Here is a 288,358-nt window from a genome sequence, read left to right as displayed (position 1 = left end):
AGTACAAATTCACATTAAAATATATGACTCTTTATACAGTTCTGACATTAATTCAGACTTCCCGCTCCCTTCTCAATTGGCTGAAAAGAGAGACAGGCTAGTATGCCTGGATTGGCTGAAGTTTCCCTTGGCATCACAGCCTGCAGGAGGAGATTCCCATGGCGGGGAAAAAGACAGCTGGTGGTTGGACAATTTAAAGGGCCAGTCCATTGCAGGGAGGCAACAGTACATGAGGAAACGGTGACATGGATATGCTGATGACTCCTTGATGAACTCAAGTGTCCAGGGACAAGCATCCTGAGCTCATTTCAGTGACAAAGAGGGATATCTATTTGCATACATACACAATGGTTTTAATATACCATATAACTCAAGTATAAGCTGACCCGAATATAAGCCGAGGCACCTAATTTTACCACAAAAAAAAAAACTGGGAAAACATTGACTCAAGTATAAGCCGAGAGTGGTAAATTTCAGAAATAAAAATAGATACCAATAAAATTACATTAATTGAAGCATCAGTAGCTTAAATGTTTTTGAATATTTACATAAAGCTGTAATTTAAGATAAGACTGCCCAACTCTGATTAAATCGTTATTCTCATCTTCTTCAATGTAAATGGGCTTATGTAGCCTTTTAATAATAATGATAGAGTAAAATAATAAATGTAATTATAATAATACAGTAAAATAATAAATGTAATAATAAATGGAGTAAAATAATACATGTAATAACTAATAGTATCAGAGTGAAATAATAAATGTATTGCTACTAATAAAAATAGTTAAATAAATGTAATGGTAACAATAAAAATAGCGTAAAATAATAAATGTATCCATAATAATAAATAGAATAAAATAATAAATGTAATAATACCAATAATAATAGAGAAAAATAATAAATGTACCATATATGCTTGAGTATAAGCTGACCCGAATATAAGCCCACCAGGACCCTCACCCGAGTATTAGCCGAGGGGGGCTTTTTCAGTCTTAAAAAAGGGCTGAAAAACTCGGGTTATACTCGAGTATATACTGTATATCTGGCTTGGAAAATAGTTGGAGGGACCCTGGCCATGATCTCCTTTCCCAAAGGATTATGCAAACTGAGGGCACTGAAAGGTAGATGCCTTCTAGATGCATTTTGGTTCATTTTATTTGATACAGTTAATACAGTTTATACTTTTAGAAATTGACACAGTATATAAAAGATACAAGTTATATACAAATTATCAACTTGATACAGCTTATTAAAGAGTTAGATATGATATCGTTTTTAGTGTACAGCTGCTGCTAGGTCCATCCTTGAATCTCTAGCAGCTTTGACATTTTGGAATTCTGGAGCTGCGGAAAATGTTTAAAAATAATTAAAAAATCTAATGTCTTGCTTGGAGTCTCTTGATGTTCTATAAATCTTTTCGGGGGGGGGGGGGGGGCGTGGCTCGACAACAACTGCAAGAAGTTAACCATAGAGTCATAACGAAGGGCATAGAGATTCATAAAGAGAACATTTTAATCAAATCCATGAATGATTAAATCCACAGAAGTCAAAACTGCAAATGTGGAGGAACAACCGTAATCTCTAATAATGAATGAGTTGCTCAGCATGTAGATCTGTCATTAGAAGTTAGTTTTAGATGACTGCTTCAGTTTTTACAAGTTGGATCGTTTCTCTTTCTCCAGCTTCCCAGTCTCATCTCCTGTCTCTTGCAATAACTCGTATGAAGAGATCATTTCCAAAGTTTATACACCATTTGTGCCTTTTCATATTCTTTGTTAGCATAATAAAAAGTGTTGAGCCACAGTAGTGTGGTACTTTTCTTCCCAGGTTTTGGGGGCAATGGAGCAAATAAAATAAGATACATGTGTACAAGAGCCAAGGTGTTCTGAGTATTAGATTTGGGCCCATGGAGACCAGGCCTCTAATCCTTATCCAAGCATGGAAATCCATTGGGAGACCTTGGGCAAGTCACACTTAGCTCCAGAGAAAGGCAATGCCAAATCTTTTTTGAGTAAAATTTGCTAAGAAAATCCTATGGCAAGATTGTCGTCAAGAATCAGAGTTGACTTTGAGGCACATTATCCTAATATTAAGTTGGATTGTAATTTTGTTTTATGTTCTACATACATCTCTTTGGATTTTGTATAAAAAATAAGAGCTACACAAGAGACAGACCATAAAAATAAATAGATAATTGATAGGGTCTATAAAGCCTCAGGGCATTTGCTCAACTACATGAAGGAGTGCTTCCATAAATAACATGGAGAGGCAGAGAGTTGGATAGAGGAAGGTTCTTGCACTAATGACCTAAGAAATAAATAGAAACAATGGCTGCGGTTCTGTATTGCATTTATGGATTCATAAACTAGAGTTACAGATCCCTAACTGCTCTGTATTCAGTAAGGCTTTTTGGAGCCATAATATTTCAGGGAATATCTAATATTCTGCCCTGAAACATCTGACAATTGCTGAAATGCAGTAACTATTTCTTATTTGCTCCAACAGCTGGCTTGCAACAGTAATCAATGAATATAGCATTTACTTTATTTATCTAATTGAGACAGGTACACGTTGAATATTTATGGCAGTTTAACATTCTGAGAGTCATATCTTGAATTGCTGAAGTGAAGCCATGCTTCCACTAGAAGAATCCGACACCTGAAATATGAAGATTTGAAAAGCACCATGATCTGAAAAGTTATTTCAGTTTTACTCCAGAAGATCCAGTTCAGAGCTTAGAAAGTTACTTTTTTGGAATAAGGTCCCAGGATGTCCCAGTCAGCATGGCCAGTGGGAATTGCAACCCAAAGAAGTAACTTTGCTAAACTCTATCTCAAAGGCTATCGCTACCTGAAAATCGGCAACAATCACATGGACCTGACTCAGAGGTAAGGTAGCTATAAGGATTATAATATTGAAGGGGGCTTTGTGTGTTCAAACTCCTCCTTAAGCTTGGAAAAGTTACGTTTTGGATGAAAATTTGTGTTGTTTTTTTTGGGAAATGGAAATCTCCATAACCCTTTTGGAGATTCTATGATCTTTGGAAAGGCATGACCTTGTTAGAAGTCACAACATTTTGAAAAATGATGCCAAAAAAGCATGACCTGTTAAGAGTCATATCCTTTTGGGAAAATGGCATCCATGCAAGGCAATTAATTAGGTTTCTCAGCTGTTAAACTGCTGTACCCTGATAGGTCTTTGTTCTGTTAGGGAGAAAAATATGCTAATGTACAAAACACACATATATAGCAGAGTTTCAGAAGTTTCCAAAAAAATCTACTCTCCTCTAAAACTTCTTGGTTTAAACCATGCTCTCAAGAGACAAAAATAAGTTGACTTCTTCAAAAGTAACATTGTTGGTTTACTCACAAACTTCATGTATTCAGCATACAGGTATTTTGCTTATCAATCCAGTTGTAAGTAGATTTGAAGTAGTTTTTCTGTGTAGGTAACACAGGACATAATTCTTAGAATCAACAGTCCATAGTCTAATGGTTTCTGCACAGCATACTGTTCCTGCATTGAAGTCTGAAGCATACAGTTGTTACATTGAAGCCTCTAAGCCAGTTGTTCTCAACCTTTATGTCACCAGGTAAAACCTTCATGTCCCCTTTATGTCCCCAGGTTTCTAATTGCAAAGGTATGCATTATCACTCACACTATAGAGTAGAAGGGACATCTTTGCTGTAGGTTCAGTGGTTCTCAACCTGTGGGTCCCCAGGTGTTTTTGGCCTACAACTCCCAGAAATCCCAGCCAGTTTACCAGCTGCTAGGATTTCTGGGAGTTGAAGGCCAAAACATCTGGGGACCCACAGGTTGAAAACCACTGTTCTATGCAAACAGTTCTTACTGAAGTCTAAACTGAACTGTTTCTAAAATGGAGTCTGAGCCCTGAACAAGCCCAGACCTGATCACATGGTCTGCAGCCCCTCCCACATCAAAGAATTAAGGTAAAATTGCATACCAATACACATATACAATACAGTAAGCAATTCTATACATGACAAATAACTAGTGGAGGGTTGAAGAAGGCCGCTATTTCCAACAGTTAGTGAGTTGCAACCTTACGCAACCAAATATGCAACCCAATGTTTCCAATGCAATCTGATGTGGATGTGCTTCTACATGGATGATGCATATCTATGACAGGCAAATTGAAGGCACACATACACACATATAAAAAAGCTCTTCCTGTTCTGGTTGTTTCCTCTTCTTCATGAGTATTGCTAATTTTGAATAGAAAGTTGACAGATACATGGATTTTTTTTTTGTTTACTTTGTCAGAGCCTATGTCCATTCTTCTGTATTTCTGAGCAGAAGGTAATGCTCAGGAATACATGGATTTCATCAAGCAAAGTATGCCTTTATGATGGAGGAACCACTTTTTCTAGGTTGTGTTGTCCTGTAGTCCATGTGTGTTTGTGTGTGTGTGTGTGTGTGAGAGAGAGAAAGCGAGAGAGAAAGAGCGAGAGACTGGAGGACGCCTTGGTTGCCTCTGTCCTTCAGCGGCTTCATTATTGCTGTCTGCTGGCATTCCCTCCTGGACCTTTCTCTGCCTTAGCACATTTGTCATTGTCTTTCGTCATGTGATGTTTTGTCATAGACGCATGGCCTTGTGTCACAAGTGCCCAGACAAGGCCTGGAGCTGGCGGCACTCGATGGCAGGGAGGCCGGGGAAATGCGGGCCGGAGGGGGGCTTAATGGAGAGAAACCAAAAGTTCACACGACGCATAATTAGCTTATGGACCTTTTTAACCACCTCTTTAAAAAGGATCCATCATGTTTGTGGGCAAAAAGGCTTTCAGGATATATTAACCATGTCATAATAAATTGAGGCTCCATTCTGAGAAGCATTGTATGTGGTCCCCTCGAGAGACATGGAGAAAATAGGAAAGCAATTATTATGCCCAGAGCAAGGAAAGGTTAGTGCTTTAGACTTCAATTCCAAGGAGGCATCTACACTGTAGAATTAGTTTGATACCACCTTAACTGTCATGGCTCAATGCTTTGTAATAATGGGAGCAGTAGTTTTAAAAGGTCTTTAGCTTTCCTTGCCAAAGAGTGTGGGTGCCTCCGTATTCTGGGAGTTGTAATCCAAAAGTGGAGTTAAAATTGCTGGAAGAAACATTAATACAGTAGAGTCTCACTTATCCAAACCTCTCTTATCCAAGTCTGGATTATCCAAGCCATTTTTGTATTCAATGTTTTCAATATATTGTGATATTTTGGTGCTAAATTAGTAAATACAGTAATTACAACATAACATTACTGCGTATTGAACTACTTTTTCTGTCAAATTTGTTGTATAACATGATGTTTTGGTGCTTAATTTGTAAAATCATAACCTAATTTGATGTTTAATAGGCTTTTAATTAATCCCTCCTTATTATGCAAGATATTCGCTTATTCAACGTTCTGCCGGCCCGTTTATGTTGGATAAGTGAGACTCTACTGTAGTAATATATAATGCTAATATTGTGCTATGCTAATAATATAATATATTGTATGTAAATACAGCTGCTCTGAGTCCCCTTTGGGGTGAGAAGGGCGGGATATAAATGTAGTAAGATATTCGCTTATCCAAGGTTCTGCTGGCCCGTTTAGCTTGGATAAGTGAGACTCTGCTGTAACCTTAGATATGCAGATGATACCGCTTTGATGTCTGAAAGCAAGGAGGAGCTGAGGAGCCTTATCACCAAGGTGAAAGAAGAAAGTGCAAAAGCTGGGTTGCAGTTAAACATCAAGAAAACCAAGATTATGACAATGAGACTGATTGATATCTGGCAAATAGAGGGAGAAAATGTGGAGGCACTGACAGACTTTATATTTCTAGGTGCAAAGATGACTGCAGATGCAGGCTGCAGCCAGGAAATCAGAAGACGTCTACTTCTTGGGAGGAGTAAAATAAAATAGTGAAGAGTAGAGGCATCATACTTGCAATGAAGGTCCACATAGTTAAAACAATGGTATTCCTTGTAGTAACCTATGGATGCAAGAGCTGGACCCTAAGGAAGGCTGAGTGAAAGAAGAGAGATACTTTTGAACTGTGGTGTTGGAGGACAATTCTGAGAGTGCCTTGGACCGCAAGAAGATCTAGCCAGTCACCGGTGGCACAATGGGTTAAAGCCTTGTGACTTGAAGGTTGGGTTGCTGACCTGAAGGCTGCCAGGTTCGAATCCAATCCGGGGAGAGCGCGGATGAGCTTCCTCTATCAGCTCCAGCTCCATGCGGGGACATGAGAGAAGCCTCTCACAAGGATGGTAAAAACATCTGGGCATCCCCTGGGCAACGTCCTTGCAGATGGCCAATTCTCTCACACCAGAAGCGAATGCAGTTTCTCAAGTCGCTCCTGACATGAAAAAAAAAAAAAAACTCAAGAAAATAATGTCTGACTGCTCACTGGAGGGAAGGATATTAGAGACAAAGATGAAGTACTTTGGCCAGATCATGAAAAGACAGGAAAGCTTGGAGAAGAGAATGATGCTGGGGAAAAAGGAAGGAAAAAGGAAGAGAGGCCGACCAAGGGTGAGATGGATGGATGGTACGGTATCCTTGAAGTGACTGGCTTGACCCTGAAGGAGCTGGGAATGGCGACGACGGACAACAGTGAGCTCTGGCCTGGGCTGGTCCATGAGGTCACGAAGAGTCAGAAGCAACTGAACGAATAAACAACAGCAATCCAACAGTGTTCCCTCAAAGTCTGTGCTATTCTTAGTCAAAGTCCAATGTTTCACCCATTGCAACAGAGAGGATAAAAAAATGAGCGGTTCATATGCCTGGAAAACATATGACAACATTACAGTATGTCCTTATGAAACTGTTTCTTTTCTTTGTCTCAGGATGAAAACATTGCATATGTCAAGTAGCCTTGCTCTTATTTAGAAAGACATTTCAATGTGTTTACCTTACAGTCTCGCTCTGACTCATTGTTCCAACAGCCTTATAAGGCAAGGCAAGGCAGTGCTGGATTTGCCCAGGACAATACCGGGAAATCCTAATAGCTAAGAGAGGATTTGGACCCCATGCTTCCATCCCAGAAGAAGTGGGATGGAAGCAAGGGGTTCAAACTCTCTCTTAGCTATTTGGGTCCCATGCTTACATCCCACTTCTTCTCCCCACTCCCCCTGAGAAGTTAATACCATGGAAAGAACAGATGAAGAAGCATAGACTCCTTTGAATGCGATTTTCCTGCTTCTTGGCAGGGGGTTGGACTGAATGGCCCATGAGGTCTCTTCCAACTCTATGATTCTATGATCCTATAAGGGAACCACAAAGTAGCAGTAATGCAAAACTAAAACTCCTCTGAGATGGTTCCATCCAAATTCTGTTTAAAATAATCCAAAGAAGGAGAACCCATTATAGTACAAGGTAGTCAATTCCACCATCGAACAAGAAATTCTTCTTAATGTTGAGATGGTTCCCTGTCCTGTTTTGTCTTTCAAGAACAGCCTTAAAACAACGTGGTAAGTAAATGAAAACTGCTTTACTTCAGCAAAACATAAAGAACAGCAAGGAAGTCTTAGGGCAAACGCAGTTCTTAAGTCTCTGATAAATTCCCAAATCAAGTAGCAGTCTTACTTCAGACAAAGAAACAGCAATAAATCCTTAGGAGCAGTTTCCCAGATGCAGACTTGAAGCAGGCACAAGGGGAGCGACGGCTTAGGCATTAGAGTCAGTTTGTTTCCAGCAAAAACTGACTGCACTTGCTTTTGATTTATAGTCCTGAATTCCCCCACAGCTGCTAGGGCAGTTCCCAATTACTCGGCTGGATTTCTGGCAGCTATTCTAGCTGAATGATGTCTCTGCTCTGTTTTCTTTCACCTTTCCTGAAATGTGGGTACTTGCAAAATCTCCTCCTCAGATTCCGAGTGCCCCTCTGACTCATGAACACTTTCCTGCTCCCCTTCCTCTTCTGAAGAAGAGGAATCCCTAACATTCCCCTCCCCATAATTTGAATCCATTGGTTTGTGTCCTTGGTTGGATTTAAGACGGTAGAATTAATGCAATTTGACACCACTTTAGCAGCCATGAAGCCCTGGGATTTGTAGTCTGATGAGGTACTAGCACACTTTGGCAGACAAGGCTAAAGTCCTTGTAAAACTACAATTCCATGGCAGTTAAAACTGTGTCAAATTGTATTAACTCTGCATTGTAGATATACCTTTAGTTTCTCTCCCAGCAGGAAAAAGCCCATTACTTTCAGATATTTGAAATTTGAACCCTCTCAAATAGGTTGCCAATTCTGGATCCTGGCCCTTGAGTGCTCTAACTGGAGGTGAGCTGTGATCAGCAGTGCTGTGGAATTTGAAGAGGCATGAATGGAGAGTGAAAGGGAGAAATGTGCCAAGAGGAAGGCGCATCAAGCCAACCCTGACCGGGACTGCCTTCCATCTGGAAGATATAAACAATCCTTTAACCTTTTGTCGCACCTCAGAATAGTTCACCTTGCTGTAGACACCAGGCCACACACAGTAGATAGTCTTTTATAATTGTATTGAGCAAAAGCAGAATATATATAATATCAAAGCAGGCAGAAATATAGTTCCAAAAGTAGCTGCAAAAATATAGTCAATAAATCCAATTATCCTTAGATAAGAAGCAATAGTACATTCCCTAAGATACAATAGTCCACAGGTTACAAGGATTCACGAACAGGAGAATTTCCAAAGCAGGAGGAGCATGAAGACATAGACCATCCACCTTGATGAAGCGAGAATTTGCTTTGACAGAGATTTGCTTCTCAACACACTGTTTTTAAAAGCAACCCCAAAATGCATTTCTTTTCCCTTCAGTGGCCTCCCATTTCCCAGCTAATCTAAGGCTACGCTGTGGCATTCCTTTCCATTGAAAATGATCAGCCCAAGAGAGCAACGGGGCTTCAGACTTGGCATCAAGGCCAAACAGCTCATTATCATTATCTTGCACCTGAACGGGAGCCTGAGACAGATCAAGCTCATTATTTCCCATGGGAATGTTTCCTTGGTTCACATCTGAGACAGGCTGCATCAGAAATTCATCCACAGGCTGCACTTCTGAACCAGCCTGTGTCTGAATTCCATCATCTTGAAATTCATCTTGCATCCCATCATCTGACACCTTCATCTGTAAACCAAAATCCCCTTCCTCATCTTCACTCTGGCATTGCTGCTGAGTCACAACTTTAAACAATCCTTTAACCTTTCCCCAACCGCAGAGCCACAAGTGCTTGAAGGTTGCATTTCCCATTATCCCAAATCTGCATGGTGGATAGACAAAAGTGATGGGAGATATTGTTCAATAACATCTAGGGACCCAATTCAGGTAAAAACTAAAAAGTATCAACCACTATGTAATATCTATCTATCTATCTATCTGTCTATCTATCTATCTATCTATCTATCTATCTATCTATCTATCTATCTATCTATCTTCCTATTGTTGTCCCTCTTTATTCAATCCATGGATTCTCCATCCATGGACTCAATAGCCTTTTGAAGGCAACCAGAAGGCTGATGTGGCCCTTGATGAAAATGAATTTGACACCCCGTAATCCTTAAAAAGGAAGGCCATTTGAAGAAGGTCTTCCTTTTTAACATCCTGAAGATGACACGACTTGATTTTTCTACCTCTGGTGAGATTCCTCATAATTCCACTTCTTGCACAGCTGAATTATTCACCTCTTTGCGTAATCCTTTTTGCTTTCCTTCCGCTGTGCTCATACAGCAAGGCTCCCTGGCAAACCTGTCCTTTCCGCACGCTCAGGACTGGCTCTGCCCTGGGCATGAAAAGGCTCAATAACCTCCTATTGATTGCCTGCTAAGCTATTGGGAATTTATGACCCACAGAGAACAGCGGGCACACAGTATTGTGAAAGAGATACTGAACAGCCTGACAATTGATGCCTTGCAAGGGCTGGTTTTTTGAGGGCTAGAAGGTCTTGTCTGAGATGACCAGTCATTTTGGGAAGTGGGTACAATTGCCTTCTTGCCCCTCCGAACCCTCTCAAGGCTTGCTCAGCACAGAAATCAAGGGAGAACAAATGCTGAACAACCTCTCCTCATATTACTGTATATAGTTCATATCTTTCTGACTAGGAATGTTAAGACACAATGTCCTAGATCTGGCATTGCAAACCCATCTTGATGAGAGACGGAGAATACTGGGATAACCACTCTTCTTATTGCATCACTGTTTATGGAAAGTGCTTTCAGATTACTACAGCAGCTTGGACATTACTCCTCCCATCATTCTCCTTCTTCATCCATCCTCCTGATTAAAAGAAATCCTTGAAAAATTGTGCAAAACTGACATTTCACCCAGTCTTGTGAGAATGAATTATCATCTCTGGGTGAATTCACAGTTGTGCAGTTAGTCACTTCAGCATTTTCAGAGTACAAAAACACTGACAATCCAAACAATGAAAATATTAATTTAAAAATTTAAAGTTTCATTTTGCAATTCTGAATTTTTTCCTATTTTGTGTATTTTGCAAGGGAGAGTTGCAGTTAAGAGTGCCAAATCTTGTCTTGGACTGCAGAGGTATGCACAAACTGAAACTTTTGCAAAACGGACATTGGAAGTTTTGCAAAATGTCAGGAAATACTTAATCAACAACAGACATCCCTGCACATTGTGCAGCTACTTAAAGAAAGCTTAATCAGTTTTGATTATCGCCCAGATGTTATCCTATATTGGACTTTTAATGCCTGGATGATTGTTTAACATTTTAACTATGCCGATTTTAACTATGACCTGTTTAAATAGTTTTTAAACTGTGTTGTCAGATGTCTAAATTGTTATTTTATGTTATTATATTGGGCTTATTCCCTGTGTGAGCCACCCCAAGTCCCCTGCTGGGGAGATGGAGGCGGCATACAAAATAAGTTTATTATTATTATTTTATTATGACACAGCAAACAAGATAGATATGCTGGATTTCGTATCACAAAATCACAATTCGAACACTTCCCAAGTGTCTAGGACTGTGTGATGTATTTTCGGATGATGCGTGCAGATCCCAGTAGGGTGGCCTTTTGCAGCTGGCAGATTGTGATTTTGTTTATTGTTTCCAAATGCCGGCTGAGATGTTTTGGCATGGCACCCAATGTGCCAATCACCACTGGGACCACCTGCACTGGTTTATTATTATTATTATTATTATTATTATTATTATTATTATTATTCATGGAGAGGAAGGCAATGGCAAATGGAAAACCTTGCAAGAAAGACCCATAACAGACTCACCCTAAATCAGATTTGACTTGAAGGTACACAGGAAGATCAAAATATGCCCAAACATTTATTTTTCTTCTTTTTATCTCTTCTCTGGTTATAGGCTTTAAAGCATTTGAATATTGCTATAGTTGTCAACCTTGCAAAAGTAAGGTTGTTCGTAAACTGCAGCTGGATTAAGTAATCCCCAAGTTGATAGTATCTTGAGAAACAATCTAAATACATGAAGATAACACACTCTCTTTTGAGTTAGAGATATGCTTGTACTTTCCCTGTTCTGTTCCCTGTACAGGCGCTAGAAGAAAAGTGCCAAAACCTATTGTACTTCCAGGCAAAGCTAGCATTTCTTGTATAAAATGTATTTAATGTTCACTGCTGAGGACAAGTGCAAATGCAGCAGTATTGGAAACAATCAGGGTGGCCCTAATTCAGCACAGGGCTAATTGGTGCTTAAGCCCATTATTCCCATATCCCACACTGTGTCGCGTTGTTAAAAGCCTGAAGAGAGAGTGGCAGAGCAAGGGGATAAAAACGGCAATTAAGCCTCACGAAAGGAATGCCGTTCTTCCAGTCCTGGGTCAATAAGTCATTCTGTTCATGGGATTCAGGGTTGGTTTACACTGATGAAAAAAAATCTGTTTGGCACAGCATTTTCCTGGGTCTGCATTGACCCTGTAGCGATCCCATTAATGCCATACACATCACATACGCTGTAGTGAGATTGTCACAACAGGCCACACATTTTTCCCTGCTAAATCAGCTCATTGTTATGGGGCGATCCGCATTTCCAGTTCTTTGCCTCATTTTCAGCCACAAAGCCATGGCTGCGCCTCTTCCACCTCCTGCCCCACCATGAACGGGAATAAGCATATTTCCTGTTCAGCAGAGGCATGCTAATATTGATATACTGATTATGCAAGTATCCGTACACATGCGCCTTCTTTGAAAATAAAATAAAAACGTACCCAGGAAAGATCCACTTTCTTGCTCACTTCCTAACAATTAGTTCCACCCAACACTAACTCTCCTCTTACAACCCCACAGCAAAGCAATGCCTAAACATCCAGATTTTTTGTAAAGCCTCGGAGTAAAAGATAAGGTTCTTGACCGTCCAAGGAACCGCATTTCAAGCAAATCTTAAAGAATACTGTGTGTAAGGATTTCAGGGCCTAGGACAGTGATGGCCAACCTATGACACGTGCGTCAGCACTGACACGCCTAGCCATTTTTGCTGACACGCTGCCGCATGCAGATTGATTGGATGACTATGTATTTTGTGGCCAAATGTGGTGTGATTTTGTCCAGTGATTTTGTTTTTTACTCCATGGGAATTATGCACATTACATCTATATATATAAAAGGGTAATGAAATTTCAGCCTAGGACAAAACAACAAAACTACACATCCCAGAAACACTAAACTTGACGGCACAACCCCTCATCCATGCCTCTACGTTCATTCAACAAAAAGAAAAGAAAAATAAAGTCCTAATTAGAGGGAGAGGAATAATTGTTTTTATCCAATTGCTGCCAGTTAGAAGGCTAAGCTCCGCCCACTTGGTCTCCTAGCAACCCACTCAGCCCAGGGGACAGGCAGAGTTAGGCCTCACTTAGGCCTCTTCCACACTGCCTATAAAATACAAATTATCTGATTTTAACTGGATTATATGGCAGTGTAGACTCAAGGCCCTTCCACACAGCTATATAACCCATTTATAATCTTATATTATCTGCTTTGAACTGGATTATCTTGACTCCACACTGCCATATAATCCACTTCTCAGTGTGCATTTTATACAGCTGTGTGGAAGGGGCCTCATATAATCCAGTTCTAAGCAGATAATATAAGATACTTTATTCCTCATACCACCATACTTTGCCACAGCAACGCGTGGCCGGGCACAGCTAGTATATAATATCATTCTATTATTATTCTATTATTATTGTAGTATATTATCATTTTATTACTATTATATTACTATTATATTATTCATTATTCATGACTACATTGAAACTAGAATAGAGAGAAATCAGCGTGGAAACTGCAAGAGGTACCATAGATTGTTGTACATGGAAATAATGGTAGTAAATAGTTTTTGATTTATTAAATACAGTTATATATTACAATTATATATTTTTGTTATTTAGACTATACACATTGCGAAATAATGGTTTTTCTCTCTCGAAGTGACACACCACCCAAGTCATGCTAGGTTTTTTGGTGAATTTTGACACACCAAGCGCAAAAGGTTGCCCATCATCGGCCTAGGAGGTGAGTATAATATTTGAGAAAATGGTGACAAACTCTTAGTCAAACAATCCAGGGTTAACCCTGAATATAGTCAGAAGATGAGACCTACAAGACACAGAAGGACTATAAAAGAGTATTGCAAGAAAACTGTCCCAAAAAAGCAGCTGCACCTGTTACATAATCTATATCTTTTCAAAGGATGCCACATAGTCAAATAATCAATCTAATGTATAGAGCAAGCCTTTCAAAACCCAAGTTTTCTGCGTGTTCCAAAGTACTGGTTTCTGTCCATTGTATCTAAGCTGTGTTTACAAGTAATTTATTTTCTGAATAGCCATCACAAAATAACAGAATCTGAGAGTTAGAAGGGACCATAAAGGCTCTACAGAAATACAGAGATAAAGCATTCTGTTCGATTTCAGTTTAAAGCCATTCAAAGTAGTAGGGTCAACCATTATTCAAGGCAGACTATTCCACTCTTAAGCACCTTTTACAGACAAGTTCTTCCTAATGTTTAGTCAGAATTTCTTTTCTTGTAATTTGAATCCACTGATTCGTGTTCTAGTTTCTGGAGCAGAAGAAAACAAGCTTGCTCCATCTTCTGCATGGAATCTCTTCAGACTTTTAAAGATGGCTATGATGTTGCCTTTCTCAGCCTTCCCTTCTCCAAGCTAAAATACCCATCTCCCTACCTTGCTCTACCTAAGGCCTGGTTTCCAGAACTTTGATCACCCAATCCTCTCATTTCTCTGTGGCTTTGTTAGAGGCTGACTAGTTATTGTAAGCCAGGGATGGGCAAAGTGGATACCTGGGATGACTTTTCCTGGCAAACAACAAGAACAACAATAATAGTTGTACTGCTGTCTTCCACTAAAGAAGGAAACAAATAATTAAAAAACCTGTGTTGTCGAAGGCTTTCATGGCCGGGATGACAGGGTTGTTGTTTGTTTTCCAGGCTGTATGGCCATGTTCCAGAAGTATTCTCTCCTGACGTTTCGCCCACATCTATGGTAGACATCCTCAGAGGTTGTGAGGTATATGGGGAAACTAAGAAAGGAAGGTTTACTGTATATACTCGAGTATAAGCCTAGTTTTTCAGGCCTTTTTTAAGACTGAAAAAGCCCCCCTTGGCTTATACTCGGGTGAGGGTCCTGGTTGGCTTATATTTGGGTCAGCTTATACTCGAGAATATATGGTACATTTATTATTTTTCTCTATTATTATAGGTATTGTTACATTTATTATTTTTCTCTATTATTGTTGCTACTACTACATTTATTTTACTCTATTTTTATTATTATTAATGATACATTCATTATTTCACTCTGATCTTCTTCTTCTTCTTCTTCTTATTATTATTATTACAGTAGATTCTCACTTATCCAACATTCGCTTATCCAACATTCTGGATTATCCAACACATTTTTGTAGTCGATGTTTTCAATACATCGTGATATTTTGGTGCTAAATTTGTAAATACAGTAATTACTATGCAGCATTACTGCATATTGAACTACTTTTTCTGTCAAATTTGTTGTGTAAGATGATGTTTTGGTGTTTAATTTGTAAAATCACAACCTAATTTGATGTTTAACAGGCTTCTCCTTAATCTCTTCTTATTATCCAACATATTCGCTTATCCAACGTTCTGCCGGCCCGTTTATGTTGGATAAGTGAGACTCTACTGTATTATATTTCTTATTTTACTCTATTATTGTTGCTACTATTACATTTATTTTACTCGATTTTTATTATTATTAATAATACATTCATTATTTCACTCCAATCTTCTTCTTCTTCTTCTTCTTCTTCTTCTTCTTCTTCTTCTTCTTCTTCTTCTTCTTCTATTTATTATTTTACTCTATTTATTACTATATGTATTATTTTCCTGTATTATTTATTATTATTATTATTATTATTATTATTATTATTATTATTACATGTATTATTTTACTCTATTATTATTAAAAGGATACATAAGCACATTTACATTGAAGAAGTTGAGAATAATGATTTAATCAGAGTTGGACAGTCTTATCTTAAATTAGAGATTTATGTAAATATTCAAAAACATTTAACCTACTCATGCCTCAGTTAATGTAATTTTATTGGTATCTGTTTTTATTTCTGAAATTTACCACTCTTGGCTTATACTGGAATCAATGTTATCCCAGTTTTTTTGTGGTAAAATTAGTTACCTCGGCTTATATTCGGGTCGGCTTATACTCAAGTATAGAGGGTATATATCTGTGGAAGTTCCTGGGTGGGGGGAAATAACTCTTGTCTGTTGGAAGCCAGTGTGAATGTTGTAATTAATCACCTTGATTAGCATTAAATGGAAAGGAAAGCATGAAAATGAACATTAACTGATTAACTGATTTAACTCCAAAATCATAACAGTAAAGAAGGAACAACACTCTGAAAACAGAAGAATTCCAGGCACGAATCAGTCAGGGTCAGCTAACGACTCTGAACAAAGGATTCCCCCAGGCCAGGATGTGAGGCTGGGAAGGCCATTTAATGCTAATCAAGGTGATTAATTACAACATTCACACTGGCTTCCAACAGACAAGAGTTCTTTCCCCCTACCCAGGAATTTCCACAGTTATATAAACCTTCCTTGCTTAGTTTCTCCATATCTCACAACCTGCCATAGATGTGGGTGAAACATCAGGAGAGAATACTTCTGGAACATGGCCACACAGCCCGAATAAATGCAACAACCCAATTAAAAAAAAACTCCTACATCAATAGGAGTATAGCTCAAGGGAAGGATGTCATGCCACTCTATGTGTTTCGACCAAACCTCACCTGGAATACTGTGTTTAGTTTTGGACACCAAAACTAAACCAAACAATATTCGCCAAGATAGTCAAAGGCCTAATTATGGGAAGATCAGCAAACAACTAAAGAGGGCAGTCATAATACTTAGTCCTTTCTCCAGGCTGAAGAAAACTCCTCCAGCTTTACTCCATGACATGTGTCACCTGCAGTGCCTTTGCGAACATGCTTGTCCTCCTTCAAACATGATCTGGGTGAGAAAAGGAGCCATATGCCTTTGGGCTTGGATCAGGGCTTCTCACTAGTGTCAGTTTCATTGAGCCAAACTTTGTTTACAAAGAAAGAACAAACAGAAGGCTTGGGGGAGGCACGACAGCTGCTGGTCTATTTACTGCCACAAATAGGTAAACAGACTCTTTGGGGGAGTCTTTGGCTCCTTCCAAACAATTCCCACAATGTTGCTTGGGTGAAAAAGTGCCATGCACATTAGAGTAGGAATTCAGATTAAATATCACATGCAAGGGGACTTTGAGGAAGGGAGGTGGTCTTGCTTTGTGTTTTTGTTGCATGCAGGAAATATATAGAAGGAAGCCTTGCTACTTTTGCTGTGTATTCACAACACCTTCTTGGAGTGTCAGGCACTATGAGCCCATCTTGCTAGGTGGAAAAGTTGGGATCAGTTAGACATGCTTGTGTGTGAATTCAGAAGAGGGATAAATCTATCAATTTCTAAACCACACATGATAGGAGCCAGGAATGTCCACACTCACATGTGAGGCTGGTTGCCTTCTGTCAAATGGAAAAAGGTGGAAAAAGGAGTGGTGTGTATTTGTGCCTGGGCCAGGAGCTCCTTACTGTTGTCACTTGCACTGAGCCAAACTTCGGGTCTGACGAAAGAGCAAAACAGAAGGCTGGGGGAGGCATGGCAGCTGGCGGTCTATTTACTGCCACAAATAGGTAAACAGAGACTTTGGAGTGAGTCTTTGGATCAATTCACACAATTCTTGCAAGTTACCTGGGAGAAGAAGCACCAATAGGAATTCAGATTAAATATCACACACAGAAGGACTTTGGGAAAGGCGGCTCTTACGCTGTGTGTTTGTGCATCCCAAAACATGTACAGTGAAGACTTGACATGCATGTTGTGTACCCATAACACTTCCTCGGAGTTCTAGGCATCTGGTGCAGAAGAAGGCTCTTGTGAGGTTGTAGAGCAGGGGTCCCCAAACTTTTTAAAGAGGGGACCAGTTCACAATCCTTCGGACCGTTGGAGGGCCGGACTATAGTTGGCCACTGAGCAATAAATAATAATAATAATAATAATAATAATAATAATAATAACAACAATAATAATAAAAATGAGGGTTGGAAGAGACCCTTTGGGCCATTGAGTCGAATTCCCTTCTGTCTTTGTGCACCGAAAGCACAAGCAAAGCACCCCTGATGGATGACCACCCAACCTCAATGTTAATAGTAATAATAATAATAATAATAATAATAATAATAATAATAATAATAATAATAAGATTGAACTTCAAAGACTCTGGCAGAAACCAGTGCAGGTGGTCCTGGTGGTGATTGGCACACTGGGTGCCATGCCAAAAGATCTCAGCTGGCATTTGGAAACAACAGACATTCACAAAATTACGATCTGCCAACTGCAAAAGGCCACCCTACTGGGATGTGCGCGATTCATCCGAAAATACATCACACAGTCGTAGACACTTGGGAAGTTTTCGACTTGTGATTTTGTGATATGAAATCTAGCATATCTATCTTGTTTGCTGTGTCATAATAAAATAATAATAAAGAGGGTTGGAAGACACCCCTTGGGACATTTAGTCCAACCCCCATCTGCCTCTGTGCACCAAAAGCACAAGCAAAGCATCCCTGGCATATGGCCATCCAGCCTCAATGTTAATAATAATAATAATAATAATAATAATAATAATAATAATAATAATAATAATAATAATACAGTGATAATAATAATGGTTGTAAGAGAAGAAGTGACCCCTTGGGTCATTTAGCCCAACCCCCTTCTGCCCTTGTGCCGTGGGGGCCGGATAAATGGCTTCGATGGGCCGCATCCGGCCCCCGGGCCTTAGTTTGGGGACTCCTGTTGTAGAGTTGGGACGTGGAGCAAGATCAGTGAGACAAGTAGCAGTGGCATTGGTGGGACATGTCTGAGTAGTAGTGGTGAATTTAACCCTTTCACAACAAAAGGATGGTAGGAGCTGGTTGCTTTCCTTCATAGGTGAGACTTCTCACTGGTGTTGGTTTCATTGATCCAAATCTTGTACACAGAGCAAGAGAAAACCTGAAGACTTTGATTGCGACATAGCAGCTGCCAGTCTATTTTTTAAAAGGTCTTTATTAGTGCTTTTCTACAGTTGTGATACACAAACATAGTGGCAATGAGACAGGCAAGGCTACATATTATATAACAACCAAACAAAACTGGTGCCGACCCAAGTGACATAAAAGAGGAGAGGGGAAGGGAGAGGGAAAATAATAATATTATTATAAAAATAAAAAATAATAAAAAGCATAGATATCATATGAATGGATGCACAAGCACATTAATATATATAAGGATATATATATCAATATATATAAAAGGGTAATGAAATTTCGGCCTAGGACAAAACAACAAAACTACACATCCCAGAAACACTAAACTTGGCAGCACAACCCCTCATCCATGCCTTTACGTTCATACAACAAAAAGAAAAGAAAAATAAAGTCCTGATTAGAGGGAGAGGAATAATTGTTTTTATCCAATTGCTGCCAGTTAGAAGGCTAAGCTCCGTCAGGGGAAAACCTTTACCCTTTACCTTAACTACCACCAATACCTCAATACTTTATTTCCCATACCACCATACTTCGCCACAGCAATGCGTGGCCGGGCACAGCTAGTGTATGTATATACACACACACACACTAGCTGTGCCCGGCCACGCGTTGCTGTGGCGTTGTCTGGTGGTGTTGGTGAGAAATTTGAGTTAGTGGTGGTATTGAATGTCTGTTGTATGGTTGTCTTTATGTTTAGTACGTACAGTAGAGTCAGGCCTCTCTGAGTATACAGCTATCTTCTTTTTATGTGAAAAAGATAAGCAAACACTCTAAAGGTTCCAAACATAAAAAGAGATGTGACATGTCAGGGCCACAGAAATAGTCAGGCCTCTCTGAGTATACAGCTACGGTAGAGTCTCACTTATCCAACATAAACGGGCTGGCAGAATGTTGGATAAGCGAATATATTGGATAATAAGGAGGCATTAAGGAAAAGCCTATTAAACATCAAATTAGGTTATGATTTTACAAATTAAGCACCAAAACATCATGTTATACAACAAATTGGACCGAAAAAGTAGTTCAATAAACAGTAATGCTATGTAGTAATTACTGTATTTACGAATTTAGCACCAAAATATCATGATGTATTGAAAACACTGACTACAAAAATGTGTTGGGTAATCCAGAACGTTGGATAAGCGAGTGTTGGATAAGTGAGACTCTACTGTATCTTCTTTCTATGTGAAAAAGATAAGCAAACACTCTAAAGGTTCCAAACATAAAAAGAGATGTGACATGTCAGGGCCACAGAAATAGTCAGCCTCTGAAAACCTTAGGATTGTATGTTGTTGTTGTTGTTGTTGTTGTTGTTATTATTATTATTATTATTATTATTATTATTATTATTATTATTATTATTATTAAGAGGCTGGGTGGCCATCTATTGGGAGTGCTTGGATTGTGTCCTGCATGGCAGATCGTGGGAGGTGTTCGCTGGCCCTGATTGTTTAGTGTCTGGCATTCCCGTGTTTTAAGAGTGTTGTTTTTTATTTGGTGTTGTGATTTTAAGCCTGTTAAAATATTAGGAGAGAGATTGTGTTGATTGTCATGGTTTATAGCATATATTTAAAATATAGAGTATTAAAATGGGTTGGATATTGTAGAAGGTTGGAGTGGAGATAAATGATTCAGATGATGGGCGGGCGCTAGGACGCAGGGGACAGCTTTTTCCCATTGCCTGCCTTCCCTCTTGCCGCCCGGCCATTATACTTTCTGTTTCCCTCCCGGCATGGCTACTGATGGCGCGTTGTGGGTTCTGTCCATGTGGAGGTGCGTGAAGTGATTTTGTGTTGTTTCAACCTTAAGGCATGGATGATGGGTTGTGTTGTCCAATGTCGAGGTTGGGGGACCCGTAGTTTAGTTGCTTTGCTCGGTGCCGCGATTCCATCACTCTTTTATATATATAGATATATATATATATGTGTGTGTGTGTGTGTGTGTGTGTGTGTGTATATAAATGTGGGTATATATATCACATTGTAAACAGTAACAAAAACCCAACCCCAACCCCTTATGTGAACATAAAAGCTGACTTCAAAGCTTTGCTGTTGCTGTTGTGTACTCACAGTACTTTCTTGGAGTGCCCAACACTATAAGTCCATCTTTCTCATGCAAAAGAAGGCACTTAGGGGATGGCAGAACTGGGATCTGTAAGACATGCCAGTCTGTGTATTGGGGGTGGTTGTAAAATACGTGTGGTAGGAGCTAGTCACTCTCCACGCCACACATTTGGCTGGTTGCCCTCCTTCAAACATGCTTTAGGCGAGAAAAGAGTGATGGCCCAGAGGCTTCAATGTCAGTGCCATTGAGCCAAATCTTGTGTACTTAGAGAGAGACTTCAGGGGAGGCATGATAGTTGCCAGTCAGTTTACTGGCACAAATAGGTAAACAGACACTTTGGAAGAGAGTCTTGCTCTGCGTGTTTTGTGCGGGTAAGAAATATGTGTGTAGTAAAGCCTGGCCAAACTGCTTGGGCATGTATAACATCTTCTTGGAGCCCATCTTGCTGGAGAAGAAGAAGAAGGCACTTGGAAGAGGGAAGAAAAGCTTGACTTGGCCATGGTGGTCCACACCCTAGTTACATCCAGAATGGACTGCTGTAATGCACTCTACGTGGGGCTACCTTTGAAGACAACTCAGAAACTGCAGCTAGTGCAAAAATTGGCAGCCAGATTATTAACTGGGGCAAGCTTTGGAGAGCATACCACACCCCTTTTAAAGCTTGATGAACCACCGATTGTACTACTCCGCATTTTGATTGTTATCCAACTTATTTGCAGGTTCTACTATGTTTTAGGAATTTTTATAATCTTATACTTTTTATTAGTGGGATTTCATAGGCACTGATGATTATACTTGTGTCATTTATACTTGTGTATTGTTGTTTATATATGGCACTTGGAGTGCTTCTGTGAGCCGCCCTGAGTCCCTTTGGCGAGATGGTGGCGGGGTACAAATAAAGATTTATTTACTATGGAAGGAAGGAAGGGGGTGTTGTAGTCCAGCCTTGTGCCTATACCTGATCTCACTGGGGATTCTGGGCCTGCAGACCAGCAAAAGAATGAAGAGATTTTAAGCCCAGAGAATGAGAGCTGTCTGTCAGAGGGAGGTCACATTCTCGAAGGGCGGTTCCCTAGAGAAGCAAGGTCGGAGACAGAACTGAGCTCAGAAGATGAAAATGAAAGTCCAGGTGGACAGACTAATGAGCAGCAGTTAGATAGGAGATTTATGTTCCATCAACATAGAGCTTCTCAAGAGAGAGTATGAAGGTCAAGCTGCTTATTAGCCCAAAAGTCCTTATCAGCTTCTCAGGGGAAATGGCATAATTTTCCGTCTGTCTCAGCGAAACCAGTAGACAACGTTGGTGTTAGAGAATAGAACTTCTGCCAAGTCAAGTCTTCTAAGGGATTTATAGTTCCAGGTTTCCTTGTGTTCATATCTCATGTTTCAAGTTTCCAAGGACTGTTCCTGTATCACATGTTTTGGATCTATCCTGCTTTTGCATTCCTGGTTTTTGATGCTAATTGTGTACTTTGAATTCAGAGGATTGTTCCTTTGGTTTTTTATACTATTTTGCTGAATTGCTTTATATATATATATATATATATATATATATATATATATATTACTTAGGTGATCCCTCGTAGTTTGAGGACGATTGTCTTCCATCTCTGGTGTCTTGGGGGTGGGTTCTTAGGTGGCTAAGAGACCTATTCTTGATCATAGAATCATAGAATCATAGAATAGTAGAGTTGGAAGAGACCTCATGGGCCATCCAGTCCAACCCCATTCTGCCAAGAAGCAGGAAATCGCATTCAAAGCACCCCCGACAGATGGCCATCCAGCCTCTGCTTTAAAGCTTGCAAAGAAGGAGCCTCCACCACAGTCTGGTGGAGAGAGTTCCACTGCTGAACAGCCCTCACAGTGAGGAAGTTCTTCCTGATGTTCAGGTGGAATCTCCTTTCCTGTAGTTTGAAGCCGTTGTTCCAATGTGTCCTAGTCTGCAGGGCAGCAGAAAACAAGCTTGCTCCCTCCTCCCTATGACTTCCCCTCACATATTTGTACATGGCTATCATGTCTCCTCTCAGCCTTCTCTTCTGCAGGCTAAACATGCCCAGTTCTTTACACCTCTCCTCATAGGGCTTGTTCTCCAGACCTCTGATCATTTTAGTTGCCCTCCTCTGGACGCATTCCAACTTGTCAACATCTCCCTTCAATTGCGGTGCCCAGAATTGGACGCAATATTCCATGTGTGGTCTGACCAAGGCAGAATAGAGGGGGAGCATGACTTCCCTGGATCTAGACGCTATACCCCTATTGATGCAGGCCAAAATCCCGTTGGCTTTCTTAGCAGCCGCATCACATTGCTGGCTCATGTTTAACTTGTTGTCCACAAGGACTCCAATATCTTTTTCACATGTACTGCTGTCTAGCCAGGCATCTCCCATTCTGTATCTTTGCATTCCATTTATTCTGCTGAAATGAAGTATCTTGCATTTATCCCTTTTGAACTTCATTTTGTTATTTTCAGCCCATCTCTCTAGTCTGTTAAGATCGTTTTGAATTCTGCTCCTGTCTTCTGGAGTGTTAGCTATCCCTCCCAGTTTGGTGTCATCTGCAAACTTGATGAGCGTGCTTTCTAACCCTTCGCCTAAGTCGTTAATAAAGATGTTGAACAGAACCGGGGCCAGGACGGAAGCCTGCCTATGGCACTCCACTCGTGACTTCTTTCCAAGATGAAGAAGATGCATTGGTGAGCACCCTTTGGGTTCGTTCGCTTAGCCAATTACAGATCCACCTAACCGTAGTTTTGTCTAGCCCACAATAAACTGCTTTATTGCAATAAACTGCTTTGCTATTTTACCTTGGCCTGGAGTGTGTGTTAAGTGCAGAGGTGAATCCCAGCCTTGGAGTGCAACAGGGGGGATGAATGTCGCCCTTTCCAAAGCAGGTGTAGAAGGAGCCCCCTGCATGCAAGAGCTCCCTAGGCCAGACAAAGCCCCCCATCTCTAAGCTTTGGCTCAAGCAGAGCTGTCTCAGGTGCTGAAAGCAACCAGCTTCCTCCTGGCCTTTGGAGCTGTCTCAGGTGCTGAAAGCAACCGGCTTCCTCTTGGCCTTGGGAGCTGTCCTAGGTGCTGAGGCCGGGCGCGCTGTCTCGGGTGCTGAAGGGCCTCCCTGTCTCCTTCCCTTTCCCTCTCTCTCTCTCTCTCCTCCTTTTCCTCCTCCTCCTCCTCCCTCCCTCCCTCCCTCCCTCCCTCCTCCTCCTCCTCCAGCAGCAGTGACGTCGCGGGCCGTGCAGCGGGTCCAGCCCCAGAGTCCCTGAGACGCCAGGAAAGCCAAGGCAAGGCAAGCCAAGGCGCGCTGCTCGTGGGCCAGAGGAGGAGACGCCGAGCGGAGGGAGAGGAGCCCGGAGAGGACGCTGGGCGTGAGTGCGGGGCGTCTGTGTGTGTCTGGCGGGGGTCTGCGTCCCTCCCTGTCCCCCCTCCCTCCCCTCCTTCCGCCGCTTTGTCTGGGAGAGAGAGTGGCGCCCCGGCCAGCCCCGGTCCGGCTCCCAGCCCATGCGGTACGGGGCGATGCCGAGGGTCCGGCCCTCCTAGGTGGGCCCCGGAGACTATGGGCTGCATTGGCTCCAAAACCGCTCTCGGTAAGCCTGGGGAGGGGGCGAAGGGGCGGGAGGCCGAGGTCAGGCAGAAGTCGGGAGCGCGGCACGGCTTGCCCTGTTTGTCTTTTTCGGAAGCTGCGGAGGGGCGTGTGTGCGCCTGTGTGGTTGCCTTTGCGGAGCCCAGCGTGTCTCTTCGGGGGAAAGGGGGAGGGTGGAAATCACAGCCGAGGTCTGGAAGAGGAGGAGGAGGAGGATTTCTTCTCAGCCGGGCTCTGCCTTTGTGCCAGGCTCCATCCCCGCCTCGCCATGGCCACCCACCCAGCCCTCCATCCTCCTCCTCTTCTCGTCCCTTCCCTTCGCCCAAACCCGGCGCGACGATTAGCATGCCAGGGCAGCCTCGCTGTTGCCAAGGCACCGCTCTCCTTAGCAGACCTTCAGCCCCACAATCCCCCGAGACGGAGGCGCAGAGGGCAGGACCCACGCCCAGCCGGCGCCCCAAAGGAGGAGCAAGGAGGGCGGAGAGGGGCCGAGAGGGCGGTCGGTCGACTCTTAGTCCCTCTGGCTTCGGAGAATCATCGAGTTGAAAAAGACCCCCCAAGAACATCCAGTCCAACCCCCTTCTGCCAGGCAGAGTGTCCATCCAAGCCCTGCAACTCTCATTGCTCTAGGGAAAAAGCAACACTTTGCAACTCACCCTCAGGTCACACAGGTACAACCCATCCAATTACCTGGATAATATGCCATAGAATCAAGCAGTTAGAAGAGAGCCCAAGGGCTCCAAACATTGGCCAACGTTGGCCCTCCAGGTGTTTTGGACTTCAGCTCCCACAATTCCTAACAGCCTACCAACTGCTAGGAATTAAAATCATAGTATCCTAAAATTGGAAGAGACCTCGTGGGCCATCCAGTCCAACGCCAAGATGTAGGAAAATCGCATTCAAAGCACCCCAGACAGATGGCCATCCAGCCTCTGCTTAAAAGCCTCCAAAGAAGCAGCCTCCACCATAATCCGGGGCAGAGAGTTCCACTGTTGAACAGCTCTCACAGTTGGAAAGTTCTTCCTAATGTTTACTTTATTATTTATTTATTTGCCCCATTTAATACCCTGCCTTTCTCACCACAAACAAGGCGGCTTACACATGGCACAATTCGATGCCCCAAAACACATATAATGTTCAGGTGGAATCTCCTTTCCTGCAGTTTGAACCCATTGCTCTGAGTCCTAGTCTCCAGGGCAGCAGAAAACAAGCTTGCTCCCTCCTCTCTATTTATGACTTCCCCTCACATCTTTATACATGGCTCTCATCATATCTCCTCCCAGCCTTCTCTTCTGCAGGCTAAACATGCCCAGCTCTTTAAGCTGATCCTCATAGGGCTTGTTCTTCAGATCCTTGATCATTTTAGTCATCTTCCACTGGTCACATTCCAGCTTGTCAACATCTCCCTTCAATTGCAGTGCCCAGAATTGGACACAATGTGATTCCAGGTGTGGTCTGACCAAGGCAGAAAAGAGGGGGAGCAGGACTTCCCTGGATCTACACACTAGACTCCTATTTAGGCAGGACAAAATCCTATTGGCTTTTTTAGCCATGACATTGATGGCTCATGTTCGCCTTCCTGTCCACGAGGACTCCAAGATCTTTTTCACACGGACTGCTATCGAACCAGGGATCCCCCGTGGCATCCCCTTCAACTTGTGGGAGTTGAAATCCAAAACAGCTGGAGAGCTGAAGTTGGGCCAATCAGTCCAATCCACTGCCATGCAGGAACCAACAATCTGAGACACCCAGTTTAGGTTTAAAATCCTCCAGAGAAGGAGACTCCACCAGACTTCCAGGCAGCATATTCCAAAAGGTCTTGATGGCAGGATCTGTTTTCCTGTAGTTTGAATCCATTGCTTCCTATCCTTTAGTAGATGCTAAAGCTAAACACAGAATTAGAGAATCCTAGAGTTGGAAGAGACCCCAAGATCCATCCAGTCCAATCTCATCCTGCCATGCAGAAAATACAGGGTGTCCATAAAGTCTGGACACCCTGTACAAAGTACACCCAAGAGGTGACCATCCAGCCTCTGCTTTAAAACCCGCAAAAGAGGAGACTCCACTAGATTCTGGCTTCTTCCACACAGCTGTATAAAATCCACCTTGCACGGGATTATATGGTAGTGTAGACACAGATAACCCAGTTCAAAGCAGATGTTGTGGATCATCTGCCTTCCCTGTTGAACAGCTTTCGCCATCCTGATGTTTAGGTGAGATCTTTTGTTTTACAATTTGAATTCACTATTCCATGTCTGAGTCTCCAAAGTAGCAGAAAACAAGCTCCCCCCCCCCCCCCCCCCACAATGTGACGTCCTTTCAACATGGCTCTCATGTCCCTTCTCAGTCTTCTCTTCTCCAAGTAAAACATACCCAGCTCCCAAAGCCACTCCTCATAAGGCTTGGATTTCAGAGCTTGGGTCATTTTGGGTCCCTTTCTCTGGACATATTCAGCTTGTCAATACCCTTCCTGAACTGTGATATCCAGAACTGGATTCAGGATTCCAGGTGAGGTTTGACCAAAGCAGAATAGAGCAGGACTATTCCTTCCAAGCCACTTGTTTGTCAGTCTCTTCCTCAAGATGGTCAGTTTGCTTCAGTGGGAAGCAAGACCAAAGTGCAAGGGTTTTTTTGGGTGGAAAAGGCATCATGCTTCCAGAGGTGATTGGATCCACTGTGCAAGAGTTTTTCCCTCCACAATCCCAGAAAGCAGGAGGCCTAAAGAACTTCAAGATAGGACCTATGACACACAATCTTGTGTACCATATTGGATGTCTTGGGTGTGGGATGGGAGAGACATGTCGGTCTGTTGCTTTACAATAAGGAAAAATGTCTCTTGGCACTTTAAAGACCATGAGGTTTATTGTGCATAAGCTTCCATGTGGGCTGCAATTCCCAAAAGTCTATGACAAATAGACTTGTTAGTCTTTTGCGTGGCTGCAAAAACACTAGTTGTTATTTTCCTAGGATTTTGCTCCCTCCCCATCTATATGGCAGCAGCTTCTCTCCAGACTCCACTTGGGCCACTTCAAACCCAAGAGTCTGGATCGCCATAGACTTGGCATGAACTTCTGTTGAAATCATTGGGATGCAGGCCAGATGCAAATAATTTGGGGGTGCTTGTGTTCAAGGAGAAGTTGGCCAAAGTTTCCTGTGGAGGAAAGGATGATGGTGGCAGTGAAAACCAGTCACTTAGCATAAACTTTTGGCTACGTTTATTGATTTTAGTGCCTCATCTCCTGTTTTCTGACCCAACCATGATTCTCAAAGCAGCTGACAGGTAGAAATCAAAATCCCATAAGTGTCAATGCTGATATAACTCTTGGAACATTGGTAGAATCAAATGGTAAAACTGAGAAAAGGGTTTCCATGTGGAGACAAAAACCACAGTATAAATAAACATACTACTACTACTACTACTACTACTAATAATAATAATAATTACCATAGGACAGGATTAAAACTGGAGAACTATAAAGCCTGAGCTCATAAAAAGGTCTTGACTCTGATATCCAAAGCAATGCTGGACTGAAGATGAATTCCAGAGCTGAGACGCATATGCGTACTTGACTGGGAGAGAGATCGAGAAGGGCTTCTGAGAGTAATCACAATAACAGAACAAATTCACATCTGTCTGTGTATTTGAAAAACCTTAATTAGGTTTGTAATTAGAAATGGTCAGATCAGCTCCTTGGATCGTCTCCTTCGTCTTTCGGAAATGATTCCCCCTTCCTTCTCTCGCTCTCCCCCTCACTTCTCCTTTAATAACATGTTTATCTTGGACTCAAATGGCTACATTCCCACCTCTGCAATATGCCCAGAGATATGATCCTCGCTCGGAGGCACACTGCCTTCTGAATAACAAGCGCCGGATGCCGTCCATGGGAGGAGAGGAGGGTTTGTTGCCTGCGTGGTTTGCATGCCCAGCATGTGCCCAAGAGCAGACGGCATATTTATTTACTGTGGGCCCTCGATATCCACTTGGGTTTGGTATCAGCACCCCATGTGGATACCAAAATCTGTGGATGCTTGTCCCATTATATGTAATAATAATAATAATAATAAAACTTTATTTATACCCCGCCACCATCTCCCCAATGGGGACTCGGGGCGGCTAACATGGGGCCATGCCCAGAGCAATACAACATAATAAAATATAAGAACAACATATCATAACACCATTTAAAATACAATAAATAATAATAAACAGAACATCAAGAAATCAAAAAAGAAAAAAAAAACAATAAATCAAGGGCAGGCCGCTTGAACACAAAGATAAAACCCGGAGTGAGAGGGACAGAGAAGTACTCCACTATGGGCAGGGACATTTGGAGGGGTAATCTAGAGGATAGAAGTTCGGAGGGGAGTAATACGGAGATATATGACAGACATTACTCACCGAAAGCACAATGGAAGAGCCATGTTTTTAATTCTCTCCTAAAAGCTACAGAGTGGGAGCTTGCCTTATTTCAGTGGGAAGTGAGTTCCACAATCGGGGGGCCACAGCAGAGAAGGCCCTCTCCCTTGTACTTACAAGGCGAGCCTGGGATATAGGCAATGGTGATAACAGGGCCTCTCCGGATGATCGCAAGGAACGGGCAGGTTTATGGAAGGAGATACGATCACGGAGGTAGGTGGGTCCCAAACCGTTCAGGGCTGTAATGTTATAGTACAATGGTGCCACTTATACAAAATGGCAAAATCAAGGTTTGTTTTTGGAATGTTTTTTTCCCTGGAATGTTTTCAAGCTGTTGGTTGAATCTGTGGGCTGCAGAATTTGTGCATTTGACTGTATTTGTTTCGTTTCTATGCCATCGTTCTCTCAGACTGGCTCATAAAAAATGTCAATTTTTCCCAAAAAAATATAAATTTTAAAACAATTTAAAATGCTTGCATTCTGCCTTGTGTTCTGGGTTAGCAGCATTTGCTTGTGCGGCTTGCTTCCCAGCTCCTCTTAATGCAGCGCTGCTCTGGTTGCTTTTGCTCAGGCGCTTGCATCTCTCTGCAGTATGTATCTGTCCATCCACCTGTTTGCAGCTTCTCCTTGCATTGTTGAGTGGAAAACCCTTCTCTCCCAGCTTTGGTAATTCTTTACCCTGTTGTATTTTTCTGCCACTGGCCCCTTTCATGTTGCTTGTTCTGAATATCACATGCCGCCCGCTGCAAGTTCCTTAGAGCTGGATGTTCTCCGCCAACACATTGGCCAATTCTTCCTCTCTTATGTTATGAGAACCCAATGGGGAGTCATCTACTAAAGCTAAGTGGTGGGAGGCCCAGGGCAGACAAAAAGAAGGCCTTCTTCACAGTGTGCAGCATTAAACAGTGCCATTCACTTCCACAAGATGAAGTGATGCCAGTGCCACTCCACGGTCTTTTATGGCTTTCAAAGGGGATTAGACAAATCCATGGAGACTAAGGTTACCAATGGTGACTAAAATCAGTACATATACACATAATCTCCACTGTCAGAGTGTCTAGTTTTGTTTGGCATATAAGTTGATTTGTTGGCAATGAATAACAGCAATAACAACTAGTATCAGAGGCAGGGATTGTGTGGCTTTGCAGTTGTTGAGCAAAATGATGGATAGACTGATAGTTGTCCACATATCCAGTTTGTGACCTTTTCATAACTACAGTAGAGTCTCACTTATCCAACATAAACGGGCCGGCAGAATGTTGGATAAGTAAATAATGTTGGATAATAAGGAGAGATTAAGGAAAAGCCTGTTAAACATTAAATTAGGTTATGATTTTACAAACTAAGCACCAAAACATCATGTTATACAACAAATTTGACAGAAAAAGTAGTTCAATATGCAGTAATGCTATGTAGTAATTACTTTATTTACGAATTTAGCACCAAAATATCACGATGTATTGAAAACATTGTCAGCAAAAATGCGTTGGATAATCCAGAACGTTGGATAAGTGAGACTCCACTGTAATTACTGTACAGTAGAATCTCACTTATCCAATGTTCTGGATTATCCAACGCATTTTTGTAGTCAATGTTTTCAATATGTCGTGATATTTTGGTGCTAAATTCGTAAATAAAGTAATTACTACATCACATTACTGCTTATTGAATTACTTTTTCTGTCAAATTTGTTGCATAACATGATGTTTTGGTGCTTAATTTGTAAAATCATAACCTAATTTGATGTTTAATAGGCTTTTCCTTAATCCTTCCTTATTATCCAACATATTTGCTTATCCAACATTCTGCCGGCTCGTTTATGTTGGATAAGTGAGACTCTACTGTATTTACAAATTTAGCCCCAAAATATCGCAATGTATTGAAAACAGTGACTACAAAAACATTGACTACTAAAAGGCCAACTGCATTGGATAATACAGAACATTGGATAAGTGGAGGTTGGATAAGACTCTATTGTATTTCCGTCACCAAATCTGTATGTTTGTGTATGTTCCTTCAAGACTTCTGTGAGTTTACAGCAACCCTATTTTTAAAGCAAAGTATCCTCAGATATGGTTTTACCCAGATGAAGAAATGGGTAAAACCATATCTGAGGATACTTTGTTTAAAAAATAGGGTTGCTGTAAACTCACAGAATTAAGTATTAATTGTATTACTTGGCAGTCTCCCATCCATCTCTTAACCAGGGCTTACCCTGCTTAGCTTCTAAGATTCACTGGGATCTCGTACTCTCTCTTTAATGTACAGAAAAAATAGATATGATAGAAATAGGGTTGTTGTATGTTTTCCGGGCTGTATGGTCATGTTCTCGAAGTATTCTCTCCTGACACTTTGCCCACATATATGGCAGGCATTCTCAGAGGTTGTGAGGTATGGAGAAACTCAGCAAGGAATGTTTATATATATCTGTGGAAAGTCCAGGGTGAGAGAATAACTCTTTGTCAGTTGGAGGCCAGTGTGAATGTTGTAGTTAATCACCTTAATTAGCATTGAATAGCTTCATCTCCTGGCTTCTTCCTGCCTGGGGGCATCCTTTGTTCAGAGTTGTTAGCTGCCCCTGGTTCACATGTCTGGAACTCCAACTGACAAAGAGTTCTTCTCTTGTGATCCCAGCCATGAAAGCCTTCGACAACACAATGATAGAAATGTTGCCAAAGTATCTGGGCATTTCCAGGTTCCTAACCCTAGAACTGCATCAGAAATTTACGCTGGGGAAGTAAAGGCTAGGGGCTGCTCTGTGGCCCTCCCTTTAGGGAGAGAGCACATACTGCATGTGTCCAATCATTAAAATATATGTTGACTTCCCAGTCTTCAAACATGTTGCAGTAGATGTGTTGCAGGTAGCATAGGTTTACTTTCTTCTAAAGTAATAGGTAAGCAGATGGAGCCACAGTGGTGCCAACTGGACTGCTGACCTAAAGGCTGAGTTACTGACCTTAAGGTTTGCGAGATGGAGTGAGCTCCTGTCTGTCAGCTCTAGCTTGGAGAGACATAAGAGAAACCTCCCTTCAGGATGGTAACACATCCAGGCATCCCCTGGGCAATATCTCTGTAGACAGCCAATTCTCTCACACCAGAAGTGACTTACAGTATGTTCTCAAGTCACTTCTGACATGATAAAAATTATGTAAACAAGCGGGAGGCTAATCCTGATACTGTCCACTGAATGCAGGCACAGAGGTTTAAACCTCTTCCTAGTCATATCCCTCTTAATGCACTTTATTTACGAATTTGTTACTCATAATGTGCAACTTGCTTATCCACTATTGCAACCTCATTGTTTTTAATTTGATGTTTTAATTCTGTGTTGTCTTTTTTCACCTATTGTGTATATTTTATTATAGGTTTTTGTTTTCGTCCTTTGATGTTTTATATTTTATCATTGCTTGTATTTTGATTTTGCTGTAAGCCGCCCCGAGTCCCCTTTTGGGGGAGATGGAGGCGGGATATAAATAAACTTCTTCTTCTTCTTCTTCTTCTTCTTCTTCTTCTTCTTATTATTATTATTATTATTATCATCACATCCTTCATGCAAGAGATCGGACCTCCGGTATCAGGCTGTACTGCAGATCCTCCATATCCACTAATTCCTGGACCCACATGGAGACAAAAATATGTAGATAATTAACTCCCATCATATACAGTGGGATAGTAAAATGGTATCCCTTATATAAAATGGTATATGACTCAAATGTGTGCTGGGGAGAACCCAAGGTTTTGAGAAATAATTGTAGGCTAAAGCAGGGAGCCCCAGATGGCGCAGCATGTTGAAGCGCTCAGCTGCCGAACTTGCAGACTAAAAAGTTGCAGTTCGAATCCGGGGAGTGGAGTGAGCACCTGCTGTTAGCCTCAGCTTCTGCCAACCCTAGCAGTTTGAAATCATGCAAATGTGAGTAGATCAATAGGTACTGCTCCGGCGGGAAGATAATGGCGCTCCATGCAGCCATGCTGGCCACATGACCTTGGAGGTGTCTATGGACAATGCTGGCTCTTCAGCTTAGAAATGGAGATGAGCACCAACCCCCAGAGTCAGGCATGACTGGACTTCATGTCAGAGGAAAACCTTAACCTTTACCTGATGTTTTATTGTTGAGTAATTAGTTTTATTGTCTTGCTATTGTTATTATATTGTTGTGTTTGGGCATGGCCCCATATAAGCTGCCCCGAGTCCCTTTGGGGAGATGGGGTGGGGTATAAGAATAAAGTAGTTATTATTATTATTATTATTATTATTATTATTATTATTATTATTATTATTATTACAGTAGAGTCTCACTTACCCAAGCTTCACTTATCCAAGCCTCTGGATTATCCAAGCCATTTTTGTAGTCAATGTTTTCAATATATCGTGATATTTTGGTGCTAAATTCGTAAATACAGTAATTACAACATAACATTACTGCGTATTCAATGACTTTTTCTGTCAGATTTGTTGTATAACATGATGTTTTGGTGCTTAATTTGTAAAATCATAACCTAATTTGATGTTCAATAGGCTTTTCCTTAATCCCTCCTTATTATCCAAGATATTCGCTTATCCAAGCTTCTGCCGGCCCGTTTAGCTTGGATAAGTGAGACTCTACTGTATTATATTTACCTTTACCTAAAGCAGGGTAGCCTATGCACCAGCCTAATGCTCAAAACGTGACATAATCCAACGTTGCTTACTGGGTTTAATTCTTTTTTTACCCTGGATGCAGAACCCGTGGATATGGAAGGCCTTATCCGTAGCCTTCAAAGTTTCCATGAATCTTCACAGGCTAAATGCCAGGAGTGGAAACATCACACTACCTGACATCAACTGCTCAAAATATTATAGTTTTCAGCAGAGACACCTTTAACACATTTAGCAGTGAACGGCATGTGCTGAGCCGCCAGATAATAGAGAGACCGCGTAGGTGTGAGCCAGCCTTTTGGTTTTCTTTCTCTTTTTTAAGACTTCAGCTTTAGTCTAGAAGACATTCGACTGTGTAAACCAGGCATGGGCAAACTTGGGCCCTCCAGGTGTTTTGGACTTCAACTCCCACCATTCCTAACAGCCTACCACCTGGAGGGCCCAAGTTTGCCCATGCCTGGTATAGATGCACTCTTGGGCAGGTTCCTATCGGTGGGAGATTCTGGGATGGATCATCCCAAAGTTATTTTTTCCCCCAAAGCCCTTTTGCCTGAGTCTGGAAACAGATGGAGGGGATGTGGAAGCCACTCTGAGTGTACCAGGAAAGTGGGTGGCCTTGAGGAAGAACCTGCTGCACATATTGACATTTTCGCAAACGCGTGGACTTGTTTATTTCTTTTGAAAAAAATGATTGGCTTGGGTTTCTATTCGAGAGAAAAGGAACGAAAATTATTAGATTCCCCACTTCCCCTGCTATGATTAAGCCCAGGAAGTTTTATTTCTCCCCTGCTGGGTAATGTTCCTAGAACTAGCTAATACTCTGCAGTTATGTGTTTGTCGCTGTTTCTTTTAAATGGCATGTGTGAGTTTAAGTTTTGCTCCGTTCAACTTTTGCAAAGCCTTCATGCAAAATCCACCAGGAGCCCCGAGTGGCGCAGTGGGTTAAACCTTTGTACCGGCAGGACTGCTGACTCGAAGGTTGGGTTGCTGACCTGAAAGTTGCCGGTTTGAATCCAAACCGGGAGAGCGCAGATGAGCTCCCTCTCTCAGCTTCAGCTCCGTGAGAGAAGCCTACTACAAGGATGGTAAAACATCAAACATTCGGGCAACATTCCCTGGGCAACGTCCTTGCGGACGGCCAATTCTCTCACACCAGAAGCGATTTGCAGTTTCTTTTTCTTAAAATACTTTTTATTAAGATTTCTTTTATATTACAGTAATATTATAATAGTAATAAAGAAGATAAAAGAAAAGCAAAAAGGAAAAGAAAAAAGGGAAAAAGAAAGATTAATATATAGATATGAAAAAAGGGACATAAATAGAACAGATTTAAGACTGCAAGTTAGAGTATTTATTTTGCTAAAGCGATTTGCAGTTTCTAAAGTCACTCCTGACATGACAAAATATGGAAACTCCTCTGTGCTACATTCATAATACAGTAGAGTCTCACTTATCCAACATAAATGGGCCAGCAGAACCTTGGATAAGCGAATATGTTGGATAATAAGGAGGGATTAAGGAAAAGCCTATTACACATCAAATTAGGTTATGATTTTACAAATTAAGCACCAAAACATCATGTTATACAACAAATTTGACAGAAAAAGTAGTTCGATACGCAGTAATGTTATGTTGTAATTACTGTATTTACGAATTTAGCACCAAAATATCATTATATATTGAAAACATTGACAACAAAAATGCGTTGGATAATCCAGAACGTTGGATAAGCAAGTGTTGGATAAGTGAGACTCTACTGTATTCTATATTATTTTCTGCAGGTGTTCCAAAAGTCTCCAAATATAGAAATGCTAACAAATTCATATTATGTGTTGTCAAAGACTTTCATGGCCGGAATCACTGGGCTGCTTTGAGTTTTCCTGGCTGTATGGCCATTTCCCAGAAGCATTCTCTCCTGACGTTTCATCCACATCTATGGCAGGCATCCTTAGAGGTTGTGAGGTCTGTTGGAAACAAGGCAAGTTAGGTTTATATATCTGTGGAATGTCCATACATATACGTATATACATATGATATTGATAATAATATTATAATATAATACAATATTATACTAATAATAATACAATATAATAATATTAATTATATATTAAATGTAATATTACTAATAATATTACCATATAATGCTATAGTACAATATAGTAATTTAATGCTTATATTGTGCTATGCTAATACAGTAGAGTCTCACTTATCCAACACTCGCTTATCCAACATTCTGGATTATCCAATGCATTTTTGTAGTCGATGTTTTCAGTATAGCATGATATTTTGGTGCTAAATTCGTAAATACAGTAATTACTACATAGCATTATTTCGTATTGAACTACTTTTTCTGTCAAATTTATTGTATAACATGATGTTTAGGTGCTTAATTTGTAAAATCATAACCTAATTTGATGTTTAATAGGCTTTTCCTTAATCCCTCCTTATTATCCAACATATTTGCTTATCCAACGTTCTGCCGGCCCGTTTATGTTGGATAAGTGAGACTCTATTGTAATATATTTTATGTTCATTTGATTTGTAAGCCACTCTGAGTCCCCTTCGGGGTGAGAAGAGCGGGATATAAATGTAGTAAATAAATAAATAAACAATCAGGGCTAGCTAACACTTCCCAACAAAGGTCTCCTCCAGGCAGGAAGCAGCAAGGCTTTTAAGCTGCAAGGCTATTCAATGCTAATCAAGCTGGCCAAGTGTAGCAGTCACACTTACCTCAAGCAGAGAAGAGTTATTTATCTACTAGGGATTTTCTAATACTAGGGATTGGAAACCTGCACATAGAAAGCACATGGTATGGTGGACTCAAAATCAACTCATTATACCTTGCTGCCATCGGTACTGAGCCCTTTTTGGGTCCAGAAGACAGTCTGCTACTGAAATTCGCTGTAACGATCTTGTTAGTCATTGACAAGCACTGTCATTTAGAAACATTATCATTTTGGTCAATGAGTCCCAAGGGCGGCGAGTTCCTAAGTCTTATACAACCGGCCCTTCACTTTTGCAGATTTGCTTATTCACTAATTTTATTAATAACTTCTCTTTATGAATCTCTTCCAGCATGACTCTGGTCAGAAGCTGACCATAGGGTTGTTCTGGATGACCTAGAGATTCCTAGAGAAGTGTTCTCTCAGGTTAAATAATAATTACAAATTCATGTTTTCCCCCCACTTTTTCAGGGGTCCTGTGCCCTTAACCCCAGAAAATGTGAAGGGCTCACTGTAGTCCTGAGAATAACTTTCCCAGGCTCTGGTACTTCTTTACAGTGAGTTGCATAGAAAAAAACACTGGAAACTATTTATTTATTTACTAATCCTTTTTATACCCAGCCTTTATCTACCTCGAAGGGGACTAAAGGCAGCATACATATGACAATTATGTGTTATATTTAATCATGGCATTATAATTATGGCATGGATAGCACAGCGTGTTAAAGCGCTGAGCTGCTGAACTTGTGGACCGAAAGGTTCTAGGTTCGAATCCGGGGAGTGGAGTGAGTGCCCGCTGTTAGCCCTAGCTTCTGCCAACCTAGCAGTTTGAAAACATGCAAATGTGAGTAGATCAATAGGTACCGCTCTGGCAGGAATATAACAGTGTTCTATGTAGTCATGCCTATGGCCACATGACCCTGGAGGTGTCTACGGACAACACCGGTTCTTCAGCTTAGAAATGGAGATGAGCACCAACCCCCAGAGTCGGACATGACTGGACTTAATGTCAGGGGAAAACCTTTATCTTTACCTTTACCTTTACTAATTATGGAATATGTAATTATTTGTTCATTGGATGCAAGAATATTCTATATCAGGGGTCCCCAAACTAAGGCCTGTGGGCCGGATGCGGCCCTCCAAGGTCATTTACCTGGCCCCATCCTAAACTTTAGACTTAGGGTCTCTTTGCTTACTTATGGTCTTATGAGATCATCTAGATGGTCTTTGAAGGTCTCTTTGCTTAGCTACAGCCTATGAGACCATCTAGATGGCTTTTGGCGGTTACATTTCCTTACCTATGGTTCTAGGAGACCATTATGGTCTTTGAGGGTCCCTTTCCTTACCTATGGTTTTATGGGATTGTCTAGAAGACCTTTGGGGGCCCCTTTCCTTATCTATGGTCTTATGAAACCATCTAGATGGTCTTTGAGGATCCCTTTCCTTATCGATGGTCTTCTGATGGCCTTATGAGCTCATCTAGGTGGCCTTTGAGGGTCCCTTTCCTTATCTATGGTCTTATGAGACCATCTAGATGGTCTTTGGAGGTCTCTTTGCTTACCTATGGTCTTATGAGATCGTCTAGGTCAGGGGTCCCCAAACTAAGGCCCATGGGCCCTCCAAGGTCATTGACCTGGTTTTTGTCCTAAACTGTAGACTTAGGGTTGACCTAAGTCTGAAATGACTTGAAGGCACACAACAACAATCCTAATTTTGGACTATTTCACCATAATCCAGCCCCTCAACAGTCTGAGGGACTGTGAATCTCCACTTAAAAAGTTTGAGGACCGCTGTTCTATATCATGGTGACTCTAAAGCCAGCTGGCTTCTGTCTCTCACAAATGCCTGGTTGTGATCTTATCATGGAATCAGATGTCTCCTCATTTGCTCTCCAGAGCTGACTTGTGGTGATGGATAGGTGGAGATTCCCCCCATCCAAACTATAACCCAATGCCAATCTGAGTGTGGTTTCTGTGGTTTGCTAGCTCTCCTGTGTCATTAGTTGAAAGCTTCCCTTCCTCAGGTCCTGCCGATGTTAATAGTTCCCTGATTATTGCAGGCAAAGTGTTTGGTGATGGAAAGGGCAGGCTCTTATTTGCCCATGCAGTGGCCTTGTGAGGCAGTCTCCATTTATGTTTCAGAGAGATGGAGAGAAGTTTGCCTGTTTTCCTTGCATGAAAATTAAAAATGATAGGAAACGAGAAGCTGAGCCTCCTTCTCTCCTTGTAGGTCCAGAAATGAGTCCAATCGCAAGATGTTATTTATCACTAATCTACTTGCCAAGCCATGATCAAAGGAATAGGAGTTGCCAACAGGAAAATTCATTAGAAAGGTGCTTTACTCCTTCTGAGTAAATCTTGGAAAGCCAATTTCAACAAGCTCAATGGAAACACTGAGTTGAACCTTATGGTTAGATATCTTGCAGGAGAAAAAAAAGGTGTTCAAGAGAGAAGAAAGATCCTCTAAAATAAATGGAATAAATGGGAAGGAGATGGAGGAAAGGATATATAACCAATGAGGAATACACTACAGAAGTACTGTATATACTCGAGTATAAGTCGACCCGAGGCACCTAATTTTGCCACAAAAAAAACTGGGAAAACATTGACTCCAGTATAAGCCGAGGGTGGTAAATTTCAGAAATAAAAATAGATACCAATAACATTACTTTAATTGAGGCATCGGTAGTTTAAATGTTTTCGAATATGTACACAAAGCTCAAATTTAAGATAAGACTGTCCAACTCTGATCAAATCATTATTCTCATCTTCTTCAATGTAAATGTGCTTATGTATCCTTTTAATAATAATAGAGTAAAATAATACATGTAATAATAATAATAATAATAATAATAATAATAATAAATACAGGAAAATAATACAAGTCATAATAAATAGAGTAAAATAATAAATGCAATAATAATAATGATAGGATCATAGTGAAATGATAAATGCATTATTAATAATAAAAATAGAGTAAAATAAATGTAATAGTAGCAACAATGATAGAGAAAAATAATAAATGTAATAATACCAATGATAATAGAGAAAAATAATAAATGTACCATATATTCTCGAGTATAAGCTGACCCAAATATAAGCCAACCAGGATCCTCACCCGAGTATAAACCGAGGGGGGCTTTTTCAGTCTTAAAAACAGGGCTGAAAAACTAGGCTTATACTCGAGTATATACAGTAGTTCCCAAACCTTGCTCCTTTGATGTCTTGGGCTATAACTCCTGGAAGCCCAAGCCATCTTGGCTAACAATGAAGAATTCTGCGAACCAAGGTCCAAAACATCTGGAGGACCATACCACTGAGAAACACTAAAGAACAGTTGTCCAAACATGATGTGAAGAAGGTGAATGGAGGAGTATGGAAGATGCTAAAGCCAAAGCTAAGTTAGAAATCAGATGAATTCAGGTTTCAAGGACAAGATGAATGACATTGCTGAAGGAACATTATTTTGAACATATTATTAGAGGCTGTAGTTATTGAAGATTCCTGGAAAACAAGTGAGGTGTTAGATTGGACAGACTAGAGAGATGGGCCGAAACTAACAAAATGAAGTTCAACAGGGACAAATGCAAGATACTTCACTTCGGCAGAAAAAATGGAAATCAAAGATACAGAATGGGGGACGCCTGGCTTGACAGCAGTGTGTGCGAAAAAGACCTTGGAGTCCTTGTGGACAACAAGTTAAACATGAGCCAACAATGTGATGCGGCTGCTAAAAAAGCCAATGGGATTCTGGCCTGCATCAATAGGGGAATAGCGTCTAGATCCAGGGAAGTCATGCTCCCCCTCTATTCTGCCTTGGTCAGACCACACCTGGAATACTGTGTCCAATTTTGGGCACCACAGTTGAAGGGAGATGTTGACAAGCTGGAAAGCGTCCAGAGGAGGGCGACTAAAATGATTAAGGGTCTGGAGAACAAGCCCTATGAGGAGCGGCTTAAAGAACTGGGCATGTTTAGCCTGCAGAAGAGAAGGCTGAGAGGAGACATGATAGCCATGTACAAATAGTGAAGGGAAGTCATAGGGAGGAGGGAGCAAGCTTGTTTTCTGCTGCCCTGCAGACTAGGACACGGAACAATGGCTTCAAACTACAGGAAAGGAGATTCCACCTGAACATCAGGAAGAACTTCCTCACTGTGAGAGCTGTTCGACAGTGGAACTCTCTCCCCGGGGCCGTGGTGGAGGCTCCTTCTTTGGAGGCTTTTAAGCAGAGGCTGGATGGCCATCTGTCAGGGGTGCTTTGAATGCGATTTCCTGCTTCTTAGCAGGGGGTTGGACTGGATGGCCCATGAGGTCTCTTCCAACTCTACTATTCTATGATTCTATGGAGGAGGACAAGTGTTGTTCCCATCTTCAGGAAAGGGGAGAAAGGTGGGTTGAGCAAGGCACCGAGTTGTCATCTTGATGTCAGTTATGGAATAGATTATGAAACAATCCGTTTGCTCATATCTAGAAAAATGAGACATTGAACACCACCACCTCACCCGCTGCATGACTCATGTCACATTTGGAGAGCTGTGCCCAGTTCTGGAGCACCATTTTAGGAAGGACATTGACAAATTAAGAGCAGATTCCAAGATGAGCAGCTGAGATAGTCAGATGTCTGGTGAGCAGGTGCTCTGTGGTTTTGTTGAAGGAGCTGGGCGCATTTAGCTTGGGGAAGAGGAGACCAAGGGGAGACCAGGATCTGAAGGACAACCTGGCAGAAGAATCATAGAAACATACAACAGGAGAATCAGAGAGTGGGAAGGGATCCCAAGTTTGTTAATCCAACCCACTGCCATGCAGGAACACACAACTAAAGCACCGCAGAAAGATTCCCATCCAACCTCTATTTCAAGACTTCCAAAGTTGGAGAGTTCACCATGATGTGAGGGGTCTGATCCACTGTCAAAGAGCTTTTACCATCAGGAAGTTCTTCCTCGTGCCTTCTCTTGTTAATTGAATCCATCGGTTTGTGTTCTAGTCTTTGGGGCAACAGGAAACAAGCTTTCTCCCTCCTCAAAATGACATCCTTTCAAATGGTGAAACATGGCTATCATGTCCCCTCTTAACTTGCTCTTCTCCAAGCTAAACATACCTGTCTTCCTATAATGTGTCCAGACCTTAAACCCTCTTGGTTACCCTCCTTTGATGTATTCTAGCTTCTCTAAGTCTTTCTTTGAACAGCGGTACAGATGTGATGTGAATGTTCTCTATTGCTTCAAAGGTTTGACTTTTGTAAATTTGATTATTTGTGGATTTGATTAAAATGTTCTCTCTAGAAATCTCTAGATCCTCCAGTGCAGCACTATGGCTAACTTCCATTTGGATGTTAACCATGGAATCACACGGAAGGATCTAGAGATGGGTTCCCCCAGGAAAGAAAAATAGCTGGGTTTTTTATCCACAGCTTTTTTCACTTGGTGGCAGTTCTTTGCACCTTACCAAAGCAAAGGCAAACGGCTGACTGAACGGCAAGCCCTGAAATCATCACTTTTTAGGGCTGCAAGTCTGGAGTCCCTCAGTCAGAAAGGCCAATAGCCATGGTATTTCAGGGATCCCGGAAATGGAAATCAGCAGATTGCTTATTTATTATCCAGTTTAGTTAGAAAAGATGTAGAACAAATACCATTATCTCTGAATAAAAGGTAAAGGTTTCCCCTGACGTTGTCCAGTCATGTCTGACTCTGGGGATTGGTGGTCATCTCCATTTCTAAGCCCAAGAGCCAGCGTTATCCGTAGACACCTCCAAAGTCATGTGGCCGGCATGACTGCATGGAGCGCTGTTACCTTCCTGCCGGAGCGGTACCTATTGATCTACTCACATTGGCATGTTTTTGAACTGCTTGGTTGGCAGAAGCTGGAGCTAACAGCAGGCGCTCACTCTGTTCCCGGGATTGGAACCTGTGACCTTTCGGTCTGCAAGTTCAGCAGCTCAGCACTTTAACACACTTTGCCTGAATTGGTCTTGGATTATGTGTATGACTTCTTGCCCACATTGCCACACAATGTGGCCAAGCAGCATCTGAGCATGGCCAAGGTGGCAAGGTGAGTTGTGAGGAAGAATGCACAAACTAGGAGAGGCTGCGGCACGTTGCTTCTGCCACCTCTTCACTTCTCTCCCTTTGCTGAGCACATTGAGTGCAAATTACCTTTCCACTTCCAGCCCATTTTGCAGCAACTGATGTTCAGCCCATTTTGCAGCAACTGATGTTCAGCCCATTTTGCAGCAACTGATGTTCAGCCCATTTTGCAGCAACTGATGAGGACAAAAGGGAGAAATGGGGACAAAGAGAAGGAAACAGCAGTCGAAAAGGTGGGAGAACAGAGGATTAATTGGTACTGTTCCAGCCAAACTAAGGGAGCAGAGAAATGTGTTGTACATGTGTTTGCAATTTATGTGTTGATTTATGGCAATTCCATGAATTCCACAGGGCCTTTTTAGGCAAAGAATGCTCACAGGTGGTTTGCCATTGTTTTCCTCTGAAATATAATCCACAGCACCTGATGCTCCTCCAAGCTTTGACCCCTTTTAACTTCCAAGATCAGACAAGACCTGTGGCCTTCAGGATATCAGGGCTCCGATTATCCACCATGAATGTCAGGCAGCACAAAACCCAGAGGCAGGTGTGTGCGTGTGCACTTGTACGAGAGGCAGCGCAAGGAAATTCTACATAATCAAAGCCCATGTTTACATCCCTGGCACCGCGAGCGGCGTGACAGGAAGAACAGGGCGGAGAGCCAGGGAACAACAAAAGAGCCGATCAGAGTTTTGTGCATAGTAGGGAGAGATCAAGAATTGAAGGCGAGGGAGGGAGGCGGGACAGCGGAGGGTAGGAGTTGCGCTATTGCGCCATGCACAGCCGAGCATCCCCCTTCCCCCCAATGAAGGGTTTACTTTCCCCCTCTTTGTGAGGCCTTGGGCTCCTGTTGCTTTGGCAAAGCCTGCAAAACAAACCCTCCTCCGGGTGGGTGGGTGCCCTCTCCAAAGCCTCTTTGCCAAGGCCTCCCTGGCAGCTCCCTCCCTATCATTTCCCCACACATCATGCCAGGCAACCTCCTAATCACGGGGGAGTGGGCACAGCCCGTTCTGCCACTCCAGAGCTCTTTCGCATTTTGTACTTTGTCGTCATGCTGCATCCCTGCCACAAGGTTAGGAATCTGGTTTACCCTTGCAATCAGCCCCAATGGGATCCTTTGTGCGGCTATAGTGTGTGTTCCATGTTGTTCTCCTTTGTTGCTTGAGTCCTGTTGTGTAGGAAATGACCTGTTTGCTTAAGATGTGGGGACGTTTGGGGCGTCTCTCTATGTTCTGCCTTTTTCTCATTTCTCATAAAAGGGAAATTCTTGATGAGATGGGGGAATTAAACACATATAAGAAATCCTCTACAGGTGTGTGTGTTGTGGTAATCTCTGAGCGGTTAGACTCAATTTAACCCTCTCTGGGGAAGATTCCACTAAAAATCTTGGGGCCGGGCTGTGGCGCAGGCTGTTGAGCAGCCGCAATAAATCACTCTGAGGTCATGAGTTCGAAGCCAGCCCGTGGTGGGGTGAGCACCCGTCAATTAAAAATAAAAAATAGCCCCTGCTCGTTGCTGACCTGGCAACCCGAAAGATAATTGCATCTATCAAGTAGGGAATAAGGTACCACTTATAAAAAAAAAAGTGGGGAGGCAAGTTTAACTAATTTACGACCTGGAATGAGGAAGTGCCATCAGAGTCGACGATGAAGCAGCTGCTCCCCCCTGTGGCCAGAATCGAACATCCCCTCAGGAGAAGGTTAAATTGCCTCTGCATTTGTCTTTCTCGGTCTCTGTTTGATGTGTTTATGGGCATTGAATGTTTGCCCTGTATGTGTATAATGTGATCCGCCCTGAGTCCCCTTCGGGGTGAGAAGGGCGGAATATAAATACTGTAAATAAATAAATAATAAATAAAAATCAGCAGAGTAGCAAAAGCAAAGCTTTCAAATGCAGCAGTTACTTACATGGGGCGAGCAAGAGAAGCCTTTGACCATTTAGGATGGCAATGGACTGCAGAGTCTCAGTAAAAGTTCAAAAAGTATTTATTCAGGTAAAAAGAACTCCATTGTAGATAGAAAGGCTTGGGAGCTGTCTAGTCTACTCTAGACTGGTTTCTAAGGAAAAATAAGAAAGGAAAAATAAGAAACATCTAAATAGTTACATCTTGCCAGGATAGACAGCAAGATGCTGCTTGTTAGCTAGAAGAACAAAGGGAGAAGAGAGAACCAAAATGGTTCCAACCTCATGGTCCAGTTTATTGGGGCCGTAAAAGACATTCTGACCAATGAGAAGTTAGTGTCCCTAAAGAGTCACATTTCTACTAACTTTAAAGTAAGGGATGTGACGTAAACAGGATATAGTGAAACACAGCAAAGCCTGTCTAGGCATGCTTTGGAAACAGGGAAAGGATTCCCTCAATCTAACTCTATCATCTATCTAACTACATTTAGACTTGAGTAGTCCAGGATGACTCCCAACAGTGTGCATACAGAACCATGCCATATTCACATATCCTCCAGGTCAGTCCTCATCTGGAATATTGTTTTCAATTCTGGGCACCACAACTCAAGAGGGATATGGACCAGCTGGGGCATGTCCAGAGAAGGTCTGGAAGCCAAACCTTTATTTATTTTATTTTATTTATCATAAGCAAAACCGAGGGTACAGTTGTGATGTATTTAGAAACACAAACAAAGTTAAAAACTTGACATTATACTAAATGTCCTTTGACCAGAATCTGGCCACTTGGAGTGCCTCTGGTGTTGCTGCAAGAAGGTCCTCCATTGTGCATGTGGCATGGCTCAGACCACATTGCAGTAAGTGGTCTGTGGTTTGCTCTTCACTACATTCACATGTTGAGGACTCTACTTTGTAGCCCCATTGTTGAAGATTGGCTTCACACCTTGTGGTGCCAGAGCACAGTCTGTTCAGTGCCTTCCAAGTCGCCCAGTCTTCTGTGTGCCCAGGAGGGAGTCTCTCATCCAATTTCAGCCATGGATTGAGGTTCTGGGTTTAAGCCTGCTACTTTTGGACTCTTGTTTGCTGAGGTGTTCCTGTGATCCAAACCCTATGAGGCCTAAGGGAGCATATTGTTTAAAAGATCATCAAGGAAGTGGTCTGCGAACACTTAGAAACAAATGTGGTCATTGCTAATAGTCAACACGGATTTACCAAAAACAAGTCATGCCAGACTAATCTGATCTCTTTTTTCGATAGAGTTACGAGTTGGGTCGATACAGGGAATGCTGTGGATGTAGCGTACCTGGATTTCAGTAAGGCCTTCGACAAAGTCCCCCACGACCTTCTGGCAAACAAACTAGTAAAATGTGGGCTAGACAAAACTACGGTTAGGTGGATCTGTAATTGGCTAAGCCATGGGTCCCCAAACTAAGGCCCAGGGGCCGGATGCCGCCCATCGAAGCCATTTATCCGGCCCCCATGGCACAAGGGCAGAAGGGGGTTAGACTAAATGACCCAATGGGTCTCTTCTTCTCTTACAACCATTATTATTATTATTATTATTATTATTATTATTATTATTATTATTATTATTATATTTTATGACACAGCAAACAAGATAGATATGCTGGATTTCGTATCACAAAATCACATTATTATTATTATTATTATTATTATTATTATTATTATTATTATTAACATTGAGGCTGGGTGGCCATCTGTCAGGGGTGCTTTGCTTGTGCTTTTTGGTGCACAAAGGCAAAAGGGGGTTGGATTTAATGGCCCAAGGGGGGTCTTCCAACCCTCTTCATTATTATTATTATTATTAATAAAAATTGAGACTGGGTGGCCATCTGTCAGGGGTGCTTTGCTTGTGCTTTCGGTGCACAAAGGCAGAAGGGGATTGGACTCAATGGCCCAAAGGGTCTCTTCCAACCCTTTTTTTTTGTTGCTGCTGCTGCTGCTGTTGTTGTTGTTGTTATTTTATTGTATGACACAGCAAACAAGATAGATATGCTGGAATATTATTATTATTATTATTATTATTATTATTATTATTATTGTTGTTGTTGTTGTTGTTGTTGCTCGGTGGCCAACTATAGTCCGGCCCTCCAACGTTCCGAAGGATCGTGAACTGGCCCCCTGTTTAAAAGGTTTGGGGACTCTTGGGCTAAGCGAATGAACCCAAAGGGTGCTCACCAATGCGTCATCTTCATCATGGAAAGAAGTGACAAGTGGAGTGCCGCAGGGCTCCGTCCTGGGCCCGGTTCTGTTCAACATCTTTATTAACGACTTAGACGAAGGGTTAGAAGGCACGATCATCAAGTTTGCAGACGACACCAAACTGGGAGGGATAGCTAACACTCCAGAAGACAGGAGCAGAATTCAAAACGATCTTGACAGACTAGAGAGATGGGCCAAAACTAACAAAATGAAGTTCAACAGGGACAAATGCAAGATACTTCACTTCGGCAGAAAAAATGGAAATCAAAGATACAGAATGGGGGACGCCTGGCTTGACAGCAGTGTGTGCGAAAAAGACCTTGGAGTCCTCGTGGACAACAAGTTAAACATGAGCCAACAATGTGATGCAGCAGCTAAAAAAGCCAATGGGATTCTGGCCTGCATCAATAGGGGAATAGCGTCTAGATCCAGGGAAGTCATGCTCCCCCTCTATTCTGCCTTGGTCAGACCACACCTGGAATACTGTGTCCAATTACTGGGCACCACAGTTGAAGGGAGATGTTGACAAGCTGGAAAGCGTCCAGAGGAGGGCGACTAAAATGATTAAGGGTCTGGAGAACAAGCCCTATGAGGAGCGGCTTAAAGAGCTGGGCATGTTTAGCCTGCAAAAGAGAAGGCTGAGAGGAGACATGATAGCCATATACAAATACGTGAAGGGAAGTCATAGGGAGGAGGGAGCAAGCTTGTTTTCTGCTGCCCTGCAGACTAGGACGCAATGGAACAATGGCTTCAAACTACAGGAAAGGAGATTCCACCTGAACATCAGGAAGAACTTCCTCACTGTGAGGGCTGTTCGACAGTGGAACTCTCTCCCCGGGGCCGTGGTGGAAGCTCCTTCTTTGGAGGCTTTTAAGCAGAGGCTGGATGGCCATCTGTCGGGGGTTCTTTGAATGCGATTTCCTGCTTCTTGGCAGGGGGTTGGACTGGATGGCCCATGAGGTCTCTTTCAACTCTACTCTTCAATGATTCTATGAAATATTTGAAAGATGTCACACTAAAGAGAGAACAAGCTTGCTTTCTCATGCTCTAGAGACTAGGACACAATGAAGCCATGGTTTCAAATGTCAGAAAAAGAGATTCCGCCTAAATACAGTAAAGTCTCACTTATCCAACACTCACTTATCCAACATTCTGGATTATCCAATGCATTTTTGTGGTCATTGTTTTCAAAACATTGTGATATTTTGGTGCTAAATTCGTAAATACAGTAATTACAACATAACATTACTGTGTATTCAACTAATTTTTCTGTCAAATTTGTTGTATAACACGATGTTTTGGTGCTTAATTTGTAAAATCATAACCTAATTTGATGTTTAATAGGCTTTTCCTTAATCTCTCCTTATTATCCAACATATTCACTTATCCAACATTCTGCCGGCCTGTTTATGTTGGATAAGTGAGACTCTATTGTATTAGGAATGACCTCCTGATGGTAAGAGCTGTTCAGCAGTGGAATATGCTGCTGCCTTGGTGTGTGGTGGAGTCTCCTCTGGAGGGTTTTAAGCAGAGGCTGGATGGCCATCTGTTGGAAGGGCTTTGATTATGCTTTCCTGGATTGCATGGGTTAGACTAGATGAGTCTTGTGGTCTATGATTCTATGATTTCACAGATGAAAGATGGGAAACATGGGGCGAAACGTTAGACTATGGTCAGAAAAAGATGGGTTAGTTAGGAAGAACATCCAAAACTCATTTGCTTTTGCCTGAGTTTACTGTGTCCCTTCCTGTCCTTTCTTTCTTCATGCTAAGTGAATCGAGTACAAACTACTTTTGCACCTTTAAATCCATTTGCAGCAACTAAATTAAGCTGAGGACAACAGAGGAGTTGGGAGGCGGAGAGGGAAAGTATTCATCAGGACTGTCCCTGCCAAATAGGGACAGTTGGAAGGTAGGCACTCTGATAATTCCTGGCCTCCTTTGTGCATCTTGCCAGCACATTGTTCTCCACTCCCCCTGTGTGCGTAACCTTTCCTTCTCACAGAGGGTATAGAAAAACACACATTCCTGCTTCCATTGATTACTTCTTCCTCTTTTTAGCATCCCCTACGGAACAGAGGGGCCAGATATGCTGACTCCCTCTCCCTGTTGCCAAAGCTTTCTGCTCAGTTTGTCATTTTCCAGTTCTGCCAGAGCGTTTGCATAAGGATGCTCAGTTCAGTTGCCACTGGCCCCATGGAGGACGTGACTTTTACTCCTCTTAAGAATTTGGCTGAAGCTTCGTTTTGTGTCCTGCCAGTTGGGTTTGTGCCATCCATCGGAGGTTTGGAAGAAATGCAGTTATTGGACTGCGGCTCCCAAAATTCTTCCCCTTGCTAAAGGTTTCCGTGAGTTGTAGCACCAAAAGTAACATTTCCAAGTTCTGCTCAGTTCTGGTGCCTAAGGACCTTATTCATAGCTGTGGCATGAAAGGCTGAATCAGTAGAAGTATTGGTTAGACCTCACCAGAAATACTGTGCCCAGTTTTGGGCATCTCAATTCAAGAAGGATGTTGCCAAAGTTAGAATGTTTCCAAAGAAGAGCAACCAAAATGATCAAGGTTTAAAACCCAAGCCCCATAAGGGAGCTGGGAATAAGGTTGTTGTATGTTTTCTGGCCTGTATGGCCATGTTCTAGAAGTATTCTCTCCTGGCGTTTCGCCCACGTCTATGGCAGGCATCCTCACAACCTCTGAGGATGCCTGCCATAGATGTGGGCGAAACATCAGGAGAGAATACTTCTAGAACATGGCCATACAGCCCGAAAAACATACAACAACCCTGTGATCCCGGCCATGAAAGCCTTCGACAACACATGGAGCTGGGAATGTTTAGCTTGGAGAAAAGAAGTCCGAGAAGGGACATGATAGCCATTTTCAAATATTTGAAAGGATGTCACATTGAGGAGGGACCAGGCTTGTTTTCAGCTGCTCCAAGGACTCAAAACTGTGTTGGAGTCTCCTTCTAAGAAGGTTGTCAACAGAGTCTGGATGACCATCTGTCAGCAGTGCTTTGCTGGTTCCAGGATGGGGTAGGATTTGATGGCCCTTGTGGGTCTCTTCCAGTTCTTTGAGTCTATGAAGGCATTGTGTCATCCTTCCCTTTTCTGACCTATGTCGAGCTTAAGGTGAATCTATCCAAGATTTTTCTTGGCAAGATGTGTTCAGAATTGGTTTGCCACCTCCTCCTTCTAATGTTGAGAGTATGTGTCTTGCCCAAGTTCACCCAGTGGGTTTCCATTACTGAGTAGAGTCTCCAGAGTTGTAGTTCTACGCTCAAATTGCTACTCCATGCTTTTGGTGCAGAAACAGTTTATAAGATGAAGTTCTCCTTTGGAGCAAGAAATGATTCAAGGCTCTTTTACCTTCTCTCACACCAAAGAGCTGAATTATTCCTGGAGGAACTGGTGGCTTCCTAGCGCATCCCCTGCAGCTCTGGTTGTCTTGCAATGGAAGGATATCTTAGGGCAGTCAAATGACGTGGGTTCTTCACCTCCTTGTCAATGACAACAGGACAAATGGGGGAAGGAGTCACATCATAGTTTCCCCACCAACTTGAGATATCTTCCCAGAGCTTCCTGCCACAGCCAGACATCTCCCATCCTGCTGCCCTTAACATATGATTTGGGTCTCGGAGAAAACAGAACAGGACTTGAAGAGCATTCAAGATTTCATTAATGGAGCCATCTGTTTGCATGACTGTACCCAGAGGCTGAAATGCAAACCTTCCACGGAAGAGCCTTCAGACTTTCCATGCATTTGAAGAAGTCTTGGTTGATTCACCGACTGGGGCTTAAAGAGCTGGCCAAGCAATGCAATTTGGATAAATTTACAGAGGATAAAAAATTAAAAGAAGAAGAAACATAATTTTGATGTATCTAGATTGAAGAAAAAGATCGTGATCTTTCCAGTTTTGTCCTGGAGATCCATACATATTTTCTTAATCCCAGATTTCTTTCTGCCAGATCCCAGACCCCTTGTACACTGCCATATATAATCCACATTATCTGCTTTGAACAAAAATTACAATGAAATACATATAGTTTTAAAAAATACAAAATTAAGATCAAACTGGGATGAAATAACACCAGAATTAAAACCATGTAAAAAATTTAAAGCAAAGACCAAAAATTATAGCACCGTAGACAGCTATGTTCTTGTGAAAAAGCAATTTCCAAAGGCGTGCTGAAAAAGAAAGTGCCAGAAGGTATTTTAAAAAATAATAATAGGCATGCATATTAAACATAAGTAAAACTGATCTTTTTTAAAAAGTGCTCTTGCATTAATCAGGGTGGCTTTTAATAATGTATTCATGCTCACATTTGCTTAGAAGTATTTTTTTTTGCAAGCTAAATGTGTAAAAGTTTGCAGCCCGTGGCATATTTAATTGATTTAATATAGCAGATCTAAATTTAAGTCTTATAATCAGACTCCTTGAAACCTATAAGTCTCTAATTGTTGTCCGGGCAAAAGGAAAACAGGACTTTTTAAATCTTAGCAGCACAGCTTGGAAAAGTTGCTGTTATGGACTATAGCTACCAGAATCCACTAGCTTCCGATTGGATCTTGGAAATGTTTGAATGACAATTTCCAGAATCTCCCAACCAGAGAGAACAAGATACAAATAATAATAATAATAATAATAATAATAATAATAATAATAATAATAATAACCTGCCTCTCTTCAAGACTCGAGGTGGGCGTACAACACAGTTAAAATACAAAGATAGAACAAGACCATTAGAACAAATATATTAAAAAATAAATGTCAGATTAAAACACATTAATAGAGCTTTCTGTTTCTTTGATTCGAAGAGACCATCGATTGTAAGGTGTACACTAATTTCAGTACCAACAATATATATATATATATATATATATATATATATATATATATATACACACACACACATACACACACACACACACACACACACACACATACAGTAGAGTCTCACTTATCCAACACTCGCTTAACCAACGTTCTGGATTATCCAACGCATTTTTGTAGTCAATGTTTTCAATACATCATGATATTTGGTGCTAAATCCGTAAATACAGTAATTACTACATAGTATTACTGCGTATTGAACTACTTTTTCTGTCAAATTTGTTGTATAACATGATGTTTTGGTGCTTAATTTGTAAAATCATAACTTAATTTGATGTTTAATAGGCTTTTCCTTAATCCCTCCTTATTATCCAACATATTCGCTTATCCAACATTCTGCTGGCCCATTTATGTTGGATAAGTGAGGCTCTACTGTACACACACACACACACACATACCTGTGATTGGAAGACATACCATTTTTAGAGAAACTTACGTGGTTGAAATAAATGCATTTTAGAATAGAAGAAATATAATATTAATTCTACCTCAGTTTGTTTTGGAGATAAAAGCAAAGCTCAGGCATGATCAAGTGTGCAGATGACACCAAATTGGGAGGGATAGCAAATACTCCAGAAGACAGGAGCAGAATGCAAAACAATCTTAACAGATTAGAGAGATGATTTCCCAAAATTAACACAATGAAGTTCAGCAGGGACAAATGCAGGACACTCCACTTAGGCAGAAAAAATGAAATGCAAAAATACAGAATAGGAGATGATGCCTGGCTAGACAGCAGGACGTGTGAAAAAAATATTGGAGTCCTTGTGGACAGAAAGATGAACGTGAGCTGAAAATGTCATGCAGCGGCCAAAAAGGCCAATGGGATTTTGGCCTACATAAAGAGAAGTGTAGTGTCTAGATCCAGGAAAGTCATGCTCCCCCTCTATTCTATTCTGCCTTGGTCAGACCACACTTGGAATCACACTGTGTCCAACTGTGGGCATTGCAATTGAAGGGAGATGTTGACAATCTGGAATGTGTCAAGCGGAGGGTGACTAAAATGATCAAGGGTCTGGAAAACAAACCATATAAGGAGCGGCTTAAAGAGTTGGGCATGTTTACCCTGCAGAAGAGAAGGCTGAGAGGAGACAAGATGGGGGCCAGGGATCAAGAGGTGAAAGGAAGTGACAGGGAGGAGGGAGCAAGCTTGTTTTCTGCTGCCCTGGAGACTAGGACGCGGAACAATGGCTTCCAACTATAGGAGAGGAAATTCCACCTGAACATCAGGAAGAACTTCCTCACTGTGAGCTGTTCAGCATTGGAACTCTCTGCCACAGAGTGTGGTGGAGGCTCCTTCTTTGGAGGCTTTTAAGCAGATGCTGGATGGCCATCTATCGGTGGTGGTTTGAATGTGATTTTCCTGCTTCTTAGCAGGGTGTTAGACTGGATGGCCCACGAGGTCTCTTCCAACTCTATGATTCTATGTTTTTTCCCCTTTTTTATCACAGTTCTTGTGACTGTAGTAAAAAAGAAATCATGCTGGCTGTGACACCCTGAGCATGTGTCATCCTTATAAATGGGTTTTTGACTACAACTCCCCAAATCCCCACCCATCAGGTTGGTTTTTTTTTTTTTCGTGTCAGGAGCAACCGGAGTTGCTTCTGGAGTGAGAGAATTGGCCGTCTGCAAGGACGTTGCCCAGGGGACACCCGGATGTTTTGATGTTTTACCATCCTTGTGGGAGGCTTCTCTTATGTCCCCGCATGGAGCTGGAGCTGATAGAGGGAGCTCTCCCCAGGTGGGATTCGAACCTGGCAGCCTTCAGGTTAGCAACCCAACCTTCAAGTCACGAGGCTTTTATCCCCTAGGCCATCGGAGGCTCCTTATCAGGTTGGTGATTCTGGAAGTTGTTATCCAACTTTCCCCAAACTCTGGAAAGTAGCACTTCCCATTTAGTTTGTGATCCACATGTCACATGGCTACCCTTTCTTTTGATCTCTCTTTTGTTCTGTCAATCCATTTAGCAACAAACGACCTCGGCACTTGTGCCAATCCTGTGGGCAGCAATTATTATTGCCATCTCTCCCTCCTTTGGATTGAGGCTAGGACTCCAACTTGTCCTTTGAACATCCCCCCGTTGCTATTTTTCCTCTTCCCAAAAAGTGGGAAGATCCATGTTAATATTGCAGACGACTTTGGCCCTTGTGCCAGTCTTGTGGGCAGCGGCTTTGAAACGGCAATTATTATTACAACCTCTCCCTCCTTTGGACTGAGGCAAGGACTCCAACTGCTAGACCTTTGAACTTCTGAGCTTTGCCTTTAAAAAAAGAGAGAGAAAAAGAAATGACTTCAAGTGGAACGGAGAGGATATTATTATTATTACAGAAGATATTGGCACCTCCTGGGCACGACGGCATGGCAGCAATCTAGAAAATTAATGGCTCACCCGTTAGGAACGCCGCGTCCCTTGCATGGCTGGGAGGCTCAGGCTGCCAGAAACAGTCTCTTCTTGGAAGGAGATCCTTGCTAGAGTTACATCCTTCCTTCCTTCTTCCCTTCCTTCCCCTCTCTCAGTTTCTTCCTTCCCATGGCCCCAGGGCTGGCACAGAATGTGTTTAGATTTTTAATAGAAATGGTGAGCTAGAAAGGAACAATTCGTACCTCCTTTGCAAATAGAGTCTTAGGTATTTCCAATGCTGATAGAGCCTTGGACACATGGATTTTGCCAAATGTAGTTGTTTAGTGACTCTATCTTGCTCACCAAGAGGGCTGCCTCATGTTTGAGCATTGTTTGTGTATCATATTGCAGGATGGTTTTTTTTTTTTTGGCTTCCGTTCATTCATACATTATTCCGGCAGTGCGGTCGCTTCCAGCAACCCAAACCGCACGGGGACTTCTCTGCTTAGTTGGCGGCTTTTGTGAAACAGCAGCTCTATAAGGTGGGAGGAACTGAACTACGATGATTTCGAGCAGCTCAAAGGGGAGCAGGCTCCTTCTGTTCTCCTTCCAGAGAAAGTCTAAGACCTGAGCTGCACTGTTTGGGAAATTCACGGGATGCATTTGGTGGCTGAAGTGTGCCAATCTGGTGGGTGCCAATCTCAAGTCGCGAGGCTTTTATCCCCTAGGCCACAGGAGGCTCCATGTCTTTGAAATGCCATACGCTACCATATAATGCAGTTTTAAGCTGCATTATATGGTCAGTGTAGATTCATATAATGGAGTTAAATGCAGTTTAACTGCATTGTATGAGCCCACCTACACTCACCATATAATGCAGCTTCATATTCCATTACAGGCGTTTGATTTACAAATGATTTAAGTGTGAAAAACCTACCCCTCGGAAGGGAAATTCATTCCTGAAAGAGTTATTAGCATGGGAAAAAGTGTCTCCACTTTTTTTTCGTGTCAGGAGCACGTGAGAAACTCTTCTGAGGTACTCACATCTAGAGTTTCATCTGTCAAAAGAGAGAACCACTGTGATGCATTGCATTTTCTACATTTTTTAACTATCTTGTCACTACCAATGTTTATAAATTCATTTTGTATTTGAAGACTAGTGTACTGGTCAGTCATATCTGCAGTTTCAAAATGACTTTTCAGGTCAGTGTCTCCTGATCTGTCACAAGATCTCAACAACACATTGCACAAGTTTTATCTAGCCTAAAATGATACACTTTAATATATTGGGTTTATGGTTCCCGTCCCCTTGATCAGGTTGTGTAAGTGTTATTTATTGCTATATAATTGTATTGTTTTACCTTTCCTAATAATGTGTTATTATGTTGCTATGTAATGTATGTGTTGTTTTTATGATTGGAAACCGCCCTGAGTCCCATCCGGGAGATAGGGCGGTATATAAATAAATAAATAAATAAATAAATAATAATAATAATAATTATTATTATTATTAAGATTGATGGGGAGGAGTATATCACCTTTAACAGACCGGCAGGAATAAATGCCGGTGTAGGCAAAGGCAGTCACCCTTCTCTTGGCCTCATAGCACTGCATATAAAACCTGCTGGAGAGCTTCCTCACCGTGGATGAAACCAGCCGGTGTTGCTCTCTGCTTGGCGACAACAGGTGGATCCAATACACCTACCGAATGAAAAGCATCCCAGGCAATGATAATTAACAAACATCCACCTCAGCATTTCTCTTACGGAAGCTGTTCATTAGCACAGCTGCCATGGAGGCTGACCGCTCCAGAAATCTATCCAAGGCAGGAAAAGTGAATGAAAGCCACGGAAAGTTGGTTGGCTTGGGGAAACATGCGGCACATGTTCAAGGCAGGTCTTCTCACTACTTGTTTTCTCTCACTCTTTCATTGCTAGCCTTCCCCATCTCTACCCCCCTTTGTCTTTCTTGGGGTGCATCTGTATTATAGAATTAATGCAGTTTGACACCACTTCAGTGCTATGGAATCATGTGATTTGTCATTTTATAAGGTCTTTAGCCTCCTCTGTCAAAGCATGCCGGTGTCTCACCAAACCACAACTCCCAGGATTCCATAATATTGAACATGACAAAGTGATGTCAAACTGCGTTAATTCTACAGTGTAGCTGGTGGCACAGTGTGTTAAAGCGCTAAGCTGCTGAACTTGCAGATCAAAAGGTCCCAGGTTCAAATCTCGGGAGTGGAATGAGCACCTGCGGTTAGTCCCAGCTCCTGCTAATCTAGCAGTTCGAAAACACGTAAATGTGAGTAGATCAATAGGTAAGGAAGGTAACGGCACTCCATGCAGTCATGCCGGCCACATGACCTTGGAGGTGTCTACAGACAATGCTGGCTCTTTGGCTTAGAAATGGAGATGAGCACCAACCCCCAGAGTCGGTCACGACTGGACTTAACATCAGGGGAAACCTTCACTTTTACTAGCTGCACCTTTAACTCATCACAAAGAATCTCAGATTTCCCTGTTTAAATTATAGTTTAAGTGTCTCTTATCTGGAAATCTGAAATCCTTCAAAATTCAGAGGCCGGATCTACACTGCATAGAATCCAGATTATCAAAGCAGATAATCCACCTTATCTGCTTTGACCTGGAATATATGAGTTCTATACTGCCAAAGTTCAAAAGCAGATAATCTGGATTTTGTATGGCTGTTTAGATGGGGCCAGAATAGTGATGCTTTTCATTTCTTTTTTTTCTTTTTCTTTTAATCAATGGAGCATTAGTAAAATTCTTCTGAGAATGCAACTACTGTAGAATTAATACAGTTCAACACCACTTTAAATGCCATGGCCCAATGTTATGGAATACAGGAATTTGATAAGATATTAACCCTTCTCTGTGCAGCAAATAACTACAAATCCCAGGACTCCGTAGGAAGGCTCTATGGCAGTCAAACTGCTCTAATTTTGCAGTATGGATAGAGGTGGGGAGCTAAGGAGGGGAAGGAAGATAAAAGTGGCTGGCATCTTGAAAGATGCTGCTCTGCATCACAGCATTTTTTTGTCCATTCCCTTTTGTATGAATCATAAGGTTGAATCTAATCAACAGCCAGCCATTCTGGCTTCTGCTGGGGGCCAAGAATGATGCCTTGGAGTCCTTCCCAGGGAAGATATGATAGCCAGAAACATCCCTATTGATTACCCTCAGCATCAACTCCCTCCGTGATGGAAATGGAAAAATAGACCGTAGCAAATGATTGTGACTTATCATCTCCGTATATTGAATAAATCCTAGTGAAGAACACTGCATAGCCACTGCTCAGTACTCTGTGGCTGTACTTTCCATAGATTAGCCTTTCCCAGACGTTTGGGACTGCAACTCCTATCATCCCCAGCCAGACTCCTGGGAAGGGATGATGGAGATTGCAGCCCAAGATTTCTGGAAGGCATGAGCTGATGAAGCCTGCTCAGGATTAGTCATGACCTGTGTGCTAAACTTCTTCTCTGCGTTTTAGCCCTGCTATTTATCCTTTTTCTTCCTGTGAGAGCCTCTGAACAATAAAGGGATCAATAAGCCTGCGGTCTTACAGTTATCCTCGGAGAAAATCCCTCCGAATTCAATGGGGCTTTGCTTTATGCATCAGTTTGCATTGTCTGTGTCTGGGCAAACAGGAAAAGGCCAGGCCCTTCTGCCCACACATATTCCAAAGTTTCGGCGAAAAGGCTGCAATGTTTGCAGCTGAGAACAGGAAGAGCCACAGTGTATAATAATAATAGTTTTAGTTCTTACTTGCTTTTCCCTAAAGCTCAAGACCATACAGCATACTGACCATACTCATATATTATTGCACAATGCACCGGCATTGAATGTTTGCCATATTATTTTGGAAGCTGCCCCAATTCCCCTTGGGGAAAGAGAGGGTGGGTTAAAAATAAAGTTTATTATTATTATTATTATTATTATTATTATTATTATTATTATTATTTACACGACGACATAGTATGACACAGCAAACAAGAAAGATATGCTGGATTTTGTATCACAAAATCACAAGTCGAACACTTCTCAAGCATTTAGGACTGTGTGATGTTGTTGTTGTTATTGTTATTATTATTATTATTATTATTATTATTATTATTATTATTATTATTACATATTTTAGTAGAAGAAAATTGATCAAAAAATCCTAAATTAGCTTATCCATAGGTGGAAGAAATTGTGGGATTTTTAAAAACAACAACTTGGAAAAGTTACTTTTGGACAACAAAACCCTGAATAATTCACAGAATCCCACAAATCCTTTGATGTTAGTGGATTCTAGGAGCCATGGTAGCTCAATGGGTTAAATCAGTGGTTCTCAACCTATGGGTCCCTGGATGTTTTGGCCTTCAACTCCCAGAAATCCTAATAGCTGGTAAACTGGCTGGGATTTCTGGGAGTTGTAGGCTAGAAATCCCAGGGGGCCCACAGATTTAGAACCACTGGGTTAAACCGTTGTGCTGGCTGGACTGCTGACCTAAAGGTTGGGTTGCTGATGTGAAGGTTGCCAGGTCGAATGAGCTCCCGTCTGTCAGCTCTAGCTTGCGGTAACATGAAGGAAGCCTCCCAGCAGGATGGCAACACATCCGGGCATGTCCTGGGCAACATCTCTGTAGACAGCCAATTCTCTCACACCAGAAGCGACTTGCATTATGTTCTCAAGTCACTTCTGACACAATAAAAAAGTGGATTCTAGGAGATACAATTTTCTCCAAAGTGAATTTTTCAAGTTTGGAATAAAAATGAAACGGTTAAACTGAAGAGTATGTAACAATTTTGGGAACCTCACAAGATGGGCAGGAAGGCAAAGTCTTCCTATGTCCATGAGTAGTGTTTTGTAGCAAATAGCTTTTACATGTGAGCATTGCTCAGAGTCTTGATGGCTACTAGGCAGCTTTTAGCTTTCAATACTCCATGGGATGGTTGGCCAAGCCCCTAAACAAGTGAACATTTCAAACTTTTTTTTGTTGAATAAATTCTTATTAAAGAAAAAAAATTATATACATAAAAGTGGGGGAAAAATATAGGTATAGGAAAGTAGGAAGAACAACAAAAAGAAGAGAGAAGAAGGTGAGAAGAAGAGAGAGAAGAGAAAAGAGGGTATGATTAGGGAAGGAGTATTTGGTGGCTTCCGTTCTTTCTCCTCCTGTAAAATTATAATTTAACACTGTCAATATAAAAACTAAAGAAAGTTCTTTCCCACTCATATCTTCAGTATTTCTTAAGATAATTTTCTAAAGGTGACCAGTCCGTCTTCTTCAATCCACTACCATAGGAATGTTAATTTATCCATAACAACATTTCAATCTTCTTGTGGCAGAGGGCTACAGATGAATTAGAATCCTAGAATCCAAGAGCCATCCAATCCAACTCCATTCTGCCATGCAGGAGGACACAATCAAAGCACTCCCGACAGATGGCCATCCAGCCTTATGATCTGCATGACAGTGCCTTTGAAGAGCCTACTCTCAAGGGAGAACCATAGGGTGCCAGGCATTTTGCTCCTTCCGTCTTGTTTCCCCCGGAGGCTGACCTCACTCTCTTCTCTCCCCCGCAGTGGCCGTGGACACTACTTTGCACGTGGAGTGGACCGAGGCGAAGCCCCTCCCTGCCCTCTCACCCCTTGGCTGCACCCGGACCTCGCTGGTGCGCAGGCTGGTTCGCCAAAGCTCTCTGGACAGCCAGGACTTTCTCGAGGTGCCCGCTTTCAATTGCTCTGCTTTTAGGCCTTTGCAAAGAAAGCATGGCTCATTCTGCTTAATGGATGCCACTCACTGATACACATATTGCTGGGGTTTATATGCAATCCTGCATGGCACAAAGGGTAGAAGGGGAAAGAGGCATGCAAACACATTAATCTGCCTTTGGGTGCATCTATATCAGGCATGGGCAATGTGCCGTCGCGCCTGGGGCTATAACTCTTAGTGAAAGAGGCATAGACATGACATCTTTCCCCAGGGGATTGCTTCTTGCCCTCCTTTAGGGAAGCTGGAACTCCCAAGGATCAAAACACTGTAGATAACTCAAAACTGGTTTTATTGTTTCAAAGGGTTATCCCTTTAAGGCAATAAGCTGGAAGTTTCAAAGGGGTAAAGGAAAATATACATTACAGTCTCTGGTTGTCTTGAGTCCAAGGAGCTCTGCAGCTGAGAAGCTTTTCCAGGTCCCGCTTTCTCAATGGCTGTGAATGCCAGAGCACAGCCTCAGTCCAAATGGCCTATGTTTGAAGACACAGAGTCTTCCTCTGGTGCCAAAGAACTGATCTGAAGGCACTTGAGACTCCTCAACGTTATCCAAGTTGGCCTGAACATGAAGCATAAGTCTCAAGGGTAAGAACCTCAGAATTGGTGCTGAGAGGTAACTTAATCAAGGGCTTTTAGAACCAAGTCCCTCTCTCACGTCCATCTGATAGAAAGCTTGATGGTGGAATGAAAAAGGAAACACTGACCCACTCCAGGAAAGAGTGGAGTCAAACAATTAGCTGAGGGAGCAATATAACTGGTGCAAACAACACTGATTGACAGCTATAAATAACCAATCAATCCAACATTTACAGGGTAAAGGCAAAATCAGGCATGATACAACAATTCAAATCTTACAACTTACAGTTCGACATATAGATGGTGCAACTCGCGCCATCACAGGCAAACTTGCCCCCCCCCCCCGGGTGTTTTGGACTTCAACTCCCACAATTCCTAACAGCCGGTAGTCCAAAACACCCAGAGGGCCCAAGTTTGCCCATGCGTGATCTACATGAAATTCATGGTGTCGGTGTCGCTGTTAATTGACAGGTGACTTGAATGCACATCTGCACACACATTGTTGCCAGGAAAACACATTTTTTCCAAGGTTACTGTGAGAATCGCAGCACAGCAACCATCAAATGGTGTCTTTGCTTTAGACCCTGCAAAATCGAGCGTGACTCATATGGTTGACATTAAGGTCTGTTCACTCCCACACTGTCTGAGATCCAGAGTTTGATAAAATCACCTTTTGGACAACAGCTTCCCAAATCCCCCCAGCCGGCAGAGGTATAATACATACATTGTCTTGTAAAATGTTGCTTCTTTGTGGCTGAAATTAATACAATCTTAAAATGGATATGCTGATTAGCGGTTTATGTGAGTTGCAAGCCCAGCAAAGTTACTTTTCTCAGCAATCAGCCTTTGGACAGACAGCTGAATAACAGACATTTTCCTCATGCCTTACTATATACATTTTGGCATCCAAAAATTGAGGAAGGAGATTGAGGCAATGGTCTTCCTTTTCAATTTGAACACAAATATCACCTGCAGGTGGGCCTGATTTCATTTGTATGTGTGTTTGTGTGCCTCCAAGTCACTTGCTGATATTATGGCAGCCCCATTAATTTCATTAGCATATCATCTAACATTTCACAGTTCAGAATCTGGATACACGTGGCCAGGTGACATCAGTGTATAATCAAGATGAGAAAGTTATAAATGAGGAAGAACAAGCAAGCTGCAGCAGTTTGCTTTTCTCTGAGCCAACTGGGAAGAGCAAGATTCCCACTCTCCTGACTTGTTGAAATCTCTAGTATAAATTGCTTTTGCACTTTGAACACTTGGCAGCAGGAAAGTGGAAGGAAGGATGAGAAACTGGCTCATTTTAATAGTAGCTGAAAGGTGGGATAACAGGGGATGCCAAATCAATATAGTTGGAGGACATGAGTTTGTGTTGAGGTCTCAGCATTATGGGGTGGGAGAAAATGATACCCTTTGATGTAATGGGACAGCTCAGTTATATATATATATATATATATATATATATATATATATATATATATATATAACCCCAGATTTTACAAAGGGACAGGGCCTATTTTGAACTCACAAACTGAAGTGGGAAGGGCCATAGCCTCAATAGCAGAGCATTTCCTTGACACACAAATGGTTCTCGGTTGTCATCAATTTGAGGGAGTGCTAGGACAGATTGGTGTCCATTACTGTAATCAATGCCAGTGGCATTTGGTGATTCCATTGACAATGGGACAATACACCTATTCTAAGTTTTAGGCTAGATCTACACTGCCATTTAATTCAGTTTGAACTGAATTATACAGTCAGTATAGATCCATATAATGCAGTTTGATCTGCATTGAGCTGCGTCATGTGAGTGTACACTGACCATATAATTCAGTACGGATTATACAAATAATCCATGCTGAATTATATGAATCAGTGGTGTAGAACCATGTAATACAGTTAGAACTGCATTATATGAGTCTACACTGCCATGGTTGGTGTAGACTCAACTGCACTGAATTGCATTATGTGAGTACGAACCACAATGTATGGCAGTGTAGTGCCAGCCTGAGACTTTGCATTAAAGGCGCTGTCCAAGGTGCTGAAATCTGTACCACAAGCACCTTGGAAAGCACAGTTGCAATGCCAAATGAAATCCATAGAAAATTATTCTTTTATGACATGAGAAACTACCAGCCAATACTGATCACTACTGAAGGATGAGCTGATGATTCCTGTGTTTGTCTATTGCAGGTGATCACAACCCTAGCCCCACTTTTGGGGAAGTTACTTCTTTGGCTTTTAGCGTGGCCAACCTGTGATTAAAGATTAGGTTCCTAGCCAGATCTTTCTGTTGCCAGGCAATTATGTTGGTTTGTCTGCATCTCCCTTGAGGATTTTTGTCTTCCATTGGGGATTTTGGGTTAAGCTGACAGCATCTGAACTGTATCCTAAAATCCATGTCTTGGTGCCAGAGGATGGAGTGGGCTTGAGCGTGGGAAGCAGAGCTGCACACAGCCCACCTGACTGTAGCAGCCAATCTTTGGAAACCCAACTGTTTTGGATTATAATGATTCTGTCATTATGTCATGGTTCTATAGCACCCACAAGTTCTGCATAAAATCAGGAAAGGAAGGGAACACATTATCCTGAAATGGGATTTGCTCCCTAAAAATGCTCATACTGTAAATCCAACAGGTGCAGCTTACACCTGTACAATGATAGGCAAAACCTGACTCTTGTGATTTCCTTGGTATATTTGCATCTTTGTAATTGCAGCTGATAAAAGTTGCAATGATTTGCAAGGCATCTCTTGAAAATAATAATAATCCATTTCATGCAGTGCAGTCAGCTGTTGAAAAGTAAAACCCTTAAAGAATCCTCTTAACCCCATCTGACATTAAATTCCTTTTTAAGAATACACTCCAAGGGCAGCCCCCTTTCAAATCCTGAGATTGATTCCATTACCTAATCCTGGGTATTCACCAATCACAGTATCTTGACTAAATGCTGAAATGGTGAGTCCATAACTTGGCATGGGCAGAATTATCATATTCAAAAGATTCAGCTGGAAGGTAAACCAGAAAGCTGAAAGCATTGCCAACTGATCAGAGAAAACTCCTGGCCGGTCCGCTCCCATGTCTGGTTTGCAGAAATAAGCCATTGAAACTTTTCATGATAGAGAGATAAGAATGACGAGCTGTGAGCCACAAATCTCTGCAGATCCTGGAAATATTTGAAGCTGTCTTTTTTATAAGGTCTGATGATTTGTCCACACAAATTTGTCTGCTACCCTCAAGTGTCTTGGGAGGATGGCCTTTTACATATATATATATATTTTGCAAACCTGGGATAAGAATCATTGGCTCTTCAGCAGCCAGCATGTAGTCAACACTAAGGGAAGTTGGGAATTGCAATCCAAACAACACCTGGAAGGCCACACAACTCTCACCCCTGCCCTAACTGGAGATTTGTTGCTGTTCTGTTCCTTCATGATATATGATTGTGACTCTAAGGTGACTCTAAGGTGAACCTATCCTGGGGTTTTCTGGGGCTTAGAGCATGTGACTTACCCAAATCACACAGTGGGTTTCCATAGATCCAGCCAGAAAAATCATCACCCAGATACTTGTATATACTCGAGTATAAGCTGACCCAAATATAAGCCACAAAAAACTGGGAAAACTGATTGACTCGAGTATAAGACAAGGGTAGGAAATGCAGCAGCTACTAGTAAATTTCAAAAATAAAAATAATAACAGATACCAATAAAATTACATTAATTGTAGGTTAAATGTTTTTGAATATTTACATAAAACTGTAATTTAAGATAATAATAAGACTTTAATAATATAAGACTGTCATGGCCGGGATCACAGGGTTGTTGTATGTTTTCTGAGCTGTATAGCTGTGTTCCAGAAGTATTCTCTCCTGACGTTTCGCCCACATCTATGGCAGGCATCCTTAGAGGTTGTGAGGAAGATGCCTGCCATAGATGTGGGCGAAATGTCAGGAGAAAATACTTCTGGAACATGGCCATACAGCCCGGAAAACACACAACAACCCTGTCCAACTCTGATTACCTATATAAGCCAACCTGAATATAAGCCAGCCAGGACCCTCACTCAAGTATAAGCTGAGGGGGCTTTTTCAGCTCTATAAACGGGCTGAAAAACTCGGCTTATACTTGAGTATATACGGTACGTTACTGCTTACAAACATTCACTTGATTTCTATAGACATTTATATATACAGTAGAGTCTCACTTATCCAACACTCACTTATCCAACGTTCTGGATTATCCAACGCATTTTTGTAGTCAATGTTTTCAATACATCGTGATATTTTGGTGCTAAATTCGTAAATACAGTAATTACTACATAGCATTACTGTTTATTGAACTACTTTTTTCTGTCAAATTTGTTGTGTAACATGATGTTTTGGTGCTTATTTTGTAAAATCATAACCTAATTTGATGTTTAGTAGGCTTTTTCTTAATTTCTCCTTATTATCCAACATATTCGCTTATCCAACGTTCTGCTGGCCCGTTTACATTGGATAAGTGAGACTCTATTGTGCCTTCCATTTGCTTCTTGACTTATGGCAACCCCTTGAATCCCATGGGATTTTCTTAGGCAAGGAATATTCAGAGGTGATTTAGCCAGTTCCTGAAATGTATTATTATTTTTATTTATTACATCATTTCTACCCCGCCCTTCTCACCCATCAGGGGACTCAGGGCAGCTTACAATAAAAGCATATGCATCAAAAAACAGTTTACATCACATTTAAAACCATTAAATTAAAATTACATTAAAATTGAGAACTTGCATTTTAAAAATGTGTAGCTTATGTAGCATTTGTTGGTGGCCTCCCATCCAAATACCAACCAGGGCTGACCCTGCTTGACTTCAAAGATCAGGCAGGCTACTATTAGGGATATGCCATTTCTGAAACTGTAGATAGTAAAACCTAGCTGTTATGACTTGTAGTTATTCCTAGCCATATGTACTCCCTGTGAATTTGAGTAAAACCTGTCCAAGTTGGTGGCCCTCGCTTTATCACGTAATAGCGGATTCCAAAGTCTCTCTGAAAGTCTATTCCTTTTCATCTGTCCTGAATCTCATCTGATTCATCTTCAGTGGATGGCCCCGGGTTGTAGCGTCATGAAAGGAAAGATCTCTTCTTTTTTCCTGAGACTGAGCATGACGGCATGCACCTCTGTCGTGCCTCCAACGCCTTTCATCATATTTCTTTCCCTCTATGTTGCAAAGCCCAGTGGATTGTAACTTTGGAGAAAGGCTCTAGTCTCCTCACTCATTTGGCTCACCTTTTTCGACCCTTTCCCAGTTCTATAGTATCTTTCCTGATATGTTTCACCTTGGAATACATTGCTTCTATAAGTATAAAGCTGGTATGGGAAAAGTGTTAGCGAGTGTGTATAGCGGAACCAGGAGCGTCCAGTTAACACCATGTGCAAAAGACTCAGACCAGGCAGAGGAATTGAAAGAACAAAGGAACTTTACTTGTTGAGTTGAAGTTAAATAAACAGTTCTGCAATCGTACAATGTCCATGTAGTTGCATAAGATCAATAACATCAGTATTCTATTTACAGCATAGCATATTCAAACTGCTACTTGACCGTAGCTAGAGAGCTTCTCCATTTCAGTGCTCTCCCTGCAAGCTCAGATTCCCAACTGACAAACCCAGCCATCTGCCAGCAAACCGATACATTGTTTGAGGCGTGGCTTGCTTCTACAAAAGCTCAGCTCCCTTTTTGCAGAGATCTTTTGCAAGCAACTTTGCAAGGTTTTCTTTCAAGGGATTTCTTTTACACACACACACATACACATTAGCATTTTGGTGCAATAAAAAGTTTGGCCCTCCAGGTGTTTTGGACTGCAACTCCCACCATTCCTAACAGCCTCAGGCCCCTTCCTTTCCCCCCTCAGCCGCTTAAGCGGCTGAGGGGGGAAAGGAAAGGGCCTGAGGCTGTTAGGAATGGTGGGAGCTGCAGTCCAAAACACCTGAAAGGCCCAAGTTTGCACATACCTGGGATAGAGGGCACGAGCTTCAGTGTTGGACCAGGACTGAGGAACACCACGGTTCGAATGCTTGCTCAGCTATGGAAACCCAATGGGTGTTTTTAGCCAAGTCGCCCTTCCTCAGCTTCAGAAGCAGGCAAAGGCAAGTTTGCAGTTGCCACAATGGCCATATTAGTTGAGGAATACTGGGAGCTGCAGTCCAAACATTCTTCCAAGCTCTACCCACCCTTATTTCTCATTTGCGAATTGAAGAGCCGAAGTCAGTCGTTTCTCATAAGGTTCACCAGGCGCTGCTTCTTAAGAAGGATAAAGTCTCTTGTCTTGGGGCACAGCCTCTTTTGTTAGCCAATTACCTTCAAAGGGTCCTGGCTCAGGCAGAAAACTCAGTCTTGTGAGAGATGCAAACAGCAAAGTTTATTATCATAGCTATGATAAGGCAAACAGCCGTAGGCACCCACTCTAGTGCGTAGCAAACAAAGATTATATACCTTTGGCTTATCTAAAATTGACCAATGGCTGAGAGTCTTCCTCACCTTCCACACCTACTTGGCATAAATGATACCTGTGACCTCACTTGTTTACTCTGAGCTTTCTTCTCTCTTTGGAACAGCCCTTTAGAAAGGCACCAGCTCACAGGAAGGGAGGAGCATATGCAGAGGCAAAGCTACATAGGCAAAAGTTTACTATTTTTATTTTATTTTATTTTATTTACAGTATTTATATTCCGCCCTTCCCACACCGAAGGGGACTCAGGGAGGATTACATTACACATATAAGGCAAACATTCAATGCTTTAACATAGAACAAAGACAGAGACAAACACAGGCTCCGAGCTGACCTCAAACTCATGACCTCTTGGTCAGAGTGATTTGTTGCAGCTGGCTGCAGCTGGCTGCTCACCAGCCTGCGCCACAGCCTGGGCCTTTTTCTGGTTTATGGTCCCTTCACTTTCTTACCTGTCTGAACCCCCTACTGCCCTTTAGAGAATGAATCCTAATTTCCAGCTGGCTCCTTTGGGCACTATGGCAACTCAAACAACACAAGGAGCCTGCGTGCCATAAAATGGCAGATGCACCCAGCCTTTTATTGCTCTTGTTTTCCTGGCAATCCCACTTGCAGTGCAGATGGATGTGGGCTTTCCAGAAAGAGCCGGAATAAAAATGTGAGCATTGCAGTCCTACACATTCACACTAAGCCCAACATCAAATGTGTCCCACCAAAGACAGCAGGTTGGGCGCTAAGGCTGCGACCTGCTTGCTCCCTTAGGTTAGAAGACCCTCATTCATACTACTCCTTTTGCTTATTCCTTCAAGCATCCTTCAAGCAAGATTTGTAAAAATCAATGATAAAGCCCTCTTTTCTCTTAATAGTTGGCAATCCTACCAGGCCATTCTGTAAGTTTGCCAGCACACCAGGGGAAACAACGAAACAACTCCATTTCCATGAAAGGAAAAATCGCTTCTTCCAGTTGGGCCGGTTGCCAAAATCTTTTACATAAAACTCAAAATGTTTCTGTGTTGCCAGCTTTTCCACTTTAAAAAGTGAAATAACATCAGAGGAACTGCCAAAGGCATCCATGGCCAGAATCGCTGGGTTGTTGTGAATTTTCCGGGATGTATGGCCATGTCCCAGAATGTTTCTGGAACATGGCCATACAGCCTGGAAAACTCACAAGAACCCATAAGAGGAACTCTCTACTTCTGGAGGTTTTTCCCTGAAAACTCACAATACATACCAGTGGTTCACTATATTGTGTTTCAATGGCTTTGGGAGTTCACCTATCGTAGATCTCCCAGCTGTCCCACTTTTTGAGCTGCTTTCAAAACGTCCCGGCTTCTCTCTCCTCTCTCTCCCTTTCTCCATTTGTCCTCAGCTTATTTCAGCTGCTGCAGACTGAGTTCAAAGTTGTTTGCACCAAACTCAGCAGGTGGGAGAAGATAGGATTGAATAATATCCTTCTCAGGAGGCTCAAGGATAAGCAAATTTCCCAGCTTGTGTTTCCTTTCCTTTGGCCATCTTGACCACAGTCTGATAATGCTCAGCCACACGTTTCCTGGTTTTCATTGGTGAAATACTGGAGGGTATGCTTTTGCTTGAATTATGGGTGCCTGCAGCTCAGCAATTTATTGTTTTAGTGTTTTCTCTAGTGCCACATTTATATCTGATTAAATCTAATTCTTTTTTGGACTGTTTTATTGCGCCTTACTAATGTGAATTGTGGTTTGTGTTCCTTTGGAATTCATAAGGCACATTAGAAAGGAGAGATGTCTAAATCACTCTGTCCTCAACAGCCCTGCTCAGATCTTGGAAACTCAGGGACATGGCTTATTCCTTGGTTGAATCTATCCATTTGTAACAGGGTCTTCCTGTTTTCTTACTGTATACTACCTTGCAAAACATTATGTTTTAGTGAGTCAAGTCTTCTCATGAGATGGGCAAAGTATGACAGTCTAAGGGAGCATCTACATTGTTTGGCCTGACTTTAATTGCTATGGCTCAATTCTATAGAATCATAGAAGCTGTACTTTCACATGGTGTTTATCTTTCCAAGGAATGCTGATGCTTCACTAAACTGCAACTTTTATGATTCCATAGAATTGAGCCAGGGCATTGAAAATGATGCCAAACTGCATTAATTGTGCAGTACAGATGAATACTAAGTTTAATCATCTTGCTTCTAGGAGGAGTTCAGGAGAGTTAAGGAATTTTCTAGGTTTTCCAAGCTGATTCTATGATAACATCTGTCAGAGGCCATTCATTTTAATAGTGATCACTATTGTTTATATTTCCTATTTCCACGCTCAGTTCAGGAATATATAATCTGTGTGTAAGGGAGCTACCATGTTTCCCCAAAAATAAGACAGTGTCTTATTTTAATTTTTGCTCCCAAAGATGCGCTAGGTATTATTTTCAGGGGATGTCTTATTTTCCCATGAAGAAGAATTCACATTTATTGTTGAACAAAAAATTAACATTTATTATATACTGTACAGTAATTCTCATCACAAACCAGCGTAACCAGACGAACTGTGAATCCTATCAAAAATTTATTGTTACTACCATTATTTCCATGTACAACACTCAATGGTATGTACATTTACCAATCCTGCATGCTCTGGTGTTCTGTTCGGCAGGCATGCTTCCAAACAAAACCTTTGCTAGGTCTTACTTTCAGGGGAGGCCTTATATTTAGCAATCCAGAAAAACCTTCACTAGGTCTTATTTTCTGGGGATGTCTTATTTTCGGAGAAACAGGGTACGCTGTAATCCAAGTTCTGAAAAAAAAATCAAAACAATTCTGGTCCCAAGGATTTTGGATAAATGATGCTCCACCTGTAAAAGCTTCTTTCCCACCTCATTGAAAGCCCAGAGGACAGGATCAGAATTCAAAATGACCTAAATAGATTAGAGAGTAGGGCCAAAACTAACAAAATGGGTCTCCTTAGGGAGAAATATATAATACTACACTTAGGTAATAAAAATGAAATGCACCCCTATTGGATATATTACACCTGGCTTGAAAACAGTCCATGTGAAAGGGATCTAGGAGTCTTGATAGATCATAAACTGCACATGAGTCAACAGTGTGATGCAGCAGCTAAAAAAGGCAACGTGATTCTAGGCTGCATCAATTGGAGTCTAATGTCTAGATCGAGGGATGTCACAGTCCTACTATATTCTGCTTTGGTCAGACCTCACCTGGAAAAATCTGTGTTCAGTTCTGGGCATTAAAATTCAAGAAGGATATGGACAAGCTGGAATGTGTCCAGAAAAGGGTGACCAAAATGGTCAAAGGTTTGGAAGCCAAGCTCTGCAAGGAATGGCTTAAGGAACTGGATGTGTTTAGCTTGGAGAGAGAAAAAGGCTGAGAAGGAACATGAGAGCCATGTTTAAATTTTTGAAAGGATGTCACATTGAGGACAGGGCAAGCTTGTTTTCTGCTGCTGTGGAGACTAGGACACAATGAAGCCATGGATTCTAACTGCAGGAAAAGAGCTTGGACTGTTAATTTTTTAAAATTTATTTTATTGAAAAACATGTAACATAAGTGAAGGACGTACATACATACCACTGTGCAAGAAAGTAAATAACAGTAACATAAAAATACATATACAAATATGTGTGAGTGTGTGTTTGTGTGTGTGTCTAAAGAAAAAAAAGGAAAAAGAAAGAAAAAAAAGAAAGAGGGAAAATAATACTAATAAAAATTAAGGCCTGAATTATTCCTACAAACATAACATCTATGCACAAACAATACAATCGCATTAAAATTGACTTCCTTCTATTCTGTGGTGCTTTGAAAACTATTATTTTTATGCACAATGTACCTTTGTTTCCCTTATTTGCTTACTTTCTCTTTATTTATATAGTCTGGGGCGGTCCTTTATTCATTCATTCTTCTCTGAACCATTTTCATATTATTATCTTGCATTTTTCATTTTTTAGATAATTTTTAATTGATTCCCAATTTGTTTGTTTTCTTGATTTTCCTTGAGTGTTTGATAATAAATGTTAATTTGTCCATGTTCATTATTCCAAAATTTTTATTATACCATAATTTGATGTCCGGCCTATTTTCCCCCTCCATTTTTTGGCATAAGTCAGTCTCGCAGCTGTTACTAAGTAATTGAACAGGATTTCTTTATTTTTTGGCTTTTTCTATGTCATACATCCCAAGGAGAAGAAATTTGGGGTCTAGATTAACTTTAATGTGTAGCATGTTCTGTATTCCTTGTTGTATTTCCTTCTGAAATTCTTTGGCCTTCTCACATGTCCACCAGCAGTGGTAGTAAGTGCCCTCCTGTTCTCCACACTTCCAACATTTGTTTGAGGTTTACTTATAACATTTTGATAATTTTTGGAGAGTCAGGTGCCATCTGTATAAGGTTTTTACCCAATTGGGTAAGAGCTTGGACAGTTAAGAGCTTTTGATACCCTGTTTCCCCTAAAATAAGACATCCCCAGAAAATAAGACCTAGTAGAGGTTTTGCTGAATTGCTAAATATAAGGCCTCCCCTGAAAGTAAGACCTAGCAAAGTTTTTGTTTGGAATTATGCCCGCCAAACAGAACACCAGAGCATGCAGGATCGGTAAATGTACGTACCATAGAGTGTTGTACATGGAAATATTGGTAGTAACAAGAAATTCTTGAAAGGATTCACAGTTAGTCTGGTTATGCTGGTTTATGATAACTATTGTACAGTAAATAATAATAATAATAATAATAATAATAATAATAATGCTTTATTTATTTATTTATTTATTTATTTCCATCATTTATATGCCGCCCTTCTCACCCGAAGGGACTCAGGGCGGCTCACAATACAGTAGAAAAATAAAACATAGCAATATAAAACAATCAATTTAAAACAATCCCATAAATACATTTAAAACAGTATAATAAAATACTTAATCCATTCGTCCACATAAACCTTGCACGTAAACCCTAGTCCGGACCGAGTTAAAGCCATCATAATTCATTCATTAAACGCTTGTTCGCAAAGCCAGGTTTTTACCTTTTTTCTGAAACTCAGAAGGGATGGAGCCTGCCGGATGTCACTGGGGAGGGAGTTCCACAGCCGAGGAGCCACCACCGAGAAGGCCCTGTCCCTCGTTCCCACCAGCCGCACTTGTGAGGCAGGTGGGACCGAGAGCAGGGCCTCCCCAGACGATCTTAAAGTTCTCATGGGCTCATAGGAGGAGATACGTTCGGATAGGTAAGTTGGACCGGAACCGTTTAGGGCTTTGTAGGCCAAAACCAGCACTTTGAATTGGGCTCGGTAGCATATTGGCAGCCAGTGGAGCTGACGCAACAGAGGAGTGGTGTGCTCCCTGTACGCCGCTCCAGTTATAAGCCTGGCTGCCGCTCGTTGTACTAATTGAAGCTTCCGGGCCGTCTTCAAAGGCAGCCCCACGTAGAGCGCGTTGCAGTAGTCCAAACGAGCTGTAACTAGAGCGTGGACCACCGTGGCCAAGTCAGACCTCCCAAGGAACGGGCGCAGCTGGCGCACAAGTCTGAGTTGTGCAAAGGCTCCCCTGGCCACCGCCGAGACCTGGGGTTCCAGGCTCAGCGATGAGTCCAGGAGAACCCCCAGACTGCGAACCTGTGTCTTCAGGGGGAGTGCGACCCCGTCCAACACAGGCTGTAACCCTATTCCCTGTTCAGCCTTACGACTGACCAGGAGGACCTCTGTCTTGTCTGGATTCAATTTCAATTTGTTAGCCCTCATCCAGTCCGACACAGCGGCCAGACACCGGTTCAGGACCTGGACAGCCTCCTTAGTGACAGGTGGGAAGGAGTGACAGAGCTGGACATCATCTGCGTACAGATGGCACCTCACCCCGAAACTCCGGATGATCTCTCCCAACGGCTTCATGTATATGTTGAACAACATGGGGGACAGTACTGACCCCTGCGGGACCCCACAAGTCAATGGTTGTGGGGCCGAGCAGGTGTCCCCCAAGGACACCATCTGGGACCGACCCTCCAGGAAGGACCGGAGCCACTGCAGAACAGTACCTCCAAGCCCCATCCCGGCAAGGCGCCCCAGAAGGATACCGTGATCGACGGTATCGAAGGCCGCTGAGAGGTCCAGCAGAACCAGCAGGGACACACTCCCCCTGTCCAGTTCCCGGCGTAGATCATCGACTAAGGCGACCAAGGCTGTCTCGGTACCATGCCCCGGCCTGAAGCCAGACTGCGCCAGATCCAGAAAATCAGTGTCAACCAAGAATGCCTGGAGTTGTGCGGCCACCACACGTTCCATGACCTTGCCCAAAAAGGGGAGATTGGAAATAGGCCGAAAGTTCTCTAATTGAGTGGGGTCCAGTGATGGCTTCTTCAACAGTGGTTTGATCACAGCCAATTTGAGGCTCGCTGGAAAAATGCCTTCCTGAAGGGAGGCATTCACCACCACCTTCACCCACTCGGCCAACCCCCCTCTGGCTTCCTTTATCAGCCAGGATGGGCAGGGGTCTAGGATGCATGTGGTAGCCCTCACCTCTCCAAGCACCTTGTCCACATCCTTAGGCTGAACCAATTGAAAAGAATCCATCAAAATAGGACAAGCAGGTGCTCGTGTTACATCCTCGGAGACTGCCGTTAATATGGTGTCAAAGCCGGAGCGGATCAGAGCGACTTTGTCCGCAAAGAACCGAGCAAATGCTTCGCAGCGGGCTGCCGAGTTGTCAGGGATCCCGTCTTGAGCGACGGGATTTAACAAGCCTCTGACAACCCGGAACAGCTCCGCCGGACGGTTCTTTGCAGACGCAATATTAGCTGCCAAGAAAGCATTCTTTGCAGCATCTATTGCCGCGGCATATGCCCTGAGGTAGAGACACAGCCGTGTTCGGTCTGATTCGTTCCACTCTGAACGCCACACGCGCTCTAGTTCCCTCTTTTTTTGCTTCATCGCTGCCAACTCCTCAGTAAACCAAGGAGCTGGTTTAGCTCGGTTACTCGAGAGGGGACGTTCCGGAGCAATCGTGTCTACTGCCCTAGTCATCTCCCTATTCCAGAGAGAGACCAGGGCATCAACAGGATCACCAACCGAGGCGGCAGGAAACTCCCCAAGAGCCGTCAGGAATCCATCTGGATCCATAAGCCTCCGGGGGCGGACCATTTTAATAGGTCCCCCACCCCTGCAGAGGTTAGGTGGTGCATTCAGCCTAAACCTGATCAGGTGATGGTCGGTCCATGACAAAGGAGCAATGGTAAGCTCCTCCACACCGCCACCTTCCTCCCATCCCTGGCAGAAAACCAAGTCAAGTGTGTGCCCCGCTCTGTGGGTGGGACCAGATACCAATTGGGACAGCCCCATGGTTGCCATGGAGGCCATGAAGTCCTGAGCCGCACCAGTCAGGATGGTCTCAGCATGGACATTGAAGTCCCCCAGCACTAAAAGCCGCTGGGACTCCAATGCCAGGCCCGAGACCACCCCCGCTAGCTCAGGTAGGGAGACTGTAGTGCAGCGGGGTGGGCGGTACACTAACAGAATCCCCAATCTGTCCCGGTCACTCACCCTCAGGTGGACACATTCAAACAAGGTTGACTGCGGGATGGGGCACCTGATCAGGGGGATAGACTCCTTATAGACCAGTGCAACACCGCCTCCCCGTCCTCCGGATCTTGGTTGGTGCTGCACGGCATACCCGGGAGGACAAAGTTGGGTGAGATTGACCCCACCCGCCTCATCCAACCAGGTCTCCGTTATGCACACCAGGTCTGCCCGTTCATCCAAGATGAGGTCTTGGATGATTGCTGTTTTTCCATTTACAGACCTGGCGTTCAACAGCACCACCTTTAATCCGGAGGAACCGCCAACCTGGGTATCCAAGTTTACCATATCAGGAGGCCGTTTTAAATCTACAAGAAATCTCTTCCTCTCCCTAGGCCGAATCAGTTTTGGCCTCCCTTTCCCGTATCTCCCCCTCCCCTGGATTACCTCTATGGGGGCCCCTCGGCTAGTGGACATCCTCCCCCCCCCCTCCATGGCCCCTCTCCCCTTCTTCCGTCATTGGGCTGGCACTAGCTTTCAAATATGAGCCAGATCCCTGCTTAAATTGTATCTCACTCCACTCTCCTTTGGATGTAGCTCTTTCATCTCCCCATTCCCCCCACTTGGGAGTTACTAGCGTAAAGTGCAATATAAAGTTCTTTAATTTCCCAAAAGTGCAAAGTGCTAAAGGTGGAGGGGAATCTAGTTCATAGAATGTTCTAATAGAATCAATGGGGTGAGGGAGGTAGATCAACAAGCTAAGGGATAACAATAAAATCACCATTAAAGTGCCAGAAGCTTTAGCTCTTACTACAGCGTTATACAGTTCTTCCAATAATAAGGTGACTTTGTGCTTCAACATCCCCGGTAAGACTACAGCTGTTCTGAAGGTGAATAAGGCACACTCTCCCCTAGCTTCTTAGGCAACCCACCCCAACCCTCAACTTGTAGCTCTGAGTTAACACGGCTGAACACAATTCATAGCAGCATGGAAAATTCATAACAATCAATTATGAGGGCTAGATAAAGTGCTCAGTCCAGATGATCATCAATAAAGTGCTAACAGTGCATTTCTAGATGGAATGCGGTGCTGGAGCAGTCCAGTGATGGTTGGGTGGGAAGACAATGCACAGGCCCTGCTGGCCTAAGTGGGTCAGCAGACTGAGTGGATTGGCAAGCTGACTCACTGAATAGCAGGGACCAGAAGATGGAATGTGCCTTTAGTCTTGTGTGGAAACTCCGCCCGGTTGAGGAGGAGGCTCCAGGCCGTAATTGTACACTTGGCTGCCTCAGGAACTAGTAGCAAAGTATGGGACAATATGGGGACGATGGTATAGTCCTTATAAGCAGTCTGGCAGCTGGATGTAATGCAGCAAGCAGCACAGAAGCTTCTTTCCTAATAAGAGGGCTCCATAAGTCAATACCTCCTGCTTCCTCCAGAGGTCCCTCCCGATGATGTTTAGCCCAAGTCTCCACAAGTTGTTGAGGGTGATTAACCCAGGGCCTCAGTCCAAAAAGGGCCAGGGAGGGGAGAGAAAGCGCCACAAGCTGAACAATGGTGGCTACAAGAGTCGTTCCTGATCTCCTTCTTCTTCCTCTCCTCCTCCTCTCGGAGACACACTTGCAGCCCCCTTAATACAGCAGCAGCGGGGGGGGGGGAAGGAGCCACACGGAGGTCACAGGCGGAGAGGGGACAGACATCAAAGAATAAGAATAGGTCCCTGAATGGCCTATCTCCCAATATGACAAGATAACAACGCTGAAAAAAAGATCTCCCGGCCCGGGGTCGTCCAGTTCAGGGGCCGCTTGGAGGTCGTTTGGGCCAAACGGAGCCGCCTTGGCCCACCAGAAGCCCTCCGGAGGATCTCCTCCAACGCTAGGGATGGGAGAAGCCGAAAACAAAAGGGCAAATGCCCAGTCTTAAAGTCCCCCTCCCCCCTGCCGATTCAGCGGGGCCGAGAGGCTGCAGCAGCTCCAACCAAGAGGCCACGAAGACTCACGGAGAGGGAGAGAAACAGCGGAATGGTGAAATGGCGACCGCTCGACTACCTCCCGGTCTTCCTTCTCTTCCCACAGCCTCTCGCTGCTCAGCCCGACACCGTAGGCTCTTGCCAACGCCAGCACCCCAACCCTCAGGTATTAAACAGGGTTTGGGGAGATAGGAAGCGAAATAGGCGAGCCTTTTTGTGGCAATTTAGATCTTCTAGCCACAGAGCCCATCAAGGCTGTTGCTGCCACGCCGCCATCTTAGAATTTATACCCCGCCACCATCTCCCCGTGGGGACTCCGGGCGGCTCACAATGTTACAAAAGTTACAGCGCAAATACAATAACAATATACACAGTTTAAAACACAAGAAGATGATAAAACAGAAGTTAAAACAAAGGTTTATACAACAGTAATAATATCAAACAACCACCAATGCAATTCAATGCAATAAATGTTCATTTTTTTGTTCAACAATAAATGTGAATTCTTCTTCATGGAAAAATAAGACATCCCCTGAAAATAAGACCTAGAGCATCTCTGGGAGCAAAAATTAATATAAGACACTGTCTTATTTTCGGGGAAACACGGTAGTAGAATATGCTGTATGGGGGTCTGGTGGAGTCTGGAGGTTTTTAAGTGAAGGCTGGATGGCTCTCTGTTGGGAGTGCTTTGACTGTGTGTTCCTGAATGGCAGAAGGGGGTTGGACTGGATGGCCTTTGGGTCCCTTCTAACTCTAGGATTCTATGAGTTTATGCTCCACCTGTGCCAGCTTCCCTCCCACTTGATGGGAAGCTCAATCTCCATCCTTGGCCCCTTTCTTGGCCCTCCTTCCTTCTGCCACCCATCTGCTTGCTAACCCTTCCACGATCTCCTCTTCCTCCGTGGTTCCCTCCGTTATCATCATCGTCCCTCCCGTCCTGTGCTGACGTCAGTACAAAGCCAGGCCTGTATCCTGGGAGAAATCAGTCCATGGTGACTGGTTGCCATGGATATACACCTTGTTGCAAGCTCCAAGTCCACCAGAACTGCTTCCTAAGTAAAGCAAACCCAGGCTGGGAGCTGCTGCCAGAGTGGATGGGGGAATCAGAAAGGGCAGGTAAGAATCTGGGCAAGAGTATCCCCCGTCCCTTTTATTTTAAAAAGGCAAGCTTTGTGCTTTTGTTGGGACCTCTTTTTGCAGCACAGGGACACGAGCGAGCTATTTGGAAATGCAAGGCATGCAGCAGTAGACGCAAGCTTCAAATGCAGCCGACAGACAATTCCCTTGCTGGATCTGTTGTATTATATGTGCATTGGAGGAATGGGGTGGAAGAGAACAGAAACTGTAATAGAAACTGTTGACTAGATCTGGACAGATCTTTTTCAATCTGCCGATTCCACGTTGCATGGAAGGCTTTATTGCATGGAAGTCATTGCCATGGAGAAGGCTCCCAAGAGACTTTGGAGAACAACATGAATCCATAGGAGGGCAAAATGAAAGCAACAAAGAATTACTGTATGTCCCCCTTTGAAATTTTTCCTTCGGTTCCCAAGTTTTTAGCATTGCAGAGAGTGAGATGTTAAAAATCGTTCACACCAAAAACTCTTTTTGTTGTCGAAGGCTTTCATGGCCAGGATCACAAGGTTGTTGTATTTTTTCCAGGCTGTATGGCCATGAATTCCAAAAGTATTCTCTCCTGACGTTTCGCCCACATCTATGGCAGGCATCCTCAGAGGTTGTGAGGTATGGAGAAACTAAACAAGGAAGGTTTATATACAGTAGAGTCTCACATATCCAAGCCTCGCTTATCCAAGCTTCTGGATTATCCAAGCCATTTTTGTAGTCAGTTTTCAATACATCATGATATGTTGGTGCTAAATTCGTAAATGCAGTAATTACAACACAACATTACTGCGTATTGAACTACTTTTTCTGTCAAATTTGTTGTATAACATGAGGTTTTGGTGCTTAATTTGTAAAATCATAACCTAATTTAATGTTTAATAGGCTTTTCCTTAATCCCTCCTTATTATCCAAGATATTCGCTTATGCAAGCTTCCGCCAGCCCGTTTAGCTTGGATAAGTGAGACTCTACTGTATATCTGTGGAAAGTCCAGGGTGAGAGAAGAACTCTTTGTCAGTTGGAGGCCAGTGTGAATGTTGTAGTTAATCACCTCGATTAGCATTGAATAGCTTCATCTCCTGGCTTCCTTTTTGTTCTCATTCCCTTGATTGCTTTGCCTGCCTATAATTTTTGGACATCCAATCTCTAAATTTAAATAGTCCAGTGAAGCTTTCCGTTATTGCAATGCCAGCAATTTGAAGACTCGAGGAAAAATGCATTCCTTCTTATTTGAGTGGCAGCACTTTCACTTTGCTTCTCCGTGTAGCAACCTTTCCACATATGAAGTTTCATAAGGAACTGAGCTTGCACTTGGATTTTGCTTAGTGGGTGCAAGAAAGTCAACTCTGCCCTTCAACGGAGAGGATCGGTTGTGGATGGGCACTTGTAGCTGCCGCTGCCAAACACTCTTCTGCCTGAGATGTTTGCCTTACTCAGCCTTGCAGCAGTCAAGTAGCCTTTATTGTAAACTTGGAGAGATGTTGAGCATGTGTATTGGGCGTTGGGAAGAAATGTTGTGTGCCTTGAAATCCTTTGTGAATTATGGTAACCATAAGGGATTTCTTGGCAAGATTTGCTCGGAGAGGGCTTATGGATCACAACTATGAAATGAGCCTGTGGGTTCTAACCATTTTCCTCTTAACATCCCACATTTTTCTTTATGTTTCGTGTTTCTTTGTGCATCTATGTGTTTTCCCAAATGGTTAAACAACAACAGCCTGGCACGCTGAAAGGGTTTAGCTCATACCGCTGCTATCTGTAAAAGTTTAAAGAAACCAAAGCAGTCGTTATCCGTCTCTGTTGTCGTGTCTAATTTGCTTGGAGCTTTCACTACTCATAGAAGAGTGTTGTAAGAAGATAAATGGGATGAAAAGCCATAAGGTACTTTGTATGTTGAAAGCCCTAAGGAAATAATTAGTATGTAGCAGGAAAAAAATCAAACCGAAATAAAAAGCATTATTATGACAGGTGATGTAAACACAGGTTTACTATATGAATTGCACATTGCTATCTATGCCAATGTGATGTAGAAAGGGTTTTTTTCCCCATGTTAGGAGAGACTTGATAAACTGCAAGTTGCTTCTGATGTGAGAGAATTGCCCAGGGGTCGCCTGGTTGCTTAATGTTTTACCATCCTGAGAGAGGCTTCTTTCATGTGCCCGCATGGGGAGCTAGAGCTGACAGATGGGAGCTCACCCCGCTCCCCGGATTCTAATCACCGACCTTTCAGTCAGCAGTCCTGCCAGCACAAGGGTTTAACCCATTGTGCTACTGGGGGCCTCAAAGATATATTTTTAAATATATTTTAATGGTATTGAGGGTCCAATGCATTTAGAATTCTGTTGGTCATGTTCTGTGATTGTTGTACACAGTCTCAAGTTGCAGTATGGATTCAGTGTGGATTTTGTACACAATGCAAATCATCTCTACCTGTTATTCATTGGCCACAAATACTGCATAACATTACCTTCTAGTCTCGGGGTTGCATGATGCAACATGGTGTGGTGGATTTAATGCTAGACTAGGATTCCAGTAGACACAGGGTTTGAGTCTCTACTCTGCCATAGTAACCCACTGGGAGACCTTGGGGAGGTCGCATTCTCTCAGCTTCAGAGGAAGTCGGGCTGTGGTACAGCTGGCTAGTAAACAGCTGCAATAAATCACTACTGACTGAGAGGTCATGAGTTCGAAGCCTGGGTCGGGTTAAGCCCCCGACCATTAAATAGCCCGGCTTGCTGTTGACCTATGCAGCCCCGAAAGACAGTTGCAGCTGTCAAGTAGGGAAATTTAGGTACGCTTTATGCGGGAGGCTAATTTAACTAAGTTACAACATCATAAAAAGTGCCAGCAAAACACGAGGAAAGGAATGAGGAAGTACAGCCACCAGTGGACAGTGAAGCAACAGCTCCCCCTGTGGCCGGAATCGTGAAGCTGGAAAAAAATGTTAAATGCCTCTGTGTCTGTCTATATATGTTGTTTGTCTGTTGGCATTGAATGTTTGCCATATATGTGTTCATTGTAATCCGCCCTGAGTCCCCTTCGGAGTGAGAAGGGCAGAATATAAATACGGTAAATAAATAAATAATAAGTCAGTGGCAAACCTTCTCTGAGTAAATGTTGCCAAGAAAATCCTAAGATAGGGTTGCCATATATCAGAGATGACACGAAGGCATTGATCTATGAAAGTGGAGTATAACTGCACTTGTAATTTATATTACAGTACTGATATCGGATCTTGGCTTTGGCTACACAAGGAACTCTAACTGAGAGGGAGGAAAAGTACTCTGTAATATAGTTATCCTCACCTTTTGAACTCATACCCTTTGGGAGTTCGAAGGTGAAAACGGAGGCAATTGTGGCTAGGCAGAATGATAAAATGGCAAAACTGTGTGTGACGACCAACACACAAACTAGGAGAGTCTGCAGTTTGTTTTTGTTTGAGGCTACTGGGGAGGGCAAGGCTCCCCTCTGTGTCCATAGAGTTAAATATACATGGCTTGAAAACACCCTCCCACCCAAATAAACTCAAAAAGAAAACCTTGATCTTGCCATTTTATTTAATGGATATCATTTTACTATGCCATCATATATAGCGGATCCTGATCATCCCCAAATTTTGGTATCCAATGGGGTCCTGGAGGAGCCATGGTGGCGAAGTGTATTAAAGCACTGAGCTGCTGAATTTGCAGACTGAAAGGTCCCAGGTTCAAATCCCGGGGGCAGAGTGAGCGCCCACTGTTAGCTCCAGCTCCTACCAACCTAGCAGTTCAAAAACATGCCAATGTGAGTAGATCAATAGGTACCGCTCTGGTGGGAAGGTAACAGGAGGTGTCTATGGACAATGCCGGCTCTTCGGCTTAGAAATGGAGATGAGCACCAACCCCCAGAGTCAGACATGACTGGACTTAACATCAGGGGAAACCTCTACCTTTACCTAATGGGATCCTGGAACAAAACCCCACCAGGTACCAAGGGTCCGCTCTCAATGCAGTTGGCTGCCTCTGAACCCCAGGGATTGGCACCTGGGTAGTGGACACTCTTTTCCATCTTATTACCACTAATATAGGCCAAAGGACTCTCCCCCCTTCTGTGTTCTGTTTTGAAATGGCAGAGTATTTTCACAGAGATGAATCCATCTGCTATTCAGAGCTCACTACCAGCCCATGAATATTTTGCCACAATTTAACCTTCAATTTCCTTGTTTCATCTTCCTTTCTTGCTGGCTCCCTCCCTCTGACGCCTTCTGTGTTGTCAAAGTATAGATTGTAATCTCCTTGAGGTCAGGGACCAGCCGTTCTATGCTTATGAAACTCTGTCAACGGACGTGGCCGTTGACATTATTAAACCCAAGCGGTGCCTGGAACAAAATATTGGAGCATGGGGCTCTTGCGCTTGGTGTGCAAGGCTGTACATCTGCCAGCCATTCCCTTCTCCAAGAAATTCTATTTAATTCCATTTCTCTCCCCTCTTGACTTCTAGACACTTCTCTCCTTTGCTCATTCCCAACAGTCAGCCTGTATTACTTAACTACTGAGAACATTCAGGCTGCCCCACTGAATTGTTTCCCCCCCCTATTCCATGACTATTCCAGTGCTCTGATCCACACACATCTACATCAACATCGTATGCATCTACAGTGTCGTATTAATACAGCTTGACACCACTTAAACTGTTGTGACTCAATGCCATAAAATCCTGGAAGTTGTAGTTCAGGGGAACATACTTGGAGACTTCAGGAGACTCCAAACACCTCTGTCTTCATTGCGGCCTCCTCCCTCCCCAAAAATAGTTGTTTTCATTGTTCTATAAAAGTTTGTTGTTGTTTTCCAAACATAATAATACCTGGCTTTGCTCCATGGATGATGTTGTTTTGACTATGTAAGCCATCACATTTCCTACTGAATTTGGGCAGAAAAGTAATGATTGCACTAATGATTCTGTTAGTGTTGGCCCATGAGGACAAGGTACAAAAAGCAAAAATTTCATGTATAATACAATCCCCATTTTCATGAAGGATGTATTCTCAGACTTTGCATGGATACGGTAAACCACAAATAATTGTCAACCCTAATGAAACGAAGGACTTCTGGCCCAAGGATAACATAGGGTCACTCTGGAAGACCTAGAAAATGCCTATAGGACATATTTAGTGAGAGGTGGATAAATGAAACCATAAATCTTACATAGATGAGTCTCTCCCTAGCTCTTTTCTTACATATGTGTGTGTAAGGACTAATCTGTTTTGGGTTATCTAGGAAAGGATTAATTGGCATTAGCAATGGAAAAAATTGAGACTCGTTGACTATGTAACTTCAAGCTGTTTTTCTTCTTCTAGCCTTTGTTTTGGGTTGTTGTCTTCTTCTTTGTCTTTTTCAATAAATTGTCTGCCGGCTCTTGCTTCAACTCTGAAACCCAGATAATTGCGAGAAAGACTTGAATAAGGTCCTCTTGGGACAGAGGAGGGCAAGAAAGGCCAGTTCATGGTTTCTGAGAAGGAAAGAAAAAAAGGTTTCCAAAATGAAAAGAAGAGAAAAACACAACAACGGGGAAATAATATAAAATGAAGTCTGTTTACAAGCAATTTTTAATGCAAGGAAGGATAGGGAATGGTTATGGGTGCATCAGTGATTTCTCGTAGATAGCAGCAACTATTAGAGTTGCAGAACTTAGAAAGGGAATACAGCATGAGCCCCATATTTCTGGATGATATGTTATTGGACTTTGGGTTTGGACTTTGGACTTTGCATGGATACACAAAATCACAGATAATAGCCAACCCTATTGAAATGAAGGACTTCTGGCTCAAGAGTAGCATAGATTTGTATGAGGGAAGTAGAAAATGTAAGGTGTAAGCAACAAGATGAAGCAACAAATGAGTGAAGCCTTGCAAATAAAAGCAAGCCATGGTTTTAATAGCTGAAAATGAAATAAAGCCCTTTCCATTTACCTTGAGTTCCACTCCCCAAAATTGATAATGTGCACCCTTGTTTCCTGAATGATGACCCAAGGAAATTGGACATTCTGAGCTAGGTTTTGAGCTGTGGCAATCCTGTTCTCTGAGGATTTGTTATCTAAACTATAAAATCAATACAGTTTGATATCACCTCAGTGCTATTGAATCTTGGAAGTTGTAGACTGACTGTTGTGACTCAGCCTTTGTGTGACTCTGATGAGGATTCTGGGATGCAGTTTCAGGATGATGGGATTCAGGTTCAGGATGAGTTTCAAGATGATTCTGATGGAAATTATGGGATTCAGGTGCAAAGTGTTCCTGTTGTGGGAGATGAAGAGCAGGGAGGCTTTCCCATGGAAAGAAATGATGTTGTTGATGATGATGGTTTTCAGGTGCAAGAAGCAGAAAGGGAGAGTGGTTCCCAGCCTCAGTTTGATAACACTAACGAGCCCTATGGCCTTGAAAGCGAAAGCGATAGGGCCGCTTCTCTAGATCGGGCTAGCCATCTGGAATTTCGGGGGTTGCACAGAAGTCTCAGAATAGCAAATAAGAGGGAAGTCGAAGGGCAAAGAAATGCTTTCATGTCATGCTGTTAAAACAGTCTGCTGAGAGGGAAATCTTCGTCAAAGCAATTTCCTCGCTTGAATCAAGAACCAAGTCTGCTCTCCTGTATTATCTTGTAGCCTGGATGTATCCTCATTTCTGGGACTTTGGCTTCAGTTTAAGGACCTCGTTTTATGCCTAATGTTTCCATGGATTTGTTCTTACAGCCTTGTTTTTGTAGCTATCTTTTGGAACTGAACTTTTGCCTTTTATGAACTATCTTTTCACTATTTCCTAATAAACTACAAAAGACTACTTTTGGTATACAGTCTGGTGTCTTTAGCAAGGTGAAGCTAACCTGAGGTGCGACACTGACAAGATCTCCTTGCCAAAGAGTGCTGCTGCCTCATCAAACTATAAATTTCAGGATTCCATAGCATTGGCTCATGGCAGGTAAAGTTGTATGAAATCACATTAATTCTACAGTGTAGGTGCACCCTATGACTCTTCAGAACATAGTTTGAGTGCCTGTTAGGCCGTTGGGCAAGTCACACTCTTTCAGCCTCAGAGCAAGCCCCTCTCTGAAGATATCATGCCAAGATAAGTTGTGGTAAGTTTTGCCTTGGTGTTGAGTGATTTCAGCTCTGCTAAAACTGTGGATTTGGTGACCTGGTGTGTCTAGCTTTCCAGAAGGCCAAATCAGATAGAGATGGGTAGAAGGCAAAAGTAGAGATTTATTCTCAATGGCCAAAGAGGATGTAAGTGGAGAAAGCACAGCAGATTTACTGACATAACACAACCGAAAAGACAGAGCACGTTTATTTCATTTGGCAGCTGTTCAAGAAACCCACGGGAGTTCCTGAGTGGCTCAGAAACTATCCGACTAGGATCTGCACCCGGAGTGGCTCAGGACTCCATCAGATGTCATCTCTGACGAGAAATTCAATAAACTTTCATTGGAGCATTTGAAGTGCCATTCCATTTAATGGTCCATCTCCAGGAAGGGAATGATCCGAAAGGAATGTGATGTGGCATTAGGGAATGAGTCCTTGATGAGCTTAATGGGTGGACCCCTTGGAAACAGTTGGGTTAGTTTGAAGTACAGTAGAGTCTCACTTATCCAACACTCGCTTATCCAACGTTCTGGATTATCCAACGCATTTTTGTAGTCAATGTTTTCAATACATCATGATATTTTGGTGCTAAATTTGTAAATACAATAATTACTACATAGCATTACTGTGTATTGAACTACTTTGTCTGTCAAATGTGTTGTATAACATGATGTTTTGGTGCTTAATTTGTAAAATCATAACCTAATTTGATGTTTAATAGGCTTTTTCTTAATCTCACCTTATTATCCAACATATTCACTTATCCAACGTTCTACCGGCCCGTTTACGTTGGATAAGCGAAACTCTACTGTACATAATAGGTAATTGAGGAGGATGACTATTTCAATAGATGAAACTGGCTTGAGGCATGGGAACTGAGCTGTTCCTACCACTACCTCAGATAATATGAAGGAAATCTTGAAACGAACCTAGAAACTGATGCAAATACATCACATCTCCCAGTTCATTGTGAGGGGATTGTGGAGATTAGAAGTCTGGTTGTGGTCAGAAATCATTCCAAAGACAATTCATACAAAGGGTTACTGTAAAGCAAAGGTCATATGCGCTTGCTATGTCTTAGGAGAGCTGCAGTTTCTGTATGATATATTTTTATACATTTCATAATTCATAATTTGCGGGTCCGATTTCTCAAAAACATATGGATCGCCATCAGTCACGAAACGACTTGAAGACACACAATAACAACACATTTACCTCCCAGGCAGAACATTGGGGGGTTCTTGAGGATAAGAGCCTTTGCTTTTCAGTAACTGCAGTGATGGAAATTAGGGATTTACTTGGAACAACACTTTTGCACGGAACACTGTTTGCTCATACCTCAAGGGGCTTTCATGTGGCTAGTTCCTGCCGCTACCAATCAAAAGCATTAGAGTGCTCTTCTAGCTTTCCCAGAAATTGGAATTAACTAGTTACAAATAACAATTTTCTCGCTATTGATTTTTTTAAAAATAACACAAGGTGAAACTACAATATGACCTCTGTAGCTACAGGGAATACATTCCTGGACATTGCAAGGATACATAAAACTAGACAATACTGAACCCTATTGAAATGAAGGACCTCTGGTGCAAGAATCCCATAGTCACATTCTAGAAAATGCCCAAATAGGACATATTTTGTTGAATGTGGATAAGTGAAACCAGTCCCAAAATATAGGGCTTTTATTGTATTGTAAGTGTATCATAATGAAGGATAACTTCATTTGTATGTTATCAAAACCCTGAGACCCAAAAGAGACCCCAAACCTGTGGCCACAGAAAGGTCTTGATAGCCAACTCCAAAGTGACCTGTCACCCAGAAACCAAATCCCCTATCAGTGCCTCCACACACCTAACAATGGAGCCACACCAAGGGTTACAGAAGTTGTGCAACACTTCACCTCTCTCCTTCTCCTGGGAACCCATTCAGGCTGGCTAACACCCATTGCCACCCATTTTTTCACCAGCACAGACCATTGTTCTTACACAGGCTGGGGAAACTATCATCATTAGCATCCATAACCTCAAACCCACCCATATTATTTTCCTTCCCACACCCATGAGAGGCAGAACAAGCAACCACAATGACAATTTATTAAATTTCCCTGGAGCCATTCAACAGTGACCATATATGACGCTTCTGCAAGGCGACAAGGTCCTTTGTTTCAGACTGCTGCCAGAGTAATACTTTGCATTGAGTTATGTCAATCTTTGTGGTGCAGACTCTCCTGACATCTGCTTTGCCGTCTGTTCTTTGCCTTCATCCCATCTCTGTCTTATTCAATCTTTTGGGAAACTTGATATGCCAGGCTTCCGAACCTGTGGTCCTTGCAAAGCTGAAATCATTCAACATATAGGGGTATATATCTTCATGTTTTTCATGCTTGCTTACAAGGATATCTAATTTACAAAGTATTATCCCCACTGCAGGAGGACATGGATATTTTTTGCATGGCATTTTCCTAGTATTTTGAGTTTGAAAGCATACCATCTAAAATTGTATCGATTAAAACTAACCAAGTGTGGCTAAGCAACATTAAAGTGAAACCAAGATGGAAGAAGAAAGCAAAAAGCTTAGAGAGGCTGCCTAAGACTACAGGGAAGAGAAAGATTCTGCTCCTCATGGAAGTTGTAGTTTTACAAGGTTTTTAGCTTGTGCTGGTGCCTCATCCAACTACAAATCCCAGGATTCTATGTCATTGAGTCATGACACTTCAAGAGATGTCAGACTGTATTAATTTTATGGTGTAGATGCACTCTGTGTAACAATTCACCAAAAGCTTCACAGACTGAAAAAACCTTCACTGCTTCTGTAGTCTTCTCCCAGGGATTTGTCAAGCCTCAGAGAACTCTCCTATTCTCCAGAGAAATTAATTAGTAATGAAAATTGTCTTCCGTCCCTACTGCTGTTGCAGTGTTAATGTTAACATTTTAGTCATTCTTACAGTTATGAGAGCGCGGCTTCATTAAGTTCCGAATGAGGAATATCAACGGGTTCATTTACGGGATCTCACTGTGCGTCATGCTTTATTGCATATTTCAAGGAGGTGGATAGCAGGAGACAGGGTTTTTTCCTCCAGACTTTTCACAAGCAAACAAAAGTTAGTATAGATTGAGTATCCCTTATCCAAAATGCTTGGGACCACAGTAATGCAGATTGAGTATCCGTTATTCAAACTATTTGGGACCAGAAGTGTTTTAGTATTTTCAGATTTTTAACACCTGTACATATGTTCTAATCTAAATGAAATAACTTGGAGATAGGATCCACGTCTAAGCAGAAAACATATGTTTCATATATATTTTATACACATAATATGAAGGTAATTGTATACAATACTTTAGATTTGGTGCATCGAACACATTTTCTGTACTTTGAACCATTAGAAAGCAAAGGTGTCACCATCTTGGCCCTGTGTGTAGATGATTTCGGAGGATTTCAGAATTCTGCATTAGAATTCTGTGTCTTGGCTCCTTTTGAGAAATGGGGATAGCACCGTTTCTTTTGGAGAAAATGTAATAGTCTTAACCACTAGTTGTAAATAATCTCACTAGATCGGGCATGGGCAAACTTTGGCCCTCCAGGTGTTTTGGACTCCAACTCCCACCATTCCTAACAGCCTACCGGCTGTTAGGAATGGTGGGAGTTGGAGTCCAAAACACCTGGAGGGCCAAAGTTTGCCCATGCCCGATCTAGATTCTTAATGAACTGGCACCAATGGGGATTGGTAGATGCTGGATAAATTTAGCTTCTTGATTGCTTGAGAATTACTATTAAAAATAAGCCTCATACTATACCCCATACTGTGCAGTATGGTAAATTCTGTACAGACTTGATATTAATATTGAAATACAAGAATTAAGAGCAAAATAAGAAAAAGACAAACATAAGTTCTAGAGATCTAGAGATCAAGACCCCTTTTATAGTGCCATATAAAATTCCATCTTATCTGCTTTGAACCAGATTTTAGGGCAGTGTAGGCTCATATAATCCAGTTCAAAGCAGATAATGTGGATTATCTACTTTGATAACCTGGATTATAAGGCAGTGTAGAAGGGATCTAAGATACAATGGACTCAAATGGCAAAAAAGCGATTCCGCCTAAACATTAGGAAGAACTTCCTGACATTGAACTGTTCTGCAGTGGAAGAGGCCATCTTGGAAACTGGTCGTGTTGTGACTCAGCCTTTGCCGTTGTGTGACTCTGATGTGCCTTTGTGTGACTCTGATGAGGATTCTGGGTTATATGTGCATAATGATGGCATTCAGGATGAATTTGAAGACAACTCTGATGTTGTTGTGGGAAATGAAGAGCAGGGAGTTGTTCCCGTGGGAATAAATCATGATGTTGTTCCTAATGAGAAATTTCAGGTGCAGGAAGCAGAAAGGGAGGATAGTGCTTTGCCTCCGCTTAATAACAGTAACGAGTTCAGTGGCCTTGACTCTGAGGATCTCGATCGGGCTTCAAGACTGGAATTCAGAGGGTTGTGGAGAAGTCTTCACATAGCTAATAAATGAGAGGTCAAAGAAATGCCTTTATGTCATGCTTTTAAAACAGTCTGCTTGTAGAGAGCTCTCTGTCAATGCAACTCCATCGCTTGATCTAGAAGCAAGTCTGCTTTCCTGTGCCAAGTTTGCTTTCCTGTAATATCTCGTGGATGTTTTCTCTTTGCTGGGACTTTTGGCTTCTATGAAAAGGACCTTGTTTTATGCTCTATGTTTCTATGGACTTATTGCTTACAGCCTTGGTTTTGTACCTTTTTTTTTAGAACTGAACTTTTACCCTTTTATGAACTATCTTTTGCCTATTTTCTAAATAAATTACAAAATACTACTTCCTGTGTGTGATTTGGTGTCTTTAGCAAGTTGAAGCTAACCTGAGGTGCAACAGGTGGATCTATCCTTCTCTGGAATTTTTTACTCAAAGGCTGAATGGCCATCTGTCAGGAGTGCTTTGATTGTGTATTTCTGCATGGCAGCACTGGATGGCCCTTGTGGTCTCTTCCAACTTTATTATTCTATGATCAATATAACAGAGGTTTATCATAAAAACGGCTTTGTGAATTTGTTTTAACATCTTATTTAAAGTATTATTTCTTAGATGTTGTTGTGGGTTGCTTGAGTCCAGGTTAACTGAGGGCCCGTTGTATTTCTTTTCAAAGGAACTTTCCAAGTTCTGGTCTTTTTATTGCAGAGGAGAGAGAAAAATGATAAAGGAATAATGGGACAGAAAACTTCAGTGGGCATTTTGCTGCAGCCTCAGCCTGAAGCCTGGAGCTTGCTGCAGTTCGGGTTTCAGCATTAGCATCCCGCTCAGGCCCCGGTCCTGGGAGGCTGGAACTAGACGGCACGTCTCCCACGGACCCAGTCCGGCCCTAACAACGGGCCTCTGATGTCACCGCTGCCCTGGGAGAAGGGAGACGACGACAACGACAGCAGCGGTGCCTGGGTTTAGAAAGCTCTGCAAATCTCTGGGGAATTGTTTGCAAAGAAGCAAACGTTTTCCAACGTAAGCTCTTTGAGATCCCTCGAGGGCATGCGCAGTGTGCAATTAACTTGTGGAGTTCACTGCCGTGCCACAAGTTGTAGGGTTGTGCATACCACCTGCAATGGTTTGTTTTTTTAAAGGGATTTGCGAACTCATGGAAAATAGGGGCATTGAGAGGGACATTTCATAGAATCACAGTTGGAAGAGACTCCAAGGGTCATCCAGTCTAACCTCCTGCCATGCAGGAACACACAAGCAAAGCACTCCCAACAGATCGTCATCTAAAGGTAAAGGTAAATATTTCCCCTGATGTTAAGTCCAGTTGTGTCTGACTCTGGGGGTTGGTGCTCATCTCCGTTTCTAAACTGAAGAGCCGGCATTGTCTGTAGACACCTCCAAGGTCATGTGGCCACTGGCATGATTGCATGGAGTGCCGTTACCTTCCTGCCAGAGCAGTACCTATTGATCTACTCATATTTGCATGTTTTCGAACTGCTAGATTGGCAGAAGCTGGAGCTAACAGTGGGTGCTCATTCCACTCCCTGGATTTGAACCTGCGACCTTTCGGTCTGCAAGTTCAGCAGCTCAGCGCTTTAACATACTGCGCTATTGGAGGCTCTGATTGTCATCTAGCCTCTGCTTAAAATTCTCCAGAGAAGGAGACTCTGCCTCATTATGAGGAAGCATATTCAAACAGCTCTTACCATCAGAATGAATCTTTTTTCCAAGAATTCTGTGCAGTTAGGGCAAAGCTAGGGAGAAAATGACAATGTCCCATATTATTTAATGGCAGCGATGTGAACATATATGTGTTCATGCTTGCATTGCCGCCATCTAATAATACAGAGCGTGAGGATCCATGGTAAGTGGAAATTGCAGCTCTAGAGCCCAAAAATTGACAGTCAACTGTATCTGAAGATGGTCAAATATATCTTTTCTCCAAAGCACACCTGGTCCCAAGAGTTTCAGAGAAGGGCTACTGAAGCTATACATATCCCAAATTGACAGTTTAGGGTACCTCTTTGAACCTTCTGACTTGGCTCTTCTTTGCTTTTGAAGGTAAATGTTGAAGACACTGTCGAAATGTTACCCAAGTCTCGGCGAGCCCTCACCATCCAAGAGATTGCAGCCCTGGCGCGGTCCTCCCTGCACGGTAAGAGCCAGGAATGTGGCCCGATGTGGTTGTTTCCATTTTACAAAAGGGGGAAAATACAACCAGAATGTGTTTAAACCTAAGTGAAGCAGTTGGCAAAGGTAATGTGGGAACTGTTTTGAATCTCCACAGTTTCAGAGTGCCACCATGGTAGGGTGCTTGGACCAGCAGTCTACAGTTGCAGCCACACTGTAGAATCAATGCAGTCTGAAACCACTTTAACTGCCATAGCTTAATGCTATGGTACCATGGAAGTTGTAGTGCAGTGAGTCTCAGGCACTATTTGGGAGATAGCACCAACAGCTTTCAAGAAGTGTTGGAAGAGCAGGTTAAACACTTATGAAACTATAGCTCCCATGATTCAAGAGTACTGAGTCATAGCAGTTTATTATTTTTTTTAATTATGCATGGGTCCATTTTATTGCAGAATTTGTCATCTAGCAATCGCCAAAAAGTTGCATCTTTTTCTACAATTGGAATAAATTTTGCATCTGTGCTCAAATTTCTCATTCCTTCAACATTAGATGGTGCAGCTGCCATTGTACTGCAGGTACAATTTACTTTTGTACCATCATCCTCAATATAACATAGATTCCCAGCAATAAGTCCTTTGCTGGTTGACAGCTTTTAGTTGCATAAATGTTTGTCTGCACCATTTTGTAGATAATGGAAAATATTTTAAGAAATAGAGCAAAGTTTGTTGCTGATCTGGGACAGTTGCGTCTTATTTTCCTTGTGCAATTGGTGGCCAACTGCAAACCTACAGAATCTTGAAACTGAATATTTTCCTAATTGCATCTATTTCCTAGGATTAGAACAGGTGCTTCATTTCTGGACAGACACATGATAGCATCTTCATTAAAGTTTTCTATCGTTCTAAGAACCTGAAGGCTAGATATTTCATAGTTATCCCTGGGAACAACAGGTTTCCCATTGCTTCCTTGAGTCAGTGTCTTTTCAATAAAATGAACAAGCTCCAGTCTGTCTTGTAAGAAAGCCATTGTTAAGCTGATATGAAGAGTTAAACTGTTTGCAAACTATATAAAGTCATACCAGTTTAGATGCACCTTGGGAGACCCTGCCCAGACTCACTGGAAACACTTAGGATTTACAAGAAATCAATGGCAAATCTCTGATTTTTTCTTACCAAGAAAATCCTATGACAGAGTCATAAGTCAGAGTAGACTTGAAGGCACAGATTAAAAACAACAGTTCAAATGTAGTCTACCAAGAAACTCTGTGGAGTGAAATGAATCAGGGGTGCGCAAGTGCCAATTGAATGTGCTGTGCATGGATGCTGATGCCTCTCCCAGTGATTTATGTGAAGCCTGCTCAGAAGAAATACCTGAAGGAACGTGCCACACCTGGATGCTTGCACATCTCCTTTTGATTTCAATGAGCCCTGACTAGGAAAATTTCCCAGTGGAGTATGTCATCGGAAGTGGAGCTTTTACTGAGACATGCACAATGGTTTCCAATATCTCTTTTGCTGATTACTGTACTTCACACAAGCCCAGCCATGTTGGGCTGTATCAAAGCAGGGAGGCAGGTGCTTCCTTCTGCATTCATTACAGCAAGGTTTGTGCAAGGGGACACGTTAATGGGTTGTGACCTCAGTTGACTTATTATAAAGGAGGAAAAGTAGATGCAAACTGTCATAGTCATTGATCCCCTGGTGAGTGTGCAAAGCTCTGTGTGTGGACAACACTACAAGTAGGGGCCCCATAGTCTCCAAATGTCCTTATCTGACAGGGAGAGTCCTGATTAATCATCCTGTTTTCAGCTGCTTTTAAAATGTCTCTGTTCTCCTCTCTTCCTTCCACTTTCCCTCGTTGTCCTGAACTTATCCTGGTTACCACAAACTGAATCAAAATGCCGAAGTAGTTTCAGTTAATTCAAGACATGAAGGAAAAGGGAGGGTGAGATCTCCCCCTTCCCAGTAAGCAAAATGCTGCAATTGCTTCTGGCTTGTATCCTCATCCTCATTAATAACTTTTGCCACCTTGACCACACTCCTTTGGGAAATAATGAAGGAAATGGGGGTCTCCATAGGGTCCCTACCTCCATCCTTGACTCCTTTCTGTCTGCCAGGGACCTTATTTATTTATTTATTTATTTACATCACTGTTACCCCGCCTTTCTCTTCAAGGAGACTCAAAGTGGCTTACAGTAAATGGCAAAAATTCAATGCCTAAAAATGTAAAAACAACAATTCATATAAAACCATCTACAAAACAACAGTTCATATAAAACAGATACCATTACAAAATAAAATCACATTATATAAAATTTTAAGACTGTCCAAGATTAAAATCCATTCATCCAGAATCCTCAAGTCTTCGTACAGGTCATGTAAAGTCCATGTTCTCATTCATTAAAAGCTTGCGTGCACAACGATGTCTTTAAGGCTTTCCTGAAGCCTAGGAGAGTTGGTATCTGCCGTATGTTGCTGGGGAGGGTGTTCCACCTTCTCAATACTGTCCTCATTGTTCTTCTGCATTTTTGAGAATTCTGTTGTATGTTCTATTTTATTTCCTACTAGAAGATAAGTGGACATGTGAAGCATAGTGTTTCACTGAATGCAAGTCAAAAATGGGTAGGAATTGTACAGATTTTCAGATATTGTTGGCCTATAACTCCCCACACTCACTGCTATTGGCTATACTGACCTGGATCGCTCCTCTGGATCGTCCTGGATCTCTCTTCTAAGGTTCTGCAAGAAGCACACCTTTCCTGTCCCAAAAAACGGTCGCCATAACTTTCCTTGCAAGCATTTGCAAAACAGAAGAGCGATCCAGGACAAGTGTGGGGGAAAGTTGAGTGCATGCACATGCACAGATGCGAGAAGGGACGCCCGCCTGGTTGAGGATGCAAACCAAGCGGTAAAGTTTGTTGGGGAAGGACTTTCCAAACTCTTTTATCACTATGATAACTGCCTAGATTTCAATGGGGACTATGTTGAGAAGTGGTATTTGGGTCTGGCTTTCAACTGCATATGGTAAATGTTTTCTCCTATAGTTTGTTCATTTTTAATTCCAAAACGTAATGCACTTTCTGGATAGCCCTTGTATTAAACAACTGAGATAATTGCTGTGCTTTGCCTAGCATTTGGGTGAGGTGTAGATTGGGAGTCCCATCATCTCCAAAAAAAACATTTGGAGCCCTGCTGAACTCCTTTCCTTTCCTTTGCAGGCATTTCGCAGGTGGTGAAGGACCATGTGACCAAGCCCACGGCCATGGCCCAAGGCAGGGTGGCCCACCTGATTGAGTGGAAAGGATGGTGCAAGCCCATGGATTCCCCTGTGGCCCTGGAAAGCACCTTCAACTCCTATTCCGACCTCACCGAAGGAGAGCAGGAGGCCAGGTTTGCCGCAGGTGGGACCTGTGAGGCGGGCGGGAGGGGATGATGAGGATGGTGATCATATGTCTTTATATCCTGCTTTCCTTTCTTACAATAAGACTCACAGCAGCTATAAAATGCTCTCTGATGTGGAACATCTGTGCACAAATTCAGAAATGGGGACCCACCTGATCTGGAAGAGTGAGGGATCTGAATCAAAAGCATATACAACTTGTTTATATTTTTGCAAGCAAGTTCGTCTCATAACTGGGATGTTGGTAACATACCAGGTTCTAGGAATCACATGCTCTACTGCAATATGGCAAAACAGTAGAGGCAATGAGTATGCCTGGAAAGACAGAATCCATGAATAAAGAGGTACTTCACCTTCTTCTACCCAGCACTTTCTGCCTGTACTTGGAAATCCTAGATGTGTCTTGCAAGAGGGGATGGAGGAAATGGTAGCTAGGGAAGGATTAAGCTGTTTCCCCCAAATTCTCTTCCCCAAATTACACTTCCCCATCTGCTGTTTAGATATTTGGCAAGAGACCCAAATTCCCAAGTGGGTCTCTAAAGGACATTTAATTTCATTTTAGGGACAACATCTTGGTGAATGGTTCTAAGTGCCATTTATAGAGTAGGATATGTGGACTCTGGGTGAAGGAGAAATTAATTCTGGTCTGGCTTGTAAGATTTTATTTGTTTATTTACTCACTTTATCTTTATCCCACCTTTCTCCTGATATAGGGAGCCTCCCACATCTCTTGAGTGGTGAATACTTTGGGTTATAGTCGGTGTTGAACTTTTTTGAGGTGACAGTTGATGTTGTTGGTATTTGTCTTTGGCTTTAACCTCAATTTGGAACTGAATTGAAAAAAAAACACCCCACAAATGTTTATAAAATATTCAAAAGTTTCAAACCAGTTGTAAACACAATCAATTATAAAAGCTCATGAGAAAATCCTACTCATTCTTTAGGCAGGATGAGTCTCGTACAATCAGTCCTCAAAGGTGAACGGACTTTCAGGTATCCTAGACCAGGGTCATCTAGGGCTTTTTACTACCGTATATACTAGAGTATAAGCCAACCCGAATATAAGCCGAGGCGCCTAATTTTACCACAAAAAAACTGGGAAAAATTGACTCCAGTATAAGCCAAGGGTGGTAAATTTCAGAAATAAAAATAGATACCAATAAAATTACATTAATTGAGTCATCAGTTGGTTAAATGTTTTTGAATATTTACATAAAGCTCAAATTTAAGATAAGATCAAATCATTATTCTCATCTTCTTCAATGTAAATGTGCTTATGTATCCTTTTAATAATAATAGAGTAAAATAATATATGTTATAATAAAAATAATAAATACAGGAAAATAATACAAGTAATAATAAATGCAATAATAATAATATCAGAGTGAAATAATAAATGTATTATTATTATTAATAATAATAAAAAAGAATAAAATAAATGTAATAGTAGCAACAAAAATAGAGAAAAATAATAAATGTAATAATACCAATAATAATAGAGAAAAATAATAAATGTACCATATATTCTCGAGTATAAGCTCACCCAAATATAAGCCAGCCAGGACCCTCACCCGGGTATAAGCCGGCTGAAAAACTAGGCTTATACTCAAGTATATACAGTAATTCAAAACTAACCACAGTCCAACATTTGGACAATTCCTTTATCATGTTCAGGCAAAAACAACAGATTCCCCACTACCCCTAGTTGCCACTTTGTAAATAAGAGATGGGCAGCCACTTTGGAGCTGATCTGGTAATTATTATTATTATTTTTATACCCCGCCTCCATCTCCCCGGAGGGACTCGGGGTGGTTTACATGGGGCCAAAGCCCGGGCAAATACAATAACAAACATAAAACAACATCAAATAACAGAAACCACGCACAAATAAAAATTAAAAATTAACATAAAAGTAAAATAACAAATATGAGTAAAACACAAGTTAAAATACAGCAATAGAATCTTAAAAATGAACTGGGCAAAAGTGTTCTAAGTGAGTTTTGTAAACAAGAGGTAGTTAAAAGTGCTATAAGATCTGGTACTGGGTTTTGTCTCAGTGTTTTATAAAAACTTCCTGTCCAATGGCCCTTCAAATATCTTAATCAGTGGGAGAAGGATTTGTTGAGGCTGGACTCTTAGCCACACTTCTCTGAGAAGAAGGCCTTGGATATAAATGGGACCTGGTTACATATAGACATCCCTAAAACCTGGTCTCAGACTGTCCAAGTCACATGGAATCATTAGTGGGCATCAGATATTCTCTGTGGCTCAAAGACATCTGAAGCCAAGCTGATGGAAATCGGCCCAGATAGGAGACTAGTGGTCGGCTTTGTGCCCCAAAGGTATTCTGAATGAATTGATCCCGACACAACCTGGCAGGCTGAGGAGTGGATTGAATGAATGCAGGCGGAATCCGAATGGACACACAACTGGCCTCCTGCACACTGCCGTGGCTCAAACTGCAGGCTAAAGATTGACAGCTGCGTGCAGACTCTCATGTCTGTGTTCAGACAATTGAAGTGATCCCTAGCTCGTCTCCTGCAGTCTTCATATCTATTCGGCTTGACACCTCACTGAGGCCAGTATCATCACATTCATTCTTTCCCTGACCATCCCACATCATTTTCTGTTATTTCTTGTGTGTTCCCTGCTTCCTTCACGTTTTCTGCAATTAAAAGTCAGGTAGCACCCAACTCCTAAAGCAGAGCCTTCTCTCTGTTTTCAGGTGCTGGCAACATGGGTTCCCATGGGCATTCACCAGAAGTGGCTGTGTGTCATGGGATGCCTTCCATAGGACTCTGTTTTGCCAGTGCCTGAAAATGGAGAGAAGGCTGCATCTGATAAGGTCCTAGATTGAGGGAAGTCATAGTCCCCCTCTTTTCCTCTTTGGCATCTTTTACTTGGAATAATACTGTGTCTACTTCTGGACACCACCGCAATTCAAAAAAGATATTGAATGTGTGTAGAGAAGGGCAACTCAAATGGTCAAACATCTGGAAGCCGAGCCTTATGAGCAATGGCTGATGGAGCTGGAGATGTTTAGCCTTGAGAAGAAAGGTTGAAAGGGGATATGATTGCCATGTTGAAATATTTGAAAGGATGTCATATTTAGGAAGGGTCAATTTTGTTTTCTGCTGCTCCAGAGACTATGTCACAATAAAGATAAAGGTAAAGGTTTTCCCTGACATTAAGTCCAGTCATGTCTGACTCTGGGGGTTGGTGCTCATCTCCATTTCTAAGCCGAAGAGCCGGCGTTGTCCGTAGACACCTCCAAGGTCATGTGGCTGGCATAACTGCATGGAGTGCCGTTACCTTCCCGCCAGAGTGGTACCTATTGATCTACTCACATTGGCACGTTTTCGAACTGCTAGGTTGGCAGGAGCTGGAGCTAACAGTGGGTGCTCACTCCGCTCCCGGGATTTGAACCTGGGACCTTTCGGTCTGCAAGTTCAGCAGCTCAGCGCTTTAACACACTTCGCCACCAGGGCTCCCAATGGTCACAATGGAGCAATGGAAACAAACTACAGAAAAAGAGTTTCCACCTGAATATTAGGTAGAATGTTTTGTTGGTAATAAATATTCAACATTGGAATATGCTGCCCTGTAGTGTGGTAGAATCTCCTTCTTAGGAGGTTTTTAAACAGAAGCTGGATGTCTATCTGTTGGGAGAGCTTTGATTGTGTACTCCTTCATGTCAGAATGGGTTTGAACTATGTGGCCTTTGGGGTTCTTTCTAATTACATGATTATCTGACTTGTTTTTCATCATTTGGTCAGCTGATGGGGCAAAACTCCACCTGGATGGGCATCAGCCCCTGTGCATTGCAGGATGCCCTGATTCAAGGTCCCTGCCATTCCTTTTCCTGAGACTCCGTTCCAGGCTTCCTCCCACCGGGTTTTCCACCTCACTCTGCAATTAACCAGGAGCCTTTTCACACCCCACAATTATAGCAGATTTTAAAAGACTAGAAGAACCACACAGGTTTTGTTTATCTCAAAATATTTTCTGTCAGCTCTTGACACTTTTTATACCAGCTCTCTAGGTTGGTTAATTTTAACCCAGGATAAAATTGGAAAGAACAAAAATCTAGGGCTTTTCAATCAGTCTGCACCTGATTCCACTTTTAATGCCATTGGCTTCATTCTATAGAATCATAGGATTTGCAGTTTAGGGAGTATTTAGAATCCGCAGCCAGAGAACTCTAGTTCGTGTATCCACACAAAGTTGGGAACATATTCCCCGCAGATACAGGAGGTCATATTGCACTGCTATTCTGGATACGTATAAATTAATATCATAACCACTACAAAAATGTATGGTTAATATAATTTTGTAAACACTGGTAGATTAAAGGTGGAGAATCTGTGGCTTATAGCTCCCACCTAGAGCTTGGAAATGTTGTGTTTGGACTACAGCTGATAGAATCTCCTATACCTTGTGTCTGTCATCTCCAACTACCAGTTATGCCAGTTAGGACTGATAGAAGACCTCTTGTATATGGGATCATAATGAGAAGTCCACTAGGCCAGGAAAGAGGATCTCCAGAAGCCAAGCCCAGAGCAAGCTTATGAGCTCCAATATGGTCATACCATTTTCTTTCCCATTAAATCTTGATTTTTGTGTTGTGGCGGCTGAACTATGCAACTCTATTGACCAAAACCACATCTGTAGCACAATCAGAATATCAGCTGAATTTAGGAAGTAAAATCAGGAGTTTAGGCTCCAGACCTGACTCTTGATTTAACTCCAAAATTGCATGCTTCATCCTTAGTTTGAATTTCTACTCAGAGCTTGAAAGAGTTTTTTGGCATTGCTGTGCCAACTAGAGATATTTTGGAATTGAAATCCCTACATCCTAAAATTCGAGGTCTCTGTGTGCCTACTTGGAGGAGCATTTGGATCAAGCAAAAGCTGCTACAACTTACGGATTCGTCCAGAATTTGTGGATGACCATATCTTCCTATATGATTATTTTTGAGTTTTTGACTGGCTTTTGGCTCTTCATTGATTGTTATAGAACGGTCTTTTAATTTACATGGGTATTTGTGTGCTGTGTTTTAATTCCTCAATAACATTTTCAATGATTTCCACAATGTGTAAAGGATAGTTTTTTCATGAGGATCAATCTTCTTTAAAGGAGCCCTGGTGGCAAAGTGTATTAAAGCACTGAGCTGCTGAACTTGCAGACCGAAAGGTCCCAGGTTCAAATCCCGGGAGTGGAGTGAGCACCCGCTGTTAGCTCCAGCTTCTGCCAGCCTAGCAGTTCGAAAACATGCCAATGTGAGTAGATCAATAGGTACTGCTCCGGCGGGAAGGTAATGGTGCTCCATGCAGTCATGCCAGCCACATGACCTTGGAAGTGTCTACGGACAACGCTGGCTCTTTGGCTTAGAAATGGAGATGAGCACCAACCCCCAGTCAGACATGATTGGACTTAACGTCAGGGGAAACCTTTACCTATCTTCTTTAGCTATACACTTTGTTAATCTAGCTACTATGCTGTGAGCCACCTTGATCCTTGTCTTGGGAGGAATATGGAATATAAAACAGAAAGATGGATAGATGAATGTGTGGATGCTGGACTCATGAGAAGGTGGTGGACTCTCTATCTTTGGAGTTCTTTAAGGAGTAATTGACCAGTGCTTGAGAATCACTATAATCAATTGATCCATCAACAAAATTATAAAGACAAAGAGAAATAAAGAGACCAAAAGGGCCATCCAGGCCAACCTCGTCCTTTGCAGGAACACATAGTTAAAGCATCCCTGACAGATGGCCATCCATTTAGATAAATGGATAGATAGCTAGACAGACGGGGCCTCTGGTGGCACAGTGTGTTAAAGCGCTAAGCTGCTGAACTTGCAGACCAAAAGGTCCCAGGTTCAAATCCCGGGAGCGGAATGAGCACCCGCTATTAGCCCCAGCTACTGCCAACCTAGCAGTTCGAAAACATGTAAATGTGAGTAGATCAATAGGTACCGCTCCGGTGGGAAGGTAACAGCGCTCCATGCAGTCATGCCGGCCACATGACCTTGGAGATGTCTATGGACAACGCCGGCTCTTCGGCTTAGAAATGGAGATGAGCACCAATCCCCAGAGTTGGTCACGACTGGACTTAACGTCAGGGGGAAACCTTTACCTTTTAGCTAGACAGACAAGCCTTGGCAGACTGCAGTCTAGGGAGCCTTGCCTTATTCCTTGTAACCCTTGCTGGATGGTCCATCTATCCATCCATCCGGCCCACTTCTGTCCCTCCCTGGCCAGCAGGAGAGGCAGGCTCTTGTAGTTGGAGAGGTTCGGCTGGCAACGCAAGGCTGGCAGCTGAGTCATCCAGAGATTGGGGAGCCAGGGAAGCCAAGCCAGAAAGCAGGCATCGTTATCTCTCTTCTTAGCAGCTAGAAGCAGGGAATCAGAGAGTCCTCCCCTCTGTATTTGCAAAGCCCCAGCAGGGCTGAGCGATTGTCCTCCTGCCCAACAAGTCTCCTGCTTTTAGGAACAAAAAGGGCTGTCACGGGGCATGATTGTCACCCCAATGCCAGGCTTACCGTGAGGCTGAGCTCTTTGCTGCCTGACAGCTGGCAAGAGAGACAGGCATTCAGGGCAGGATAAACAGGGACAGATGAGGCCATTGCCAAAGCCATTCAGATCCTCTGCCCTGCCTTTGACAAAGCCTGTCAAGAGAGACTGACCATGGAACATCCCTGGGGAATTTAGGCTCTCTTTTCCCTCTTTGATATAGTTTCCACCTTTAGGAAGTCCCACCAAACAATGGATTTGTATTTCCCCCCAGGCCTTTCCACTGGATGTTAAGAAAATGCCCATGCTTGTCAATGAATCTCGGTGTTGTTCTTTGCGCTCCAATGCATTTTGATCCCAGGGAGAGACTCTAGCATTGGTGTTTTGCATCTGACATCTTCTCTGAGTCAGGAGGAAGCTGACTCAGATGTTGGAGATGTTGATGTTCTGCAACTCCCATCATCCCCAGCCAGCAATGATGAGGAATGATGGCAGTTGTAGTCCAACAGCATCTGAAATAAGCCAAGATGCCCTTTCCTGTTCTAAACAGTGCTGAAAGAAGGCTGGAAATTCAGCTAAAGACCAGATATAGCATTTTCAAAGACTAGCCCAGTTTAGCAAACCTCAGTGAAAAGGCAATGGATAAAAAAATAGCTTTTGGGCATATTCTGCCAATGTAGCATTTTTCCTGAATATTGTTGTGCCAAGGTCATTCATGCTTGGCCAGGTCATGTTGTCGATGCATGCAGCACGCAATGCCAGCAGAGATTTTCACATTGCTTTGAAGAGGCTACTATAAAGAAAAGCCTGGTTAAAAAAATTGTAGAGTCAAAGTTACTAGGAGTTTGAAGCAGACTTTGAAAAAGTTACTTTTTTGTTGTGTTTATGTGGGAACTGGAAGAAATTTCTGCATGCGTTAGAATTATTCCTTGGAATAAGCACTTCCATCCAAACATGCCTGCATTTAAGGCTGGGTTTGAATCATATAGCTGTCTAAATATTTTTTGCAGCCTTAGAAGCCATGCCAAGGGATGACAAAGTTGCTGTTTAGAAACATGTAGAAGGCTGCACAATTCCAATTCTGAATGAAGAATAATCAAGACATGCAATGACAGTCATTGCTCTTTGTATCTATCCTTCTTTAACATAAAATTCATCCTTGGACAGTTACTGGTCCTGACGAGATTTCTCTGTATCTGTTATAGGCAGCACACCTTCCTCTTCCTTACTTCTCCTCCTCCCCACTAAACCAGAAACTTTGGGACTGTTTTTAATGTGGAGGGGGCTCAGCATTGACAGGCAGGCAGTTCTTCATTTTGCATTTAAAGGAGTGAGGGCAAATGACTTTTCCCATCCAAAATCATGGAAACATCTTTCAATAGGAAGCCTCTTGCAAGCACAGTGTGGACTTAGAAGCGCCATTCACGTGTCCTCTGGACTCCAGAATAAATGGAAGGATGTGTCCAGTTCTGGGTATCGCAGTTCAAGGAAGGGATTGGAAAGTGTCCAGGGAATGGCAACTCAAATGGTCAAAGGTCTGAAAACCAAGTCCTATTAGGAGCAGCGTAGGAAACTGGGTATGTTTAGCCTGGAAAAGGAAAGGTGAAAAGTGGGCATGATAGCCATGGTTGAGTATTTGAAAGGACGTGATAGTGAGGAGGGAAAAAGCTAAATTTTCTGCTGCTTCCTTTTTTCAGAGTCATTAGCTGCCCTTGGCTCCCATGCCTGGAACTCCTCTACCCTCAGAGTGTTGCTTCAATGGCTTCTCTGTGTAGTTTGACATGATAGTTGTTGGAGTGGTCAAACATTTCTGTGGTCTCAAATAATATTCTGTGTCCAGGTTGGTTCATCAAGTGCTCTGCTATGGCTGATTTCTCTGGTTGAGTTAGTCTGCAGTGCCTTTCATGTTCTTTGACTTGTGTTTGGGCAATGCTGCGTTTGGTGGTCCCTATGTAGACTTGTCCACAGCTTCATGGTATCCGATAGACTCCTGCAGAGGAGAGAGGATCCCTCTTGTCCTTCGCTGACTGTAACATTTGTTGGATTTTCTTTGTGGGTCTGTAGATAGTTTGTAGGTTGTGCTTCTTCGTCAGTTTGCCTATGTGGTCAGTGGTTCCCTTGACGTATGGTAAGAACACCTTTCCTCTGGGTGGATCTTTGTCTTGACTCTCATGGCTTGCTCTTGGCCTTGCAGCTCTTCTGATGTCTGTGGTGGAGTATCCATTGGCCTGTAGAGCCCAGTTTAGGTGGTTTAGTTCACCTTGGAGGAGGTGAGGTTCGCAGATTCTTTGTGCACGATCTGTCAGGGCTTTGATTGTGCTCCTTTTTTGATTTGGGTGGTGGTTGGAGTTTTTATGAAGGTATCTATCTCTGTGTGTAGGTTTTCTGTAAACTGTGTGGCCCAATTGTTGATTGGGTTTGCAGATGACCAGAACATCTAGAAATGGCAGTTTTCCTTCCTTTTCCTTTTCCATGGTGAATTGGATGTTTGGGTGGATGCTGTTGAGGTGGTCCAGGAACTTGCTGAGTTCCTCTTCCCCGTGGCTCCAAATGGTGAAGGTGTCATCAACATATCTGAACTAATAGGAGGCTTTGTGCTGCCGGATCTTAAGGTCTACTACGAAGCTTGCAACTTAATCTGGATTAGAGATTGGATACAACTAAAAAATAAGAAAATTTTAAACTTGGAAGGCTTCGACCTGTGCTTGGGGTGGCACGCATATTTATGGAAAGAGAGGATGCCAAAGGAGAAAAACTTCGGGAATAATTTCTTTAGATCAGCCCTTATAAAAACTTGGGATAAATACAGAAAAAGGATGTACAAAAAAAACCCCAGATGGTTTTCCCCATTAGAAGCCTCGCAAAGAAGACTTTTAGGTTGGGAAGAATGGCCATGTTATGAGAAGATAATAAAGAAATCGGGCAAAAATTACGAGCTAAAATCTCTCCAAGAGATAAAAACAATACATAAAAATATGACATGGTTGCAGTATTACCAATTAAGGGAACAATTCAAGACAGACAAAGACCTAGGATTCATGGAGAAGGACAACTTATGGGACAAGATACTTTTCTCAGAAAGAAAGACCATCACGAAAATATACAAAGTTTTATTGGAATGGAATACTGAAACAGAACTTATTAAAAATAGCACGTCCAAATGGGCAAGATGTGTGGGAAGACCAATCCTTCTAGAAGAATGGGAATCATGCTGGAACAGGAAATTAAAATACACATACTCGTATAACTTGAAGGAGAACTGGATGAAAATGCTGTATAGGTGGCATTTTACGCCCAAGAAACTAGGGAAAATAAATAAAACAGCAAATATAAAGTGTTGGAAATGTGGAGAGGAGGAAGGATCCTTCTACCACATGTGGTGGAATTGCAAACGGGCTAAAGAATATTGGAAGAAAATACATGAAAGTGCCCAACTGATTGTAGGTGTTAAGTTTCAGAAACTTCCAGAAATTTATTTATTGAATATCTTCAAACTACCCCCTGGATCAAATGAAGAGAAGATATTAACATTAAGCCACCTCTCCACGGCAAAAGGTACTGAAGACAGAGAGGACTGATATAAAGTATTGAGAAAAGAATGTGGAACTGCATTAAGGACTTGTACAGAAGGAAAAGGAAAATGATATACAACCAATGGGAATGTCCTGGAAGTACCTCCCCCGTAACCTTATCCCAACCCTGAACCTTCCCTATATCCTACCCCCACCCCACCCACCCCTCCTCTTCCACCCTCAACCCTAACCCCCCCCCCTACCCCTAAAATGTTTTTTTATGTGTATTAAATTTAAATAAAGATTATTTATATAAAAAAACCATATCTGAACTAAAGTGTTGGCTTTTTTGGCGCTGTTTCTAGGGCTTGTTTTTCAAAGTGTTCCATATAGAAATTTGCTACTACTGGGCTGAGAGGGCTCCCCATGGCCACTCCATCTTTCTGTTCATTGTGTTTTCCTGTATGGCAGAATGGGGCTGGAGTGGGTGGCCTTTTGGGATCTTTTCCATATCTATGAAGTATGTTTTAAAGGGATTGCAGGCACCATTTACTACTCCCAGAATGGTTCAGAGTCAATTGCTATCTCAGTATTTCTGAGCATTTCTGAATAGTCCTTCTGATTGATAATTCTAGAGGAAGTTCGACTTGGCGCTCCAGTCTGGCCAGATCATATTGGAAGTAGAAAGAGGGTTGGCTTCCTAAGTTCAGTCTTGAGGGAGCCCAACATATCCTTTCCCAGCCCATGCCCCCATTGATGCCCATTGATGCTGATGCATTCATCTTTGCCTCAGTTTCAGCCATTCCACCGGTTCTTTGGTGGCAATTCAGCCAAAGCTCCGTCCTGGGCTTTCCTGGGCTCTTTGCAAGGACTGGAAGCTGGATCTGGGAGTGACCGCTTCCCCTTGCCCTTCTCCTCCGGAGGTGACGCACGCAGGCAGCTGCAGACCCAGATTAGCCACACGCCACCCCCATTTAACCACAGGCTTGGCCGCTTGCTGACAAGTAAAATTAACAAATACACAGCTTAGTCCAATCATAGGCTCCAGACTTTCGGCTCTTGCAAATGGTGTATGACAAGGGAGATAAGAACTGCCAGAGCATCTTTTTTGCTGCAGTGGGCACTCTGCACATGCTCAGAAGACATCCATTGATAGAGGGGAGCATAAAGTCCCCTAGGGGAGATGGGGCGGGATATAAGAATAAATTATTATTATTATTATTATTATTATTATTATTATTATTATTATTATTATTATTTTATGACACAGCAAACAAGATAGATATGCTGGATTTCGTATCACAAAATCACAGGTCGAACACTTCCCAAGTGTCTAGGACTGTGTGATGTATTTTCGGATGATGCGTGCAGATCCCAATCTGCAGTTGGCAGATTGTAATTTTGCCAATGTCTATTGTTTCCAAATGCCGGCTGAGATCTTTTGGCATGGCACCTAGTGTGCCCATCACCACCGGGACCACCTGCACTGATTTCCGCCAGAGTCTTTGAAATTCAATCTTGAGGTCCTGATAGCGGCTGAGTTTTTCCTGTTGTTTTTCGTCAATGCAACTGTCACCTGGGATGGTGACATCAATGATCCAAACCTTTTTCTTTTCCACAACTGTGATGTCTGGTGTGTTGTGTTCCAGAACTTTGTCAGTCTGGATTCAGAAGTCCCACAGTATCTTTGCGTGCTCATTTTTCAAAACTTTTGCAGGTTTGTGATCCCACGAGTTCTTTGCTGCTGGGAAGTGGTACTTGAGGCATAAGTTCCAATGAATCATTTGGGCCACATGGTTGTGCCTCTGTTTGTAGTCTGTCTGTGTGATTTTCTTACAGCAGCTGAAGATATGATCAATGGTTTCATCAGCTTCCTTGCACAGTCTGCATTTTGGGTCATCAGCTGATTTTTCGATCTTGGCTTTAAATTGCCTTTGTTCTGATGGCTTTCTCCTGGGCTGCAAGGGTCAGGCCTTCTGTCTCCTTCTTCAGGGTCCCATTCGTGAGCCATAGCCAGGTCTTCTCCTTATCAGCTTTTCCTTCAATTTTGTCAAGGAACTTTCCATGCAGTGTTTTGTTGTGCCAGCTGTCAGCTCTAGTTTGTAGTGCGGTTTTCTATTATTATTATTATTATTGTTATTATTGTAATTAATGGCCTGTATCCGTGTTATGTTGTCATATTAGGCACTTATAGAATCATAGAATTGGAAGAAACCCCAAGTGCTATCCAGTCTAACCTCATTGCATTAAGTGAGAAAACACAATTAAAGCACTCCCAACAGATGGCCATCCACCTAGAGAAGGAGACTCCACCATACCGCTAGGCAGCATATTCAAACAGTATCTGAAAAATATGCACCACAGTAAAGGTTCAAAACATAGAACACAATATGTATATTAGAGCATCATATACAATATGTTAACAATAATACAAATAATAATACAACTGATGATCCAATTCTGTCAGCTGTAGTGGCACACAGTCGTAACTTACAGAGTATAAAGATTTTTAGACTGCAACCATCCAGATTTCATTGCTACACAGAGCAGTTTTCAGTGTAAAACATATATCAGACATGTATCAACAAGATTCCAACTAAAGTTTGTTAGCGACACAGTATGTGTACATTCAGTCTCTTCAAAATGGCATATGATATGCTGTAAAACTAAATATATCAGTGTACAAGTCAATTGGCTCAAACCTGGCTTAGAGTCAAAACAAATCAAAGTCTCTGTAGTCTTGGAGTAGTTCTATAGGACTCCTCAGGATGTAAATGCAGTCAATTGGCTGTAGCTTCAGTTTGTAACAAATGTTGCAGTCATTTACAGTTCCCAGGCTGTTCTCAGTTGTATTATTCTCAGTTCTCAGTTGTATTATTATTTGTATTATTGTTAACATTATGTATATGATGCTCTAATATACATATTGTGTTCTATGTTTTGAACCTTTACTGTGGTGCATATTTTTCAAACATTTTTAGAATAGACAGCTGTGTTTAGTTATTATAGCATATTCAAACAGCTCTTAACATCAGGAAGTTCTTCCTAATGTTAAGTGGAATCTCTTTCCCAAGAATTCAGTGATTCAGATTGGATCCCACCTAAATTGGTGGTTCCCATACTATGGTCCTCTGAGTGTTTGGGATTTCAACCTCCAGAAGCCCCAGTCCGCTTGTCCTACAGTCAGGAATTCTAGGAGAACTAGTTTAGGAGCCATTAGTCTGAACTTTAGGAAGAATGTCTTGATGGTAGAGAAAATCCAGCAGTGGAATAGGCTGGGTTACCTTGGAGGATGGTGGGCATCTCTTGGAGGATGATGGATGGGCATCTCTTTCTGCATGACAGGGGGTTGGGCTAGATAATCCTTGTAGTCCCCCTCAACGGTGTGATTCTGTGATTACCACTGCCAGATCTCTTCTGGGAAGACCAAATGCTGAGGATTCAAGCAGACCTAGCACAGATGCCTTCATGTGCTACTTGCTGAGAAGAGAAGATTGGGTTAGATGAAGTTCAGGTCTGATGCAGCTCTCGTGTTTCTTTGAAGTCAGACTTCAGAGGGGAAGAGAAAGAGAAAGGGAGGCCCTCCTTGAAATTAGATCTCAGTCTTCTTAGAAGTATGAAAAACCTGCCAGATCTATGCTGAGATTGAAATTATTCCTTTATTGGACTGCAATGCCCAAAAGCCCCCCACCTGATCATGGTGTCTGGGGGGATTCTGAATATTGTAGTTGAACGAGAAAGTTTTCCTGCAGCAATCCCTTCCCCAGATTTCTCTTTGTATCTCTGTCAATGGGTGTCTTGCCAATAGCTCAGCCTCTCCATCTGAAACAGAGACCTTGCCCTAAATAAATCCCTTGTTTGCCACAAAAGCGTGTCAATTTGGCAGTGTCGTGCTAATTGTCCTAATTTGCACAGTTTATGCTGCCAGTAGAATATAGGCCAGCCGGACTTCTCTGGCTGCCCGTCTCTTGTCTCGTCTCAGCTCAACATTGGGCTGTAGGCAGTTTTAAATTTGCATGTGTTTAAGATCAATGAATGCGTGAAATGCAACAATGGCACTCGAGGGCGGGCGGGTGAGCAAGCGTCGGGATGGGTTTCCTCTGGGAGCGTCTGCCACCTGCCTTGATGAATATCCTGGCCTGATCATTTTCCCTCCCTGGGGTTTATTTTCGGAGCAAGGTTACCACTTGGAAGCGTCATCTGTACGAGGGCATCGTGGGACGACAGGCACCCAGGGAGGAGCTTGCCTTGATTTTCTACCAAGACATTACTTGTGCAGCAGGAAACCTTGAAATGTGGTTGCTAATAGTGTACAGAGGATCTTATGACAGCAAGATGGTAAATCCAAAGGACCCTAGAGTATGAAGAGACCCCCAAGGGCCATCCAGTCTAACTCCCAACCCTTTTTTATTGTGTCAGAAGTGACTTGAAAACATACTGCAAGTCGCTTCTAATGTGAGAGAATTGGCCGTCTACAGAGACATTACCCAGGGGACGGGACGGCCTCTGGCGCAGCTGGTTAGCAGCAAGCTGCAATAAATCACTACTGATCGAGAGGTCATGAGTTCAAAGCTAGCCCGGGTCAGATTGAGTGCCAGACCATTACTTAGCCTAGCTTGTTGCTGACCTAAGCAACCCAACTAAGAAGTTGCATCTGTCGAGTAGAAAATTTAAGTACCACTTCATGCGGGGGGGGGGGGGGGGGGGCTAATTTAACTAATTTAGTAAAGGTAAAGGTTTCCCTTGTCGTTAAGTCCAGTCATGTCTGACTCTGGGGGTTGGTGCTCATCTCCATTTCTAAGCTGAAGAGCCAGCGTTGTCCGTAGACACCTCCAAGGTCTTGTGACCAGCATGGAATGCCGTTACCTTCCTGCCGGAGCGGCACCTATTGATCTACTCACATTGACATGTTTTCGAACTGCTAGGTTGGCAGAAGCTGGAGCTAACAACGGGCGCTCACTGTGCTCCTGGGATTTGAACCTGGGACCTTTTGGTCTGCAAGTTCAGCAGCTCAGTGCTTTAACACACTTCACCACCGGGGCTCCATAATAACTAATTTACATCACCATAAAAAGTCTAGCAGCGTGTGGAAGAATGAGGAAGAATGAGGAAGTAATCCATCAAGGACTCGGTGTCACAGTGGATGATGAAGCAGCAGCTCCCCCTGTGGCCGGAACTGAGCATACCCTCATGAAACCAGAAGCTGGAAAATGTCAAATTGCTTCTGTGTCTCTGTATGTTGTATGTCTAAAGACATTGAATGTTTGCCATGTATATTATGTACATTGTGATCTGTCCTGAGTCCCCTTCGGGGTGAGAAGGGCGGAATATAAACACTGCAAATAAATAAATAAATAAATAAATAAATGTGTTAGTTGGAAGGCTTCTCTCATGTACCTTCAAGCTAGAGCTGACAGACGGGAGCTCACCCTGTCTTGCAGATTCGAACTAGTAACTTTCAGATCAGATACCCAACCTTCAGGTCAGAAGTTCAGCTGGCAAAAGGGTTTAACCCATTGCTCCACCACAGCTCAGTCTAGAAAGGCTAGAATGGCCCTTTCCTTGCTGTTGAATTGATAGCAGGAGAATATGTTAAAAATACTTTAAAAAACTGAATGCCTTTAAAGAAAGGGCTTTTGATGTACTGTTTTAATTGTGTTAAAAAAACACTCTTAAATATCTTTAGTTGTGTGTTTCAACGTGTTAGCAAAAAGGCCTTTAATGGTATGTGTGGTACAATTTTTAATTGACTGCTTGTTTATAATTTCTAATAACATACTTTGAATGCTCTTTCATGTTCTTATAGTTGTTGTGTGCCTCCACGTTGCTTCTGACATAGGGTGACTCCATCACAGGGTTTTCTTTGCAAGTTTAATTCAGAAAAGGTTTGTACTTGCCTTCCTCTGAGGCTGAGAGAGTGTGACTCACCCAGTGGACTACATGTCCAAGTGAGACTTCAAACCCAGATCTCCAGAGTCATAATCTGATGATCAAGCTACTATACCAATGTTACCGGTTTTTCAAAATTGAAAGGTTTACATGTGAGTTGTACCCAGGTTCATAAATCACACTCATCTCCTTATAACTCAGTGAGAGAAAGAGGGAGAGAAAGGGGCATTCCTCCCATCCCATGATCCTATGACAATTAGCATTTCATTGTTTCCTGATGATGCCCTTCAGGGTTCCTACCATATGGACCCCTCATATCCATTACCAAAGCTGATTGGCACAAACTAGGGATCGCAACCAGATACAGTGAAGACATCTGCCCTTGCGCTTTGCTACTCTGCTGTTGAATACATCTCACCACATTAGAACAGTCAATGTCTTTATGAGACATGCTGCATTATCACAGGATGTCTACACCCAACTACTGCTGGAGAAAATATACTGTTTAGCCAGTATTATACCACTTGATATCAGTTGGGAAATAGCAGCCTGTAATGAAAGGACCAAGGCAGTGACATCTCCTGCCCATCCTCTGTTTGGATATCAGCCAGCATGCCAATGCCTTAAATCAAGAAATAGCTTCCTAAGACCTATGAGATACTTGCAGGAACACCTCAGCAAGCAAGAGTCCAAAAGTGGCAGGCTAAAATCCGGAACTTCAATCAGTGGCTGATATCGGATGAGAAACTTCCTCCTGGGCACGCAGAAGACTGGGCGACTTGGAAGGCGCTGAACAGACTTCACTCTTGCACCATGAGATGCAGAGCCAACCTTAAAAATGGGGTCTCAAAGTGGAGTCCACAACATGCGAGTGTGGAGAAGAGCAAACAATACACCACTGACTACAATGCAGCCTGAGCCTTGCCACATGCACAATGGAGGACCGTCTTACAGCAACACCAGAGACACTCCAAGTGACTAGATTCTGGTCAAAGAACATTTAGTATAATGTCAAATTTTTAACTTTGTTTCTGTTTTTTAAAAAAAATACATTATAACTGTACCCTCAATTCACTTCTGACACGAAAAAATAAATAAATCCATTACCAAGACAGATCCCCTTTTCTCTTCCCAATGACAGGGCTACAGAAGGACAGATACACTACAAACACATATCCCACAAAGGACTCCTTTTGTAGTCATAACAGTCAGCAATACAGTAGAGTCTCACTTATCCATAACTTACTTATCCAAGTCTCTGGATTAGTCAATGTTTTCAATATATCGTGATATTTTGGTGGTAAATTCGTAAATACAGTAATTACAACATAACATTACTGCACATTGAAATACTTTTTCTGCCAAATTTGTTGTATAACACGATGTTTTGGCACTTAATTTGTAAAATCACAACCTAATTTTTACGTTTAATAGGCTTTTCCTTAATCTCTCCTTATTATCCAAGATATTCGCTTATCCAAGCTTCTGCCGGCCCGTTTAGCTTGGATAAGTGAGACTCTACTGTAGTTTTATTTCAGTTTAGCATTGTCTTGTATTGTCAAAGGCTTTCACGGTTGGAATCACTGGAGACTTGTTAACATTGACTTGTATGCTTTAGCTATTTGAGTATTAAATACTTAAAAATATCTATGTATTTTTCGTGTTGATTTGCAAGCTACAAGTTTAGGAAAAACATGGCATGAATAGAATGGCGATGACAACAACAGTGACAAAGATGACAAGAACAACAGCATAATGACTTTGGCAGCGGATGATTTATTTCACTGAGGGTGCAGATATATTGTGGAAAGAATGCAGTTTAGCACCTCTTTAACTGCATTGATTTAATAAGGAGCCCCCAGTGGGTTAAAGCACTGAGCTGCTGAACTTGTAGACTGAAAGGTTGTAGGTTCGAATCTGAGGAGCGGAGTGAGCGCCCACTGTTAGCCTCAGCTTCTGCCAACCTAGCGTTCGAAAACATGCAAAATGTGAGTAGATCAATAGGTACCGCTCCGGCGGGATGGTAATAGCACTCCATGCAGTTGTGCCAGCCACGTGACCTTGGAGGTGTCTACAGACAACGCTGGCTCTTCAGCTTAGAAATGGAGATGAGCCCCAACCCCCAGAGTTGGACACGACTGGACTTAATGTCAGGGAAAAACAACTAACTTTACATGATCTTTAGCCTTCCCTGCCAAAAAGTGCTGGTATCTCACCAAACCACAACTCCCAAGATTCCACAGCATTAAGACGCAGCAGTTAAAGTGGTATCAAACTGCATCCATTCTACAGGGTAGATGCACCTATACTGTACTTTTAAAAAACAACTTATGGGTAGTCTGAAATTCACCAGGTGAAGCTCCTCTTCTCCCTTGCTTCACGATAGTGGTCTTGACACTCTGTTTCTTCTAACGTTTCTTCTTGATACCATTCTTTCGTCAATGTTGTTTCCATTGTTTTTACGCTGTTTGCTGTCTCTCTCTCTCTCCTTTATAGGTGTTGCAGAACAATTTGCCATTGCGGAAGCCAAGCTGCGGGCCTGGTCTTCCGTGGATGGAGATGACTCCAACGACGAATCCTACGATGAAGATTATGCTACACCTTCGGATACAACCCAACCAGCCGGTAAGTGAGAGCAAACAACATCTGCACTGTGGCATTAAAGCATGTTGACACCACATTGAACTGTCAAGATTCAATATTATGGAGTCATGGGAGTTACAAGAGCTTTAGCCTTCCCTAACCAAACTACAACTCCCAGGATTCCATAGCAATGAGATAGGGCAGTTAAAGAGGTGACAAACTGCATTGATTCTACAGCTACACAATTCTACCTTTGCATGGAGTTCCTACAAGAAAGCTCGGTCTCGTTTTCCCAAGCCATTGACTCCGTAAAACAAGATCTCTAACTGCTGCATGCACTCTAATACAGTAGATTTCAAGTTAATTGAAGTCAGGCAGCCAGAATTCCTAAGCAATTGGCATAAAATTGAAGAAAGGTAAAGGTAAAGGTTTCCCCATGACATTAAGTCTAGTCATGTCCAACTCTAGGGGTTGGTGCTCATATCAATTTCTAAGTTGAAAAGCCGGTGTTGCCCATAGACATCTCCTAGGAGCCTCCGGTGGCCTAGGGGATAAAAGCCTCGTGACTTGAAGGTTGGGTTGCTGACCTGAAAGCTGCCAGGTTCGAATCTCATCCAGGGAGAATGCGGATGAGCTCCCTCTTTCAGCTCCAGCTCCATGCGGGGATATGAGAGAAGTCTCCCACAAGGATGGTAAAACAAAACATCCGGGCGTCCCCTGGGCAACGTCCTTGCAGATGGCCAATTCTCTCACTCCAGAAGCAACTCCAGTTGCTCCTGACACGGAAAAAGAAAAGGTCATGTGTCTGGCGTGACTGCATGGAGCACCTCTATGAACAGCTAGGTTGGCAGAAGCTGGGGCTAACAGTGGGAGCTCACCTCACTCCCCGGATTCGAACCACTGACCTTTTGGTCAGCAAGTTCATCAGCTCAGCGGTTAAACCCGCTGTGCTATCGAGGGCTCCAAAAATGGAAGAAACAAGATTTTAAATAAAAATTAAAATATAATAATTTTAGTGGAAATGTAATTTAAAGGTCCTGTTGATGCAGTGCAGAGCTGCATTGGCTTTTATGGCTACTGCATCATAGTGTTCTTTCATGTTTAGTCTAGTAAATCTCCGAGATCTTTTTCAAACACACCCAGGTTGACCTGCTCTTTGCAGGCTGGTTCAGAGAGGCCACTTTGGCTTCCATATTGTCAAAAAGGTGGCTACCATTTTGCAGGGTGTGCCCTCTCTTTTCTCTGCCACTGTTCCTTGCCCTTGGCTTGAGCAATGAGGCTTTCACGCTGTGCACCGTGAGCCTGGCAGCTGGCGCACATGTGTTGGCAAAGTGCGTAAATCTGCATCCTCCTCTACAAACAAAAGCTCTCTCTTTATTTCCCCCTACAATTAACTTTGCATATCAAAGAAAGTCAACGGTAATCTGCTGGCACGGCATCTAAAGGAAGTTCTAATTATTCTTCTGTGTAATTAGAGTGAGTGGGCAAGGAGAGAGGAAGAGGAGGAGGAGACACAGAGGGGAGAAGGCTACCTTCCCTCAGGTTGCGCACGTCACTGGGGTGGGAGGGGGCCGTAGCCATGGCAAAGAGTCATGCGCCCACCGCTGAACAGGATTAACATAAACCCTGCTAATTTGAAGGGAGGCAGATTACTCTGAATCAGAAGAACACAAAATACATTTTGTTTTGGGGTGTATAGCCAAAATGTGCATGGAGGTAGCCAGGTTTTGAAATGCTAAGCTGAAATAAACACGCATTATGCAGTCAGCCCAGCAGCTACTGGTGCACATGTGTGGGCAAAAGTGTGTAAATCTGCATCCTTCTCTATGCACATTTTGACATTTTGGATAATTGATTTCTGTACGGTATTTGATATTCTTGCAAAAAAGCTAGCAACATGTAGGTTAGAGCCTTCTAGAAGGTCTAGAGCCTTCTAGAACTCTTAGATCATCGGGGGAGGCCCTGCTCTCGGTCCCACCAGGCTCGCAGGTAAGGCTGGTGGGAACGAGGGACAGGGCCTTCTCGGTGGTGACTCCTTGGCTGTGGAACACCCTCCCCAGCAACATAAGGCAGATACCAACTCTCCTAGGCTTCAGGAAAGCCTTAAAGACATGGTTGTGCATGCAAGCTTTTAATGAATGAGAACATGGACTTTACATGACCTGTACGAAGACTTGAGGATTCTGGATGAATGGATTTTAATCTTGGACATTCTTAAAATTTTATATAATGTGACTTTATTTTGTAATGGTATTTGTTTTACATGAACAGTTGTTTTGTGGATTGTTTTATATGAATTGTTGTTTTTACATTGTTTTTAGGCATTGAATTTTTGTCTATTTACTGTAAGCCATTTTGAGTCTCCTTGGAGAGAAAGGTGGAGTAAAAGTGATGTAAATAAATAAATAAATAGATTAGACAATCAGAGCCGGCCCTAGGTATTTTTCAAGTGTAGGTGAACAGAATTTTGGCACCCCCCCCCCCCCAAAACCAATCACTGAAAAATATAAGCGTTGGATAAGTGAAAATGTTGGATAATAAGGAGGGATTAAGGAAAAGCCTATTAAACATCAAATTACATTAAGATTTTACAAATTAAGCACCAAAACATCATGTTTTATAAGAAATCAACAGAAAAAGCAGTCTCGACTGCGCCCACGTATGTTTTGCGCCCCAAGTGACCACTTAATTCGCCTCATTGTTGGACCGGCTTTGTAGATAATGCTACTGTTAGGTGGATTAGGTGCTTACTAATGGGTCCTCTTCACCTGGAGAAAAGTGATGTGTGGTTTGGACTGTATGGCCCTTGAGGTCTCTTTCAACTCTATTATTCTTTGATTCTATTTTCCTTTCAGGCCACTCACTGCCTCTTGGAACAGGACTAGTGTCACCCATTGGATTTTCACGGCTGAGCAGGGATTCAAACCTTGATCTCCAGAGTCATAGTCCAACGTTCAAACTGCTAAGATACATTTTAATATCTGGAAGATAAAACAAGTTTGTGGAAGTGGGTTGGATTAGATCAGTGGTTCTCAACCTGTAGGTCCCCAGGTGTTTTGGGCTACAACTCGCAGAAATCACAGCCCGTTTACCAGCTGTTAGGATTTCTGGGAGTTGAAGGCCAAAACATCTGGGGACCCCAGGTTGAGAACCACTGATGTAACCCTACTTCCGACAGGTCTTTTCTAGACTAAAAGTCATGGCTTAATTAAATTTACCAATGGATAAGATAGTCCTTGTGGTCTCTACAAACTCAGGTCACAGCCACACTGACCACTTAGGCCAATGTAGAGCCGGATCAGTTCCATGGCAAACAAATGCCACAGGGAGCTGATCCAGGAGACATGCAAACCCAATGTTAGTCAAAGTCAGAGGTAAGTCCAAATTCTGACACAGAACCCACTGACTTTGGGGCTGCAGGAATGTATCTGGATCAGAATCAGACACAGCAGTCCACACTGGCATCTCATGTGTCCAAACTCAGGCAGCCTAGGGACATAGGATAACAATCCCTGTCCACTCCCACCCCAGCCTCTTTTTCTTTAATTTGAATCCACTGCTCCCTGTCTCAGTCTCCAGAGCAGCAGAAAACAACCTTGCCCCCTTCTCAGTGTGACATCTTTCCTTGCTGTCTTGCAGATGCTGTGCCCCAGATTGCACCCAGCACCCTGCTGAAGGGCTTCCTGCACAGCCGCTTGTGCCAGCTGAATGCTCGGCAAGGCTCCTGCGACCCGGAGAGCGACTCCTCCCAGACCACCATCTCCCCAGAGACTTTGTGCTCCAGCCTCTGCAGCCTGGAGGACAGCCTCCTGCTCAAGGAGCTGAGCTCGCCTTCCGAACTGGCCATCAAACTGCTGGGCTCCCTGTCTGGCAGGGAGGAGGCGCTTCTCTCCAAGTTGCCGGCCACCCAGACCGCCGGCGAATGTGCCTTCCGGAGCCTGGCCCAGCTTGAGTGCCAGGACTCTCTGTACTCCATGTCGTTCACCGAGTCCTGCCTCTCGCCCACGGAGGAGGAGGAGGAAGAGGAGGGAGTCCTGTGCAAGGACTGCGAGGCCCACGAGGACAGCTGCCACGTCCGCAGGAAGGCCTCCGACGTGGCCTCCTCTGGGGTGGTGTCTCTCGATGACAACGAAGAGGAAGAGCGGAGGGGGAAGGAAGAGGAGGAGGAGGAGAGCAGAGAGCAGTGAATCCCTATCCGCTCCGTGGCATGCTTCACCTGCCATCTTGTCCCGTGCCGTGGCATCCATTCTCAACCCTGCTCCGTGGCCCATCCCTTCTCTGAAGAGGAGGGTTCCTCCCACCTGGAGGAGGAGGTGGCATGACCCAAGGCTGGGCAGGGGAAGGTGGGCTGGGTGGAGGCCAATCCAGGAGCCCATCCTTTCCCCGTTGGTCCCTATGTCCTATGCCTTCCTCGCCTCCAATGTGCCATCTGATTCAGCCATTTAAAGCCTGGCGAGCCTGTCGTTTGGCTTCGTGGATTTTGCCTGCTGCATCTTCTCTCTCTTGTACTCTTTCTCTTGTGGCCTGTTTTGTTTTCTTTGCATGAGATTGTCTTGGGGTAGGGGGAATTTAAATAAACGAAACACCGGAAACAAAATCCAAGCGAGCAAAATAACGAAAAACAGGGCTGTGCAGATCGGACGTGTGCCACTGTCCGGTCCGAAGCATGCAACACGCCTTGGTCTGAGTGCGCCCAAGAGAAAAGGCACCCTGTGGATGCTGTCCTGTTGGCATGGCTGAAGCTCTTAAAGCAGAACTGTTGCAAGTCTTAAGACAGTTTATCGCGGTATGTTATACAGATGCCCCTTTCCCCTTCTAAACCCCTGCAGCTCAAGGCGAAGGGCTGAAAACAGAATGTGGAATGCAATGGATGCTTGATTTGTTATGCCTTTTTTTTACAAAAAAAAATCTACACTGGCCCAAATGGACCAACTTCTTGGCTTTTACTGTCTTGAATTTTATACTGTGGACCTACAGGATGCAAGGGGAAAGGCAGGAGCTGGGGCACATGGATGCGCTTGTGCACCCTCCTTGGCCGTTTCCATTGGAAGGGAGCACGGAGCATGGCATGGGCTAGTGGGAGTGGCCAGTCCTCCCACCCTGCCCCAGATCTTTTCTATATTTTTGTATGTGTGTCTCCGTGTTGCCGTCTTCACGGGGTGTCGCTGTCCCTACCATGGAGGATGGGGTTTTCTAAGGGGGGGGCATATTTCCTTCTGCTCCATTCGCCCACCTGGACCAAGCAGGGTGGACAATACTGTGACCCTCATTTCATCCCTTTGCCCCTGCTGTTTCCCAATGCACAGGACCCGGTGGCCTCTGTTTCCCTCCCTCTGGGCTTGGAAATGTTACTTTTTGGGCACTTTCCCAAGCTCTGCTCCTTCTTAGCCCAGGCAGCTCTCAAATCAGAAGGGATGCTTACAATCAACCAGAGAAAATGTGGACTGGATTTGTAGTTTGGAGAGGAATATTTAGAATTCTCTGCCCGAGAGCTCCAGAATCCCCACACTAAATTACAAATCCTATGATTCAATAGGATGACGTATAGGTGATATCCAAGTGCTACAAATATGTAGTTTGGAAGAAACCTTAAACCCCAGAAGATTAATAGTGGAAATCCAGGAATTTCCAGAATAATGGAGAATTGATGCCCATCAGCAGGGGAAATATCAGTCTTATACCATTGTGGTACCTCCCAATGGATCCCAAAGATCTGTAGTTTGGCGAGGACTTGGAGAATTTCTCCATTCAAGACATCTAGCCTCTTCTTCTCAGTAGGAGGGAAAAGAGCATTAGTTTTCAATGAGTATTCATATGTCCAGAAAAAGAAAGGGACCCACAGATATACATGTGCAGAGACTTGTGGGCTTGCATCCCTCCACAGACTGTACAACTCCAACATTTCTGCACATGCACACACAAATTTGGCTTTCCACAAGTCAACTTAATCAGACATACTTTATAATGTAGTGGCCATGTAAATACACATCTCCACACACACACCTCTTAGGTTGAGCAATCATAGACTCTTTCCCATCAAACGCTGGAAATTGTTTTCCTTTTGTGGAGTAGCCAGCAGTTTAGCAAAATGAAATATGTAATTGTGGTGCAGTATGTGTTTCAATGGCATTTTGGTATTGATCTGCCAATGTCAAAGAGCATTCAGCATTGTTACCGGCAATTTGTGGAAACTGGCTGTTTATGAAAGGGGAAGATAAACTGGATACATCATTTTTGAAACACCCTGTACATCCAAGGTAGCTGGCACTCAATATGCTATAATATACACATTTCCCCCTCTTCTTTAGCTAAACAAATGCTTTGCCTTCTACATTGCATTTGGCCATTTTTGGTTTGTTGAGAAAACATGGCTACCAAAAAATATCACTGCAAAGTGGCAACCCACACAATGAGTTCCAGTACAGTGCAGGGAGGTCCATACAGCTAGACTGCAACTCCCATAAACTCCAGTTAACATAGCCAACTGTGACCCATTATGGGAGTTGTAGTCTGAGAATCAGTTGGTGGGCGGCAGCTATAGAAACACATGCTGCATGCCATGTATTTTAAACACAAAATATATTATTTGAACCCATAACTTATCCATACACAGAACTGAGCAAGGATACAATCATGAACGCTCATCAAGACAATCAGGGACGCTGCTGCTTTTGTTGACTGACTCCTGTTCTTTTAATCTGGTGCCAGGGAGGACTGGGTGTAACCTTGGGGAAATGTTGTCCCACAATTTCTAAGGTGGAACCAGTCCAATAGTTCTTAGGGTTTGGGGAAGGGGAGTGGGCAGAGGAAGATAGGGGTACCATTGGAAACATGGGCTGGTAGTTAGGACAGAGTTACATCACTCCTTCTATGGTAGATCCTATATTCTAGTTTTTGTATTGGGTTAAAGGAAAGAGGGCTGCAATGTTCAAGACGTCATGGTTGTGCAGCACACATCACCTTTGCTTGGGGCTGATGGGTGTTGGAATCCAACAGTGGCTGACAACTTCTGATGGGCAAGGCAGAAAATCTACTCTAGTGTTTAGTCTGAATGTTTAAGGAACTCTCCAAGTTCAACCAACTTAAATAGTTCCTTTAAAATTCAGAGTAAAATCTAGAGTGTTGAATTTTTTTGGGAGAGCCCTGAGATGTGGAGGCACACAGGAGTGGATCTTCGGAAAGAGAAACTGGGAGAGAGAGATTTGCTCAAGGGGAGAGGAAATATTGGATACAATAGAGGTCTCTTTCAGATATTTTGACACAGTCGAGGCAAGTTCCTTTTTTGGACCACCACTCCCACCATGCAAAAACCACAGTGGGCAGTTGTGTATAGGAGATCTGGTCCAAAAATGCAGGGGGTGCTTTTCAAACAAAAGTTTGAAGGATGAGAGTAGAAGGAGGGGGTTGTTGCAGTGGAGAAGACAGGGCTGCAATAGGGATCGGGGGAAGAAGAGATGAAAACCAGGTTTAATTGAAAGACATCCCAGTCAAGGAGTCTTGAGATGTTACCACAATTCTCTCCTTCCTCCCAGTCATTTGCCACCTTTTGTGCAGCGTCAGTCCATTCTGTAGAATGGGTACACGTCCTCCTAACACCTCCAACTACTCCCTGTGCAAACCTCTGTTTTTACTCCCCAGTATATCCCTCTTGATGCCTGTGCAGAGCTGTGTCCCAAAGCCTATGCATCCCTCCCCATTTTGACCCCATCTCTCTACTCCTTTGGCTCTCCTTCCCCGCCCCCCTCCCCAAATGCACAATATTGTTTTTGTGTGTCCCTATTTCTGCCCTGTCCCCTTCCTGGTGTACACCCCTGGCTGGTATGAGTGTCCGTTTTGTTCCGTTTGTATCTGTAAATCATTAAAAGGCTGGTTCTACTGACTGGTCTGTGTCTCTTTCTGTCTTTCCTTCCTCTGATCTTGCTCATTCCTACTGTTTCCTTCTTCCGCGTTGCTCTCAAGTAGCATCCCAGCTTAGATTAAGCCGGGATGCAAATTGTATAGCCCTCCAAATGTCATTGAACTACAGCACCCAGTATTTTTTTCTTTACCCGAGAATGGAAATAATAATTAACAAAATTCTGGACTGATGAGAATCTGGACAGTATATTCACACATTTGTGTGTGTGCGCAAAACAGCATTTTCTCCATAGGATACAGATTTATTGTGCAGAAAATAATGTTTCTGTGCTATTACTTTTGTGCCAAATATGTGGTTTTTTGCACCAAAACCCCATGTATACATTTTGTGCACAGTAAGTCCTCAATTACATAATTTTCTGTATCTTAAATAGCGCTTTGTGTGCAGAATTTCTTTTTTGGTGTGAATTTCATGCAAAGTAAAACCTGGACTCTGAATGGTCCTCAAAGCTGCCTTGACTCCCTATATCAGGAGAAAGGCAGGATAAAAATAGAGTAAATTAAAGGAAGAAATTTGCCAACATTGTCTGCTGTTTCCTTTGAGAATGAAATTAGTAAAGAATTATATCCCGATTTTTTAAACCATTGGCTGCTGGCATCCAAGAACATTTGGAGGACTGCACAGTACTTTCTATTTGATAAGGCTACTGGTTTTTAGGCTACCTACTTGTTTCAAAACGTAATCTGTATTCTGTAGTCTACTCCTGTCTGGTGGACCTTATAGTGCAAACTGAAGTAGTTGGGTGACCTAGAATACCAAGTTAAGCAAGGGGAGAATGTGCACCATTATTGAAGAACATAATTTTTATGTGACATGGAATACATCAGGTCAAGATGTCATTCAGAGAAGGCTGTCTAGCACAATGGAGCAGGTAACTCTTGAGTGACCTAGAACACATAGAGCCAAGCTGTCATTCAAGGAAGAATGTCTAGCACAATGGAGAATACAACTGTTGTGTAATCTAGAACATATTATGTCAAGCTATCTTTCAGGGTCTACCACAACTGAGTTTCTTTTTGAAGAGCCCCTAATAATCTTTTAGAAACTGAGTTTTGGGAAAGTTACTTTTCTGGCTCACAACTTCTAAAAACCCCAAGCTGAACACATTTTCTGGGGAATAATGGGAAATTATATTTTTAAAAAATAACTTTTTCTTACATTATTCATTGAGTCACTTAGAATGTTTACATTTTAAAAAGGGCAGGATTATGTCTCAGTGGTTGAATATTTACAAAACAATTGCATCTAACATTTTCAAAGTGGCACAAAATATTCAGAAAACATGCACTTAAAAAACAACAAAACACAGAGTCAATATACAGATTGGTCTGATTCCTATTAGTTCCAACTAGAGCAGAGCTTTTAGTTGAATGGGGAGTCGACACAGAGATAAATTCCTCCTGATTCAATGGGTCTACTTGGAACTAATGAAAAGATTTAGGTCATTGTCTACATCATCCATATTTGATAGGAGATAAAACAGGTAAGTCTTCAACATGCAACTAAAAATAATAGCTGCAGCATATCTGTGATCAGAGCAAATTATACTCTGTGCAGTGAGTGCCACCACACTAAACGTCCTGTTGTGAATGAAAAATGAATATTTGAAGTATATGGCATGACCTACAAGACTTCTCAACACAATCTCAAGTACTGAGTGGATCTCTAAGGGAGAGGATAACCCACAGGTAACCTGGTCCTTAGGGCTTTGTAAGCTAATAAGAGAGGACAAGGATTCCAGCTGAGCAAGAATTATGGTACAATGGAACAACATGCCTGGGGCCAACAGTATCATGAAATGACTTACCCATTTGAATAGGCACCACAAACATAATAACAAGGGCAAGATGGTAATTTTGACCCCCAAACTTTGCAGACTAATCCTGATACAACTGTAGTAGGTTTCCCATACATTTCAATGTTGCAAGAATTTCAAAATTTCAATTGGTATAGCAGATTTCAAGATCTCCAGATCAAGCAGGAAAGGCATATGGAGGTCACTGATGCTGCACACATCAGCCAAGATCCTATGTCATCTTTGCATGGGGTAAAATTATACTTACATAGTAAACGGGTGTTTATGTTACACAACTCACCTGCTGAATGCCAATACTGTGGAGCCAACTGCATATTAGCAAATCTTGTTTCCACAATCCCAGTAAATCAAGTAGGATACTGACAACACTGTCTTATAGTTACACACCATCCAAGTATACACTCGTCTTCTTTCCAAGTGATAATCAAGGTGTTAAATCATTTCTGACTTATGGTGACCCAAAGGCAAACCCATTATGGAGTTTTCTTCTCCAGATTTATTCAGAGTGGCTTTGCCTTTGCCTTTCTCTGAGACTGGGAGAGTGTGAGTTACTCAAGGGTCATCTAATGGGTTTCTGTAATTTAGAGGTAAAAAAAAGGTAAAGGTTTTCCCCTGATGTTAAGTCCAGTCATGTCTGACTCTGGGGGTTGGTGCTCATCTCCATTTCTAAGCCGAAGAGCCGGCGTTGTCCGTAGACACCTCCAAGGTCATGTGGCCAGCATGACTGCATGGAGCGCCGTTACCTTCCCACCGAAGCGATACCTATTGATCTACTCACATTGGCATATTTTTGTACTGCTAGGTTGGCAAAAGCTGGAGCTAACAGCGGGTGCTCACTCTGCTCCCGGGATTTGAACCTAGGACCTTTTGGTCTGCAAGTTCACCAGCACTTTCCAGAGTCCCAGTCTAAAACTCAAACAACTACACCATGTTGGCTTTCTCTTGTAACTATGTGCAATACAGTACAACCCCTAGTACTCATGGTTTTATTTATTCCTACCTGATGAAATATGTCCTCTTAGGTATTTTCTAAGTCCTCTAATGTGACTCTACGATATTCTTGGGGGAGAAGCCCCTCATTTTGATAGGATTCACTATGATCCATGGTTTCACATTTCCACGTGAGGCCTAGGAAACTATATCTCATACTATTAAAATTTTCAGAACCTGACTTACACAACTACAAAATGGTAAAAAAATAATAATGCAAACACATGTGCAAGGGGATCATATGCAGATATTTTTATGTCCTTTTTTAGATGACTTAGCCAAGTGAGTACCCAAATGACTACATAGTTAGGATTTTTCTTGCGGCTGTTGCTTTTCATAGAATGAACCAAATTGCAGAGTTAGAAGGCATTAAAAGGGCCATCTGGTCCAACCCTCTGACATACAAGAACATGCCACAAAAGCACATCTGAGAAAGGCCATCCAATCTCTGCTTGAAAGGTCTCCAAAGATGTCGAGTCTGCCAGCCTTCAAAGCCGTCTCTTCCATTAATTCCAACAGCTCTTAGTATCAAGACATCCTTACGTTTTCAAATGACAGTGGAATTTAGCACATACAAGGAGATGCCCTCATGGACATGGCATCTCCAGTGAAGAGGATGGAGATGACTGCATTCTTCACCCACGCAGAGGAATTTCACAGGAGCCTGACTTATACGTTTGCGTGCTTGAGACGTGTGCACTGAAAACTCCAGTTTCCTTCTTCACTTCAAGTGAGTATCCTTATGGAATAGAGTTTCTGCACATGCCAAACCAATAACTTCAATTAATATTCATTTATTAATACTAATGCCTCCTGGAATCCTAGCACACTCATACTGAAATCTCCCAGAACACAAAGCAACATCCATCTTTCAGGAAACATGCCAACTTAAGTGCATAAGTTTCCTTTGGTGGCTGTACAGCCGTAGCGATGCCAGATCATCCCATCTCTAAATAGCTTATGCTTTAAACCTAAAGCACTCCTAACAAATCATTCTTAAAGCTTTAAAAATGGTGAATTATGTCAATGCATCTTTTAAATAGGTTGCAGATTAATGTCAAAATATACCATCCTTGCCATCATCTTGTTGGCATCTTACACAAATAGAAGTCCCTTTACGTATACAGTTGTCTTTTTTTTTTTTAGCTGTGCCATTTTGTCCATATTCTGTTCGTGGATATGTAAGAGGAATTCCACCATCACAGCAAATAATAAGTCTTCCATAGGAGCAGATTCCAAGGGTTTGGAGCAAGCACCAAAAAGGCTCTTTCCCATATTCTTAGGACATGGACCTGTGATGAGATGGAGACAAAACCCTCCTCTGAAACAATAAAAAGTTGGGTAGGGTCATAATTGTATGGAATCATACTTTTCTTATGGCTGGATACTATGTAACATGCACTTAAGTTGGCATGTTTCCTGAAAGATGGATGTTGTTTTGTGTTCTGGGAGATTTCAGTATGAGTGTGCTAGAATTCCAGAAGGCATTAATATTAATAAATGAATATTAATTGAAGTTATTGGTTTGGTGCATCTACTAACTATACTATACTATACTATACGATACTATACTATACTATACTATACTATACTATACTATACTATACTATACTAATAAATGAAATGAAATAAATACAAATAAATGAAATAAACAGCAAACCAAATTAAAAAATAGACACAGATATTAAAAATTCAACACTCTAAACATAACAAAAATATAAAATCATAATTGTACTAAAACATGGATTTGGCACCCAAGTAGAGGGGGTAAAAATGAATTGGGCAAAGTGCAATGAGTGAGTATTATATTGTATTATATTATATTATAATACAGTAGAGTCTCACTTATCCAAGCCTCGCTTATCCAAGCTTCTGGATTATCCAAGCCATTTTTGTAGTCAATGTTTTCAATATATCGTGATATTTTGGTGCTAAATTCGTAAATACAGTAATTACAACATAACATTACTGTGTATTGAACTACTTTTTCTGTCAAATTTGTGGTATAACATGATGTTTTGGTGCTTTATTTGTAAAATCATAACCTAATTTGATGTTTAATAGGCTTTTCCTCAATCCCTCCTTATTATCCTTATCCAGATATTCGCTTATCCAAGCTTCTGCTGGCCCATTTAGCTTGGATAAGTGAGACTCTACTGTATATAGTATTATAATAATATAATATATTGTATATACAGTACATATAGTATTGATAATATTATATTGTAATACAATATAATACTAATAATACAATATAATAATATTAATTATATATTATAGATTACATATAATATTACTAATAATATTACAATATATTGATATATTGTATATTTTACAATATAGTAATTTAATTCCAGTATTGTGCTATGCTAATAATATAATATTGTATGTAAATTTTAATTTGTAAGCTGCTCTGGGTCCCCTTCGGGGTGAGAAAGGTGGGATATAAATGTAGTAAATAAATAAATAAATAAATAAAATTAATTGAAGTTATTTCTCAGTGCATCTACTATACTGTAGAATGTATGCACCTTATCTATCATAGTTGAATAGTACTATGGAATTACGGGCACTGTCATTCTACAAAGCCTTTTGCCTTCTCTGCTAAGTGAGTGCTGTTGCTTCACCAAACTACAACTCCCTAAATTTCATAGCATTGAGCCATGGCAGTTAAAGCAGTGTTGAACTACATTAATTCTACAGTGTAGAGCAGCCTAGATCTTTTAACACTCATGTAACCTTCAGGAGTATTTGTTTTGTCTTGATCCTGTAAATTGCTGAAGGAACGAAAGTTTCAAGTTATTGTAATGCTAGAAATTTGGGGACTGGAGGATAATTTCACAGGGAGGACAAAATTCCAATCTGGATCACAATGCCCTTCTTTTGCCTGCTCATAGCAATCCCTGGTGTCGTTTGTAAAAGACTATAGGTTATTATTATTTTGTATAAAATATATTGGGCCCCTGGTGGCACAGTGCATTAAAGCTCTGAGCTGCTAAATTTGCAGACCAAAAGGTGCTAGGTTCAAATCCCGGGAGCAGAATGAGTGCCCGCTGTTAGCCCCAGCTCCTGCCAACCTAGCAGTTCGAAAACATGCAAAATGTGAGTAGATCAATAGGTACCGCTCCGACGGGAAGGTAACGGCGCTCCATGCAGCCATGGCAGCCACATGACCTTGCAGGTGTCTATGGACAACGCCGGCTCTTCAGCTTAGAAATGGAGATAAGCACCAACCCCCAGAGTCGGTCACGACTGGACTTAATGTCAGCGGAAACCTTTACCTTCTATATACATAAAAGGGTAATGAAATTTCGGCCTAGGACAAAACAACAAAACTACACATCCCAGAAACACTAAACTTGGCAGCACAACCCCTCATTCATGCCTCTACGTTCATACAACAAAAAGAAAAGAAAAATAAAGTCCCTAAAGAGGGAGAGGAATAATTGTTTTTATCCAATTGCTGCCAGTTAGAAGCCTATGCTCCGCCCACTTGGTCTCCTAGCAACCCACTCTGCCCAGGGGACAGGCAGAGTTAGGCTTCACTTAGGCCTCTTCCACACTGCCTATAAAATACAGATTATCAGATTTTAACTGTATTATATGGCAGTGCAGGCTCAAGGCCCTTCCACACAGCTATATGACCCATTTATAATCTTATATTATCTGCTTTGAACTGGATTATCTTGACTCCACACTGCCATCTAATCCACTTCAGTGTGCATTTTAAACAGCTGTGTAGAAAGGGCCTCATATAATCCAGTTCTAAGCAGATCATATAAGATACTTTATTTCCCATACCACCATACTTCGCCACAGCAACGCGTGGCCGGGCACAGCTAGTTACCTTATAAAATAGATTACATGTTTGTAAATTATAGTTTCCTTCACTTTTGTGTTAGCCTGGCACCAGACTCTTTGGTTCCCAGCCATTGCCCGGTGTAGTTTTTGTGTGTGGTTAAAGTCACCCATTTGGTCACAGAGGTGACTTAGGAACAGAATCAGGGGTGGAAATTCCCACTTCTCATCACATCTCACTCCCAAGCGTTGAGTAGGCAGCCTCTTTATCTCACATTCCAGTGTCTGGGACAACAGAAAGGGCAGATCGACTAAGCCAATTATGGACATCTTGGCTTTCTTGGCCAAGGACCAGGCTCTTCCAGCCCCCAGCCCCCTCCCTACTAACCTATCCCTTCCCATAGATACTGGGACACATACTTCAGTCTCCACAGAGATCGGCTGCCTTCCTCGGCAAGGCCATGGCGTCTTCCATCAGCAACTCCTCTACCTTCCGCTCGGAGCATTTCAGCACCTACAGCTCTGGGAAGCCCTGCTTCGAACCCCTGCTTGACCCACCCCATGGGATCTTCGGTGCCGGGAGGGCCAGGGAGTCCTATGGATACTCAGGTGAGTGGGGCATGTTTTAGCAGGCTGGTGGCACCCAGGGATGGTTCATATCTTAACCTGCGGTGCTCAACTTTTGTGTTTCTCTCTTGATCAGCTCCCAGAATCACTGATCGTTGGTCCAGTTGTCTGAGAAATGAGGTTCAAAACATTTGGAAGACTTAAAGTTGAGAACAAGGGGTCTTTTCCTTGCCTCCCTCCCCATTGCTATCAAGATATTCCTTAATATGGGTGTCATGCCATTGGGTCTTGGATGGGAGACCAACAGAAATCTCTCAGTAGGGCTATGAAACCCAGGAGAGTCCTTGAAACTAAAATCGAAATTGGCAAGTTTTGAATTTCATATGGCTTTCTAAAATCCTCTGTATTAAAAAATATAAGCCATGATCTAAATTTCTTTTATGTTGTCTGAGATCTTGTTTGTGTGTTTGTGTCTTCAAGTTGGCTCTTGATTTGTGGATGGATTCTGTAGGGTTTTCATAGCTGAGGGATATACTCAGAAGTGGTTTTGCCTTGATTTGCTCCCAATTTGTTGTGTGTGTTTTTTTGGTCTGCCATAATTATTTGCTAATAAATATGTTAATCTGTCCATATTCAGAATTTCAAGAATTTTGTCGTAGCAATTCATTATCTCCGGGATTTCTTTGTCCTTCCAAAGCTTAGCATTTACTTAGATTTACTTGAACAATGTTAATGTTAAGATACTGATTTAACTGACCTGATACTCATGCCAAATAGAGGGAGAACATGAGTCCGGACTATTAATATAAGATGATCAATTAGTGAAGTTACAAATTATAAAGACATCAGACATTTGATGGAAGTCATATTTTTTTTTATTTTTATGTTCACACAACAGGTTTGAAGTTTGGATTATATATATATATATATACAGTAGAGTCTCACTTATCCAACATAAACGGGCCAGCAGAATGTTGGATAAGCGAATATGTTGGATAATAAGGAGGGAATAAGGAAAAGCCTATTAAACATCAAATTAGGTTATGATTTTACAAATGAAGCACCAAAACATCATGTTAGACAACAAATTTGGCAGAAAAAGTAGTTCAATATGCAGTAATGCTATGTAGTAATTACTGTATTTATGAATTTAGCACCAAAATATCACGTTATATTGAAAACATTGACTACAAAAATGCGTTGGATAATCCAGAATGTTGGATAAGCGAGTGTTGGATAAGTGAGACTCTACTGTGTATATATATGTGTGTGTGTATTTGCGAGTGAGCATATTGTTATATGTAACACAATATTATTTTATTTTACGCAAATCCCTTCTCCTTCACCCCCTTTTTTCTCTTTCCTCTCTTTCCCCTTTTCTCCTTTCTTCTCTTTCTCCCCTTCTAGTCTTCTTTTGATCTTCTATTCCTATCACTGGGGGACTCACGGAGGTTGTTCTGTGTTGTAGGTTTTTTGTAAAGTCCTATCGGCTGTCCAGATCGTCTTTGTGTATCACAGTCTTCTTGGAAAGCACTAATAAAAATATTTTTTTTTAAAAAAAGAAGAAGTGGTTTTGCCAATCCCTCAATCCAGGGAGTGGGTGAGCTCCTGCTGTTAGCCCCAACTTCTGCCAACCTAGCAGCTTGAAAACATGCAAATGTGAGTTGAACAATAGGTACCGCTCCGGTGGGAAGGTAATGGTGCTCCATGCAGTCATGCCAGCCACATGACCTTGGAGGTGTCTAAGGACAACGCCGACTCTTTGGCTTAGAAATGAAGATGAGCACCAACCCCCAGAGACGGACACGACTTAATGTCAGGGGAAAATCTTTACCTTTACTATTTCTGAAATTAACCAACAGCACTTGGGATTCATTGGTGGCCTCCCATCCAAGTGCTAATTTGAGTTTTTGGGGTATTTATCTTTATATAAATCTGGTACTGCTTGCTTGCACTATATCCTTATTTTCTCCACTCCATGTGGCCTGTTTTAATGGACAGAATGGCAAGTTGGGGTCAGCCCAAGATGTTGTTGTCTTTGGCAAATTGAAAATAGGGGTTTTTCTAGGTAGGCAACAGTACTTAGTTTTCCTAGAAATGAAGGGCATTTAAGTTTATCCATGGCAGTATCCAATGTTTTAAAATCACAATACATTTTCTTTAAAAAAAAAAAACCCTCTTATTGTAAATGTTAAAACACAATTATGACCTCCATTATATTCAGCCAGCACTGTCCAAGGTCATTCTGGCTGAGAATAATGGCAGTCACTACCTAACGCCCTTGAAAGGATGGCAGTAGGACAAGGAACCCATTACAGAGTTTCAGCTGAACTGTAGGGTAAGCTTAGAATCCTACCCTTCAATTAAATTCAATGCCTTGGATGTGTAATTTAAAGTGCAGAGCAAAGTCATAGAATCATAGAGTTAGAAGAGATCTCAAGGTCCATTCAGTCCAGCACCGTTCTGCCTTGCAGAAAAATACAATCAAAGCACTCCTGAAAGATGACACTCTCAGCCAGGATGCTCCATGAGGCAGTTTTCCAAAATGTTTAGATTGGATCTATTTTCTTGAAATTTGAATTCATTACACTGTGTCCTAGTCTCCGGAGCAACAGGAAACAAACTGGCTCCATCCAGGGGCCGGGCTGTGGCGCAGGCTGGTAAACAGCTGCTGCAATAAATCACTCTGACCATGAGGTCATGAGTTCGAGGCCAGCCCGTGGCGGGGTGAGCACCCGTCAATAAAAAATAAAATATAGCCCCTGCTCGTTGCTGACCTAGCAATCCGAAAGATAGTTGCATCTATCAAGTAGGAATTAAGGTACCACTTATAAAAAGTGGGGAGGCAAGTTTAACTAATTTATAAGGTTGGAATGAGGAAGTGCCATCACAGTGGATGATGAAGCAGCTGCTCCCTCTGTGGCCAGAATCGAACATCCCCTCAGGAGAAGGTTAAATTGCCTCTGCGTCTGTCTGTCTGTTGTCTCTGTCTTGGTTCAATGTGTTTATGGGCATTGAATGTTTGCCCTATATGGGGCCGGGCTGTGGCGCTATAAATCAGCTGCTATAAATCACTACTGACCGAGAGGTCATGAGTTCGAAGCCCGGGTAGGGTTAAGCCTCCGACCATAAAAAAAAAAAAATAGCCCCGGCTTGCTGTTGACCTAGCAGCCCCGAAAGACAGTTGCATCTGTGAAGTAGGGAAAATTTAGGGACGCTTTATGCGGGAGGCTAATTTAACTAATCTACAACACCATAAAACTGCTCACGAAGAAAAGAAGAGGAAGAACAACCACCAATGGACGGTGAAGCAACAGCTCCCCCTATGGCTGGAATCGTGAAGCTGGAAAGATGTTAAAAAAATGCCTCTGTGTCTGTCTAAAACTGAATGTTGTTTGTCTGTTGGCATTGAATGTTTGCCATATATGTGTTCATTGTAATCCGCCCTGAGTCCCCTTTGGGGTGAGAAGGGCGGAATATAAATACTGTAAATAAATAAATAATGTGATCCGCCCTGAGTCCCCTTCAGGGTGAGAAGGGCAGAATATAAATATTGTAAATAAATAAATAAATCTTTAGTATGACAGCCATTCAGATATTTAAACATGTTTATCATGTCTTCCCCCCCTTAACCTTCTCCAAGCTAAATCTACCCAGGCTTCTGAGCATATATATGGATCCTCATAGGGATCCATGAATTGCAGACCATTGACCATTTTGGACAACCTTCCAAATTGCCAATATCCTTCTTGAATTGCGGTGCCCAGTAGTGGACGCAATATCATTCCAGCTGAGGTATGGCCAAAACTAGAATAAACTCTCAATTCCTTTGACACAAAGCCACCAACTGAGTAATGAACACCGCTTTGAGTCTTGGAACTATGCATATAATTGCTTTTTAAATGTGATTGTTTCCTCCCTATCCAGGTCCTCCCTCCTCGACACATCCCTCTTCTCTGGGCAGCAGCAATGTCATTACCAGTGGGGACAAATACCAGGTCATGGCTGATGTCAGCCAGTTTGAGCCTCATGACATTGTGGTGACCAGCTTCAACTACTGTATTGTCATCCAAGCAGAGAAGGTGAGGCTCTGGGGAATTGAATGACCGTATTCAGAAGTAATGGGGAAATAAATTCCAAGCGGATTAATATGGGTATGTTCTCTAAGTCTGGCTATAAAGTCCTCCAGGGCAATTTTATATTCAAGTCCTGGGGGACCTGGGGATTCCCAGAAAAAAGTTATCTCTAGCAATGTTAGTTTAGGCAATCCCTCATAGTTCGAGGATGATGGTCTTCCAGTTGTGGGTTCTTGGGGGTGGGTTCTTAGGTGGCTGAAGAGACTTATTCTTGATCTGCATGTTCTCCCGCAGTGAGGACATCGGTTTCCAGGTGGAAGGTGATCCCAGTCAGGGTTGGCTTGACGGGCCTTCCTTTTGGCACATTTCTCCTTTAAGCCCTCTGTTCGTGCCGCTTCGAACTCCGCAGCACTGCTGGTCACAGCTGACCTCCAATTAGAGCGCTCAAGGGCCAGGGCTTCTCAGTTCTCAGTGTCTATGCCACAGTTTTTAAGGTTGGCTTTAAACCCATCTTTAAGTCTCTTTTCCTGCCCACCAACATTACGTTTCCCATTCTTGAGTTTGGAGTAGAGCAACTGCTTTGGGAGACGGTGATCGGGCATTCGGACAACGTGGCCAGTCCAGAGGAGTTGATGGCGTAGGAGCATCACTTCAGTGCTGGTGGTCTTTGCTTCCTCAAGCACGCTGACATTTGTCTGCCTGTCTTCCCAAGAAATTTGCAGGATTTTTCTGAGGCAACGCTGATGGAAACGCTCCAGGAGTTGGGTGTGATGTCTGTAGACCGTCCACATTTTGCAGGCATAGACCAGGGTTGGGAGGACAATGGTTTTGTAAACAAGCACCTTGGTATCTCTATGGATGTCCCGGTCATCAAACACTCTCTGCTTCATTCAGAAGAATGCTGCACTCGCAGAGCTCAAGCGGTGTTGTATTTCAGTGTCCATGTTGACTTTTGTGGAGAGGTGGCTGCCAAGGTAGCGGAAATGGTCAACATTTTCTAATGTTACACCATTAAGCTGTATTCCTGGCATTGCAGAGGGATTAGCTGGTGCCTGTTGGAAGAGCACTTTGGTTTTCTCGATGTTCAATGAGAGGCCGAGCTTCTCGTATGCTTCTGCGAAGGTGTTTAGAGTGGCTTGTAGGTCTTCTTCTGAGTGCACGCAGACTACGTTGTCATCGGCATATTGGAGTTCTATAATAGATGTTGTGGTGACCTTGGTTTTGGCAATGACACTCCTTCTGTCTGTCCACTTGCCCCTTCAGGTTGCAGAAGATGGCACTGTTTCCAACACCTTCACCCACAAGTGCCAACTCCCACCCGATATGGATCCGCTGTCCATCAGTTGCTGCCTGAACGATTCAGGCAAGTTGGTCATCTCTGCCAAGAGGTTGATGTCAATGCCCTCACCGCTCTATCGCACTGAGGTCAAGCTTTAAGATGCCCCTCTTTACCGTGGGCCTTGATTCCATATCACTGTTTACATTGTGTAACTTTACACATGCATTACTACAAAGCATGGATGCTGGGGAAACTATTCAGTGAATTGAGATGTATATCAGGACACTGGCAACGGTACCGATGCGCATTGGCCTCTATCAATGGGCATTGGATTCCCTAATTGGTGTCCTGATGTGCATTGGACTCTATCAATGAGCACTGGCACTCCTGAACCAGTTTGTCAATACAAATCAGCCACAATGTTCACTTTGCTATCTTCCCTACACAGCAGCTCCTTGCCGAATGCAGAAATTCTGGGACTACACAGTTCTGTTTCTTGCAGATGTAAGTCTACTGATATGGACTTACGCTCCATACTGATATCCAGCCAAAATTGCATCTCTTGACTCAGCCTTTCCGTGCCAACCTGATAGGAGTGTCATTCACCTATGCTCTGATTGTGGCCAAAGGGCTTTCTGCTCATGATCAATAAAATAGGTATGGGGTGGAGTTAAAATTGCAGCTATAGTGTTATAATCATGGCTATAGAGTCACTGTCATATCTAAGAAGGTATTGTGAATACAAAATAGTCACCTAGATTTATCCATCCATAACTATTTCACACTCGGGATCACTACTTTGTCATGATCGTGACACTATTGCTGCAATCATAGCTCTCCCACAATTTACTTTACTGGGATCAGCTGCATAGGAAAAGTGAAGTTCATTCTGTCGACAGTCGGAATATGGGAAAAAGACATTTCTATCATGTTGGTGGATCAAGCCAAGCAAGGCTACTTAGTTAACTATACTTAATTATACAGTAGAGTCTCACTTATCCAACACTCGCTTATCCAACGTTCTGGATTATCCAACGCATTTTTGTAATCAATGTTTTCAATACATCATGATATTTTGGTGCTAAATTCATAAATACAGTAATTACTGCATAGCATTACTGTGTATTGAACTACTTTTTCTGTCAAATTTGTTGTATAACATGATGTTTTGGTGCTTAATTTGTAAAATCATAACCTAATTTGATGTTCAATAGGCTTTTCCTTAATCTCTCCTTATTATCCAACATATTCGCTTATCCAACGTTCTGCCGGCCCGTTTACGTTGGATAAGTGAGACTCTACTGTATATACAATACAACCCGCATACCAGTGGGAAAAGTACCTGTGTTTCACCTACCTGCATCTGATAATATATATATTTTCTAGGGATTTTCTAAGATTCAGGGAGGTGTAACTCATAAAAAAGTCACTTCTTCCCCACTGTGTCTAAAACTTCCACAACAATTTTCTTGTTTGAAATTAAATGATATCTTGTGTCACAATGCAAGGAATTATCATGAAACTTTTCACTGTCTTGCACTTTTCTATCACTTATTTACAAGTTTTCATCACTATTTTATTATGTTTGGTTTTTTATGGTGGAAATTTTTGTTGAAATAATAATGTTGTTGCTATAATAATGTGAACTTATTTTTAACAGTTTTATCACAAGGTTTTGTTGCAATTTTTGTTTTTTAAAGCAGGAAACAAGGTAATATTTATTTCTTATGTGACAATGTAATATTGGAAACTACTTTGGGATTTTTGAAGAAATGTATTTAATAAATACTATATTTCAACACAGAGTATTTTCAGTACTGATCACATTGCGTCTCCAAGAACTACGAAAAATGGCTTAAGGGAGCTGGGTGTGTTAATACTGGAGAAGGTTAAAAAGTGATATGATATCCCTATTTAAATAGTTGAAGGGGGCTATATACATAGAAGATGGAACAAAGACAACCAATGGATTCAGATGAGTCTCCCATCTAAGTGCTAACCAGCACTGCTTCTGCTTAGTTCCCTGGATCAGATGGAATGTGTTGCCTAGGGTATTTGCATCAGGTGCTATAACTTGCAAATTGAGTATTCCTTGCCCCAGAAAACCAATGTGTTTTTATATGTTGACAGGTGACTTAAAGACTCATAGACACACATTGTATGACCAAGTTTCTGACCTTCCACTCTACTCTTTTTAAAGGTTGTGCCCGACTTTTGCAGAAGAGGGACTCTTGGCTCCACCAGCCATCTGTCTCCTTCTTCCCTGTGCAGATGCCAGCTGTGCATTACATCTCTGTACTTGGCTTGCGTGATTTCTGTTTTCCTCTCCCAGTCTATTACATCTCCAGGATGCCTGGCTCAGCACTTTCAGTTTCATCTCCTGGAAGGACAGCTCACACTTTATTTACAACAGCAAAAACTGATCAAAGGGTATGAAGTGGAGAGGAAAGCTGAAGTGTGGAAGACTACCCATCTAGAAGAGGAGAACAGCCCAAGTTGGTCTTTCAGGGTGCATCTATAATGTAGACTTCAAGATTTAACTGCCATGGTTCAATGCTAAGGAATCCTGGGAGCTGTAGTTTTACAAGATCTTTAGAACTTTAGCCTTCTCTGCCAAAGAGTGCTGGTGCGTCACTAAACTATAAATCCCACAACCCTATAGCATTGAGCCATCTCAGATAAAATAGTATCAGACACATTAATTCTGTGGCGTAGATGCACCTTCAGAATGTATCTATACTACTACGACAGTCTAGAAGTTTTGTACCACTGTAATAAGAAGATAAAATTGCTAGAAAGCTCTACTGCTTTAGTTCATCGGAGGGGATGAAAGCATTCTATTAGAGATGCATTTCACATCAAACAACAAACCTCAGGGTTGTATAAGGAGGAGCAATGTCACTTAAAGTAATATTATTCATCTGTAATTGTAGTGTAGATGCTTTCTTTGATATTCTTCCTAAATGCCATTTGCTAAAATCCCCGTGGTGATGAACGAAGGGCGGTTTAAAGGAGCACACTGGCTATCTACTGAATCTGACTCCCAAATGTCATTGATGAGACAGGAGAACGGTTCTCATCTCATCTCAGACAATTTCTGATAGTCATCTTTCAGGGTAGTGGAACTGATGCTGAAAAAAAATGTCCAAGGATTAGGCAGACCTTGGGGAACTTTGGTTTGGACTACGAATCCCAGAACCCTCCTAAACACATCACCTTGTAAGTGTGCACCTGGTCTGACAGTTCATGAGCAATATGATATTTTTTTAAAGGGAAGCTGAATGAGCGAATAAAAGAAAAAAAAAACTTTCATTCAGAGGTTGTTCACTTTGAAGAATCAAGCATTCAATATTCCAAAACAAGAGGCTGGTTTAACTATTCATAGTTTGACTGTGGAACTCACTGCTACAGAATGCAGTGATGGCTGCCAACCTGGATGGCTTTGAAAGCAGATCAGATAAATTCATGGATGGCTGTCACTCAGAATGGCTGTTTTCCCTTATATATAAGAATTGGTATCCTGCGGCAGCCATATCCTATAGGCAAATGATGGATGGACCAGATCTAGAAAGACATTTGCTTTGATCCCAACATGGTATTTCATTTCTTCTGTTATTTAAAACAGGAACTTGGTCACATGATTGAGCAATATTTCCAATTGTAACCATTCATTTTATATACTAGGAGCTCAGCTTTAGAATGTACAGAGTACCTATAAATATGGGCAGAGTTTCCTTGTTACCACTAAGATGGAATATAAGTGAAAAAACTGGATGTGAGTGGTATTCAAATTGATTTCAACTCAATGGGATTTTCTTGGCAAGATTTGTTTAGAAGATGTTTGTCATTGCCTTCCTCTGAGGCTGAGAGAGTGTGACCTGCTCAAGGTGACTCAGTGGGTTCCCATAACCGAGCTGGGATCTGAATTTTGGTTTCCAGAAGTCCTACTCCAACACTCAAACCATGACTGCCTTGAGTTGTGTATACTCCAAAAACAACTCACTCTTCTTCTTCAAGGAAGAGTGAATACTTTGCTACCTGCATAATTGTAAGTGCTTTGACATTGAGTTATGACTGTTTATTTTGCATAATTTAGACTGCTTTTGAAAGGTGCAAAGTGGAACATTGAAGTTCCATACTCAATCCACTGAAAATTTTGCAGAGACAAGAGTCCGCATACAATCCTTACTTTTTGCCTGGATTTGAACAAACTAGAAGGAAACTGCATCCATGTCTCCCTGAAAAATGCAATCCCATGACCAAGCCCTGGCAACCTTAATGGCAAAGGACATTGTGAATGATAGTCCAACATCTTGAAGGCCAAAAGTTGCCCACCCTTAAACTACAGCCTATGTTCTGGCCACCAACATGCAGTTCTTGATTGTGTCCAGGAAAAGATGCCACCTGTCTGGCCTCTGTTTGTTACAATGGGATGTGGCATATAAAAAAGCCAATGTGAACCTAGGCTGCATCAATAGGAGTATTTGTTTCCGATATTTCTACCCCGCCCTTCTCTCTGAGGGGACTCAGAGTATAATATCTAGATTGTGGGGAGTTATACTATCAGACCTCATTTGGAATTCTGTCTAGTTCTTGGCACCACAATTCAAGAAAGATATTGACGAGCTGGAACATGTCAAGAAGGGTGACCAACGTGGTCAAAGGTCTGGAAGCCAAGCTCTGTGAGGAATAACTTAAAGAGCTGGGTATGATTAGCCTAAAGAAGAACCATGTTTAAATATTTGAAAGGCTATCAGACCGAAGAGGGTGCAAGCTTGTTTTCTGCTGGTGTAGAAACTACGTAGGATTCAAATTGCAGGAAAAAAATTCCACCTAAATGTTAGGTAAAAAACTTCCTGATGGCAATTGCTGGTTGATTGGGAATATGCTGCGTGAGAGTCTGGTGGAGTGGAGTCTTCTTCTCTGGGTGTTTTTGAACAGAAGCTGTGTTAGGAATGCTTTGATTGTGTTCCTGCATGGCAAGGAGGTTGGACTGGATGGCCCTGTGGTCTCTTCCAACTCTATGTGGTCTCTTCCAACTTCTATGAATCTATTATTTTTTCATCACTGTGTACCTCATTAAGCAGCAAAGTCACCTCAAAGTCCTTCTCTGGGCTGAACCGAGGTCGGATCAGGAGGTACGGCAGGAGCCAGCTGGTGTCAGCCGGGAGAGCAGATGCAGGGCCAGAGGTTGGAAGGTTGCAGGCCTCCGAGCACCAAGGTCTGCATGCTGTTAACTCCGGGCAATGTATTAAGCACAAGGACAGTCCATGGTGTCTGTCACTGCGCATGGCACTCGAGCTCCAGGCAGACGTTCACCTTCTGAATCTGCTGTGACAAGAGGGAGGAGGCCTCTCCCCACCAGGATGGTGTTTTGTGAGAGGGAAATCCTCATATATAATCCACAGCATGCTAATTTTATGTATATTTGGAATTTGGTAGTCAGTTGAACCCAATGACTTCTCTCCATCCTGGAGAGCTGTGACCAGTGGGGTGCCTCGGGGTTCTCTCCTGGGCCCAATGCTATTCAACGTCTTTATCAATGACTTAAACAGTGGAATAGAAGACATGCTTATCAAATCTGCAGATACAATTTGGAGATAATACTCCAGAGGACAGGATCAGAATCCAAAATGACCTTAACAAGTTGAAGAGCTGAGCCAATTTCAACAAGGATAACTTTAAGGTGCCACACTTAGGTAGGAAAAATTGAAATGCACAGAAAAAATGAAATGCACTCATTTCAAGCCAAGTGGCTTGAAATCAGTACATATGAAAGGGATTTAAAAGTCTTCGTAGACAACAAGCTGAATATGAGCCAACAGTGTGATACAGCAGCTAAAAGAGCAAATGCAATTCTAGGCTGCATCAATAGCAGTATAGTGTCGAGATCGAGTCATAGTCTCACTTTATTCTTCCTTGATCATACCTCACCTGGAATAACACTGTGTCCAGTTCTGGACACTCCAGTTCAAGAAAGATATTGACAAGCTGGAAGGTGTTTAGAGAAGGGCAGCCAAAATGGTCAAATGTGTGGAAACCTATGAGAAATAGCTGAGGAAGCTGGGTATGTTTAGCTTAGAGAAAAGAAGATTAAGAGGGGACATGATAGCCATGGTTAAATATTTGAAAGGATGTCCTATTTAGGAATGGGATCACTTGTTTTCTGCAGCAATGATGTTCTGTGACTATGTTGGTTTCCCACCAATGTGATATAAGATCTTTTGGAAGACACCAGACAATCCCAGTACGAGTTCCTAATCCATGCCCTTCCTTGTTATCTTCCCCACAAGAGAATTGGTCCAAGGTCCCAGAAGGACTGTGTGATTTAGGAAGACGCCAGACACTTGTTGGGTTGTTTCTTTGACAATTCTATTTGCAATCTCTTTCATTTATTAAATTAATATAAAATGCTCTGTATTTACAATTCGAGTGCCATCCCCACTTTCCTCTCCCCATTCCTCAACGTAGAGGAGTGGGGAAGGGACAGTCGTTCAGAGTCTTTATTTGTAGTTGAGGATGGCCAAGTGAAGAAAAGGCTCAGTAGTTAAGAGATCCAGTGTTCAACTTACTTTAGTCACTCATAAAAATGGGCAGGGTGATGACTTGCCCGTTATTTAGCAGGAAAGCCCCTTCCCAATAAACGACTGACTGCATGCAAATACATCATGGTAAGGCAATGGGTTTGGGAAAGGACTAAGGCAGCCATATGGCAGAGCAGAACTTGGGGCACGTTCCATTTCTGGATTATACTGCCCTGAATCCCTGTGCAGGTTAGTGGGATTCTGGGAGCTGTGGTCCAAAAATAAGAGAAACTTCCCCAAGCTTTGCTTGGTGTGCCATTCAGGAATATTGAACCCAAGCGCCCCAATGGCAGGGGATGATGTGACCTATAGTCCAGAACACCCACAGCACAGCATATTGGCAAAAGTGGTGCCCAAACGACAGGACCAGCCTAAGCCCAAAGGTAGTCTGCTCCAAGTAAGAAGCAGTGCACTCCACACACCCTTGTGTTAGGAAGAGATTTCTACCAAGAAAGGCACCTCACAATCTTCACATGCTAGCTCCCCCTCTTTTTGAAGGTTTTGCCCCACCGTAGAGCTTGCTGGAAAATGGGCTTACAAAGCAGTAAGAAGAAGTTGTGTTGAATGAGCAAGCCCTGAGATCAAGGGGCAAGATAAAAAAAAAGACTGCCAGGATGTGCGATGGAAGAAAGCACAGTCCCACAATATGGGGACAGGTGTGTTGTCGTCAGCATCCAGTGGGCAAGAGAGAGATGGATCCAGTATTTCCAGGAAGCGGAGACTCCACTTGAGGCTTGAACCCCAGTGAGGCAGACAGAGCTCTCCGCAGGGAATCTTGAGGCATTCCACAGCAGGAATGTCTTCTGCTCCCTCCACACTTTCCAACCAAGAACAGGAAAGGGAGCAGCCTCCGGGTTTTGGACTGGGGTGCCATCCCATTGCCTACTTCCCAAGACTTGGCCCTAAGTCTCTTTTCTGATCCAGAGGCCTCTGGAAAGCATGTGTTTGAGGTCCCAGGACCCTGAGCTGGAATGCTAAGCAAGGCACTGACATCCCCACCCTCCATGTGGGTCTGGGCTGGAAGGAAGCAGCTCATGGGAGGGGATGGGCCATCAACGCAGACCTATCACGTCCACCAATGCTCTGCACGTCCTCTTCTGCCACCGTCATTGGCATTTGTCGTCGCTTTCAGAAGGGCTGGACTCGCGGGGGATGGAGTGCCGGTGCCGCCGGTCCCACAGCTGGTGGATTTCGGTGGCCTCCGTCTCACTGCTGCTGGTGGTGCTGTCACGGAAGCTGGCCAGCGGAGGACGGACCTTGACGCCCTTGGCTGTGACCGAGCCCTCAATGGCTTTTCGCAGCTGGAGGGATGGGAAAGAGCAAAAGGGAGGGGATGAGGGAGGCCATCAGGATTACGGTCTCATTCAAACTGCATAACCATAGTAAGTAAGTAAGTACAGTAGAGTCTCACTTATCCAAGCCTCGCTTATCCAAGGTTCTGGATTATCCAAGGCATTTCTGTAGTCATTGTTTTCAATATATCATGATATTTTGGTGCTAAATTCATAAATACAGTAATTACAACATAACATTACTGCGTATTGAACTACTTTTTCTGTCAAATTTGTTGTCTAACATGATGTTTTGGTGCTTAATTTGTAAAATCATAACCTTTTTTTTTCGTGTCAGGAGCAACCGAAGTTGCTTCTGGAGTGAGAGAATTTGCCGTCTGCAAGGACATTACCCACGGGACGCCCGGATGTTTTGATGTTTTTACCATCCTTGTGGGAGGCTTCTCTCATGTCCCCGCATGGAGCTGGAGCTGATAGAGGGAGCTCATCCGCGCTCTCCCCGGGTGGGATTCAAACCTGGCAGCCTTCAGGTCAGCAACCCAACCTTCAAGTTACAAGGCTTTTATCCCCTAGGCCACCGGAGGCTCCAATATCATAACCTCATTTGATGTTTAATCCCTCCTTATTATCCAACATATTCACTTATCCAAGCTTCTGCCGGCCCATTTAGCTTGGATAAGTGAGACTCTACTGTAACTTTATTTTTCTATTCTGCCACCATCTCCCGGATGGGACTCGGGGCGGCTAACACGGGACAAAGTCTCGAAAACAATAACCAAAGAACAACAATTAAAACATTACAAAGCGTAAAAACACAATAAAATGACATTATGCAGAACAATACATCAATCCATAAAAGCTCATTTAAAACATGAAATAAGTAACAATATAATAAAATAAGATGGACCACCAATTTGGTGGAGAGGGATAGCATGGAGGGGCCATTTAAACTAAAGTGCAATGGTATGGTTATAAAGTGCTTCAGGGCAAGAGCACAAAGTGCAAACATATCTCGACTGTTGGGAAGGGGGGCAAACGTCCAAATTAATTGTAGGAGAAGAAAACAGTGCGAAGGAAAATATATTAATTTAAATTTCGATCATGGGGACTAAGTTATTCAAATGCGCAACGAAAAAAACAAGTTTTTAACTCCTTTTTAAAGGATGCAACCTATGCAATACTCTAACAGTGCTTTTCTACGGTTCATTATGTTTCACTGTTTATATGCTTGTTTTACATGCTTGTTTTATGTGTTCTTGTTTTTAAGGTATTGATACTGTATTTTATGATGTACTGGGATTCGTCCCCATGTGAGCCGCCCCGAGTCCTTCCGGGGAGATGGGGCGGGATACAAAAATAAAGTTATTATTTTATTATGACACAGCAAACAAGATAGACATGCTGGATTTCATATCACAAAATCACAAGTCGAACACTTCCCAAGTGTCTAGGACTGTGTGATGTATTTTCAGATGATGCCAGTTGGGTGGCCTTTTGCAGTTGGCAGATCGTAATTTTGTCAATGTCTATTGTTTCCAAATGCTGGCTGAGATCTTTTGGCACAGCACCAAATGTGCCGATCACCACCGGGACCACCTGCACTGGTTTCTGCCAGAGTCTTTGAAGTTCAGTATTGAAGTCCTGATAGCAGCTGAGTTATTATTATTATTGTTGTTGTTGTTATTTTGGAATGTATATTTTTGTGGAGGCTCGTGGTGTACAGCAATCTTGCCTGTTTCCAAGTAGTATATAACAAAGACCACAAAAGCAATAGCTACAACTAATAAAAAAATTTTAAAAAATTCAGGGGCAACTGGTGACATTAACTACCACAAATAATTATCAAAGTAATGTAGTGGGGGCAGAGGTAAGTATTTAATTGCTATCTGAAACACTCAGTACTGGTAGTCTACCTGATGGAAATAAAAGGATAACATGGTGAGCGCCAGATGATAAGGCCCTGTCTCTGCACTACAATCAAATGAACATCATGATATGAGACACCCTCCTCCAATGCAAAGCTAGGGAAGTCTATACAGGAGAAGCTGATCCATCAGGAAGTCTGGTACTACACTTTATAAGGCCTCCTAAACACAAACTGGCCATGCTAGCTGGGCAATTCTGGAAATTGCAATTCAAAGTATCCACCTCCCCCTGCAAACTTTTGTTCCTTCTCAAAGAATGTAAATAAACTGATGGAAGGAAATATGTCCAACCTAACCTCAAACATTTACAATAAATACATGCCAACTCAGTTCACGGGCAGGAGAGCAACCCCTTTGCTCAAGGATACTCACTTCCTTCAGGGACACCATGCCAATAAGGCGCCCGATGCTGGTGACGTAGGCATGGTCCACTCCCAGGAGGGAGAAGATGGTGTGCGTCTGCAGGAGACAAATGTGGAGTTAAGTCAAGCTTCTTTGGACTTGGATGATCCTCAACCAGCAACTTTTACACAGTTTGGTGAAATTCCTCTTTGTAATGACAACTCTTTGCCATGCAGATTGGATGATTCTTGGAGTTGGATGTTCAGAAAAGGAGCTGAAGGAAAGGATCCATTTCTCCAAGGCTTACCTATTCTACTCCCACAACCCAATACTGGCCTCCTTCAATAGAGACAGGGACAATGTATTCATGGGCTCATGATCTGCCACTTCAACCAACCACAGAGTCAAAGCAAAGGTAATGGCAGCAAAACACGTGGAAAGGAATGAGGAAGTACAGCCATTAGTGGACGGTGAAGCAACAGCTCCCCCTGTGGCCGGAATCATGAAGCTGGAAAAATGTTAAATGCCTCTCTGTGTCTGTCTATACTGTATGTTGTTTGTCTGTTGGCACTGAATGTTTGCCATATATGTGTTCATTGTAATCCGCCCTGAGTCCCCTTCAGGGTGAGAAGGGCGGAATATAAATACTGTAAATAAATAAATAAATAAATGGCAAGACCAGGTTTCCATACAGGCATCCTTTGGGCTCCTCCATCTCCAGGGACTATACTGGCCACCTGCTTCTGCCTTCAAGGTGGCAGCTGCGGCATTTCTGCTTGTTTGTTCACAAGGTAGAAGCAGGCAGCTAGCTTACTACTCAGAGACTGAAAATTGAAGACCTGGTAGGTAGGGCTTGCCACTTTCCCCCTTGCTGCCCTATGTTGCTTTATTAATGGTAACCCCAACATCTGCTATGATATCTGCATCTGATGTCTGCTATCCATACAGGATCCTGGAACCAAATCCCAATGGATACCAAAGGCGCACTGTATAGAACTCTTAATTCCACTTTAACTGCCTTGGCTGTATATTGTGGAATCCTAGGACTTGTAGTACTGTGAGGTGATATTACTCTCTGGCTGAGAATTCTAAGTAAACTGCAAATTTCAGGATTCCATCCAATGCAACCAAGGTAATTAAAATAGAATCATAGACTATACTATTTGGGTGTCTCGGCCTCTTGGACCTTCCAGTATCAGAAAGCCTCTCACCCGTGCTCTGAAATGAGTCTGCATCTAACAAACCAATCACCACAATTCCAGCCTGTCTTGATTATGAGAATTGAAGGCTTTGCTTATGATGTGCTCACTTTGCATTGCTGTACTTATTATGGGAGACATAAGATTTAGACAGCCCATTTTGAAATCTCAGTTTAGACAAGCTTCCCTGAGGATTTCTCCAGACATTTTTCAACTCCCCATGCTCTTCCTAGCTCTTTCCATACCCATGAGAGTGAGGCATTTGAGATTTTAAAAGCAATAACAAGAAGAAAATGAAAGTTGAGATATTCAGGCCAGTGGAATTTCAGATTAGGGAGAACTTCCTGAAGATAAGAGTTGTTTGACAGTGGAATTGGGAGGTGGCGGATCCCTCTTTGTTGCAGGTTTTTAATCAAGTGTTGGATAGTCACCTCTCACCCAGATCCAAGTTTTCTGCCCTAGCAGGAGGGTGGAATAGATGTCCTTTGGGGATCCTTATAATAGTACTGAATGACATATCCTGCACTTGTATGTATATGTGCAGAATCAGAGGACCAACTGAGCCTTGATTATTTCTACGCTCTTTCTACCTTGTGCAAAGAAGTGCGCTCCACCAGCTGGAATGGTGCAGGGTCAATTTTGCAGCTGTTGAAGTTGACAAACTGATCAAGCTGTTGTTCCTCCCACTCCAGGATCTGAAAGTCAAGGCACCAGATTAACGTGTTGGCCAGGAGAAACTGCCACAGCCCGCCTGCCTCCATGCGCTGTATTGGGACTACTAAAAGTTGTGGCTCATGACCTGGTGCTCATCTGCGAGCCACTGGCTGTGATCCGTGGTGAGTTTTCAGAAAAGAAAGAAATTGATATCCACAGGTTCTGCATTAACAGATTCAGCTAACCATGGCCCAAAATGATTCATTAAAAAATTCCAAAAAGCAAGGATTGATGTTGCTGCACACCAAACACTACATTGATCTGTAGACACACAGCTTGCTGTAGCCTCCTGCCATTTCTCAGATCCTCAGGCTCTCTCTGGGACTTGTTTTTGTTACTTGCCATTTTATATATGTCATTTTTCCTAGACCATTGTAATTGAGCAAATTGGATACATCTCAAAAGTAAGATGGCAGTGGGGCAAGGGAGACCACAAGTATAAACAAATCTGTTCACCAGATCACCCTTAACCCTTGGATAAGGGATGCTTAACCTATATCAGGCAACTCTTAGCAACCGATCTGGCAGGACACATGCTTTCTACCCCTGTTTTAGGAGGACACAGTTTGCAGTACAGGATAAACCCATCTACGAGGTTCTAGGAGTGACAGATGAGACTCACCTCCGTGGGGGTCATCTCACCAACCACTTCATATTCATCCTGCAAAAGAGAAATAGAATGGAGACACATTGACTTGCAAGAGATGCTTGCGAGAGGCCAATCAGCCAGAGCAGAAAGATGAGGAAGGAACAATGGACACAACTGGAGTGAAGGGAGGAGGCTGAATCCATGTTGGCTGGGCTGTGCTGGGAATTCCCAAATATATTTCCCCCTGGCTCTGGATGTTGCTGAACTACAAAAGCCAATGATGCCTGTCATGGCTGGCAAAGATGGATGGGAGCTGCAGTACAGCAATATTTGAAGTACCATCCTTTGCTCACCATTGATGAAAACAGTGTGGGATACTGGAAATCTGGGAGAAGAAGATGGAGAAAAGGGTCACAGTCCAACTTTGAGAGGCACGAGGAATCAAAGCCTCTGGTTCACATTTGGGTTGATGTTAGGATCTATGTATAGGTTGTTTTATGGTGCTGTAAACTCAAACTAGGTGGTTTTTATTAGGTTGGTGAGTACATTGCCTGAATATGTCTTCATGGGGTTAAAATTGGTAATTGTTGCACCAAAGCTATGTAGTAGTTTTTTCTAACATCAAGTTTTCTTTGACTTATGGTTCTATCAACAAGAGACTTCTAAATCATTTCACCTTCGACAGCCATATTCGAGTCTTGAGACTCAGATTTTACAGACTCAGGGCAGCCATGGTTTCCTTGACTGAGTCTATCCATCTGCAATGCAATTTTCCTGTTTTCCTTTGTATTTCTAACTCTCCTAGCTTTATTGCATTTTCTAGTGGGTTATCTCTTTTCATGATAAGGACAAAGTATAACAATTTAAGTTTATTCATTTCTGGCTTCAAGAGGGCATTCAGGTTTGATTTTCTTTAGTACCCATTCATTGAAATTTTTAGCGGTCCATGATATCCATAGAATTAGAAAAGATTAAATTCCCCACCAAACTATAAATCCCAGAATACACTAACATGGAGCCATGGCAGTTAAAGCCACATCAGATGGCTATAACTGTGCAACATAGATTCGCCTTTGCTCCCTGAAGCAAGAGGGAACAAGTGTGTTCCCATCTGAATAGCAGCCCTTAAGATATTAATAGATTGCTGTTATTTCTCTCTCTAATTTTATCTTTTCCAGATTTTAATAAAATGTTCCTCTTGGGGTTCATTTTCAGACCCTTCGTGCTCTAGTTTTGCCAATGTCCTTCTGCAAATGTGTTGTTCAGAACTGGACCGAGTGCATCGGAAGCAGAGTCTCGATAAGCGCAGGATGGAGGGGAATTATTATTTCTCGTGATCTGGACTGCCAGGCTTCTGTTAATGCAGCCCTTAAGACTGCATTAACGTTTTAGCGGCAGCGTCGCCTGGCTTAGCGCGTCACAATATAGATTTAATTGCAAAGATGTGTGGCTGCTGAAGCAACTTCCATTTTTAACACATATCCTGGCAGCAATGCAGATTCCTGCTCACCCACTCCTAAATAATGGATCAGATTAGTCCCTTTTCAAATGCTTCACGGGGAAAATGTGGCAACAGATGCTGCAGACGGATAAAAATTCTGGACGGGTGGCCAAAAACCCCCAGAGAACAAAAATAAAATATCTTAAAAAAAAAAAACACCTGCCAGCTGCCTCTAAATGCTTGTCCAAATCACAGCTTTTCTAGATACCGACACAAAATCATCCCAATCATTTCAATGCAGCAGGTTTTCATTACAGGGGTGAGGACAAGAGCAAATTAGCTGGGGAGACAAGTCATTTTCAAGAAGGAATGAAGGCAATAAACGTATCTGATTGGCTGTTTCAGGAGAGATCACTATATAAATTGGTTAGTTTGTGAAAAGTGGGGTGGGCTGGTTGGATGCCACTAAGAGAAGAGATTAATCAGAATAAGAGGCCGAGCTGTGCTGAAGGCTCTTGTGGTTGATTCATCATCGCACGGCAAAAGGGTATCGAGTGCGAGATAATTGCATCAGTCCTTGGGAAAAAAGATGCAGCAATCTCTAAGCATCCTTCATATGGAAGGAGCAAAGCTCGGGAATTTTACATTTTGAATTACCGTATGCTCTCCAGAATCCCTCAGCAGGGCATTGGACAAGCCAGCCGAGCAGCTGCCAAAGGAAAATGCAACTTCTCCAAGTTTTTCCTAAGGAGGAGCACTAAATAAAATTGTAATTAACATTCATCTAGCCTAGCCCTTTACTTCCAACTAGAGATCCTTTGAAAGTTGAAGCAATCAATAGCCACCCCAACACCAGAAATTCAAGGATAGAATCCATTTGAACATGGTGAATCTACTTCACTATTACAGCTACCAGCTGGTAATACTTCAGTGAAGAGCTCTTATGGAGATTCTATTTTCTTTATTGTCAAATTTTTATTTTGGGAAAAAATATGCCATTCTAAAAACTCATCCAAGGATGCAACTAATGCAGCTTGACACCATTTGAACTGCCACAGCTCAATGTTATGGAATCCTGGGATTTGTAGTTTGGTGAGACAAAGAAGTCTGGGGCCTCCTTGGAGAGAGAAGGCAAAAGACCTTGGAAAACTACAGCTCCCAAAGCATTGAGCCATGGCAGTTAAAGTGGTCCCAAACTGCAATAATTCTTTGGTTTAGATCAGTGGTTCCCAACCTTTTTTTGACCAGGGACCACTCTCCAACATTAGTACCAAAAGAGTTACAAATCACTTTTTGGTTAACTTTAGATTTGGTTTGGTTATTTGGGTTGCTGATTCAGAACACTGCATTGGATAGACACCCATTAGTTGCCATCTGTTTGCCCACAGAAAACCATATTTAATAATCTAGAGCTGATGTGGTCTATCCAATGCAATTTTCTGAATCAGCGCCCAAATAACCCAGGTACAGGCCTAAAAACAAAGACACCAAGATTTTTTTGGTTGGGCTGTGTTATTATCTGTAGTAGTAATGGTGAGGCTGTGGACCATATTTTAGTTCTTGGGGACCACTGGTGGTCCATGGACCACAGGTTGGGAACCACTTGCTTAGATGAAACCAAAATTGGCAGTCATCAGCAGACCTTACGGAGATGAATGTTTCGAGTGAATTTTTGAAGCATTGCAGGAAACAAGTATCGTTGTTCCTCCACATTTGCAGATTCAATTTTTGTGGATTTTATTATCTACGTGGAGCCTTCGGTGGTGCAGTGTGTTAAAGCGCTGAGCTGCTGAACTTGCAGACCGAAAGGTTCCAGGTTCAAATCAGGGGAGCGGAGTGAATGCCTGCTGTTAGCTCCAGCTTCTGCCAACCTAGCAGTTCGAAAACATGCAAATGTGAGTAGATCAATAGGTACTGCTATGGTGGGAAGGTAACGGCGTTCCATGCAGTCATGCCAGCCACATGATCTTAGAGGTGTCTATGGAAAACGCCGCCTCTTCGGCTTAGAAATGGAGATGAGCACCAACCCCCAGAGTTGGACACAACTGGACTTAATATCAGGGGAAACCTTTAGGTAAACCTTTACCTTTACTTTTATTATCTATGTATTTTATTAAAAATGCTTTCTGCAGGAATCTCTAGGTCCTCCATGGTGACCTGATGGTCAACGTCCTCCTATCATGCTGGAGGACCTAGAGATTTCTAGAGAGAACATTTCTCTAGGAGTTTCTAGTTCCTCCAATGTGATTCTATGTTCAGCAGAAGTTGACTATAGAATTATGCTAGAAGATTTTGACATTCTGAGACAGGTATTCTCTCAAGTAAAGAAAATTAGCAATTTCTTTCCATCTCAGCCATCAGACTCTCTTGGGTCAGTCTTGAGCCCTAAAAGCCTTCAGCACAGCCCCAGGCCTCAGTGGATACATTATGGGGCAGGTTAGCTTTCTCGCCCCTTTGATTGTTTGGAAAGAGCTGGATGGACGTGGCGCAGCCCACACTTACCGCCACGGAAATGCGGACGCGCTTCGACTTGCGCTTTTCAGACAGGCCCGAATTCTCATCCTTATTTTTTTTCAACCAGGAGAAACAAAACAAAATAAATAGGGAAAAGAGAGAGGGATTACGGGGGAGGGAGGACAAAGGCAGGAAGATGTCTGGCCACGTAATGGGAAAAGTGAGGGGTCACCCCGGGAAAGGATTTTTTTTTTGTTTTTTGCCCAGAAATATGGCAACAAGATGGGATGGAGAAAAAGGGTGCCTCACCTCAGTGGACTCAGTTGTTGGGGAGTTGGCACAAAAAAGGCTCCGCAAAGCAATGCCTGGAGCGTCCACAGCTCCAGCTGCCAATGGAAAAAAAGAGAAGGAGGGCGTTAGAGGAAATCCAATATTCTGGAGTTTCTCCAGAAACGCACAGTCCTTGATACCATCATCTGGTGACCATTTTCACTACACTATTATAGCTCTATGATTCCACTTTAGCTGCAATGGCTGAATCATAAGGAATCTCAGTGCTTGTAAATGCCAGGATTTCGTGGGATGGAACCATGGCAATTAAAGTGGGATCACAGAGCTATAATCCTGCAGTATGAATCAGCCCCTGGCAGTAGTTTGCCAGCTTCTATTTATTTATTTACAGCATTTATATTCCGCCCTTCTCACCCCGAAGGGGACTCAGGGCGGATCACATTACACATATAGGCAAACATTCAATGCCTTTTAACATAGAACAAAGACAAGACAAACATAGCTTCTAGACAGGATTTTCCCCATTTCAAAAGTTATAAAGGCAGAGCTTTCCAAACTGTGTATCATGACACATTAGTGTGTCGTCTGCAGTGCGTCAAGTGAAAGTAACAAGAAACCTCTGAATCTATGTAAAATGATTAATAACTCATATATTTTAAAATATAAATACAAGTTATAAGACATATCATGTTCCCATATATTTTATTATTACAATTTATGTATGTGTCCATATCCCTTTTAAGGTGTTGGTTTAACCTCTAGTTTGCTAGTAAAACTGAATTAGTGTGTTGTAAAAGGATGCACGCCTAAATGGTTTGTCACCAACATGAAATGTTTGAAAAGCTCTGACCTAAAGTTTAGTTACTGGTAATAGGAGCTTTGAACTCAACCATTCCAGGCATGGTTGTTGTATGTTTTCCGGGCTGTATGGCCATGTTCTAGAAGTATTCTCTCCTGACGTTTCGCCCACATCTATCCTCAGAGGTTGTGAGGTATGGAGAAACTAAGCAAGGAAGGTTTATAGATATCTGTGGAAAGTCCAGGGTGAGAGAAGAACTCTTTGTCAGTTGGAGGCCAGTGTGAATGTTGTAGTTAATCACCTTAATTACAGAGGAGTTCCAGACATGGGAACCAGGGACAGCTAACAACTCTGAACAAAGGATGCCCCCAGGCAGGAAGAAGCCAGGAGATGAATCTATTCAATGCTAATTAAGGTGATTAACTACAACATTCACACTGGCCTCCAACTGACAAAGAGTTCTTCTCTTACCCTGGACTTTCCACAGATATATATAAACCTTCCTTGCTTAGTTTCTCCATACCTCACAACCTCTGATGCCTGCCATAGATGTGGGTGAAACGTCAGGAGAGAATACTTCTGGAACATGGCCAGACAGCCCGGAAAACATACAACAACCCTGTGATGCCGGCCATGAAAGCCTTCGACAACACATTCCAGGCATTTTGGTCTTATTGCCCCTTTCCCACTTTTGGCCCATAGGTTCCCTATGTTTAGTTCAAGTCTAATTGAGACTGATGTTAAAGAGGTCAGAAGACGTACTTGAAGGGCTCTCAGATAAAGTGCTGGGGGCTCGCTTCAGAGCTGGCTTGAGGGGTTTGCGGGATTCACTTCGAGGCGGGACAAATGAAGATTCCTCAGTGATGATCTGCATTGAGAGAAGGAAAGACAACGGAGCATTGAATAAAAAGAGAAACTGGGATTTGGTCGATATGTTATCACAACAATTTGGTTGCCACTTCCTGCACCATTCCAGCCTCCCTCCACTTTTCTCTTTAAAATTCTCAAGCCTCCTTGGTTCCTCATCTCCTTGGATGTTTTACCCCAAATGAAAGATTCCCATCACCTGAAAGCGCACTCCCGTGTCAGGCGTTTGGTGCAGCTCCTCGCCTTCTGGAATCTTCTCGGTGGCTTTGCGCTCGACTTGGATCTTCTCCCGCATGTATTGCAAGCGGCGCACATAACTCAGCTGGTCATTCAGGAGGGCCACAATCTGCGTGCGCTCAATGGAGCCCAGCAGGATCATGGATTCTGCAAGGGCAAAGGGGAACGGAGCAGAATTCGGATTACTGTTGGATGGAGGAGAGATTTCGCTTATGCAACAGATGAGCTTACAGTAAAATCAACTATAGTACAACATCCGTATCCAGAGTGGCTGCATACCCAGACTTCACATGGATACATGAAACTGTGGATAACAGCTAACTCTATTAAAGTTACACATTTACAGGTTTGGCTTTTGTAGATTTAATTATTCACAGACTTGATTAATACGGCCTCTAGTAATTTCTAGATCCCTAGCAGGGAATTTTGGTCAATTTCTGGTGGAATTAAGAGATTCCTGGTGAGAACACTTCTCAAGGGATTCGCAACTCCTAGAAAACACTCAGGCATTGTAGATCCTCCACAGAGTTGTATTGGAAGAATTTTTTAAATTGCACTTTTTAATTTATCATTTTTTTCATTTTTACCCTAGCAAAAATAACTACCGTATATACTCGAGTATAAGCCGACCCGAATATAAGCTGAGGCACCTAATTTTACCACAAAAAACTGGGAAAACATTGACTCCAGTATAAGCCGCTATACCTATAAAATTACATTGAGACATCAGTAGTTTAAATGTTTTTGAATCTTTACATCAAACTGTAATTTAAGATATGACTGCTCAACTCTGATTAAATCATTATTTTCATCTTCAATGTAAATGTGCTTATGTATCCTTTTAATAATAATAGAGTGAAATAATAAATGTATTATTAATAAAAATAGAGTAAAATAAATGTAAAAGTAACAAGAATAGAGTAAAATAATACATGTAATAATAATAATTAATAGAGTAAAATAATAAATGTAACAATACCAATAATTGAGAAAAATAATAAATATACCATATATACTTGAGTATAAGCCGACCTGAATATAAGTCCACCAGGACCCTCACCCGAGTATAAGCCGAGGAGGTTTTTTTTTTCAGTCCTAAAAAAGGACAGAAAAACTAGGCTTACACTTGAGTATATACAGTATATTATTAATGGGATGAACAATGGAGATTCCAAGGAGTGGCTGTTATTTGCACAGATGGTTCTAAGTCAGTGGTTCCCAACCTGTGATCCCGAGATGTTTTTTGCCTACAACTCCCAGAAATCCCAGCTGTTAAGATTTCTGGGAGCTGAAGGCCAAAAACATCTGGGGACCCTAGGTTGAGAACCACTGTCCTAAATGAATAATGGAATAAGTGATACCATGGATAAGTGATACCATGTATATTGGTTCCATGGATATGGGGTCATATTGTAATGCAGAAGTGGATATCTAAGAGAAGGAAACAGAATGTGCAAACATTATTACTGTATATACTCGAGTATAAGTCTAGTTTTTCCGCCCTTTTTTAAGACTGAAAAAGCCCCCCTTGGCTTATACTCGGGTGAGGGTCCTGGTTGGCTTATATTTAGGTCAGCTTATACTCGAGAATATATGGTATATTTATTATTTTTCACTATTATTATTGGTATTATTACATTTATTATTTTTCTCTATTATTGTTGCTGCTATTACATTTATTTTACTCTATTTTTATTATTATTAATAATACATTTATTATTTCACTCTGATCTTATTATTATTGCATTTATTATTTTACTATGTTTATTATTACTTGTATTATTTTCCTGTATTTATTATTATTACATGTATTATTTTACTCTATTATTATTAAAAGGATACATAAGCACATTTACATTGAAGAAGATGAGAATAACGATTTAATCAGAGTTGGACAATCTTATCTTAAATTAGAGCTTTATGTAAATATTCAAAAACATTTAACCTACTGATGCTTCAATTAATGTAATTTTATTGGTATCTATTTTTATTTCTGAAATTTACCACCCTCGGCTTATCCTGGAGACAATGTTTTCCCAGTTTTTTTATGGTATAATTAGGTGCCTTGGCTTATATTCGGGTCGGCTTATACTCGAGTATATATGGTACTTTGGGAGAAAAAAAATTCTCAGTAAACAGGCTGGTTGGAGGATTCTGGAAGCTGTAGTCCCCAGAAGACTTGTTTCCTATGCTGTAGCTTCAATATATCACTGTCAATCTGCATTTGGTTTAGGCATCAAACATCTGGGGATCCCCTGGGCAACATCCTTGTAGATGGCCAGTTCTCTCACACCAGAAGTTACTTGCAATTTCTCAAGTCGCTCCTGATATGAAAAAAATGGTTTAGGCTGGGCACATGTGTATTTCCAGGCATGGCTGGACTGGAACTCTCATTAGGGGAGAGGTGAAACATCTGGAGAGGCACATGTTCCACATCTCTGGCTTAGTGGGCAATAAATACCCTGGAGATTTATTAAAAGCCAAGAGAAAGGAGAAAAGACAATAGCCTTTCATGCCTGCAGACTGGCATTTATCGACCTCCATTAAACCAGCCTGTATTGGCCTTGTTTTCCCGTCCTTCCAAACTTTGCAGATTTCCATGACAACATGGAGCTGTCTGTTGCTGCGGTGGCCCCAAATGACAGCAGTGGCTAGCCGAAGATATCCATGTCTCCAGCCATGGACACAAAGATGGGAGGAGTTGCAGAGCAGGAGAATGAAAATGTGCAAAAATATTAGCCTCTGTACAAGCTAGAAACAACACAGCATTATGTGCATAGAGCAACAGGCAGCACGGAGGATGAGCATGGGAGGGAAAAAGCAGGAGGGGAAACAGCTCATGCCTGGATAGTTTTAAAGTCTGGCATCAGTTTCAGCATTGGCGATGTCATAAACTAGGAGCCCCGGAGGCGAAGTGTGTTTAAGCACTGAGCTGCTGAACTTGCAGACCGAAAGGTCGCAGGTTCAAATCCCGGGAGTGGAGTGAGCGCCCGCTGTTAGCTCCAGCTTCTGCCAACCTAGCAGTTCGAAAACATGCCAATGTGAGTAGATCAATAGGTACTGCTCCTATGGGAAGGTAACAGCATGCAGTCATGCTGGCCACATGACTTTGGAGGTGTCTACGGACAATGCCGGCTCTTCAGCTTAGAAATGGAGATGAGCACCAACCCCCAGAGTCAGACATGACTGGACTTAACGTCAGGGGAAACCTTTACCTTTTTACTAAACTAGACCTATGATCTCATACATTTGCTACTGACAATTATCATCATGGGGCCATTGCCATGATCATAAATCCTACTCTAAAACCCACCTTAAAAGTGAGGCAGGCACAACAACTAAAGGAGTTCTCTAGTTGTGGTGAATGAGGCATTCCCACCAGCAAGCCAGTTTGTACACCTGCAACAGGATCTACTCCTATTTGCACCGTGCACTGGTGGGATAGGGCTAGATATGCCATCTATCAGCACAGTGCACATCAATAGGTTTCATCTACACTGTAGAATTATTGAAGATTCGCACCACTGGGTCCACATGGCTGCAATGCTGCCAGCACTGAATGCTTGAAAACTAGGTTACGTCAACTGTTCAACAAGTACTAAAATCTTGTTGCATTTTATCCAGGGAAGAACTACGTGTATGTGTGCTCAAGCATAGTGAACCATCTGTAAGGGCAAATAAACTGGGTCTGGGGGAGGGTGTGAGCGTGCGCTAGCTTTACTCTCTTCCACTTTCATGCTACTCTGGGGATATTTCTAAGATTTTAATAGCATTTGTCAACACATTTTCAGATTATCTCAGGGTTTAAAAAAACACCCATCAGACCAACAAGATGTATAGCTCAATTGATGCCAGTAGGTATGCTGCTAATTTGAACTTCTCCAAGTTGACAGATCCAAGATGTGTTGGACTACAACTCCCATCATCCCCAACTCCCAAACATAATTGTGTACATGTCATTGGAATTTCTGATAATTTTTTTTTAGGTGTAGTCATTTTTGCCAAGTACAATAGTCTCTTAGTTAACCAGTATTCATGGTGATTAGTGGATGCAGGATAAATGGAGTTTCCGTTTGCTTGACAGTTACTATTAAAAATAGGCCTAATTAAGAATATACCCCATACTATACCATATCATGTATTGTATGGTATTTACTTGATGTTAATATTGAAGTATAGTATTTAAAAGCAAATAAAGATAAATAAAGACAAATTTAACTTAATGTAACATTTTTGATACATTATTTTTAATATTTATTTAAAGTATTATTTCTTCCATTTTTCCTGGTTGCTTGAGTTCTGGTTAATTGAGAGTCTACCTCACCTCTGAGGATGCCTACCATAGATGTGGGCGAAATGTCAGGAGAGAATACTTCTAGAACAGGCTGTGGCACAGGGGCCGGGTTGTGGCGCAGGCTGGTTAGCAGCCAGCTGCAATAAATCACTCTGACCAAGAGGTCATGAGTTCGAGACCAGCCTGTGTTCGGGTGAGCACCCGGCAATTAAAAAAATAAAATATAGTCCCTGCTCGTTGCTGAGCTATGCAACCCGAAAGATAGTTGCATCTATCAAGCAGGAAATTTAGGTACCACTTATATGTGGGGAGGCTAATTTACGACACCATAAAAATCTTCCAGCCGCTGTTGGAATGAGGAAGTGCTGTCACAGTGGATGATGAAGCAGCTGCTGACCTGTGGCCGGAATCAAACAAACAAATGGAATCAAACAGCTTCAGGAAGCTGGAAGCTGGAGAAGGTTTAAATTGCCTCTGTGTCTGTCTCTGTTCTATGTAATATGGCATTGAATGTTTGCCTTATATGTGTACAATGTGATCCGCCCTGAGTCCCCTTTGGGGTGAGAAGGGTGGAATATAAATACTGTAAATAAATAAATAAATAAACAGCCCGGAAAACTCACAGCAACCCTGTGATTCTGGCCAAGAAAGCCTTCGACAACACAATTGAGAGTCTACTGTTTATGGGAAGTATATGTTATTCTGTTTACATTATTTTGAATATTCCAGTAAAATGATTGCTGCAATAGACATATAACAGCCACGAATCCATCAGGGCTAGCTAACATCTCCCAACAAAGGATTTCCCCAGGCAGGATGCAGTCAGGCTTTGAAGCTGAAAGGCCATTCAATGCTAATCACAGTGTCCAATTACAACATTCACACTGGCCTCAAACAATCAAGAGTTCTTTCTTCCGCCCTGAACATTCCACAGATATAAACCCCACTTGCCTAGTTTTCAACAGATCTCACAACCTCTGAGGATGCCTGCCATAGATGCGGGCGAAACATAAGGAGAGAATGCTTCCAGAACATGGCCATACAGCTCAGAAAACTCAAAGCAACCCAGTGATTCTGGCCATGAAAGCCTTCGACAACACATCAAATAGACTAATGTTCCATGCTGAATAATTTTCAAAGTCTAATTTTTCTGGAAAACATACATCATTAAATAAAAGCTGAATGTGTCAGAACCAACTCACCGAAAACTACTTTTCTGGCCAGAACTCCAAGTTGCTCTTCTGTGGACTATATTTTCCAGAATCACCAGGGCAGCATGGCTATGATGGATTAGAGGACTCTGGAATTTGCAGTCCGGCAAAGTACCTTTTCCATTGCTATTGCCATCACAATATCTATTTATGCAAGAATAACCCTGAGTAATGCGTAAAAACTGCTGTGCAATTGAGTGCATTCTGAAGCAGCAAATCCATTTTTGGTCTACATCCAGTTCCGCTCCAACACAACATGTTCTGATTTTGCAACAATCAGGGCCAAATGATGTCAAGAGCGATTCTGTTGACTCACCCAAATCGATCAACATAGGAAAATAGCATATGACATCAGCTGCTTTTGAAAAGGCATTGGGACAAGTTGGGCAATCTGAATTTGTCATTGTGAAGCAGACCTTCAATTAAATGATCCATAAAACACTCCACTGGAAATGTGCCTATTATCTACCTGCACCACTTAAGGATTTAAAAGCCTGAGATTTGTAAGGAATTCAACAAAGCAAAGAAAAATGGAAGTTAAAAAAGACTTGTGCTTCCACAGCAAGAGTGGACACCGTGTGTGGCTTTTCTCTGGCATCATTTAGTAGACTTCTGTTTCCATCTGGTGGCAGAGCTTGGAGGTTCCAGAAGTCGAGGTTTGCTTATATTGTGGCTGGATCAAAATTCCCTGCTTATTTTGAACTTTGGACAAATGCCTGATGTCACTGTGCTAATGTAAGACTTGTTGTGCACTTTCAAGTCGTTATGGTTTATGACAATAATGCAAACCTATTTGTGAATCATGTGGAATATTGAAGGTAATGACTTAGATTTACATACCATCCAAGAAAACACAATTGCGGCCTATGACATTAATTATTTCTTGACAGTCTCCCTTCTAACCAGGGTGTTAAATCTTTTCTGACTTAATGGTGACCCTATGGCAAACCTATCATGGGGTTTTCTTGGAAATTTTAGTTCATATTGGAGTTGTCTTGGCTTTCAGGCTGAGAGAATGATGCTTGTCTAAGGTCTCCATGGTTGCCCAAGTCAACTTGCCATGGCTGAGCAGGGATTTGAACCCTGATCTTTTGGAGAGCAAGCCAACACTCCAATTACTACACCATGCTGGCTCTCCCTGTTGTGCTAACAGCTATTTTGAGAGTGAATTGGTGCAAACTGAGCTTTCTGAGACTTAGAACAATGGCAATCCAATCCAGTTGTCAATGTGAAAGTGCTTGTGCAAGCAATTGTGCAAGAGGTAGTATAAAACTGGCGCAATAAGGTAATACTGCCCAATTGGATTAGGAGAGATTTCCCCTATGTTGACTTGAAGGCACATACAGTTGGCTCACATATTACATAAGGAATCAGTTCCAGGACTCTTTGTGTAATACAATTTTCACATATATTTCTTATTTGAAATGAATAATGTCTTGGACTTCCATCTAAACCATACCATAGAACAGCACAGGAGGACTTAGTGATGCCCAAAGAAGTGCTCCTTCTTGGCCTCCATTGTGATGGCCATTTTCGGTGGAACATCTAGCAGAAGTTGACCACAGAACTGTGTGGGAAGCCTGGGGAAAGTCCTTCTCTAGGCATTGCTAGGACTTCCTGTATGATTTGATGGCACTCAAAGCTCCTTGCATATAACTGATGATACTGTGTTCAGAAGACTTGCATGATAAGCAGCCCTACTGTACACATACACACACTATTTTGTAATGGAGTCAGGTGTAACTACAAAGAGTAACATACAAGACGTGCACACTCTGGTTTGGCAAACTGGACTTCTTCAAACTGTGAAGAGTGGTGCTGAATTGTTGAATCTAAAAATCATATACTGTATATACTCGAATATAAGCCTAGTTTTTCAGCCCTTTTTTAGAGCTGAAAAAGCTCCCCTCGGTTTATACTCGAGTAAGGGTCCTGACCGGCTTCTATTCAGGTCAGCTTATACTTGAGTATATAGGTATTCAGAGTTAGCTGTCTTATCTTATTAAAGTCTTATTATTATCTTAAATTACAGTTTTATATAAATATTCAAAAAAACATTTATCCCACCTATGCCTCAGTTAATGTAATTTTATTGGTATCTATTTTTATTTTGAAATTTACGAGTAGCTGCTGCATTTTCCACCCTCATCTTATACTCGAATCAATAAGTTTTCCCAGTTTTTGTGGTAAAATTAGGTGGCTCGGGTTATATTCGGGTTGGCTTATACTCGAGTATATACGGTACTTTTAATTTGTTTTTAAATGATATTGTTTATTTCCATTTTAATGCTGACCTTCTATATTTTTAAATAAATGTTATTATTTTCAAATTTGCAAGCCACACTGAGTCTCAGTTGTGGGGAGAAAGGCAGTATATTCACAATAATGATTACTTAACAGGGAGAAGGAAACCAGCATTGTGCAGTGGTTTGAGCATTGGGCTACACATCTGGAGACCAGGGTATGAAAACTCAAGGGGTTCACACTCTCTCAGCCTTGGAGGAAGGCAAAAGACAAACCTTCTCTGAATAAATCTTGCCATGAAAACCCTATGATAGTTCTTCCTTAGGATTGCTGTTACTTGGAAAAATAACTTGAAGCTACACAACAAGAAAGAAGTGAATCAAAACACAAAGAAAAGTAATCTTTGGGGACATTCAATCTGTAGTCAGTATTCTGAAGCAGGGGTGGGAATTGTTGGAACTTGCAGTCCTCCAGATATTGGACAGTCAGACCCAGGTGTCAAAGTTGATGAATAATCAGAACTGCAGTTCATCAACAACTGGAAGGCCACCTGACTCCCACCCGTTCTAGACAGCTGACTCAGGAAACACAATGATGTGTTTGTAGTGTCCCCAATCCCAGCCATTATTGTTCCTTTCCTTCTCCAGCCCTCCTTCTTACCCACTGATTCCACCAAAGCCAAGCTCTTCATTTTTGTACTATGCAGCACGTCCTGAAGGTCGCGGTACCGACAGTTTAGGGTGATGTAGCGAACGTCCCGCACCATGATGTCCTCCACACGGACATTGTACTTCCTGCAAAATGCAACAGGTTTTGAGAAAAGCACTCCACAGCAGACGCATACCTGCATTTTAGATTTGAGGTGGCCTCATAGAATATTCACTTTCCTTAGGAGACTGTAATTCTTGCAAGGTCTGGAATGCAAGGTAAGGATCTGGCAGGAAAATTACAGCACCTCCAAACTACAATTCCCATAGGTCTTAAAGGAGTAAAAAGCCATCATAGACCTGTGGCAGAATATTGTGAACTGGACCCTTACCACGAGGCAGATGGGTTTTAGAGTCCTTGCTGGCATCATGGTCAAACCTTAACAGCTGTCCAGCGATGTGAAAGAATTAAATTGCATTAGTGACCTTGTTGGATACTTTTTGCATTGTCTCTGGGAAAAGATATGAAGACTGAGAACCAACTGGGGAAGTTACCTTTTCCTCTGTTGCTACCCTGTTTGTACAGTTCTCATTGCATTTGGGGGAGGATATGGGACACACTTGCACACTTTCCTTTGTTTGCTTCTGCACTATGTAAACTTTTGGGAATCCATTTTACATTTGCTTTGGCTAGGGATAATGTTCACAGACCCAGGTGCCTGGGAACATTGTTGACTTCTGGTACTAACCAGAGCTAATCCTGCCTAGCTTCCAAGATCAGGCAAGATCTGGTGCCTTTAAGATATGCAAAAATCCACTCTTGATGCCTCTAGGCAATTCATTCTTATCATCTCTGAAACAGCTTTCTACCATTTTGAACCCTTTGGACTCCAACCGATTCCCATCAGCCGATGATGATAGTCCAAAACATCTAGAGGCACCATGTTGAGCAAGGCTTATGGATCCACTTACTCATGATGTCCCCAGCCCAACTCTGGCAAGTAGGGCAACTTCTTGATTCGGATGATGCTGTCATAGAGCGAGGGCTGCAAACTCTGGGCCACGGCGTTGGCCAGAATTACCGCGATCATCACCGGCAGGATGTGGGAGATCTGGCCTGTCAGCTCAAAAACGATAACGGCGGTGGAGACTGTGTGGGTGACCGCGCCAGAGAGCGCGGCTGCACCTGGAGTCAGGAAATAAGCAGTAATATCTGTTTTTTATTTTTAAAAGTTGCACTTGTTTCTCTTCTTTTTGGATTATTCTTGCCTCCAAAACACCAGAAAACCACAAAGCACATGAAAACATCCTCACCCCACTAATAGAAACCCCTCAATACCTACAAATACATCATTTTTGGTACTAATCTGTCTCAAAATGGTGCAATGAAACAATAAGGTGTCACTTCAGGTCATCATTTTGAGAGCCACCAGAGAGAAAAATGGGCTATTGGGGATTGCTGTGTGTCTATGTGGGATATATTCATAAATATATTTGTCAATAAATATGTAGTCATATTGTCTTCAAATCACCATTCAACTTGTACGCAGAACACATCATGCGACATGCGGGGCTTGAGGAATCCAAGGCTGGAGTTAAAATTTCTGGAAAAAACATTAAGGTATGCAGATGATACCACTCTGATGGCTGAAAGTGAGGAAGTGCTGAGGAGCCTTATCACCAAAGTGAAAGAAGAAAGTGCAAAAGCTGGGTTGCAGCTAAACGTCAAGAAAACCAAGATCATGGCAACTACACCTATTGATAACTGGCAAATAGAAGGAGAAAACGTGGAGGCAGTGACAGACTTTATATTTCTAGGCACGAAGATCACTGCAGATGCAGACTGCAGCCAGGAAATCAGAAAACGTTTATTTCTTGGGAGGAGAGCAATGGCCAACCTTGACAAAATAGTGAAGAGCAGGGACATCACACTGGCAACGAAGGTCTGCATAGTCAAAGCAATGGTATTCCCCATAGTGACCTATGGATGTGAGAGCTGGACCATAAGGAAGGCTGAGCGAAGGAAGAGAGATGCTTTTGAACTCTGGTGCTGGAGGAAAATCCTGAGAGTGCCTTGGACCTTGGCAAGAAGATCCAACCAGTCCATCCTCCAGGAAATGATGCCCAATGGCTGCTCACTGGAGGGAAGGATAGTAGAGGCAAAGCTGAAGGACTTTGGCCACATCATGAGGAGACAGGAAAGCTTGGAAAAGATCACGATGCTGGGAAAAATGGAAGGAAAAAGGAAGAGCCCGGGGCTGTGGCGCAGACGGCAGAACAAGCCATTGCAATTAATCACTGACCAGGAGGTCATAAGTTCGAGGCCCGCTCGGAGCTATGTTGTTGTTGTCTTTGTCCTGTGTTAAAAAGGCATTGAATGTTTGCCTAATATATATAATGTGATCCGCCCTGAGTCCCCTTTGAGGTGAGAAGGGTGGAATATAAATGATGCAAATAAATAAATAAATAAATAAATAAAGAGAGGCCGACCAAGGGCAAGATGGATGGACGGTATCCTGAAGGGACTGGCTTGACCTTGAAGGAACTGGGGGCAGTGACGGATGACAGGGAGCTCTGGCGTGGACTGGTCCATGAGGTCACAAAGAGTCGGAGACGACTAAACAACTGAGCAGCAGCAGTGCTTAGTTATTAAGGTGTATATACATTTTTGGGACAACTTGTATAACTAAAAACACTAACCATCTACAGAACTAAAGCCATGTCAAGCTTTAATTTAACTTACAGACTAAGAGCAGTATATCCCTCAAACAGAAAGCCCTTCCCACATGGCTACCTCTCCTGGAACCTCCTATTTTCTGGAAAGGGTATGAGAGAGGCTGCCTCTTACCCACCACTGCGTAGCCTCCAGGCACAATGCGGTAGATGTTGCTGTCAGTGTGGATGCCATCCGGGAACCAAGCGGCCATGCTTTCGCCTACCAGGCGGCCAAAAGCTGCACCTGATCACAGGGATGGAGAAGAAGGATCAGGGGATAATGAACAGATGTAGCAAAACGTAAAAAGAAAGACAGAGAGGCTTGACACGGCTGCCATGAGAACTTTGGCAAGGTATGGTCTGGCCCCCAAGTGTCTTCAAAGGCAGGGGGATATAATTCCTACATTCCCAAAGGTCCTCCACTCTTCTGTTAGTCAATAGATGTCCCCAAGGAAGGAAGGTGGTCTTTTTCCAGAGGGAAGATTTTAGGTCAGATTTGGATAATGTACCCATAAATGCTCCCTAAGAAATGTGCTGGAGATAATGTTGGGAAATTTTGTTGCTCCCTTGGGCTATAAGTCCAGGAGAGATCTTTTTCCCATCAGGAAGTGACCAGAGGTCAGCTTTTTGGTCATTTCTTGCTGAAATAAAGACCTCTGAGTGCCCAATAGGAAGAATGATAGAGCACCACTATAAGCTTGTATAGAGGTATTTGGGGTTTTTTTTAAAGTCATATTTTAGAAGGTGAAATCAGGGTACGGATGTCCTCAAAAATATAATATATTATAATGTAATACAATATTATAATAATAAGAATACTATATAATAATGGCCCCCCGATTGTGGAATTCTCTGCCCGCTGAGATTAGGCAAGCCCCCACACTAGCAGCCTTCAAGAAAGACTTGAAAACATGGCTCTTTTGCTGTGCTTTTGGAGAGTAACCATTTTATATTTCTTTTCCGTTGCTCCCTCTAATATCTATCCTCCAGAATACCTCACTCCCTTATGACCCTGTTCGCTGTGGTTTTTATTTTTATGTCTTTCTCACCCCAAGTTTTAACTTAATGTTCATGTGGTCTGCCCTTGTTTTCATTGTCTCCTTGTTTTATTTTGTAATGGATATTATTATTTATTGTATTGCTTATTGTATTGTGATGTGCTGTTCTTTTATATGCTGTTTACATTGTATTGTTTTGGGCATGGCCCCATGTAAGTCATAGAATCATAGAATCATAGAATCATAGAATAGTAGAGTTGGAAGAGACCACATGGGCCATCCAGTCCAACCCCCTGCTAAGAAGCAGGAAATCGCATTCAAAGCACCCCCGACAGATGGCCATCCAGCCCTGAGTCCCCGTTGGGGAGATGGTGGCGGGGTATAAATAAAGTTTTATTATTATTATATTACTAATAATATTACCATATAATGATATAGTACGATATAGTAATTTAATGCTTATATTGTGCTATGCTAATAATATATTGTATGTACATTTGATTTGTAAGCTGCTTTGAGTCCCCTTTGGGGTGAGAAGAGCGGGATATAAATGTAGTAAATAAATAAAAAAATAAAAATGGGTCCTAGAGCAAATACTGGTGAAATTTCCCACAAACCAGGTGACTAAATTGAGACTGCTGTTCTTTGACCACACCATGAGAAAGCAACAATGCTTGGGAAGGTTGAGAATGGGAGGAAAAGAAGGCCGGATTCCAGATGGATTGATTCAATCAAGGAAGCATGGATCCCAAGTCTGCAAGTCCTGAGCAGGGCTCTTAATGACAGGGTGCCTTGGGGGTCTCTCATTGATGAAGTCAAGATAAGTCAAAGTCAGCTTGATGACAGTGAGCCACAACAAAGCTGAAGTGTGTCTATACAGAACCCTACCCAAGAACCAATATGGTCTCTGGTGATTTCAGTGATAGTTGCCTGCTCTTATGGTACAACAAGACAGATAAAGGGGACAGCCAAGGTGTGATGGCAAGAAGGATAATACTCACCAATGACAAAGACTGGCATGAAGGCCCCACAGGGCACTGGGATGGTGGTGGCCAATGCAGACATCCAGAACTGTGAAGGGGAGAGACAAAGGTTCATTAGCAGGAGAAGGGAAACCATGCCTGTCAATCCTATCCTAACATAGAAAAAATGCACTCAGAGGCATAACATACCTTCATGAGAATGAAGACTACCAGGGTGACAAAGACGTTGGAGCGTGGGTGCTTCCAGGCCTCAGAGGCACCAACATATTCAAATTCTTCTGCCAATCCTTGCTTGGCCCATGTACGGTTGTCAAACAAGGTCACCAGTGTTTCCTTTTGCGTGAGCTGCAAGACAAAAGTCAGCAAATCAGAGAGCAAAAAAAAAAAAAAAGGAGCAGCCTGTGTCCAAATTCTGGGGGACTCACAATGATTTAATGTTCCCTGCCTACAGCATCATCCAAACAAAGTGCAAGTTGAAGTTTGCCCCAGGCTCTGAAGTTTCGAGCCAAAACCAAAGAGTAATGAAAGGCCTCTGTTGATAACATTTATTGTTATGCATTGTGTACCAAACATGGTTGCTCACAGCTTGTCATTCAAACACAAACAGAAATTAGAAATTAAGACAGAAATCTTAACCAAAGCGGCTGTTCCCAGATCAAAATGAAATGGATTATTTCTTCTCATCTACAGTGGGAAACAGGATATGGAGCATTTAATTTTGCCTATATATTTGTAGGATGCTAAGCGGAGGATGAGCCCTGAACAATTGGTAGGGAAAGAGGAATCTAACTAAGTAAATTCAGACTCCTGAAAATTCTATACATGTTGCAGAAATACACCAACTAGTCCTTACAGAAGTGGTTCCCAACCTTTGGCTTTCTTGGTGTTTTGGATTTAAGATCCCACAATTCCTATAACAGCTAGTAAACTGGCTGGGATTTCTGGAAGTTGAAGTCCAAAACACCTGGAGGACCAAAGGTTAGGAACCACTGCCTTAGAGATTGTAGTTAGCTGCTATTCTATTAACAGAGGTGGTGATTTGCACCCAGCTCTTTCCTCAAGTTTGCCCCGCCAAAACAGCTGGAGTGTATGAAATAATAGCAACAGTAGATCATGGTACTGAACGACAGATTGTGGAGTATCTTGTCAGGCTTTCTGCTTGGTCAGATGCAACTCAAAAGCCCACAAGTAGGGTCCAGAGATAAAACCTCTCTCCAGTTGCCAGTCCTAGAATATGGACGCATTGCCCCTGAGTGGAAATTAAACAATAAGATTTTTAAAGTGTGAAGCAAACCAGGAAGAGGGGCCACACATGATATGTGTAGGGTTCCATCTACGTTGTAGAATTAATGTACTTTGGCACTACTTCAGCTGTCATGGCTCGATGCTATGGAGTCCTGGGCTTTGTAGTTTGGTGAGGCACACAAGCTATTTGGCAGAGAAGGTCAAAGACCATGCAAACCTAGACTCCCATGATTCCATAGCACTGAGCCATGTGTAGTTTTATTGAGCAAAAGCAGATAAAAATCAAAGCAGGCAGTAAAAAAGTCAATAGAAATCCAATAGTTCGTAAGCCATAATAAACCACAAGTCCGTTAGCCAAAACAGTAAACGATAGATCCCAAGGAACAAAAGCACAAGGTTTCAAAGATCCAGGAACAGAAATCTTCTCTAGGCATGAAGTAGAAACATCCACACAGATGAAGCGAGAATTTGCTTTTACAAAAATCTATTCCCCAACACACACTTTTAAAAGCACCCTAGAAAGGCATTTCTCTTTCCTATGGAGGCCTCTCGCTTACTCGCCAATCTTACACTCCTAAGAAGGTGAACTCCTTTCCATAACAGCCGGTCTGCCCTAGATAATTCAAGGTCTTCATTATCTAGCACCTGAACCGGGGCTTGAGACATCTCCTGCTCATTAATTCCCATGGGAATGTCATGCTGGCTGTTATCTATGATCTGTGGGGTCAGCAGTTCATTCTGCTTAAGCTGCAGTTCTCGAGCCTCTGAATCAGCCTGTATGATTCCCATGCTATCCTCCTGAAATTCATCCTGCATCCCCTCATCTAGCTCTTGTATCTGAAACCCAGAATCCCCTTCTTCATCCTCACTCTGGCTATGCTGTGGCTGAGTCACAACACCATGCAAGCTGCATTAATTCTACAGTGCAGATGCCCTCTAGGAGTACCTTGTGAACCTGTGCCCACACAGTGTCTGCAGCACAGAGAGAAGCCTATATGGTGAACTTTCTTGGACAAGGCCTACAAAACTCACCTGGCCAGCCATGAATTGCCCAAAGCCAGGTGGAAAGGTCAGTGTTGCAATGAGAAGTGTGACAAGCGCAGGGAAGAGCAGGCGTCTGTAAAGGGGTAGAGCACAGAGGAATCACACCCGTAAGACCACCCCAAAATAACACAAAACCACCCCCTGAAAGGAAAATGTGGACATTCAAAATCCCACCACCACTGGTTTTTAGGAAAATTGAATTATGTCTTGTGATGGATCAGCAAAGATTATGAGACTCAATTGTATATAGACTCTATATTCCCTACACCAAGTACCAATTCTGCACTACGGAATTGTAACATTTTCATCCCACTTTAACTGTCATGGCTCAGACACAATGAGTCCTGAGGATTATAGTTTAGTGGGGGGCTCAGCATCACTGTCAGACGATTCTAATGTGTCACCAAACTACAGATCCAGGATTCGATAGAATGAAACTATGGTAGTTAAGGTGAGATCAAAGTGATGCAATTGCAAATGACAAGCATCTCAAATGTCAAAGGTATTTCTTTGTGGCCAGGACAGAATACATGTCTGTCTTTCTTTGTATCTATTTGTACATTTTTCTTATGTATATAATAATACTTTAATGAAATATAGCTGATAAAGTAAAGCTACATATATGTAAGGGAGTCTACATATAATAGGAAGGAATGATAAATTATAATTCATACATAATACATATATATTTAAACAACTATTTCCTAACTATAATTCTGCTACAACTACATAACAACTATGCAACATTAACATAAACAAATGAACACAGAGATATAGATGACTTTCCATTTGCGAGTTTAAGATTACAATATATTGACTACTCTAAGCTATTTGGAAAACACAATTATTTAAACTATCAAGTTTAACTATTTTAAGCATGACTTCTACTTATTTCTGAATTTACTTATCCATCAAAACCTAAATTTCTTCTTACATATTCAATCAATAATCTCTATTTACATTTTTCCAGTGTCTTGCCTTTTATTATACTTCTCAGTTTGTCTAGTTCCCAAAAAGTAAAACAACTTCATTAGCTAGTCAATATAGGTATATCTTTCAATCTTTGGGCATATAACAGACTAACAGCAGTTTTCAAGTACTGAATTTTTTTTTCCAGATCTCTTCTCATTCTGCTATATCCCATAATCCAAAAAGGAAAACAAATCCGGTTTTAATTTTATTTTAAATTTAAAAATATCTTCCATCCAATCATGAATCTGAATCTAGATATGATTTTTTTTTGCTTTCTCACATAATAAAAGTCTATACCCGAGGACCTAGAGATCTCTAGAGACAGCATTTTAACATATTAATAAAATATATGATTATGCAAATTCCACAAAACCAAAACTGAAAATGTGGAGGAACGGCTGTATGTTTTTAAAATATTTTCTGGAGTTAAATATCATTCATGCATCAACCCGTAAACAATATTGTTAAGACCACAACATGATGTGAATCGCAGACCCTCTTTGCATATTTATTCTCATTGTATGCATCTTACTTTTTCATGAGGAAGCGATTAATGGCCTTTTGCTTGCGCATGAACTGCACGATCTTGCGATTGAAGTAGACAAACAACGCCCCGCCAAAGCCACTTGCGATCCTGAAGGGCAGGAAAAGGATATTATTGGAGGGATGGGATGAGAAGAAGGCTTCTTATGAGAGGGAACCTCTTGTCGAAAGGTGGGGAAGGTCCAGTAAAACTGGATGAGACTCACCCAATGACAGCAAAAGCCGGCAGCTCCTGCAGGTCAAAGGGAAAGTCCAATCGGAAGCGGGTTTTAAAGAGAGCGGTGATAGTTTCTGGTGGAAGGAGAACATGCTGTGAGCATTTCGTCTTCTGAATGTCGATTTTAATGTCCTGGTACATACATCCCCAGCACTGCTGAGACATCTTGATCCCTTGTTTAACTGCATTGCTACTGTACAATTATGCTACTTGGATGCTACTTTAAGGCAGAGCTTTCCAAACATTTCCAGTTGGTGACACACGTTTGAGACATGCATCACTTCGCAACACAATCATTTAGCTTTACTAGCAAACCGACAGGTTAAGCCAACCATTAGAAGAGCTATGGACATATACATAAACTGTAATAAAGAAATGTATGGGGGCACAATGTGAGAACCTTTCATTTATATTTCAAAAACATCTAATGTGTATGATAATAAGATATACAGTAGAGTCTCACTTATCCAAGACTCGATTATCCAAGGTTCTGGATTATCCAATGCATTTTTGTAGGTTTTTTTTTTGTGTGTCAGGAGCAACCGGAGTTGCTTCTGGAGTGAGAGAATTGGCTGTCTGCAAGGACGTTGCCCAGGGGACACCCGGATGTTTTGATGTTTTACCATCTTTGTGGGAGGCTTCTCGCATGTCCCCGCATGGAGCTGGAGCTGATAGAGGGAGCTCATCCGCGCTCTCCCCGGGTGGGATTCGAACCTGGCAGCCTTCAGGTCAGCAACCCAACCTTCAAGTCACAAGGCTTTTATCCCCTAGGCCACTGGAGGCTCAATTTTTTTTTTGTAGTCAATGTTTTCAATATATCGTGATATTTTGGTGCTAAATTCGTAAATACAGTAATTACAACATAACATTACTGCGTATTGAACTACTTTTTCTGTCAAATGTGTTATATAACATGATGTTTTGGTGCTTAATTTGTAAAATCATAACCTAATTTGATGTTTAATAGGCTTTTCCTTAATCCCTCCTTATTATCCAAGATATTTGCTTATCCAAGGCTCTGCCGGCCCGTTTAGCTTGGATAAGTGAGAATCTACTTTATTTCCAAGATTTTTGTCATTTATGATTAATATATTATTAATGCTATTATTAGTAACATAATCAATACTAATTGGTACCTTTCCTGCATAAAATATGTGCAAGTTGGTATTGCTTATTTTGCATACAGGTGTCTTAGTATGTTTGTGCAACACACCTACACACTACAGCTGACACACTTACATGTCAATACACACATCTTGGAAAGCTCTGCTTTAAGGCAATGACTCAATTCTATGAGATCCTGGGATTTGTATCTGCAGAAGACTTAGGCCCCATGTAAAATCCAGATTATCTGCTTTGAACTGGATTATATGGCAATATAGTCTCATATAATCCAATTCAAATCAGACAATGTGGATTACCTGCTTCGATAGTCTGGATTATATGGCAGTGTAGAAGGGGCCTAGGAATCCTTAGGTTCTCCAGTGCAACTCTATAGTCAATCTCTCACGGAAAATGGCCAGAGATGCACTGGGAAACCTAGGGATTCTTCAGAGACAGTACCAATCAAATCTATAAAGTTTAAACCAGTGAATAGAGTTATTTTTTTAAAAAAAATTCCAAAGATTACATTTGAAAGAGCCATGGCAGTCAAAAGTGGGATCCCAATGCTATAAGTGTACATTTGGAGACATCTCTGCCTCTTTAGTTGCAACCAATGGTCAAGAATCTGCTCCTACACAATATCTGCAATGGAGCACCACAACTCAAGAAGGATATTGACAAGTTAGAGAAAGGTGACCAAAATGACCAAAGGTTTAGAAGTCAATCCCTATGAGGAGTGGTATGGGGACCTGGGTATGCTTAACCTGGAGAAAAGAAGGTTGAGAGGGAATATGATAGCCATGCTTAAATATCTGAAAGCCTCTTGAAGAGAGGGAAAACTTGCTTTCTGTTGCTATGGAAGCTATGACACAATAGAGCAACTGATTTAAATTGCAGGAAAGGATATTCTAGCTCAACATTAAGAAGAATTTCCTTTATTATAAAATAATCTTTATTAGTTTTAACAGAATAATAAAAAGCAAAACCCCGAATTGGGCAAAAAAGAAAAGGAGAGAAAAGGTTAAGAAAAATAAGGAAGGAAATGTAAAAAAAAAAAAAAAAGATAAAAAGAGATTTTAAAAAGTGCATATAAAATGACTTCTTGGCAGTTTCTTCAAGGTAATTTGCCTTTTCTTTCTTCCTTAATTTCCCCTTAAATTCTAACTCCTTTTATTCTTATTTCCTTCTCCTTTCTGTTGAGGTTATCTTTCTTTCTCTTTATATTTTATCTTTCCTTTTCCTTTATCATCTATTTTTGCTTCTTTCTCTCATCTATCCATTTTAGGTTTTCCATCATTCTGTCCCAATTTGTTTCTTTGATTGGTTCTCCTTTATTTTTTGCTAGTAAGAAAGTCAGCCTGTCCATGTTACGTATGTCAAGCACCTTTATCAGCCAATCATCTTCCTCTGGGATTTCTTCTCTCTTCCATAATTTGGCATAGCAAATCCTTGCCGCTGTTGTTAGTAAGAATCATAATTTGTCTTCATTATTTTCTATTTTTATTTTGTGTATCCCTAATAAAAATGTTTCTGCTTTAACATTAAGAAGAATTTCCGGATGGTAAGAGCTGTTTGGAGATGGAATAGGTTGCCTCCTTGGAGCATGGTGGAGTCTTCTTCTTCGAAGGTTTTTAAGCAGAGCATGGATGGCTATCTATTGAGAGGGCTCTGATTGCGATAATAATAATAATAATAATAATAATAATAATAATAATAATAATAATAATCTTTATTTTTATATCCCGCCCCATCTCCCCGAAGGGACCCGGGGCGGCTCACAACAGGGACAAGCCCGAAAACAACAACACAAGATATTTGACCAAAAACATTTCAACGATTCACAAAATAAATAATAGACAATACATTAAAATCCAAGCAATAAAATCAGAGAATTTAAAAACAAACCAGAGGGGACAGGTTTCATAAAGTGCTGTGTCATGGAAATGAGTGATAAAGTGCCGTACGCCCTTAAAACAGAGAGAAGCAATCTAATGCCAGCTGTATTGGGCCTGTTCTGGAACAACCATGTTTTTAATTCCCTGCGATCCTATCATGATAGAAGGGGGTTGGACTAGATAACCCTTTGGTCTCTTCTAATTTAATGATTCTATGATTCAAGAAACCAGAAACTATACCTTCATCTTTGTTCCATACTGCTAGCACTCGGAAGATGAAGGCACTGAAGGTGGCAGCAAAGAAGCCGCGCCAATAGTTGCGGACAGCAAAGAAGGTTGATGTGACCTCGATGCTGAAGAGGACACCTGGTTAGGACAGAAATGAGGGAAGTCATTAAAAATAAAACACTTTAATACTGTTCAAACCAAGGGAATGCAGGCACAGTGCTACTGATATTGCTGGGTCATATAACTCTCTTTGACTTATGGAAGTTGAATCCCAACAACATCTGGAGGGCCACAGCTATCCTCAGAATTAGAGAATACACATGCAGAGGGAGCCACACAGGCATTAAGACAAACTCCATATTGCTGCAAAATCTTTGCTAGAAAAGCTGGTAGAGTGGGCACTTAGCATCTGCTGGAGTTTGGTCCCAAACTCACTCATGGATACCTCAATTTGTGGATGCTCAAGCTCCATTGCATGCAATGGTATAATAAAATGGTGCAAGATTAGGTAAAAGTAAAGGTTTTCCCCTGACGTTAAGTCCAGTCGTGACCTACTCTGGGGGTTGGTGCTCATCTCCATTTCTAAGCCGAAGAGCCAGCGTTGTCTGTAGACACCTCCAAGTCATGTGGCCAGCATGACTGTATGGAGTGCCGTTACCTTCCTGCCGGAGTGGTACCTATTGATCTACCCACATTTGCATGTTTTCGAACTGCTAGGTTGGTAGGATTAGTTCCATTGCATGCAATCTATATATATAAAAGAGTGATGGAATCCTGGCGACCGACAAAACAACAAAACTAAACACCCCACAACCTCGAAAATTGACAGCACAACCCCTCATCCACGCCTCTAGGTTGATACAACAAAAAGAAAACAAAAAGTCCTAATTAGAGGGAGAGGAATAATCGTTTTTATCCAATTGCTGCCAGTTAGAAGGCTAAGCTCTGCCCACTTGGTCTCCTAGCAACCCACTCAGCCCAGGGGACAGGCAGAGTTAGGCCTCACTTAGGCCTCTTCCACACTGCCTATAAAATACAGACGCCACCAGACAACGCCACAGCAACGCGTGGCCGGGCACAGCTAGTGGTATAATAAAATGGTGCAAGATTGGTTTTAGCTAAAGTTTGGAAACAAAAAACGGTTCCCTCCACTGATGAATGGATCCCAAAACTTTTAGATCTAATACAAATGGACATTTTGACACAGAAGTTGAGAGACGGAAAAAAGAAAACAGATTGGTCAGGTTTCAGAAACTTTAATCAAAAGAGCGGTAATACATTTACATTAGATCTAGCTGACGTATGAAAGATAACATTTATGGAAGCGTTGACTGGATAATAAAACAGAAGTGGAAAAAACCTCAAAACTAAACTCCTCAGGAGGACAATGGGAAGTTTATATATTTTAACCTACTTCGATGTGGTGGCTTTTTCCCCCCCTTTCTTTCTCTCTTCTGCTGTCCTTTCACCCACTTTACCCCCTCCACCTCTCTACACTATCCCCACGGTTTTGTTTTCCTAGCTTTCGCTGTAAATATCACTTAGAAAGCAATAAAAAATTCTTGGACTAAATAAATAAATAAATAAATTGGTGCTCCTTATATTAAATGGCAAAACTGTGGCTTTTTCCAATGAGGGAGGATAGCTTCAAGTAATGAATAGTTGAATCTGTGGATGCAGAATCCATGGATACTGAGAGCCGATTGCACTTCAAAAAGACACAAAAATATTTGGGCACACTTTTAAAATCAAAACTTTCTTCATCTTTGTCTGATGAATCAGGCAACAGAAAGTGGGAGAGGATGTCATTGTGAAAAGGCAGGTTGTCTGCATGTTGAGAGGCGACCTGGTGTAGCGGTTCGAGTGCTGGACTACAATTTGGAGACCTTAAGTCAGAAATGATGCAAAGACACTCAACAACTCTGCATTTTTGAAAATGCAGGCTATAATTTCAATGTTATTTTTGAAATGGCATCACCCATGGGGCACAAAGTCACAGGCATTACTCTCATGTATCTATGTAGTTGGCATTGCTTCCAACTGAGAACAAGCAATGCAGGTGAATTACAGGAGAGCCTCTACATATGAATGTCCCAACATAAGTATGTTTTAACTTATGAATTCTCACTCAGCCTAGAGCGACATTTTGACATCCTAACACTGAAGCCCCGGTGGCGAAGTGCGTTAAAGCGCTGAGCTGCTGAACTTGCAGACTGAAAGGTCCCAGGTTCAAATCCCGGGAGTGGCTTGAGCGCCCGCTGTTAACCCCAGCTCCTGCCAACCTAGCAGTTCGAAAACATGCAAATGTGAGTAGATCAATAGGTACCGCTCCGGCGGGAAGGTAATGCTGCTCCATGCAATCATGCTGGCCACATGACCTTGAAGGCGTCTATGGACAACGCCGGCTCTTCGGCTTAGAAATGGAGATGAGCACCAACCCCCAGAGTCAGACATGACTGGTTTTAACATCAGGGGAAACCTTTACCTTTACTAACACTGTTTGACCTACAAACAGTGCAAAAGATGCCTCTTTTCCCTCTAAACCACTTCTAATAGGTAGGTAGAGAGAAACAAAACCTGGACTGGATTCCTAGCTGGAGCAGCTCTGCTTCATCTTTCTGCAAGGCAGAAACTTCAGCTCCATGTGACTGCATCCCTGAACCAGGGGTCCCCAAACTAAGGCCCGGGGGCTGGATGCGGCCCTCTAAGGTCATTTACCTGGCCCCCGCCCTCAGTTTTATAATATAATATTTTTATATCAGTTTTAATAATATAATATATTTTATATACATATAATATTGATACTAATATTATGTTACACAATATAATACTAATAATCTATATATATAAAAGGGTAATGGAATTTCGGCCTAGGACAAAACAACAAAACTACACATCCCAGAAACACTAAACTTGGCAGCACAGCCCCTCATCCATGCTGCCACGTTCATACAACAACAAAAAAAGAAAAATAAAGTCCTAATTAGAGGGAGAAGAATAATTGTTTTTATCCAATTGCTGCCAGTTAGAAGGCTAAGCTCCGCCTACTTGGTCTCCTAGCAACCCACTCAACCCAGGGGACAGGCAGAGTTAGGCCTCACTTAGGACTCTTCCACACTGCCTATAAAAGACAGATTATCAGATTTTAACTGGATTATATGGCAGTGTAGACTCAAGACCCTTCCACACAGCTATATAACCCATTTATAATCTTATATTATCTGCTTTGAACTGGATTATCTTGAGTCCACACTGCCATATAATCCACTTCAGTGTGCATTTTATACAGCTGTGTAGAAGGGGCCTCATATAATCCAGTTCTAAGCAGATAATATAAGATTATAAATATAATATGTAATAATTACTGTGATATAATAATACAGAACAATATAATCTCTAAAATCAGGACAGTAAATAAAGAATAACACTCTGAAAGCATAAGCCACAGCAATGCGTGGCTGGGCAAAGCTAGTCTATATATATAAAAGGATAATGAAATTTCGTCCTAGGACAAAACAACAAAACTACACATCCCAGAAACACTAAACTTGGCAGCACAACCCCTCATCCATGCCTCTATGTTCATACAACAAAAAGCTCCAGCTACTCCAGAAAACGGCCAGGCTTTGAGACTGCAAGGCTATTCACTGCTATTCCACCTGGCCAACAAAGGATTCCCATAAGCCACAGCAATGCGTGGCTGGGCAAAGCTAGTAATACCATATAATAATATTAATTATATGTTATATATTACATATAATATTACAGTATAGTGGTATAGTTCAATATAGTAATATATAATGCTAATATTGTGCTTTGCTAATAATATAATATATTGTATGTACATAGAGCTGCTCTGAGTCCCCTTCGGGTGAGAAGGGTGGGATATAAATGTAGTAAATAAATGCAGTAAATAAATAATGAATTTTAGACTTAGGCTCGGCCAAAGTCTGAAATGACTCGAAGGCACACAACAACAACAATCCTAATTAACTTGACTCTCTCATTGGCCAGAAGCAGGCCTACATTTTCCATTGAAATCCTGACAGGTTTATGTTGGTTAAAATTGTTTTCATTTTAAAATATTGTATTTTAAAATATTGTATTCCAGCAGACTGGAATAACCATTGTACTTGGTGGCTCAGTGCCTCAACCCGCATGCCTTTGCCTGCTTGCCACATGCTCTTCTCCACTTTGGGAGATTGCTGTCCACTGAGAAAGTTTGGGTTAGTTCACTTTGTGTGCTTTTTATTCCTTGTAGTGTAAGTTTCATTTCAAGAAGAGAGAGAGATCAAGAGATGGCAGGAGAGAGGCAGAAAAATATGATGCTGTTTTGCCTTACTGTTATACTGGCCAACACACATTTTGTTGCCTCAAATGTACTTCCTTGCCACAACTTTGTTCCATGTGAATGTGCATTTATACATTATTTGTTATATATAAAGTACATTTTCTTATTTAAAAACAGATTAGGTTAGCACCAACCCTTATTGTCTTCCGGAAGCAATTAAAAACATGGCTGTTCTGTTGTGCTGTTGAGAAGACAAGTCCGTTATAACTTGGTCCATATTTACACTGAAACTTGCCCTGCTTACTTTTTAGTTTGATTCCTGTTCAGATTTATCTTCCCTACCTGTTGTATCTATTTGATGTATGTCCTATTTGTAATAGACACACCCTAAGTAAGTTTTGATTATCGCCCAGATGTTATCCTATATTGGACCTTTAATGCCTGGATGATTGTTTAACATTTTAACTATGTCGATTTTAACTATGACTTGTTTAAATTGTTTTTAAATTGTGTTGTCTGATGTCTAAATTGTTATTTTATGATTTTATGTGATTATATTGGGCTTGTTCCCCGTGTGAGCCTCCCTGAGTCGCCAGCTGGGGAGATGGAGGCGGCATACAAAATAATAATAATAATAATAATAATAATAATAATAATAATAATAATTATTATTATTATTATAAACACATCATGAAAAAATTGGGGTGGTGTTTAGGGGACCAGAAGGGATTAATAGCAATTCAATGGGGAAATCCACTTTGCATTTTTTATGCAACACACTTGCAGGCAACAGCTGACACAGCAGCGTGTCACGAGTTTGGAAAACTCTGCTCTAAGGAGTTGCAAGATCACTTTGTATGCTGACATTCCAAACTAAGAAGTCAATGTTGTTGAACTGAACTAGAAACGTCAGAGAAAATGATTGAGACCAGACTCTTTTCCAGGAATAGAACAAATGCATATATTCACTGATAAGTTTTCCTATTTACCAAAAATTACCAGCACCTGGCTACACACCTCTTAGCACTGAGCCATAACAGTTAGTGTCAAGCACCATTAGTTCTACAGTGTAGTTGCACCTACAATGAAATTCTGTGACAGATTTGCATTCACAACTCCATACGCCAGATATGACTTGAAAGCACATGGCAACAAAATTCAGAATTACAGGGTGAGAGCAGGGGAAAGGAATTCAGCCTCAATCACTGTAACTCATAACACCATAAGGTTAATCTAAATATTGTAAGCAATTGTATAAATAGCTTTGCTTAATTTCATGTCTTGCTTCCAAGTCCCTCAAGTCCCAGTGTGCTAGTCAGAAGTCTAAATATTGTGACAGTTCCAAAGCATAAGCAGTGTGTTGAGAAGGCGTCTAGAAGACATTATTTCGTCACAGTCAACACAAGACAAGAAAATTGTTTCTTGGCAAAAACTGACTTGCCTCAAGTCAATGCATATTCCAGAATTAATTGTATTAATTACTAAAATTGCCCATAATCCTCAGCTATCCGAGGGACTCTGATAGTTATTATCCCCCAAAAGCAATTTTCCCAAGAAGGTTGGTCATGCTTCCATGATCGCTAAATATATTTTCAAAGGAATGGACATGAAAGCTGCATTTGTAATATATAGTCAACTGATATGTTTATAGTCATCTGTTTCTCCAATAATGCTTTATCTGTTTTAAAAAGGAGGCAATGTTGGAGGACTCCTAACCACAATAAAAGACTGTGTGTCTCATGACTCACAGGATGGGTCTACATTGCAGAATTAATGCAGTTTGAGACCATTTTGGTTCAGTGCCATGGAATCATGGGAGTTGTAGTTCTGCCCAAGAGTGCTGGTGCTTCAACAAATTACAAATGCCAGGATTCTATAGCATTGAGCCATGGTGATTAAAGTGCCATCAAACTGTGCTAATACCACAGTGTAGATGCACTCTTTGTTGCATTGCTGGGAAAAGGTATATGAGGACGTCATCTTGAAAAATGCATGTACAATAGAGTCTCACTTATCCAAGCTAAATGGGCTGGCAGAAGCTTGGATAAGCGAATAACTTGGATAATAAGGAGGGATTAAGGAAAAGCCTATTAAACATCAAATTAGGTTATGATTTTACAAATTAAGCACCAAAACATCATGTTATACAACATATTTCACAGAAAAAGTAGTTCAATACGCAGTAATGTTATGTTGTAATTACTGTATTTACGAATTTAGCACCAAAATATCACAATATATTGAAAACATTGACTGCAAAAATGGCTTGGATAATCCAGAGGCTTGGATAAGCGAGGCTTGGATAAGTGAGACTCTACTGTATATGATTTCCCTCATTTGTTAGACTTGGTATTGTTTATGTGAACATCATAGTCCGTACTAGTGTGTATGACACTCAATGTATTCTGCTTAATGACCTTATATTATTTCAATGCAGAAAGTGCTGTTCCATGCAAGAAAAGATTCCAGCTAAACATTAGGAAGCTCTTCCTGACGTTAAGAGCTGTTCAACAATAGACTATGCTCTTAAAGTATCCTCTGGGGGCTTTTAGAGCAAAGGCTGGATGGTCATCTGTCGGGGGTGCTTTGATTGTGCTTTTCCTGCAAGGACTAGCAGCAATGGGTTCCAATTACAGAAAAGAAGATTCCACTTCCTGACCATACAAGTTCTTCAACAGAACTTTCTGTCTTGGAATCTGGTGGAATCTCCTTCCTTGGAAATTTTTAAACAGAGGTCGGATGGCCATCTGTTGGGGGTGCTTTGATTGTGCTTTTCCTGCATGGCAGGGGTTGGAGTAGATGGCCCATGTGGTCTCTTCCAACTTTATGATTCTATGAGCAAAAGAAATATGCAGTTTCTAAGCAAACAAACCATGTGCAAATTTTGTGCCAAGTAAATCCCATATTTAAAGATTTTCATTCAACATTCTTTTTGCCAAGGTTTCTTAATGTTATTTTTTACCATTTGAAAAGATTTGAAATATTATTTCTGTATTTATAAATAAAAGAATAAAGATTGAGGTCGGAAAGGCCAGGATTTGATTCTATCCAGTCCCACTTTATCCGCTTAAAACAGGCAAGGCTAATAAGCAGCTTCTTCCAGAGTCCGTTAGGGCACATTTATGGGCCCATCTATACGGGCATATAATGCAATCTGAAACTGCATTATATGGTCAGTGCAGACTCATATAATACTGAATCTATGCATCTACTTCCTTAATCAAGGTTCACTCGTATACAACTATGACCAGCTTTAGGTCTTGACTTTAAAGGACAAGTTATCACAAAAGACATGAAATGAAGCACAACGTGTGGTGTATGACTTGCTATCTCTAGAGATGATCAAATCAGGAGAGGGCCAGGAAAAACTCAATGCAAGCATGAGAAAGCCATATCACATGAGAAGTATGATTTTTCCCCATGTGGAAACATTTATTTTTGTAAGAAAGAATCACCAGAAACTCAGTGCCCTCCAATGTCCCAAATCAGGACTGAGGAACATTTGGTCCTTCAAATTGCTGGCTTTTTACAATAGTTTTTAACATATTAAAATACAATAAAATTCTATGGAGATATAAAAAGGGGAAGAAAGAAAAAGAAAGGAAGAAAAAAAGATGAAGCGTACAAATGAGAAGTTAAAGAAAAAGGAAAAAAGTCAACTATGATTCTTCCTTTAAATGGTGTATAATAAGGTAAAGGTTTTCCCCTGACGTTAAGTCCAGTCGTGTCCGACTCTGGGGGTTGGTGTCATCTCCATTTCTAAGCCAAAGAGCTGGCATTGTCCGTAGACACCTCCAAGGTCATGTGGCCGGCATGACTGCATGGAGCACCATTACCTTACCACCAAAGCAGTACCTATTGATCTACTCACATTTGCATGTTTTCGAACTGCTAGGCTGGCAGAAGGTGGAGCTAACAGTGGCAGCTCACCCCACTCCCCTGATTTAAACCACCAACCTTTCGGTCAGCAAGTTCAGCAGCTCAGTGGTTTTCTTGAGAAGGCTGAAATAGTTTCAGGCTTCTCAAGAAAATATCCAACAATTCTCTCTCTTTTGGATTAAAATTCCAGTATTCTAAGAAAGTGGTATATTTCTCTGTGTTGGATAAGACACTGAGAGTGAAACGGAAAAAGGAAAACTATGGTATATAATATAGTTTAAAGTAACATATTTATGTTAAGAACTGTACAAACCCAGTTGGATAACAACTCCAGCAACATTTGAGAACATTATCAAGACGTTAGTAAAAATTTTTTTGTTTGGTTTCATTTACCTTATATGTCAAGACTGAGAGTAAAATCTGAAACTGCAACAGGTTTATAGGTATACTTATGTGAAGTGTTGCCATATTATACATTTATGTTAAGAGTTATACAATTCCACTTGCATAATAATATAATTATTGGATACTTGATTTAGAATATACGTCGCTTTTTTGGAACAAATTCTGCAAATAGATTAACATTAGTTGTTGGATATACAACAGGGATAGGGTTATGGTTTATCACTGACTTCATTTAAATCCAGTTCAGACTTAAATAGGTACGTCACCACAATCCCTTTCTTACACAAGTTGGATATGAGTTGGTGCTACAGATTGGATATATAAAAGATTATATCACTATAGAAATATAGAACTCATAAATTAGTTACTTTAAACTATATTATATAATATACCATACTTTTCCTTTTTCCGTTTCACTGTGGATTATAGACATCTGTGCATTCAATTTCAATTAAGACACTGAGAGATCAGGGTTCAAATTCTCATCACAGCATGGCAACCACGTGCCAACCTTGGGCAAGTTGCACTCTTTCAGGAATGCTTTGTCAATGCACTACCATGTATACCAGGTGTGGCCTGGGTGTTGTTAGGATTGCTGCCTGTCTACTTTTCCCCTTCTCCAGCTCTGAGAAAACCTACCTCACCATGTCTCTATGGCAACACTTTGGCAACTGTGGGCAGGCTCTCTTTGGGGCTCTTTCCTTCCTTCCTCCCTTCCTTTCCCTCATATACATGCCTTGTGCTGGTACGGCTGTACCAGAAGCTCCAACTTTATTTTCTTGCTGCTAATGTTTGCAATCATAGGACAGGCCGCCTGTCAATCATCAAGTTTGGTTCCGCCCCTTGTTCAGGGCTCTGGGAGGGAAGGAGCCATTTTAAAGTTAGTCTCACTTAGGAAGCTAAGCTATAGGACGTAGACCAGCTCGTCCCACAGAAAACCATCATATCTCAAGAACATCCGGGGATATAGAACATCCGAGGAATCAGAAACAGAAATTCCAGGGGAAAGGTCCCAAAGGTTCTGGCTAAGAGCTCACAGCCTCTCAGCCTCACAGCTCATGAGGGAAACAGCCCTAAAGTTTCCAAAGAAATCTCGGAGAGAGAACAGCACCACAGATCCACGGAACCCCAGCTGAAACATCTGCAAGCCTTGGTTGGTAGGTCCACTCGATACCCAGACGCATTTGGAATCGGTAGTGGGTCCCACATCAGCTAGGCCCATATAATAGACAGCCTGGGAGAGGTTTTAAGAGGGTTTTCACAGTTATCCAAAGCCAATTGCCTGTCCCCAGGGTACAAGACTGAAAGGGCCAACAGTTTATTAAGGAAACCTTGAAGTGTTATTTGACTCCTTGAAGATTTATTATTTGTTCAACAATAAAGACTTTGTTATCTCATTAAAGACTCAAAGGACTATTCTTTTCAGGAAAATTCTCAAGCACCTCTCTTTAAGATGCCCTGGCTTCCCGCTGGGCATAAAGTATACGTCCTATACAAAGACAATAGTTACAGGCCCAGCGCATGATAAGACATGCCTCCTTTCTTGTTCTTGATGCCAGCCATTTTTTAACTGGTGATAAAATGGGGAACTGAAGTCAGGACTCCCTCCATGCTAATTGCGTGCTCTGCCACTCAGTTATAGCATCATCTCTGAGGCTATTGATCTGGTAAAGGGAAAGTCATGGCAAGGATGGCTTTTTGACATGGGTGCAATGAAAAGGCCCTGAGGGCAGTCTTACCTCCGATGGGAGCGGCAAAGCAGCAGCCAACGCCTACTGCACAGGCGGCCGCCAGCATCTCAATGTTGCGGGATTCGTTCTGCAATAAAAGCAGATGAGAAGTATATTGGAACCACAGCAAAATATACAGCCAGTGCAAAAGAAATTGCAGCAGGAAACATGAAAGCAATGGCAAACAAAAGTAAAGAAGGGCACCCATCGATGACTATTAAAAAACAGGATGGCTGTTCCCTTTCTAGGCATTCGGGGAATGCACCATTTAAATCCAATCTGTTCAAAGCAATGGGCACCCTTTCTGGACTGTCGCCCTTCCCATAAACACCACCCAAATCATTTCTCTAGTATCTCTTTGGTAAAATGAGCAAAGACAGCAGTGGGGGTTGAGATCACCAGATTTTTAAGACGTTTTTAAGGGAGTATGGGAGCTATAGGAAGACTAAATGTCATCCACTTCCCAACCGAAACCACACAACATTTCTGAAAATCCACTGAGCAGAATTTAAGGTTGTGAAGAACTATGGGGAAAGTAGTTTCAAATGAAGTTTTCTACCATTTCCCAAGTGGAGGAGAGGGTAAGCAACTAGAGCAAGCACTTTTGCCTCATCCCCTTACAACAAGAAATATCTCTTGCTTTGCAACAAAGAATCCTTAGATTTCTTCATGCCCTTTTAGTACTAAGGGTACAAAACTTAAAACCTAGTAACCCAGTGCTGTGAAAAAAGGTTTAAAATTCTGCACTCGTTTTAAATTCAGTGCTTATCAAATGCTCACTTGGTAAAAAAGGTAATTCTACAATAATGAACTGGCATCATTTGTGGCTTTTTTCTAAGATCTACAAACATCAGCCACACATATTTGGTGAAATCTCTGCAGCAAATCATCTTGCAGAGTAAACTAGTTCTCTTTTGTCCACATTGCTGATCAGGGGGAATGAGTATGGAAAAGGAAGACTTGCCTAACTAAAGCCAGTCTGTGAACTTCAGTCTGAACTGGGGCAGAGTTTGGGGATTAGTTACTGTTTCAGACTCCAGAATCCTTCAGTCAGCATGACCATCAGATGGATACATACCTCATAGATACCGCCAAAGAGAGAGAGGAATTTGCTGAGTAAAGCAGCACACATACTGGCTATGTGGACAAAAGGTCCCTGTAGAGGAAAGAGAAAAGGGAGTTCACAGAAGTATAGGAAAACTCACAACAACAGATATTGCATAGACAAATCCTTTGGGAACCGATCGGCAGTGGGTTCAAGGGAGGGGTAACATCCCACCACCGTCCAATGCAAGGGTGGGGAATTGTAACACACATATCTCATGTGGCTTCTGGAATTCACTTATGCTCCAACTTCCCCCAAATTTGGAAAACTCTACTTGGATGGGAGACTACCAATAAACACCAGGTGCTGAAGGCTATATTTCAGAGGAAGGATCTGGCATGAGTCAACAGGAGACTTGAATGCCCATATACACATACCCATGCACACATACAATCTGGGATGAAAACGGCCTAAATGTTGTGCCCAAAGTCTGAATGTGCATAAATATGTTCCCTATTCCAATTATATCCTATATTTCACATCCAAAGAGGCTGATTCCAACTGTAGAAGGGAAATGGGGAACAATGAAGTTGGAGATGGCTCTTGCACCTTGAAGGGATGTGAATAAGAAGGAAATTTCAGCAGGTGTCCCTTGTGACTTGGTTGCATGACAAGTAAAGACTGCTGAAATCGCTTCTGCATCTCCATTCAAGGTGCAGGAGTGCGCTCCAATTTCCACTTTGGACTGGGTTTGTTTTTGTGTGTTGGTGGTCCCCATGCAGATGCCCACCTCTAGAACAACACAACACGACAAGGACTCTTTCCCCACAAAATTATTACTTTATTTACTTACATCCTGCCTTTTCCCAACCCTGGGACTCAAGGCAGCATAAAAAAGGGAAATACATAAAAATGCACACATTAATCAAAGCAAACAAAATGTTAATGAACTATAGGTAATTTAAAAACTCAGTAGGTCCTTGGTATTTAATGGGATTTGGTTCCAGAACCCATCATAAATACCAAAATCTGTGGATGCTCCAGTCCCATTATATATAGTGGTGTAATAAAATGGTGTCCCTTATTTAAAATGACAAAATCAAAGTTTGCTTTTTGGATTTTGTTTTAAATACTGTATATACTTGAGTATAAGCCTAGTTTTTCAGCCCCTTTTTAGAGCTGAAAAAGCTCCCCTCGGCTTATACTCGAGTGAGGGTCCTAGCCGGCTTCTATTCAGGTCGGCTTATACTTGAGTATATAGGTATTCAGAGTTGGACAGTCTTATCTTATTAAAGTCATATTATTTTAAATTACAGTTTTATATAAATATTCAAAAAAATAACCTACTGATGCCTCAAATAATGCAATTTTATTAATATCTATTTTTATTTTTGAATGTGACCTGTAGCTGCTGCATTTCCCACCCTCGTCTTATACTTGAGTCAGTAAGTTTTCCCAGTTTTTGTGGTAAAATTAGGTGCCTCGGCTTATATTCGGGTCGGCTTATACTCAAGTATATACGGTATATACTTTCAAGTTGTGGATAGTTCAACCCATGGATACAGACTATGGAAGGCTGACTTTATATCCATTAAAAAGCAAGAAATTAAAATATCATAACATGTGTGTTGTTGCTCTTATTCTCCAACCCACTTCTAACTAGGTTTGCATAAGTTACTCTTTTGGATTCTATGTTGGGTGAGCTAAGAGGTGCAGTCTAAAAGTTAATTTTTCTATATGTTGGGAGTCATTGCTATGCTCAGTATCCACTTATGATCGATCAACCAGGTTGCAGCAGCAGAATGCCATGGTCCATCTCACCTCTTTGCCCAAAGGCATCCCACTGCCCAGGGCACACGTCAGGCCGATCACTTTGGCAACAAAGGTCTTGAGGGTAAGGTATTCCTTCAGCACCACGCCCCGCAGGATGGTCTTCATCTCAGGGATGCCAGAGCCTGAAAAAGGACAAGGAGAGTTTGCAGGGTTTCCCTCTAGGTATCTTGGGTAGGAATCTTGTAGCACACCAGATCTTTTCCAACTGTAACGTCTAGTAGCCTAATCCAGCACAGACAATGGGACAATCCAACATCTGGATGATGCATGATTCCCATCCCTGGGCTAAAGATGGTTGTCCCCGTGTTCCCTCCTGGATTTTCAGGATGCTGAAGTTTGGTGTCTGTATGGAATGGGAGCCTCCGGTGGCTCAGTGTATTAAAGCGCTGAGCTGCTGAACTTGCAGACCGAAAGGTCCCAGGTTGAAATCCGGGAGTGGAGTGAGCAGCCGCTGTTAGCTCCAGCTTCTGCCAACCTAGCAGTTCGAAAACATGCCAATGTGAGTAGATCAATAGGTACCACTCTGGCGGGAAGTTAACGGCGTTCCATGCAGTCTTGCCGGCCACATGACCTTGGAGGTGTCTACGGACAACGCCGGCTCTTCGGCTTAGAAATGGAGATGAGCACCAACCGCCAGAGTCAGACATGATTGGACTTAACGTCAGGGGAAACCTTTACCTTTACCTATGGAATGGGAAATACTGCCTTTCTAATTGCAAGGGATTTTGGGAGCTGTATTCCAAAAAGTAACATTTCCAACTTCTGATCTGTCAGGATAGAGACTGCCTTTCATCATATTGTATAATTATAGCAATATGATTCCAACTTCAAGCTGTATCCTACAGGACCTTGGGATCTGTAGCTTGGCAAAATAATTATTTGGAACAGAATACAGACAGCCATCTATCTACATTTACTGGGGTTGGGAATTCAGGATGATGTGAAAGTGAAAAAAATGCAGGAGAAAAATGTGACTTTTTATATCCTGGAAGAACATTTCTTTATGAATTTCTAGCTTGTTCACTGCAACTTGATGGTTGACTCCTGCCAGACATTAACCATATACAGTAGAGTCTCACTTATCCAAGATTCGCTTATCCAAGGTTCTGGATTATACAAGGCATTTTTGTAGTCAATGTTTTCAATATATCGTGATATTTTGGTGCTAAATTCGTAAATACAGTAATTACTACATAACATTACTGCGTATTGAAGTACTTTTTTTGTCAAATTTGTTGTATAACATGATGTCTTTGTGCTTAATTTGTAAAATCATAACCTAATTTGATGTTTAATAGGCTTTTCCTTAATCCCTCCTTATTATTCAAGATATTGGCTTATCCAAGGTTCTGCTGGCCCATTTAGCTTGGATAAGTGAGACTCTACTGTAGTCACATGGAAGGACCTAGAAATCCCTAGAAATACCATATTAATCAAATCTGCAAATAATCAGATCCACAAAAGTTAAACTGATAAATATTCTTCCCTAAAATGGAAACCCCAGCTTCCACGGGATAGAACCATAGCAATAAAAGTGCAGTCATACTGCAATAATTTCATAGTGTGAATGGGCCTACAATGTAGTCAATGTGCATATTAAAGAAATGGTTCATTAGGCTTGGTCAGTTCACATGGAAAGAAAAAATTCCCAGGAAATTCCCTGGATCCAGTTCACAGAGGCCTCTCTTTGGAGGAGAGGTCGTCTTCAGTACAGTCCCATATCAAATTGGAAAGTATGGTGCATGGTATTTCTTCTTCCAAGCCCCATTAAAAAGGCTCACCTTGCTAGCCAGAAGGCAACCTCTATCCTATAACTCACCTACTGCTTGTGGAGCCAGGATCTGGGTGAAGCCGGCTGAAAACGTGATGAGCACCACAGGATAGGTAACCCAGGCCATGTACTGCAGGAAGATGTTGGTATCCAGTCCTCCATACATCCACTTCTGGGCTGCAGGTGGACATAACATGGAGAGTGACAGAGAGAGAAACGGAGAACACATTGTTACACAAAAGAAAACATTTTCTCAGTGAACAGCTTGTTATAGTCTTCTACAAGGGTGCCTTTCCCTTGTGTTGGTGTACAACTTGATCATTCCAAACCAATATGGCCAATTATTATAACCATGCAGGCTAGAGGATAATGCAAGCTGCAATCGATTACATCAGGTATGGGCAAACCTCAGCCCTCCAGGTGTTTAGGACTGTTGGTGTTGAAGTCCCAAACACCTGGAGGGCTGAAGATTGCCCATCTGGAAAACTCCATGCTGGAGAGGATGAGGGATAAAGCAACAGCTGCAGACATCCCCTCTTCTACACAATCATGAAAGATACAGGAATGCTTCTCAGTTTCCACTCTGGCAACCCTACTCCCCACCCATCACTACTATGATCCCCCTCTTTACCTTGCAAGCACGTGGCTATGGCGAAATCCATGGCCCAGCTCACCAAGGCCATCACCAGGCCCAACAGGATGAGGAAAATCCAGTCTTCACCCACTTTGGAGATGAGGAACTTTTGGCATCGTACCGTACAGACTGTAGGATGAAAGAGAGAGAAGGTAATGCATCAGGGTGTCATGTAGTATACATCAACAGTTGATGGTAGTATATGGGGCCGGGCTGTGGCGCAGGCTGGTGAGCAGCCTACTGCAATAAATCACTCTGACCATGAGGTCATGAGTTCGAAGCCAGCCGATGGTAGGGTGAGCACCCGTCAAGTAAAAAAAAAATAGCCCCTGCTCGTTGCTGACCTAGCAACCCGAAAGATAGTTGCATCTATCAAGTAGGATATAAGGTACCACTTATAAAAAAATGTGGGGAGGCAAATTTAACTAATTTACGACGTTGGAATGAGGAAGTGCAGTCAGAGTGGATGATGAAGCAGCTGCTCCCCATGGCCAGAACTGAACATCCCCTCAGGAGAAGTTTAAATTGCCTCTGCGTCTGTCTGTTTCTGTCTCGGTTCTATGTGTATATGGGCATTGAATGTTTGCCCTATTATGTGTATAATGTGATCCGCCCTGAGTCTCCTTCGGAGTGAGAAAGGCGGAATATAAATACTGTAAATAAATAAAATAAATAAATAAATACAGAAGGTTTGACAGGATCATGATCCGTAGAGGTGGTGTTTTAGAAGGTATGGAAGGGGTTAATCTTCCTCTTAGTTCTAAAGGGCAGCGTAATCTGTAGGTAAGATCTTATAGGTGGTAGCAATTATGGGTGAAGTCCTGCAAGAGAGAGGATGCAGCTGTGATTGGCTACATAAAAAGGACCTAGAAGAGACCGCTCTTGGGGAGAAAAGTATCTGGTTGTGGATATTGGTGGTGTTTCCCCTGGGTTGGTTGAGTATGGTATCCAGACCTGTATCATGAACTCTTCTAAGCCTGTTGAACCTTGAACCAAGATGATTAATGTGTTGGTAAACCTTGTGTTTGTATCCTGCTGTGGACCTTGATGAACTGTGAATCCCTGGACTGACACTGGACCACTGTGTTTGGACTACCCTTGGACTTTGGTTTCTCTGGCTTGACCCATGGAAAGATGACTATGTTTTAGACCAGGGGTCTCCAAACTAAGGCCTGGGGGCCAGATGCGGCCCTCCAGCATCATTTACCTGGCCCCCGCCCTCAGTTTTATAATATAATATATTGTATATACATATAATACTGATAGTAATATTATAATGTAATACAATATAACACTAATAATAATACCATATAATATTAATTATATATTCTATATTACATATAATATTACCAATATTACAGTTTAGTGGTATAGTTCAATATAGTAATATATAATGCTAATATTGTGTTATGCTAATAATATAATATATTGCATGTACATATAATTTGTAAGCCACTCTGAGTCCCCTTTGGGGTGAGAAGGGTGTGATACAAATGTAGTAAATAAATGCAGTAAATAATTACATAATAATAAATAAATAAATTTTAGACGTAGGCTCACCCAAAGTCTGAAATGACTTGAAGGTACACAACAACAACAACAATCCTAATTAACTTGACTATCTCATTGGCCAGAAGCAGGACCACACTACCCATTGAAATCCTGATAAATGTATTTTGGTTAAAATTGTTTTTATTTTTAAATATTGTATTGTTCTTTAATTGTTCTTTCATTGTTCTTGTTGTTGCTGTTGTTGTTTTTGCACTACAAATAAGACATATGTAGTGTGCATCGGAATTTGTTTGTATTTTTTTTCCTAATGATAATCTGGCCTCTCAACAGTCTGAAGGATTGTGGACCGGCCCTCGGCTTAAAAAGTTTGAGGACCCCTGTTTTAGACTCTTGCTCCTTGGACATTTATCATTGAGCTCTTGGCATTGGTAGTATGCTTGTTGTTATATGTCTTTGCTTTATATTATTCGGTGGTGAGCTATCTTTATGTTTTAAACTGGGACCTTGCAATGGCCAAAGTGTTTAAGTTAATGTCTCAAGTAAAATAGCTTTGCCACAAGTCTGGTGATACAATGAGTAAAGCAAAAATATCCATAATAGACTCCAAAGCGATCTTCCTTCTTGAGATAAACTTCACTCAATAAAGGGATGGACATTGATGCCCTCAGCCCACATGTGGCCCACACAGTCATGTTCTCTATGACAAGGCTACTTAAACCTTTTCCACTTGTGACCCCTTTCCGCCCAAGAAATGTTTATGTGACCCCAAGTATATAGGCATATAAAATAGGTAACTGATCCCTCAAGAAGTGGGCCAGCTGTATGTTAATGTGTTTTTAAATGTTTTATTTTTGTACGAGCATGGTTGCTTTTATTGGTTCATTGCCTCAGGCACCCCTGTGAGCAAGGAGACAACAGAGGAATATCTTCAATATCTTTAATAAATAAATAAAACAATCACAAACATTTCATTGTTGCTCCTGTAGCCTTTTTCCAATACACAATTATAGCACTGATTCTACTTTAGCTGCATGATATAAAATTATTTGGAACCCCATCCCTTTTTTTATTGCAACTTCCAATTTTCTTGAAAGTGGGGATTGTGGGACCTGCAATCCAAAATCTGAGGATGAATGGCAGAGCTTAGCATTTGCCATACATAAGCAGAATCCTCATACTTAGGACATTGAATGCTGGGATGCGGTGTCATTTCAAGTACAATCAGACCCATACATTTTCTGGGGTTAAGGGCACAGGAGCTCTATGAAAGTGAAAAAACACAAATAAAGAAATTGTTAAAACAACTTTATGATCACCTTCCACTGGAATTGTTTTGGAGGACCTAGAGATTCCCAGGGCGATGTTATGGCTTTTACACAGTTGTGGTTTTTAGTGTTAGCTGCTCTAAGTCGCCTTTGGGAGAAAAAAGTAGTACAGTAGAGTCTCGCTTATCCAACATAAACAGGCTGGCAGAATGTTGGATAAGCAAATATGTTGGATAATAAGGAGAGATTAAGGAAAAGCCTATTAAACATCAAATTAGGTTATGATTTTACAAATTAAGCACCAAAACATCATGTTATACAACAAATTTGACAGAAAAAGTAGTTCAATACACAGTAATGCTATGTAGTAATTACTGTATTTACAAATTTAGCACCAAAATATCACGATGCATTGAAAACATGGACTACAAAAATGCATTGGATAATCCAGAATGTTGGATAAGTGAGACTCTACTGTATATAAATACTACTACAGTAGAGTCTCACTTATCCAACACTCGCTTATCCAACGTTCTGGATTATCCAATGCATTTTTGTAGTCGATGTTTTCAATACATCATGATATTTTGGTATAAATTCGTAAATACAGTAATTACTACATAGCATTACCATGTATTGAAATACTTTTTCTGTCAAATTTGTTGTATAACATGATGTTTTGGTGCTTAATTTGTAAAATCATAACCTAATTTGATGTTTAATAGGCTTTTCTTTAATCCCTCCTTATTATCCAACATATTTGCTTATCCAACGTTCTACCGGCCCATTTATGTTGGATAAGTGAGACTCTACTGTACTATTAATAGGAGCCCCTGGTGGCCAGGCGTGTTAAAGTGTTCAGCTGCTGAACTTGCAGATTGAAAGGTCGCAGGTTCGAATCTGGGGAGTGGAGTGAGCGCCCGCTGTTAGCCCCAGTTTCTGCCAACCTAGCAGTTCGAAAACATGCAAATGTAAGTAAATCAATAGGTACCGCTCTGGCAGGAAGGAAACGGCACTCCAGACCTCCAGAGTTGGACACGACTGGACTTCATGTCAGGGAAAACCTTTATCTAGTACTATTAATAACTTTATACTTATACCCCGCCATCAACTCCCTGAAGGGACTTAGGTGGGCATACATGCGGGACCAAGCCCAGAATAAACAATAGAGTTTTCCAACTAAAACACAGTTAAAACATAACATAACACAATCTGATTGAACAATTAAAACAGCAATGTATAAAACATTAAAATACAACAAAAACAAAACCTCGGCTACCAGTGACCAGGAATATGGTGGGCATAATTATAATTAAAGAGGGCTGGGCATGACTTGTGCAAAAACCAGACTATACGGCCAGGGCTGGGGGTGGAGTGCTGAGTACAATCTACCTGAATTAGGGCCGGGTGTTCATGAAACTAATGACTAATTCTCTCTAGACATCTGCATGTCCTCCAGCATGACTGGAAGAATTTGACTGTCACACTGAAGGACCTAGAGGTTCATGGAAGGAACGTTTTAAATCAAATCCATGAATAATCAGATCTGCAAAATTCAATGCCGCAAATGTGAAGAGGCAACTCTGTTCAAAATCAGCCCCTTCTTTTGTAAACCAATGTTTACTTTTCCAGTGGCAGGAAGCAACAGAGCCTTTTTTCACGGAATATTTTTAGATGTTTCCATGAAACAAACCCCACTTTGAGGAAGTTAATGGGGCCTATTCAAAACGGAGAAGGCCGCTTGATTTGGCAGAGGCAGCCAAGCCAACAACTCAAGCGGCAAAAGCCATGAATGGGTTTGACGAAGGAGCCGGATTGGGGTCACTGCAAACAATGCACCCAAAGGAGAACCCTGCCCTGTCCAAGTGGAACATGATGCTCACTGATGGCAACTTAGCATTCTGGGCAGGCAGTCATTACATAACCAAGCAAACATGCGCACAGGCATCTCTTAATTATGCAACCCAATTTCCTTATGGTGCGAATTAGAGAGAAATTACTTTTTTGGACTATAAACACCCAGTGACCAGACTGATATAAATGTGTGCCTAGGAGCAGTGGTCCAAATCAATCTGCAACTTTTCCAAGGCACATTGCAGCAATATCTAATAGTATCTTAAATCTGACGATATGTGACGAGGGGCTGAGCAACTTATAAAAAGGTCAGCGCTTAGAAAAGCTACATTTATTTATTCATGGATCTATATCTTGTCTCCTGTGCCATAGCAACATGCTATGCTAATTTTACATATATATGTGTGTGTGTGTGTGTGTGTAAAATTAGCATTTTGCATATATATATGTGGGGAAGTGCATTAAAGCACTGAGCTGGAGACCGAAAGGTCCCAAGTTCAAACCCCGGGAGCGGTGGGAGCGGCCGCTGTTAGCTCCAGCTCCTGCCAACCTAGCAGTTCGAAAACATGGCAATGTGAGTAGATCAATAGGTACCGCTCCGGCGGGAGGGTAACGGCACTCCATGCAGTCATGTTGGCCACATGACCTTGGAGGTGTCTACGGACAACGCCGGCTCTTCGGCTTAGAAATGGAGATGAGAACCAACCCGCAGAGTCAGACATGACTGGACTTAACGTCAGGGGAAAACCTTTACATATATATATATATATATATATATATATATATATATATACACACACACACACAATAATTTATAAATATATAATATATTGTATATACTTATAATATTGATAATAATATTATAATGTAAGACAATATTATACTAATAATAATATAATATAATAATATTAATTATATATTTTATATTAAATGTAATATTACTAATAATGTTACCATATAATGATATAGTACAATATAGTAATTTAATGCTTATATTGTGCTATGCTAATGATATATTGTATATACATTTGATTTGTAAGCCGCTCTGAGTCCTCTCCGGGGTGAGAAGAGCGGGATATAAATGTAGTAAATAAATAAATAAATAATAAATATATGCCATTCTATCTCCGAGGGCCCAATATAATCAAGTAGAATAGCTTAAAACACTTCAACATGATTGAAATAATTTCAAGCCTACTAAACCATTTTCACCCTTAAGTAGGCAGATTACCTTGGAAACTACAACCATTACAACTCCGCAACATGCATGAACATTGGCTATGCTGCCTTGGGGATTTTGAAGATGCAGTCAAATACGTATTTTTTTTTCCAAATTCTAATTAGGGTTTTAATAAAAATGCTTCTTTTGAGTTCAACCACAGTATTGTTTCTTCCAGAAGCATTTAGAAAAAACTTATTAGTGGAGGTCAGCAACTCATTATAGAGGAGACTGAATAGCCACCCCATATGCAAGAAAGTGAATCAGTTTCCTCTTTTTGCCTTAATACAAGGAAATGACTCTGTATTAAGATAATACAAGATAATGACTCTGAAGTATGTTTCAAGGTAGTGCTAGAGCCAGAGGTATTTCACTGAAACCTTCATTCTTCAAAACTACCGTATATACTCGAGTATAAGCCGACCCAAATATAAGCCAAGGCACCTAATTTTACCACAAAAAAACTGGGAAAACATTGACTCCAGTATAAGCCCAGATACCAATAAACTTACATTAATTGAGGTATCAGTTTAAATGCTTTTGAATCTTTACTTCAAACTGTAATTTAAGATATGGCTGTTCAACTCTGATTAAATCATTATTTTCATCTTCTTCAATGTAAATGTGCTTATGTATCCTTTTAATAATAATAGAGTGAAATAATAAATGTAATAATAATAATAAATGCAGTAAAATAATAAATGTAATAATAGAGTAAAATAAATGTATTATTAATAATAAAATAGAGTAAACAAATGTAAAAGTAACAATAATAATAGAGTAAAATAATAAATGTAATAATAATAATAATAATAATAGAGTAAAATAATAAATGTAACAATACCAATAATAATAGGTAAAAATAATAAATATACTATATATACTTGAGTATAAGCTGACCTGAATATAAGCCCACCAGGACCCTCACCCGAGTATAAGCCGAGGAGGGTTTTTTTCAGTCCTAAAAAAGGGCTGAAAAAATAGGCTTACACTCGAGTATATACAGTACTATCAGAACACCACTGGAGAGAATATAAGTTGTTATAAGCGTCTAATTCTAACTTGTTACATAGAGTGTAATGAAGTTTTATCAAGCCTTGTTGTTTGGTCTGGTATTGTGATATGACCTAAGGGCTAATCAATAAAAATTTATTATTATTAACTGGAGAGAATACCTCTCCAGCAACCTCTAGGTCCTTTAGCATGACTCAATGATCAACACCTGCACTGGAGAAGCTAGGGCCCTGAGCCATATAACCCAGAATATCAAGGCAGAAAATCTGCTTTGAACTGAGTTGTCTGAGTCCACACTGACATATATTCAAATTCAAAGCAAATAATGTTTTATTTTATTCAGCTGTGTGGAAGGGGCCCTAGAGATTCCTACAGAGCTGTTCTCTCTATGGGCCTTTCCGCACAGCCATATAACCCAGAACATCAAGGCAGAATAAACCATCATATCTGCTTTGAACTGGAATATCTGAATCCACACTGCCATATATTCCTAGTTCATGGCAGATAATGTGGGATTTTATTCAGCTGTGTGGAAGGGCCCTAGGTCCTCCAGTAAGTCTCAATGGCCAACCTTTGCTGAAAGTCTCAACAGAGGACATTGAGATTACCATGGAGAACATTTTAATCAGATCCACAAATAGACAAATCTACAGAACATCCAACCTGCAAATGTGGAGGGCTAACTGTCATTGGTACAGAGGTTTGACCCCTCCATGAGAAAAAGGTAGCTGCTTTAAGCTTCTCTGGCATTTTACTGCTTGTCATTTGTTTTTCTCTGATAAATTCCACAGAATAGGTGGGGTTCTTTTAGGACAGAGGTGGGCGACTGAAGCACATTGGGGGGCTATTTCCTACTCCTGGTCATTATGGGCTGCCAAAAATCTGGAAGGAGAAGGAGGAGAGAAAGAAGGAGGAAAAGGAAGATGGCGAAGAAGAAGAAAAAGAAAAGGAGGAGGTCAAAGAAGGGAAAGGAGGAGGAGGAGGAAGATGAGTAAGAAGAAGGAAGAAGAAGGGGGTGAAGAAAAGGAAGGAGGAGGTGGTGAGAAGAAGATGTTGTGACTCAGCTTTTGCCTTTGTGTGACTCTGATGAGGATTCTGGGATGCAAGTGCATAATGATGGGATTCAAATTCAGGATGAGTTTCAAGATGGTTCTGATGGGAATTATGGGATTCAGGTGCAGAGTGTTCCTGCTGTGGGAGATGAAGAGCAGGGCATTTTTCCCATGGGAATAAATGATGATGTTGTTTCTGATGATAGTTTTCAGGTGCAAGAAACATAAAGGGAGAGTAGCTCTCTGCCTCAACCTGATAACACTAACGAGCTCAGTGTCCTTGATGCTGGGGCTAGTCGGTTGGAATTTCGGGGGTTGGAATTTCGGAGGTTGCGTAGAAGCCTCAGAATAGCAAATAAGAGGGAGGTCAAAGGGCAAAGGAATGCCTTCATGTCATGCTATTAAAACAGTCTGCTGAAAGGGAGATCTTTGTCAAAGCAATTTCCTCGCTTGAATCGAGAACCAAGTCTGCTTTCCCGTATTATTGTATATCCTGCATGTATTCTGGTTGCTGGGACTTTGGCTTCTTTGAAAAGGACCTCGTTTCATGCCTTATGCTTCTATGGATTCATTGCTTACAGCCTTGTTTTTGTAACCACCTTTTGGAACTGAACTTTTACCTTTTATGAACTATCTTTTGCCTATTTTCTAATAAACTACAAAAGACTATATTCTGTGTGCAGCCTGATGTCTTTAGCAAGGTGAAGCTAACCTGAGGTTCGACAGAAGATGGAAAGGAAGAGGAAGAAGGGGAAGAAGAAGAGGAGGAAGGGAGGAGGACAAAGACAGGGAGGAAGAAGATGGGGAAAAAAGGCTGCAGTGGTGCAATGGGTTAAACCCTTCTGCTGTTGAATTGCTGACCTCAAAGTTGGTAGTTTGAATCCGCGGGTGTGATGTCCCATGGGCCATGGAGTCCTGATCCCAGTGCCATTGTGGCTGATGAGGAGGAAAACAGAGGATTTTTGCCGGCTCACCAAGAGCCGGAATCTTTCCAGATGCCTGATGTTGATGTTTCTTCCCGAGAGCCCATTACGGAAGACCTTGACCAGGCCTTCCCCTCTGCCTCCCCTCCTTTTCCCAGGAAACAGTCCTATGCGGCGGGCAGGAGCGAGAAAGAGCAGGTTCAGAGGAGCTTGAGAATAGCAGCTAAACAAGACGCTAATTAGCCATGTTCCCCTGGGAAACTCTAGGGAGGAACACATCTGGAGGGAGATGTGTTTCGTTCTCCTTTCCCTTGGGAAAGGAAACTGGACACCTGCTTTGTAGAGAAATGAAACCGGGATAAAACTGCCCGACACGAACAATTCCATGCGGAGTCAACAGATCTACTTCGGGAGTGATTTCGTGGTTCCAGCCAAGTGTGGACTTCGCAAAGTCCACAACTCCAGTTCCTTGTCTTGCCTTGTCTAGCCAATTGTTCAAGAACTATCTTGCCTTGTTTCCAGCCTTGGACCTTGCTCTTAGAATCAAGCCTTGTTTCTAACTTTGCTGTGGACTTACTCTGAACTTTGGAAAGAATTTGGACGTTTCCCCATTCTATTGCTTGTAAATAGAGTGTGTTTCGGTTTGGATTTACAACTTTGGACTCTAATATAAAATATTGGACAATATAATTTTGGACTATTTCTGACCTTTCCTGAAAGGTCTTATATTGGACTATATTCCCTACTTGTTTTTATTATTCTTACATATTTCCTTAATAAAGATATTAGATAGCTTTTGGCCTCCGTGTCTCGGTTCTTAGTGCTCTCGTTGCCCTGGGCGTGACAGCGGGACGGGGTGAGCTCCCGCTGTTAGCCCTAGCTCCTGCCAACCTAGCAGTTTTAAAACATGCAAATGTGAGTAGATAAATAGTTACCACTTTGGTGGAAAAGGGATAAAAGACATTCCAAACAGTCATGCCAGTCACATGACCAGGAGGTGTCTAAGGACAACACAGGCTCCTTGGCTTGGAAACGGAGAAGAGCACCTCTCTCAAGAGCCAGAGATGAGCATCGCCTCCAGAGCCGGAAATGAAAGGAGAAGCCTTTGCCTTTGTATGTATGTCACTGCATTGTAACAAAGCATTGAATGTTTGTTTGTATCTGTTTATACTGTAATCTGCTCTGAGTCCCCATGGGGAGAAGGGCAGACTATAAATAAAGTGTTGTTGTTGTTATTATTAAGAGGATAAGGAGGGGGAAGATGGGGAAGAACACATGTAGAACAAGAGGAAGGGGAAGAAGAATAGTGGTAGGAAGAAGAGGATGAGGAAGAGGAAAACTTGGAAGCAGGGGGATGTAATTTTCTTTCCATGTTATGTAAAGGGTTTTTGAAACCTGCTTAAAATGTCACCTGTTACTCCTGTTATATGGTATCTGTGGCCCCCAAACAACTACGTTTTGGTTGAATGGGGACAGAGGGTCCACAATGAATTCTGAAAAGGCTTCCCAATTCTTCCTGCAGTAAAACTATCCCCAATTACATTTTTAATAGTAGGGATGAGAAGAACACAGACTCCAAGGAAGAAAAATCAAGCCAGCAATGCTTACGGGCCAACTGCATCTCCACATGTAAATTACAAAAGAGTTAAAACAAGCTGTGCTGTTGGTCAGCGGGGCTTTCACTGACCACTGGGCCCAGGTGGCGGCTGGTGTTTGCTTCTCTTCTTGAGGCTTTTCAGCCCAGCAGTTGCACGCTTTCATCTCTATTAAATCTGTGACTGATGCTGGTGCTTCACGCTGAAGCACAGTGTTTCTTTAAAAATATAAAATGCCTTAAAAATCAAGGTTTTAAAAAAACATTTTCACATATAGGGAAATGATATGCAAAATCTCTTAAAAGGACCAAATAAAGATCTAATACTGTATTTATTAACGGCGCTCCCATGCAGTCATGCCAGCCACATGACCTTGGAGGTGTCTACGGACAACGCCGGCTCTTTGGCTTAGAAACAGAGACGAGCACCAACCCTCAGAGTCGGATACGACTAGACTTAATGTCAGGGGAAAACTTTTACCTTTACCTTACTGTATTTATAGGTGACTGGCAACCTGTTAGCCATTTGGAATATTATGAGTTAGATTCACACATGTGTAACTATGTTATATCGTAATGAAATTGAATGCTGTATGTAACAAATATATACAATGGGCCATTGGTATCCACTGGATATTGATTCCAGGACCTTCTGCTGATGCCAAAACCTGTGGATGCTCATGCTCCATTATATTTAGTGGTAAAGTAACTTGGTGTCCATAATAAAAATGTCAAAATCAAGGTTGGCTTTTTGGAATTTGGTTTTTTAAAAGTTATTTTTCAAGCTGTGAACAGTTGAATCTGTGGATCCAGCACCCATAGAAATGGAGGGCCAATTGCATAGTCTATATTGTATGTAACTACAGTAGAGTCTCACTTATCCAACATAAACGGGCCAGCAGAATGTTGGATAAGTGAATATGTTGGATAATAAGGAGGGATTAAGGAGAAGCCTATTAAACATCAAATTAGGTTATGATTTTACAAATTAAGCACCAAAACATCATGTTTAACAACAAATTTGACAGAAAAAGTAGTTCAATACGCAGTAATGCTATGTAGTAATTACTGTATTTACAAATTTAGCACCAAAATATCACGATGTATTGAAAACATTGACTACAAATATGTGTTGGATAACCCAGAACGTTGGATAAGCAAGTGTTGGATAAGTGAGACTCTACTGTATATTGTAATTATGGAGTCAGCATAGCATGATTGGTTATGGGTACATCTACACTGGAAGATCAATGCAGTTTGATACCACTTGTAACTGTTACAGCTCATTGCTATGGAATTATGGGCATTGTAGTTCACTTTTTTCTGTGACTTGAGAAACTGCAAGTCACTTCTGGTGTGAGAGAATTGGCTGTCTGCAAGGACATTGCCCAGGGGATGCCTGGATGTTTTGATGTTTTACCATCCTTGTGGGAGGCTTCCCTCATGTCCCCGCATGAAGATAAGAGAGAGCTCATCCACACTCTCCCTGGGTTGGATTCAAACCAGCAACCCAACCTTCAAGTCAGCAGTCCTGCCAGCACAAGGGTTTAACCCATTGCACCACCAGAGGTTCCTTGTAGTTTGCTGAGGCTTCAGCATTATTTGGCAGAGAAAGATGAAATACTTTGTAAAACTACAACTCCCATGATTCCATAGCATTTAGCCATAGCAATTAAAGTGATGTCAATCTGCATTAATTCTTCACTGTAGATGCATCCTATGACTGTGAAGAACAGGGTTAAATCCGTGCTTGGCTGGGAAACCCCATTGAGTTACTCTGAGAAGGTCACATACTCTCAGCTCCAGAAAAATCTCATGATAGGATTGCCTTAGGATCATCATAAGGCACACAGCAACAAGTATGTTGTGTGGTTCTGGAGAACACGAAACCTTGCACACTTTTGTGACAATCTGCTTGACCTTAAATAATCCTATTGCCTCACAATGAGTTTGGTTTCTTTGAAAATACAAAGAAGATTGGAAAGAAAAAGAAAGCCGGGCTGTGCCGCAGCTGGCTAGTAACCAGCTGCAATAAATCACTACTGACCGAGAGGTCATGAGTTTGAAGCCCGGGTCGGGTTAAGCCTCTGACCATTAATAGCCCCGGCTTGCTGTTGATCTATGCAGCCCCGAAAGACAGTTGCACCTGTCAATTAGGGAAATTTAGGGACGCTTTATGCGGGAGGCTAATTTACAACACCATAAAACTGACAGCAAAACACAAGGAAAGGAATGCGGAAGTACAGCCACTACTGGATGGTGAAGCAACAGCTCCCCCTGTGGCCGGAATCATGAAGCTGGAAAAATGTTAAAAAATGCCTCTGAGTCTGTCTAATGTATGTGGTTTGTCTGTTGGCATTGAATGTTTGCCATATATGTGTTCATTGTAATCCGCCCTGAGTTCCCTTCGGGGTGAGAAGGGCGGAATATAAATACTGTAAATAAATAAATACATACATACATACCTTCAAGGCCAATAGGTTAACCCAGCACCCTCCTCTAATCTTATATTTGGATTATGGCATAGTCTGTTGTTCAAATTTCACTGCTCTCCAACCAACTGGGTCAAGGGGGAAGAGAAAAATGGTTGCTTAAAAGTCTTGAAATCAAGAATAAACCTCTCCCAACTTGATTTCATCTAGATCTGCTGGACTACAACCCCCATCATCCATGTCAGGTTGTTGGCTAGAGATAATCAAAGTTGTAATCCAACAGACATGAAGGTTTGGGGAAAGGTGATGGATCTACACTGCATTATTTGGCAGTGTAGACCCAACCTCTGTGTGTATATGTGTATAAACCAGGCATGGGCAAACTTCATCCCTCCAGGTGTTTTGGACTTCAACTCCCACCATTCCTAACAGCCGGTAGGCTGTTAGGAATGGTGGGAGTTGAAGTCCAAAACACCTGGAGGGATGAAGTTTGCCCATGCCTGGTATACACACATATGAGTCCCTATATCAGGTGCTGCTTGTTACCTGGTTGCAAAGCACCATCTCCTGAAATATCTTCTACACAACCATTCAAGGTATTGAAACCACTTCCAGTTTTCACTCCAGTAACCATAGCACTCTCTGAAGAAGTACTGATTTTAGTGAAGCCAATTTGTGTTTCCATAACAGGCATTTGTGTTTGCATTTAATTGCCCAGTGGGGCTTTGACATAATCATTTGAGCACTAGAATAATAAAATCCTGAATGGCCATTTTTATGTTGTTTTCTGGAGTAATCTTTTTAATTATTTGCATCTTATCCATCGATGTCTTGCTTAAGAATTTAAAATAAAGAATTTTTAATATACAGACAGAGGCCTCCGCATTGCCTAAGAGGTAAATATAAAGAGGGAGTTGATACAGTTTTAAATCATAGGTTGAAGAGCAGCACTCAGTGCAGAAATGGGCTAAACTCCTTAATGATAATTACACCTTTTGAGATAGAAGGTGATTATCAAATGGAAACAGTTTCAGGAAAAAAAAGCTATCAAACAAACCAAATCTAGAGACACTCTTGTTGGCTCTGCCTTGGAAGGAAAGTTTTTGTTACAGCTGAACTTTCCAGTATTGCTATACTGAGCAGTGCAGTAGTGAAAGGCCCATTTGAGATGTGTTTTCAAATTCTGAGTGTATCCAAGGTGGCAAAGAAGGATAATATGTCCTGGAGAAATGTGACCAGTGGGGTGCCCAACCTAGCCATATACAGTAGAGTCTCACTTATCCAAGGTTCTGGATTATCCAAGGCATTTTTGTAGTCAATGTTTTCAATATATCATGATATTTTGGTGCTGAATTCGTAAATACAGTAATTACAACATAACATTACTGCATATTGAACTACTTTTTCTCTCAAGTTTGTTGCATAACATGTTTTGGTGCTTAATTTGTAAAATCATAACCTATGTTTAATAGGCTTTTCCTTAATCCCTCCTTATTATCCAAGATATTCACTTATCCAAGGTTCTGCCGGCCCAATCTAGCTTAGATAAGTGAGACTCTACTGTAATACAGTTTCACAATGCAATTTAGCTGCATTGAACTGCATTATATGGCACTGTAGACTCATATAATGCAATTCAATGCAGTTTAACTGAATAAAGTAACTGAACATGATTAGAAGGCTGGACTAAATCTTAAACAATTAATTTTGACAGATATAATGTATGCTACTACACAGGGGCAATAAAAATAAATGGACATTCAGATATAGGATGGGTGACATGTGAAAGGCATCTAGGAGTCTTAGCAGATCACGAGCTGACCATGAGTCAACAGTGTGAAGCATCAGCTAACAACATCCAATGCAATTCTTGGCTACATACTAGTGTCTAAATCAGGCATGGGCAAACTTCAGCCCTCCAGGTGTTTTGGACTTGGACTCCCACAATTCCTAACAGCCTCAGGTGGCTGAGGGGGGAAAGGAAAGGGCCTGAAGCTGTTAGGAATTGTGGGAGTCCAAGTCCAAAACATCTGGAGGGCTGAAGTTTGCCCATGCCAGGTCTAGATTGAGAGAAGTCATAGCCCACTCTTATTCTGATTTGATCAGACTTCACCTGGAATATTATGTCCAGTTCTGGACAATGCAATTCAAGAAGGATATGGACAAGATGGAACATGTCCAGAGAAGGGCGACCAAAACGATTGAAGATTTGGAAGCCAAGCCCTATGAACAGTAGTTTAAAACTGAGTATGTTTAGCTTGGCGAAAAGAAGTGTGGAAGGGGACATGAGAGCCATGTTTAAATTTTTGAAAGGATGCCACACTGAGGAGGAAGCAAGCTTGTTTTCTGCTGTTCTAGAGACTAGGACACAATGGAGCAATGGATACAAATTGCAGGGAAAAAAATTCCACCTAAATACTTGAGAAGAACTTCCTGCTGCAAGAGCTGTTTGCAATGGAATTAATTATATATATGTTTTTAAGGTTTTTATAATGTATTTTAACAATGTTATTAATGGATCTATATGTATTGTCTTGCTTTTATGATTGCATTTTTGGGCATTAAACTTTGCCAATTTTTGTAAGCCGCCCTGAGTCCCCTCGGGTGAGAAGGTGATAAATGTTGTAAATAAATAAATAAATAAATGTGTTGTTGAAGGCTTTCATGACTGGGATCACAGGGTTGTTGTATGTTTTCCGAACTGTATGGCCATGTTCCAGAAGTATTCTCTCCTGACGTTTCGCCCACATCTATGGCAGGCATCCTCACAACCTCTGAGGATGCCTGCCATAGATGTGGGCGAAATGTCAGGAGAGAATACTTCTAGAACATGGCCATACAGCCTGGAAAACATACAACAACCCTAAATAAATAAATTTGGCACTGGAAGATGCTGCCTCAGAACATGGTGGGGGTCTCCTTCTCTGGAGGTTTTTAAGCAGAGCCTGATTGGCCATCTGCTAGGGGTGCTTTGACTGTGCATTCCTGCATGGCAAGGGGCTGGACTGGATGGCCTTTGTGGTCCCTTCCAGTTCTATGATTCTGTGTTTCCAGATGCAAGTCAACCAACCTGCTTTACGCTCCCCAAACAGATGAAGGAACAAAGCGCCGGAGGCTTCTTGCCCTGTGCCAGTCGGTGCTAGCGGAAAGGTCAGTTTCACATATTAGTTTTAAAAGGGAGACTTGAGGCTGGTCATTCCATTTCCCGTTGCTTATATTAGCCACAGGCCATCAACAGCTGGGCCCAGAGGGAGACGCAACAAACAGACACATGTCGGGTTAGGAAAACATGTCACTTTAGAACAACAGTGCTGGTGGATGCCTCCAACAACAGAACGGGGCGAGGGAATAAGGGGAAAAGGCGGCAGCCGCACCCGGGGCCATGCGGGGACAGCTGGGCTCAGGCTCATATGGCTGCCCTGGGGAGCCGGCGACATTTAACAAGAGAATTCGCCTCAAGAACAATGCATGCCGCGCTCTCGACAAGTTGCTAAGGGAACTATTTTAAGGCATCGGAACAGTAAGATCCCGTGAACAATAACGGCAGGGGGACTTTGACCAGAGTGTTCGGCCAGCACCACCCACCCAGGAGGGAAAAGGGAGGGAGGGTCTGGGCTTATGAAGGAGATATAGGGCTCTAGGGCTGTATGAAACTTATGTACAAATTGGTCCTCCTCATTCAGCATGCTCCCCCTTCCAAAAAGACAAAAGGTGTGAAAGAGAGGAGGCATCTTGCAAACAGACTCTTTGGCTGGAATGATTCTAAAGTGCCAGAAATATTGGAGGTTTAAACAGTTCAGTTTTCTTGGGACTACAAGTCCTGAAGTCCTCAAGTCCTAGGACTTGTAGTCCTAAGAAAAGAAAAGAAGTTGGTTTTGTAAATTTTATGAAAAGCACACCATGATATTGCCCTTGCTAGACTACGTTCCTTCTAATGTGGTGACTGATTATAGGACTCATTAGCCATGAATAAGTGAACAAGTATAGACAAAGTATAGACAGAAGGTTCATCTACACTGGAGAATAAATGCAGTCTGAGACCACTTTATCTACCATGGTTCAGTGCTATGGAATCCTGGGAGCTGTAGTTTGCTACTTGGCAGAGAAGGCTAAAGACCTTGTAAGACCCCAACTCCCATGATTCCATAGCATTGATCCATAGCAGTTAAAGTGGTGCCAATCTACATTAATTCTACAATATAGACACACACTGGGTTGCCTAGGGCAGAGGTGGAGATCTGATGCTGCCTTCTAAAATGTCCCTAGCATGTGCATGGTTCTGGCATGCAACAAGAAGGAAGCAGGACATAGAAGCTAAGGCAGAGTCTTCTGGCTTTGTGGAAGCCTTGGAAATATTAGTTCTTTTGCTCTAACTCCCAGAATCCTCCAGCCAACCCAGACAGTGACCATGTTGGCTGTGGGATTCTGGGAGATGTAGTCTATAAAAGGCAACATTTCCATGCTCTGGACTGGGTTGCATCAGCCTAGTCCAAACCCCAACCCAGCAGCTCTGCGTTTGCTCTTTTTTGTTTTCTATAACACATGTGTCCCTTGAAAATACACACAGTCTCATGCATGCTGTTCCTTTTCTGCACAAATTCTTGCACAGCCCATGTCTCTTATGCATATCTATGCAGCAATTCATAGGATATTTTTGTTAATAAACACTAATAATAATAATAACAATTATTATTATTATTATTATTATTATTATTATTATTATTATTATTATTATTATTATTATTATTTAGTATCTGAGTTCTCAATTCCCTTGTTAGATTTCTGTAGATGGAAGCTGGCAGTTTGTATACACAGAAGTATTGATTTTGCAGTCCCCTCATTCATCCACCTTGAGCTGTTATGAGGAAGGATGAGATGTGAATCCAGCTAAATCAAATCAATCACTTCCCAGCAGGCAAAAAATAACCTGCAAAGTCTGTTTCTTTAGACTTCGTTGATGCTATTTGCTGCCAGGTTAGCTTTGACTTATTGCAACACTATGCGTAAGAGACCTCTTGGGCATAAACAACAGTGCTCAAGTCTTGTAAACTCAAGACTGTGGCTTCTTTTACTGAAATTAATCCACTTGCAATGTGGTTTTACTTTTCTCCTACTGCCTTCCATTCTATTGAATTTTATCATTTTTTCCAATGAATTTAAGGAAAGCCCATTTTGACAACAAGATACTATTAAAAAGGACTACATTGGGACTATTTTACTTTGGACATATCATGAGATAATAGTCATTTTTAATAGTATCCTGTCGTCAAAATGGGCTTTCCTTAAAATCACAGAACGCTTGTGAATTCCAATGATTTTGAGGGCAAATCATCCAACTCAGGAGACACTGGGATAAAATGTTTCCAACCTTGTGTTCCTCCTTGTGTCCAATAAAGAGGAGCATGAAATCGTATATCCTGCTGGCTCAAAGGCTTTGCTTGTTTTATTTATGCCTAGGATTTATCCAGAAAACTTGTGCTGGTCAGGCAAAGGGCACAAATACTCTGCCTATTGTTAGAAGTTGCTGGAGGCACGTTCTTCAAAGGAGAGATGGTGGAAGAGGAAAATGGAACCCAAGGGAGGCAGGAAGGAGGAGCTTTGAAAGGAGAGGTTCAGCAGAGCAGGGCATACCTGGACCTCTGCAAGGAAAAACAAAGGTGCAAAGAATCACAGAATTATAGTACTGAAAGGCATCCCAAAGGATTGTCCAGTCCTGGATGGTCACCTTTCAGGAATGCTTTAGCTGTGCATTTCCTACTCTGATAGTTGGTTAACTATCAGAGTAGGAAATGCACAGCTAAAGCATTCCTGAAAGGTGACCATCCAGGTTGTGTTAACAAACCTCAGCTTAAAAAAAAAAAGAGTACAACCATCTTTCATGCCATTCCATTCCACCGTTGAAAGCTTCTATCAGCCAAATGTTTTAGCATGTAAATACTTGTGGGGTATTAAGAATCAATTCAAAAGGTTAAGATCTTTCACTTCTTGCTTCTGCTTATTTTTTTGCTCATCCCTGTGGTACACAAGTGCCATGGGGAATGGTTTGGGGAAAATAGGCATTTCTTTTTCCCCAGACAACTCCAGATGTGGAGTCAGCCATAAGAGTTATGTTGCTTGAGTTCTATGTATCTGGAAGATACTTGTCCAATTTTGGGTTGGATCCTGGATATACTTATTGTTTAGACTACAACGTTTGGAATCACACAGAGAGCCTTGTAAATGCTCATGATAGCTGGAGAGTACAAATGTATATCACAAATTGCTATACATTCCTTGTGTATAATATTTAGATACAGATAGGTAAAGGTTTCCCCTGATGTTAAGACCAGTCATGTCCAACTATAGGGGTTGGTGTTCATTTCCATTTCTAAGCCGAAGAGATGGCGTTGGCCCTAGACACCTCCAAGGTCATGTGGCCGGCATGACTGCATGGAGCGCCGTTACCTTCCCACCGGAGCGGTACCTATTGATCTACTCACATTGGCATGTTTTCGAACTGCTAGGTTGGCAGAAGCTGGATCTAACAGCGGGCGCTCACTCCGCTCCCGGGATTTGAACCTGCAATGTTTTGGTCTGCAAGTTCAGCAGCTCAGTGCTTTAACACACTTCACCACCGGGGCTCTTATTAGATACAGATATAGATATAGAAATATAGACTCGCACATCCATATATATGATGGATCTATATTGCATATTTTTGTGTATATGAGAAATATGTAGTGGCTCCTTGCTTTTGAATGACAAAAAAAACTTGGATGCTGAAGTCCCATTATATAGAATTTTGCTGCTAGCTTCCTTAACTTTTTACACTTATTATGTAATACACACTCACACAGAGTTTCTACATACACAGATGCATACATGCACATCGATAGGTATTCTTTTTGTGTCTATGTTTACAGTTTATGTAGATGCACTGCAAGGATGACCCTTATGCACACACAAAACAAAAACTGAGCCCAGCTTTCATCATGATAGGCTGAACATGGATTTGCTCACCTGTCCTATTCAAAGAGGCTATAGACACTTAATAACCACAGATTTTAAAAAGATATAATATTACAAATTGAGCGGCTTTTATTCGGAATTCCAAAATTTAAAATACTCCAAAAACCCCAAGTGTTCACCTGGGTGACTGAGATAGTGGCACCTTTGCTTTCAATGCACAAAAACTTTGCATCATGCACAAAACTATTTTAAAATATTTTATAAAATTACCTTCAGGCTATGTGTACAAAGTATATAGGAAACATACACAAATGTTATGTTTAGACATGGGTCCCACCTCGAAGATATCTCATTATGTGTAAACAGGCAGTGCTGAGTTGCAAACATCTGACTTACAAATGATTCATAGTTTAGTACAGGGGTGAGACAACAGGAAGTGAGAGAAATCTCACTGGGAAATTTACTCCTGGAAGAGTTATTATCACAGGGAAAAGGTGTTCCCATTGAAGCTTTATCGTCGAGCCTTGTTTCCACAATAAGCCTATGTTTCAAAATCCAATTCTCACAGGGATAGAAAGTGAAGTGAAATAGTCTGAACAGAGACACAGACAGCAAAACAATAACCACAGAGTGATCCAAAGGTGTTACACACACACACACATATAGCTGGAGTTAGACTCAAAAATGTACCTGTTCCAACTTACATTTAAATCCAGCCCAAGAACAAACCTACAGAACCTATATTGGGTATTGCTGGATATGTATATAAAGGTATTCCAAAATCCAAGCACTTCAGATCAGGGATATTAAATCTGAATAATGACCAGCACACATATATCTTCCACTCCCCCAGCAATATATGGCAGACTCCTTACTTCGACAGCGTGTGCAGCGGCTCTGGTCGTACTCCAACAGCTCCGAGGGCCTCAGTCGGTCTTTCGGAGATGGTTTCCAGCGTTCTTGCTGCAGCCGGATGCGTGCCGCTTCATCCTTGGCGAAGGCTCCTAGGTCCTGAGTGTAGCGACCATACATCTAGCAAGGAGGCAACAAAGACAGGTCAAGGGCACTGCCTGGCAAAGAAGGAGAGGATGGATCATCTGGGAAGGAATATCACCCATTGATAGTATGGATCCTTCTCTTGCAAGACAGTGTGAATATTGATCCAAGGTCCAGTGACAAAGGGAAATACTTGAAAGTTCAAAAGTTAGCAGCAATGACTTTGTCTGGATGGAATCTGCCTTCAGGGAGCTGACTATGGTGTTATCCCTATCAGCAAGATAGATTCAGCACTATGGATAGTTCCTTCCAGGTATGTGCTCAAACATGGAGTAGGTTCACTATCCCAGTTATATGTGAGCCACCAGAATCTCTGTTCACATGTATATTTAGGATCTGGGTAGGATGAGAGAAAAGGGTTTGAAGGATGCCTTGCACCCTATGACATGCACAACATCTGCTATTTAGAGTCATGGATGCTTCAGGTCAAACTGACTGTTTTATAGCATTTAAAATACTATTTTATATTCAACATATAACACCAACCATTAAGGGACTGCACTACCTGAATTCAAGGTGCACATGATAATATTCAAAGTCTTAAATGACCTGGAAACCTAGTACTTGAAGGACTGATATATAGCATTAGTGAGGGGTATGTTCTTGAACTTATTGTAGAAACAGGAAACCATGGACAATAGCAATCCTTACTGAAATGAATGGACTCTACTGGATGTAACCACAGAAGACCTAGAAAATCCTAAAGAGATATCCTTTCTAGAAATTTGCTAGGTCCTCCAATAAGACTCTACAATAAGTTCTGGTGGAAGCGAAGTGTAGAATTTCTGGGAGGACCTAGCAAACATCAAGCAAAGGCATATTTTGTTGATCTCCTTTGGACACCAAGTTAGAACTTGGCTTCTCATTAAATACCCTGAGCCTTAATCTTATTGCTTTTTAAAGTGTGCACATAAGAAAGTTAAAACCATTTCAGCCTTGTCTGCTGATTTAACCTGGGGTGCATCTACACTTCAGAATTAATGCAGCTTGACACCACTGTAACTGCCATTGCTCGAGGCTACGGAATTGTGTGATTTATAGTTTGGCAACAGCACCAACACTCTGTAGCAGAGGAAGCTGAAGACGTTACAAAACTACAACTCGCATAATTTCGGAGCATTGACCCATGGCAGCTACAGCAGTGCCAACCTGCATTAATTCTCCAGTGTAGATGCACCCTGGTCATCTTACTTCTTACATCTTACCTACTTGCTTATTTCAATTATCCTGGGATGTTTTTAAGTTGTTTATATTGTTTTTATGGTTTTATTATTGTTTGTTCATAGTTCGATTATTTTTTAGTTGTGTGTGCTGTGAGCTTTTAGCCATGTCTGTTTCTACTGCTGTAAGCCACCCTGACTCTTGACCTGGGATGCAAAGGCTGCACTTCCGAAGCCATCAGGCTTCACAGCTTTCCTTCCATACAAAGATGTGTCACCCACTTTAATCTTCCTAGTAGTCTCTCCCACCCTATGCACACACACACACACAAACACACAGCACCTGCCTTGCTAACTTTTCCTGGCTCTTTGATATTCTGAGCCTGGAGAAAAGAAAAAGGAACGGAAGCCAGGCACTTAACTCCTTGGCAGGGTCTAAAAGGACCGCCTGAATGCAACTACTGACTCTTCAGTTACGTCTTTCCTGTTTAACAGTACATGCTGGAGCATCCAAGAGATGAAAGGGGACTTCCAGGGCCCATCTGGTGCAATGTCCTGCCCAAGAACGGATAGGCTGAATGCATTATTGGTTCAAAGTGGCCCTGTACAGATTAGGGACATAATTCTTCACTCATGTTTCTCTCATAGAATTGGAAGAGACCCAAGGCTTATCCATGCAGGAGACACCATCAAAGCACTCCTGACAGATAGCCATCCAACTTTCGTTTAAGAGCCTCCTGAGAAGGAGACTTCATCATACTCCCAAGCTGCAAATTCTATACTTTTAACCCTAAAATTAGGTAGGTAAAGGTAAAGGTTTCCCCTGACGTTAAGTCCAGTCATGTCTGCCTCTGGGGGTTGGTGCTCATCTCCATTTCTAAGCCGAAGAGCCGGCGTTGTCCATAGACACCTCCAAGGTCATGTGGCCGGCATGACTGCATGGAGCGCCGTTACCTTCCCGCCGGAGTGGTACCTATTGATCTACTCATATTGGCATGTTTTTGAACTGCTAGGTTGGCAGAAGCTGGAGCTAACAGCGGCCGCTCCCGCCGCTCCCGGGTTTGAACCTGGGACCTTTCGGTCTGCAAGTTCTGCAGCTCAACGCTTTAAACGCACTTCCCCACTGGGGTTCCTAAGGGTATTAGGTATTAGGTAGATTATTCCTAATATTTCAGTGGAATCTGTCCAAAACCCAAGCACTTTCTAGGAGACACTGGAATGTTCTCACTATGTTTTGGGGCCTTTTTGGGCCCCTACAAGGCACTTGGAGAGAAAAGGTGTTAGAGAAAAAAATGCAAAACTTTGATGCCTGCCAGTTCCAAGGAGCTTCTGTTGGACCCACTGGCTGATTGGCTCAGAGCACATCCAAGGCCCTTCTAGTGCTGTGACATTTGCAGGACAATCTTTACATTTTTTTTTGTGATCAGCAAAACTGAAGCAGAGGAATTGATTGGAAAAAATGTGTGAATTCAAACTTTCCCGCAGCAAAACAGAGGAATCAGATCATCTCTCCCTCTGTCAAGTCTTCATCTTCCCCTTTTCTCCTTTCCAGCTTGGCTTCCTTATTCTGACTGGAGCTGCCTATGACTCCCCTTTCTCCCAGGCAGGAAGCAATCAGGCTTTGAAGCTACAAGGCTATTCAATGCTAATCAAGGTGGCCAATTGCAACATTCACACTTGCCTCAAACAGACAAAAGTTCATTCTCCCACCCTTGACATCCCACAGATATATAAACCCCACTTGCTGAGTTTCCAACAGACCTCACAACCTCTGAGGATGCCTGCCATAGATGTGGGCAAAAGGAGAGAATGCTTCTGCAACATAACCATACAGCCTGGAAAACTCACAGCAATCCAGTGATTCTGGCCATGAAAGCCTTTCACAACACCGATATAGCTTCTCTTTAAGGTAAAGGTAAAGGTTTCCCCTGATGTTAAGTCTAGTCATGTCTGACTCTGGGGATTGGTGCTCATCTCAATTTCTGAGCCGAAGAGCCGGCATTGTCCGTAGATACCTCCAAGGTCATTTGGCTGGCATGACTGCATGGAGCGCCGTTACCTTTCCGCCGGAGCAGTACCTATTGATCTACTCACATTGGCATGTTTTCTAACTGCTAGGTTGGCAGGAGCTGGGGCTAACAGCGGGCGCTCATTCCGCTCCTGAGATTTGAACCTGGGACCTTTTGGTCCGCAAGTTCAGCAGCTCAGCGCTTTAACACACTGAGCTACTCAAATCTTTGCAGCTCCTCAGCAGACTAGAGGGCTGGATCAAAAGCAACAAAATGAATTTCAACAGGGAGGAATGTACACTTAAGGCAATAAAAATGAAATGCACAAGTATAGGATGGGTGACACCTGGCTTGAAAACAGTCCATGTGAAAAGGATCTAGGAGTCTTAGTGGGCAACAAGTGAAACATGAATCAACACCATTATGCGGGAGTTTTAAAAGCCATTGCAATTCTAGGATGCATCAATAGGAGTCTAGTCTGTCAGTGTAGGATCTACAAGGAAGAATGTAGATGACTTGATGCCCATCTTGTTTAGCTCCCTCCACCTTGCCTCACTGGGCACTCGGCCTGGCCTGACCCATCTTCGCTGCCCAGGCTATCCTTACGTCAGGCTGGTTGGAGTGTTGCTGTTCCCAGTGCCAGCGAGTTCCAGCTGGAGGACTGGCTTATTTCCGGTTACTGTGCTGGGTGAAGCATTGCACTGGGGAAACAATGGCTATTGATCCACCATCCACTTGCCTGACTCCTTATCTGCATGGCATTGTTCTGGATGCGGATTTTTATGCCTCCTGGGACAGCGAAGAGGCCTTTCTGTTTGCTTTGCCTTGACCCATCCCTGTATCCTCCTCACTTAACAACCCGGTCATCCTCCAGAAAGAGGAACATAGTGGAGTTAGGAAGGGTTGCAGGTGTATATGCATGAAAAGTAAATCTGAACTTTAATCCTCTCCCAATAAAAACTGAAAATTGTAATCCTTCCATTTACAGTTGAGAATAAGGAGAATCATTTGAAGACATTATTCCAGTGGCAGCAATATGGCAACAGGGAAGCAAATGAGGGGACTGTCCCCTTAAATAAACTGTCTTTTAAGTCCCCAAATTTCCAGCACTGCAGCTGAGCACTTAGAAAAAAGCTAAGGAACCCAAAGATATGCAAAAGCCCAACTCTAATGCTTTGCAAACTTAATAAACATTGTGTCTGTACAATGAATCTTTCCATGTGTGGATATTTCTGGAAGCTAGAGGACTAGATTCTGGTATGTGAAAATCCACTGTCACTTTTGATGATGTGCTGATATCATATAGATCAGGCGTGGGCAAACTTTGGCCCTCCAGGTGTTTTGGACTTCAACTCTCACAATTCCTAACAGCCGGTAGGTCCAAAACACCTGGAGGGCCAAAGTTTGCCCATGCCTGATATAGAGAAACTCACTGCTTTGTCAGACAAAACCAACATGACAATCTGGGCTATCCTAAAGGCAAGGGATCGCCTTGGATCTTGGAGGCTAAGTATATGACGTGCCTCATATTGGAATGTATTTTAATTATGTTTTAATGTCTATTTTAATTTTAATAATTTTAGTCATGTCTGTGTTTTATGCCCAAGGCATTGCACAGGTGCCATTGTAAGCTGCCTTGGGTCTCCCTCGGGGTAGAGGAAGGCGGGATATGAAAATTGTAAATAAATAAAATAAAATAAATAAGTAGTGTCAGTCCTAGATAAGACTTGAATTAAGGCCACCAGTGAATGCTAGGTGCTATAGGCTATAGTTCAGGCATCATTGGAGTGCAGCTTTCATCAACCCTGCCCATTAGGTTTGATGGTGAATAATGCTGGAAATCTGTATTTTGCCCATGCCTGAGTTAAAGCCTCCTTTTTATCAATATAATCCATTAATGAACAGGCTGCCATGGTGTATATTTCCTGCCCTTGCACTATTTTCTTTGTAGCAATATCCACCCACACCTCCACTTCTTCATACTGGGTCTACACTGCCATGTAATGCAGTTTGAAGCTGCATAGAAGCAGTATAGATCAAGCATGAGCCCTCTCAACCCATGAGCTGAACTGCATTGCTATAACATATTTTGCTGCGTTTGGAAAGTGTTTGCAAACTCCACTTGACTCAAAGAGCTTCAGACGGATTAACTGGGGCTGGATATAGGGAACACACAATCCCCTTGTTGAAAAAAGCTCTGTTGGCTGCTAATTCGTTTTCCGATACAATTAAAAGAGCTGGTTATGCTCAACAAAGCCCTACACGGCTCAGGTCCAGGATATCTGAAGTAACATATTCTTGTACACCTAAGAGCAGGGGTCCCCAAACTTTTAAAACTTTTAAAACTTTTAAAACCCAAACTTTTTAAGCAGGGGGCCAGTTCACGATCCCTCAGACCGTTGGAGAGCCGTACTATAGTTGGCCACTGAGCAATAATAATAATAATAATAATAATAATAATAATAATAATAATAATAATAATAATAATAATAATAATATATTTAGCCCAACCCCCTTCTACTTTTGTGCACCAAAAGCACAGGTAAAGCACCCCTGACAGATGGCCACCCAGTCTCAATGTTAATAATAATAATAATAATAATAATAATAATAATAATAAAGAGGGTTGGAAAAGACCCCTTGGGCCATTTAGCCCAACCCCCTTCTGCCTTTGTGTCGTGGGGGCTGGATAAATGGCATTGATGGGCCGCATGTGGCCCGCGGGCCGTAGTTTGGGGACCCCTGCCTAAGAGCAACACAAGAGAGGGCCTTCTTAGTGGCTGGTCCCAGATTTGGATCGCCCTTTCCCGGCGATGATAAACTGGCACCCATTATACATATCCTTCTATAGGCAGGTGAAGCAGACCTTTGAAGGTTGTTCAAGAGGAAAAGGCCATGCATAATGTGTTCTATTGTCCACTGCTTGCTTTCGTTTCAGTGGTTATGGTTTCATCTTGGGCACAACGGAGCCATGGATTCAAACAGCAGGAAAATTCCTGAACAATAGGGAAAACTTCCTGATGGTAAAAGCTGTTCAGCAGTGGAATATGCTGCCTGGAAGTGGATGGAGTCTCCTTCTCCGGAGGATGGATGGGCATTTGCCAAGAAGGCTATACTTGTGTTGTCCTATATGGCAGAATGGAGCTGGACTGGATGGCCCTTGGGGTCTTTTCTAACTTTATGATTCTGTGCATGAATGAAACATTGATGGTACAAAACTGCAGTAATAAACTGCAGCAGTTCGTTTGCATTTTTTTTTTCAGCTATGAAACGGTTCGTTCAGTTTACAGTCAGGAGGATGGACTGCATATTTATTTATTTATTTATTTACAGTATTTATATTCCGCCCTTCTCACCCCGAAGGCGACTCAGGGCGGATCACATTACACATATAAGGCAAACATTCAATGCCTTAACATAGAACAAAGACAAAGACAAACGCAGGCTCCGAGCTGGCCTCCAACTCATGACCTCTTGGTCAGAGTGATTTGTTGCAGCTGGCATAATCCAGCATGGCCATCTACTCTTAGTACAGATTGAAGGAGCAATCAAAGAAATCTAGAGCCGAGTTGTCTTGCATATTTTGCAAATCTTTCATAAGATTTATTTATTTATGTATGTCATTTCTATCCCGCCTTTCTCACCCGAAGGGACTCAAGGTGGCTTACAGACCTAGCAAAAATTCAGTGCCAATAAAACAACAATCCAATCCAACAAAACACAAAGCAATTAAAAACAATTTACATTAAGCATTAAAACACATGAGACAGTACACAAAACTTAAAACATACGAAATGCATAAATCCATTCGTCCAAAGACCTTGCGCATAATCATTAATCTAGATTGTGTCGAAACCATAAAAACTTTTTTGTTAAACGCTTGGGCAAATAGCCAGGTCTTTAGTTTCTTTCCTAAAACCTAAAAGGGATGGAGCTTGACGGATGTCACTGGGGAGGGAGTTCCACAGTTGAGGAGCCACCACTGAGAAGGCCCTGTCTCCCGTCCTCACCAGCCACGCTTGCAAGGCTCCCCAGATGATCTTAAAGTTCTAATAGGCTCATAGGAGGACATACGTTTGGACAGCTAAGTTGGACCAGAACCGTTTAGAGCTTTATAGGTCAAGACCAGCACTTTGAATTGGGCTCGGTAGCATATTGGCAGCCAGTGGAGCTGATGCAACAGAGGAGTAGTATGGTCCATGTACGCCGCTCCAGTTATAAATCTGGCTGCTGCCCATTGTACTACCTGGAGCTCTGGGCCGTCTTCAAAGGTAACCCCACGTAGAGTGAATTGCAGTAATCTAAATGGGATGTAACAAGAGCGTGGACCACCGTGGCCAAGTCAGATTTCCCAAGCGCATAAGTCTTAGTTGTGCGAATACTCCCCTGTCACCACCAAGACCTGGGGTTCCAGGCTCAGCGATGTTTTCCTAAACATAACTCTCAGCTTTGATATGGTGAGAACATGCCTACGAAGCAGAAAAGAGGCTGCTGACCATTACCCAAAAATATTTCTGCCTTTTGAACAAATGATTCTGGCAATAAGCCCAGAGGCTAAAACAACTGATCAAACTGTTGGGTGTCCCTCTCTTTGACACGCAGGAGCAGGGAAAATAGTGAATCACAGCGAAACATTTCTGTTAATATTATTTTATGCCTTCATGTTGACTCTGACCTACGACAACCTTACTATAGGGTTTTCTTGACAAGAAGTATTCCAAGGAAGTTTTGCAATTGCTTTTCCTCTGAGGCTGAGAGAGTGTGCCTTGTCCATGCCATTTGTGGGGTTTCCATGATGCAGTAAGGATTTGAACCCTGGCCTCCTAGAGTCCTATTTATTTACATTTATTTTATTTACAGTATTTATATTCCTCCCTTCTCACCCCGAAGGGGACTCAAGGCGGATCACATTGCACACATATAAGGCAAACATTCAATTCCATAACATATAACAGAGACAGACACAGGCACGGGCTGGCCTTGAACTCATGACCTCTTGGTCAGAGTGATTTGTTGCAGCTGGCTGCTAACCAGCCTGCGCCACAGCCCAGTATAGACTATACCATACTGGCTCTTCTATTAAGATTAGCATATCAGAATACCTATCTGCTCTCCTAAACACATCTGGGAAATTACACAGGACAAGACATCAAGCTGGTTAGAGTCTGGATTGAGTCTATAGATATAGAGCTAGGAAAAAAATCCTGCCTGAAACTCGGGTGGATAAAAAAAGGAGAAACTCTCTCCCATAAAAATTATACTCGAGCATACAATTTTACTGGCTTTTGAACATAGCCAGAAAGGGACAATTAGAATTTGTTAGGTCCTCCAAGTGATTCTATGATTTTATGATAATTCTATGATAATAATATTTTTTTTATCTAAGAATCCCCTGGTGGCGCAGTGGGTTAAACCATTGAGCTGCTGAACTTGCTGATTGAAAGTTCAGCAGTTCGAATCCGGGGAGCGGGGTGAGCTCCTGCTGTTAGCCCCAGCGTCTGCCAACCTAGCAGTTCGAAAACATGCAAATTTGAGTAGATCAAGAGGTATTGCTCCGATGGGAAGGTAACAGCACTCCATGCAGCCATGCCGGCCACATGACCTTGGAGGCGTCTACGGACAATGCTGGCTCTTTGGCATAGAAATGGAGACGAGCACCAACCCCTCAGAGTCAGACACGACTAGACTGAATGACAAGGAAAAACCTTTACCTTTACCTATTTGTTATCTGGGCTATACCAAAACTAGAAAGTATTATTTTGGACCAGAATGAATACAAACCCCAGATTCTTCCAGACAGCATGACTACTGATAGCTATACTGGCCAAGGATTTTGGGAGCTGTAGTCCAAAAATGGATAGCTGGCCAAACTGGCCAGCATAATTATTTATTTAATTAATACATACATATAGGTCTATTACTAGGTACAGGATTTGGGAGGAGATGCGAGGGCTGCATGCAGTTTAAAACTGACACAGTGGAATGACAACAGAAACAGCAGGAAGCAAGCATTGTTACATAGGACTGTAATGCCCAGAATCCCCCCAACCAGCATAGCATGTTAGCTTGGGGATTCTGGGTGATGAAATGAAACAATTAAAGTTTCAACGGCTGTATTTGCTTTATGAGAAAAGTGAATTTTAGAAGGGATACATACGGGCATTTGTGAACTACCAACTCCAGCAGATTCATTGCCAAGGTTGTTTTTTGGCCCTTAGGAACATCTTAGTAGCAAAAAAAAGTCAACTCTGAGAGAACATATTCCAAATAGTTGCTATCAGTGCTACATCAGAAAAAACCCATCTTGCAAAGAAACAAAGAAAGAGCAACAACAGCTATGTAAGCTCAGACCTCAAGGGTATCAGGCGCTGGTCCACATTTTTGGAATGCCTTTCCTCCAGAGACACAAAACAGTGAACCTGAACATACAGCACATCACTGGAGGGTCTAATGTATTGCTTCTTGGTATCCCATGCAGCATGCTCTATGGTGATAACCAGGGCAAGTATGTCATAATGTCATAATAGGTAAAGATAAAGGTTTTCGCCTGACATTAAGTCTAGTCATGTCCGACTCTGTGGGTTGGTGCTCATCTCCATTTCTAAGCCGAAGAGCCAGCGTTGTCCATAGACACCTCCAAGGTCATGTGGCTGGCATGACTGCATGGAGTGCCGTTACCTTCCCACTGGAGTGGTACCTATTGATCTACCCACATTGGCATGTTTTTGAACTGCTAGGTTGGCAGAAGCTAGGGCTAACAGCGGGAGCTCATTCCGCTCCCCGAATTTGAACCTGCAACCTTTTGGTCCACAAGTTCAGCAGCTCAGCACTTTAACACACTGTGCCACTGGAGACCCCCAATGTCATAATACAGCTATACTACTGGTGGTCATGATGGGATTCGGAGAGATCCAATGATACTCAGTGTTCCCTTTTCAGGAGATGCTGATGCATCCAATAGGGCACCTTTCACATCTGTGTCACAAATTGAAAATTACTATTGTGTGAACTTTGGTATTTGTGGGAATTATAGGAGAGATCTCCATGGCCCATCTAGACTTCCAGCTGTGGGCACACAAGATACATGAAAGTTGTCTGCTATAGGATGAACCAGCTTGGTCGTGGATATTCCAAGAACCCAAACCTAAGGTGGGGTTTGTATCTTTGCCAAGTTTACTTTTGTTTTTCAAAAGGTATAACATTTGTTTAAGGTAACCCGCTGCCCCTTTTTCCATCTTGCCGTGTTCAGCCATTCACAGCTGAGGGAAGGAAGGAGGCGACGGGGAAACACACCAGCCTTTCTCCTCTCTGGCACCGTTTCCTGGTCTGTCCCTGCCTCGGAGTGCCAAAAGGCATTGGATACAAAGGGAACAGCGGCAGAAATCTGTGTCATGCTGAATTTATTCAGCAAATCTCCCCCAGGCCACTCTAATCAGTCCCGATTGGCTGCACGGGGAACAACGGGAGCTTGTGAGGTTTAATCCCAACAGACCCAGGGACAGCTAAGGTGGAAGTAATTCCCGCTCTGAAACGCCTGCCTTTGCATAAGTCGGTGGTTAGAGCTTCTGGGGCAGGTTCTTTCTGACAATTGGGCTGCCAAGGAAGCCGAGTGCAGAACTCGGATCAAGACTGGCCAGATGGAAGAAAGAGCATTTTGGAGAGTTGTGCAAACTCAGCAGGTATAATTGCATAACAGTCTGCAGCTGATAAAATCCCTTATTCTGCTCAGCTGAAAATCTGTATCAGTATCATACAGTATCAGTATCATACATTTATGAACCAGCCAAAGGGTCAATAAAACAACAGTTTCAGAGGTCAACAGCTCTTCGTTAGCCACTATACAAGAATAAAATAGAAGTATGAGTCAAAGCCAAAATCATGGCCACAGGCATACCACAGCCTTTATAAAGGAGGTAAACAAAGGTTGTGTCTGTTTAGTCACAGTAATATTATGCATATATATCCACCAAAATATTGACACGTAGCAGTGTAGTGTTTCTAAAAAGATATTTCAGGATTAAATTCTCACAAGTATGTATTCATATAACAAACCAGTTTGAGTTTTAATTACTCTGCTGCTTAAAGCATATAATGCAGGGTTAAGCTTTTACTCATATAAGCATAAGTAACATCATATATGCATAGGTAACAAAATAGTTAGAGTTCAATTCACTCTTTTGCAACTTGTTATAACAATATTATAATAGCACAGTATGTTGCAAGTAGTTATCTTCTTTTTCTTTTTTGCATATGAGGAGAAGGTTGGTAAGTAGAGATGAAGGAAGTCTCTGATAAGAGAAATGTTTGTTGTGTCCTTAAAGGGATGCATGACAAAGAGTCCCGGGTTTTTTTCTTCTTTATTTCGGGTCAAGCCCTTCTTCAGGTTTTTTTTAAGGCCAATTAGGTTGCAGAGACTCTATATTCTCCTTGAATTCTCATTCATTCAATTCCGGCATTGCTCTACATAGAGTGTAGTACTAAGGTTTTTTGTTTTCCGTAGTGAGCCTAGCTCTGTCTAGCTCTATAGTTCCCAACCTTTGGTCCTCCAGGTGTTTTGGACTCCAGCTTCCACAATTCCTACCAGCGGGTAAGATGGCTGGGATTTCTAGGAGTTGAAATCCAAAACACTTAAGGGAGCAAATGTTTGGAACTACAGTAGTCTCACTTATCCAACACTCGCTTATCCAACATTCTGGATTATCCAACGCACTTTTGTAGTCAATGTTTTCAATACATTGTGATATTTTGGTGCTAAACTGGTAAATACAGTAATTACTACATAGCATTACTGCATATTGAACTACTTTTTCTGTCAAATTTGTTGTATAACATGATGTTTTGGTGCTTAATTTGTAAAACCATAACCTAATTTGGTGTTTAATAGGCTTCTCCTTAATCTCTCCTTATTATCCAACATATTCGCTTATCCAACATTCTGCCGGCCCGTTTATGTTGGATAAGTGAGACTCTACTGTACTTACTGGTAGCTGGAACTTTTTAGCAGCATCAGTATTTATAGTGAAGGAGAGCTGGCGAAACACAGCCTTTTTAGATGTGATTGAGGCAAGTGTACCTTTCAGGAAACAATGCACCAAAGCTTGAGCTGAAAAAGAGTGGGATTTGACTATAGTGTTGACTAGTGTCAGGTCCCTGGCTGCAGAGCACCAATAACCTTACACAGAGGCCAGTCTCTATCTAATATCTTTATTAAAGGAATATTTAAAATCAATAAAAACAAGTGAAGAATATAGTTCAGAAGCAGACCTTTCAGATGAGGTCAAATATAGTCCAAAAATGTATTGTCCAATATAAGATATTAGAGTTCAAAGTTTTAATCCACTTGACCGAAACACACACTTTGCCAAGCAATAGTGTGGGGAAATAACAGAGTCTTAGAGTCCAATGAAGCTTGACAACAAGGCTGGAAATAAACTTGATTCTTGGCTAGATCCGTGACTGGAGACAAGGCGAACATGAACATGAAACAGAGTCCGTGGTAAAACCGTGAGACAGGGCAAGGCTTGAAGCTTGATCCGGGAAGCAAGGAACTGGGATTACGAAGTCCACACACGATCTCTCTCCTCAAGCTGATCAATTGACTCCGCAAAGAATCCCTCGCGCCAAACACCTATATTGGGTCTCGTTTTCCCGCCAACAGAACTCTTTCCCTAGAGAACGAGAAACGAAACCCAACTCTGTCCAGATGCATGACTCCTTAGAATTTCCCAAGGGAAGCAGACCTAATCAGCCATTTGTTTGGCAGCGATTCTCAGGCTTCTCCGATTAGCCTCCCTGACTCCCCTGTCTTTAGAATAATTTTCCCTCCTGGGAAACGGAGGGGAGTTCTGCCCAAGGCCTGTTTGGCTGAATTCTTGAGGGCAAACATCAACATCCTGCAGGTGAAGAGACTCCGGCTCTTGCTGAACCGGCGAAAACCCCATGTTTTCCTCTTCGTCTGCCACAATAGTACTAGGAACAGGACTACAAGGCCCATGAGTCATCACAACTAGCTGGGTGTGCTTACATACAGCAAGCAAGGTAAATGGCAGCTGCCTCAAAACCCCTTTCCTATCCTGAGCTTGTGTGAACACCGAGATAGAGATAAATTGGGAAAGCAAATTAGCCTGCCTCACCAGTGTATCCCCAGGGCCAGTAAAATGGTAAACACAAGAAAAGTTGGGCCTGGTGAACAGAAGAAAGAAAAAAGAAAAGCACTTTGAAAGAAGCTCCCAAGCAGTCTCTTGTTGTGTACTTTTGAGTTGTTTTGGACTTTGGGCACACCAAGCCAAACTCATCACAGAGTTTTCTTGGCAAAATATGTTCTTCGGAGCTGAGAGAATATGACTTGCCCAAGGTCACCCAGTGTGAACCCTGAACATCAGAGTTCAATTATGAGTTCAATGTTCAAACCACATTGGACCTAAGTGGTCTAGACAAGGTTTAAAATGCTTTATGTATGTAATGCCAACCTGGCCTGTCTGTTTCATTTCACCTGGCCTTATTGTTTATTTTGAATAAGATATTTGCTATGTCATGTAGAGTGGCTGTTCTCTTTGTGATGTAGGAGTCTCTCCCTATTCTTTCTATGCTGTTTCTGCCTTTAGGACCACATTTTCAATACCAAAGAACCCATCTACTTCCTTAACTCAGGCACATCTGTACAGTCTTCATACCAAGAAAGCAGGAGATTTGCAGACATTTGGACCAAGCTCCAGAACCAAAGTAGAGAACCTTGGGGCCCTGCTGGGGTTCCTAAAAGCAACCACATCCGCTTTCCCAAGACAACATTTTTTGGTAATTTCCAAATTTATTCTACTTTTTTCCTCCGCTTGTTATCGACCGCGTTTGGGGGATCGGGCCCCTTTAGAAGGAAGCCGATCCGGTCCTGAGGGAACGGACCTTGGCGAAGCCAAAAGAAGAATATAAGCCGCAATACAACCTGAAGCCTGAAATGAAGAAGGTCCGCCAAGTTGAAGGAAAATCCGCCAAGGAGTTTTTATTGAGCAATTCAGCTGAAAAGGACGCTAATAGCGATCATTCAATCTACTAGCGTCCTTTTCAGCTGAATTGCTCAATAAAAACTCCTTGGCGGATTTTCCTTCAACTTGGCGGACCTTCTTCATTTCAGGCTTCAGGTTGTATTGCGGCTTATATTCTTCTTTTGGCTTCGCCAAGGTCCGTTCCCTCAGGACCGGATCGGCTTCCTTCTAAAGGGGCCCGATCCCCCAAACGCGGTCGATAACATAATTTGGCTTTACCACGAAGGGACTCGCTTGGAAGTTCCAAAAATCAATTTTTTAGGCTAAAATTCCAAGCGGCGACCTTGGTCCAGATATTCTGGGACAGGTTGGGGAGAGAAACGGCTGCAAGGAGGGCCCTCCGACCAACAATTTGACCTCATTTCACATCCAAATTTCTCTGGCAGCCCCTTTCTCTCTCTAGATCTGATTCAGGGTACTGAACAAAGGAGCCAGATAGGAGGAAGCAGATTTTTAGCTCCTCGAAGGAAAGGCGCCAACGTGAAACAGGGGACGCCCTGTAAAAATAAAAGGGAACCGGCCCCGTTGTTGAGACCCAGGTGGGCGGAGCCTTGGAGGTATTGCACTTCGGATCAGGGCTCGGTAACAAATTCCTGGTGAAACGCGGGAACATCTGGCGCCCGGTGGTGTGTGAGAACAGTCTGGCTTGTAAGATTACAGGTTCTAGGATAGTGGGGAAGGGGAACGATTGTGTTCCCGGGGCACCTGCGGATTCTACGAACGCCAGCCATTCAGCCTTGGTGTAGGGAGAACTCTTGAAAGGACGAGTGCATCCCGCCGGTGGGTGAGTCGTTACTCCATTAACTGTCAGGTACTGGGCAGGGGCTGAGCCAAGGATGGGTGTTTGTTCAAGCACGTCTAGGGTGTCCCACCCCAGCAGACATCCCCAGGGATTCTCCATTGGGAAAGATCCTGGCCAATTGGGGTGGGCTTTGCATCGAAAAACATGGTGCAGGCCAGGTTGGGCTAACTCAGAGCACATAAGTGGCCCCTTGGGGCCCTTGAAGGGGGAACAGCTTGCCCCCCCCCCCCGTTTGAATCACCGAATTCGGAGTGTTGACCTAAAGGTGACTCACCATGGGGAGGGCAAGTGGTCCCAACTTGCTTATGCTGCGATGTTCATAGCCTCAAGCCAGAGGGAGAGTGGAAGGAGGGAGGGGGGGTCCAAGTCTTCCCATGCAGGGACGTGGGCTCCAAAACCTACCCTCAGAAGCTCCTCTCTAGACCTACTTCCCTTCCCGCCTCCACCAGAAGAGGAACTTCTGGAGACATTTGCTTACCCCCACCTTACCAAACCCGACCCCCATCCCTTGCCTCACCTCATCCCCCGTTTTCCCCCTTGTTCTGAGTCTTGCACCGACCCAGAACCCCCAAATCGACCCTTCAAGGGAACCTCTGCTTCCCGGGATCCCACTCTCCCAGACTCACTCTCCCAATTCCCTGCCATTTCCCCCCGTCTCCCTTCCGTTTCCCAGCCCTCTATTCTCTCTCAGCCCCATCTCCCCTCCGTTGCCCAACCTCCTATTCCCTCTCCACCCCTCCCCAACCGAATCCCTCTAAGCCTTTTTCCCTTCCACCCCAAGACTTCTTCCCCCTTGCAGCCCCCCTCCCTTAATCTCTCCCTCTCTTCCTCTCGCTTGTCCTTTTTGGCCAGAGGAACAGGGGGAAGGGAGGGGCCATGGGGGGGATGAGACCTCAGAGGAAGGAGGAATTGACTGTTCAGAGACCAAAGAACATGCATTGCCATCCTCTGTTTCATCTAAAGCCTGAATATTGGGTCAATAGTTCTCCAAGGAATTATTTTCCCCTCTCTCCCTCCTTTTCAAAGCAATCTGCTTCTGAATTTTTGAGCCACAGTTCAATCCCCTTTTTCCTTCTTCTTTTCTGTTTGCTTTCAAAACGTTACCCAAAATCTCTGGAAACTCCCCAAAGATCCCAGAGGAACATAAATTTTTAGACTGTAAATTTGCATTTTTGTTGGTTACAATTTGTAAGTGGGACCTTTGATCTGGCATTCTTTCCAAATCATCAGGTCACACCTTGAAATTTGCTCAAACTAAAGGATCCTGTGTCCTCAGAGACTCCTTTCCCTTTTTCTTTTTCTTCACCCAATCCCTTTGGGGAACCCTGCAAAACCCCTCCCCCTTTTTTGAATCTCCCTCTCAGCCCCCCCCTTCTCTCTGGGGGATATTGTGTATCTTTGGAAAACCTTCCATCTTCAGAGACTGGCTGAGTCCTGCCTGGGGCTTCCCTGTTCTCTGAGTAGTATTCTTTGTTTGATTGCCTTGACATTGGAGCTTTGTATGTCCTTTAAATGTGGGGAACCAAGTTTTGTTCCTTTTCCTCATGATTTTCTTCCTTGAGCTATCCTCTCTGTTTCTCTCTCTCTCCCTCTTGTTTGCTATCTCTTGAATGACTGTGTATACAATGGGTTAGGGGTTTTACTAACACTCTCTCAGTATAAAAGGGACCGTTGGGAACTGTAGAATGGGGATCCTGGCACCCCAGATGAAAGGCACTCCACCCCGACCTGGACTACCAGGACCATCATCCGCTCCTGTGGCTATAAAGGGACTCTGAGAAACCCAGCTCAGATGAGGCGAGAGCAACCAGTGGGGTGCCATCACGGTGATGAGGCCCCCACCCACAAGCTGGCTCCAACCCCTGGCAGGGGTCGTAAGGCTGACCCTGAGCAGAAGAACATCCGCCTTCTAATGCAGGGAGGAAAGGGCGCCCCCACGAGACCAGGAGAAGGCTGGCAGGTAAGGGCGACCCCCCTCACCTGAGAAGAGGCTAAAGGTGTGTCCCCATGGAGCCACGAACAGGACCCTCGCTGTTGGTCGCTGGGTCAGGCGCGAGTGGGGAGCCCAAACATGGCTGCGAGGGTGCCAGAGGAACCTTCAGTATTGAAAATGTCCCAGAAGGTATGAATGATTTATTTCCATTTTTTCCCTCCTTTATTCTTCCTTATAAAATTAACCCTCCACTCTTAGGGTCTTGGGGGAAGGGGAGTGGGGAGGGGACACGTGATCTCTTTTCTTTGCTGTCTTGAGGCATTCTCTATCCCTTGGACCTCCTCCCGGGTGGAGGTGCTGGACCTGGCTGTGGACACTAGGAGGCGCCTGGTGAAGATGGCATCACAACCTCCTCGAAGCCCTCCTGACCTCCTACACCGCTTGCAAGGTAGCTGGAATCCGTGCCTGGATCCATCACACCAGGCTCAAGAGCGCTCCTGAACCTGAGCCAGCCCCCACCAGCGGTGAGGAAGACAAAGATCTGTGGACAGCTGAGCTGGGAGACGACCTGAAAGTGTTGTTCCGGAAAACACCTCCTCAGGGACCGCCGCCCGCGAACTGTCCTGACCCACACCCTCCCGAGGCCCGGAGAAAGACCAAAAGCCAGAGACCAAAGCACAAGACCCTCTCCAAGGACCTCTCCAAATTCCATCCTTCTAGCACCACGGGAACACCCCCATTTGGACCTACAAACATTTGACAGCTCGCTTTGACAGCTGTCAAATCGGCCCTCACTTCAACCCCCGCTCGGAAAAACTAATTCCACCGGGAGCTGTCCGGCGTGCTGAATCAGGAGCCGTGAGTCCTAATTTCCCTTCTAGTTTTCTCTCTGCTCTCTCCCTGTCTTTCCCACTAGGAGCTGTCCCAGGTACTTAACCCTAGAAAATGCTAACCCTAGTTCTCATCTTTTCTCTGACTCTCCCTGCCAGTTCTAGCCCGGTGTTGTATGAATGGCTTTCTTCTAAAGTAAACTTCTGGCAACAGTTGGCCACAAAAGCCTTAAATGTCTCAGATTTTTGCCTGTCCAGTGGGGCCTCAGCCACAGACCTGTTTTCCACCTGTTTAATTGGCATTCCAGAACCTCTGGAAATTTTTAGAAATTATACCATGTTCCAAGACATCCCAAAGGATATGTCTTACAGAGATCTCTCTAACTGGGGAAGAGTCTCCATGGACAAGTTGCCTGGCATGGCTGCCATCCGCCTTGCTCATGTTCCTCAGGCAGAAAATTGTTTTCAAATACCCACCTGCATCGGTGAGTGCCATCAGCTTCCCATTGACAACTCTCTAAATTGTACACGTATAGAAAAACTGTCTCATTTGAATGCCCATTTGGTCCTGCCCCCAGGATGGTTTTTCCTGTGTGGACAGACAGCCTATGGTTATCTACCTGCCAATACCTCCATGGGGAATTGTGCATTGGGTAGGCTGTCTCTTTTTATGCCCCCCAAGAACGACTTAGAGTTGGCACACTCTTTGGGTCGGAAGGCAAGATCCATTCAGAACTTAGACCCGAATTGTGACCCCTCAGTAGTGCTAAAAGGTATCCCACAATTTGTGGCGGCCGCATTGTTCACTCCTGGAGTGGCCTCAGCCATGAATTATAGGGCCATAAAGCACCTGGCCTGCGCTCTGGTCAAAAACATCAATTATACCTCTCAAGCCTTGGCATCAGTGGCCAAGGAAATGCATGAGCTGCGAGAGGCTGTGTTAAATAACAGGGCAGCTATTGATTTCCTCCTATTGAAAAACCACTATGGCTGTGAGAGTGTAAGGCACATGTGCTGCTTTAATTTGACAGACCAGACTCCTATGATTCATAAATCCATCGAGGGTTTGAATGATTTGGCCTCAGGAATTAAGGAGACGACTGGATTCGACCTTATTGGCTCCCTTCTTTAGACTGGTTGAGGAAAGGTTTTCTCCTCTTTCTAGCTATAATCCTTTTCCTCCTAATAATAAGCTGTTGCTGGTCGCATTTGCCCGCACTGTTCCAAATTTGTCGCAAAAAGAACCATTCGAACCCCTCTCAGCAGATGGCCATGCTGCCGCTAAGAGGTTATAATGCTTATGCGGTAGGGCAGGGGCGAAGTGGGCTCCTCCCATCTTCGCCCCGCCCTTACCGAGTGGGGAATATGATGACCGTCGCCCCCGCTTTCAAATTGATTTGAAAACGCTGCAGAGAGTTCCATAGATTACTCTCCAAAAGAACGGAGCGGGACCGCAACAGACTATTATTAAAAGACCTTTTTTCCTTCATTTTCCTCTTCCCTGAACTATGTAACAAATCCCCCCAATAAAAGTAGCATTTATTTTAACAATAACACTCTCTATCTGGTTATTTTGTATCTTTTCTCTGACTCCTTTCCTTTGCATGCAATCTCTCTCTCCCTCCCGTCCCTTTAAACCCCGGCTGAGGTTTCTCCGCCATAGATTAACATGGCGGTCGATATAAATTGGCTCATATCTCTATCAAAATTACCCCTAGAACGCTCCTCTTTTAGTCCTAACCCTTTCTAAGGCTCCTGACTCGAAGACAACCAGCAGACCCGGAATCGGTCCAGTTTTCGGCACCCCAACAGCTGACTGTCAAACAGGACGGACGGCTCCTTTTCAAGCCAAGCTGCTGCTTTATCCCGGGTTTTCCTCTCCCCGCGACTCGCGGAATGGCTTTCCCTAGCCCCTTTCTGTGAATTGGGGATGGGGGGATCGCTCTCTCGCGGGGGAGACATAGTTCTCCAAGGACCCTCACCCTCTACAGCTGCCAGGGGGTGACGGACGGGTGCACTCCACGTTTCATGCATACTTTTGTGATTTTATGAAGAAGAAGAACACTCTTCCCCAGACCTACCCTTGGACTTATGAAATCCTATACCTCCAAGGACTTACTAACCCATATGTGCCCCTTCCCCATGCCATCTCTATGAATTCCCTATGAACTCTTTCTCCTCATGTATTTGTGAATTTTCATATTCTATGTACTTGGACACACTCATGACTCGCTGTGTATGAATTTCAAATCGTTGGGCTAACTTCATGAATTGTGAAATCATGCTGCTTGAACCCCACTTCTGTATTGGATTCCCCAGATGTTGTGAACTTCGTCCTTATCAAGTGTTTTCTATTGCTTATTTCTATTGTTTATATCATTCATGATTCCCCTTTATGCAATGTCACCCACCTTTATGGATTCTCCTTTATCTCCTTTATCTACCTATCTGCCTATATGTATTTATACTCTTTGGGATCCCCGGAAAATATGTGTTTTTCCCAGCTGGGTTTATATTCCAACTTTATTTTTAATTTTCATTTTATCCCATATAATTGGCAGATCATGAAATCAAATGGGAAATATTATGACCCCAACCTGAACTCTAGCCCCATGACTCAGACCTCCCTTCCCAAAAACAAAAGGATAATCTGCCACAGTTTAATCCCATCTCATTCCGATCGCATGGACAATATAGGGCGAGTCACCAAACTCCTAAAGGTGACTCGCCCCCAAGGCAAACATTGTCACATCTCAGGCCAGGACGCCGCAGGAAGGCACCCTGTGGGGCCGTCAATGATGGCTCATCACCACCCATCACCACTTCCTGTCTGACACCCCAAAGACATATCTAAAATCTGCGAACGTGACAGGACCCCGGACATCCTCGATGGGTGTCATTAATTCCTTTAGAAATTGGCTGGGCCAGAATTAATCCGATGTTTCCTGTCCGGTCACCGCATTGTTTCTATAGCTCCCGCCTCCTCCTCTCTGATTGGCCCGAGGGGGGACAAAAAAACGGCTCCCCATTGGGCCAGCAGGGCAAGGCGGGAAACGAAAGCCCGCCTCGTTCAACCTCTCAGCCTATCCGCGATCAGATGGGCAGGGAAGCGGGGCGGGAAATTCAAAGGGCTGTCAGACCGAAACATTGTATAAATATGACTTTATTTGAAACATATGTTACGCTAGTAGATTGAATGATCGCTATTAGCGTCCTTTTCAGCTGAATTGCTCAATAAAAACTCCTTGGCGGATTTTCCTTCAACTTGGCGGACCTTCTTCATTTCAGGCTTCAGGTTGTATTGCGGCTTATATTCTTCTTTTGGCTTCGCCAAGGTCCGTTCCCTCAGGACCGGATCGGCTTCCTTCTAAAGGGGCCCGATCCCCCAAACGCGGTCGATAACACGCTCCTATTCTGAAAAGGGGAAATGCCACTCCTAAAGATAGACGATTGGGAAGAAGGCGTTTTAGCTACAGTGTCAGTATTTTTTATCCTACCTCTTTGGAGTTGAGCTCTGTCCACTACTGGAATGGATGTACATCTCCTAATGCTCTTTGAAACTGAAATAGTTCCCCAGCCATTCTAGGAATCATGCAACCTTCCGGAGAGTGTCGGACTGTGAGTCTCAGCAACTTTAGCTAGCATAGTCCATAATGAAGAATGCTAGGAATCATAGTTAGGATTTCCCACTCCTACTATGCCAGGTGATATAGATACAAATATTTAGACTATCGGTAACTATTAAATCTTGCTTACTGCAACATCAGTTTACTTGTCGGAATGCCTTTCCACAGTAAGCATCAAAGTACAGTAGAGTCTCACTTATCCAACATAAACGGGCCGGCAGAACATTGGATAAGCAAATATGTTGGATAATAAGGAGAGATTAAGGAGAAGCCTATTAAACATCAAATTAGGTTATGATTTTACAAATTAAGCACCAAAACATCATGTTATACAACAAATTTGACAGAAAAAAAGTTCAATATGCAGTAATGCTACGTAGTAATTACTGTATTTATGAATTTAGCACCAAAAAATCACGATGTATTGAAAACATTGACTACAAAAATGCGTTGGATAATCCAGAACGTTGGATAAGAGAATGTTGGATAAGTGAGACTCTACTGTAGTTGAAACTTCTTTTTATTACAGGTTGAGAATCCCTTGTCCAAAATGGCTGGGACCATAAGTGTTTTCTTTGGGTTTTGGAAAACTGAACCTGCATATATGCACACAATGAGATATCTGGGACCCAAATCGAAAATGAAATTCATTTATCGCCTTGAAGGTGATGTTATAGTTTAAACTATTTTGTGCATGAAACAATGTTTATTGACACTGAGTCATCAGATAGCAGAGGTGTCACTATTTCAGCCACCAAGATGGACAATTCTGGCATTTCAGACAAAGGATGCTCAACCTGCATCAAATAGGCACTGCATTTGTAGAAATATCACTGTACAGCTAACTTGGGTAGACACTCTCAAGCTTACCAGATGGAGGTCTACACTTAGATCATGACCAAAGGTGTTACAAAGAGAACAAAGTCCAAGAAGAGCACCAATCCATTCTCCAAACAACTTAACCCTTCCCCACATGTACAGGCAACAACTAAGAACTTTATGCTATAAGCTGCATACTGGAAAGAGGCTATTTTGACCTGGGATGAGCTACCACCAAGTAATTTTCCTGGCAATAAAGTTAAACCCTAAGATTCCCTAAAAGGTCACAGAAACCTTGTGCAGTAATATAAATTATTCATGGAATCCAGATACTGATCCTATTTCCCAGCATTAAGAAGTTTCTGTTGAGCATCTCAACTTTTCACATTATTGCAACGTACCATAATACACATATATGCATAAATCAACCTCATGTCTAAACTGAGAATAGGTATCCATGCCAAACCTGTGGATTTTGATGAAACTGGAGGATAAATCAGTTTTGGGGGTCGATTTTTGACTAGAATGTCTAGGCTTATACATTTGTATATACAGTAATGGACAGAGCAGCTTCCTCAAGCTGGATTGCAACGCCTATCATTCTCCAGCCAACCAATGTTTGCTCCACAGCTAGGCAAATAACCAGGATTCTTGCTACTGTTGCTCTTGTACATGAGATTTTCCCAAATCAGTGACCCTCAGTTGATTAGACCATGATGATGGGAGCTGCGGTCTAAAACACCTGGAGGTTGACAGGTCTAGGAAACCTGGGTTTAGGATATTAAAAGCCTGGGTTTAGGGAATTAGCTATATTGTCCAACCATGCATTCATTATTCCACACTACACAATTATTGCATTATGATTCTACTTTAACTACCACTGCTTTCCATCAAGTCCTGGGATTTGTAATTTGGTGCAGTAGAGCCCTACAAATTACACAGGATGGAAGCAAAGCAAGATAATAAACTCATCTGAAATGCAGTGCTAGGAGAGAGTTAGTTCTACAGACACCATGGACTGCCAAACATTAAAAATAAATGGATTCTAGATATTCAATCTTGGTCTAGGATCCCAGAAGACCAGAGTCTGAATCTCCACTCAGCCATGGGAATCACTGGGTGAACTTGGACCAGTCACATTCTCTCAGCCTTGGAGGAAGATAATGGCAAATATTCTCTGAACAATTCTTACCAAAAAAACTTCAGGATAGAATTGTCCCAGCATCACCATAAGTCATAGGGAATTAGATGTTATATACCAGAATAAAAGGTTAAACAAAGCCTGAATGCTCAGTAGAAGCCCAACTAAGTAAACTGCGGCTATTGTACTTTGGGCGTTTCGTGAGATGGTGTGCCTTATTTGAAGAGATTATAATGCTAGGAAAAGTGGGAGGCAGTAGAATAAGAGAGAGACATTACAGGTGAATCAATCCTATCAAGATAAACAGAGCCCAGAGTGGAAGCATAGTGGTTTGAATGCTGGAATGTGACTCTGGAGATCAAAGTTTGAATCCATGTTCAGCCATGGAAACCCACTTGGCAAGTCATAGAATCCTAGAGTTGGAAGAGACCTTGTGGGCCATCCAGTCCAACCCCATTCTGCCAAGAAGCAGGAAAATCACATTCAAAGCATCCCGACAGATGGCCATCCAGCCTCTGTTTAAAAGCCTCCAAAGAAGGAGCTTCCACCACACTCCAGGGCAGAGAGTTCCACTGCTGAACAGCTCTCACAGTGAGGAAGTTCTTCCTAATGTTCAGATGGAATCTCCTTTCCTGAAGACTTGACCAGAGCTATGGATAACTGAAACTCATGGAGGTCTCTCAATCACAGAGCTGTTATAAATTGATGCCCGCTTGATGGGAAATAACAATAAAATGGGCAGTGCGAAAGAGACCTTAAACTAGACCTGAGTTTAAATCTTAATAATTTCAGACCAGGAAAATACAGCTTAAAAAGACATCCAGCCTCAAGGACACACTACAAGTTAAGGTTAAACAGCAGCAAAGGCAACACTGCCCACCAACTGTGGCTCAGCATAGGCCAGATACATTGAAATGATATGCAAATGATGGCCTTGAGGGATCTTTAAATAACTGACATCTTGCCTCTGCCGAGCCTTAAGCTTATTTTTGGATATTTTGATGTAAAGTTGTGCTTTGGTGTGCTACCACTTTTGTGGGTCATTTATTTGGAGGTTGCTCCAGGCAAAGATTTCTGCAAAGGCCTCTGACATATTTTTTTCGAGGAATAAACACTGGGCTTATGCTTTCCTTTCCTTTTTTTTCAGGCGGTTGTCTTAAAGGTGCCACACACTGCTTTCTCCTTTTCTTTTAATGCAAGCAACTGTTTTACTGCGGCTCTCCTGGTCATGATCCATGAATTTTGGTCGCAGGTAGAAAAAATGCAATCTGAATGCAACCTTCTAGGGCCAGTTCTATCTACCCCAGTCCCACATTTTTTGAAATTATTTTCTCCCAAAGGCGTTAAGTTGCCCCAATTCCCAGGAAAGGACTTTTTTTCCAACAACAGGAAATATAGAAATTTGCAACCGGGCCCCTAATCACTTGCTATTGGAAATATGCCTCTCTGGGGCCTAGGACAGCTTCTAGGAGAAAGCACAAAAGGTAGTGAAATCATACCTCAATCTGTTCCACTTTGGCAAGGACAGTTAAGATTAATCCTTCGCCTTCCTACTTTTTCATGCTTTTAAAAAGTCCCAGTTTTCTCTCTTCTCCCACTTTCCTACTTTGCTCAGAGCTTGCTTCAAGAGATGCAAACTGGGTTCAAAGTGTATGAGTAACTTGCACTCCATTCACTCAGCAGAAGGAGGGGAAGGGTAAAATCTTACACTTCCCAGTAGAGAAAGTCAAAAGCAAACTACCGCAGCATCTCCTAGCTCAAGCATGGGCAAACTTTGGCCCTCCTGGTGTTTTGGACTTCAACTCCCACAATTCCTAACAGCCTATCGGCTGTTAGGAATTATGGGAGTTGAAGTCCAAAACACCAGAAGGGCCGAAGTTTGCCCATGCCTGTCCTAGCTTGTGACTTTCTACCTACCTTTTGCCAATTTGACCACACTCTGATGTTGTCTGTTTTCATCTGTGAAATATTAGAGAGCATAGATATTGGAGAGTCTGCATAGTATAATGGTTTGAGTGTTGGACTATGATTCTGGAGACTAGGATTCAAATTCCTGTTCAGTCATGGAAATGCAATGGGTGATCTTGGACAGGTCACACTCTCTCAGCCTCAGAGGATGGCAAGGGCAAACTTCCTCTGAACTAATCCTATCTTAGGGTCACCATAAGTTGGAAATGACTTGAAGGTACAATATGCCCAGAAACACGGGCTACATCACTCCTCAGACTTGAGTAGTTCTAGAAGGAAGTATAGCTCACAAAATGCTTAAGGGGAGAATAGAGTCATCTAACACCTGATCATTATTCATCTTTGGTTTAAATACATAATAAACAACAGTGCTAAACAACAGAGTTATTCACAAAGATAATCCTGCTTCAAATCTCTATTGAACCTCAAACTGATAGCATAATTTACTCATCTCAGTCCATTTCTGAATGAAAAAGACCCACAGAAGCACTATGGAGATTAAAAATATCTTACTCGTTCAATAGAATTCTTGGAAGTATATAATTATATCTATTGCTCTACTTGGTATTATTCATGTGAAGCAGACTGTCCTTTCTATGAGTAATAACAAGTGGAGCAATAAAGATACAGCAACATCCATATATCTGAGTAAAGTCACCCACTTACACACTTGGACTAGAGCTTTGAAAAGTTACTTTCTTGTACAATGTGAATCCTCTGTCTGAGATTCTGAAGTCGAGTAAATTTTCAAAACTCTAGTGAGATCACCTGGTTGGGTGGTCTTCCATGTAGGAGTGTGGAAAATGGTGCCAGTTTTGTTTTGGGGAGAAAGGAAACGTGAAGCTTTTGAAACATACAAGCTTTTGAAATGGGCTTACACCATCCAGTATCTAGGAAAATAAGTCCTTTGGACGGTCATGCTGGCTGAAGCTTTCTAGGAGTTGGAGAAGTAAAAAAAAAAAAGGAGCTTTCTAAACCTCAAGGTCTAGATTTCCATGTCCTCTGGGACCCTTGGCATGTTATGTTTCTGGAAGATCTTAGCACAGAGACATCTTGATTCTTACAGATGTCCACGTTCAACATGAAGAAGATCCCGTGAGACCACTCAGCACTGTAGAGCTCAAGGAGAATATTTAGTACACTCCCCTCTGTGTCTTTCAGGGCACGGTTTCCCCTTTGTACAAGTAACATGTGAAGAAGACTGCAAAAGTAAATTTGCCAAGCAATCCGGTAGAAATTCCCAATTTTGGATTCCAAGATAGTTTCAACGCCCCTAAGGCCTAGTCTACATGGTCAACCATGAGGGACTCTAAATGATGTAATCTAATAACAACTGTTGGAGACCCACAAGTCAGAAAAACACTGCAGCTCTATAATCCTTTCTGGTAGAAGCTTGCCATAGAATCACCTTGAAGACCTATGGATATATTTTGTTGGCTGCAGATGGGTAAAACTGCAGGTATCTGACTTGTGCTTATGGTCAGATCGTACTGTACTTTGAAGAAATAAATAAACCTGATGCAAAGGTGACAAGAAGGACAGAGCAAGGATGGGTGCTCTAAAGAGAGTTCATTTATTTCCTTCTCCTGGCACACTATTTGGAAATTATTGACACAACAGTTGGCACAAACTCTGTGAACATCACCATTATCTACCTGGCAGGAGGATCAGCCAGGTAGATAATGGTGATGTTCACAGAGTTCAGTACTATTCACACGCTTTTTATCTGATCAATCTTTGCAACAATTGTGCATTAGCACCTTCCTGGTATGACAGTGAGTTCATGGCCAAAGAGGGATTTCAGCCAGAGCCCTGGATGTACCTGGATGATCTGCTCCGAAACGCACAGGCTTTGCTCTCGGTTTAACACCCATTCTTATCTCCGTCTCGAAACATTCCTGACACACACACACACACACACACAATGAGAACAGCGATGATGCTATATTGCATCCAATTTCATTTTTGGTCCATTTTCTTTTGTTTTGCCCCAATTTTAATGTATGTTGCTTGATGTAGTCAAAACCACTGCATTTTGGTTTGAATCATTTTGGGGACACTATATTCTGGCAGAAGTCTACCATAGAATTGCCTGGAGGACCTAGAAAATACCTAGAACATAATGACATGTTTTGTTAGATGCATGTATTTGAAACCATAGGCACTGATCTTACAGATATGGAAGTAATATTATACTTTAAAAAAAACTCTGCTCTTTCTTTGATTTCCAAAATAGAGGAGAGACAGGAATTGTAGCTTTATTTATTATGATTATTTACTGTATTTATATACCCCTTTTCTCATCCCGGGGGGAACTCAAAGCAGTTTACAACATAATAATGGCCAAAAAAAGCTTTGCAAAATAAAGCTAGCATATGTTCACATCTTGCCCAAGTTATTATTTTGGACTACAACTCCCAAAACTCCCTAGCTAATAGAATTGTATCAGTAGAGGAATCTGGAAATCGTAGTCCAACAAAGCAATCTATCCCAAGTCAGGATAGAACTATCCAGATAGTCCTCAAAAGTAACTTTTCCTCCCTCGGGGTACATGTATTCAGGCAGGAGTTCCTAGTATAAAGTACTAGAGTCCCAAATATTCAAGTCTTAGTGTTTCCAATGGAAATTCGACGCAAGGATATATATATTTTTAAACACTCAAGTCCACATTTTGGTCCCTGTTGAGAATTTGTTCTTTCAACTCTCTGTCCTATTGTTCTTCGCATTCCTTCACCGGAGTTCTAATGATAAGGAAGAAGGGAGGGAAGGAGGGAGACATGAAGTTGCTGCTCCTTGGAAAATGTTGTTGCACAAGGCCAGCAATTGGGCAAGTGTATTGACTAGAGAGAGCATAAAACCCCACCATAAACAGGGATTAGGAGTGCAGATAGCTCTCTGCAAGTGATAAGGCTTCCACTGGGGAAAAGATCAAGGTTAGCAAGTGGCAAAACTAGAAGGATCCAAGGCAAGTCTGACTAACTTGGTGTGCCGCGGGTGGAATAAACCAGTACCGAGAGGAAAAAGGACAGAGTCAACATTCAGGAACACTAATCGTGTCTGGAAAGAATTCACAGAAGGAAAACAAGTGCTTAAAACAGAGAAGCACAATTCTCAGGAGCTACTGCTTTAAACTATTTATTGATGTGTGTCTTCAAATAGTTTCCAATTCATGCCAACCCTAAATTAAACATATCATGCGGCTTTCTTGGCAAGACTTGCCCATAGGTCAGTGGTTCTCAATCTGTGTGTCCTCAGGTGTTTTGGCCTACAACTTTCAGAAATCCCAGCCAGTTTACCAGCTGTTAGGATTTCTGTTGAAGGCCAAAACATCTGGGGACCCACAGGTTGAGAACCACTGCCATAGGGGCTTGTCCTCGGCCTTCCACTGAGGCTGAGAGTGTCACTTGTCCAAGGTTTCCCAGCAGCTTTCCGTGGCTGAGTAGGGCTTTGAACCCTGGCCTCCAGAGTCATAGCTCAAAGCCCGACTCCATATTGGCACATACTTAAAACATTATGGGTTTTGCAATTTAAGGAGGGATATTTAGAATTCTCAGGGGGCGGCATTCACATTATACAATTGTAGCACTTTCATCCCACTTTAACTACCATGGTTCCATCCTATGGAATCCTGGGGTTTGTAGTTTAGTGAAGTACTAGAGTTTTCTGAGACATCTAAATAGCCAATCCTAAAGCTCAGCTCCCAGGAATCCATAAAACAGAGCAATAGCTGTCAAACTAGAATCATAGTGCATGGGTACAAGGCAGCCACAGCACTTCAGGAGAAATCCTAATTCTCTAAAAAAGGTAAAAGTTTCCCCTGACAATAAGTCCAGTCGTGAACGACTCTGGGGGTTGGTACTCATCTCAATTTCTAAGCCGAAGAGCTGGCGTTGTCCGTAGACCCCTCCAAGGTCATGTGGCCGGCATGACTGCATAGAGCGCCGTTACCTTCCCGCCGGAGCGGTACCTATTGATCTACTCACATTGGCATGTTTTCGAACTGCTAGGTTGGCAGGAGCTGGGGCTAACAGCGGGCGCTCATTCCGCTCCCGGGATTTGAACCTGGCACCTTTCGGTCCGCAAGTTCAGCAGCTCAGCGCTTTAACACACTGTGCCACCAGGGGCCCTAGTTCTCTAATTGTGTTTATAAAAGAACCCCTGGAAATCTGTAGGAATTTCAGGAATGAAACCCACTGGAGGATGTTGGGCAAGTCACTCTCTCTCAGCCTCAGAAGAAGGCAATGGCAAACCTTGTCTGAACAAATATTGCCAAGAAAACCCTGTGATTGGGTCACTCTAAGTCAGAAATTACTTGAACGCCATCAAGAAATAAATAAAGTTTTATTATTATTATTATTAAGAAAGAACAATTAATCTTTTAAACACATTGAAGGGGAGCCCTGAGCCATTTGACACTTAAAAGTATCAGGGTTGTTTTTCAAACCAGTAGACTTCCAGCCACTTCTGGTTAAACTTGGTTTAATTTTCCGGGCATCTGGGCCACTCTCTGCAGTTTTTGGCTTTGAGTCCCCTTTCCACATGAAACAGAGATGCCACGGTTTTAATCTAGGTCTTCCTGCTCGGAAAGCAGATGCTCTATCATTGAGCCTCTCTGGGGAGGATAGGAAATCTCCAACCAGCAACAAGTTCCTGCCAGTTCCTTCAAAAGGAATCAATCAGAAGGTTGGGAAGAGGTCCAGTTCTCACAGCATCCCAGTTCAAACCAGCCGGGTCGTGCCTGCAAGAAAGGCCAAGGAGAAGCCACCAGATCGGAGTGTGAGGTTTCGCTTCCTCGGCCCCATTTCCAAACAATCATCACAAAGCCTGGCTTGTTGGTCTCCCTTGATAAGGCCCTTTTCAAAGACAGAAGCGAGACCGATGCCCTGCTGAGAATCAATGCAAGAAAGCACGAAGAGACATGTTTCGCAAATACTGTCAAAACATGCTACCCGGGGGCATGAATTAAAAGAGCATCCCCATTTCCTCATTTCTTACTTCATAGAGAATCTGCTTTGGCAGAAAACACAAAAGATAGCTCAGTTTGGATTGGACTCCTGAAAGCAAACCTTGTATGGGCAAACTTCAGACCTTCAGGTGTTTTGGACTTCAACTCTCACAATTCCTAACAGCCAGTGGCTGGCTGGGATTTCTGGGAGTTGAAGTCCAAAACACCTGGAGGGCCGAAGTTTGCATATGCTTGATCTACACTATTGTATTAATGCAATTTAACATCCCATTAACTGACATGGTTCAATAGGAATCATGGGAGTTGTAGTTTGCTGATGCACCTGCACTCTTTGGCAGAGAAGATGAAATACCTTTTAAAACACACAAATGTGTTGTGTCCTGCCTCAAGTCATAAGGAGAGGTAGGTAATAAATAAAATATTATTATTATTTTATGACACAGCAAACAAGATAGATATGCTGGATTTCATATCACAAAATCACAAGTCGAACACTTCTCAAGTGTCTAGGACTGTGTGATGTATTTTCGGATGATGCGTGTAGATCCCAGTAGGGTGGCCTTTTGCAGTTGGCAGAACGTGATTTTGTCAATGTCCATTGTTTCCAAATGCCGGCTGGGATCTTTTGGCACGGCACCCAATGTGCCGATCACCACCGGGACCACCTGCACTGGTTTCTGCCAGAGTCTTTGAAGTTCAATCTTGAGGTCCTGATAGCGGCTGAGTTTTTCCTGTTGTTTTTCGTCAATGCGACTGTCACCTGGAATGGCAACATCAATGATCCAAACCTTTTTCTTCTCCACAACTGTGATGTCTGGAGTGTTGTGTTCCAGAACTTTGTCAGTCTGGATTCGGAAGTCCCACAGTATCTTGGCGCATTCATTTTCCAATACTTTTGCAGGTTTGTGATCCCACCAGTTCTTTACTGCTGGGAGGTGGTACTTGGGGCATAAGTTCCAATGAATCATTTGAGCCACATAGTTGTGCCTCTGTTTGTAGTCTGTCTGTGCAATTTTCTTACAGCAGCTGAGGATATGATCCATGGTTTCATCGGTTTCCTTGCAGAGTCTGCATTTTGGGTCATCAGCTGATTTTTCGATCTTGGCCTGAATTGCCTTTGTTCTGATGGCTTGCTCCTGGGCTGCAAGGATCAGGCCTTCTGTCTCCTTCTTCAGGGTCCCATTCGTGAGCCATAGCCAGGTCTTCTCCTTATCAGCTTTTCCTTCAATTTTGTCAAGGAACTTTCCATGCAATGTTGTGTTGTGCCAGCTCTAGTTTGTAATGCGGTTTTCTTGTACTGATTTTTTGTCTGCTGTGCTTTGAGGAGTTTCTGATTATTATTATTAGACTACAGTTCCCATGATTCCATAGCATTGAGTAATGGTAGTTAGAATGATGTCAATGGTAGTTAGAATGAGTTTCTGATTATTATTATTAGACTACAGTTCCCATGATTCCATAGCATTGAGTAATGGTAGTTAGAATGATGTCAAATTGCATCAACTCGACACTGTAGATGCACCCAAAATGATTTATGGAAGGGCCTTAAAAAACATTTGTATCATTTTCCAATTTTGACACAAAGACAGTGAAACTTCTACCAAACCCAATCATTATCCATGTATCCAGTTTCTTTCTGGGCACAATTTTGGGTACTGTTTTAACTATCAAAACCTTGGTCCTAAAGAGCTTAGATATAGCCTACGGTAGTTTTCATATCCATGGAGTAGGACTTAGGGTTTTCAACAAAATACATGCTCTCTCTAGGCATTTTCTAGGTCTTCCAGCATGATTCTATGTGGTATTCTTGGTCCAGAAGTCCTTCATTTCAATAGGGTATATCAACAAGAAGTCACTTTGGCACCCCTCTTTGGGGGCATGCTTTTAGATTAAAAATCCACATTTCCCATTAAAAGTCCAATTTCCTATCACAAGCACTTTTTACAAAACAAGCACATTTCCTCCTAGTTTCAGTCCCAAGTAAGCAAACGTCTCCTGCTGCAATTTCACCGAGTGGACAGACATAAGAAAGGACCTTGGAACAGCGAGTTATGAACAGAATTGTGCTAGGGTTGCCAATTTCAACAAAAGTAGCCTGTTGTTGTTGTTGAGAAAAGAAATCCACTTAGCCCCAAGAATGGACACATTTGCTAGGTTTACATTGAGGCTGGACATCTGCAGAGACATTTTTCAACATATCTGCTCCCAGCACAACCAGAAGTGATACCACAACACTTCTGTTTTCACTTTTTGTCAATTTTCAGTCACCTGGGGCATTTGTAGGAGATACTTTTATGTATACAATATGTAGTCATGGAAATGCTGCATTATGAAATGCTTTAAAAACATTTGGGTATTTTTTTTAGAGATAAAAAATCATTTAAAATATTTTTGGAGAAAATTTGGGATCTGAAGACATGCAAGTTTCATCGACTCCAAAATGGACTCCCATCCAAATACTAACCGGGCCTGACCCTGCTTAGTACCCAAGATCACACACGATTTGGTGTTTTTAGGGTAATGAGGTCATCATAAACATTAAAGATTCAGTAACCACCTCCTGTTTTCATTCTGGTAACCTTAACACATACAATTGAATATAGGTAAGGTAAAGGTTTTCCCCTGGCATTAAGTATAGTCGTGTCTGACTCTGGGGGTTGGTGCTCATCTCCATTTCTAAGCCAAAGAGCCGGCGTTGTCCGTAGACACCTCCAAGGTCATGTGGATAGCATGACTGCATGGAGCACTACTACCTTCATACTGGAGTGGTACCTACTGATCTACTCACATTTGCATGTTTTCAAACTGTTAGGTTTTATCCTGTTTTATGCTGTTATATGGTTTTATTGTTTATAATGGTTTTATTGTATGACTGTTTATTATATGTGACATTGGGCTTGTTCCCCATGTGAGCTGCCCCGAGTCCCACTGGGGGAGATGGGAGCGGGATATAAAAATAAAATATTATTATCATATTATTATATGGGCCCTGGCTGTGGCACAGGCTGGTGAGCAGCCAGCCAGCTGCAGCCAGCTGCAACAAATCACTCTGACCAAGAGGTCATGAGTTCGAGGCCAGCTCGGAGCCTATGTTTGTCTTGTCTTTGTTCTATGTTAAAGACATTGAATGTTTGCCTTATGTGTGTAATGTGATCTGCCCTGAGTCCCCTTTGGGGTGAGAAGGGCGGAATATAAATACTGTAAATAAAGAAATAAAATAAATTATTATAGGTTGGCAGAAACTGGGGCTAACAGCAGGAACTCCCCCGCTCCCTAGACTCAAACAGCCAGCCTTTCAGTCAGCAAGTTCAGCAAGCTCAGCGGTTTAATCCCTGTGCCACTGAGGGCTCCCAATTGAATATCAATGTACTGTACATATATGTGCATTAATATAGGGGGAAATGTATGTGTGTAATACATACATCAGAGGTGGGCAACTTCCAAAAGAGAAGAAGACCGCTACTGGCAGCAAACCCAAAAGTGCCTGAAAAAAAGGAAGTAGCCAGATATTGGCTTCTTATTTGGTTTCCTATTTTTGGGTGCTGGAGGAAGCTAGTGGTTCACTGACCCTGAAAAACATAACATTCCCAGTCTTGAATGCTTTTGCTTACTGATGTTTCAGTATACACAGACAGATATAGCGCTGTGATTCCACTTTAACCACCATGGTTTCCTCCTATGTAATCCTGGGATTTGCAGTTTAGGGAAGAACTTTTTGCATTCTTAGATAGAGAGCTCTAGTGTTTCACCAAACTATCAATCCCAGGAGTCCACAAGATGCCTTCATGGCAGCTGAAGTGGAACTGGAGCTCTATAATGATATCCTGTAAAAATGACCCATAATCTACTGCTTTAATTGCTATATGCCACTGCTGCCTCTTGTGCGGAGCAGTACAATCCACAAATAGTTTTGCCTCTCGTTTTTTGCTGATGGTACAAACTGGCCTTGAGCGCTGGAGATAACAGGCAAGATTGAAGAGCAGGAGATGCAAAAAGCAGGCCTCTGGCATTTATTAAGGGAGGGTCGCAATGCAGTGCTGAGATGGAGGAGTGAGAAGGAAATCTCAGACAAGAACAGAAAACCAAGCCGTGACAGCAGGAAATCACACATGCCCACAGCTACAAAATTATTACGGAGCCGGAGGGGCCGACTACAAAGGAAAATTAAAAGAGCTAAATCTGTTTAAAGAGGGTTTGATGCCGCATGCTTGGGAGAGAACACTGCCAGGCAGTAAGCGTTTGCATCATGTTAACATGGAATTATGTGGGAAAGGGTTGAGGAGTGATGGAAATAAACAGCACATCATACACGTGTGGGGAACAAATTTAGGATGTCCGTGAGAAGAAAGAAGCAGGAACAAAATTAAGGAGAAGATACCAGGGATTACATTAGGTCTTCTAATAGAGAGAAAGAGTCAGATGGAACAGCACAAAGTGACATAGAAGAACTGTAGGATAACACTATCCTTTCAGGTGTTCCCCGTAATGGAATTAAAATTAAAATTAGTACATCCAAGAAGAAACACATAGGTAGGTTGCATCTACACTGCAGAATTGATGAAGTTTAACTGCCTTGGCTCAGTTCTGCGGAAACATGGGAGTTGTATGTGCTGTCAAAGGCTTTCATGGCTGGAATCACTGGGTTGCTGTGAGTTTTCCGGGCTGTATGGCCATGTTCCAGAAGCATTCTCTCCTGACGTTTCACCCACATCTATGGCAAGCATTCTCAAAGGTTGAGAGGTCTGTTGGAAACTAGGCAAATGGGGTTTATATATCTGTGGAATAATGTCCAAGGTGCGAGAAATAACTCTTGTCTGCTTGAGGCAAGTGTGAATATTGCAATTAGCCACTTTGATTAGCACTGAATGGCCTTGCAGCTTCAAAGCCTGGCTGCTTCCTGCGTAGGGGAGCCTTTGTTGGGAGGTGTTCGCTGGCCCTGATTGTTTTATGTCTGGAATTCCTATGCCTTTTGAGTGTTGTTCTTTATTTACTGTCCTGATCTTAGAGGTTTTTAAAAAAATACTGGTAGGCAGATTTTGTTCATTTTGATGGTTTCCTCTTTTCTGTTGAAATCGTCCACATGTTTGTGGATTTCAGTGGTTTCTCTATATAGTCTGACACAGTGGTTGTTAGAGTGGTCCAGCATTGCCGTGTTCTCAAATAATATGCTGTGTCCAGGTTGGTTCATCAAGTGCTCTGCTATGATTGAATTAGTCTGCAGTGCCTTTCATGTTAGGAATTGTGAGAGTTGTAGTCCAAAACACCTGGAGGGCCCAAGTTTGCCCATGCCTGGTGTAGATGGGCCCTATGTTAAGGTTATACTCCCTTCCTGTAACAGACTTATTTCGTTATTCACAAACTTTGGTCTTCCAGGTGTTTTGGACTGGGAACCACAGACACAGAGGAACCTTAATAGATAAGCTTGTCTTATTTGCCATCATGTTGGCTTTGACTTGACATATGGACAGCCTATGTATGAGAGACTTCCCAAAAACACTGCTCAGGTCTTGGAAGCAAAGCCAATCCATCTGGGATGTGGTCTTCTTCTTTTCCTGCTGCTTCTCACTTTACCAAGCATGATTGTCTTTCTCGATGAATTATCTTGTCCTGGTATGGCCCTTAGTCAATAAGAGCTATTAATCAATAATGGATCCAATCGGTCTATTCTAGTTTGGACTAAGTTACATGCTTCCAAGTAATGTGTCCAAACTACAATAGCCTGGTTTGGGTGGAAGATGATGGCATTTCTGCCAAAGCCTCCAGAAAGGGGACCATGTCAGAGTACTGTATTTTAATGAATTTGGGACAACAAATTAATTCTTAATCATTTCCAAGCACTGAAACTGGCCAGATACAGTGTATCTGATAGACAGTCCAGAAAATAAAAAGTCTCTCCCCCTGAGGTTTCAGCCAGTTTCTGTCAATCAAAGCAGAGCTTGGCAATCATGCTGAAAATTGAAATCTCCCACCAGCATCTCCAAGGGAGCTGTGGTGATGCAATGGGTTAAACCCTTGTGCCGGCTGAACTGCTGACCTGAAGGTTGGTGGTTCGAATCCTCAAGAAGGGGTGAGCTCCTGTTTGTCAGCTCTAGCTTGTGGGGACATGAGCCTCCCAGCAGGATGGTAACACATCTGGACATCCCCTGGGCAACGTCTCTGTAGACGGGCAATTCTCTCACACCAGAAGCAACTTGCAGTATGTTCTCAAGTCACTTTTGACACAATAAAAAAAACCCAAGCAACATTTCTAAGCTAAATGATTCAGTCAAAAACCTGACTGCAAAGATTCAAGCTGCATTTACACTGCTGAATTAATGCAGTTTGAACCACTTTAATTGCTATGACTCAACGCTATGGAATCCTGGGAATTGTGGCTGGCTGTACAAGATGTTTAAGTCTTCTTGAGCTTTCATAATTGGTTAATTAAGGGGACACACCAATTATGGGCCTTGGATTAGACCAAGATTTAAAAAAAGTAATTCTTTTTTGAAATAAGAAGCTTGCACAGCACACTTTGCACAGACTTATTCAGAACTGTTTCCTGGGAATTTAGATATATACTTCATTCAAATGCTGATGTTCTGTACAATCTGTTTTCTTTGCCCATTTTAACAACCTTTTATTTCATATTTAAGAGCTGAACTCTAGAAGGGATGTACTCCTCAAAATAGTATGCAATTCTTTACATTGCTTCAACTGCAACAACTTGCAATTATAGCTCTGCTACCTGAATAGCAAATCTCATGCATGTCTACATAAGAAGTATAGGAGGAGTTGACCACTGGAAAACCTAGAAGTGTTATTTAAGATTTTACAAAAACTCAATATTTTAAAATTTTCTTTAAACTTTTTTTACTTTTGTGTGGGCCCTGTGTCTACAACCTCAATGAATGTAGAGGACTGACTAATAGTATCAAAACTTCTACTTTCTTAAGGCCTTTCCACACAGCCCAATATCCCAGAATATCAAGACAGAAAGTCCCACAATATCTGCTTTGAACTGGGTTTCCCGAGTCCATACTGTCATATATTCCAGTTCAAAGCAGATAATGTGGGATTTTATTCAGCTGTGGGGAAGGGGCCTTAGAGCAGCAACTTCATTCTTCATTGATGCCATCTCCTAACCAAACATTAGAACATGTTAAAACTCTTGACCTGTTATTTCCAATATAAACCAGAATGGGTAAAATATAATCAAAACCATTAAAACTGAAAGACAAATCTTACAACAAATGAAAGGCTACATAATCAATAAATCCGAGTAAATCAGCTGATTAAAATACTTTGGAGAACAAAAAAAAAAAAAAGTTTTGAGTTGGCACTAGATTTCAGACAGTCTGGGCCCAAGCTGGAGAGGGTTTTAAAGGTCATAATCAGGAGCATTTTGTGTTGAAATTGATAAGTGAAGCTGTTTCAACATGGGAATTACATGCACTCTGTAACCAAACTGGGTCAGCAATTGGATGCACTGACATGTCTAAAGAAGGCAGCAATATTGAGTAATCAATAACAACATCAGCAAAGTTATTGGAGAAGAGTCTCTCAATGGTCTCAAGTCCCAGGAAGGCTGTTATGGGGAGTGATTCTCCTGCAGATATTTGGGTCCTAAGCTTGTTTATTCATATCTGGAGCAACTTGTGTGAGAGAATTGGCCATCTGCAAGGATGTTGTCCAGGGAATGCCTGATGTTTTACCATCTTGTGAGAGGCTTCTCTCAAGCTAGAGCTGACAGATGGGAGCTCACCCCCACTTTCTGGATTCGAACCACCAACCTTTTGGTCAGCAGTCTTGCCAGCACAAGGGTCTAACCCATTGCATCACCAGGGATTCCTGGGTTCTAAGCTGCTGAGGCCTTTTAAAGTAGTAATCTTTACCTTTTATTCATTTCTAATGCAAATCCCAAGTTAGCAGGTCCATTCACCAGCCTCTAAAGCTGCCTTCTCCAATGCTCACTATGCATGTTCGAAGCAGGCTCTGATTAACGCCCATCAACTCACATGCTTTATCCAAAATAGTTGTACCCATACACTGGGAGGATGCCATGTATCCCTTCCCAACTTTGTGTACCCATGCTATGCAATTAAAGTACTTTAATGCCATTTTAACTTCCATGGCTCTCTCCTATAGAATCCTTCCTTATTGCTTTCTGGAGGAGAATTCTGACTACTCCTTGCAAAATGTGAAATCCATGGAAGCTAAAGTGGGATCAGGCTGAAATAATTTCAGTGTGAGGATACGGCCCAGGCCATTCCTTTGGGGAGCAGAGTGTTTTGGAGTCCAGCAATGACTGGCAGGTTATATGACTGCAAAACCCAGCTGAAGTGCTCAGGAACAGGCAACTTGGGTGAAGTCCATCTACCGCCACCCGCTTTGCATGCAAAAGCTCCCAGGTTCCTCCAAATAGCAAGCGCAGAGAGAGATGCCAGCTAAAAAACTTCCAACCAGGAACTTTACTTAATGGCTTAGCATTGCCCTTTAAGACTGTGCTCAGATCTTAGTTGTTTTAATCTCAGGAGATGTGGGAATAAAAGACAGAGCTTTACTCCCAGTAAAGAATGGGCAACACTACAGAGATAAGAGACTGCTGACCTGTTCAGAGGAAAGTAACTTTTTTCTTCCTCGTAGAAGGGCTAGCAGTGTTAGTTGGCCGCATTAGAGCCAGTGCTGCATTTAATCTTGTATTGTCTCAAAATGTAGTACAGACTGGGTATCCTTTATCAGAAATGCTTGAGATAGGTTCTGTATTTTGGAATATTTGCATATATCTTGAAAACAAGACCCATGTCTAAACACAACAGTCATTTGTGTTCCATATATGCCTGACATGCACAGCCTGAAAGTAATGTTGTACACAATATTTTTTAATAATTATGTGCAGAAAACAAAGTTTGTGTCCAGTGACCTATGTGGACATTTTTGGATTGTGGAGTATTTTGGGATTCATTGCATTAACTCTTCGGGTTGCTATTAGTTTCCCGAGCTTTATGGCCATATTCCAGAAGCATTCTCTTCTGACATTTCGCCCACATCTATGGCAGGCGTCCTCAGAGGTTGTGAGATCGGTTGGAAACAAGGAAAGTGGGGTTTATATATCTGTGGAATAATGTCCAGGGTGGGAGAAAGAACTCTTGTCAGCTTGAGGCAAGTGTGAATGTTGCAATTGGCCACCTTGATTAGAACTGAATAGCCTTGCAGCTTCAAAGCCTGGCTGTTTTCCGCCTGGGGGAATCTTTTGTTGGGAGGTGTTAGATGGCCCTGATTGTTTCCTGTCTGGAATATATATCTGTCACAGATATATAAACCCTACTTGCCCAGTTTCCAACAGACCTCACATCCTCTGAGGATGCCTGCCATAGATGTGGGTGAAATGTCAGGAGAGAATGCTTCTGGAATATGGCCAGACAGCCTGGAAAACTCACAGCAACCCAAATAGTTAATGCAATGAATCCCAAAAATACTCCACAATGACAACTTCCACAGCTGTGAAAGTGGCAGCAAACTACATTCTACATACAACCTAAGAAATAATAATAATAATAATAATAATAATAATAATAATAATAATAATAATAACAATAACAACTTTATTTTTATACCCCGCCTCTATCTCCCCAAAGGGGACTCAAGGCGGCTTATATGGGGCCAAGCCCGAATAAAAACAATAGCAATATAAAACACAAAAATAGATAAGAGACATGCATAATTATATTATATAAAATATTGTATATACTTATAATATTGTTAATAATATTATAATGTAATACAATATTATACTAATAATATTATAATATAATAATATTAATTATATATTATGTATTAAAATGAAATATTACTAATAATATTACCATTTAATGATATAGTACAATATAGTAATTTAATGCTTATATTGTGCTATGCTAATAATATATTGTATGTACATTTGATTTGTAAGCCACTCTGAGTCCCCTCTGGGGTGTAGTAAATAAATAAAAATTTAAACATTAGCCACTAAAAACAAATGACAAGAACTAATAAAAACATGGTTTAAAACGGAGAGGTTGTAAAAGTAGACTGGGTATGGTGCACCATATGAATATTGTAAACATGAGGTGATTGATAAAGTGCTGCAAATTCTTGGAAGTGCAAATTGGGATGCGAGTAGAAACTGTGTCTATATCAAGTTGACAAAGATAAAAAGTGCAAACCGGTATAAGAATGGTCACAGATACAGGATGGTTATAGAAATGCACTCTCCACGTGCCCAGAGTTTGTAAAATGAGTGTAGTTGAACTGCCAGGGCTCAATACTATGGGATCCTGAGATGTACAATTTGGTGAGGCTTTGCAAGAGAAGACCTTTGGAAAACGACAACTTCCAGGTGTGGGCAAACTTGGGCCCTCCAGGTGTTTTGGACTCCAACTCCCACCATTCCTAACAGCCTACCGGCTGTTAGGAATGGTGGGAGTTGGAGTCCAAAACACCTGGAGGGCCCAAGTTTGCAAATGCCTGCTGTAGGTGAATCGGTACTTCATTTGCCTCCATCCAAGCCAAGCAAAGGGAAAGGTCTAAGAGGGTCAAGAAGGGAGGGAGGGCGCTCTGCACATGCTCGGGGCGCCTCCTCCCGCACCCAGCCCCGCCGCAGACTCTGCCACTGGACTCACCAAGGTCTGCTCGTACTGCAGCGCCCGCTGCTCCAGGCCCCCGTCGGCCGCCATCCCGGCCCCTTCTCCGGCCGCTCTGCCTTCCTTCTTTCCTTTCCTTCCCTGGCCCCGGCCCGGTCCCTCTCCTCTCCGCCTCCTCTTTCTCCTTCTCCACGCCCCGGGACGGGGCGGGACGGCCGAGGAAGGTCCGGAGGCGGGGAGTCCCGCCCGCCGCTCCGCCTCCAAGGAACAAAAAGGCCCAGGTTGTCTCCCCGGTCTACACAAGCCGCCTCTTTCCCGCTCTGCCCACGCTGTCTCTTCTGGCCAGAAAGAAAATCCGGGAAGGGTTGAAACTTTCCCCTCCCGAGATGTCTGTTGAGGCCAGTGTCTCCTGATCTGTCAGGAGGTCTCAACAAGGCCCTTGATGACCACCATTGTGCAAAGGTTCTTCACAGGTAATAGGTCCTGAACCTTTGATCCCTCTAATAACAACAACAACAACAACAACTCCCCCCTCGCAGGTGCCACCTTGTTGTGGTGGTGGGGCTTAACTGCTCCAAGTCAAAAATCAGAAACTCCTCAAAGCACAGCAGACCAAAAAAAAAAAAACAGTACAAGAAAACCGCACTACAAACTAGAGCTGACAGCTGGCACAACAAAACATTGCATGGAAAGTTCCTTGACAAAATTGAAGGAAAAGCTGACAAGGAGAAGACCTGGCTCTGGCTCACGAATGGGACCCTGAAGAAGGAGACAGAAGGCCTGATCCTTGTGTTGTCGAGCAATTTAGACCTGATGTCCTTGTCAAAACTATGAATTCCTTAAATCATCAGTCACCTTCGATCTCACTTGCAGCCCAGGAGCAAGCCATCAGGACAAAGGCAATTAAGGCCAAGATCAAAAAAATCAGCTGATGATCTTTTTCACAAGTAGTTCTTATTTCCTTTATCATTGTGCAAAGGATCTTCACAGGTAATAGGTCCTGAACCTTTGATCCCTCTAATAATTAATAATAATAATAATAATAATAATAATAATAATAATAATAATAATAACTCCCTTCCCCCCCCCCACAGGTGCCACCTTGTCATGGTGGTGGTGGTGGTGGGGGGGGGGGGGGGCTTAACTGCTCCAAGTCAAAAATCAGAAACTCCTCAAAGCACAGCAGACAAAAAAAACCAGTACAAGAAAACTGCACTACAAACTAGAGCTGACAGCTGGCACAACAAAACATTGCATGGAAAGTTCCTTGACAAAATTGAAGGAAAAGCTGATAAGAAGAAGACCTGGCTATGGCTCACAAATGGGACCCTGAAGAAGGAAACAGAAGGCCTGATCCTTGCAGCCCAGGAGCAAGCCATCAGAACAAAGGCAATTCAGGCCAAGATCGAAAAATCAGCTGATGACCCAAAATGCAGACTGTGCAAGGAAGCCGACGAAACCATTGATCATATCCTCAACTGCTGTAAGAAAATTGCACAGACAGACTACAAACAGAGGCACAACTATGTGGCCCAAATGATTCATTGGAACTTAGAATCATAGAATAGTAGAGTTGGAAGAAAACTCATGGGCCATCCAGGCCAACCCCCTGCCAAGAAACAGGAAATCACATTCAAAGCACCCCAGACAGATGGCCATCCAGCCTCTGCTTAAAAGCCTCCAAAGAAGGAGCCTCCACCACACTCCAGAGCAGAGAGTTCCACTGCTGAACAGCTCTCACAGTGAGGAAGTTCTTCCTGATGTTCAGGTGGAATCTCCTTTCCTGTAGTTCGAAGCCATTGTTCTATGTCCTAGTCTGCAGGGCAGCAGAAAACAAGCTTGCTCCCTCCTCCCTATGACTTCCCCTCACATATTTGTACATGGCTATTATGTCTCCTCTCAGCCTTCTCTTCTGCAGGCTAAACATGCCCAGCTCTTTAAGCCGCTCCTCATAGGGCTTGTTCTCCAGACCTTTGATCATTTTAGTCGCCCTCCTCTGGACGCTTTCCAGCTTGTCAACATCTCCCTTCAACTGTGGTGCCCAGAATTGGACACAGTATTCCAGGTGTGGTCTGACCAAGGCAGAATAGAGGAGTAGCATGACTTCTCTGGATCTAAATGCTATACCCCCTATTTATGCAGGCCAGAATCCCGTTGGCTTTTTTAGCAGCCACATCACATTGTTGGCTCAGTAGGCCAACTTGGTCGCTTCCACTATGTCAGCTATTGTAGCTATTGCAATGTAAGTTGGTAGAAAGGTAGGTAATAATAGTGTGAATAATCAAAAAATGTGATTGCAGTTCTGGAGGGACTCTAATTTTTACTTCTCATAGACTTGGCATGCGGATTTGCTTAGCCAGTAAAAATTTATGAGTAAACCAGGTTTGTTTGTTTTTTTTACCTGAAAAATTTAGTGGGTGGTTTGAACCCCTAATCCGCCCCCTTGGCTACAGGTTTGACACCAGGCATGGGCCAACTTTGGCCCTCCCTCCAGGTGTTTTGGACTTCAACTTTGTGCGATATATCATGTTATTTTATGTGATGTGTTTAACAATGTTTAATTTTTTATTAGGGGAGGGTCAACTTTGATGTTGTATGCTGTTTTTTATTGAGGGCATTGAGTTGTTGCCAACACTGTGAACCGCCCTGAGTCCTCTTCGGGGTCGAGAAGGACAGTAAATAAATACCACAAATAAACAAATAAATAAATAAACCGGTAGGAAACACCCGGAAGGAGGGCCAGAGTTGACTCATTGCACTTAAAGTGGTGTTCAACTGCATTCATTCTACACCCTTGGTAAAGACCTCTTCCATTCATATATAAGTCTACAGTTCTGTATTCTGGGATATTTCTTGATGGGAGGCAATGTGATTTTTTGCCACTAAACAGTTTTTTTGGTTAGTGTTAAGTGTGAGGAAATAATGTTTTCTATAAGCTTTCTCAACACATTGCTTGCACTTTGAAAATGATGCAATATTTGGAATTAGAACCCTGATTTTGTTTTGTTTAAGCAAACCTATTTTATACAATGGCTATAAATATTACTTAAAATTGCAGTGATTGAGGCTTAGGATGCATCTACACTGTCAAATGAATGCAGTTGGACTACGTTTGGCTCAATTCTATGGAAGTATGGGAGTTGTAGTTTTGCAAAACTTCAGCTTTCTCTGCCACAGCGTGCTGGTGCCTTTCCAAACCACAACTCCCTGGATTCCATAATACTGAGCCATGGCAGTTAAAATGGTGTTGAACTGCATTCATTCTACAGTAGAGATGCAGTCTTAGTTATTTAATGCCATGCTTTCATTTTCTTCCTATTGAAATCTGTATACGTGACAGGAACCCTTGATAGCTGTCATTAATCCCTTTAGAAATTGGCCGGGCAGGAATTAATCCGATCTTTCCTGCTCAGTCACTTCATTGTTTCAATAACTCCCGCCTTCTCCTCCCTGATTGGCTCGAGTGGGGACAAAAGAGCAGCTCCCTATTGGGCCAACAGAGCAAGGCGGGAAACGAAAGCCCGCCTCGTTCAACCTTCTAGCCTACCAGCGATCAGATGGGCGGGGGAGTGGGGCAGGAAATTCAAAGGGCTGTCAGACTGAAACTTTGTATAAATATGGCTTTATTTTGGTTATGTGGTACCCTAGTAGACTGAATGATCACTACTAGAGTCCTTTTCAGCTGAATCGCTCAATAAAGACTCCTTGGCGGATTTTCCTTCAACTTTGGCGGACCTTCTTCATTTCGGCTTCAGGTTGTATTGCGGCTCATCTTTTCCTATTGGCTCCGCCAAGGTCCGTTCTCTCAGGACCGGATCGGGACTCTCCTTAAGGGCCCGATCCCCTAAAGCGCGGTCGACAACACTATTATGGAACTCAGGGCCATTTGCTTCAGTTTTTTCTCTGCTTTTGTCTTCCCAACAGGCTTATGAGGTGGGATGAGAGTTAATGAAGATTGTTCCAAGCAAATCACCTCGTAAACTCCCCTTGCCAGACTATGACTCTGGAAACCAGGGTTTGAATCCTTGCTCAACAATGGAAAACCCTTGCATGACCTTGCACAAGTCACACTCTCTCAGCCTCGGAGGAAGGCAAACTCAACTTCCTCTGAACAAATCTTGCCAAATAAAACCCTGTGGTAAGTTTGCCATATGAAGTCACACATATTAATAGCAATAAGATATCAACAAAAAGCTTTTCCATTTCTAATCCCAGTGCCATGACCCCATTTGGTGGGCTCCTCTTTTTCTGACAATAATTTGTCTTTTGTGGGACAGATGAAAGGCAGAGCTTTGTGAGGTGGGAGTGTTTAGGACAGGAATCTCTCCGTCAACTTCAAAGATAAGGCAAATGCAACATGAAAGCTATGCTTCCTCTCCTAACACTCCCTTCTTTGGGGTCTCCCTCCTCACAAAGCTCTGCCTTTCATCGTCCCCGTGACCGTCCCTTTCCAAAACAAGCCACATCCATGATGTGGCTTCCACAAAACGAAGGGGGAGAAGTGCCGCGGGGTGACCAGCTGTTGCATGTGATACACAGGCTCTCATTTTCTAAAAGAGAATTTCTGATGAAATGCAAATCTTGATAAGATGTAAGGGCTGCGCTTGTTTCCATGGAAGATGGTCTTGGATAATGTTATGCTGAAAATAGTAAAGACTGGGCCGTCTAAAGACTACGGGATCGAACAAACCTAGAGGGTATTAATTCCACACAGTAGAATTAATGCCATTTGACATCACTTAAACTGTTATGGCTCAATGCTGTGTAACCCTGGACATTGTAGTTTGGAGAGGTACCATCACTCTCTGGAAGAGAAGGCTAAAGACCTTGCAAAACTACAAATCCCATTATTCCAAAGCAGTTGAAGTGGTGTCGAACTGCATTAATTCTACCATGTAGATGCAGCCCAAGATGCAATCTTGAAAGCCATCAAACGACCCCACTATTTCTTAGGATTTAAAGGCACAGCTGTATCAAGGAACATTTTCTAGACTTTTGGACCACCCAAAAGTTCTTATAATTCCTTGCTATTTGTTATGGGTTTTTGGGAGCCAGTGCAAAATATTTGGAGGATGAACATTCTTCCCTACTCTCAGGTGGACTCCAATGTTTATGATTCATAACTAGCACCGTTATGCCTTGCTGGATCAGGGTTGATATTTAAAGTTCTATATATCTAGGTACCAGGTTGGAAAAGTCTCATTGACTGAACAGTATAAACAGATATTGTTGGCTCCTCACTCTGCTCTCAGTCTTTCTCCTCCACTTTCTTTTTCTCACTTGCTAAATGTTGTCTTTCCTCATTTTCTGTGTGTTCCTTCAAGTTGCCAGTCAATGTATGGTGACCCTATGCGTTTCAGAGGATTTTCTTAGCAAGGAGTACCCAGAAGTGGTTTTGCCATTTCCTTCCTCTGAACTCATATTGAGAAGGAACCTATTGCTTTGTCACATCTAATGAATGTAAATATACTTTGTCTGAAACATTTAGATTAAATTCTGGCATCCAGTTAGTTAAGTCATGCTAAGCGCCCAGGGACAAAATATCACCACTGCACAAAGGGATGTAAAGTGGTGATAGTGGCAGGAGCAGAGTTGCAAAGATGACCTTCTTCACCCTGTCTTTGCATAGTGTAGTTGTGCCCTGCCATTGTGCATACTAGGTATTGTACATTGCATAATGGCGTTCATATGCATTGCACAATATTGCTATTCTTCACAGAGGTTGCACAGTGCTCATGTAGTATATCCGCATGTGTGGATATTTGTGTCACAGTGAGGGTATGCTTGATTACAGCAAAAATGTTTATACCAGTGGTTCTCAACCTTCACCTTAATACAATTTCTCATGTGATGGTGACCTCCAAACCTTAAAATTATTTTCGTTGCTACTTCATAACTGTAATTTTGTTACTGTTATGAATCGTAATGTAAATATTTGATATGCAGGATGTATTTTTATTCACTGGACCAAATTTGGCAAAAATACTCAATATGCCCTAATTTGAATACTGGTGGGGTTGGGGAGCGGTATTGATTTTGTCATTTGGAAGTTGTAGTAAAGGTAAAGGTTTCCCCTGACGTTAAGTCCAGTCGTGTCCGACTCTGAGGGTTGGTGCTCATCTCCATTTCTAAGCCGAAGAGCCGGCGTTGTCCGTAGACACCTCCAAGGCCATGTGGCCAGCATGACTGCATGGAATGCCGTTACCTTCCCACCAGAGCAGTACCTATTGATCTACTCACATTTCCATGTTTTCGAACTGCTAGGTTGGCAGAAGCTGGAGCTAACATCGGGCGCTCACTCCGCCTCCCAGATTTGAACCTGGGACCTTTCGGTTTGCAAGTTAAGCAGCTCAGCGCTTTAACACACTGAGCCACCGGAGTTGTAGCTGCTGGGGTTTATAGTTCATCTACAATTAAAGGGCATTCTGAACTCCACCAACAATGGAACTGAACCATACTTGGCACACAGAACTCCCATGACCAACAGAAAATACAGGAAGGGTTTGGTGGGCATTGACCTTGAGTTTTGGAGTTGTAGTTCACCTACATCCAGAGAGCCCTGTGGACTCAAACAATGATGGATCTGGACCAAACTTGACACGAATACTCAATATGTTCAAATGTGAACACTGGTGAAGTTTGGGGGAAATAGACATTGACATTTGAGAGTTGTAGCTGCTGGGATTTATAGTTTATCTACAATCAAAGAGCCTCTTGAACCCCACCAATGATAGAATTGGACCAAACTTCCCACAGAGAAGCCTCATGACCAACAGAAAATACTGGTCTTTGGCAATCCCTCTGGCACCTCCCTCACAACCCATCCAGGGGTGCCAACCTCCAGGTTGAGAAATGCTTTTATACAGTACTAGCTGTGCCCGGCAACGCATTGCTGTGGTGAAGTATGGTGGTATGGGAAATAAAGTATTGAGGAATTGGTGGTAGTTAAGGTAAAGGGTAAAGGTTTTTCCCTGACATTAAGTCCAGTCGTGTCTGACTTTGGGGGTTGGTGCTCATCTCCATTTCTAAGCCAAAGAGCCGGCGTTGTCCGTAGATTCCTCCAAGGTCATGTGGCATGACTGCATGGAGCGCTGTTACCTTCCTGCCGGAGCAGTACCTATTCATCTACTCTCATTTGCATGTTTTTGAACTTTAGGGTTGGCAGAAGGTGAGGCTAACAGTGGGGGCTCTCTCCGCTCCCCCAATTCAAACCTGTGACCTTTCGGTCCAGAAGTTCAGCAGCTCAGTGCTTTAACACGCTGCGCCATCAGGGGATATTATTTCCTAAAGCTTGTGAATATACAATATTTGTGATTGGTTTTTTTTTTGTGTGTGTGTTGGAGGCAATATGGTCTTCGTATGCATGGAACCGGTATGGTATATGCAGTTTATCCACAATAGGGCCTCTTTAGGCATTATCTAGATCCTCCAATGCAACTCTATTCAATGCTGAGACTGGAAGTAAAGTGATGTAATGATGTTTGGTTGTATCCATGCTCTGTGTAACCGCAGTCCCATTGGGAATGAATATAGGGATCTTGCGTTACACTAAAACCCAGATTTTGTGCCTTATATGAAAGCCCCCGTTACAGCTGATCTCTCGCACTGGACTAGTAAGAGTATTTTTTGCTTTAATGTACCAGATCACAGCTCAGGGATTGTATCATTCATGTGGAGAAGCTGGCACAAATGGGAAACTACCAACAATGGTGGCTCGTTTTCTCCTAAGGAGTCATTCCTGGAAGTGGGCACAGCTGTTTGGCAGGAGATGTGAAGCAGAACAAGTAGCAATGTGTCCTGATCCAGTCCCTCCCACACTTATGGACTATGTTGCAGAAACAGAGGGCACATTGGAGTGAGCATATGTATGTCTACATGCTTCTGGTTGGCTATTTCTCCTTGCAGGTATTATTATTGAGAAATCAGACCCCCCCCCCCCAACAACAACAACAACAACAAGAACAACAACAATAACTTTATTTTTGTATCCCGCCTCCATCTCCCTGAAGGGACTCACATGGGGACAAGCCCAATCAATACAGTTAAAATAAAGCAAAAAATTCATAAAACATCATAATAACAGACAAAAACATGATTAGCATAATAAAAACATAATCGAGCCAATACTGGCCTGGACAAAACAGTTCTGAGATGCATTAGTAGGACTAGTGCAATTCTATGTCGAGGGTAGTGCTAATAAATAAAGTGCAAGAGCCATATGAGGAAAACTTGGGGTAGGGGGGAATGTGAGATAGAGCCCTGTGTCTCTCTCAAGGTGCAAAGGTTAGATTTAGGACTTGAACAGGCCAGACTTAATTGGGGGACTGCTAATCAAAAGTACAGTGGAACAAGCAAGTTTTTAGATTTTTCCAAAAGATGGACAAAGTGGGTGCTAGTCTATCTTGAATTATATACAAAATAATAATAATAATAATAATAATAATAATAATAATAATAAAAAGTTCCTTGACAAAATTGAAAGAAAAGCTGATAAGGAGAAGACCTGGCTCTGGCTCACGAATGGGACCCTGAAGAAGGAGACAGAAGGCCTGATCCTTGCAGCCCAGGAACAAGCCATCAGAACAAAGGCAATCAAGGCCAAGATCGAAAAATCAGCTGATGACCCAAAATGCAGACTGTGCAAGGAAACCGACGAAACCATTGATCATATCCTCAGCTGCTGTAAGAAAATTGCACAGACAGACTACAAACAGAGGCACAACTATGTGGCCCAAATGATTCATTGGAACTTATGCCTCAAGTACCACCTGCCAGCAGCAAAGAACTGGTGGGATCACAAACCTGCAAAAGTATTGGAAAATGAGCATGCAAAAATACTGTGGGACTTCCGAATCCAGACTGACAAAGTTCTGGAACACAACACACCAGACATCACAGTTGTGGAAAAGAAAAAGGTTTGGATCATTGATGTCGCCATCCCAGGTGACAGTTGCATTGACGAAAAACAACAGGAAAAACTCAGCCGCTATCAGGACCTCAAGATTGAACTTCAAAGACACTGGCAGAAACCAGTGCAGGTGGTCCCAGTGGTGATGGGCACATTGGGTGCCGTGCCAAAAGATCTCAGCCAGCATTTGGAAGCAATAGACATTGACAAAATTACGATCTGCCAACTGCAAAAGGCCACCCTGCTGGGATCTGCGTGCATCATCCGAAAATACATCACACAGTCCTAGACACTTGGGAAGTGTTCGACTTGTGATTTTGTGATATGAAATCCAGCATATCTATCTTGTTTGCTGTGTCATAATAAAATAATAATAATAATAATAATTTTATTTTTATACCCCGTCCCATCTCCCCGAAGGGACTCGGGGCAGTTTACATGGTGCCAAGCCCAGACATCAGACAATATAAAAACATATCAATAAAACAAGTCAATCAACAATAAAACAAATCATAAAACAAATAAGGTCACATACAATAAATATAATGATAAAATCTTGGGTTGGCTCCAAAAAGAACTGGGCCAAAAGTGCAAATTGTGTCAGTACCATCAGGGAGAGGTAGATACCAAAGCTATCGTTCCCATTAAAGTGCTGGGGAAGGCGTACCCAAGGGACTATTGGTAAATGAAATGGTAAAGATATAAAATTGATGATGTGCCTTCCTTCCTTCCTCTCTTTTCAATGTCCATGCATCAAGAAGGGGTATTTTAGTATCAATGACTACATAGTTCTAAAGCTATCATACTGACAGTCTATAGTTTCACCATTTTGGGCCCTTTCCCATTGCACAATGGTAGTGCTATGATCCTTCTTTGACTGCCATGGCAGCCATCTATGGGGTTCTGGAATTGAGACTTTGGTCAGAGGCATCAAAGTAGCTCCCTGGCTGAGCTTTGCAGATGTCACTCCCTGAGTTGCAGGAGAGAGTTTTAGTCTAGGACATTTGATCTGTGGTTGCAGGTGCTGATGGGACCCACGGGCACCTGGGCGCTGACCTGGCAGTGCTGCATTCTAAGACAGCACTCCAAGCAATATATGCAATATATGCAATATATATAATACAATATATGAATTATTTTCTGTGGATACACAGTCAGCACACTGGATTTTTCCTCTTTGCCTGCAAAGTAACCCTTCATGAATCTTATTGGAATGTTGCTCCACCACACCTTGGATTCCAGGGAACAATGCCCCAAATCACCATAATCACCTAAGAACGCTCTCACACATTTATTTATTTATAGCATTTATATTCTGCCCTTCTCACCCCGAAGGGGACTCAGGGCGGATCACATTACACATATAGGCAAACATTCAATGCCTTTTTAACATAGAACAAAGACAAGACAAACATAGGCTCCGAGCGGGCCTCGAACTCATGACCTCCTGGTCAGAGTGATTCATTGCAGCTGGTTGCAGCTGGCTTGCTCTCCAGCCTGCGCCACAGCCCGGGCCCTTATCTAACAATGGAACAAACCAGAAGTCACAGAAGATGCCCAATGCCCTCTTTTGTCCTCTTCCTAGTGGAGACACCTGTCATTTTCACTAGGAACATGCCTCCTCAATAGCAACAATCTGGATCCCCTTTGGGAATCCTCCATTGCATGTAACTGTGGCTTTTGTCCATCAATCACCAGCACCTCCTTTGTCTAGCTGACATTTGACCATCATCAATCAATAACCAAACTGCATTCCAGCTAGACACACCCAGTTTCCAGAAAGGACCCACAACAGACACAAAACGTCAAACCAAACAATAGCAATTTTCCGTGTCGCCCAGTTGGCTCAGAGGCAGAAGAAGCAGACTCACATTTCCTCCAGTGAGCCTGCGGATCCTAGCGAGCACCTTCTAGGGCCAATGGGAAACCAAGCAGACTCAACCTCCTTCTAGCCAGCATCCTCCAAGACCATTGGGAAGCCATCATGGCAAATTTCTGTTGTTCTGTACAGCTATAAATAGCCCATGTGTTCACAGTTGAGGTATGTCCATACATTGAGCACTAGCTCTCCTGATATCATCTTTGGCCATTAAGAATCAGACCTCTACTTTTCCTTTTTCCTGTCAGTGTCCTGATTTGGCCTTCTGGAAGTAGCTGGGGCAGTCCGGGTTTTCGAACCCATTATTTGGTGGAGTTGAAAGCACTTAGCAGGACTACTAACAGCAAGATGTGAGAATGATCTCACACCTTATGAGATTTTGGCATCGGGGCGTATCCATACTTTCCATTGTGGAAGACTTCAGCATCAGGGGCGTATCCATACTTCACAATTATAGTTCTTGAATATCCTGTTAATCATGGCCAAATCCTACAGGATCCCAAGATTGATAGTTTAGGGAGGCACTACAGGTTTCTAGTAAAGACCTCTAACTACATTGAATTTCAAATTCCCAGGCTTCCGTAAAAGCGACCCATAGCAGTGAAAGTGCAATCAAGCTCAACATCTGTCTGGTAGATTCTGGAGTGCTGGGTGGCTTTAGCTTTTTGTGAGATCCCTTTTTGATTGTGCAGATTGATAGGACAAGAAAGGATTAAAGTCTTTGGTATGTTCCCTTCAAAAACTGATGGAAAGCAGCACATTAAAGCCCATTTCAGCTATAGGTAGCACAGCTTTTTGGCGTTCATTTCCCCAGTCATGATTTGAGGGTTTTCTGCTACAATCAATACTGGCATTCATACTTTGTTGAATGTGATTTCAAAGAAGAAGAGGAAGAAGAAATGTATATTTTTCTTATTTCAGACCTACTTGTTTGACTTCTCCAACTGGCTCACCTCTTTCTCAGAAGACAGTAAAACAGTAAAACCATAAACATCAAAACACAAACTCAGGAAAAGCAATTAGAACATGATTTAGCATGATTTGTTCAGTTTGCCAGGAACATTGGTCAATAAAAGAGTTCCAGACAATGCAACTCAGGTCTTCTGCTCTTACGGAAAAATGTCATGGCAAAAGGCAACAAGAAGGTGACCCGCTCTGAATTTCTTTACCAATGGCAAGGATATTAGAAAATATATTTAAAATTATTGTAAGCTGGGTTATTCAAGTATCAGGAAAACCTGATGAGAGGAAAGCCACTGCAGTACACCATTATTTTACTCTGAGATCTTCCCTGACCTTCTACCCAGCCATAAATGGTTGAAAAAAATGACCAACAGTGATATTCCAATTTTGATGCAAACAGCCTATGCAGTTCCATTCCCACTTTCTGACTTAAATGCACATATTTGTGACCAGGTTGTTGCATCTTAAAGACTACCAAATTCAATGTCTGAGCTTTCGTGGACTAAAGCCCACTTGGTCAAATGCATAGACCATGTGAGTTCGTGATATAATAAACGCATTACACTTTAAGTTGTTTGCATGTATTGTGTACTCGCAAACACTTTGCAAATTGCAGTCTTATTTGGCAGTTAAATACACACATCCTTAGCAATGAAAACTTCTAAGGAAAGAGAAAGAATGGTGGCAGGGATGGATAGGAATACATATCTGGGTCATAAATAGCATCCAAGTCATAAAGAAAGCATATGGTAGACAGAGAAGCAGGAACAATAGTACAAGAAACACAATGTACTCTTACAGGTAGTATGGCAATTACTATGACCCGTGGCTTTGTTGGGTGATGTCTATCATTTTGTGCTTATGGTTAATCCGTGCAGGGATAATCCATGGGTGGGAGTTCATACTTGTGGCTCCAGAGAGCAAAGAAACCATTGGAGTTATTGGCTCTTCGCGATGGAACTCCTTACTTTGTGTCTGAGCAATTCAGGAGTTGCAACAGCAAACCCTCCAACTGTCCCAGTTTGTCAAGGACAGCTCCAGTAAATCCTCTGTTGTCCCACTTTTTTCCATGACTTTCACAATGTCTGAGCATCTGTGGTTGATGCATAATGATGACACCACTTCATATGCCATCATCATAGGTCAACCTTGTGACTTCATTCCTGCTCTCAGATTTTGGCCTTGAAATTTCAAGGCAAGTCCTAACTTGGCACGTTTATTTGCTATCAGTTTCAAGGCAATGGTTCAGGGGAGATTTCTGAAGTTTTGTTGGCTATTCTGCCTCTGGAATAAAAGCTTGTTTATTCACAGGGATTCTGTTCTGCTAATTAATAATTCTGTCATTCTAATGATTTCTTCTGTTGGCACAAATGAAAATATGCAGTATAGTTTGGGTATTCCTCATTCAAAATGCTTGGGACCTGAAGTGTTATGGATTTTGGATTTTTTTTTCTAGATTTTTGAAATACAGTAGTGTCTCACTTATCCAACATAAAGGGGCCAGCAGAATGTTGGATAAGCAAAAATGTTGGATAATAAGGAGGGATTATGGAAAAGCCTAAACATCAAATTACATTATGATTTTACAAATTAAGCACCAAAAATATCATGTTTTATAACAAATTGACAGAAAAAGCAGTCCAAAATATGGTAGCGTTATGTAGTAATTACTGTATTTATGAATTTAGCACCAAAACATCACAATGAAAACACTGACTAAAAAAAATTGGCTACTAACAAATTGACTACAAATAAAGATAGAATTGCATAAAATGAACTTACAATAGCAACATTGTTGGAAATTAAATCCATAAAAAGTTCAATCCTTGCTGCCTAGAGAAACAACTGTGGATCGGGGCGAGAGGCAAACTGTGTTGGATAATCCAGAACGTTGGATAAGCGAATGTTGGATAAGTGAAACTCTACTGTATCTGTATTTGCATAAAGAGATATTTTGGAGATGGTAACCAGGTCTAACCACAAAATGTATTTATATTTCATATACACCTTATACACATAGCCTGAAGGTAATTTTATACAATATTTTAAAATGATTTTGTGAATAAAACAATAATTAACCTTTGGATAGCAAAGTGTCATTTTCTCAGCCAAATCTTTGGATTTAGGGGTATTTTAGAGTTCAGAATTCCACATAATGGATGTTCAATCTGTACGAACCCAATATCTGCAATTATCTTTTATCTGTATTCAGTAACATATGTCCTCTTGGGCTTTTCTAGATCCTCCAGTGTGACTCTACAATATTATTGGACCATAATTAATTATTTCAACAGGGTTTGCTATTACAGTATCAGTGGTTTTGCATTTCCACACAAAGTCGAAAAACATATTCCCCAAGGATACGGGATTGTACTGTATATGTTTGATTTTCTGCACTTTGGTTGCAAGAGCATTATAAATAAACCTCAACTAGTACTGTTGTGGAGATGGTGGTTTTGGTTATTTACAATCTGCTATTTCCTTTTGGCTGGAGTTCTGCAAAAAGGGAGAATTTGCTTCTTTGTCTATTTGGAGTTCCAGTCTTTGGAAATAAGCAAGGAAACATGGGGTGCATCTATACTGTATAGTAAAGGTAATTTCACATCACTTTAACGGTCATGGTTCAGTGTCATGGAATCATGGAAACTGTAGTTTTACAAGGTCTTTAGCCTTCTCCATGACATTGAGCCATGGTAGTGAAAATGGCATTAAACTGCATTAATTCTGCATTGTAGATACACTCCATGGACAAGGCTGGTTGTTCATTCATCGTTAAGGAAGTTAGATGGTGTAATGAACTTTTGTCTTTGTTTCTAGATCAAACATACGGAATATTTCTTAACTGCTTCTGAGTTAAGTGTCAGGATTTGCCAGTTCCTGTTTTGTTTGTCAATAGGCTTTGCCTCGTGGGCGTCCTGTCAACGTCCCTTCCCAGTCTTCTCCACCCCAGAACTAAGGTCACCCCAGCCATTTTGGGCATTAATGTCTCACAGAACAAAAAAACGCTGTCACTCAGAGACGTCATGGGCATAGGATTCTGCAACCAGGGAAAGAACACAATACGTTTGGTAATTTGAGTTAGGAAATGTCAGGGTATTTTGCAAATGTGTCATGCAAAACACTTCCTGTGACTTTGTTTATGAATACAGACTGCATCTTATTACTTCAGAAAAGTGAGAGGCAGTGTATTGTAGTATTTTGAGCATTGGACTACGATTCTGGAGACGGGGTTTTGAATTAATCCCTCCTTGGCCATGAAACTCACTAGGTGACCCTCGGGAAGTTAGCTTCAAAGGAAGGAAAAACAAACCTCTTCCAAACAAAATTTGCTAAATGGCACTTTAGGGTCTCTATGGGTTGGAAATTACTGAAAGGCACACAACAACAACAATCTTGCAATGAGGCAATTTTGTGTGGTGACTTGAGCATTGGGCCATGACTCTGGAGACTATAATCCATGGTTGGCCACGGAAGCCCGCCAGGTAACCTTAGGCAAGTCACACTCTCTCAGCTTCAAAAGGAAGGCAAAGGCAAACCTCCTCTGAACAAATTTTGCCAAGAAAACACTATGACAGGCGTGCCTTAGGATTGCCAAAAATTGAATGTATGCAAAAACATACTGTAGGTTTCTCCATGTTAATTTTGTTAGAGTTTTCTCAGTCTCTAGAATGTGTAGGCAGAGGGAGCATGACACAACCACAGGGCTGTGTAAGACGGACAGTCAGATGACAATGAGATGTCTGTCTGTCTGCCATCAAGACTATAATAAGAAAGGAAGATGACTTCACACATACAGAGGAGTGCCATCATGCGTAGGGGGAATTCCTGGGAAACATAAATAAATATCCACCATCTATCATCTATCATCCACCAATGGTCTGATCTTTGTTTAGCTCACATTCGCATTTTAAACATTTTCTTCCCTTTTTGTTATTTTCATCACTGTATAGTTTGAAAACCCTATAATTTATTTTATTAAAAATGTATAAGAAATATTAGGGGAAACAATCCAGCAACGTACACCTACAGTATATTGTATGCAAAATGGTGACAATAGGATTCTGGTAGTTGTAACCCCCAAAAGTTATGATTCTAAGGTCTGACATGAAGGAAGAGACAAATATTTATCTATTTTAGCATATTTTATTGATTATATCATTAAGAAAATACTCTTAAATGATGTCACACATTTTGTTGACAAAACATCAACGGGAATTCAACATGTACATATTGAGCAATACAGAAAATACACTAACATTAAACATGTAAACATTTAAACATAAAACATGGACCAGGACATTGATGTCCTGCTTTCTTTAATGGTGTTATTATGATATAAACATTTTCATCTCATCTACCAGTCTGTGATGACTCATGGGCCTTGTAGTCCTGCTCATGACATTGTGATGCCTGATGAAGAAGAAAACTTGGGTTTTTTACCTTCCCAGTCAGAACTAGATTCTTCCCAGCCAGATCTGGGAACCTTGCACCTGCAAGAGAGTTGTGTTCCTGAAGTATGTCAAACAAACCCTGAACCTACATCCCCTGTGTTTTCTCGCCATGAGTTTTGTAAACAACAGAGAGGTTTGGAAGTGGCCTCGCGCAGGAGTGCTAGAATAGCTGCTAAGAATTTAGCCAATTAAGCCTGCTTTCCATGAGAATCTTTAAGGAGTCAAACATCTGGTCTCAGAGATTAGCTTTCGTTTCTGGTTCCCAGAGAACTGCTCTCGGCGGGAAAGTTAGACTCTATATAGGTGTTTTACCCGCGAAGTAACTTCGCGGAGTCAATTCGTCAGCCTCTGGAGCGAGTTGTGTCTGGACAGCGCGCTCCGTTTCAAGCCTCGTTCCTGTTCAAGCCTTGTCCTTGTTCTCAAGCCTTCGCTCCTGCTTCCCAGCCTTGTTTACCTTCGGATCTTGCCTCGCCTTCCAGGACTAAACCTTGCCTTGTTTCACGGATTTTACCAAGTAATTCCACGGGCCTTGTTCTTGTTCCACGTTACCTTGTATCACGATTCAAGCCTTGTTTTCAAGTATCAAGTTAATTCCTAGCCTTGCTCAAGTTCATGGACTAAAGGACCTTGTCATCTCCCCTCACTTTGCCTGGCAAAGTGAGTGTTTCGGTTATTGGATTACAGCTTTGGACCTTAATATCTCATATTGGACATTGTTTTCTTGGACTAATTTTGACCTTTCCTGAAAGGTCTACTCCTGGACTATTTCATACATTTGTTTTTATTAACTTTATATATTCCTTCAATAAAGATATTAGATAGATTCTGGCCTCTGTGTATGGTTATTGGTGCCTTGCAGCCTGGGTCCTGACAGTTTGACTCCGCCACCATAAGCACCAATTAACCAAGGCCAGAATGTCTACCGGAGCCGTGCCGGGTGGGCAGCCACTTAGCTACACCATCAGCAAGGACGAAGTGGACCGCATCCGTGACAGACTCAACGCGCAGGATGGAGAAATAAAAGGGTTGAGGGAGCGCGGAATCCGCCTCCCGGCCATGGCGTTGCCAACCAAGTTTTCTGGAGAAGCCTCCAAGGTCCAAGTATTCCGCCGCCAGTGCCAGGCTTACCTAGAGGCCCGTGCCGCCGAGTTTCCCCAAGAAGACATCAAGGTGGCGTGGGTTTACAGCCTTCTAGACGGGCCAGCGGCCAACTGGGCGACGGCACTGTTCGACCAAGCCTCTCCACACCTAAGATCAGCGCAACACTTCTTGGACCACCTTAAGGAGACCTGGGGAATCGAGGACAATTTGGAGGCAGCCGGTCACAAACTCCGCCGCCTCTTTCAGGGAGACAGACCCATGTCTCAGTACATAGCCGAGTTCCGAGTGCTGGCCCACAACACCGGCTGGAACGATGTAGCCCTCAGAGGACAATTTCGGGAGGGTCTCAACATTGAAATGCTGGAGGAAATCTCCAAGGTGGATCCTCCCCACACTCTTGAAGCACTCATTGATCAATGTTTACGGGCTGAAGTCATGATTGCCAACAGGAAACAGTGGGTACGAGGCCAGAGCGGTAGAGCTGGGGCAAAACCTCCCGCTCCCGCCAGCGTTCAGCCGCGTCCGGTGTGGAGACCCCCACCACCATCCCCATACCCCAGAGGGAGCGAGGAGGTGCCGATGCAGTTGGGCAATGTGCGTCCCAGATTAGATGCCGCCGAGAAGGCCCGCCGCCAACGCCTAAACCTCTGTTGGTATTGCGGGAACGGGGGCCACTTCGCCAGGGAGTGCCCAGCCAAAGGGAAGCCCGCCGCCCGTCTTGCGGCGGCGTCCTCCACGGAGACGAAGGCGTCTGAGGCGATTGGCACACAGCCGGCGGGGGAAGCCAACGACCGGGCGTAGAGAGGCTCGCCAACCCGGTCAAAAAACCCATTCAAGAGCCACCAACCGGGGTCCTGTTCCTTCTAGTGGTCACCTTATGGTCAGCAAAAAAGGGACCCGTCATGATCCACGCCATGATAGACTCAGGAGCCACCAACAATTTCATTGATAGAGAGTATGCCGACTCTCTGGGATTACAATATCACGACTTCAAGAATGCCCGTGTGGTGCAAGCCATCGATGGCCGCCCTCTCAAGACGGGCCCCGTAAGCCAGTGGTCGGAACCCACCAGGATGTGGATAAGGGAACATATGGAAGAGATTTCCTTCTTTGTTACTGAGGTTCCCCATTTCCCTGTGATTTTGGGGATTCCATGGCTGACACTTCACGACCCAAACATCTCCTGGTCCAACAGAGAACTGCAGTTTGGTTCAAGGTACTGCCAAAACCATTGCCTCGTAGCCAAGGTCTGCCATGCCACAGACACCGAGCCCATTATCACCTTGCCAAAGAAGTACTCCGAGTATTGGGATGTATTCAATGAAAAAGAAGCCGAAAAATTACCCCCACATAGACCTTATGACTGTGCCATTGACTTGGTGGAGGGGGCCCCGATCCCGCGAGGGCATCTCTACTCCCTGACTGAACCGGAGCAAGAAGCTCTCAGGGAGTTCATAGAGACAAACCTTCGCAAGGGATTCATCAGACCCTCTCAATCCCCAGCCGCCTCCCCAGTGATGTTTGTGAAGAAGAAGTCAGGGGACTTACGCTTGGTGGTGGACTACAGAGCATTGAACAATATCACTAAGCGGAACAGTTATCCCCTGCCCTTAATCTCGGATCTACTAGACCGACTTCGAGGAGCCAAGATCTACACCAAGCTGGACCTACGGGGGGCTTATAACCTAGTTCGCATCAGAGAAGGGGACGAGTGGAAGACCGCCTTCCAGACCAAATTCGGATTATTCGAGTCCCGAGTTATGAATTATGGTTTATGCGGAGCTCCCGCAACGTTCCAGCATTTTGTCAATGACATTTTTCAGGACTATCTAGATCGGTTCTTGATCATCTACCTGGACGATTTTTTGGTGTTTTCTAGATCACAATCAGAACATGAGAACCACGTTAAAATGGTGTTACAACGATTGCGGGATCATGGGCTTTATGCCAAGCTGGAAAAATGCGCTTTTGATCTACAAGAGGTAGATTTCCTGGGGTACCGCATCTCGCCCCTAGGGCTCTCCATGGACCCGGCAAAAGTTTCAACAGTACTGGAATGGCGAGCGCCAACCAACAAGAAAGAGGTACAGCGATTCTTGGGGTTCGCGAACTATTACCGCAAGTTCATTCCAGATTTTGCCCGCTGGTCTGACCCAATCACCAGCTGCATCCGTGGGAAACAGCCCTTCCGCTGGACTGATCAAGCAGAGAAAGGGTTCCAGCAACTAAAGAAATTATTCACGTCCCAGCCAATCCTTCAACATCCAGATTCTGAAACCCCTTTTGTTGTGCAAGCGGACGCCTCCGATGTGGCAATTGGAGCTGTACTCCTACAACCGGTGGGGGATCACCTTCATCCTTGTGCCTTTTATTCTCGTCAACTAACCGCACCAGAGAGAAACTATACCATTTGGGAAAAGGAACTATTAGCCATAAAGGCAGCTTTTGAAACTTGGAGACATTGGCTAGAAGGGGCCAAATTTCCCATTGAAGTCCATACTGATCATCGGAATCTAGAACATCTAAGAACTGCCCGCAAGCTAAATCAGAGGCAACAACGTTGGGCTTTATTCTTTGAACGTTTTAACTTCCAGATTCATTATGTAACCCCAGCCCAAACCAAGCAAGCAGACGCCCTGTCACGTAAACCGGAATACGCTGCAGGGCGCAAAGAGACTTTTGAATCCCAACTACTACAACCCGAGAACTTTGCCACGCTCACAGTGGGGAACACCAAATCCACTCTCATTGATTCAACTCCCTCTACTCCAGGGCCCCTCTGTGCTCAAGAAATCAGGGCTAGTCAGCAAGCAGATGCCTGGGCGCAGGACCAACTTCGCCAAGGATTGCATTTTCCCTTTTCGCTTAAGGATGGACTGCTTTGCTATAGAAATCATGTTTATATCCCCCCAGGACCGGGCAGGGAAAAAACACTTCGTCTGTGTCATGACTGCAAGCCAGCAGGGCATTTCGGACTATTTAAAACCATGCATTTGATCCTAAGAGATTTCTGGTGGCCCAAGATCCGCAAGGATGTGGAAAAATATGTCAACACCTGCCCAGTATGTCAGCGCTCCAAGACAAGAAGGGAGAAGCCCTCAGGGCTTTTACACCCCCTTCCTACCCCATCTCGCCCATGGGAAATAATTTCTGCGGATTTTATCACTGACTTACCACCTTCCTGTGAATTTACCACGATCCTAGTGGTGGTGGACCTTTTCACCAAGTTAGCCCATTTCATTCCCTGTGAAGGCCTTCCCACGGCCAAAGAGACTGCAGATCTATTCCTCCAACATGTTTTCAGATTACATGGATTGCCCAAGAGTTTGGTCACAGACCGTGGATCCCAATTCACCTCTCGTTTCTGGAAGGCACTACAAAAACTATTGGGCATAGACTCTCGTCTATCTTCAGCTCATCATCCCCAAACAGATGGGCAAACGGAGCGCACCAATGCCACTTGGGAACAGTACCTTCGCTGTTATGTAAACTACCAACAGGACAATTGGGCTTCTCTGTTACCACTGTCGGAGTTTGCCTACAACAATGGAGTCCAGGCTTCTACAAAAGAAACACCGTTCTTTGCAAACTACGGCTTCCATCCACGTTTCTTTCCCCCTGTCATTGAAACTTCAGAAGTTCCCGCAGCAGAGGATTGGCTACAGGAACTCACAGCGGTGCAACAACTTTTGCTCCAACAACTAGACCAAGCCAAGGAGGACTATAAACGTCACGCGGACAAACATCGCCAGCCGGGGCCCGAAATCAAGGTAGGAGATCGGGTTTTTCTGTCCACTCGCTTTTTGCCCTCCCATCGCCCTTGCCGGAAGTTAGATGCCCGTTTCATTGGCCCCTATCCGGTGGTGGCGCAACTTAACCCCGTGACTTTCAAACTCCAACTTCCACGTTCAATGCGCATTCATCCAGTGTTCCACCGCTCCCTGCTCCTTCCGGCGGATGGTGTGCGCCCTGATGCTGACCGGCCGGGCCCCGTCCCTGTTTTGGTGGATGGGGAGGAAGAATTCGAGGTTCAGGACATTTTGGATTCTCGCTTTCACCGCCGCCGCCTGCAATATCTCATTGACTGGGTGGGTTTTGGCCCTGAGGAACGCTCTTGGGAAGACGCCTCCACAGTCCATGCTCCTGATCTAACCCGTCGCTTTCATCAGACCTATCCCGCCAAGCCACGACCTCGCGCCTCGGGGAGAGAGTCCCAGTTTGGGAGGGGGCTTGAGGAGGGGGATAGTGTGATGACTCATGGGCCTTGTAGTCCTGCTCATGACATTGTGATGCCTGATGAAGAAGAAAACTTGGGTTTTTTACCTTCCCAGTCAGAACTAGATTCTTCCCAGCCAGATCTGGGAACCTTGCACCTGCAAGAGAGTTGTGTTCCTGAAGTATGTCAAACAAACCCTGAACCTACATCCCCTGTGTTTTCTCGCCATGAGTTTTGTAAACAACAGAGAGGTTTGGAAGCGGCCTCGCGCAGGAGTGCTAGAATAGCTGCTAAGAATTTAGCCAATTAAGCCTGCTTTCCATGAGAATCTTTAAGGAGTCAAACATCTGGTCTCAGAGATTAGCTTTCGTTTCTGGTTCCCAGAGAACTGCTCTCGGCGGGAAAGTTAGACTCTATATAGGTGTTTTACCCGCGAAGTAACTTCGCGGAGTCAATTCGTCAGCCTCCGGAGCGAGTTGTGTCTGGACAGCGCGCTCCGTTTCAAGCCTCGTTCCTGTTCAAGCCTTGTCCTTGTTCTCAAGCCTTCGCTCCTGCTTCCCAGCCTTGTTTACCTTCGGATCTTGCCTCGCCTTCCAGGACTAAACCTTGCCTTGTTTCACGGATTTTACCAAGTAATTCCACGGGCCTTGTTCTTGTTCCACGTTACCTTGTATCACGATTCAAGCCTTGTTTTCAAGTATCAAGTTAATTCCTAGCCTTGCTCAAGTTCATGGACTAAAGGACCTTGTCATCTCCCCTCACTTTGCCTGGCAAAGTGAGTGTTTCGGTTATTGGATTACAGCTTTGGACCTTAATATCTCATATTGGACATTGTTTTCTTGGACTAATTTTGACCTTTCCTGAAAGGTCTACTCCTGGACTATTTCATACATTTGTTTTTATTAACTTTATATATTCCTTCAATAAAGATATTAGATAGATTCTGGCCTCTGTGTATGGTTATTGGTGCCTTGCAGCCTGGGTCCTGACACAGTCCAATTTTATATGTGCTTGTACTTCTACTTTTTATTTGGAAAAATAAACAATCAGTTCTCAAAACGCAAAAATATCCTTATTCCTTTCTCCCATGTATGGTGCAGGAAAGGCTCTCATTCTTTTGAAAATTATCCATTGGTTTCTTTTATGAAATTAATTTATGAAGCTAAGTAAAGTCTAATAATTTCCATATCCATTATTCAATTGGAGGAGTCTTTATCAGATTCGTAGCCAGAAAAAAAATTGGGAGGGGTGGAAAACTTTTTTTCCGAGATGACTTTTCAGGCCAGTGTCTCCTGATTTGGCACGAGGTCTCAACAAGGCCTAGAAGTTAACATTATTCTTAATGATGGTTCTTCACAGGTAATCATTGCTCCCTCTTTAAGCCAGTTCTTGCCAGCCACAAAAGATAACAGTTTCAACAACTGGCAAAAGTTTCTTTCTGTTTTCTTCTGCTTTCTTCTTGTTTCCTTTATCATAATGACGGGTTACATCAAGACATTTTCCACTGTGAATTGGCAAGAAGTTTTCAGCCGAGCACAAGTTGTCCTGATGGTACTCTGTTTTTTTGGTGACTCCCATTGCACAAATGGTTTAGCAACCAAGCTTCTGATGACCATCTTTACCCCCAACTTCTGGGGGATTCTGGAAGTTGTAGTCCAAAAAATTGGTAATGCTTCTAAGCTCTGTCCAGGACTATTTTTCCACTGAAAACAGTACAATCTGGTTGCTTGTAGATCCTTCTCCCTCCACTTTGCCCCTGTGGTGACTTGCGCTCAGTGCTCATGCTTCCCACTTTGTCCAGCCATTGTTTAGCCTGGCTTGATCTGTTTGGTTTGAATCTTTGCCCATGACCCAAAGCTCATTATAGTATGCTGGCCTTTTCTTTCCTGCCTGTAAATCAATGCTATCAGCATCTTTTCTTAACCTGACATGCCCAGAACTGAACAGGGTGTTCTAGGTGGCGAGCTTTCTGCGATTTTGCAAAATCTTGGTGTCCACCTATGCCAATCAATGCAAGAAGAAAGGTGTTATTTAAAAATTAAAAGTACATTTTTTGCACGCTTGTGGTAGGAAGTGATGATGCAGGAATGGAAGGACAAGTTGGCCTCCTGCAGACTTTGTGAATGGAACATTCCCTGCCAACTTGTGCCAGGAGGAAACAGCCATTGACAACCTTGATTTCATGGACGGCAGAATCTCGCTTGACATACATTCTACTGGTGCAAATATTTGGAGAAGTCACCTTGACCTCCAAACAGGCCCTTTGTTAAATTTCTCAGTTAAAGGTAGATTATTCCATGAAGATCTAACACACTATCTGCTACATTGTCCCTTGTATAATGATCCTAGGAAAAATATCCTGGGAACACTCTTGGAAGAAAGGGCAGCGTGGCAACAATCTGCTGTGATCTGTGACTTGCTAGCAGATTATTCCAAAAATATAACACTAAAGGTTGCCACATTTGCAATTGCAGCCCAAAAGATCAGAGCTAAAGTAGCAAAATCCATACTTGAGGTCAGAAATGGAAATGGTGATGGTTTGGGATGATACAAATCAGACACTGTCATTGTTATGTTGCTGCTATCATAATTTTAAAGAGCTAGTTTTAATTTTTTAATAAGTTTTAATGTTTATATTGGAAAGTGCTTATAAAGGTTGTATATTACTGACGTCATGGCCTATGGCTAGTACAATAAATAATTCATTCAGATGTGGGTACTAATGTAAAGATCTGGGGTGCATCTACACCCGGCATGGGCAAACTTTGGCCCTCCAGATGTTTTGGACTTCAACTCCCACAATTCATAACAGCTGATCAGTTTTATTTCTGTAAGAGTTGGATAAAAGTGCTAGTGGGTTTTTCCTCTTTCGTGCACCAATACAATTTGCCAGGGTTTGGACACTATGCATTTTGATTTGAGCTGGCCTTGGCTGCACTAGGATTCAGACGAAAGCAATGCTGAATGTGCAGCCTGTTTATTTGCCTTTACTTATGTTCTGCTTCTACAGTAATCCCTCCACATCTGCGGGTGAAGCATTTGCAGTGTTGATTATTCAAGGATTACTGTATTTGCCAATACCTCCACTGCTACTTTACATGTCAGTAAAAATATATATTCTATTTAGGTATTTCTAGATCCTCTAGCACAATTCAATCACTAACCTCTGCTGGATAAACAGCAGTGCAAGACCATAGAATCAGGCTGGAGGGCTTTGAATGGCATCTACACTGTAGGATGAATAAAGTTTGATACCACTTTGACTACCATGGCTCATCTATAGTGTAGATTTCTTTTCCTTGTCAGGAGCGACATGAGAAACTGCAAGTCGCTTCTGGTGTGAGAGAATTGGATGTCTGCAAGGATGTTGCCTAGGGGACACTTTGATATTTTGATGTTTTACCATCCTTGTGGGAGGCTTCTCTTATGTCCCCACATGGGAAGCTGGAGCTGATAGACGGGAGCTCATCCGCGCTCTTCTGAGATTCGAACCAGCAACCTTCAGGTCAACAATCCAACCATCAAGTCAGCAGTCCTGCCGGCATAAGGGTTTAACCCATTGCGCCTCTGGGGGCTCTATTATAGCACAGATGCACCCTTAGAAATGCTTAAAGAGAACACTTCCCTAAGCATTTCTAGGTCCCCCAACACAATTCTGCGCTCAACTTCCAGTAGAATGTAAGTGACTTATAGGAATTGAAGTTTTACAAGATCTTTAGCCTTTTCTGGCCAACTACAACTCCCATGGTTCTGTCTGGAATTTCCAAATGGAAGCTGAGTATGCCTTAGATTTAGGAAATCCAAAATTGTCCACATGAATGGCTGAGCTTTGTTTTCTGATGGGTCAGTGTCCACAGACTTTATAATGCACAAAACTGTTAAAATATTGTATAACATTACTTTTGTGTGCTGTGCATAAGAGACATATGAAACATAAATAAATTTCAACTTAAATGCAAATACAGTTGAGTCTCGCTTATCCAATGTTCTGGATTATCCAACGCAGTCTGCCTCCTGCGCGGATGCACAACTGTTTTTCTAGGCAGCAAGGACGGAACTTTTTACAGATTTAATTTTCGACGTTGTTACTGTAAGTTCATTTTATGCAATTCTATATTTATAATCCATTTGTTAGTCGCCAATGTTTTGTAGTCAGTGTTTTCAATACATTACGATATTTTGGTGCTAAATTCATAAGTACAGTAATGATTACATAACGTCACTGTGTATTGAACTGCATTTTCTGTCAATATGATGTTTTGGTGCTTAATTTGTAAAATAATGTAATTTGATGTTTAATCAAATTACATTATCATCCAACATTTTCGCTTATCCAACGTTCTGCCGGCCTGTTTATGTTGGATAAATGAGACTCTACTGTACAAGTATTCCAACACCTGAAAAATAAATCTGAGATCCAAGACTCTTCTGAGTGTCTCATATAAAGGACGTTCAACCTGTGCCTCTTGATTCTACAAATCCCGTTTCCATAGGCTGGAACCGCAGCAATTCAAAGGGTATCCAAGTGCTAGAACTGAGTAGACCAATGTAAACTTTCATTTCAGCTGCCTGTTTTGCAAGGGGGTGTGTGCCTCTGTTATTAAGCACTTAAGAGTCAGAAATACTGGCAGATCTGCTGCCAGGCACCCATCAAGTGAGCCTGCCAACTGCTACCAAAGCATATAATTGAAGCCTTCTTACGTGGGATCCTGGAATTTTTTCCTGACCTCTGCCCCTTACTCCTGCCCACTCCAGCTACCTCTGCCACTTTCCCTTGTACAAATGGCCCCTTTGTTCTTCTTCTTCTTGATCTTCATGGGTCTTTCTCTCTTTCTCTTTTCTTAGTGTTCGGCGGGATCCTCCTACGGAAAGGGGGCTTGTGATATGGGCATGACTTTGCCATCAAAGGCCTGAACCGCTTCTCTTGCATGACACCGAAGATGCGGCTCCTGTGGGCAAGGAAAATGCTAGGCCACGCACATTCCTCCAGACATTATCTCTGCGTTTGGGAATGTATTGTTTGCCCTGCCCTGTTTCTTTTTCCACCATCCAAACGGGTCTTAAAAGTGGCTAATGCTAAATACACGTTAAAAACATGGAAAGGATTAACTGAAACTTCAAAGGAATTTAAAAACCAAGGAAAGTTTCACCCATGAGGATTAAAAGCTCTTTGTATTGCAACCTACCTGAGCTACCAAAAGTCATTTTCAATAAATAAATAAAAGGTTTCTGTCTGCAGAAGGAAAGACAAGAGGGATGAAATTCATGGGTCAAAGACACGCATTTTTAAAAGGAGAATGTTCAGTTTTGTGTTTTTGGACTCCAACCTCCATCAGCCCCAGCGTAGTTGGTTGGGCATGATGGGAGTTGTGACCCATCAATTCCTCATCCATGCTTTAGCAGCCAGACAAGTTACCAAGTCAAGACTATTCTGGATTTCTGGAACAGAACCTGAGAGCTAGAAATGATCCCTCATGTTGCCATAAGAGGTGGACCTTGCTGATATTTCAAAGGTCAGGCCTTGGTATGATATATTCACAGCTACACTACAATACTCACAGAACATGCAATTCAACTGAAAAATACCAAGTCTAACAAATATTTGGATGCAGGATTCTCACCCTGAGATTCCTCCTCTTACCTTGATGAGAGCTACTCAGGGCCAGGTCTTTCTAAGGACTTCATTATATTATGCCTTTCCCCTATTTCTAAACACTTAAAAGATATTTGAGAGGCAGAGCCCTTGGTCAGACCACACCTGGAATCAAACTATGTCTAGTTCTGGGCACTGCTATTGAATGGAGATGTTGACAAGCTGGAAAGCGTCCAGAGGAGGGCAACTAAAATGATCAAGGGTCTGAAGAACAAGCCCCATGAGGAGCGGCTTAAAGAGTTGGGCATGTTTAGCTTGCAGAAGAGAAGGCTGAGAGGAGACATGATGAGAACCATGTATAAAGATGTGTGGGGAAGTCATAGGGAGGAGGGAGCAAGCTTTTTTTTCTGCTGCTACTAGAAGTAGTAAACTAGTAGACTAGGACGTGGAACAATGGCTTCAAACTACAGGAAAGGACATTCCACCTGAACATTAGGAAGAGAGCTGTTCAGCACTGGAACTCTCTGTCTACCCTGGAATGTGGTGGAGGCACTTTCTTTGGAGGCTTTTAAGCAGAGACTGTCGGGGGTGCTTTGAATATGATTTTCCTGCTTCTTGGCAGAGGGTTGGACTGGATGGCCCATGAGGTTTCTTCCAACTCTATCATTCTATGATTCTATGAAGTGACACAATGGGGCTCCATTTATAAACTGTGGTTTTTGGAGTCAGGGAGCAATCAACTCCAGAGCTCTTCATTTGTGTAGAAAAAGCGATAGGTTTTGTTTAATGTGGGATGGGAACAGTCTGATTTCTCTATTTTAGATAGTTCTTGTGGACTCCTTTTGCCACCCTTCATCATCTTGCATGCAACTTAAATGGAATTTTTTAATTAATTTTTTTCTTTCAGAAAATTTCAATATTTTTCTAATTTGCTGTAGCTGTATTATGACTCTTTGTAGACCGGGGATTCCCAAATTTTGACATAATGTGTTACTGGTGCTTTGTCCCCTTTTTATTAAAGAAATTGGAATGCTATGAGATTTAGACTTCCACAATAGTGGTTTTCCCCTTTTTATATAAAAAAAGAAAGAAAATAAATGTGTGGGCGGAGACCATGCTTTCCCTATTTATAGTTATACTATAGTTCAGAAAGTGGAGGATTTGTCTAGAAATGGAGGGAGCCCATCACATGAGATGGGGTAAATAAATTAACTGGTCACGAAAAGCTGTGATAAGATGATTCCCCCCACTTTCTCCCCCAGGTGGAATGAGGTCCTAAAATAGTGTAGAAATTATGTGTTGACAACAAGAACTGAACACATTTCTTTTCAAAGTAATTTGTTTTGTTGCTCATCAGCATGTGTTGCAGACCCTGTCCATTAGCATTGCTTTTTCTAATGAAATAAGCAACATGTTCCATTATTTATTGTGCTGCTGTTCATTCCTATCCATTGTTTTATGTTTAATATGAGGAGGGGGGTCCTTAATAAATTAAAAATATGATGGGAAATCCTATTAAAATGCCCTTTAAAAATAATATTTGCCTACAAATTGGCTGAAGACCCCCTCCTGGTTTAGATCACAACCAGTACATGCTTAAAGTACCAGTTTTGAAGGTGTTGAGAAACATTCAGAGAAAGAAAGTCACGAAAGATCAAAAAGGAGGGCAGTTGTGTCCAAGCCAGGCCTTCCTTCATACCATATTAATTGGAGTAACTAATCTGTTCCTATGCAATTAATCCCTACTTAATGAAAGAACAGGAGGCGAGGTGGCTCCTAGTCAGTTTCCAGTTCTATTAATAGTATTAGTCCAATAATATTCAAAACAACAGACAGATAGTCATTTTGGGGTGGCCAGATGCATTGTGTGATCAAACTCCACTGTTTGCTTTCTGCAAGACGCTTTGATCGGTTTTAGAAAGGGGATCACAACAATTCATTACTTTGTTGGCCAGTAACTCTGAGAATCCCCTAGCCAGCATGGCAGACTCTGAGACTTGTAGTTCAAAAGATACGCTTTGAAATTCTAACTCCATGGGCTCATCTGAACTGACTACTTAGGTCTTTTTGGAACTGGTTTGGCAGAAACCAGTGCACTGTGCAAATGATTAAATTTCTGTTTCTGGAACAAGTTCAAGGCCAGGATGGTGATTACATTAACCATGGAAGATGGCCTCAAACCGGTTCCAAAATCTGCAGTATCTATAGCTTAAAAACTGCCAGAGGATGTCTTTTTTGGGGGGGATGGAGGTGATATTTTTTACTACTTCTAGTAGCAAAATGTCTTTGCTTCCTGGACACCTTTGTTCCAAATCTGTTATGCAAAGCACATATGGCTGTGTGTCTCAATGGTAGACATGGACGCATCTATATTGTAGGATTAATGCAGTTTGACTCCACTTTAACTGCCATGGCTCAATGCTAAGGAATCCTGGGAGTTGTAGTTTGGTAAGGCACCAGCACTGTTTGACAGAAAAGGCTAAAGACTTTGTAAACCTACCACTCCCAAGAATGTTACCATAAATATTAATTGTCGCAATAATTTTATTTGTATAGTGGTTGAAAAAAATAGTTATCCCAACACAAGAAGGATGAGGATCTGTGAAATAGCTGAGATGGATAAATTGACTCTGCTGATTAAGGAGAAATCTTGGGTTAACTTTAAGAAAGATTGGGACTTGTTCATTACCTTTTCACAACAACGATGGGGGCATTTGTCACGAATTAGTTGCCAGAAGTAGAAGTGTGATCACATTATTATTTAAAGGAAGTGGACTAACAAGGGACAACAACCATCACACAGAGGGTGCACGGACACTGTAGAATTATTTGCCATGATTTACTGCTAGAGAAGCATGGGAAATGTAATGAAGACCTTATTCACTTTATTTTTTTACCCCACCTAATCTCAACCCCGAAGGGGACTCAGAGTGGCTTATAAAACTACAACTCCCAGGATCCCATAGTATTGTGCATAGCAGTTAAAGTGATATCAAACTACATGCAGACTGTGTTACATTAAATCCCTGTCGCATCAAGGTAAAACTAGAAACCTTTCCTCCTTGAAAGTCTAGAGTGCTAATGCTGCCAGTCAGCATTTACATTATACGGCAACATAGACCAATGGCCTGAACCTATACAGGAATTTTCATATGTATCTTAGGGTTGTGCTTTCGGGATAAACCTTGATCCATTTCATATCCCAGCTTTCAGGGGCCTCGATCCATTTTTTGGGAACCTCCCAAAATCAGGAGGGCAGATATCTGTTTTCACTCTGCAGTGCCAAAAGATTTGTTTTTTTATCAACCCATTATGGGTGGGGGGGGGGGCTTCCTATCATTTTAGGCATTGAAGCTGTTTTACACTAGAGGAGAGGTGCTCAGCTGCAGGCAGGCGCACACGTTAAAGAGACTTCTTACCTGTTTCTACTCTAGAAGAGAGGCGCTCAGCTGCAGGTAGGCACATGCACTTTTTGGGCTTGCGTGCCACACACACACTTTCTTTACAAGGCAAGTAGGCAACAGGCAAGTTCTCATTCTTACTCTAGAGGAGGCGCTTGGCTGCAGGCAGGCTCACATGCCTTCTGGCCTAAACGCAACACACACACACACACACACACACTCTTTCCAAGACAAGGAGGTAAGTTCTCATTCTTACCTTAGAGGAGGCGCTTGGCTGCAGGCAGGCACACGCTTTCTGGGCCTGCATGCCACACACACATTGACTCTGTTTCCAAGGCAAGGAGACATGGAGCGCCATACGCTCATGAGAAGCAAGTGAGGAGCTCTCGCTTTCTTTCGTGTCAAGCCGATTTCTGTACTGGGAGGGGCCTTCCCATTACATGCTCTCGAAGATAACAAAAATAACGAAAGAACAGATGAAAAGAGGGAAAATAGTTTCACGCACAACTCTAATGTTCATGTATCGGATCCACAGGAAGGAAGTAATGGAGAACCAAGGACAGCTCCACCTACCCTGAAATCCAATGAGTTTGGGATCCACTTTTATATTTTCTTTTGGGGCCTATGTGGGCTGGGCATAAGCATATTTTCCCTTGCAAATATTTGACTCTATGTGCTATAAAGATCAGATGATGGGGTTGCATGACTGTAAACACCGTTCTTCTCCATCTATCCAGTGTGTATGCAACCAACTGAAATAGCAAAGGTTGGGGCAGCCACAATGTTTATTTTTTTAAAAAATATATTTTTATTAAGAAAGAAAAAAAGATTTAGATACATAAAAAGTGGGGGAACAATATAGGATATAGAAAGTAGGAAAAAAGAAAAAAGGAAGAAGACATATATAAAAAAGATAATATGTACATAAAAGTGGGGGAACAATATGTGTATAAGAAAGCAAGAAAAGCAGCAACAAAAAAACAATTAAAAAATTCCCAAACAAACAAAAGATGGGTATATTGGGTTGGGAATTTCGTGACTTCCGCTCTTACTCTTCCTGTAAAATAACACCTTAACACTGTCAAAATCAAAATTAATAATAATTTCTTTCCCGCTTGTATCTTTAAAGTTTCTCAAGATACTGTTCTAAAAGTGACCAGTCTGTTTTCTTCATTCCTCTGCCGTTGTTTTCTTTTAATAAAAAAGTTAATTTGTCCATGTCTTTTATATCCATTATTTTAATAATCCAATCATTTGTATTTGGGATCGTATCCAACTTCCAGCTTCTAGCAAAAACTATTCTCGCCACTGTTGATTAAAAAGTAAACAATTTGTCCATGTTTCGGTCTGCGAATAGTCCCAGATCAAATATTCCCAAAAGATAATATTCCGGTTTCATTGGAAAGGATTTTTAAAGAATTTTGTAACATTAGGCATGAATATTTTTCCAAAAACCCAATGTTTTTTTACATGTCCACCATAAATGGAAGAATGTACCTTCATTTGCCTTACATTTCCAACATTCATTGTCCATATTCTTGTACATTCTTCCAAGTTTTGCTGGGGTCATATACCAGCGGTGCAGCATTTTCAAATAATTTTCTTTTAGGTCTGATGCGTAATGTTTATTTATTATATGAATTTGTACTCCATCTTCGGATCTTTAATCTCGCCACCTTTGTCACTTCCTGCTGAAGAGAGTAAACCAGAGGCCTCTCCCGCACCTTGATCCGTCATGATAAGTTTATAACTTGCAATCTAATTACAGCGCAAGTCCATTTGTAGAACTTGCAATGTAAATTTGCCCAGCTATATAAAGGACCCATTAATTATTGTGATATGTATTCTCTATCATGCAACCACCCAAATTGACTCCTTTTCAAGGAATCATAAGGAAAAAGGGGCGTTTGCTGGCAGTAGGCAGTAATTCCTCCACAAAGGTCGTCTTATCCACCAGACATTCAAACCCCCTGTGTGTCTCATGGCATGTTGAAAATTAACAGGTTTATTGCCAATGGAGGCGGTCATGGACCGGAGCCTGCATTGTTGGATGCATGGAGCTCTGTTCTCAGTGGGCAGATCTCCATGGGCACAAAGCGGAAGAAAATATTAACGGAGAGAGGAGGCAGGACCTGGAATGCAAGAGGTGTGGTGGATCTGGAGTCTTGCCAGGCCGAGCTCCAGTGTAAACAAGAAAGAGAGGCTCCAGTGTAAACAACAAGAAAGACCAGCTAATTAATGCCCTCCACTATTTTTTCAAATGAACACCAGGATACAGGGGATGAAGCCACATCGGTGTCAAGAGGGCCAAAATGGTTAATAAAGAACAATGCACAACATTAGAAGCTGCAGCAATTTAGTTATGCCTGAGCCTACTGGGGAGGGGAATCATAGAATCATCCAGTTGGAGGAGCCCAAAAGACCATCCAGCCCAACCTCCTGCCATGCAAGAACACACAGTCAAAGCTCTCCTGACAGATGGCCATCCAGGCTCTGTTTAAAAACCTCTAGAGAAGGGGACTCTGCCAAACTCTGAGGCAGCATACCACACTGCCAAAATGTTCATACCATCAGAAGGTTCTTTCTAATGTTTAGGTAGAATCTTTTTTCCTGCATTCTGAATCCATTGCTTTGTATCCAAGAGCTTGTCCCATCTCCTCATTGTGACAGCCTTTCAACTATTTCAACAAGGACAAATGTAAGATACTACACTTAGGCAAAAAAAGTGAAATACAAAGATACAGGATGGGTGATGCCTGGCTTGAAAAATGTCCATGTGAGAAAGATCTTGGCGTCTATGTGGACAACAAGTGGAACGTGAGCCAACAGTGTGATGCAGCAGCTTAAAAAGCCAATGGGATTTTGGGCTCCATCAAAAGACAGTAAACTACTGTCTACTACATTGAGGAAAGTCATGTATTCTGCTTTGGTTAGATCTCTTTACCTGGAATACTGTGACCAGTTTTGGGCACCACAATTCAAAAGAGATATTGGCAAGTTGGGAAGTGTCCAGAGGAGGGTGACTAAAATGATCAAAGGAATCCCTATGAGGAGCATCTTATGTTTAGCCTGCAAAAGAGAAGTTGAGAGGAGACATGAGAGCCATGTATGATAGGGTGTCATAAGGAAGAGGGAGCAGATTTGTTTTCTGCTCCCTGGAAACTAGGACTAGGAGCAGTGGGTTCAAATGACAGGAAAGGAGATTCCACCTGAACATGAGCTGTTTAGCAGTGGAACTCTCTGTGTGGTTGAAGCTCCTTCCTTGGAAACTTTTAAATAGAGGCTGGATGGCCATCTGTCAGGGATACTTTGATTGTGCTTTTCCTGCATGGCAGAGGGTTGGAGTAGATCACCCATGTGGTCTCTTCCAACTCTTTTGTTCTATGATTCTAAACATGTATCATGTCTCTTCTTAGCCTTCTTTTCTCCAGGCTAAACATCCCCAGCCCCATAAGCCATTCCTTGTAGAGCTTGCCTTCCAGACATTGGACCATTTTGGTTGCCATTCTTTGGCCATGCCAATATCTTTCCTGAATTGTAGTGCCCAGGACTGGACACAGGGTTATTCCAGAGGAGATCTGACCAAAGCAAAAGAGAGTGCGACAAGGACTTCCCTCGATCTGGACACTGTACTCCTATTGATGCAGTCTAGAATCTCAATGCTTTTTTTAGCTGCTGTATCACGCTGTTGACTCATGTTCAGATTGTGGTTCACCTGTACTCTTTTCAAACCACCCCTTATTTGTGCATTTCATTTTTATTGCCCTTTTTCTCTTTTTTCTCCAACTTAGCAGAGTAGATACTACCTTTGCACTTTGAACACGATTTGCAGCAATGGAAATAAGCTGAGGACATAAGGAGAATGTGGGAGGAGGAGGAGGGAGAAGTCAGGACACTTTAAAAGGAGCTTAAAAGTGATTGTGGACTAATTGGGTCTGTTGCTATGAAATCAAGACCTTTGGAAGGCATGCTTGTGTCTCTTGCTGCCTTGAAAGAAATACACCAGGAGGTGCAATTGTTGATGCCCCAATTTGTATAGTCAGGTCAGCAGATTTCATGGTCACAGGAAATGTTAAAAGCTGGTGATATGCTGGAATCAAAGGTAGGATCACAAGTTATCCTGACCTCCACTTTATGTATAAATCCCAGGCAAAGCAAACTTTTGGCTTGAATCACCCACAAGGATTTACCTCCCTCTTGTGGCAGGAAGGAAGATTCACTTAGAAGCAAATTGGGTTGGGACCAAAACTTGGAAAAGTCACTTTGGAGGACCAAAAATTTCAGAATCCCTAGGAAAAATGGTTACAAGAAATGTACTTCCGCAGACATATTTGTTTCCAGTATGTCTTAATGCCTCTTACACCCATTTAAGAGGCATTAAGACCCTTGGGATCATCAAACAAGAAATTGACTCCCTTGGAAGATTTTAGTAGTTTTTTTATTATTTAGAAGTCATAAACAGAGGTTTAAACCACCTCTGAGGAATGCTTTAGCTGTGTATTCCATTGAGCAGAGGGTTGGACTAGATGACCTTTGGATTTCCTTCCTTCTTATGCTTTAGTGCTCTGAAAGAATCATAGGACTGATAGGAATGATTGCCCCTGCCAGCCTTGGCTTGAATTTCCATAGGCATAATTTCTTGCTTATTTGTGAGTCCTTCAGATAATGTTCCTCATTCATTGGAAGCTTTATCACCTGCCAAAAAACAGACCCACGGAGTGGCATTTGCCAAGATGTGCAGCTGTGGCCTTGGCACCCAAATGTGCAAACGGAGGAGGCAGCAGCGCAGGATGGTAAACGAGTTATGAAACCTTACTGCCAGATATAATTGACTCTCTGGGCATGAACCTGCTACCTATTTGGTATGAACTGGGTTCAGCTAGGGTGCAGGGCTTTCCGATTCTCATTGTTTATCAATGGCAAACACATACACACAAACAATGAACTCCCTGATCCCTTAATTATACTAAATGTACTGGTGTAGTATGTGTGATGCTTGGTTTCACAGTATTGTATGTGAAAAGGACTTTGGGATTATTGTTGGTTATAAACTCAACATGAACTATCAGTGTGATACCAAGAAGGCAAATATTTTTTAACTTACATTACATAGTTTCCAAGTCAAAGGAAGTAATAGTCCTGTTGTATTCTGAACTAGTCAGGCCTCATCTGACCAGTTTTGGGAAAGTTTATTTATTTATTTATTTATTTATTTATTTATTTATGGTATTTCTACCCCACCCTTCTCCCCTAGGGGATTCAAGGCGGCTTACAAATTGGCAACACAGTGCCATCACATCAACAATACAATAGGCATTAAAAACTAAAAACATTTAAAACATCATAAAAACCAATATACAATAATAAACATTACCATGCACCGAGGTAATGTCCTTTCATTCACTAGACCTTGTTAATCCAGAGTCTTAAAAACCGACCGTGCCAAGCTCGAAAGTTTATTCATTGAAGTTGTTTTCGACTGTAATTCCCAGAATCCCTTAGCCATTATAGTGAAGGGATTCTGGGGGTTATAGTCCAGAAAAAGTAAGACTTCCTAGCTCTGCTACTCCTCCTCCCTCCTTTTGAAAGAGGTGCTCAAAGATGTGAACACCTATCCTTTTCTGCCTGTGACCAAATGTTCCAGCTCTTCTGTACAATGTTAGATAATTCTTTAGACTTGGCCAGTTTTGTTGTTCCTTTTGCTGCCATCAGTCCACAAGTGGGAGAGCCTACATGAATGCGGCATTTGTCCCCAGCAGGTCACAGCTGTCCGAAAAAATATTTTTGGAAGTGCTCAGACGCAGAAAAGAGAAGTTTTTTTAACTTTTTTTTTTTTTTTGCTTGAGTGCAGCAAATTTTGAAACAAATTTGATTATCCCTTTTTGATCTCCCAGCCATGAGACTTATCATCTGTTCATGCTAGAAAAAGAAGAAATTTGAGATAAAAGATAAATGTATCTCTGGCTGTTTCTGTGTCTTTTATTCCAGCTGACTAACTAGGCAGCAAATGTCTAGTCTGGTATGGCAGAGATTTGCCATCCTCCCAGGGGTTTTGCAGGGAGCAAATTACTTAGAATCATAGAAACATAGAGTTGGAAGAGACCCCAAGGAACATCCAACTCCATTCTGCCTTGAGGGAACTCGCAATCCAACCACACCTGACAGATGGCCATCTAGCCTCTTAATTAAAACCCTCCAAGGAGGAAGGCTCCATCAGCATGCCTTCTATTTCATCATCCAAATAGTTGACAATGATATTGAATAGCCTCAGGCCCAGAACAGAACCTTGTGGCACCTCACTGGTCTCTTCTCTCCAGGATGAATTCTGTAGCAACTGGTTTAAGTTCTGGACAAAAAAGGAAAATGACAAGAGGAGACAGAAACTGGAATATTTTTAAAGCGGGGGGGGGGGGGGGGGAATGGAACAATGGAAGATGAAATGCAATTGTTCCCTCCAAAATCAAGAATTTTGGAGAATATGTGTTTCCCCAATGAAAGGATTGGAGCAGTAGTTCCCAAACTTTGGTCCTCCAGATGTTTTGCACTTCAGTTTCCAGAATCCATTACCATGTTGACCAAGCTGGCTGTGGCTTCTGGGAGCTGATGTCCAAAACACTTGGGAGGGTCAAAATTTGGGCCAGAGAGTTATTTTGTTTTTATGAAAGCTGAATGGAACATCCTATTGCTATAGCCATGATGTATGGATGAGAACAGAGTTCTTTTTTCATAATTATGGCTGAGCTTTTATTTAATAGGTTTTGCAAATTAATGTTGTTTGGCTGATAACACTATGGAACACAATTTTTGTTCCTGGGTTATAAATGTCATTTCCTAATTGGTTATATCATAAACATAGGGGGAAAAGTTTATTAAACTGCAAAAACTTTGTTTTTGCAAGACATCCTGAAGCTCTCGTTTTGCTCTCATTTTTCAATTAATATCTCATAAGAGTCTTAACCAATTCAACTTAGTTTTGGGCAGCCACAGAAATGAAGTTCCTGGAGTATAACAACTGCTTTCAAAGTAAGTGCTGCACAATTAAACAGAAAATAATACTTTCAAACCAGGAACATTTTTAAAATTTTATTATAATGTAATTGATTCCACATACAGTAGAGTCTCACTTATCCAACATTCTGGATTATCCAACGCATTTTTTTAGTCAATGTTTTCAATACATCATGATATTTTGGTGCTAAATTCATAAATACAGTAATTACTACATAGCATTACTGCGTATTGAACTACTTTTTCTGTCAAATTTGTTGTATAACATGATGTTTTGGTGCTTAGTTTGTAAAATCATAACCTAATTTGATGTTTAATAGGCATTTCCTTAATCCCTCCTTATTATCCAACATGTTCACTTATCCAACGTTCTGCCAGCCCGTTTATGTTGGATAAGTGAGACTCTACTGTACCTCCTTATGCTCCTATAGGAGTTCTAAGTGCACATCTACACTGTAAAATGAATGTATTTTGAGATCACTTTAACTGCCATGGCTCAATGCCATGGAATCCTGGGAGTTATAGTGTGGTGAAGCATCAGCACTCTTTGTGAGAAAAGGCTAAAGACTAACTATAACGATCATGATTCAATAGCATTGACCCATGGCAGTTAGTGGTGTCAAAATAAATTCATTCTAGTGTAGGTTGTATCTACACTGCCATATCATGCAGCTTTAGAATGCAGATTAACTACATTAAATTGGACTGTATCAGCCTACACTGCCATATAATCGAGTTCAATGCAGATCCAGCTGTAGATGCATCCTAAGTGAGCCTTTTGCAATAGGAAAACACTAAAACAGATTCCGGTCATCCCTTCCACAAGGGGGCACACTGATTCCATCACTACTGGATCATTCAGAAATTTGCAAAAGAAAGCAATGGCCCCATCTACAGTACCGTATATTGCAGTTTCAAACTACGTTATATGGAAGTGTAGATGGAGCCATTACTGCCTTAGGAAGAATGAGCAGTCAAGTTGGCTGACTGCATCCAGAATTCATTGAATCCAAAAGCAATTTTTTTCCACCAGAAGAGAGGGGAGACCATAAGACAGAGTGTAAATTTATCCAGCTCCCATTTCTTGGAACAGTTTGGGGTGGGGTCATCTCACCAAAAGTTGTGAAGATAAATTTTCCAGACACATTCTATGTGTTGAAACTGACTGGAAATATATTTGAATTGTACTTTGAGGTAAATGTTTCCCCTGACGTTAAGTCCAGTCGTGACCGACTCTGGGGTTGGTGCTCATCTCCATTTCTAAGCCGAAGAGCTGGCATTGTCCATAGACATCCCCAGGTCATGTGGCCGGCATGACTGCATGGCGCGCTGTTACCTTCCCACTGGAGCGGTACCTATTGATCTACTCACATTGGCATTTTTTCGAACTGCTAGGTTGGCAGGAGCTGGGGCTAACAGCAGGCGCTCATTCCGCTCCCGGGATTTGAACTTCAGC

At 42.2% G+C, this 288,358-nt stretch overlaps 3 protein-coding genes across 9 annotated transcripts; 2 read left to right on the top strand and 1 right to left on the bottom strand.

The window, feature by feature from the left end:
• The first annotated feature begins 23,876 nt into the window (after positions 1-23,876).
• fam131a (family with sequence similarity 131 member A) lies at positions 23,877-120,392 on the top strand. Of its 5 annotated transcripts, none has more exons than XM_062976829.1 (6): positions 23,877-24,025; positions 59,045-59,184; positions 90,546-90,639; positions 93,832-94,014; positions 112,427-112,555; positions 116,153-120,392. In XM_062976829.1, the coding sequence occupies exons 3-6, from the start codon at positions 90,570-90,572 to the stop codon at positions 116,698-116,700; spliced, it is 930 nt and encodes a 309-aa protein (XP_062832899.1). In that variant the 5' UTR covers positions 23,877-24,025; positions 59,045-59,184; positions 90,546-90,569; the 3' UTR covers positions 116,701-120,392. The 5 variants fall into 5 exon arrangements, with proteins under 5 accessions (XP_062832899.1, XP_016851166.2, XP_062832903.1 ...); XM_062976830.1 differs by lacking the exon at positions 23,877-24,025 and adding an exon at positions 24,086-24,244; XM_016995677.2 differs by lacking the exon at positions 59,045-59,184 and having other exon boundaries at positions 23,889-24,025.
• A 7,049-nt stretch (positions 120,393-127,441) lies between these two features.
• LOC103279718 (heat shock protein beta-7) lies at positions 127,442-134,760 on the top strand. Its single transcript, XM_008116215.3, has 3 exons — positions 127,442-127,644; positions 131,530-131,684; positions 132,942-134,760. Exons 1-3 carry the CDS (start codon positions 127,497-127,499, stop codon positions 133,113-133,115), a joined length of 477 nt encoding a protein of 158 aa, XP_008114422.1. The 5' UTR covers positions 127,442-127,496; the 3' UTR covers positions 133,116-134,760.
• A 4,552-nt stretch (positions 134,761-139,312) lies between these two features.
• clcn2 (chloride voltage-gated channel 2) lies at positions 139,313-249,585 on the bottom strand. 3 transcript variants are annotated; one of them, XM_062976826.1, is made up of 24 exons: positions 249,422-249,585; positions 208,308-208,464; positions 187,617-187,748; positions 187,034-187,162; positions 185,203-185,336; positions 183,415-183,492; positions 182,346-182,424; positions 172,044-172,169; positions 168,794-168,878; positions 168,577-168,678; positions 167,061-167,145; positions 164,973-165,128; positions 164,802-164,871; positions 162,936-163,046; positions 161,060-161,273; positions 160,101-160,234; positions 151,654-151,838; positions 151,350-151,455; positions 149,807-149,883; positions 149,546-149,605; positions 145,636-145,674; positions 144,890-144,994; positions 143,131-143,217; positions 139,313-140,842 (listed from the first exon to the last, which is right to left on the bottom strand). In XM_062976826.1, the coding sequence occupies exons 1-24, from the start codon at positions 249,473-249,475 to the stop codon at positions 140,648-140,650; spliced, it is 2,700 nt and encodes an 899-aa protein (XP_062832896.1). In that variant the 5' UTR covers positions 249,476-249,585; the 3' UTR covers positions 139,313-140,647. The 3 variants fall into 3 exon arrangements, with proteins under 3 accessions (XP_062832896.1, XP_062832897.1, XP_062832898.1); XM_062976827.1 differs by lacking the exon at positions 149,546-149,605; XM_062976828.1 differs by lacking the exons at positions 185,203-185,336; positions 187,034-187,162; positions 187,617-187,748; positions 208,308-208,464; positions 249,422-249,585 and adding an exon at positions 184,235-185,178.
• Between the last annotated feature and the right edge of the window lie 38,773 nt (positions 249,586-288,358).

The sequence above is a fragment of the Anolis carolinensis genome, chromosome 3, assembly GCF_035594765.1.
Source record: "Anolis carolinensis isolate JA03-04 chromosome 3, rAnoCar3.1.pri, whole genome shotgun sequence".
NCBI classification, from domain to species: domain Eukaryota; kingdom Metazoa; phylum Chordata; class Lepidosauria; order Squamata; family Dactyloidae; genus Anolis; species Anolis carolinensis.
This window is presented reverse-complemented; position numbering and strand designations above follow the sequence as displayed.

What these genes read in the sequence shown, in the direction of transcription:
- fam131a (XM_062976830.1), top strand. Translation starts at nt 24,214, where the DNA reads ATGGGCTGCATTGGCTCCAAAACCGCTCTCG. An exon ending in GGCGCGGTCCTCCCTGCACG is followed by an intron (nt 90,640 to 93,831) that starts GTAAGAGCCAGG and finishes TTTCCTTTGCAG; the next exon opens with GCATTTCGCAGGTGGTGAAG. An exon ending in GGAGGCCAGGTTTGCCGCAG is followed by an intron (nt 94,015 to 112,426) that starts GTGGGACCTGTG and finishes TCTCCTTTATAG; the next exon opens with GTGTTGCAGAACAATTTGCC.
- LOC103279718 (XM_008116215.3), top strand. Translation starts at nt 127,497, where the DNA reads ATGGCGTCTTCCATCAGCAACTCCTCTACCTTCCGCTCGGAGCATTTC. An exon ending in GGAGTCCTATGGATACTCAG is followed by an intron (nt 127,645 to 131,529) that starts GTGAGTGGGGCA and finishes CTCCCTATCCAG; the next exon opens with GTCCTCCCTCCTCGACACAT. An exon ending in TTGTCATCCAAGCAGAGAAG is followed by an intron (nt 131,685 to 132,941) that starts GTGAGGCTCTGG and finishes TTGCCCCTTCAG; the next exon opens with GTTGCAGAAGATGGCACTGT.
- clcn2 (XM_062976826.1), bottom strand. Translation starts at nt 249,475, where the DNA reads ATGGCGGCCGACGGGGGCCTGGAGCAGCGGGCGCTGCAGTACGAGCAG. An exon ending in CAACAACTGAGTCCACTGAG is followed by an intron (nt 149,606 to 149,806) that starts GTGAGGCACCCT and finishes AAAAAAAATAAG; the next exon opens with GATGAGAATTCGGGCCTGTC. An exon ending in AGCGCACTTCTTTGCACAAG is followed by an intron (nt 143,218 to 144,889) that starts GTAGAAAGAGCG and finishes TGTCTCCTGCAG; the next exon opens with ACGCACACCATCTTCTCCCT.